Genomic DNA, 288358 nt, shown 5'->3' with positions numbered 1-288358 from the left:
ACCACTATGAAATGCATGGCAGAGGGTACTTCCAACTGAACTTATTACCGTTTTTTCTCCTTGCATTCACGTACGTGCAGTTAAGCTAATCCAATTCTCTTGATCCCTGAGGGGGCGTTGTGGGATATTACAAATTTCGTCTACTAAAACTGGTTCCTTACACTTTGTATGTAGATGTCTGCCAGTCCTGTTTCTCCAGAATATCCGTGACACAGTCCTGAAGATCAGACAAACCTGTGATCATAGCTGTGTCTCTCCTCTGTATATGTTCAGTACTCTTGTACGTCCTATTTGGAAAGGATCACACACACTAGTGCAATATTCTAGGAAGGGTCGTATGAGTGTTTTGTAAGCAGTCTCCTTTGAAGACTGAGTACATCCTAGTATTCTACGTATGAAACGAATTCTACGATCTGCTTTGCCTGCGGCTGAGCAAATGATATGGAATTATTCAGTTTACAGGGTACGTATATATGACGTCTGTTTACATTAATGAACACATTTTTTGTCCTACTCACTCAACTATACTTAAAAACATTTTCTTTCTGAGGCTACCGGCTTCTAAAGAGAAGTTCGCCCATGTAGTAGAACTGGGTTGTGCAGGGAAAATAATTCTAATTTATATTTAAGTCTTGCTGCGCTACCTGTCAGATATAGTACGTTATTGTGCAAATGATCAAAAAATGCTTTGCAGCGTATTGAACTCCTTTGTGAGTCACTGAAAGCTTTAATAATGGGTAATAAAGTTCACTTTTTCCTCTAGTGTTGCACGTGAGTAAATCACTACTCTTCTCAAATTGTGGTGGATTATTTATGACGAATTGGTGACATTGTGGTTAAAATGCACAGCTCCTTGAAGAAGTACCTACATGACGACCGCGTGTGAACATCTCTTATTATTACTTATTATTCTTACTGCTCACTTTTGGGCAATCAGTACCTTATTTCTAACTGGTAATGTCCCAAGAAAATGACTACATGAGTCATTATTCAGAGTAAATACGCAAAATATGTTAGTATGTTGTTTCCAAGACTAGCAATTATACGGAGAACGAAAGTAGCTTAATTTAACCGTTTGAGAAACTGAGCAACACGCTTCTTCCAGTTCAAGTTTTCATCAGTATGTAGACCGAAAAATCTGAAGCATTCTACCCCGTTTTCAGACTCCTGTTCTTGTGCCACGCCTATTGTTGATATTACTCTGTTTATTCTACAGAACTGAATATAGTGTATTTTTCCAAAAATTTAGGGAGAGTCCAATTTCCGAAAATCAGTTAATAACCCTTAGAAAAACATAATTAACAATGTCTTCTGATGCTTTCCCTTTAATGGCATTTCTTAAAACACAAGCAACATCTCCAAAAACGTACAAGTTTTGCGATCAACTTTGATTCCACAAGGAACTGTTGTGCACAGGGGCCGTACACTACAAGGAAGGAGAGAAACACAGCATTCAGTCGCATTTCCATAACTTTTCTTACTCTTGCATATGCGAAGAGCCGGCCGCGGTGGCCGAGTGGTTCTAGGCTCGTCAATCCGGAACCCCCCCCCCCCCCCCCAATGTTACGGTCACAGGTTCGAATCCTGCCTCAGGCAGGCATGGATATGTGTGATGTCATTAGGTTAGTTAGGTTTAAGTAGTTCTACGTTCTAGGGGACTGACGACCTCAGATATTAAGTCCCATAGTGCTCAGAGCCATTTGAACCATATGTGAAGACGGCTACTTAGAGCCGAAATCTAGATATGCAACACTAGTAAAACTAACGGGTCGCGAATGATTGCCGTGTGTCTCTTCTTCCTTAAATTCTGCGATCATTTCGTTTCATTCCTTCAAAACCTGTTATATCGAAGTATTTGTATGCGTTGACACATTCGAATTAAGACTCGTTGATATTTCAGTTATAAAATACTACATTGTTTTCTTTTTGCAAAGTGCATAATTTTGTATTCTTGGCACTTGAAGAAAGTGACCAGGTGTTGCATCACTCTGAAATTCTATCAAGATTAGACTAAATATCTGTGGACCGTATTTCAGGCAGCTCTTATTGTAAATAACTACAGCATCTACAAAAAATCTGAGGTTACCGTTAATATTTTCTGGATTGTCATTAAAATTCAACATGAACAGCAAGGGCCCCAAGACACCTACCTGGGGAACATGGTGTCCCAGGAGGAATGGTCAATATTAAGGGATATCACAGGAACGATCGTTTGAAGCAAAAAACTTCATACGGGCATATGCCCTATTCCGAATGATTTTCGAGACAGAACACATTTAATGTACATCGTTATTTATTTTCTGTATTCTTCAATAAATTGCCAGCTTCACTCATGTACAACAGTTAGTAAATACAACATTATTAGTATCAGCTCAAAAATATGTTTTTTAGCACATTCATCTCAAAGTATTATCGTACACGTAACATCGCAGCTGATGTACGGTGTACATCAGTGTTCGAGTATCCCAGCGCCACCTTCAGTGCATTTGTTCACTCTTGGAGAAGATGTTGTATTGCCTGTCACTGCCTCAGCATGTTCCCAAATAAGGGTAGCAATGTCCATGATGGGACCATGCGGTTCATCTCTCGTACTTATCTTTCGCTTGTACATCTGAGACTTCATCAAAACTCAAAGTCAAAAATCTAATGACGTAATACCTGGCGATCTTAGTGGCCAGTTAATTGGACTACTCCGACCAAACCAGCGACTAGCGAAGTGCGGCTGAAAAGTTTTCTCATACGTCTGGTAAAATGTAGAGGGTCTCCATAATGCTGGAAGTACATTGCAGTCCGTGTGTGTAAGAGAATGCTGTCAAGCTTTCAACATGCAAATCATTCTGCCTTGTTATTTGCTCTTCTAAAATGAGTGAACCTATCAGCATGTTGCCCAAAGTGTCACACCAAACAGTGATCGTAAAAAGAACTTGTAAATTGGTTTCCGCTGTTGCATGCAGATTTTCCTGCGGCCATCGATAATTATTGAGTGTGTTGTTGATTACATTCGATATAAACGTGTCTACATGAGCAAGAAGTATTAATGGAAGCAAATGACGATTGTCATGTAATCAGTGACAAAATTTTATTACGATGGTATTGTTGTTATTCTGAAGATTGTGAAAAGGAAGTGTGGAAAATGAGTAAAAGTAACCAGCGAGGGCGAGGCCACAGGCACTTGCGACATCGGCGCTTCCCAGGGAAGTGACACGCCAGAAGGCGACTTGGCTGCTCTTTGCTCTGCGGTTGTGGAGGCGGTTTTGCGTTGGTCTGAACCCATGCCCCTCAGGCGATAGAGGGGGGCTGACGTTGTAACGCCAAGTCCCTCCCAGGGTCTCATCATTTGCGGCAGCAGACAAGAGCAGCAAGCCAGGAAGACTATGACGCCAAGTCTCACAAAGGACCGAGTGTGGCGGCAGACACAGCCTGGTCTCGAACCATAGGCTGCTGCTGGCGCTGCCCAGCCGTCTGATTGGCCAGGGTGCTCCAGCATTGTAGTGCGGCTACTCAGCAATTACCAAGTCCCTGACTCGAATAACATCCTTTCCTCAAATTCAGCCTCATTTATACTCCATTACTGCCCATTTGTTCCTCTAAAACCTGGTGTCTAGTCACGCTGCCCATAACAGAGAGACCTGCTTCAGTGTAGTGGCAACGACCCAATTGCTACATCATTATGAATTACCTCGAAGAAAACTGTCTATTGACACACAGTCAACATGGATTTGGAAAAGATCGTTCCTGTGAAACACAACTAGCTCTTTATTCACATGAAGTGCTTAGTGCTATTGACCAGGGATTTCAGATCGATTCCATATTTCTGGATTTCTGGAAAGTTTTATACACTGTACCGCACAAGCGGCTTGTAGTGAGATTACGTGCTTATTGAATATCATCTCAGTTATGTGACTGGATTTGTGATTTCCTGTCAGAGAGGTCACAGTTTGTGGTAATTGACGGAAAGGCATCGAGTAAAACAGATGTGATTTCTCGCGTTTCTCAGTGTAGTGTTATAGGGCCTTTGCTGTTCCTTGCCTATATAAACGATTTGGGAGACAACCTGGGCAGCCGTCTTAAGTTGTTTGCAGATGACGCTGTCGTTTATCGACTAATAAAGTCATCATAAGATCAAAACAAATTGCAAAACGATTTAGAAAAAATATCTGAATTGTGCGAAAATTGGCGGTTGACCCTAAATAACGAAGAGTGTGAGGTCATCCACATGAGTGCTAAAAGGAATTGGGTTACACCATAATTCTGTCTAACCTAAAAGCCATATTCAACTAAAAGCCTAGGTATTACAATTACGAACAACTTAAACTGGAAGGAACACTTAGAAAATGTTGTGGGGATGGCTACCCAAAGACTACGTTTTATTGGATGGACACTTCGAAAATGTAACAGAACTACTAAGGAGACTGCCTACACTACGCCTGTCCGTCGTCTTTTAAAATACTGCTGCACATTGTGGGATCCTTACCAGATAGGACTGACGGAGTACATCGAAAAATTTCAAAGAAGGACAGCACGTTTTGTATTATCGCAAAATTTGGGAGAGAGTGTCACAGAAATGATACAGAATTGTGGCTGGACAAAATTAAAAGACAGGCGTTTTTCGTAGCGACGGAATCTTCTTATGAAATTCCAATCACCAACTTTCTCCACCGAATGCGAAAATATTTTGTTGACACCGATCTACGTAGGTAGAAACGATCACCTCGGTAAAATAAGGGAAATCAGAGCTCGACCGGAAAGATGTAGGTGTTTGTTCTTTACACACGCTACACGAGATTGGAATAATAGAGTTGTGAAGGTGGTTCGATTAGCCCTCTGCCAGGCACTTCAATGTTATTTGCAGAGTATCCTTGTAGATGTAGATATAGATGTAGATGTCGATTCTTTGCTGCGTGGGACAATTTACCATTGTGCTAAGCTATTCTTGCTTCACAACTCACTTACACATCTATTATTCAGAATGTTGTTTGCTTGTGAGATGATCGTGTTACGCCACACGTACGAACAGAAACGTCTACCAGAACGTTTCAGAATTCGACAGTGGCAGCATCGTGAACATTCGAAACAGTGGTTTATCGTTCTGCGATAACACTACTTGCGTTGGTTGGCACCCCACGATTGTCACGTGATATGGAATTAATGCGTTTAGTAGATTCCTATTCAGCGACATGAGGGATCGCAACAATCACATATGTCTGGAGCCCGTGGGACATGCATATTCATTCAGCTGTGCAGGATCACAAAGTAAAGTTACATGCCAAGAACCAGGAAATGGGTTTGCTTACTACACGACAAGTATCCACGCGGAGAGTGAGGTGACGTCTCGAGCACTACGGACTATCAGTGCAGAAACCATTGCTGTTGCAGCCTTTGACACTGCAGCAGAGGGAGGTGTGGTGACAACCTTGGACACAGGAGTGGTGCCATGACACTCTTTCTGCGTATACCATCATGGTTTTTCAGCTTTCCAATCATTGTCATAGATGCTCCAATACATGGCATCATGCTATTCAGGCCGATGCGTACAGGAAATGTCTACTTCCGGTTCTCACAGCCGGTAACTTGGTCAGCAGCCGTTACATTTAAGACTCCTTAGGCACAAAGATGTATCCTTATATTTGGGGTCTCCAAAACGTTATGTTTCAGCAACACGCTGCAAGACCGCATGTAACTACACTGTGCAAACCAATCTCTATACAGAGGGAGTACAACTGTAGTCCTGGTCAAAACGTTCTCCAGATCTCTCGCCCATTGAATACATTTGGTCACGGGTTGCCAAGAGACTAGGCTTCTTGCACTTGACACTACTATTGGCATGTAACTGAAACAGCATAGCGTGCTGCACCAATACCTCTCATACAAGCTCAGTGCAACTCAATGCTCAGACAAATTGGAGCCATCGTTGCTGCCAGAACTGACACTTAACAAAAGCCTGAATGACCACCTTTTGCAGTGTGAGATGTGCAGAAGGAGTCAGTGAGGTTCTAGGGGCACAGAGAGGGATGTGGAGTCATGCCTACTCCATGGCCATTGCCAGCTGAGCTAAGTTTCTCGGTTGAGGCTCCCTGGTGGGATCGAGCTAGTCTCACAGATTCTCAACTAGGTTCAATAAAGGGAGGTTGGTAGCCAGGGGAGAACAGTATACTCATCCTGGTGCTACTCGAAACATGCACATACACTTCAAGCTATTTGACATGATGCTTTGTCCTGCCGGTAGGTGGCATCATTCCAAGAGAAACAAAATTCATGTAAGGGACAGATGGAATTTAGTACTTCGTTGAAACATTCTGCCTCCAGAATGATGACATTATCCAGGTAATTCCATTAAAACATTGCCCAGATCATAACGCTCCCTCCTGGTTGCAGAGTGTTTCCTTTCAGACATTCCTATGGAACATAATACGTGATTCATCTGAAAAGGACAGCTGTCGAGACACTCAGTGGCCGCCAGTTGAGGTATTGGCGTGCAAAGTACAGCCTTTGTCGCCGATGAATAGCAGTCAGCATGGATGCATGAACCAGAGACCTGCTCCAGGGCTCACACGCAGCGAAGTTCGCTGAGAGATCGTAGAGGAGACACTGTTGATACCTCCTTGGGTCATCTAGGTGGTCAATTGCTTAACAGTTGCATGTCTATTCCCCCATACACATCTCCGCAGCCGTCGTTCACCTCTGTTATCTATGGCCCGAGGTGCACCACAGTTGCCTCAGTGCAGGTTTTGAGTGCACGGTATACTGCAACCACAGTGGCACATGAACAGTTTACAAAAATAGCCATTTCGGAAATACTTCCACCATTGGTCCGAAAGTCAATGATCATGTCCTTTTGGGCATAATATAAATCACTCCATTTCCGCATTACGATAACGACTGCATTGTTTTCCGCATCCCCCCGACACTGCTGGTGGTGTCACCTGTCACCTCAAATCTTTGAGTGGTTAGTGCATGTTGACATCGAACATAGCCAGTGGCCAAATTAATGTTACTTGACCGTGCAAAATTTTGGAACCTATATGCTTCCAAATCACCTACAGATTTATCCGCGTATTCTTTCTACTACACTTTATAAGCACTATGAGTAAAATGTCATTATTTTCTATCCTTCCTGGTGAGCAGTTTCAATGGCGAGTAATGTATTTTCGATCGTTCTTACACTGAGCTATTACCACTGGCGGATTCTGATTTCTATTCCAAAACGATGTTTGCATACATCTCCACAGCTGTCAGGTGTTGCAAGTATGAAGCAAGTAATGGTTTCCCATGAATTAGCATTTCAGCACGTAACGTGTCATCTAGCACTGCAGCTGTTTCCTCGCTAGTGGAAGTGGAGCGTTCTGGTTTTGCAAAGATATAAACTATACAACGAAAACTAATTTTCGATGAGAGAAGAGCAGTAGAAAGAAAGAAGGGAAGTTCAATAGTCTATCATTCTGTTTTGCACAGCGTAGTCAACAAAGATATTAACTAAAGAACGAAACTATCCTTGTACAACGAAGACGATGGAGACAAAACTGAACGTTGGGGCTCAAATCCTCAACGACGACGGTATGTTTATCTACCGAATACTTCCTCAGTTGGAGAAGAATGGGGAAGATATTCGTGTGCGTCTCATTCAAAGAATCGACCTGGAAATTGCTTGAATCGATTCAAGTGAACCATAGACAACCTTAATCTCAGTGGCCAGATCATTTACTCGAAATCTATTTCTACTGGAAGCAAATCTACTATCTTAGCAGAAATAAATTATTATTCATTTAATGCATCAGACTGAAGAGGTCAAATCTAATTGGCGCCTTGCACACCTATTATCAACAATAATAACTGTTACAACATTTTAAGACACTCAGGGAAGCTAGCACCGAAGTAATTACACAGGCCAAGAACAAACTGTTTTTTTAATATCTAGGATTTTAGAATTGACTTTAGCCACGGTTGGGGCATTGAATCAAATAGTGAAATTAGTCTTCCTCTATCCGCTCTTATTTTTTGATCATTGTTGTTTAACATGCACTTCTAGCCGGCCGCGGTGGTCTAGTGGTTCTAGGCGCGCAGTCCGGAACCGCGGGACTGCTACGGTCGCAGGTTCGAATCCTGCCTCGGGCATGGATGTGTGTGATGTCCTTAGGTTAGTTAGGTTTAAGTAGTTCTAAGTTCTAGGGGACTGATGACCACAGATGTTAAGTCCCATAGTGCTCAGAGCCATTTGAACCATGCACTTCTACATCAAATGTGCATTTGTAACTCTGGTTTGTGAACTTCTACATCACATGTACGAGGATTGGTTCCTGTAGGTTTGCCCTATTGCTGGTCTGCTTTCTAATTAGTTTCAGGAATATCCACCAGATGGAGTTGGAGGTTACTGTATGAGCTCTGGCCGTACAGGGCTGACCGAGGAAGATGTCACATGACACTTCTGTTAGGAAACATCTATGTTGTGTTTTTTTGTACTTGTGTTGTTGAACAGAAATAATATAGGTTAAAGTAGAAGAAGTTGCGTAAATCACCTTGATGGTTTTTGCTACATATGCAGAGAATAACCGCTGAAGGGAATCTGAATGCCTATTATTGACTTTGTATAGACTTTTGCAACAAATCTGTAAAACTTGTACAGAACATTTACGATTATGGACTACCAGGAAACGAAAACGTCTGAAACAAAAGCAACTCCGATACCTGTTGTTTGTGAGGACTGGTGTTGTCCCTCTGATACCAATGATGTTGACAGTGATTAAGCATGTGTGGCGTTAATTCCTAAAGGTTTGAAGTGGATTTGTTAATAACTCACCAGATATCTCAAGTTGTCAAAAGAAGCTTCTGAATTACTGGCTTCCAACAAAAATGTACTGGGTCAAGGAACCAAGGTTATCTTTTACTATACAACGGAAAAAGTCTGCTGCCCTTCTTGCTATTGAAATGGTCCATCTGAGGCAAAATATCCCCGATTAGCAATTCCAATTGTAATAAATCTCTACTGTAACTACGTAATAGTTTTAGTTCAATGGAACGTCATGAGAATAAGACTCTTTCAAGACGTGATTAAACAATTTGTAGAATAAAGGTAAATACACATCTTGTTTCAATGAGAAGCGGCAGTATTCGCTTAATTTGGGTATGAATAGGTCCTCAGATTGTTTACTAGCTAGTGAAGATACTATTTCTTTACAATTCTTCTTCATTTACTTCACAATTAGTTTGTCCCTCATAGTAAAATACAATACACAGTTTTTTCTTAGTGTCAACATTTTCCATAGTCAAGAAGACAACTAAAAGGTAGTCTCATCATCAAAACCTCTTTTTACACAGGAGCAGCTCATTTTCACATGACTGCTGATAACAAAAATATTACACACGATGTGTCACATACAAAAGCTAAAAGTCAAGTCAGCTGACTACTATGTCCAATCTGATTTGGGATGCATACAGTTCCATATAACACAAAATTGTTGTGCAAAATGTTCTAGAATTTCCTTTGTCAAAATAAATATTTTAATGACATCTGGTTTTACAAACAGTGGCGATTGATGCAAAAATTATACCTTTCTATGGTTAAAAAAATGCTATTTAGAAATGAAATTTCATATATTGTTGAATTAAAATTTAGAAATTCCAAAATACACCACGTCCCAAGATTTGTTTACATATTGCAGGATTAAATTATTATGTCAATCGGAAATTTTCCGGTAAAGTTAGTTACGGTTTTTGAATACACTGAAGATTATTGTCTGATAAACAGTCAATTACGTTTTTCTACAGGTCATATGACATTTGGAAGTTTGTTGCGTACATGTCATATACAAGAAAAACTGTATATATGAAATGAAATCCAATAAAAACCTTTAAGGTTAACAATACTTTTTAAATATAGACTTCTGTAAAGACAGATCAGTAAGATGACCAGTTCTCATAATTTTATGTCTTCATAGTTTAACTCGCACTAAAGAGGTAAATTTGGAAAAGAACAGGCTACTTTTCGTAAATATTTCAAAGTATCGCGTACCTATGTAAGAGTCGTAAATCTCATACTTTACGATCTAAATCGGAATAAATGTTAGACAAATGGATGTGGTATTGTATCTTTTGGTTTTGCCTAGGCTGGTGTCGTAACGACTTGTTGTTCCAGGAAGCCCTTCATTTTTCTTTTTTATACTCTCAAGTATACAATCTCGTGTTTTGCACGAAATTAGTGGACTCCTGAGGAAATGGGTCTTCCTTAATGTTTTCTAGTTGACTTTCTCGTTTCTGTGCACAGCTCAAGGCAAATTTGAAATTTGTACTAATACACAATGGTAACAAATTTAGTTCAATATCACCTGCTCCCTCAAGGGAAGTGAAAGAAGAATATAAAAACCTAGTTTTGATCTTTGAGAAGATTACGTCTCATACATCAATGGATGGTTTGTCTAGACTTATGAATGGTAAACTTTCTTCTTGGTGTGACGGTAGCGGACTACGCGAAGGCGTACCTCCAGGAATGTTAGGACGCTTTTCGTGTGTCGGATAGCCAGATGCCGGATTTACTACTGTTCCTGTTCCCTTGAACTATGTTATAGCACACAGCCATCTCTGCAGAAGCATAATACAACATGCGGCCTGTAGGACGAACCCCATGAACGAGGAACTTCGTAACTTGGTCATTTCCAACAATAGTCTATAATGACATCCACTGGGCGTGGACACAAATATGGAAAAACCAAAAGTACAACATCTTACCACGCCTAAGGCGGTGTAGGAAAATCGTTGGCATTCTAAACAGATTCTAGTAGTCACAAACTGGCGAAATGCAGGTACTGTGCGGTTTTCAGGGGAATCTTATACCACTGTTCCTGAAAAATATTGGGAACTTCAGGTAGTGATGATGGAAGTGAGTAGTGATCACGTACACTTCATTCCCAATTTGACGATGAAGGCTTAATATTGCTGAGATCTGTCACTGTGGTGGCCAGGGGAGATGCGACAACTCAATCTCTTGGTCACAAACCAGTCTTGGACGATGTGAGCTGCGAACAGGAGCAATGTCTTCCTGGAACACAGCATCTATATCTTCATGATTACTTTGCAATTATAGGTCGCGTTTCCGTTGAGCCTGGTACCACCTCGTCCACAGTTTCGAAAAAATTAATCGCAATTGCTTTTTATTTTCAGCAGTCAACTGAAACGGAGTGCCTACGACTTGAGACAATTCTGACTGTACAGCCGCAAGTTGACTGTCAGTGTCTGGCGCTGTACATCTTGCCACAAAGTCAAATATTTGCATATGTGTGCAGGCTATAGAACGGGAAGTAGATGCTGAAAAAGAAATCATTCAAAATGTTCATTGCAGAATTATCCACAGCACACAATTTATTGATTACTTTTCAGGTCAGTAGTTAAGAAATTACTTAATTGATTGTTAATTGAAATATTAATTATTGTGCATTGTTGTTGTTGTTGTTGTGGTCTTCAGTCCTGAGACTGGTTTGATGCAGCTCTCTATGCTACTCTATCCTGTGCAAGCTTCTTCATCTCCCAGTACCTACTGCAACCTACATCCTTCTGAATCTGCTTAGTGTATTCATCTCTTGGTCTCCCTCTACGATTTTTACCTTCCATGCTGCCCTCCAATGCTAAATTTGTGATCCCTTGATGCCTCAGAACATGTCCTACCAACCGATCCCTTCTTCTAGTCAAGCTGTCCCACAAACTTCTCTTCTCCCCAATCCTATTCAATACCTCCTCGTTAGTTACGTGATCTACCCAACTTATTGCACATTATTGCACATTATTGCACAATAATTGTCTTCCGTGTGGCTCCGCCGCACGGTACAAAAATTACCGTACACCAAACACGAGAAAATAAGCGCTCGCAAACACATTTGAACTCGTTAACTATACTATTTAGGTAGTAGGAGAGCTATTTACAAAAGTGGATCCACGCAGAGGAAATTTGTAGCCGAGGATTTCGGATAAAATGGATACCATTAAACTTTTAAGTCGATATACGTCATTATACCGGTTAAAACATAATAAACACACTTTCTGGAGAACTACCCATCATATTTTATCCTGATAACTGGACTGGGACGCTGTCATACAGGGTGAAAAGTATTTAAACCGACAAACTCTGGGAGGTCTAGAGGACATCAAAACAAATATTCTTCCCTAATGTCATTTTTTCCTATGAGGATTATTTAAACCGGTAGAGGCCGTATTACGCTCTTCAGTTGTTAGAGGCCGTATTACGATCTTCAGTTGTTAGAGGGCGTATTACGCTCTTCAGTTGTAGGCAACTGCTGTCCACCAGTGTAGTAGTGCATTGTCTCTGTTTACTAACGGAGCGATACACCTGGAGTGGGTACACTGATATGGTTGGTGCGTACTACGTAGCGCACCACAACGGACGAGCTGCACAGCGGGTTTATCAACAACAATATCCTAATCGCCGTATCCCGCACCATACGACCTTTGCTGCTGTGTACCAACGTCTGCGTGAGACAGGCTCATTTAGCAGATTACCTGGACAGGGACGCCGTCGCACGGTAAGAACGCTGCAATTTGAGGAAGCTGTCATGCAGCATGTGGAGCGGGATCCTTCAATCAGCACTCGTGCAATTGCACGTAACATGGGGACGAATCAGACGAATGTAAGAACAGTCCTTCTAGAACAATTGTTACGTCCACTTCACTTACAGCGTGTCCACAATCTGGAACCAGTTGATTATCCACCCAGAGCACAGTTTTCGCAGTGGTACCTGGAACAGTGTGAAACGCATCCTACATTTCCATCCTCTGTGTTGTTTACCGATGAAGCAATGTACGGGCGTGATGGAGTCTTCAACATGCATAATTCGCATGTTTGGAGTGAGAATAACCCATATGCCACAGTTACTAGCGCTCATCAAGTGCGTTTCTTCGTTAATGTGTGGGTCTGTGTTGTTGGGGACTGTTTAATTGGGCCGTATCTGCTACCTAAGCCATTAAATGGCAGGCACTATTACAATTTTCTCGGCAGAGCATTTCCAGAATTGCTGGAAGACGTCTGGCTCCCTACAAGACAACGCATGTGGTTCCAACATGATGGGGCGCCAGCACATTTCAGTCGTCGTGTGCGTAGATTCCTGGACCGACGGTTCCCAGAAACGTCGATTGGCAGAGGTGGTCCTGTACCATGGCCTGCTCGATTCCCAGATATGTCCCCTCTGGACTTTTTTGTGTGGGGAGAGATGCGCAACCTTGTTTACTCAGCTCCTGTTACATCAGCAGAGGATCTGGTTGCCCGGATAGTAGCAGCAGCAGGAACAATTCAGGATACTCCTGGGGTTTTTGCCCTTGTCAGATAGAACATGATCCGACGGTGTAACCTTTGTTTACGTGTCAATAGAGGTATTTTTGAAAATCTACTGCAATTTAAATTGGGTTTTATTAATGTGTTGTCTCTTGGTCATAAAAAATGGAAAATTGTTTGTTGGTTTAATTAATTTGCCGCCAGAGAAACCTTCCCCTACCGGTTTAAATACTCTTCATAGGAAAAAATGACGGTAGGGAAAAATATTTGTTTTGATGTCCCCTACAACCTCCCAAAGATTGTCGGTTTAAATAATTTTCACCCTGTATATTAAACAGGCCACACAAACAACATATGAAAAATGTGAACAAGGTGTCGTCCGATTCACTGTTTACCAGCAGATGCCACACCACGTATTATTTCGTGGCTGGAATCCTACAGCAGCATTGGAGAAGTACGCACCAGTACCTACAAAAGATTTCGTGTGACTAAAGTCGGAACGCGCATCTCTTTTTCTATTTCTATCCTGTCCAGGTTTTGAAGCTAGTTGGCCACTGTGTGCTACCCGGAGTACCCGAGTTTGAAATGCATTTTCCACGTTTTCGGGACAATGACTTTAATTTACGGGCTTGAATGTGACCCTACCCTTCAATGGTTCTGGATAAGTTTCTTCGAATGTTTATTTCTTACTGTAACAAAACGCTGCGATTTTATTCTTATTATGACAACTTTTCATTGTTGCGTTTGTAATATTCGGCTAGCACATTATTAAAGAAACACTGGTAATTCGCGGCAACATGTCATATGTCAACGTCTATTTTTTGTATTCATTCGTTTATTGTCATTTATCAGTTTACTATCCGTTCTTGGAAAGCTAGGATAACGCGTGAATAGACTAGCCTTCATAATTCACAACAGTGAGTAATAACAGTGAAATGAAGAGACAATATATAAGTGCGTTCCGTAAAGAATGGTTGCAGGATAAAAATTATAGAGAGTGGTTACATAAAGTTGATAGTGATGAGTGTATGTGTAAGTGCAGAATTTGTAGCATCTCATTTACTGTTAAATATGACGGCTTGAAGGGCGTGAATAAACGTTTGCAATCAGAAAGATACAAAGCGAAAATTATCACACAAAAGAACAATCGTTCTCTTCTTAAATACTTGCCAAGGCAATTTTCTGCGTAAGACGATAAAATCACTGCAATGGAATTAACTTTAACTGACACTACCATTCCTACAATTCTCAAGATTGTGGTAATAATTTACATCTAGATGTTTTCAGAGACTCCTCTGTAACAACAAAAGTAAGATGCGCGCCGAACTAAAAGCGAGGCGTTAGTAAAAAATGTGCTTCTGCCTTATCCTAAAAGAGAAGCTACTGAGGGAATTAAAGCAAAATGTTTCATTTTCATTAGGTTCAGACGCTCAAATAAGAGCAATAAAAATCATTATCCGATAGTTGTAACGAGCGTCTCCAAAGATAAGGGAAAATGTGACGAAGTTCTTTATTTCTATCAAGATGCAAATGAATCTGTAGAAGCCAATCCAAATAAACTAAAATATATTTTATTGCAATGCAGTTACATGCTCAATCGTATATGCTTAAGTTAAGTTCGGTAAACATAATTCAGTCTTTGGCAAAATGGCTCTGAGCACTATGGGACTTAACATCTGAGGTCATCAGTCCCCTAGAACTTAGAACTACTTAAACCTAACTAACCTAAGGACATCACACACATCCATGCCCGAGGTAGGACTCAAACCTGCGACCGTAGCGGTCGCGCGGTTCGAGACTGAAACGCCTAGAACCGCTCGGCCACACGGCCGGCAATTCGGTCTTTATTAGATTAAAAAAAGAAAACGCAAACTCAATCAAATCCAGTTGTTGTTGTTATATATTACATAAATATGCTAAGTTTGAATTCAAGCTTCTAAAATATGATGTAGAAAGTCTGATTTTTAAAATATATTCAGACGTTTCGTCAGCATAAAATAATTCCCAAGAAATAAACACATTTTGCGAGATTCCTCAGAATGACTATGGTGAAATATTGTGACTCACTGTTGTGTCACGGTTGTCTTTGCAGTCAACGGTGGAGTGTTTTGTTAAGCTGCGGCGAGTTTTAAAGGTATGCTGTGTAGCATGGAGTGAAGAAAGAACACACCCCGTAATTTGGAAATTCATTAGTTTAGAATAAGACGAAATAAACGCGTATTCACTAACATTACCAGAGCGTTTACAGTATTTTTAAAAGCAACTATACCTGTATTTTCTAAAGCAACTAGACTTTTGGATAAAGAGGACACACTTTACACAAATGTTCACAAGGTTATGCTGGAAGAGATGAAACAAACAGCGGGTCATAAGGAAGATAAGTTTTAGGAATTTGAAGTTCATATCTCTTTAGAACACTTACAGAAGTAGAAAAAAATATTCTGGTAAAAGAGTGTACAGCTGTTTACGACGGATCATTAAACTTTTTTAACTAATGGTAAAAATTTAGTGGGAATGAAAATGTGTATAAAATTATGCCCATGTTAGATTTATGTCAACTATTCATTTAATGACTTGGCTGAAGTGGGAAAGAAATTGAAAATTAGTATCGATGGAAACGAACGGTATCTTAAGTTTTATGTTTTGAAACCGGTAATATCAGATATTGATAGGATGAACAATAATTGTTGTAATGTGTGGAGTGAGTTTTCCGAAAATGCAGATGCACCAAACCTGTTCAAAATAATGCAGCAATTCCTCGCCATTCCTGTTAGTAACGTGCACGTTGAACGAGTGTTCAGTGCAGTCTGGCATCTACCTTACCGACGATTAATTTTATATGGTCATTCCGGTTTAAATCACTCCTAGTGCCTACGCCCAGATAATTTATGGAATTAACTGCTTCCAGTTGCTGACCTGCTATATTGTAGCTAAACGATAAAGGATCTTTCTTTCTATGTATTCGCAGCACATTGCACTTGTCTACATTGAGATTCAATTGCCATTCCCTGCACCATGCGTCAATTCGTTGCATATCCTCTTGCATTTCAGTACAACTTTCCATTGTTACAACCTCTCGATATACTACAGCATCATCCGCAAAAAGCCTCAGTGAACTTCCGATGTTATCCACAAGGTCATTTATGTATATTGTGAATAGCAACGGTCCTACGACACTCCCCTGCGGCACACCTGAAATCACTCTTACTTTGGAAGACTTCTCTACATTGAGAATGACATGCTGCTTTCTGTTATCTAGGAGCTCTTCAATCTAATCACAGAATTGGTGTGATAGTCCATATGCTCTTACTTTGTTCATTAAACGACTGTGGGGAACAGTATCGAACGCCTTGCGGAAGTCAAGAAACACGGCATCTACCTGGGAACCCGTGCCGATGGCCCTCTGAGTCTCGTGGACGAATAGCGCGAGCTGGGTTTCACACGATCGTCTTTTTCGAAACCCATGTTGATTCCTACAGAGTGGATTTCTAGTCTCCAGAAAAGTCATTATACCCGAATATAATAGGTGTTCCAAAATTCTACAACTGATCGACGTTAGAGATATAGGTCTATAGTTCTGCACATCTGTTCGACGTCCCCTCTTGAAAACGACGATGACCTGTGCCCTTTTCCAATCCCTGATTGATAACATACAATTATTTTTAAAAGGAAATAAAAACACACATAGTGAATACTACGTGGGCGTGCTGCAAAGTAATGCCTCCGAAATTTATTGTGAAAACTGTTAATGATTCTTAAATAACACAAATGTCATTAACATTTTAGATCTTTATTCTTCATGTCTACATAATTTGCAGCCCTCTGCCGCTAGAAGGATCCGAATTGTAGCGAGCAACATGACTTCACTTTGATGGTGATGAAGCAGTGCACGCAAAGGTGAAGTTGTGACTCCGTCAACAAAGTCAAACGTTCTACAGTGACGGTATGAACAAACTGGTTGGGAGGAATATGTGCGTCGCCAGTTTGACTATTGTGAGACATAAATAAGTTGTCATGAAGAATAAAGATGTAGAATGTTAACAATTTTTGTTTCATTTACAAAGCTTCAAGAGTTTTCACATAAAAGGTTCGAAGGCATTACTTTAAGAAACATAAGTTAACTCGTTTGACTAAGGGAATCAACTTTTTCTGTCTTCCTAGTATGATGCTTTTACTGTTCTCTTTACTCTCCTTCTCTCGAAACCCCGGTATCCCCAGCACCTTTTCCAACTCAGCGATTGCGGCTACTTTGTCTCTTTTAATTTTATTCTGGGGACATTCCACATTCCACAAAGGCTCCGATCCTACATAAGCCGTGACCAACTTCACCATTGTATCATCACTGTAACGAATCATGTTACCCATTCCCAAGAAACTGACTGACAAGAGAGAGCGCAACAAGCTACTAATGCAGTCTATTAAATGCATTTCACGGTGGTTTGCAGAGTCCGCAGGGTGGTCCATTGATCGTGACCGGGCCAAATTTCTCACGAAATAACGTCAAACGAAAAAACTACAAAGTACGAAACTTGTCTAGCTTGAAGGGGGAAACCAGATGGCGCTATGGTTGGCCCGCTAGATGGCGCTGCCATATGTCAAACGGATATCAACTGCGTTTTTTTAAATAGGAACCACCATTTTTATTGCATATTCGTGTAGTACGTACAGAAATACGAATGTTTTAGTTGGACCACTTTTTTCGCTTTGTGATAGATGGCGCTGTAATAGTCGCAAACATATGGCTCACAATTTTATACGAACAGTTGGTAACAGGCAGATTTTTAAATTAAAATACAGAACGTAGGTACGTTTGAACATTTTATTTCCATCATGTTGGAAGTACATCGCCATTCTGTCATGCAGTGAAACATCTTGTAGTAACATCGGTAGAACATTACGTAGGAAATCAGCATACATTGCACCATTTAGATTGCCATCGATAAAATGGGGGCCAATTATCCTTTCTCTCTTAATGCCACACCATACATTAACCCGCCAAGGTCGCTGATGTTCCACTTGTCGCAGGCATCGTGGATTTTCCGTTGCCCAATAGTACATATTATGCCGGTTTACGTTACCGCTGTTGGTGAATGACGCTTCGTCGCTAAATAGAACGCGTGCAAAAAATCTGTCATCGTCCCGTAATTTCTTTTGTGCCCAATGGCAGAACTGTACACGACGTTGAAAATCGTCGCTATGCAATTCCTGGTGCATAGAAATATGGTACGGGTGCAATCGATGTTGATATAGCATTTTCAACACCGACGTTTTTGAGATTCCCGATTCTCGCACAACTTGTCTGCTACTGATGTGCGGATTAGCCGCGACAGCAGCTAAAACACCTACTTGGGCATCATCATTTGTTGCAGGTCGTGGCTGACGTTTCACATGTGGCTGAACACTTCCTGTTTCGTTAAATAACGTAACTATCCGGCGAACGGTCCGGACACTCGGATGACGTCGTCCAGGATACCGAGCAGCATACATAGCACACGCCCGTTGGGCATTTTGATCACAATAGCCATACACAACACGATATCGACCTTTTCCGCAATTGGTAAACGGTCCATTTTAACACGGATAATGTATCACGAAGCAAATGCCGTCCGCACTGGCGGAATGTTACGTGATACCACATACTTATACGTTTGTGACTATTACAGCGCCATGTATCACAAAGCAAAAAAAGTGGTCCAACTAAAACATTCATATTTTTTTACGTACTACACGAATATGTAATAAAAATGGGGGTTCCTATTTAAAAAAACGCAGTTGATATGCATTTTACTTATGGCAGCGCCATCTAGCGGCCCAACCATGGCGCAATTTGGTTTCCCCCTTCAAGCTAGACGAGTTTCGTTCTTTGTAGTTTTTTCGTTTAATGCTTATTTCGTGAGATATTTTGCCCGGTCACTATCAATGGACCACCCTGTATACGTATCTGCAGACTTAGCTTACAGGAACGGGCCCATTAAACTGTTTTACTACACCACTTCACTAAACAATGCCGTCCCCAGACGCCTAGGTACTAAATCATTCGCCACTTAGGTAAGTTACTGGCGCAGTATGCAGCAACCTTGCGACACCCAGTTTGACGCAGCTGTTTCTAGGAAGCCGGCGGCCATCAACTGTGCGTGCAACCGCCACAAATTAGGTCGGGAACGCGGTGTCTCACTGCTGTTTTGCAACGTTCAGTCCCAGCTGCATTCTAAGGTGGAAGCATTCGCTGACTTCAGCTTACACTGCAACGCAGAACAAACTTTTTCTGCTAGTTTCTAAATGTACCTAACAAATCTGTGTGATGTACTCTGCGGTGGGATAGCGATGTGCACATATACAGATTGCGGTAGTGTCGCGTTCACAAGGTACAGCGAGTCCAAAAAGTATTCTTCTAGTTGTATTTTTTTTTTAACTAAGTATATTTCACGTGAAAGGAAGGGGACATAAAATGTGAACATCCAGTCATATGCAACGAATCTTGGTAAGGCATTTTTATTGATGGACAAAGAAATAAATACCTCTATAGCGATAGCAAATTTCACAAAATGGAGGGCTACTTCAGCTACTAATATGTTTTTTATTTACAATCTGAAAATATGATTTTAATTACAAAAATTAATGTTTAGTGGCATTTCCCTTTGCAGCGAATACCGCTTGTAGTTGTGTGGGCATCGATTTGACCAAGTTTGCCGTCAGAGAGGCTGGAATTTTGTCCCATTCGTCTTGAAGTGCTTCTTTTAGGTCTCTCTTGTTAGAAATGTGTCTTCTCCTGGTGCTACCTTCCAGTACTTTCCAAAGTTGTTCGATAGGATTAATGTCTGGGCTCTGAGGAGGGGTGTTAAGTTGTTTTGGGATATTGTACAGGAGCCACAGCCTTGTATTTAGCTTTGGGTCGTTATCTTGTTGAGAAATGTAATTTCCTTGCAGACCTAATTTTTCGGCTCTAGGATTCAGATCCTCCTTTAAGATGTTGATATACATACGGTAATCCATTGTACCTTCTATGAAATGTAATTTTCCAACACGTGCAGCACTCATACAACCCCACACCATCAGGGACCACCACTGTGTGGCACAAGATTACGTGGCAACATTTCCGCATTCTTCTTACCCCACACTATCTCTCATCAGAAAATATTACTCTATTCCAGAAGTCTTCCTTTTTGAATCTATGTTCCATCGCAAAATAAAGACGTTTCTTTCGAGTCTGTTCACTGACCCAAACTTTCTTGCGCGCTACCCGGCCGGGATACCCATTCGTTTTGAAGATATTTCTGATTATGTTGACACATATCTTCTTTCCCCTAGACTCTTAGCTCCCCAGCCAACTTAGGAACGCTGATTTTATGTTTCTTCTTCATTTCCCTCATGGTAAATCTCACGTCTGCAACAGTCAAAGTGTGAGGGCGTCCGGTACGTGGTTGGTTTCTTAATGATTTTGTTGCGCAAAATCGATCTATTACCGACTGAACCGTCGATATAGGTCTACCGACTACTTTAGCAATCTCGTAAGGAGATTTTCACTTATTATGTATGCGCAGAATAAGTTTCCTTTTGGTTAGCGTCGTCTCACTACCCTTACGGCCCATGGCGCTAACTGCACTGTATCGGCGCCGTTCAGAACTTCGACAGACGACAGAGAAGGACCGCACACGGTTGACTCTAGTGTGTGCCGTGGGTCAGCGTTATAGTTTAATCACTACACGCAGAATTTCGGCATGTTCAGATGGTGGACGAATACTTTATGAACTAGCTTTTCTATTACATTTTCTATTTTGTTAACCTTGCTGTCGATTTGGATGTGTTTCTTTCCTTGCTTTTCAACAAAAATGACTTACCAAGGTACTTTTTACAGGACTGGTTCTTTCGATTTTGTATACATTTCTTTTCATGTTACATAGACTTTGTTTTCTAAAAGATATGCAGCTAGACGAATACTTTTTGGACTCACTTTATAAAAGGGTAGTGTATTGGCGGAGCTCTCATTTGCACTCACGTGATTTATGTGAAAAGGTTTCTAAGTGATTATGTCCTCACTATGGGAAATAACAGATTCTGAACGCGGAATGATAGTTGGAGCTAGACGCAAAAGACATTCCATTTCGGAAATCATTAAGGCACGTTGTCCAAGACGCGACGCACACTAGCGACTGCGACGGGTCGCTACGTGACGTCAGAAGTTGTCCGCTTGCGCATGCGTAGTTCGAGTTTGGGATGCGACGCGCGACTGTTGCGGCAGCTGTCGCAGCACTGCACCAGTGAGCAGTGTTGCGACGGAAGTCGCACGACACAAAGACGTACGGCTGCGAGAAAGATGTCGAGCCAGTCAAGGAAAACTGAAATGAGCCACTCATAGGATGTGATGCTCTGTGAGCTGGTCTCGCAACAGCCTTGCCTTTACGATTTGAAGAACCCTAAATATAGAGACACTATGTTCAGAGACAGAATTTGGGAAGAAATTGGTGCACAGTTGAAACTGGCAGGTGAGTGAAATATATAATATCTTCCCATTAATGCAAATTTTTCAGGCCTGTTATGAAAATCAGTATAATCCATGCAGATGTAGAATTAGAATGATGAAAATGAACTTGAAGGTCAATTTTCGCGCTACTCTTTTTTGTGACGATAAAAATTGAAAACGGCAAATACATTATAAAATGAACAATCTAAAGTACAACGAGAAAGTTACATTTTACAATACCTTCACTTTGAAAGTAAACGGTAGATTGGTGTCTTGATGATACCTTCTAGTTGTGAAAAACCACCACCATATTGTTGTACAGCTTTCTGTAATCAATAGATGTTCGTTTTTGAGGAAGGCGTTTCTCAACAGATTGCGCAAACAGTATGCTGCAATAAGTAATTTGTCACATTCACTTCAATTCATTGGTAGAAGATGGTGCTCAAAAAACTTGTGCCAAAAGTGCACCACTGTTTTACAAGGCCCTTCTGGTCTGACACAGTTCACAATTGAAATTCGTCTTTTGTAAATCCTGGAGTCATCTTTTGAGTGCAGCTTGGCAAGATTAAATGTTGATGTCATCCATAACGATGTATGCTGTCAGAATACAAGAATATGGAAGTTCATTTCGATGGGAATAAAGATTCAGTCGGCTATGAAAGTTGCCTTAGCTTGTTCCAAAAGTTTCTGCATGGGAGAAACTGACAAGTATAATTTGGGGAATTTTTGTGAACAAGCATGGACATTATTTCTTCCACATTTCTGCCAGTGTATACTGTAGACGTTCAGAATCAAAATTCTAGAGATGTTTAAGGTGTAACCCTATCTTGTTGTCAAGAACTTGAAACAATGCAATGAAGCTAGCGTGCGCTTATTGTTAATAAACTTATCTTTCATTGGAATTTTAGGTGAAATGTGCAAAAACAGATGGAGGAATATTCGGGACTCGTATCAGAGAAATAAACGAGAAAGAAAGCTTGGAACAGGTTCAGATGCCTCAGCAAAACCAAGAAAATGGGTTCTGCTTGATCACTTGGCTTTAAGAAACCTACGTTTCGTGGCATTTTAAATGAAATTGTCAAGAGCATATGGAGAAATATTAGTAACTCATACCGGAGGAATATGACATAAAATGGTTTCATTAGGTCCAAATGTGTCAGCGAAACAAAACAAATGCATTCTCTATCGTGTGATGACCACACGATTCTCGTTGCGCGTCGACAGAACTGGCGGCTAGTCGCGACGCTCCCGGATATATATGAGCCCAAATCTCGGAAACGGAGATCGATATCAATCTGATCTCAACTTAAAAAATGATTTCGATATGTTAGCTTCTTTTCATCGGCAACGATGTATGACCTAACGTGAACCATACGTAAAGTAGCCAGCGACCACATTTTTCACTGCACACAATTCAAATTTTATGCAGTAGGTTACTTGTAAATTAAGTATCGGGATAACTGTGACGAATATCGGAAAAATAGACACCTCATTATCAAGCTGTGATGTGAAACTGTAAGATACGCAAACATCAATTTTTTGTGCCTTTTACTTTCCTCACAATTGATTGAGAAGTAATATACAGCGAAAAAAACACGCAAAACCGGAAGAGATACTTTTCAATTTTTTAAAGTAAAAGGAGAATCTGTATCGAAAAACTAACTCTGGGAGCCGATGTAACTTTGTTGCATTAACATACAGTATTTTTTACAGCAAGAAAATCGGAATTCTTATTTTTCTTATGTATTTGAATCCGCCGCCGCCGACCGGAGCTTGGGAAACGGCGACGACTCCAGTCGTGTTGCGGCCGTGTCGCCGTCTGCCAGGGTGGGGAAAGAGGAGGGGGCAGCGTCGCAGTCGCAGCCAACTGTCGCGTCTTGCACAACGTAACTTTAGGGCATTGAATATCCCGAGATCTACAGTGTCAAGAGTAGGCCGAGGATACCAAATTTCAAGCATTACCTCCCACCACGGACAACGCAGTGGCCGACGTCCTTCACTTAACAACTGAGGGCAGTGTAATATTTCTGGCTTAGTGAGTCATGATATTAGGCTCCAAGATGCTGTTCCCAGAGCAGTGGAGATGCAAGAAGTATATAGATGGCGAAATGCGGTGTGAGGTACCTGTGACAGATGTTAGATTCGGTACCATTCCCGTGAGAAAGACCGCCTGCATAATGCTACTGCTCTGTGATTGGCTGCTGTGTTCGGAGCAAGGGCGCCAAAACGTTAAAGTATAGTTATTATTATTAGTTAAACTACTCATTGGAATGACTTCACTTTTTAATATAAGTATCTCTCAACAGCTGACCGTCAATCAATCATTTTAGAATTATTAAAAACAATTTGAATCAAGAACAAAAGACTGACGAAATCGCAGACGAAGCACTTCGGAAGCGTTCGGGTCACGCCTTTTCTGGTATGGCGCGCGAAGTGTTTCGGGCTGTTCGTCACTCTGGATTAGGCAGTCGAGAAGAACAGACATGTTGTCTACCGTAGGATGTGTTTCCAATTTTTAATTAAGTTTATGTTCGTCACTCTGGATTAAGCAGTCGAGAAGAACAGACATGTTGTCTATCATAGGATGTGTTTGCCAGTATTCAGTATTGAAAGGTTCACTTCGGTAGTCATGAGTCACAGACACGTGCCACAAAGAGTGTAAAGATACATTTTCGTAAACATTGTGTTTGATCATGTACTTTGCTGTATCAGAAGGTGTTATGTTAAGATCATGTAGTCTTCTCGTAAGGCTATATTAAAATACGCGAGTGGCATCCCAAAGAAGTGATACATTATTTCAGAACAGAGCCTCGCTAAAAGTCAGTTTCAGCCTCAAGATACAGAACCTACGACCTGCGTGCTGTTTTCTGCGCTGGAGACATCAACTTGAAGACAGCAAGTTAGTGAACTATAACAGAACCTTCGTATTCCACACAGTGCAGTGGAAACAACTATGCGCCTCACGTGCACTGCATGCACAGAACAAATGTGCTCAGTGACACATCTGCAGTGATGCAGTGGAGGTAAAGGAGGATGATCGTTATGAACACAATCAATTCATCCTTACTTTCTTGCCGTAGCAGTGGCGTTTGCGTAAAGTTGTCAGTGCTAACAGATAAGCAACACAGCATGAAATTACCACAGAAACTAATGTGAGACGCACGACGGACGCATCCGTTAGGACAGTGTGGCGAAATTTGGCGTTAATGGGCTATGGCAGCAGTCGGCCGACTCCAATGCCTTTGCTAACGGCACGACATCACCTGCAGCGCCTCTCCTGGGTTCGTGACCGTATCAACTCGACGCTAGACGACTGGAAAACCGTGGTCCGGTCAGATGAGTTCCGATTTAGTTTGTAAGAGCTGATGGTACGATCCGTGTGTGGTGCAGACCCCACAAAGCCACGGACCCAAGTTTTCAACAAGCACTGCGCGAGCTGCAGGTGGCTCCGTAATGCTGTTTGCTCTGTTTACATGAAATAAACTGGTTGCTGTATTCCAACTGAAACCATCGTTGACTGGAAATAGTTATATTCGGCTACTTGGAGACCACTTGCAGCCATTCATGGACATCATGTTCCCAAACAACGATGTCATGTCACGGGGCGACAGTTGCTCGCAGTTGGTTTGAAGACCATTCTGAACAATTCGAGCGAATGATTTGGCCACCTAGATCGTCCGACATGAATGCCATCGAACATTTATGGGATATAATCGAGAGGTCAGTTCGTGTACAACATACTGCACCGTCAACACGTTCGCAATTATAGACGGTTACCCGGGTTCCCGGGTTCGATTCCCGGCGGGGTCAGGGATTTTCTCTGCCTCGTGATGGCTGGGTGTTGTGTGATGTCCTTAGGTTAGTTAGGTTTAAGTAGTTCTAAGTTCTAGGGGACTGATGACCATAGATGTTAAGTCCCATAGTGCTCAGAGCCATAGACGGTTATAGAGGCAGCATATCTCAAAATTTTTGCAGGGGACTTCTAACGACTTGTTGACTGCGTTCTAATAGGCTCGGTAACATGCAGCCACAGTTACAGTTGTTGTTGTTGTTGTTGTTGTGGTCTTCAGTCCTGAGACTGGTTTGATGCAGCTCTCCATGCTACTCTATCCTGTGCAAGCTTCTTCATCTCCCAGTACCTACTGCAACCTACATCCTTCTGAATCTGTTTAGTGTATTGATCTCCCTCTACGATTTTTACCCTCCGCGCTGCCCTCCAATACTAAATTGGTGATCCCTTGATGCCTCAGAATATGTCCTGCTAACCGATACCTTCTTCTAGTCAAGTTGTGCCACAAATTTCTCTTCTCTCGAATTCTACTCAATACCTCCTCATTAGTTATGTGATCTACCCATCTAACCTTCAGCATTCTTGTGTAACACCACATTTCGAATTCTTCTATTCTCTTTTTGTCTAAACTATTTATCGTCCACCTTTCACTTCCATACATGGCTACACTCCATACCAATACTTTCAGAAACGACTTCCTGACACTTAAATCTATACTCGATGTTAACAAATTTCTCTTCTTCAGAAACGCTTTCCTTGCCATTGCCAGTCTACATTTTATACCCTCTCTCCTTCGGCCATCATCAGTTATTTTGCTCCCCAAATAGCAAAACTCCTTTACTACTTTATGTGTCTCATTTACTAATCTAATTCCCTCAGCGTCACCCGACTTAATTCGACTACATTCCATTATCCTCGTTTTGCTTTTGTTGATGTTCATCTTATATCCTTCTTTCCAGACACTGTCCATTCCGTTCAGCTGCTCTTCCAGGTCCTTTGCTGTCTCTGACAGAATTACAATGTCATCGGCGAACCTCAAAGTTTTTATTTCTTCTCCATGGATTTTAATTCGTACTCCAAATTTTTCTTTTGTTTCCTTTACTGCTTGCTCAATGTACAGATTGAATAACATCGGGGATAGGCTACAAACCTGTCTCACTCCCTTCCCAACCACTGCTTCCATTTCATACCCCTCGACTCTTATAAATTCCATGTGGTTTCTGTACAAATTGTAAATAGCCTTTCGCTCCCTGTATTTTCCCCATGCCATCTTCAGAATTTGAAAGAGAGTATTCCAGTCAACATTGTCAAAAGCTTTCTCTAAATCTACACATGTTAGAAACGTAGGTTTGCCTTTCCGTAATCTATTTTCTAAGTCGTAGGGTCAGTATTGCCTCACGTGTTCCGATATTTCTACGGAATCCAAACTGATCTTCACCGAGGTCTGTTTCCACCAGTTTTTCCATTCGTCTGTAAGGAATTCGTGTTAGTATTTTGCAGCCGTGGCTTATTAAACCGATAGTTCGGTAATTTTCACATCTGTCAACCCCTGCTTTCTTCGGGATTGGAATTATTATATTCTTTTTGAAGTCTGAGGGCATTTCGCCTGTCTCATACATCTTGCTCACCAGATGGTAGAGTTTTGTCAGGGCTGGCTCTCACAAGGCTATCGGTAGTTCTAATGGAATGCTGTCTACTCCCGGGGCCTTGTTTCGACATAGGGCTTTCAGTGCTCTGTCAAACTCTTCACGCAGTACCATATTTCCGATTTCATCTTCATCTACATCCTCTTCCATTTCCATAATATTGTTCTCAAGAACATCGCCCTTGTACAGACCCTCTATATACTCCTTCCACCTCTCTGCTTTCCATTCTTTGCTTAGAACTGGGTTTCCATCTGAGCTCTTGATATTCATGCAAGTGGTTCTCGTTTCTCCAAAGGTCTCTTTAGTTTTCCTGTAGGCAGTATCTATCTTACCCCTAGTGATATACGCCTCTACGTCCTTACATTTGTCCTCTAGCCATCGCTGCTTAGCTATTTTGCACTTCCTGTCGATCTCATTTTTGAAACGTTTGTATTACTTTTTGCCTGCTTCATTTACTGCATTTTTATATTTTCTCCTTTCATCAATTAAATTCAGTATCTCTTCTGTTACCCAAGGATTTATATTAGCCCTCGTCTTTTTACCTACTTGATCCTCTGGTACCTTCGCTATTTGATCTCTCAAAGCTACCCATTCTTCTTCTACTGTATTTCTTACCACCATTCTTGTCCATCGTTCCCTAAAGCTCTCCCTGAAACTCTCTACAACCTCTGGTTCCGTCAGTTTATCCAGGTCCCATCATCTCAAATTTCCACCTTTTTGCAGTTTCTTTAGTTTTAATCTACAGTTCATAACCAATAGATTGTGGTCAGAGTCCACAACTGCCCCTGGAAATGTCTTAAAATTTAAAACTTGGTTCCTAAATCCCTGTCTGACCATTATATAATCTGTTTGAAACCTGTCAGTATCTCCAGGCTTCTTCTATCTATACTACCTTCTTTTATGATTCTTGAACCAAGTGTTAGCTATGATTAAGTTATGCTCTGTGCAAAATTCTACCAGGCAGCTTCCTCTTTCATTCCTCACCCCCAATCCATATTCACCTACTACGTTTCCTTCTCTTCCTTTTCCTACTCTGGAATTCTAGAATTCTAGTCACCCATCACTATTAAATTTTCGTCTCCCTTCACTATCTGAATAATTTATTTTATCTCATCATTCATTTAATCAATTTCTGCATCATCTGCGGAGCTAGTCGGCATATAAACTTGTGCTACAGTAGTAGGCGTGGGTTTCGTATCTATCTTGGCCACAATAATGCGTTCACTATGCTGTTTATAGTAGCTTACCCGCATTCCTATTTTTTATTCATTATTAAACCTACTCCTGCATTACCCCTATTTGATTTTGTATTTATAGTCTTGTATTCACCTGACCAGAAGTCTTGTTCCTCCTGCCACCGAACTTCACTAATTCCCACTATAACTAACTTTAACCTATCCATTTCCCTTTTTTAATTTTCTAACCTACCTGCCCGGTTAAGGGATCTGACATGCCACGCTATGACCCGTAGAACGCCAGTTGTCTTTCTCCTGATAACAACGTCCTCCTGAGTAGTCCCTTTCCGGAGATCCGAATAGGGGACTATTTTACCTCCGGAATATTTTACCCAAGAGGACGCCATCATCATTAACCATACAGTAAAGCTGCATGCCCTTGGGAAAAAGAACGGCTGTAGTTTCCCCTTGCTTTCAGCAATTCGCAGTACCGGTACAGCAAGGCTGTTTTCGCTGATGTTAAAGGACCAGATCAGTCAATCATCCAGACCGCTGCCCCTGCAACTACTGAAAAGGCCGCTGCCCCTCTTCAGGAGCCACACGTTTGTCTGGCCTCTCAACAATACCCCTCTGTTGTGGTTACACCTACGGTACGGCTATCTGTATTGTTGAGGCACGCAAGCCTCCCCACCAACGGCAAGGTCCATGGTTCTTGGGGAGGGGGGGGGGGGGACATTTACAGTATGTGTTGCAAATGGTTTCCATGTGCCTCAACGCAAGCGTGTACGCGCCGTAGCATATTCTGTATCACACGTTCACATCGGCCAGGCTGCATCCGAACAGTGTCAAACGCAGCATGAATATGCTGCTCCAGTGTCTTCACATCTGGAATGGGTTTTGCATACAGGATGCTATTGAGATGGCCCCATAACCAGAAATTTCTCGTTTTGAGGTCTGGTGAACGAGCAGGCCATGCAACTGGACCCCCTCGTCGGATCCATCGGCCAGGAAAGAAACGACTGAGATGCGTCCGGACGTTAACGGCGAAGTAGGGCTGGAGCGCCATCGTGTAGCAACCACATAACCCTTCTAATCATCAATGGCACTTCTTCCAGCAGGAGAGCCAAAGTCACCCGCAAGAAGCGCCGACAGCTCCGCCCTGTTAGGCGACGTGGATGGAAGACTGGTCCCAATATACGTTCGCCAATTATCCCGGCCCATACATTCCAGCTGCATCGACGCTGATGATTCGCTGTCACCATACCATGGGACTTCTACATACTATCCCATAGATGACTGTTAAGAAAAATGAAGATACCACTCCGCGTAAAGGTAGCCTCATCTGCGAATAACATGGATGACACAAAGCCCGGAATCGTTGTAGTCTGGCGCAGAAACCAGCGACAAAGCTGTTCCCGATGTGGGAAGTCTGTCGCTAGTAAGCCCTGCACACGCCGTAATTGATGAGGGTTGTATCAACTGTCGGTCGCCCTGTACTAGCGGGCCAACTGCGTGGTACTAACACGGCGGTCACCTTCCATAGGGTTAATCACATTCTCCTCCAAGTGTGGTGTCCGAACATTTTGGGTACGTGCTTCATAATTTCGTGCTTCCTGAACGGCGAAACATTGTTGCAAACATTGAATGCTGTGGTTGTTGTCGGCGGGGATAGGTCTCCTGATACAACCTGTTACCCGCCACCCGTTGCCATTTGCCTTTCCGTAAGTAAACACCATGTCGTAAGGCTCTCGACTCGAATACGGAATCATTGTGTACAACGCTGTATTACTTCCACTACAAGGTGAGTCAGCAAGAGGAGGAATCGGGCACAACATTACCAATTACTATGGAAGGAGAGGGCGCTAGGGCATGACCTATGAGGAACAGTACCACCATCTAGGAGGAAACCATGCATACTGTAACAGTGGCTGCATGGTACATTGTGTATTAGACCACAATCCCTGTAACAAAGTATGATTGAATAAATGGTCTCTAGCATGGAAACCATGCATTTCCGGACATAAGTTGATTAGACCTTTTTTTCTGTATCCTCTCATCGATCAATTCCTAGAGTTTCTACACGGTGGAAAAATCATCTTGCATATGCAGCCACTCAGCTCTGCCTCACGTTTTCCTTACACGAGATATACGATATTCACCAAAATCACTTTACAGGGCATGTCAGCAGGGGACTGTTCAAGCTGGTGAAGTCTCTGTAATTGGGTGGGGGTCGTGTGCAGCTGTAGTGATATGGACCCCTGATACGTCTAGATACGACTCTGACAGGTGACACATACATAGGCATCCTGTCTGATCACCTGCATCCATTCATGTCCCTTGTGCATTCCGACGGACTTGGGCAGTTCCAGCAGGACAATTCGACACCCCACACGTCCAGAATTGAGACAGAGTGGCTCCAGGAACACTCTTTTGATTTTAAACACTTCCGCTGGCCACCAAACTCCCCAGACATGAACACTGTTGAGCATATCTGGGATGCCTTGCAACGAGCTGTTCAGAAGAGATCTCCAAACCCTCGTACTCTTATGGATTTATGGACAGCCCTGCACGATTAATGGTGTCAGTTCCCCCCAGCACTACTTCAGACATTAGTCGAGTCCAGGCCACGTTGTGTTGCGCTACTTTATCGTGCTCGCGGGGGCCCTACACGATTTTAGGCGGGTGTACCAGTTTCTTTGGCTCTTCAGTGTCGCCCACTTAGCGACTTGCAGGAAACTTTAAGAATTTTTCAGACCTTTTCTAAATCTTTTCTCGCTTCCAAGTTTAACGTCAAATATGTAACACATAACCCATTTGTATATTAATCAGAAGTATGAAGCTGTTTTATACATGGTTGTTTGACTCTTTAAAAAATCAGAGTGGACTGGTATTAAAGGGAAGGTCATTAAAGTCGTAGTACAAGCTCAGATAGGACAAGGCAATTGGTGGCTGTTGTCTTCGTGTAAGGGAAAACATCCCGGTATGTCCCTTTGACAAGTTAGGCTGGACGGAAATTCGAACTCCACTTCTCCCGAATGTGCTATGTCCCCTGGCCTCCTACACTGCCAGAATGTACCGGCTACAACTCAAACAGCACATCCTTGAAATCTGTTCAATTCTTTTATTGGTCCAACTTGACGATGATCTCAAACTTTTCAAAAATATCCACGAATAGTGGCAGAAGCCACTCATAGGGAGCCTGTGTTCGAATGCGCTGCATTTTACCTGTGTTCAACCGATAAACCATGCATTTCCGCCGTCCTTTCTACACTTGACTTCGACGTTACAGTATCGAAAGGACAGTTTTAAAGGAACTTTTCTATCTTTTATTTTATATGGTTGCCAACGGCCTTGCCGCATTGGTAACACCTGTTCCCGTCAGACACTGAAGTTAAGCGCTGTCGGGCTTGGTTAGCAGTTAGACGGGTCACAGTCCGGGTCTGCCGAGTGCTGTTGGCAAGTGGGGTGCACTCAGCCCTTGTGGGGCCAATTGAGGAGCTGCTTGAGTGAGAAGTAGCGGCACCGAACACGAAGACTGACAACAGCTGGAAAAGGGGTGTGCTGACCACATGCCCCTCTGTATCCGCGTCCCGTGACGTCTGAGGATGACACGTCGGCCAGTCAGTACCATCGGTCCTTCAAGGCCTGTTCGGACGGTGCTTGTTTGTTTGTTTTATGTGGCTCTGAGTGCTGTGTCAGTTATGATACTTTTCAATATAAAACACAGACTTAAGCGAAACAATCTAAGCATGTTGGCCACTCAAATTGATTGTATATGTGTACTGAAAATAGTAAAGTCCATGGCGTTTATTTGGTGGATACTAGAGGTTACTTTTTTCTGATGAATAATCGCCATTTAGAATAACATACTGGCTTCTGTTTGTTAACAATTTTTGAAATAATCACATTCTCTTGTTGTTATAAGTCGAAGAGTGTCGACAGATGCTCAGACAGTGACGGCCGTTGAGGTATTCCATTGGTGGTGCCAAAAAAAACTTAGTTGGTAGCATCGAACATATTACGGAATTTTGTTGTATGTTTCATAAGATATTATATCAGACGAAACGTATAGGGAAGCAGAAATAAACACTTACCACAGCAGTGCCCTTCCTATGCACAGTAAGAGTTTCATATACTCCTGGAGAGCATGATAGCAAGCGCTTGTATAAGAGAGAGAGGGAGACAGAGAGAGAGAGAGAGGGGGGGGGGGAGAGAGAGACAGAGAGAGAGAGAGAGAGGGTGGTTGCTTTAGCTATTGCCGAGCGGTCCAGGCGCTGCAGTCATGGACTGTGCTGCTGGTCCCGGCGGCGGTTCGAGACCTCCCTCGGGCATGGGTGTGTGTGTTTGTCCTTAGGGTAATTTAGGTAAGTAGTGTGTAAGCTTAGGGACTGATGACCTTAGCAGTTGAGTCCCATGAGATTTCACACACATTTGCTTTAGTTATCTTTTTCGTATGTCTGCGTGAGATATAAAATGTAACGCTAACTCCGAAAATCTCTCTCGCGCACACAAATGCACGCGCGCACACATATCAACAGCACAATTCTTCACTGCTCACGGGGTATGTGCGGTTACTTTTACGCTCCATGACTTTGGAAAACAGCTTCACAGTAATTAGTAGGAACGGTATTGGAAATCCATCCATCGCTCCTTCTTGTTGGCAAATAAATCTGTTACTCTCAAATTGGAATCTTCAGTTTTACACACGAATGACTTTTCACAGGATAGCATCCCTAAGGCAGGCAGTCGTTCTTCTTTCATGGTGTTTCGTAGGAATGTTTTAATTCTCTTGAGCACTGAAAAGCGCCGCTCAGCTTCTCATGTCGAGACAGGCATAGTGACTAGTCGTTTGAAAACACATGGTCACGAAACCAGGAGAGGAGCTGTTAGCAAAAGGCACTCGCGTCGGTCGTCCGCTTCATAGCCCATTAACGCCAAATTTCGCTGCTCTCCCCTAGCGGATACGTTCGTCGTACGTCCCACATTGATTTCTGAAGTTATTTCATGCAGTGTTGCTTGTCTATGAGTACTGACAACTATACACAAATGCCGCTACTCTTGGTGGTTAAGTGAAGGCCATCGGCCACTGCGATGTCCATGATGAGAGGTGATGCCTGAAATTTGGTATTCTCGGCATACTTTTGACACTGTTCGCCGCAGAATACTGAATTCCCGAACGATTTCCAAAGTGGAATGTCCCATTCGTCTAGCTCCGCGTTGAAAGTCTGTTAATTCCAGTTGTGCGGTAATAATCACTTTGGAAACTTTTTCACGTGAATCACCTGAGTACAAATAACAGCTCCGCCATTGCACTAGGCTTTTATATCTTGCGCAGGCTATACGACCGCCATCTGTGTGTGTGTGTGTGTGTGTGTGTGTGTGTGTGTGTGTGTGTGCGTGTGTGTGCGCGCATATCGCTTCCCCATGACTTCTCAATGTATACTGGTTCGACAATATAACACAGAAGCGAGAATAGGATGATGTCATGTAGTTCTGTAATTGTAAAACCTTCATATCTTCAGGATATTATGGCCTCGAGAAGATCTTGTGTAGATTATGGTAGTTAACGTAACAGCTCGGTTTATCAATTTGTAGGAGTACGAAATGGAATGATCCCACAGGTTAGCTCGTGGGAAAGGCAGGTACCAGACTTCGGTTCATTAGCAGGCTGCTGGGAAAATTCGTCACTCTACAAAGGAGACTGCTTACAGTTCACTTGGGTATCCAATGTTAGAATAGTGGTCAAATGTATGAGACCCATGCTAGCTCCGCAGATGAGGAGGAGACGGAGGAAACGTATGATGAGATAACAGAAATTATTCAGGTGGTCGAGGGGACTGGAATTAGAAAGTAGTAAAAGGAAGAGAGGGAAAAGTACTGGTATTAGGTGAAAATGGACTGGAGGAAATGAACGAAAGAGGAAGCCGTCTGTTAGAATTTTGCACAGAGCACAATTTAATCACAGCTCACACTTGGTTTGGGAATCATGAAAGAAGGTTGTATACGTGGAAGAGATATGGAGACACGGGAATCTTTTAGATTGATTATATAATGCTAAGACAGAGATTTAGGAACCAGATTTTAAATTGTGAGACATTTCCATGGGCAGATGTGGAATCTGACCAGAATTTAGCAGTTATGAACTACAGATTAAACTCGAAGAAACTGCAAAAAGGAGAAGGGACCTGGATAAACTGAAAGAACCAGAGGTTGTTAAGAGTTTCAGAGGGAGCATTAGGGAACGACTGACAGGAACAGGAACAAGGAATACAGTAGAAGCGGAATGGGTAGCTTTGAGAGGCGAAATAGTGAAGGCAGCAGAGGATCAAGTAGGTAAAAAAATGAGGGCTAGTAGAGATCCTTGGATGACACAAGAGATATTGAATTTAATCGATGAAAGAAGAAAATATAAAAACGCAATAAATGAGGCAGTTGAAAGGGAATACGAACGTCTAAAAAATGAGATCGACAGGAAGCGCAAAATGGCTAAGCAGGAATGGCTAGAGGACAGATGCAAGGATGTAGAGGCATATATCACTAGGGGTAAGATAGATGCTGCCTACAGGAAAATAAGAGAGACCTTTGAATAAAAGAGTATCAAGAGCTCAGACAGAAAACCAGTCCTAACCAAAGAAGGGAAAGCAGAAAGGTGGAAGTGGTATATAGAGGGTCTATACGAGGGAGACGTACTTTAGGGCAACATAATGTTAATGGAAGAGGATGTAGATGAAGCTGAGAAGGGAGATATGATACTGCGAGAAGAATTTGACAAAGCACTGGAAGACTTAAGTCGAAACAAGGTCCCGGGAGTAGACAACATTCCCTTAGAGCTACTGATAACCTTGGGAGAGCCTGCCATGGCAAAACTCTTCCATTTGTTGAGCAATATGTATGAGACAGGCGAAATACCCTCAGACTTCAAGAAGGATATAATAATACCAATTCCAAAGAGAGCAGATGCTGACAGGTGTGAAAATAACCGAACTATCAGTTTAACAAGTCACGGTTGCAAAATACTAACACGAATCCTTTGCAGAAGAATGGGGAAACATGATAGAAGTCGACCTCGGGGAAGATCAGTTTGGATTCCGCAGAAATGTAGGAGCACGCGAGGCAATACTGACCCTACGACTTCTCATAGAAGATAGGTTAAGGAAAGATAAACGTACGTTCATAGCATTTCACAACATTTGACAATGTTGCCTGGAATACTCTCTTTCAAATTCTAAAGGTGGCAGGGCTAAAATACAGGGAGAGAAAGGCTATTTGCAATTCGTACAGAAATCAGATGGCAGTTAATAAGAGTCGAGGGGCACATAAGGGAAGCAGTGGCTGAGATGGGAGTGAGACAGGTTTGTGGCCTGTCCCTGATGTTATTCAATCTGTATATTGAGCAAGCAGTAAGGGAAACAAAAGAAAAATTTGGAATAGGAATGAAAGCCCAGGGGGGAAGAAATAAAAACTTTGAGGATTGCCGATGACATTGTAATTCCGTCAGAGACAGCAAAGAACTTGGAAGAGCAGTTGAACGCAATGGATAGTGTCTTGGAACGAGGATATAAGATGAACATCAACAAAAGCAAATCACGGATAATGGAATGCAGTCGAATTAAATCAAGTGATGCTGAGAGAATTAGATTATGAAAGGAGACACTTAAAGTACTAGATGAGTTTTGCTTCTTGGGAAGCGAAATAACTGATGATGATCGAAGGAGAGAGGATATAAAATGTAGATTGGCAATGGCAAGAAGTGAAATTTGTTAACATCGAGTATAGATTTAAGTGTCGGCAAGTCCTTTCTGAAAGTGTTTGTTTGGAGTGTAGCCATTTATGGATGTGAAACATGGACAGTAAACAGTTTAGACAAGAAGAGAATGGAAGCTTTTGAGATGCAGTGTTACAGAAGAATGCTGAAGATTAGGAGGATAGATCACGTAACTAATTAGGAGGTACTGAATAGAACTGGAAATTTGTGATACAACCTGACTAGAACAAGGGATCAGTTGGTAGTAAACATTTTGAGGCATCAAGGGATCACTAATTTAGTACTGGAGGGAAGCGTGGGGGGGGGGGGGGGGGGGAATCGTCGAGGGAGACCAAGAGATGAATAGAAGCAGATTCAAAAGGATGTAGGTTGTAGTAGTTACTCAGAGATGAAGCGGCTTGCACAGGATAGAGTCCATGGAGAGCTGCATCAAACCAGTCTATGGACTGAAGACCAGAACAACAATTTATTAGTACAGTGCAGGAAGTTTTCATGTTGAGTCAAATCATGTCTGTAGTACGTAAGAATGATATATTTTTGCTGCTGATGGCCTTAAGCCAATGGAAAAGCAGGCAGTGGAGATGGACACTTTTCAAGCGGTGCACTGACGGGAAACGTTCGTGGCACTCTTACGTTAGATCTCGAAGAAGGAGGACACTTTTATTTTTATTTTTGTTCTGGAAGAGTGCAGACCTGCCGATGGTTACGTGTGTGATATGGTCGTATGGGTGATTGATTCTGGGTGGTGAATGGGTACTATGAGACTTTAACTCTGAGACACTTTATGTCGAGTTCTGGAAATAGGCAGATCTCCCAAATGTGGTGTGAGTTATTCAGTCGTGTAGGTGACTGATTCTGTGCGATGAATGGCTGCTACGATATTCCAACTTTTTCCGATTACATTACGGTGTTGAGCATAGACGGACCATGAGTTTCAACTCGTTATCCCGCTTGTGTTGAACTCTAAACTATTTTGAGTTGGTGAATATTTCGTGTATTGTGATCACGAAATGGACTTAAGTTTCCGCGCGTCTTGGATTACTATTTAGCTTGAGGGTTCTGCTACCATTCTCTTAATGCTCTCAACGTAACTTTGCGGCATTTGATAAGGTTATTTCTATGTGTATTGTAATTGGAAATCATAGGATGACTTTCCGTTTATTTGAAATGCACATTCTTGACTATACATTATTCAGCATAATTCTCTATCGTCTACGTCAATTACAGACCTTAGAATAGCACCAATTTTATTAAATTATTCATTTATCTTTTATTTTATGTATCTATGTATTTTATTAATTCGCAATTCCAGCCAATGCATAGACTATCAGACTGCAGTATCATAGTTACAGATTATTACTTGCAGCAAATTAGCCACTGGGCATGAAAGCAGACGTTCGCCTCTCGACCCTATGACTACATCGAGCTATTCCTCTTAAAAAGAGCAGTGCATAGCCCAATCACCTAAGGTGCGTGCATCAGCAGGTAAAGTCGCAACTGGTTTGGTCCAGTGTGACGCTGTTTAGAGAGGAATTACTCACAGAAAATCCATTAGGTAACGTCGCAGACTGGTTCGTGAACACAAGGAGAAATCTTAAAAATTACAGCCCAGGGGTGGCCATTAACCTTAACTTCGGGAGTCGCAAACTTATGGTGCTGTTTCGAAGCAATCTGCATTTTTTAGGGCTTAATAATTAACATCAATGAAGAAACACTATTTTAAAAATATCATTATTGAACTATTTTGTTTCACAACAAGAATCTAAAAGCTACATTTGTGATATGCTTTTTGGAGTGTTTACTTTTGTTGTGAACTGTTTTAAATCTGGTTGATAATTGGTGAGCACAGTTTGCACAAGTTCACTTAAATGTTCATCAGCCGGCCGCTGTGGACGAGCGGTTCTAGGTGCTCCAGCCTGGAACCGCTCTGCTGCACCGCTCGCAGGTTCTAATCCTGCCTCGGGAATGGATGTGTGAGATGTCCTTAGGTTAGTTAGGTTTAAGTAGTTTCTAAGTATAGGGGACTGATGGCCTCAGATGTTAAGTCCCACAGTGCTTAGAGTCATTTGAACCATTTTATTTGAAATGTTCATCAGACAGAACAGATCGATATTTAGATGTGATAAACTTGAGTGTTGAGTATAGTCCTCCTGAAGTTCCAGTAGCTCGAACTGCACAGCTGCTGTATCTTTAATAATCTTACGAAGCATCAAGAAGGAAAGGACTTTCCGTGAATGAAAATGAAGGTTTTAGTGCCCTCAAATCATTAAATATGACATTTATTTCTTCAGCAAGGGCAGACATTCTACTTAAATAATTTTTTATTTGCACCTGAACTAAAGGAAGGCTTTCAGCAATTTTCTTCAAGCGTATGAAATGGACATATGTTTTAGTCTCAAGGTCTTTCCGAAAGAGTCTTTATTTGGTATGAAAGCTGAACACAGACTGCTCTAAATCAGAAATAATTTTATCTCTTGCTTATAATCATGTGTTCAGTGTTTATAAATGCTGAACAATATCGTTAAAAAAGGCCATGCCTAACAACCACAGTGGCTCGTCGAGCTCAAGGAAAGATTTTCCTTTTCCTTGCAGAAATTGCTTGACTGGATTCAGTAATTAGAAAAATCAGCGTAGAACATTGCCTACTGGTAGCAATCTCACTAAACAATATGAAGACACATCATCAGGAAGGTCGTCACTGGTGATTTCTTCTCTGAAGGATTTGAACTGTCGGTATGATTTGGCATATGAGCGAATGTAGCTGACAATTTTTAGCACCACCTGCATAACGTGTGGATATATAAAATATTTAGATGTTAAATGTTCTCTATGAATAATACAGTGGACAGATAAGAAGTCAGTGTATGAAGTGTCAGTATTTAAAAGACCCACAAGGCCCTAGTTTTTATCGCAGGTTCGAATCCTGCCTCGGGCGTGGATGTGTGTGATGTCCTTAGGTTAGTTAGGTTTAAGTAGTTCTAAGTTCTAGGGACTGAGGACCTCAGATGTTAAGTCCCATAGTGCTCAGAGCCATTTGAACCATTTTGAACCTTACTTTTTACCTTTCATAGTCGGTGCACCTTCGGTAGAAATACTGACAATCTTTCCAGTAAGCACTGAATCGTTCACTGAAACACCATCCAGGGCTCCTTTCATGCCACAACCTCGAGTAATATCCTTCAATGAACAAGGAAGGTCTAACAGCTCTTACACCGCCTCCAAGTTATTTGATACGTATTTCATAAATATTGCAAGTTGCGGTTTATCTTGGATATCTGTAGACTCATCCAAAGTCAGACTCATTGCTAAGCAGTCACTTATATTTTTTTGTGATTTACTTACATTTTCATCACTACTAACAGAAACTCGCCTCTCTATTGTATGTCTAGAAGCGGGCATTTGGTTAACCAGTTTTTTTAGTTTCTTATTTTCGGGGTCTAAAATAGAAACAACTTGTGCAATAATGACCTCTACACACTGCCCCTTGTGTATGGCTTCTTTGATTTTGCTATATTAAAAGCCAAAACTAAGCCAGCGTCGGTTGTTAAATTTGCTTCCCTGGTAAACAGGGTATAACCCTCTTCTGCCCTTCAAATTTTTCCTTTAATGACGACCATCAGCTTTCCTGAACTGAGAACGAAGAGAAAAAGTCTTTGCTGAAACCACTGTGATTAGTGTAATGACAGCGTTTGTGATTACTAGCCTTGCACTGTGACAATACAAAAGACACATTGGTGTACCGTTCCTCTCTATAACAAGGAATTACCACTCCCACTCTTGATTAAACTTTCTCTCCTTTTCTTATGATCCTTAGATAACATTGTAACTGTTAGCACACCAGCAATAATCAAAAGTTTACTTAACGTCACTGCTCGCGAGAAAGTAACCACATTATTACACTACTGGCCATTAAAATTGCTACACCAAGAAGAAATGCGGATGATAAACGGGTATTCATTGGACAAATATATTATACTACAACTGTCCTGTGATTACATTTTCACGCAATTTGGGTGCATGGATCCTGAGAAATCAGTACCCAGAACAACCACCTCTGGCCGTAATAACGGCATTGATACGCCTGGTCATTGAGTCAAACAGAGCTTGGATGGCATGTACAGGTACAGATGCCCATGCAGCTTCAACACGATACCACAGTTCATCAAGAGTAGTGACTGGCGCATTGCTCGGCCACCGTTGACCAGACGTTTTCAATTGGTGAGAGCTGGAGAATGTGCTAGCCAGGGCAGCAGTCGAACATTTTCTGTATCCAGAAAGGCCCGTACAGGATCTGCAACATGTGGTCGTGCATTATCCTGCTGAAATATAGGGTTCCGCAGGGATCAAATGAAGGGTAGAGCCACGGGTCGTAACACATCTGAAATGTAACGTCCACTGTTCAAAGTGCCGTCAATGCGAACAAGAGGTGACCGAGACGTGTAACCAGTGGCACCCCATACCATCATGCCGGGTGATACGCCAGTATGGCGATGACGAATACACGGTTCTAATGTGCGTTCTCCGCGATGTCGCCGAACACGGATGCCACCATCATGATGCTGTAAACAGAACCTGGATACATCCGAAAAAATGACGTTTTTGCCATTCGTGCACCCAGGTTCGTCGTTGAGTACACCATCGCAGGCGCTCCTGTCTGTGATGCAGCGTCAAGGGTAACCGCAGCCATGGTCTCCGAGCTGATAGTCCATGCTGCTGCAAACGTCGTCGAACTGTTCGTGAAGATGATTGTTGTGTTGTCACCGCCAGACACCACACTTACTAGGTGGTAGCCTTTAAATCGGCCGCGGTCCCTTAGTATACGTCGGACCCGCGTGTCGCCACTATCAGTGATTGCAGACCGAGCGCCGCCACACGGTAGGTCTAGAGAGACTTCCTAGCACTCGCCCCAGTTGTACAACCGACTTTGCTAGCGATGGTTCACTGACAAAATACGCTCTCATTTGCCGAGACGATAGTTAGCACAGCCTTCAGCTACGTCATTTGCTACGACCTAGCAAGGCGCCATTACCAGTTACTATTGATACTGTGAATCATGTACCGTCAAGAGCGACGTTCACCATTAATAAATTAAAGTTAAGTATTCCACCAGCTACGTCCGTTTTTTCTAAATTCTAGTTTCCTTGTCCTGTTCCAGACCTCACGCCAGCCTGCGTGAGCTAAAACGCGTGCCTTTCGGCTTCCTCTAGTAACACGGTGTTGGCTCTCCTGCCAACCACAACAGTTTTTGTCTTGCAAACGTCCCCATCTGTTGACTCAGGGATCGAGACGTGGCTGCACGATCCGTTACGGCCATGCGGATAAGATGCCTGTCATCTCGAGTGCTAGTGATACGACGCCGTTGGGATCCAGCACGGCGTTCTGTATCCTGAACCCACCGATTCCATATTCTGTTAACAGTCATTGGATCTCGACCAACGCGAGCAGCAATGTCGCGATACGATAAACCGCAATCGCGATAGGCTACAATCCGACCTTTATCAAAGTCGGAAACGTGATGGTACGCATTTCTCCTCCTTACACGAGGCACCACAACAACGTTTCACCAGGCAACGCCGGTCAACTGCTGTTTGTGTATGAGAAATCGGTTGGAAACTTTCCTCATGTCAGCACGTTGTAGGTGTCGCCACCGGCGCCAACTTTGTGTGAATGCTCTGAAAAAGCTAATCATTTGCATATCACAGCATCTTCTTCCTGTCGGTTAAATTTCGCGTCTGTAGCACGTCAACTTCGTGGTGTAGCAATTTTAATGGCCAGTAGTGTAGTTGCAATGTGACCGGCTACTGGCTGCCACACCTCGAGACGGCGCTCCTACATATGTGCGCGGCGCGGCGGGCATTGTCAAATCGACAAGAAGGTTGAAAGTTTGTGAGTTCGTGGGAGGAGTTCCTTTTGTAAAGGCCGCGTCAACAGCGGCCGCTCCGTGCTGCGCCAAACCAACAGACGGGGTTTACAGCGCGGTGCTGCGCGGCGCGTCAGGTGTGTGCTGCAAAGCGCGTCTCTCTGGGCAGCAATGAGTCAGTTCCGCACAGTGTCAGTGCATCAAAGGAAATGGTTCATTCGTGTGCGGCGCTAGAAGGACGACGTTTCTTGTTTTCCATTTTTAATGACACCCACACGCGCACACTGGAACATTCCTGCGTTGCTACGAACACTCTGCTCTACCTTTGTGCTGCTGTGCGCCGTTCAGCGCTGCACTGAATCGTGCGTTTGTACGCGGCGCGGCGCGTCCAGCGTGGACGCAGCCATATACTGGCCATTAAAATTACTACACCAAGAAGAAATGCAGATGATAAACGGCTATTCATTGGACAAATATATTATACTAGAACTGACATGTCATTACATTTACCCGCAATTTGGGTGCATAGATCCCCCATAAACCGTGGACCTTGTCGTTGGTGGGGAGGCTTCCGTGTCTCAGCGATACAGATAGCCGTACCGTAGTTGCAACCACAGCGGTGGGGTATCTGTTGAGAGGCCAGACAAACGCTTGGTTCCTGAAGAGGGGCAGCAACCTTTTCAGTAGTTGCAGGGGCAAACAGTCTGGATGATTGACTGAACTGGCCTTGTAACACTAACCAAAACAGCCTCACAGTGCTCGTACTGCGAACGGTTGAAAGCAAGGGGAAACTACAGCCGCAATTTTTCCCGAGGGCATGCAGCTTTGCTGTATGGATAAATGACGATGGCGTCCTCTCGGGTAAAATGTTCCGGAGATAAAATAGTCCCCCTTTCGGACCTCCTGGCAGGGACTACTCGGGAGGATGTCGTTATCAGGAGAAAGAAAACTGGCGTTCTACGGATCGGAGCGTGGAATGTCAGATCCCTTAATCGGGCAGGTAGGTTGGAAAATTTAAAAAGGGAAATGAATAGGTTAAAGTTAGATATAGTGGAAATTAGTGAAGTTCGATGGCAGGAGGACTTTTGGTCAGGCGAATACAGGCTTATAAATACAAAGTTAAATAGGGGTAATGCAGGAGTAGGTTTAATAATGAATAAAAAAATAGGAGTGCGGGTAAGCTACTACAAACAGCATAGTGAACGCATTATTGTGGCCAAGATACACACGAAGCCCACGCCTACTACAGTAGTACAAGTTTATATGCCAACTAGCTCTGCAGATGACGAAGAAATTGAAGAAATGTATGACAAAATAAAAGAGGTTATTCAGATAGTGAAGGGAGACGAAAATTTAATAGTCATGAGTGACTGGAATTCGGAAGTAGGAAAAGGGAGAGAAGGAAACGTAGTAGGTGAATATGGATTGGGGCTAAGAAATGAAAGAGGAAGCCGCCTGGTAGAATTTTGCACAGAGCACAATTTAATCATAGCTATCACTTGGTTCAAGAATCATAAAAGAATGCTGTATACATGGAAGAAGCCTGGAGATACTAGAAGGTATCAGTTAGATTGGATAATGGTAAGACAGATATTTAGGGACCAAGTTTTAAATTGTAAGACATTTCCAGGGGCAGATGTGGACTCTGACCACAATCTATTGGTTATGAACTGTAGATTAAAACTGAAGAAGCTGCAAAAAGGTGGGAATTTAAGGAGATGGGACCTGGATAAACTGATTAAACCAGAGGTTTTACAGAGTATCAGGGAGAGCGTAAGGGAACAAATGGCAGGAATGGGGGAAAGAAATACAGTAGAAGAAGAATGGGTAGCTTTGAGGGATGAAGTAGTGAAGGCAGCAGAGGATCAAGTAGGCAAAAAGACGAGGGCTGCTGGAAATCCATGGGTAACAGAAGAGATACTGAATTTAATTGATGAAAGGAGAAAATATGAAAATGCAGTAAATGAAGCAGGCAAAAAGGAGTACAAACGTTTCAAAAATGAGATCGACAGGAAGTGCAAAATGGCTAAGCAGGGATGGCTAGAGGATAAATGTAAGGATGTAGAGGCGTATATCACTAGTGGTAAGATAGATACTGTATACAGGAAAATTAAAGAGACCTTTGGAGAAAAGAGAGCCACTTGTATGAATATTAAGAGCTTAGATGGAAACCCAGTTCTAAGCAAAGAAGGGAAAGCAGAAGGTGGAAGGAGTATATAGAAGGTCTACACAATGGCGATGTACTTGAGGACAATACTATGGAAATGGAAGACGAGGTAGATGAAGATGAATGGGAGATATGATACTGCATGAAGAGTTTGACAGAGCACTGAAAGACCTGAGTCGAAACAAGGCCCCGGGAGTAGACAACATTCCATTAGAACTACTGACGGCCTTGGGAGAGCCAGTCCTGACAAAACTCTACCATCTGGTGAGCAAGATATATGAGACGGGCGAAATACCCTCAGACTTCAAGAAGAATATAATAATCCCAATCACAAAGAAAGCAGGTGTTGACAGGTGTGAAAATTACCGAACTATCAGTTTAATAAGTCACGGCTGCAAAATACTTACGCGAATTCTTTACAGACGAATGGAAAAACTAGTAGAGGCCGACCTCGGGGAAGATCAGTTTGGATTCCGTAGAAATGTTGGAACACGTGAGGCAATACTGACCCTACGACTTGTCTTAGAAGCTAGATTAAGGAAAGGCAAACCTACGTTTCTAGCATTTGTAGACTTGGAGAAAGCTTTTGACAATGTTGACTGGAATACTCTCTTTCAAATTCTGAAGGTGGCAGGGGTAAAATACAGGGAGCGAAAGGCTATTTCCAATTTGTATAGAAACCAAATGGCAGTTATAAGAGTTGAGGGGCATGAAAGGGAAGCAGTGGTTGGGAAGGGAGTGAGACAGGTTTGTAGCCTAACTCTGATGTTATTCAATCTGTATATTGAGCAAGCAGTGAAGGAAACAAAAGAAAAATTCGGAGTAGGTATTAAAATCCATGGAGAAGAAATAAATACTTTGAGGTTCGCCGATGGCATTGTAATTCTGTCAGAGACAGCAAAGGACTTGGAAGAGCAGTCGAACGGAATGGATAGTGTCTTGAAAGGAGGATATAAGATGAACATCAACAAAAGCAAAACGAGGATAATGGAATGTAGTCGAATTAAGTCGGGTGATGCTGAGGGTATTACATTAGGAAATGAGACACTTAAAGTAGTAAAGAAGTTTTGCTATTTGGGGAGCAAAATAACTGATGATGGTCGAAGTAGAGAGGATATAAAATGTATACTGGCAATGGGAAGGAAAGCGTTTCTGAAGAAGAGAAATTTGTTAGCATCGAGTATAGATTTAAGTGTCAGGAAGTCGTTTCTGAAAGTATTTGTATGGAGTGTAGCCATGTATGGAAGTGAAACATGGACGATAAATAGTTTAGACAAGAAGAGAATAGAAGCTTTCGAAATGTGGTGCTACAGAAGAATGCTGAAGATTAGATGGGTAGATCACATAACTAATGAGGAGGTGTTGAATAGGAGTGGGGAGAAGAGAAGTTTGTGGCACAACTTGACTAGAAGAAGGGATCGATTGGTAGGACATATTCTGAGGCATCAAGGGATCACCAATTTAGTATTGGAGGGCAGCGTAGAGGGTAAAAATCGTAGAAGGAGACCAAGAGATGAATACACCAAGAAGATTCAGAAGGATGTAGGTTGCAGTAGGTACTGGGAGATGAAGAAGCTGCACAGGATAGAGTAGCATGGATAGCTGCGTCAAACCAGTCTCAGGACTGAAGACCACAACAACAACAACAACAACAACAACAACAACAAGATCCTGAGAAATCAGTACCCAGAACAACCACCTCTTACAGTAATAACGGCCTTGATACGCTTGGGCAATGAGTCAAACAGAGCTTGGATGGCGTGTACAAGGACAGCAGCCCATGCAGCTTCAACACGATACCACAGTTCATCAAGAGTAATGACTGGCGTATTGAGAAGAGCCAGTTGCTCGGCCACCACTGACCCGACGTTTTCAATTGGTGAGAGATCTGGAGAATGTGCTGGCCAGGGCAGCAGTCGAACATTTTCTGGATCCAGAAAGGCCCGTACAGGACCTGCAACATGCGGTCGTGCATTATCCTGCTGCAATGTAGGGTTTCGCTGAGATCGAATGAAGGATAGAGCCACGGGTCATAACACATCTGAAATGTAACGTCCACTGTTCAAAGTGCCGTCAATGCGAACGAGAGGTGACCGAGACGTGTAGCCAATGGCACCCCGGGCACGCCGGGTGATACGCCAGTATGGCGATGACGAATACACGCTTCCAATGTGCGTTCACCGCGATGTCGCCAAACACAGATCCGACCATCATGATGCTGTAAATAGAACCTGGATTCATCCGAAAAAATGACGTTCTGATGTTCGTGCACCCAGGTTCGTCGTTGAGTCTGTGATGCAGCATCAAGGGTAACCGCAGCCATGGTTTCTGAGCTGATAGTCCATGCTGCTGCAAACGTCGTCGAACTGTTTGTGCAGATGGTTGTTGTCTTGCAAACGTCCCCATCTGTTGACTCAGGGATCGAGACGTGGCTGCACGATCCGTTACAGCCATGCGGATAAGATGCCTGTCGTCTCGACTGCTAGTGACACGACGCCGTTGGGATCCAGCGCGGCGTTTCGTTTTACCCTGCTGAACCCACCGATTCCATATTCTGCTAACAGTCATTGGATCTCTACCAACACGAGCAGCAATGTCGCGATACGATAAACCGCCATCGCGATAGACGGCAATCCAAACTTTATCAAAGTCGGAAACGTGATGGTACGCATTTCTCCTTCTTACACGATGCATCACAACTACGTTTTACCTGGCTACGCCAGTCAACTGCTGTTTGTGTATGAGAAATCGGTTGGAAACTTTCCTCATGTCAGCACGTTGTAGGCGTCGCCACCGGCGCCAACTTTGTGTGAATGCTCTGAAAAGCTAATCATTTGCATATCACAGCATCTTCTTCCTGTCGGTTAAATTTCGCGTCTGTATCACAGCATCTTCTTCCTGTCGGTTAAATTTCGCGTCTGTAGCTCGTCATCTTCGTGGTGTAGCAATTTTAATGGCCAGTAGTGTACATTGAGATGCCAAGTCATGGGATAGCAATACGGCCGGCCGCTGTGGCCGAGCGGTTCTAGGCGCTTCAGTGCAGAACCGCGCAACTGCTACGGTCGCAGGTTCGAATCCTGCCTCGGGCATGAATGTATGTGATGTCCTTAGGTTAGTTAGGTTTAAGTAATTCTAAGTTCTGGGGGACTGATGACCTCAGATGTTAAGTACCATAGTGCTCAGAGCCATTTCGACCATTTTTGATAGCGATATGCACATATACAGATGGCGGTGGTATCACGTACACAAGATATAAAAGGACAGTGGTTTGGCAGTAAATGATGGACGCGAGTGCCTTAGTATCAGCACGACATGACCTGCAGATCCTCTCCGGGACTCGTGACTGTGTCAGTTGGATCCTAAACGATTGGAAAAGTCGTGGACTAATAAAATGAGTCCTGATTTCAGTTGGTACGAGCTGACGGTAGATTTCGAGTGTGACCCAGACGCCACGAGGACACGACCCCAAGTTGTCAACAAGGCACTATGCAAGCTGGTGGTGGCTACGTAATGGTGTGGGTTTTGTTTCCATGGAATAGACTGGGCCCTCTGGTCCAATTGGACCGATCTTTGGAGGAGGAGATTATGGTTTAACGTCCCGCCGACAACGAGGTCATTAGAGACGGAGCACAAGCTCGAATTAGGGAAGGATTGGGAAGGAAATCGGCCGTGCCCTTTCAAAGGAACCATCCTGGCATTTACCTGAAACGATTTAGGGAAATCACGGAAAACAAAATGGTTCAAATGGCTCTAAGCATTATGGGACTTAACATCTGAGGTCGTCAGTCCCCTAGACTTAGAACTACTTATACCTAACTAACCTAAAGACATCACTCACATCCATGCCCGAGGCAGGATTCGAACCTGCGACCGTAGCAGCCGCGTGGTTCCGGACTGAAGCACCTAGAACCGCTCGACCACAGCGGCCGGCCTCACGGAAAACCTAAATCAGTCGTCCAGTGTGCTAACCACTGCGCCACCTCGCTCGGTATCCGATCTTTGGCTGGAAATGTTTATGTTCGGCTACTTGGAGACCATTTACAGCCATTCATGAACTTCATGTTCGCAAACAACGATGGAATTTTTATGGATAACAACGCACCTCACCGACCCACAACTGTCGCGACTGTTTCAAGAAATTCTGGACAATTCGCGTGAATAATTTGGCTACCCACCGATTTATGGGGCGTTATTCAGAATTCAGTTCGTGCACAAAATCCTGTACTGGCAACACATTCATAATTATGGACGCTATACAGGTCGCAAGGTTCTATATTTCTGCAGCCGACTTCCAACGACTTGTTTAGTCCATGCCACGTCGACTTCCCGCACTGCGCTGGGGAAAGGAGGTCCGTCACGATGTAGGGAGGTATCCCACTATTCTGAAGCAAGAAGCGCATGCGGCCCGCGAACCTCGTTGTGGCCACCGCTATTATAGCCCTTAGATATTTAGCTGATTTTATCGCCTTTCAATTAGTGTCACTTATAATGTAACCGAAATTTAACGGAATTTTTTATTTCTCCTGTAGAGGACCTCACAGTTTTCATTGATTTTTGCACAACAGCAATGGCACTCCGTCTTCAGGGCACAAGTTGCCCATCGGGACCATCCGACCGCCGTGTCATCATCAGCTGAGGATGCGGACAGGAGGGGCGTGTGGTCAGCACACCGCACTCCCGGTCGTTATGATGTTTTTCTTTGACCGGAGCCGCTACTAGTCGGTCGAGTAGTTCCTCAGTTGGCATGCACAACAGCAATACCTTGTATAAATCTTTTTGCAGTTACTTTCCATCTCATTGCGCCTTTTCCGGACGGTAAACGACCGCGTCATCAGCAAACAATGTACGAGAGTAGCTCGTTTACACAGATTAAGAGCAGCAGAGGGCCTACAACACTTCCTCGGGGAGGCTCAGATGTCACTTCGTCTTTAGTAGTTGATTTCCCATCAATTACTGCGAACTGTAAGCTTTCTAACATGAAATCTCGAATTCAGTCGCACAACTCAGACGATACTCCACAGGCACGCGATTTGATTAGGAACTGTGTCAAAAGCCTTCCGGAAAGGTAGAAATATGGAATCAGCTAGAAATCTGACGATAACACTCATTACTTCATTCAATAGAGATACAGTTGTGTTTTACAAGAACGATACTTTCTGAACCCGAGGTGATTTTGAGTCAGTAGATCGGTTTCTTTGAGATATTGCATGATGTTGGAACGCAGTATACGTTCAAAAATTCTACCACGTATCAATGTCGATGATATGAGTTAATTTATGAATGACGTAATATTTTTCTGGTTTATTAGGTTACAAAAATGCAAGTGTTTATTCACGGTCATCAGTATACACTGAGGTGACAAAAATCATGGGATACAGCTATGCACATATGCCGATGGCGGTAGTACAGCATTCATGTGATATAAAAAGGCAGTACATGGACGAAGCTGTCATTTGTACCCCGATGAATCATACGAAAAGGCTTCCGACGTAATTATGGTCGCACGACGGGAATTCGCAGACTTTGAACGCGGAATGGTAGTTGGAGATAGACGCATGTGACATTCCATTTCGGAAATAGTTACAGAAATCGATATTCCGATATCCACAGTGTTAAGACTGTGACGAGAATATCAAATAACACAGTAGCCGATGGACTTCACTTAGCGACCAAAATCAGTGCCATATGCGTACAGTTGTCAATGCTAACAGCCAAGCATCACTGCGTGAAATAACCGCAGAAATCAATGTGAGACGTACAACAAAACATATCTGTCAGGACAGTGCGGCGACGTTTGGCGTTAATGGGTTATACTAGCAGACGATCGAAGCGAGTGCCTTTGCTAACAGCACACGACTTCGCCTGCAGCGCCTCTCCCGGGCTCGTGAATATATCGTTTGGACGCTAAACGATTGGAAAATCGTGACCTGGTCAGATGTGTCTCGATTTCAATTGGTAAGAGTTGATGGTAGGGTTCGAGCGCGCCGTAGACCCCACGAATCCATGGACCCAAGTTGTCAACAAGGCACTGTGCAATCTTCTGGTGACTCCATAATAGTGTGTGCTCTGTTTACAAGGAATCGGCAGGGTCCTCTGGTCTAACTGAACCGATCATTGACTGGAAATGGTTATGATCGGGCACTTGGAAACCATTTGCAGCCATTCATGGACTTTATGTTCCCAAACGACAACGGAATATTTATGGGTGACAGTGCGCCATGTCACCTGGCCACGATTATTGGCGATTGGTTTGAAGAACATTCTGGACAATTCGAACGAATGATTTAGCCACCCATATCGCCTGACATGAATCCCATCGAACATTTATGGGACAATCGAGAGGTCAGTTTGTGCAGAAAATCCTGCACCTTATTCTTCTTCTTCTTCTTGCGTTACGGCCTCTGTAGGACCAGGAGTAACTCCTTCGTGGACTGCATTTTCCTCTTCTTTTCCCAGAACCTCTTCATTCTTTCTCTTCTTCTCTCCCGCTCTTCTTCCGAGATCTTCAGTTTCCGATTCTTCTGTCGGCTCCACTGGTGACACTCTAATCTTTTCTTGTATTCTTCTCTGTCATTGATCTCCGGCATATTTGTCGGTGTGTATTTGTTCCTCCAATTTTTCTTTCCTTCGACCTTGATCCCCTATTCCAACCAGTCCTTCCGAAGTTCAACAACCCACTTGGTTCCTGTCTTTCCCCTTGTCCTCGCTGTTGTTTCCCACACTCTCTTCGTCATTCTGTCCATATTCATCCTAATTACATGTCCAGCAAACCTTGCCCTTTTGAGTCTGATTTTCCCGGATATTGTTCTCATGTTCCGGTACAATTCTTCCCTAGGTCTTTGCATCCACCTCTCTCCACTTCTTTTGGGACCTAGTATATTTCACAGTATTTTTCTCTCTTCTTTCTCTAATTGTTCTGCCCCATTTCTTCCTAGTGTCATCGTCTCAGCAGCATATAATACTGCATTCCTCACCGTTGCCTTGTAGTGGCTTATCTTTGCCTCTGTGGATGTATTATTTTTATTGTATATCTCTCTCGTCATGCAGAAGGCTGACCTCATCTTCTTTATCCTCTCTGTTATTCCCTCCTTGCTCCTGTTCGTTCCTGTTATAAATTCTCCCAGGTATTTAAATTTGTCCACCATTTGCACAGTGTCTTCCAGTGTTTCTCAGTCTGCAGTGGTATTTAATGTCTTTGTCTTGTTATAGGCGATTCTCAGTCCCATCTTTCTGGCTACCTTACTTAAGTTGTCGAGTTGTGTCTTTGCGTCTTCTTCCGTCTCATTTACTATTGCTATGTCATCTGCAAAGGCTAGGCAGTCCACTTGAGCCCTGTTGTCCTTTTTGTCCCCCACATGGATCTTCGGTACTCCCATTTCCTCGACAACACTTTCTCAATTTTCGACGGCTACAGAGGCAGCATGACTCAATATTTCTGCAGGGGACTTCCAACGACTTCTTGAGTCGATTCCTCATCGAGCTGCTTCACTACGCCAGGCAAAAGGAGATTCGACACGATATTAGGAGGTATCCCTTGACTTTTATCACTTTAGTGTGTAAATGGATATTTATAAAGTACTATTAATGCGTTCTTCTTTTTCTAGTGCCTTTGTTCTGCATCGGCGCAGGGTCAGCATGGTTATTAACGGATTTGACATGGTTAATTTAAGAGTGGCTGGATGCCCTACGCCGCCACCCCGTTACCCCCTACCCTGTAAGGATGGAATATGTGTACACCAACTGTCTGCTTGTAGTGTTATTCGTGTGAAAGTGAGCGAAACTTTTCTAAACGTTTGTGAATCATATAACTGAGGCAAGACGGGTACCAGCGCGGCATTCACGTAGTGGGATGTGGGAAACAGCCTAAAAATCAAATCCAGGCCGGCACAACGAACCTCATTACTCCATCGGGCGGATTCGATCCGGTACCGGCGCAACACCCTCTCCCGAAACAAGCACTTAGATACACACTGCAACCCGGGTGGGATAATTACTATTAATCCATAGGAATTATAAAATATTAAATGCCAGTGAGCAGCAATTTTGTTTTATTATGAGTGTATCGAATCATTAACTGAAACTACATTGTTATGACAATATGTTGTAGTGAATGAGTGGAGATGTTAAAGCTGGTGAAAACTGCAGGTGGGAGTGCAGGCGGCACCTCGGCGAGTCCTGGACAGCATTCTGTTTGGCTCGCAGCATTGGGATTCCGACTTGGCGCGCTCGCGGCTGCACCAGGTACGTGTCGTGGTTAATTTGTAGTTTTTAATTAAATGAGCACTCTAGATTTAGGAACTTACAAGATTTTCTCGGCGTAGGCATATTACAGAATTTATTTTATTCACTGTGGGTGAGCCGGCCGCTGTGGAAGAGCGGTTCTAGGCGCTTCAGTCTGGAACTGCGCGACCTCTGCGGTCGCAGGTTCAAATCCTGCCTCGGGCATGAATGTGTGTGATGTCCTTAGGTTAGTTAGGTTTAAGTAGTTCTAAGTTCTAGGGGACTGATGACCTCAGATGTTAAGTCCTATAGTGCTCAGAGCCATTTGAACCATTTGAACTGTGGGTGACGAACAACAACTAAGGTTTATACTGGGGGTTTTTGTAGGAATGATACACAAACAGTCGCTTTTCTTAAGTTTCAAACGATTTATTGCACCACTAACTAGTTTTCGAGTCATTGCAGGCTCATCGTCACATGGAGGCGTTACGGGAACTTTATTTTCTGGACTATGTGCAGCTAGACGCCAGGGTCGTAATGACTGCGTTTCTTTCTGATTATCCATCACAAATTCATTCCGACAATGTGTACTGAGGTGATAAAACTCATAGGATAGCGATGCGCACATGCACAGATGGCGGAAGTATCGAGTACACAAGGTATAAAAGGACAGTGTATTGGCGGAACTGTCATTTGTACTTGCTGATCCATGTGAAAAAGTTTCCGAAGTCAGTTTGACTTGGACGCGGAATGGTAGTTCGAGGTAGATGCAGTAGAGACTCCATTTCTGAATCCATTAGGGAATTCAATATTCCGAAATCCACAGTGTCAAGTGTGTGTCGAGAATACCAAATTTCAGGCACTACCTCTCACCACGGACAACACAGTGGCCTACGGACTTCACTTAACGACCGAAACCAGCGGCTCTTGCGTGGAGTTTCCAGTGCTAACAGCCATGCATCTCTGCGTGAAATAACCGCAGAAATAAATGTGTGACGTACAACAAATATATCTGTTAGGACAGTGTGGCGACATTTGGCGTTAATGGGTTATGCCAGCAGACGACTGACGCGAGTGCCTTTGCTAACAGCCCGACGTCGCCTGCAGCGCCTCTCCTGGGCTCGTGGCTATTTCAGTTGGACCTGGACCTGGACCTGGAAAATCGTGCCCTCGTCAGATCAGTCCTGATTTCAGCTAGTAAGAACTGATGGTTCGGTTCGAGTGTGGCGCAGACCCCACGAACCCATGGACCCAAGATGTCAGCAAGGCACTGTGCAAGCTTCTGGTGACACCAATTTGGAATACGGTTCAGAGCAATCAAATAATTGCAGTTATTTCTGAACTATGTCGACATCACATAATCATGGAGGAGTTGTCCAATAGCTGCACAAAATGATAAAGTTATCTGTGCACCGTTCAATCTTTCGACCAACTTTGTTGTATGGGAGCGAAAGCTGGGTGGATTCAGGTTACCTTATCAACAAGGTTGAGGTTACGGATATGAAAGTAGCTAGGATGATTGCAGGTACTAGTAGATGGTAACAATGGCAGGAGGGTGTCCACAATGAGGAAATCAAAGAAAAACTGGGAATGAACTCTATAGATGTAGCAGTCAGGGCGAACAGGCTTAGATGGTGGGGTCATGTTACACGCATGGGAGAAGCAAGGTTACCCAAGAGACTCATGGATTCAGCAGTAGAGGGTAGGAGGAGTCGGGGCAGACCGAGGAGAAGGTACCTGGATTCGGTTAAGAATGATTTTGAAGTAATAGGTTTAACATCAGAAGAGGCACCAATGTTAGCACTGAATAAGGGATCATGGAGGAACTGTATAAGGAGGGCTATGCTCCAGACTGAACGCTGAAAGGCATAATCAGTCTTAAATGATGATGATGATGATGATGATGACAGATGAAAGAATGTACCATAGAGCGTTTGAATAGAAGTACTAGCTGGACAAAGATAAACTGAATGTGATATGAAGGAATATTTTTGATGTAGCAACACTTTTGGTTTTCTAGTAATGTTCCAAGGGGAATACATAGAGTGTATCTATAATATTTTCACGGAGACTGAACGAACGTATGATGTATCAAACAGCTCTTTTCTGAATCTTCTCTATCTGTTAATCGAAGTTGGTGAGCCACACGAGGACTCCTGGACCGACGAACAACACTCAAGAATTGATTGTGGTAACTTCTGAAAGTGAACTCTTCGTGAATGTGTTGCAGTTCATTAAGGCTCCTCTAATGAGTTCATGTGCACCTGACGATTATCACTGCTTCATCTGTGATGTCATTCCAGAATAAATCGCGCCAAGTGGTAGCATTTAAATATTCCGACTCACTGCTCGTTGAGTGTCGAGTCAAATAATAGCGGATCTTTTCGTCTGTCTACAAGAGTGTTACTACATTTCTATGTGTATATGTGAACTGCCAACACTTGTATTAAGTGTTGGTCAGCTGCAAGATATCTTCCACATCGCTACAGTTTTCTGACGATGGAAGCTCCGCATACAAGGTGGTCGGAAACAGTCTGAAAATCTTGTATGGTTGTTGCAGGATAGATTGTGCTGAGAAATGATTGTTAAGAAAGAAACTGATACGTTGCGGCCTTTCCGACTTAATTAGCATTGTAGGTAGCCAATCGGCCAGTTGCTTGCACATTGTCGAGCGGCCGCCAGATACAATTAGTGTGAGTTGTTCTCATAGCGTAGATGATAGCAAACGAGACTGCTCAGCCTTTCGCTCGGATTCGATCCTTACTAAAGTCCCATGTTTAGTTTTTGCATCACTCTCTTGTTCGGTTTAAGGAAACCCAATGAAGAACACGTATGGTGACACAGTCTCTGGTGGTCCGCTTCAGTTTGCACGTGGAACGGCCTAATTGGCTAAATTCATTGCTCATTAGCTGGAAAAATGCGCAACGTACCGAATTTTTTTCGTAACGTTATTTCTCAGCACAACCTACCGTGAAACACCGTTACAATCTTTTCGGACTGTTTCTGTTCACCCTGTATGTGAGGAGATCCAGGAGGAATGGTCACTACTCACGGATAGTACAGGAACGATCATTCGAAGCAAAAAAGTCTAGTAACATGAGCTCTAAAATTCATACCTTAAGAGCTATAAGCACTTGTTCAGTAGAAGAGATGTGTTTCACAGAAGCGAAGATGAACAAGTTCTCATAGCTCTTAAGATATGCACTTTAGAGCCCATGTTACTAGACTTTTTTTTTCTTTGTTTTGGTCCATATTACCATCTCAAAATATAGAAAGCAAAGAGCTTGCAGAAGAAGAGATTTTTTAACAGTATCGAAATGAAGAAGTGCTCATTGGCACTTAAGGTATGCTTTTTATAACCGATGTTAATTAGACTTCTTTTGCTTCAATTGATCGTTTCTGTCGTATCCTTGAATATTGACCTTCCTCCTGGACACCCTGTATGTGTTATACCCTGGGAAAACGACACTGACTTTTTTTTTTCAAAAACAGCATTTTTTTTAAATTTCAGTGTGGTAATTGTTATGTTGTAGGTATACACATTCTCCTACCTGGCTACCCCTTGCATATTATCACTATCATCCCCGATACCGTACCTCTAAGCTAAGCTACGTTCGAATGACGTCGCTGTGCCGTACGCCAATTCGGTGAACAACTTGCGGTGCTGGCAATCTTTCTTGCTGTAAAATGACACTGGGTGCTTTGAGCCACGTTGATAGATTGAACGGGGGAAACAAGCCGAATGGTTCCATTCGTTATTGAAGTATTTTTGTACTTTCAACACTGCAGCCTAGTCAGCAGTCGTGATAATCTAATATATAAGAAACTATCAGCCTCGATTGCGGTAATGAAACCAACCTTTACCTAAGTTCAGCCCAGATAATTGAGCCTTCTTCAGAAGATATACCTGAATCTATAATTTGTCTAAGAGGGCATGGTCTAGAAATAAAACTAAAGAGCCTGAATAGGCGTAGTCACATTTATGTACCGTATTTTTAAAATGTGACTACGCCTATTCAGGCTGTTTAGTTTTATTTCTAGACCATGCCCTCTTAGACAAATTATAGATTCAGGTATATCTTCTGAAGAAGGCTCAATTACTTGGGCTGAAACCTAGGTAAAGGTTGGTTTCACTACCGCAATCGAGGCTGATAGTTTCTTATATATTGCGTTGTTGAAGTCACAGTGCGCCTACTGAGAAAGATGGTTTACATGTACATCAATTAACAGGTAACGATTTTTTGTGATGAAAACTGTTCTGAAATTTTATTTATTTATTTATTTATTTACAGGATCACTATAAATGATTCATTCATTTTCAGAGCTCTACATTTTACAATATTATTATTATTATTATTATTAGCGAATGTCCCCATGGGAGAACGATAAGCAGGTGATTAACATTTCTTAATGTTCTTCTTATTTCCCCAGTATTTCTTCATTGCCTCCCCAAAGGCCTTCTTCCTTTCTTCGGTCCACTTTGGTCGGAAAGGTTTAGATTCCGTCTCTGGAGTAAACTTCCACTTGTCGATTTTTCTTCTGAATGTATCCCGGTCTGATGTGTTTGTTATGTCAATTTTTGCCTTTTTCAAATCCTTCTTAACTTCAGTTACCCAGGGTATTGTTGCCTTAAGTGATGTCATATAGTCCAATAGACGTTTAGTTAACCTGTTTCCAGGTAATCTGTCTATATGTCCATAAAACTTCATCCGCCTCTTCCTGATATCTGCCTCGATGTTTGATATTTTTTCGGTTGTCTCGGTAGTCTGCAGCCTGTATCCATCTTGTGTGTATCGTGGTCCTAGGATTTTTCTAATAATTTTTCTCTCTACTTTCTTAATTTCGTGTAAATCTAATTTTCTATTCAGGGAGAGTGTTTCACTTGCATATGTGACTGTTGGTTTGATGACTGTGTTGTAGTGTCTGATTTTAGTGCCTTTTGATAGACATTTCTTGTTATATATATTTTGAATAAGTCCGAATACTTTCTTGATTTTCTGTAATCGGTTTTTTTGTGCTATTTTCTCAAGTCCTGTTGGTTCAATAACTTCACCGAGATACTTAAAGTGCTTGACTCTAGTTATTTCACCATACTTTGTTTTTAGTTTCGAAATATCTAATTTTGAGCAGATGAATTCTGTCTTCTCAAAGGAGATTTGCAGGCCAACCTTCTCAGCACATTCTTTAAGTGTCTCAATTTGTTTTACTGCTGTTTCTTCACTGTCAGTTATAATTGCCAAGTCATCTGCAAACGCTAAATAAGGGATGTTCAATTTTCCTTTACCTCTTCCTAGTTCAATTGGCTTCCAAAAGCTTTGTTTCCTTAGTGTTACTTCCCACTCTTTCATAACTTTGTCCAAAACTATATTGAATAATAGTGGTGAGATCCCATCTCCTTGTCTTACTCCTGTTTTAATTGAGAATGGTTCCGAAATTTCCCCTCTGAATTTAATTTTTGATTTGGTTTCTGTTAGTGTTTGTTCAATTAGTTTTCGGGTTTTAGTGTCTAGGCCTCGTTCTTCGAGAATGTGACATAGAGACTGTCTGTCTATGGAATCGTATGCCTTTTTGAAATCAACGAATGTGCAGATTATTGGTTTTGACCTGATTGCTTTAATCTTTAAAATAGTTTTAAGGTTGAATATCTGTTCCGGGCATGATCTATTAGGACGAAAGCCTGCTTGGTAGTCTGAAATTGTATGTTCTAGTTGTTCTTGTGCCCTCTTTAGGAGACATGCAGATAGAATTTTGTAGGTAACTGGTAAAAGTGAAATGCCTCTGTAGTTGTTTACGTCTGATCTCTCTCCCTTTTTGTGCAATGGGTGAATTAGTGCACACTTCCACTCCTCTGGGATATTTTCTGTCTGCCAAATTTCTTTGATGATGCTAGTGATCTCTTTTAACGAATTTGGACCAAGGTTTTTCAGTAGTTCAGCTACAATTCCATCTTCTCCCGATGATTTATTATTTTTGAGTTTTCTAATGTGACTATAAATTTCTTCTTGAGATGGTGGTAGTGAAGTCTCATTCGTGTGTTCTGGTTGTAATCTGGGGAATCTTGTACTTGGTTGTGGGCAATTTAGGAGTTGTGAGAAATATTTAGCTAGTTCTTGGCAATTTTCTTTGTTAGTTAGTGCCAATTTTCCATTCTGTTTCCGGAAGCAGAGATTTTGTGGAGTGTATCCTTTGATTTGATTTGCGAATATTTTATAAAAATCTTGAGTGTTGTGGTTCTTAAAGTTTTCTTCAATTGTGTTTAGCTGTTCATTAAGGTATTTTCTTTTAGTTTGTCTAAGTATTTTAGCTGTTTGTTTTCTCACTTTGAAAAATGTTTGTTGTGTGGTTTCTGATTTGTCACAACTGTAATTTAAAAAGGCTTGTTGTCTCTCTTCTAATGCGTTATCACAATTCGAATTCCACCATGGATGCTTGGATATTTTCTTTAACGGAATCAAATCTCTTGCTTTCTGTATAATTTTCGTTCGGAAATCTTTCCAGTTGTTTGTTGGTTGTTTATCCCATGCTTCTGTAATTTCTGATTCCTTGATATTTTTCAAGTCAAATTTGGGAATTAGTGGTGATTTCCTTTGGCGTTTCCTTTTTGGAGTGAATTTAATTTTAACTCTGGTAAGGTAGTGGTCAGAATCTATATTTGCCCCTCTGCGGACTTGAACGTCGTGTATTTCTTTCTGGAAGTCATAGGAGATCGCAACATGGTCTATTTGAAATTCACCAAGCTGAAGGTTTGGTGATCTCCATGTTTTTTGTTTCTTGGGGTCTTTTCGAAGTGATGTTGTCACGATTTTTAGGTTGTTTTGCTGACATAACTCGATGAGTCTCATGCCGTTCTTGTTTGTGAATTTGTGTGCAGGGTAATTACCGACTGTTTTTTTATATTTCCTCTCTTTGCCAATTTGCGCGTTGAAATCCCCTAGAAGAATTTTTACATCCTCCTTTGGAATTTTGGACATTTCAGTTTCGAGTTTTTCCCAAAATTTTTCTGTCTTCTCCGGTTCTTTTTTGTTGGCAATGTTGGTAGGTGCATGAACATTAATAAATGTATATATTTTGTTGGTGTGCTTGATTCGCATGGTCATTTTACAATATATTACATCTACAAATATGAATGATGCATGATTAGAACTGTAAGCTCACCAAGTTTGAGTTTTGTACTCTACAAATATTCTGTGAGTGCCCCTCTAATCACACGACACACGTTCAAGCGGTAGTCAAGTTCGTTCCTTATGTAGCAACATCCTGTCATTGGTCATCACAGCATCATAGACGCGTTCTCTGAGCTAATCCAGAGTTCTTTGCGGTGTACCCGAAGGAAAAAAAAAAACCAAGGCGTTAAGTCAGGCGACCTGGGTGGCCACACCATCTTCACTATTACGCCCAATACAGCGATGGGGAAGTTCGTCGTTTAGGTAGCGATGAACATCGATGCTTCAATAAGGGAGTGTCCCGTCTTGTTGAAAGATGAAATTCTCGGAACCAGCAGTCAGTTATGGAAACAACCACGATTGCAACACTGATGTGCCCGTCCCTGTCTTCTCACAGAGGGAAAACGGTCTATACAGCTTCGCCTGTGACACTGTACAGGAAACATAAACATTCGACGAATACCGTTCATGAGCCACAATCTCATGAGGATTTTCATTGTCCCACACTCTCACATTGTGGCGATTAGCCTTTCCAGATAAATGGAAGGTTGCTTCGCTTCTGTATATCAGCTTGGAGGCGAAATATTCATTCACAAATACTTGCCGCATTGTGATGTAAAATTGAAGGAGCCTGCCCCAATCTTGCCATTTTAATTGCTCCAAGAGCTGTAGACGGTACTGTCTAAAATGTAACCGCCGTCGCAAAATCTTTCACACCGTTTACTGCGGTGTTCCAAGTACGTGGCTTGTGCAGACCATTGATTTTTACTTTGAACTGCTGCGTACGAAACTTTCCCTCTCCCTCTGTACGGTTGCATTTGGTACATGTGGTCGACTGGTGCGGTTTTAAGATGTTTTATGAATGATAGGGTTCTATCAAGGGTTACCCCCAAATTCTCTGGTGTTTCATTGTGAGTAAGTGTAGTATTTTCAATCTGTATCTTGAGTTTTCTGCTGCCGAATTTATTACATGTGTGCTTTCTTATCCCGGCACAGGGCGACAGGTATATTGTATGTGATATCTTTTCCTGGCATGGGACAACAGGCATAAAGTGCCCTTTCACTTATAACGCATAATACGACAGCTATTTTATCCTGGTAAGCTGAACGAAGAATAACTTGCCCTTTCGTTATCCCACTGTTTATTCGTGCATTGAGATCTTGTATAGAGATCATGTATAGAGATCTTTCGTTGTCACACTGTTTATTTTCATATAGGAAGCCAATATGCTACCTAGCACAGTCAAATTTCGGCAAGTGTAATGTGACTTCTATTATCTATCGATTGAATGTTAACATTTACGAACAACGGAGTTATATGTCTGTCTATATTTTTGAATCTGGCTGTATTTACTATTGGAATCTGACTGCAAGGAAAGTTACAACACTGTGTTATATGCAAACCACTAACATTTTCAGATCGTCGTCTTCGACTGCCGAAGAGTTTTACATGTTGCAGTACTATTCAGTTCTTTGATAGCTTGCGATGTGGTGACGCTGAGAAATGTTGCATCAATCCTTACCTGCGGCATTTTTATAGGTAAATGATTACCTGAAATAAGAGAGACTTACACCCATTCTGTTTTGTATTATGAACTATTATTTCCGCTGATATTTCGCGACACCAACTGCTATCTTATACTGTTTTTGCCTATAGCACTACCTCTCTCACTATGCAGCGTTTTGTCAAAATTAAACTTGTTCAGGCATTTTGTAGTCAGTATTCACCACTATCTTTCCTTTTTGTATTCTATCTCAGCACTGTTTATTATTCTTTCTTGCTTTACATAATTCGACATCACTCATCTCGTCTTACAACTTGTGTGTACATCCACACCTGTCACCCTTCTGTCTCTTTCCCCGTCTATCTGTGCCTGTCTCTCCTGCTATTCTGCACCCGTCTGCCACCTTGTGTGTTCTGTCTGTCTACCAACGCTTGGCGTCACCTGCAGAGGTCTATCTTTTTGGTTGATGTTCTGAGTTAGCGTCCCTATGTCACTGGCACTACTTACCACATTTTACACTCAGTTGTTTCGCATACTATCATTTAGTAGGGTGGCTGGTTTGCAAGGAATTAACAAGAAGAAGTTTGTACATCATGTCTTCTCTCCACACTGTGTTCTAGGCTGCTGATGGGTCGGTGAATATAGCTGGAATTTCAAGCTTTTTATTTTTTTTTTATTTCTTTAAATCCCCCTCAATGTAGGTGGTGAGTGACAGAAACTAATTTATGCAGCTCTGTTTTGCTGGAAGCCTACATTGCTACACTGCCAGCAGCTCTTAAGGTATCAGATGGTTTTCTAGATTTTTAATATAGTGTTCCAGCTCTTGATTTGTAAGGAAAGGAGTTCCAGTACTGTGACCTCCTTGGGGTGCTTTTTTTAAAATTTAAACTTCTTAAAACGTTATTTTAACGCTGTTTATTCGTCAGAGGCACTGGTGTGGCGCACCAGGGCATACCGTCACTACTGAGCACTGAGTGATTATCTTACAGCGTTTACATTCTTGTGGTATATTGCCAGTTTGCTTAATGTCAGCGAAAAAAACTGAGGAAGCCACGACTGTGTGTGATGCAGGTGACAGCCCAGACGGACGTGGCGGAGCAGGAGGTGTACATCGGCGCCATCACGCGTCGCTCAGTGGTGTCTGCCAGGACATGGATGCGTCTGGGTGCTGCCGCCCCTATGTCCACCACCATCGCACCACCAAGCCTCGCACCCTCCAGGCTGACCAGGTGACTCATCCAATAAACTTCATGTTAGAATTGAGAATGTAGATTCTCACGACGACATCCCTGTGTACAATGTTTTCGATCTTTTTGCCACATCAAATTTGAGGAAAACTGGATCTTTTGATTATTACCTCTATAGTTAATGTCAGAAGAATCTCACTGTCATAACTACTTCTTTGAGGATCATTCATAACCAGTAGCCCACTTGTGGTTGGTCTACCTGTGCCATCACATTAGAGGTGGTGTCAGTGTCTGCAGTGGAAGGATGCTAGTTTTACCATTGCTCCCATCAGAATGTTAAAAACTCGGAAAAATGATCTGTAATTTCTCAAATATGACAGTTCCATTCTATGCACCATTATGATTATAGCCACTTTGTTAGTCACAGATTCGAATCTATATGGCCTTTTCGATGAGCCCCAGTTCCTTGGTGTGTGGGGCAATACTTGTTTATGTATTTTCTTTTGGAGTTATGTGGTCCATATTATGTTGTTGATGCTATCGTAATTTTAGACCCATAACATGGAATTATTGAAGCTGTTCACTGACCGATTTGCTACCTATCATCAACACTATTAACTTTTGTACGCTAATGTATCACAGAATAACAATGCTGCTAGTTGCTTCTTGCTGTTGGTTGCATTATTTCCATTTATGATAGGTGAAAGTTGATGGGTTTGCTCCAGCAGGTGGCAAGAGTGTACACTGAGATAAAAAAGAAATAGATAAGCTTGAAACCTACCATAATTAATAATGTAAGATGAAACATATTGCAATTGGTTGGTTGGTTGGTTGGTTGTTTGGGGGAAAGAGACCAGACAGCGTGGTCATCGGTCTCATCGAATTAGGGAAGGATGGGGAAGGAAGTCGGCCGTGCCCTTTCAGAAGAACCATCCCGGCATTTGCCTGGAGTGATTTAGGGAAATCACGGAAAACCTAAATCAGGATGGCCGGATGCAGGATTGAACCGTCGTCCTCCCGAACGCGAGTCCAGTGTCTAACCACTGCGCCACCTCGCTCGGTCATATTGCAATTAAGAAATATTATGTCTTGAAGTGGATTTTAAACTATCTGCTTAATGTTGATTGTTGAATAAACTATTGATTCTCACAAAAGAGCACATATTTCCATTACTTAGTGCAATTATTTAAACATAACCTGTCAACTTAAAACGTCTTCCATGCAAGTCTTAATCAGCTCATGCTTGTCGACTGACCTGCACTTACAACTGTGATGCAAACATTGGCTGTAATAAAAGTAGTGGCATGCATGTACTGTAACATGTTGGAAAACATTACAGTTCTATCCTTCAGTAACCCATGCCACAATGTCTAAAAATGAATTTTAAATTCTAGTGTTTTAAAATTGATATAAACTGGCAAAGCATACAGTCATTTATAATATTTCCAAAAGGACAAATCAGCGGCTGAATAACAGATGAGTCTATCAATAATTACTAATGTGACACCAATTTCCTTATAACAATGGTATATTTAGTCATTGTGTCACATGCTCTAAATTTACCACTTTCAAAAGAAGCTTTCCTTTTAGAACAAATCTGAACTGTATTGACATATATTAGTTATGAATACCTAACGCCACCATGACATGGGGGAGGGGTGGGGGGGAGGGGAGCAGGGGTATGTTGTCTCAAACTCCCACTGAGTGACAGACAACATCAAAATCTCTGAACATTCAAGTTCTTTCTTAAATAAACGTACACTTACTTTGAAAAATCATCAGTGTTATACAAAAATTCATTCCCAACAACTCTCAGACATGAAATATGATTACACAAAGAGTGAGTGAAACTATTCCTAAAGATCATGGAAAACGCAAACTCGGCTTTTACTAAGTCCCTTCACGACAAAAATAATTTAAAACGTGTACTCCAGTGACAAAGGCCGCATGAACCTACACGAAGCAACTTGTCAAGAAACTCCAGTTCCAAACATGTGATGCTAATTTACATATCGTTAAGTAATAGAAAGCAATGACCAAACGATTGGTAGTGTGGATCTAAATTTGAGAGGACCCAAAATTTAATTATTTATTTGACTGAATGCCATGCAGTTCTCTGGGGTAAAAGATTAACATTTGTAGTTGACTTATGCATTTACTATGACAAGATTATTGAAAACAATAAACCATAGTAGAGGAGATCTATAATTGTGAAAGGTAGGAAACCAAACTTGAAACTCCTTTATGCACAAGCTTAGCTACACTGATGCAGTTTCACTAAACTATTATTATACATACTGACAGCATTCCAACTCCACCAGTGGCAACCCACAAACAACTGTGTCATACCATTGTGTACCAAGTAGCCAGAAACCATGTGTCCCTCCACTCTGTCACAGTTCAAAGCTCAACAGCTGGATCGAACCAAAGAGGTTACTTCAGACTCACACAACACTTCAAGTAGATAGCTCGATAATCTAGGGTGTGCACCAGCTTTAATTTCTTATTTGTGCTAATTAGGTGCTTCTCTTTTATTTTTTGTCAAATAGCCATACAGATTTGATACAATGACTGCAAGCTAGTTGACAACCCCTGAATGACCCTTTCAAGCTATTGGACAGAAAATTTCGTAGAAATGAAGAGGAAGCGGAGAGAGCATAGGCTATTAATATATATGGTGGAACTGAGTTGTAGTTTATGTTGAACACAGAAGTGATTCTGATATTTATAAAGAGTAGGAGTAGCAATACCTGATATGTAGAAGGCAGATGAGGAAGAGCGAAGGGAGATGACAGAAATTGGATTTAATCAGAGACCTACACGTAAAAGCAAATTTAAGACTCTGGGAGTGTTAGCCTGTTCAAGACGCGTAGTTTTTGTATCTGAGGTTGGGAGAATGTGTTGCAATAAATGTACAGTATATAAGGATTATGAATTCAAATACAAACAACACAAGTTGTCAAGATGTCTGAGACAACTGTCAATACAATGAGATACATTATAATGTCTGTACATCTCAATTGCATAAACACGTTATGGAATGTGCAGTTACTGATTCTGGCGCTGGTTGTCATGGATTGGCCATGGCCATCTGTCTTGACAGAATTAACAAATATCAATATACTGCACGTTGTTGATTGAAGCCATGAGGCACGGACTCATCTAAGCTGGTGATGCATCAATGCAGATTTCCTTTTGACATGAGCTCAAGTTGAACAGAATGCTCCCATAAAGATTGTTTCAAGTTTGACCCTCGAAATGGTTAATTGGGCGCTTCTGGACAACTAGGATTGTTTCTCCATTAGATAAATTGTATGTAAATAGTCAGTGGGATTATGGGCAGATAATGAGGCCACCTCAACTGGACAGATTGAACACACATTCTCAGTAACAATATTGCAGGTGAAAGTAGTAAGAGTCATTCCTTTTTAACATAGCACATACTTAAATAGTAAAATACTGACACAACCTTCAAGACAGTCCCCTGAAACAAGTCATATCCACCCTGATAGTACCTAAGCTACTGACTCTGTTGAAAGAGGTTTCTACTTCTTTTCATTCTCATTTTTTAACTTTACTGTCTTTCTGTAAATCATTTACGTGATATAGGAATCATCACAAGTTTAATTAACATGCAAAGTACATGTAATAGAAACATAATAACAGAATATCACTTAAACAGCTATTTTCAATACATTTTTGAGAGTACAGCATTTCTCATGAACATATACACAAATGTTAAGACAATCATTTTACCCACATTCAAAGAACTCAGCTATGTCTTGGTAACTTTTGCTTAAAAGGTAATTTTCAAGTCCAGTTTAAATTTTACTTCTTCTGTTATTTCTTTCGTGGACACTGGCAGAGCATTGTAAAGCTTCATTCCAAAATAACTTACAGGCTTTTGGGTTTCTGTTTTCTACGTGTCAATTTTTACACTTGCAAGTATTATAACTGTGGCAGTCCTCATTGGTATATAAATTGTTCAGGTGTGCTCTTGCACATAGAATGCTTTTAAATATATACAGTGATGGTAATGTGAGTATTTGTAACTGTTTGAAGAGGGGCCTACAGCGAGTTCTTGGATAATTGTGTGTTGTTATTCGAATAGCTCTTTTCGGTAGTTTGAAGGTATCTATTAAGTGTGATTTAGTTTTACCCCACAATACTATACCATAAGATCTTCCATGTTTGCATTAATATACTTGGTTAACATTACCAATCAATACTGTGGAACTTGCAGTCATGATAGAGGGAAGAAAGAAAGTTAGGGCTGACAGTCCAGTCAACACCAGGTCATGCTAGAAGGACTATAATTTTGCTCATCGATGATTGGATCTAAATATTTTATACTCAGTGATTTTCTGCCTGCTATTACATATTGGCAAAACTTTAGCGTTGGCGATACTGATAACTGTATTGCATACAATATCACTGAAGTGTAAATGTTGATATGACAAGAAGTCCAGTCTGTTACCATTATTTTAGTGAAATCACAGAGTGGAATCACAGGTAATGAAGATGTTGCTAAAGAGGCACAAGTGTAAAGCTATTCACATGAGTAGTAAAAGAAATCCGCTAAATTTCGATTACGCTATAAGTCACTCAAATATGAAGGCTGTAAATTCAAATAAATACTTACAGATTACAATTACAAATAACCTATATTGGAACGATCACATAGATAATGTTGTGGATAGAGAAAACCAATGACTGTGATTCATTGACAGAACACTTAGAAGGTGCAACAGATATACTAAGAGATTGCTTACACCATGCTTGTCCGCCCTATTCTGGAGTACTGCTGTGCAGTGTGGGATCCGCATCAGATGGGACTGGCGGATGAAATCGAAATAGCACAAAGAAGGGCAACTCGTTTTGCATTATCGCGAAATAGAGGAGATAGTACATGTGAATTGGAGTGGCAATCATTAAAACAAAGGCGTTTTGCGTTGAGATGGGATCTTCTCATGAAATGTCAATCACCAGCTCTCTCCACTGATTGCGAAAACATTCTGTTGGCACCCGCTACATAGTGAGAAATGATCATCATGATTAAATAAAAGAAATCAGGGCTCGCACAGAAAAATTTAAGTGCTCGTTTTTCCCGCGCACTGTTCGAGAGTGGAATGGTAGAGAGACAGCTTGAAGGTGGTTCATTGAACCCTGTGCCAGGCACTTACTTGTGAATAGCAAAGTAATTACGTAGATCGATGTAGAAGTATAACTTGGACTGAAATTCCAAGCACATAATACATGTGTGTACTGTTGAAAGGAGTAACAGAACTTCAGCAAACACTGAATGCGAGCAGACAACAAGACACAAAGGCAAAACTATGCACTATCTATTGTGACAGTTCTTCAGTTTGAGGAACTTTGTCCACACCCAATGTCTTGGCACTCCCGTTTTTTGCTATTTCGCCTGAAATGGAACAATGGACGTTTTGTAATAAATTAGTTAAGTATTATGTATGTTAACAAGATGCTTGTATAGAGCAGACTAGAGCTGGTGTGGATATATTTATATTTTTCGGTTCTGTAGGGGGACGGGGTCATAGTTAGTGTCACTCTTTCACAACCTCTCCCCCTGAAATGTATTTTGTTGTCTCCCCTCACATTTAATGTGCCACAGACGTGTACAGTGTTGATTATAATAACAGTAAAATATATAACATGCATTAAAATTAGAATAATACATTTTAACTACCATAAAATATTTTAATGTGATAAACAATAAAAATAATAATAAGTGAGTAGCACATAGCTTGCCTCAACGATACAGATACCCATACCATAGGTGCAACCACAATGGAGGAGTATCTGTTGAGAGGCCAGACAAAGGTGTGGTTCCTGAAGAGGGGCAGCAGCCTTTTCAGTAGTTGCAGGGGCAGCAGTCTGGATGATTGACTGATCTGGCCTTGTAACACTAACAAAAATGGCCTTGCAAACTGCGAATGGCTGAAAGAGAGGGGAAGAAAACCAATGTGCACTCCGTGTGCATACCGGGGGGAGTCATTCCAGATGTGGAAAGGGTCCTTCCGGATGCCATAAGGGTACAGGGTGCACCCATCTGCAGGTGGTCGCTCATGTCGGCACCAATGATGTGTGTCGCTATGGATCAGAGGAAATCCTCTCTGGCTTCCGGCGGCTATCTGATTTGGTGAAGACTGCCAGTCTCGCTAGCAGGATGAAAGCAGAGCTCACCATCTGCAGCATCGTTGAGAGGACTGACTGCGGACCTTTGGTACAGAGCCGAGTGGAGGGTCTGAATCAGAGGCTGAGACGGTTCTGCGACCGTGTGGGCTGCAGATTCCTCGACTTGCGCCATAGGGTGGTGGGGTTTCGGGTTCCGCTGGATAGGTCAGGAGTCCACTACACACAACAAGCGGCTACACGGGTAGCAGGGGTTGTGTGGCGTGGGGTGGGCGGTTTTTTAGGTTAGATGGCCTTGGGCAAGTACAGAAAGGGCAACAGCCTCAACGGGTGCGGGGCAAAGTCAGGACATGCGGGGACCAAGCAGCAATCGGTATTGTAATTGTCAACTGTCGAAGCTGTAAAGTACCAGAACTTCAAGCGTTGATAGAAAGCACCGAAGCTGAAATCGTTATAGGTACAAAAAGCTGGCTTAAGCCAGAGATAAATTCTGCCGAAATTTTTACAAAGGTACAGACGGTGTTCAGAAAGGATAGATTGCATGCAACTGGTGGTGGAGTGTTCGTCGCTGTTAGTAGTAGTTTATCCTGTAGTGAAGTAGAAGTGGATAGTTCCTGTGAATTATTATGGGTGGAGGTTACACTCAACAACCGAGCTAGGTTAATAATTGGCTCCTTTTACCGACCTCCCGACTCAGCAGCATTAGTGGCAGAACAAGTGAGAGAAAATTTGGAATACATTTCACATAAATTTTCTCAGCATGTTATAGTCTTAGGTGGAGATTTCAATTTACCAGATATAGACTGGGACACTCAGATGTTTAGGACAGGTGGTAGGGACAGAGCATCGAGTGACATTATACTGAGTGCACTATCCGAAAATTACCTCGAGCAATTAAACAGAGAACCGACTCGTGGAGATAACGTCTTGGACCTACTGATAACAAACAGACCCGAACTTTTCGACTCTGTCTGTACAGAACAGGGAATCAGTGATCATAAGGCCGTTGCAGCATCCCTGAATATGGAAGTTAATAGGAATATAAAAAAAGGGAGGAAGGTTTATCTGTTTAGCAAGAGTAATAGAAGGCAGATTTCAGACTACCTAACAGATCAAAACGAAAATTTCTGTTCCGACACTGACAATGTTGAGTGTTTATGGAAAAAGTTCAAGGCAATCGTAAAATGCGTTTTAGACAGGTACGCGCCGAGTAAAACTGTGAGGGACGGGAAAAACCCACAGTGGCACAACAACAAAGTTAGGAAACTACTGCGAAAGCAAAGAGAGCTTCACTCCAAGTTTAAACGCAGCCAAATCCTCTCAGACAATCAGAAGCTAAACGATGTCAAAGTTAGCGTAAGGAGGGCTATGCGTGAAGCGTTCAGTGAATTCTAAAGTAAAATTCTATGTACCGACTTGACAGAAAATCCTAGGAAGTTCTGGTCTTACGTTAAATCAGTAAGTGGCTCGAAACAGCATATCCAGACACTCCGGGATGATGATGGCATTGAAACAGAGGATGACACGTGTAAAGCTGAAATACTAAACACCTTTTTCCAAAGCTGTTTCACAGAGGAAGACTGCACTGCAGTTCCTTCTCTAAATCCTCGCACAAACGAAAAAATGGCTGACATCGAAATAAGTGTCCAAGGAATAGAAAAGCGACTGTAATCACTCAATAGAGGAAAGTCCACTGGACCTGACGGGATACCAATTCGATTCTACACAGAGTACGCGAAAGAACTTGCCCCCCTTCTAACAGCCGTGTACCGCAAGTCTCTAGAGGAACGGAGGGTTCCAAATGATTGGAAAAGAGCACAGGTAGGCCCAGTCTTCAAGAAGGGTCGTCGAGCAGATGCGCAAAACTATAGACCTATATCTCTGACGTCGATCTGTTGTAGAATTGTAGAACATGTTTTTTGCTCGAGTATCATGTCGTTTTTGGAAACCCAGAATCTACTATGTAGGAATCAACATGGATTCCGGAAACAGCGATCGTGTGAGACCCAACTCGCTTTATTTGTTCATGAGACCCAGAAAATATTAGATACAGGCTCCCAGGTAGATGCTATTTTTCTTGACTTCCGGAAGGCGTTCGATACAGTTCCGCACTGTCGCCTGATAAACAAAGTAAGAGCCTACAGAATATCAGACCAGCTGTGTGGCTGGATTGAAGAGTGTTTAGCAAACAGAACACAGCATGTTGTTATCAATGGAGGGACGTCTACAGACGTTAAAGTAACGTCTGTCGTGCCACAGGGGAGTGTTATGGGACCATTGCTTTTCCCAATATATATAAATGACCTAGTAGATAGTGTCGGAAGTTCCATGCGGCTTTTCGCGGATGATGCTGTAGTATACAGAGAAGTTGCAGCATTAGAAAATTGTAGCGAAATGCAGGAAGATCTGCAGTGGATAGGCACTTCGTGCAGGGAGTGGCAACTGTCCCTTAACGTAGACAAATGTAATGTTGTTGCGAATACATAGAAAGAAGGATCCTTTATTGTATGATTATATGATAGCGGAACAAACACTGGTAGCAGTTACTTCTGTAAAATATCTGGGAGTATGCGTGCAGAACGATTTGAAGTGGAATGATCATATAAAATTAATTGTTGGTAAGGCGGGTACCAGGTTGAGATTCATTGGGAGAGTGCTTAGAAAATGTAGTCCATCAACAAAGGAGGTGGCTTACAAAACACTCGTTCGACCTATACTTGAGTGTTGCTCATCAGTGTGGGATCCGTACCAGATCGGTTTGACGGAGGAGATAGAGAAGATCCAAAGAGGAGCGGCGCGTTTCATCACAGGGTTATTTGGTAACCGTGATAGCGTTACGGAGATGTTTAATAAACTCAAGTGGCAGACTCTGCAAGAGAGGCGCTCTGCATCGCGGTGTAGCTTGCTCGCCAGGTTTCGAGAGGGTGCGTTTCTGGATGAGGTATCGAATATATTGCTTCCCCCTACTTATACCTCCCGAGGAGATCACGAATGTAAAATTAGAGAGATTAGAGCGCGCACAGAGGCTTTCAGACAGTCGTTCTTCCCGCGAACCATACGCAACTGGAACAGGAAAGGGAGGTAATGACAGTGGCATGTAAAGTGCCTTCCGCCTTGCGGAGTATAAATGTAGATGTAGATGTAGATGAAACTACAGCCGTACTTTTTCCCGAGGGCATGCAGCTTTACTGTATGGTTACATGATGAGTTATTCAATCTGTATATTGAGCAAGCAGTGAAGGAAACAAAAGAAAAATTTGGGGTAGGAATTAAAATCCATGGAGAAGGAATAAAAACTTTGAGGTTCGCCGATGACATTGTAATTCTGTCAGAGACAGCAAAGGACCTGGAAGAGAAGCTGAACGGAATGTACAGTGTCTTGAAAGGAGGATATAAGATGAACATCAACAAAATCAAAACGAGGATAATGAAATGTAGTCGAATTAAGTCAGGTGATACTGAGGAATTGGATTAGCAAATGAGACACTTAAAGTAGTAAAGGAGTTTTGCTATTTGGGGAGCAAAATAACTGATGATGGTCGAAGTAGAGAGGATATAAAATGTAGACTGGCAATGGCAAAGAAAGCGTTTCTGAGGAAGAGAAATTTATTAACATCGAGTATAGATTTAAGTATCAGGAAGTCGTTTCTGAAAGTATTTGTATGGAGTGTAGCCATTTATGGAAGTGAAACATGGACGATAAATAGTTTAGACAAGAAGAGAATAGAAGCTTTCGAAATGTGGTGCTACAGAAGAATGCTGAAGGTTAGATGGGTAGATCACATACCTAAGGAGGAGGTATTGTTAGAATTGGAGAGAAGAGAAATTTGTGGCACAACTTGACTAGAAGAAGGGATCGGTTGGTAGGACATATTCTGAGGCATGAAGGGATCACCAATTTAGTATGCGGAGGGTAATGCAGAGGGTAAAAATCGTAGAGGGAGACCAAGAGATGAATACACTAAACAGATTCAGAAGGATGTAGGTTGCAGTAGGTGCTGGGAGATGAAGAAGCTTGCTCAGGATAGAGTAGCATGGAGAGCTGCATCAAACCAACCTCAGGACTGAAGACCACAACAACAACAACAACAACAACACAGAGCTTTAGCAAAATGTCAAAGAAATTACAAATCAGCAATATGTAGTCCTTGAAAAGCATATGTCTGAAAGTTTGAGAAGTACATATGTGTCAAAATATTAACTATAATAGCAACAAACTCTCACAACTCTGATAACATCATAATTTACAAAGTACAAATTCGAAATATGCAACCATAACTATCAATATTTCATGAAGCACTTCAGATGTGAACAGTGATCTGCCAATTATGTCTATATGAGCTTATAAACCAGAGGAGTAATCCTTCTTTCCACTTACATTTAGGAAGTCAGTTCTTTAATGTTTTTTCTTCCTTAGTGGAGGGTCTTTTGCCTATATGTGTTCCTTTAATAAGCTTCCTATGGTTTGCCAGTTCTACTTGTACAGTCATGATCCATGTCAGATTCTTTGTTGATAGCAGGTAGTGGAGGGTGTAATTCATAGATGATAGTGTACCTAGAAACACATGATGTTTCCTGGTAGGTGTTTCAATCTAGTAACACATTTTACAGTCACATGAAGGAATGGAAGGAATGCTTACTAGAAACTGCCATAAGCTGCTTCTGGCATTTTCTACAATTTTTTGGTTGTGAGACATAATATTCTGTTTTATACAGCATTTGTAAATATTAACATATTTAAGTACTATATCTTATATTACAACTATTGGGAGAAAACTGTTAATTATCCTTCAGTTACAGGGTTTTATGGTGAGTAAAAGTCTGTAAATTTTTAAAACTGGTTACATAGTGTGTGGACAGTTAAACTAAATTTCTTCAGTCATGCACTACCTTGCACCTTGAAAGATAAGGAGGTCTTTAACCATGAACCATTTGATACATGCAAATGAACTGATTCTATTTAATGTTTTGAAGTGATAGCGATAGCTTGAGAAATATATATTTTTTTAGATAGAGACTGAGAAGCCGAATCACGAGCATTTTGTTCTTGACTGAACATAACATAAAAACATTCCACAATATATTTTAAATGGCTGCATTCATATAGGCTATCAACGAAACAGAGTGTCATCAAGGTTTCTCTGCAAGAAAGTTTTGACATTGTTGTTAGTGGGGAGCAATGACGTCGTTTGCTGACATCGAAAATTTACCAATTCCAGACGTGGTCTGATAGTATACTTTTAGAGTTTGTGCTTTTGTTTCTTCTTAGTCTTTGTTTTTAGTGTTTGCTTTTTCCCCGTTACATATGATAAAGGTTCCGTAATGACTTTGATATTATTCCTATCAGCGTCATTCCAGGAAATAGGCCAGATAACTGTAACCAAATACCTGGAAAAAGAAAAACCCTACACTGTGCATTTATAAAAGGTATGATATTATGGGGTTGTGACTGAACTGAGGATTTCTTGATAGGGAGGATGCAGCATGCTAGTGAAAAGTTTTTTGTTAGTTGATACTTAGAAAGGAAAATTAAAACAATTCAAAAGTTTGAAAGACTCTGTGGATTACCTTCTACATATCGTTTATGTTTCGACGAAACTTTTCCTATTGTTTCACTTCTCGGTGGTTTACTGTACACACTATGTCAAGAACATCCATTATGAATTTTACTTTCGACCACTAATGAACTTCATCATTGCTAGTTCCTTAACTCTGTTGCTATCTTCAGACTTTTTCGTTCAGTACTGAACTAAGTAAAGTTATGTGTTGACATTCCATTTAATGTGTTGATGTCTAGTCTGATTTAATCTTATGTCTCCCTGAGTGAACTGTACACCAGAGTTTACATTTACCTTAGGAGAGAGCACTGAGACTGTGTGGCGTGAATAGTCTGAATTAATCGTATATATCCCTGTGTGAATTGTACACCAGAGTTTACATTTACCTTAGGAGAGAACAGTGGGACTGTGTGGCATGAATAGAAAGCAGACTGGTAACACGGCAAAGTATTTTATATCTCTCTTTCGGCACTAATCTGTACAACTCTTAAGCATGAGATGAAAATGCTCAAGAACATGCATGTAGATCTGGATGCCACATGACCATGGTATTATTTTTTGAACATAAGGTTTGAATTGTGTTCATAGATACACCAAGGCAGATAACAGTGGAATGAAGAGATCGTTTAACTCAGTTATCAATGAAAGTTACATGCTATACTTGGAAATTAACAATTTATACAGACAAGTCATGTAACAACATTAGCTTGTTAGAGGGATCCAATAGCTGACATATTAAGACATCGATGATACAGATTTCTCAGACATTCCACACGATAACTCCACAATATATCTCAGGGATAGACTTGGTGTAACCTAATGGCTCACATAACAAACCGAGTGGGGCAGTGCAGTGGTTAGTACACTAGATTCACATTCGAGAGGACAATAGTTCAAACCTATGTCTCGCCATCCTGAATGAGTTTTGCCATTATTTTCCTAAACTGCTTAAGGCAAATGCCGAGATAATTCCTCCAGAAGAGTATGGTCGCCTTCCTTCTCCATCTTTCCGTAATCCAAACTTGTGTTCCATCACTAATAAATTCGAAGTCGATAGGACATAAAAACACTAATCTTCGCCTTGTATACCAAGAACAGTGATTTATCACTCTGTATGGGACAACAAGTTCAGAAAAAAATTGCCTCCTTTCCATGGTGTTGATGACACTAGGGTAGAAAGAGGGAAAAGCCTCAATTTGAAGAATAATCAACAATGTTAGGTTGTTCTGAACCCCATATCTGGCAACTGTGACTATTAACACCTCTTCCACTTTCTGAGCCCAACATATCACTCAATATGGAGTGATGCTTACTCAGTTTATCAGGATGGCAAATGGGAAGTTGCGGTACAGTAAATAGCCCAGAGATCACCAGTGTGAGTGTGTATTTGTGTGTGTGTGTGTGTGTGTGTGTGTGTGTGTGTGTGTGTGTGTGTGTATGTCGGTGGGTGGGTGGGTGGATGGGTATAGTGTTATGAAACAAGTGCATATAGTGTGTGCAGTGACTGATAATGAGATATGAGTGAACAGTGTGACATTACATTATTTAATAAGTTATTTGTAAATAACGTATTGTATACCAGGAGTAAATATAATGATTGTCTCTAACTGGAAGTCTGTAAATACATGTGTAGCTTATTTTAAATTGGTCTAAACTTGTAAATACTTTGACATGTCCTAATGTCCTATATCCTTGTAAAAAGAGATCTACAGATGAATAAAGCTACTACTACTACTACTAGTACTACTACTATCACCATTTGTATGGAATGTTGCTTCGTCTGTTAACAGCACATCTTTAATATAATTTGGATTGTCATCAATTTTATTTAGCTTTAAACTAGCAAAGATTTTACACTTAGAGCGATCTGCCAGTTTTATCTCTTGTCCAATCTGATCATTGTAGGCATGCTGTCTCACTTCTCATGCATGAAAAGTGTTCTCTTAAGTACCTTTAACTGCAGAGTTCGTTGGGCAAGATCTTTTTTCAGGCTTCTGACACAAGACTGCCGGATTTCTTCAACTTTGTCGTCACTTGGTCTCAGCGAGCTGGGTGTATGCCCTTTCAGCACGCTTCCTGTACCTCGAAACACATTAACAGCTGGTTTAAACTCACAGTACCAAAGAATGCACTGTGCCCTCTGTTGCACTGTCAACAGCATATGATAATGGCATGTGAGCCAAAGCGGCAGCACAACAGTGCACAACTCTTTGGCAGATGTCAAAGACAATGTTTGGCCCCATATGACACGATAAACAAAACTCGCTTATTTTATCCTCAGTAGAAAAGCTTTTCATTAGCACTTGTTCAAAATCCCGGCACCTTATTTGGAACACGCTGCAGTTAGTATGAGTGCATATGTATGAGTTTCAAAATACTGTAGAATGGGGAACACAGAGTAGGCAGCAATAAGGCCTAAAACTGTACACTTTCATCAAAGTGAAAATGACTCATTGTGGACTGATTATATAGTACCACCACAGTGCTTGTGAACAGAGGTTGTGTATGGCTTTTTATGTTAATTTACTCCTACTACCAACTTCAAATATCACGTATTTGCAGATACAAATAATTTTTTGTCCTTCAATATGCAATATATATATATATATATATATATATATATATAAATGTCTAGCTGAAAACAAGTTTCCTGATGTACTAAAGATATCTAGAGTGGTCCCAGTATATAAGAAAGGTGATAGGAACTGTCCTGCTAGTTACAGACCAATATCGTTAACTCCTGTTTTCTCAAAAATTCTTGAAACAATTATGTATAATCAAGCTAGCACATGTTTAGATAACTTAACCTTAATAAGTTACAAACAATATGGATTCATGAAAGGTAAATCCACAACAGATGCTATGGATTCTCTTGTAAAATTTGTTCTGGATGTGTTTGAGACTAGGGGATTTGCTTAGGCTACATTTTGTGATCTGAGCAGAGCATTCGACTGTGTGGACCATGATACTTTACTGAATAAGCTATCCTATTATGGTTTTGCTAATAGCAGCATAAATATGATTAAATCCTTCCTTGAGAACCGCCAACAAGTTGTATGCATTAACAGGGAGAAGTCAGATCTGATTAATGTTAGGTCTGGCGTGCCACAGGGCTCAGTACTTGGACCTCTATTGTTTTTACTTATGATTAATGACCTGCCATCTTTTGTAAACTCTCACACAATAATGTATGCCGATGACATTATAGTAGACAACAAGTTGACATGGGAACCACATGTCAAACATTTATCTGCCAGACTCTCAATAGTTATCTATTTAATTAGAAACTTAAAAAGATATGTCCCTAATAGTTATATAAGATCAGCATATTTTGCTTTCTTTCAAAGTATCATATCATATGGAACCTTATTGTGGGGCAATAGCAGTCACGTAAAGGGCATTCTACTTTTACAAAAAAATTAGTAAGAATAATAACCGACTCAGATAAGTTAGAACACTGTAATCCCTTGTTTGTTAAAGTGCAATGCCTGATGGTAATAAACTTGTACATCTATAATGTTCTATTGTATGTTAGGAACAATATTTCAAATATATCATTAAGAAGGGATGTACATAGCCATAACACCAGGAACAAATCATGTTTAGATGTACTATCAAAGACTATCCAAGTCACAAAATTCATATTTAGTTCTTGGACTTAAGTTGTACAATAAGTTAAGCATAGATTTAAAAGAGTTACCTGTCAATATCTTCAAAGCTAAGTTGTACAGAATACTAGTAAAAAATCCTTTCTACACAGTCGACGAATTTTTTGAAACTGAAAGTACTGTCTTTCAACACTGTATCTAGCGGATGGCCTTATCTTATCCAAACTAAATTGTATTTAGTAATTAATGTTAAAAATGTAAGTTACCTTGACGTTGTCTATTGCTTTATGAGCTGAACGACAATAAAATTTGATTGATTGATTGATTGACAGTTAGGAACAATTTATGTGTGTGTATTTGTGTAACAGAGATACCACCTTTGCGTGGAAAACATGGGTTCAAAGTACACAACTGATGTTATGAACCTTGTGAATTCATTGTAAATGAGACTGGCATGCTAAAGAAGACTGCCAATAAATAGGACTGAGGGTGTTAACATCACAAATATGATTGTAATCAGTGTTGTGAAAATGTGAGAAAGTAGAAGGGAATACGTTTCTCAGATCCTAGCCATAGTGCAGAAACTCTTTTCTTTATCGACATGTTGATGCACCTTCATTTTTTAAAGTTTAACTATATACTTTTTTAACAGTAGTTGATGGCTCTCAAAGAGAGAATACAGGGACACGGCATGTCTTTTTTACCAACTTTAGTGCAGTAATTCCGATTTTCCATACGAATTACATCACTTCCAGTGGTGGTGGAGTCACCTTTACCTTCCCTCAACACTTGACATGAAAAATCCAAGATGTTGAAAAAATTTTACTATGTAAATCATGATGGAAAATTCAGATTAATATGCATTGTGTGAAGCTAAAATTAAGCTTGAGTTGTGTGTTGTGAAGATGGGAAAGAGTGGAAGGAAATACACTCTAAGAATGTGGCCATAGTGAAGTGATTGACAGAAGTGCCATGAAAAAGAAGTCTCCTAATGTTGTTGGCAATTTAATGAGTGAGGATCGTTTTGATATTATTATGCTGTGTGCATAAACGAGATTGTCTGAGTTTCCTTTAATGTCTGCTATAACACATGAAACAATAATAAATCCTATTGTCTGCAGAGACCACTGTATAAAATATTATTATAGGCTGATAATGTATTGTGTCATTGCCAAAAGCCTCACAAAAGTTGAAATGGGGAGTTGGCTAACCGTTGCCATTACTGTTCTTGGGACTCAGATCCAGAACAGTACTTAATTACTTGCCCTAGGATCGACATCCACAAAGATGGACTAATCTGATATGTAAAGAGTGTGTAAATTGTGAAATTCTAGAAGTTTGTTAAAAGCAATGTTGTCTCTGGGCTTCAGGCATGTAAGCCATGACGCATGTGATGCGCCAATGTGTAATAAATGTTTGTGTAATACATGAAAATGCAAAAATCACGAAAAGTACGTATTTATGATGAAAAATGTCATAATTGGTATGCAAACCCATGACCCCTCTAGTGGAAAACCCCAACTGAGGCTCACTAGTTCAAAGAGGACAGAATGTGCTCAGGGAAATTTTTGCAGGATATCTTCTTCAAGTCTAAAGAGTGTACGATAGTATAAAACAAATTCAAACATCTTCATCCATGGCACAAGAGGGAGAGAACAATTCTCCTTCATAACTAATTCTTAATTTTAGCTTGACACAGTGGATATTAATTTTAATTTCTCACCATGTTTTGCAGAGCAGAAAATGGTTGTTCCCAATATTTTAGATTTTTTTCTACCAAGTGTTGGGATGGGGTAGAGGCGACTCCAGCACCACTGAAAGTGATGTAATTGATAGCAAAAATCACAATTACTGCACCAGAGTCGAGAAACAGCTACTTATTTGAATTGTACCAGTTGCTTTTATGTAATAATTGTGTGGAAGATTGTACAGCTACTATTTTATGAAAACTTTCACGCTAACACATTGTATATCACTGTTATTCCCTCTTCCAGAGATATCAACTACTATTAAAAAAGTATATAGTTCAACTTAGAAAAATTACTTTCGTATCTCGATAAACAAAATGGTTTCTGCTATTAACCTTACACTAACATAGTAATTGCTTTGAGTGTTTTAATTCGCCTAAATCCCAACTTGTTATCTTGAACAATCTGATCTAGTGATTTATACCTATATATTCTCTATGAGAATGTTTGGTGTGGTGCATGGGGGGGTATGGTGTATGTGAAATCTATTTACTTATAGTTGACTGGAAAAATTCGATAATTTGCCTACATACTGTAAACAGCAATGCATGATGGAAGGCAAATCAGACTTAAAGCAGGTAGTTATTAATTTTTGCACTGCAAAAACTGAAAATTATGTGCTATATGTTATTTAATTTCAAAGCATTGTTATAAACACGCTTCTCGGGTTTGCCGCCGGATCGTATTGTGTAAATCGTCGCGCCCTGTAGCAGTGACAGCAGCAGCTACCACCACCTGATGATGTCGAGCAGTTGCCTCGAAGAAATATTGTACGATTTACACAATACAATCCGGCGGCAAACCCAAGAAGCGTATTTGCAACAGATCCGTCGGGAAAGCATGAAAAGTCACATTGTTATAAATATAAGCAATAACGAAAAGATAGCAGTTTCATTATCAAGAAGAGTAACTGTTACAGAGCAAGCTTCTAAGAAAATTCAAATGGCTCTGAGCACTATGGGACTTAACATCTGAGGTCATCAGTCCCCTAGAACTTAGAACTACTTAAACCTAACTACCCTAAGGACATCACACAACACCCAGTCATCACGAGGCAGAGAAAATCCCTGACCCCGCCGGGAATCGAACCTAGGAACCCGGGTGTGGGAAGCGAGAACGCTACCGCACGACCACGAGCTGCGGACAATGTAGATTTTGTGAAAATTCGTGGAAGTTGCCGATTATGACCTCTGCTTCCTCACCTAATAACTCAAGCGAGTAAACACTTGGCTGTGTCCATGCAAATGTCAGATGCTTATCCACAGACACACAGATATCACATGCTCACAGTCACTTGCATATAGAATGTGAATCTGCAGTGTGCACATGGGCTCTGCTTTTCGCTCTCATTTATTCAAATGACAAATGATGAACACAGATTAAAAATTGTTATTCATTATTCATGAATATCAAATAAAAATCTTTATTCTAAATAATATTCATTATGTAACCAAAAATATTTATTCACCATCTATGGATAAAAAACTGTGCGAATAATAGATAAATTAAAATGGAGCAACACTTAGTACACCAGTTGTTATTTGTTAAACAAATGTACTTTTTTCCTTTTAAATTAGGTTTCAAAACAACGTTTTTTTACATCTCATCAGAATGTTTATTTTATTTGCAAATATCTGCTATTGTGAGACACTAAAGAAAACATATTCCAGACATGTGAAGAGTATCTTCTGAAGTCGTCCTTATTTCAAGATAACAGTACAAGATTTTCAAATCACAATTTTCTTCAGCAAAAACTGAGAAATCGTCAGTTCTATTGTATTTTTATTTTGTAAATAGTTCGTAATAATTCCTTGTTATCTTCACTTTTCAAGTCATATTAAAAATAACATTTTCTTTTTAAGACATAACATGATTTGAAACTCGTGACCCAATTTCTTTGATATTTCTTTGGTTATTATATGTCTATTTTTGTTGTAAGCTCCTTCGATCATAGACATCTATGCAGGTGAACTATTTGTTTTTAAATTGTGCGTAAGACAATGCTGCAATAATTGTGGTTGGTGTAGAAAGGTGTAAAAAGTCTTCCGCTATAAAAAAACGTAGCCGCTGTGCTGCAATATTATGAGCTCTTTTGTCTATCCAAACCCAGTGTCCTTTCTGAAATTTTTGAGCCTCAAAACTGTATGTAACTACATACACACATGTTGCATCGAAAAATTATGCCATCTTCTAACGGAAACTTTCTCCGAGTTCATCCCAAAACATTTTCGAATGACTTCAAAAGGTCAGCAGCATTCCATATACTCTGTAGGGGAGTTTAGGTTAAACGTCTGGTCATGTTAATCGTTAGCAACCACTGAGTTCCTCCTTAGCTCACTCATTTTCTAGCACTAAAAACACGAACAAACGAATGCTATTGCGTGTGCATGCGGAGCGAGTAATGGGCATGCTACTCACATGGTTTCAACACATTGATGCAGTGCTCTAGCAAGGGTTATAGATAACTTGATAGCTAGGTCAATGGAGCGATTTGACTCCACATTTTTTCATTGTTATAGGCAAAAGAAGCCATCAGTAACAGAGAAAATCATAAAACCCAAAGGGGACTGAACCCCAAACCTTTAGTTTGGTAACCTGGAACTTAAACCACTGTGCCACTGAAACAAATTTCTGTATAACTCATTAATATATCATTTTTCAAATAGCAGCTGCACCAAGTCAAGGAAACAAATACTAGTTATAGAATTCTGCGCAAAAAATAAACAAAGAAATGCAATGGCAGTATATGATATTCATTATTTATTAGCGAATATTTTTTTTTGAATGATCCATTTTTTCGAATACAGTAATTATCCAGATAGAAATTTATTATAATAATGCCCATCTCTTCTTACCACAATATCTTATACTTCCTTTCTCTTTGTGGTCTTTACAGTTAATATTATCAACTGTAACAAGTCCTATTAGTTCATTTGCTCGATTTACTTAAGAGAACTTACAACGTAGCTGGACCGAAATTTTTTGTTAATTGTAAACAAAGTACACAATTATAATCAGTTGTCATGTCCATCAACATAAATCCCTTTCATCTGTTCTGTCAAAAATATGTCTCCATATCAGTGCGATTTTAGCTGGAGACTGAATGTGAGAATTATTGCATCGCCTTTCATTATCACAAATTTGTACTTCCACAGTTAAATCAATGTCCTGCTATAACACTCAATATTCGATTAGTAAGTTTCATTATACATAATCATACTCAGTCTCTGTGCTACCGTAATACTTGATGAATCTCATATATACAGCAGTCACTTGCTCCATAGAAAACATGGAAAATCGGCACCTAAAATAAATTCTTATCCTAAATGCATTCCACCGCATGCTGGCTCCATTAGTGGCGCTGCGCAGTGATGAGGCTGTGTTAATGATTCCTACCTGTACAAAAGGGCCATGCAGCTGTCACTCAGCACTCGGTGAGTGAGCGCTGCACGATACCAAGTGAAACAATGTGATGCCGAATGTAGAAACAGTCGGCCGCATGCTATTGCGTGTGCGTGGAAGCGAGTAATGTACATGCTGCTCACATGATTTCGTCACATAGATGCAGTGCTCTAGCGAGGGTTATGGAGAACGTGATAGCCAGGTCAATAGCCGAACATCCTCTACATCTACATGTACATCTACATGTACATCTACATCTGCATAGATAATCCACAAGCCACTATAAGGTGCATGGCAGAAGGTCCTCTGTATCAAGGTAAGTAAGGACAACGTGGGCAAAAGCATATTTGCGTGGCCTTGATGATAAATAACGAGAAGGAGGCCTCAAAGAGATGGCAAGTCAGTGGCCTAAACATGTCAGTAATGTAACAGGTGCTATCCACATTACTAGTTTTAAAAACCAGAAGTATTATTGTGTACCCAGTGACACAGCATACCATCATGCCAGGAGCTAAGCTTGTATGACAATGACGAAAGCAATCTGGCAACATTTGTTCTCCTTGAAGCTTCCACGCTCGGCTACGTCGTAAACCATACACAGAACTGGAACTCGTCTGAAGAGATGATATTATTCCACTCCTGTGTCCAGCATTGTCCTTTGGCATACCACTGGCGATGTGGCTCACTTTCTGTAACATCAAAGAAAGCCACAATAATGGTTGCCTTGTCGTCAGTCTGTGGTACTATAGGCGTCATCACACTGTCAATGGGGACACACAAGTCTATTTCCTGACTCAAATTACGTGGTATGGCTGTACTTTCCTCCACAGCTAAGGGAGGAATATGTATCCATCCTCTCACGTGCTGGTTGCATGAGGCCATTGAGATCCCTCGTGGAATTGAGTGTGGCCTCCTAAAACCATTGATAACATATTCGCTTGACAGTCGTTGGATCCTGGTCAGTACGAATAGCTGTGTCATGGATAGGCCAAAATGTGCCACTGTCAAATTCCAATACTGACATCTGTCCATCTTACAGGAGGCATTGCACGATCTTCTCACAAACAATCAACATTCAAATGAGGTTTCTTAGTGACAACCCTGCTTCGTAATTTTTTCCATATATACAGAATGCATATGGTGATATTCCTACCTACTTGCACAGATTGGGCTGAAATGCTAATCATTAGCTTATCCAAGCACGAAATGAATTTAATGACAATTTTACGTTTTTTGCATGTCAACTTTTATGGTGTTGTAATTTTTATCTCTTGTCATGTAAGTTGCAACAAGCTTAGCAGCTAATTTCAATTTTTTATTTACCTTCCCAGGTGACATACCTGGTGTTTCTCCCTTGTCCACAGTCTGGAGATCTACTAAAATAACTTTGTGATGGACGTCTCAGTGAGTTGAATGGTAGGGCCAATCACCACTTAAAGTCCTTTCTTGAGCGCCACACATACACAGGCTGTGTTATCTGTTTCTTTGGTGCGTACATGTAGAACCTTGTCAAGCATGGCTGGCTGCACACTGGCAACACTACCGTACCACTGCAAATGTCAATCACAAAATTATTTTATTCACTCTATAGTGTTGGGTGCAATTTGGCTGGGGGAGAGTGAAATCAGGAAGCTGACTTATTGGGCTGGAAGTGAACTTGGGCGGTGGTAGACTGTATTGCTGTGTAACAAGTATGACGTACTCGCATTGACAGTAAACAACTAGTAAGTTAGTCACTGTATTGATTACTGTGCTCCACATGAAAAGGAGAATCTTTATACACTCCTGGAAATGGAAAAAAGAACACATTGACACCGGTGTGTCAGACCCACCATACTTGCTCCGGACATTGCGAGAGGGCTGTACAAGCAATGATCACACGCACGGCACAGCGGACACACCAGGAACCGCGGTGTTGGCCGTCGAATGGCGCTAGCTGCGCAGCATTTGTGCACCGCCGCCGTCAGTGTCAGCCAGTTTGCCGTGGCATACGGAGCTCCATCGCAGTCTTTAACACTGGTAGCATGCCGCGACAGCGTGGACGTGAACCGTATGTGCAGTTGACGGACTTTGAGCGAGGGCGTATAGTGGGCATGCGGGAGGCCGGGTGGACGTACCGCCGAATTGCTCAACACGTGGGGCGTGAGGTCTCCACAGTACATCGATGTTGTCGCCAGTGGTCGGCGGAAGGTGCACGTGCCCGTCGACCTGGGACCGGACCGCAGCGACGCACGGATGCACGCCAAGACCGTAGGATCCTACGCAGTGCCGTAGGGGACCGCACCGCCACTTCCCAGCAAATTAGGGACACTGTTGCTCTTGGGGTATCGGCGAGGACCATTCGCAACCGTCTCCATGAAGCTGGGCTACGGTCCCGCACACCGTTAGGCCGTCTTCCGCTCACGCCCCAACATCGTGCAGCCCGCCTCCAGTGGTGTCGCGACAGGCATGAATGGAGGGACGAATGGAGACGTGTCGTCTTCAGCGATGAGAGTCGCTTCTGCCTTGGTGCCAATGATGGTCGTATGCGTGTTTGGCGCCATGCAGGTGAGCGCCACAATCAGGACTGCATACGACCGAGGCACACAGGGCCAACACCCGGCAGCATGGTGTGGGGAGCGATCTCCTACACTGGCCGTACACCACAGGTGATCGTCGAGGGGACACTGAATAGTGCACGGTACATCCAAACCGTCATCGAACCCATCGTTCTACCATTCCTAGACCGGCGAGGGAACTTGCTGTTCCAACAGGACAATGCACGTCCGCATGTATCCCGTGCCACCCAACGTGCTGTAGAAGGTGTAAGTCAACTACCCTGGCCAGCAAGATCTCCGGATCTGTCCCCCATTGAGCATGTTTGGGACTGGATGAAGCGTCGTCTCACGCGGTCTGCACGTCCAGCACGAACACTGGTCCAACTGAGGCGCCAGGTGGAAATGGCATGGCAAGCCGTTCCACAGGACTACATCCAGCATCTCTACGATCGTCTCCATGGGAGAATAGCAGCCTGCATTGCTGCGAAAGGTGGATATACACTGTACTAGTGCCGACATTGTGCATGCTCTGTTGCCTGTGTCTATGTGCCTGTGGTTCTGTCAGTGTGATCATGTGATTTATCTGACACCAGGAATGTGTCAATAAAGTTTCCCCTTCCTGGGACAATGAATTCACGGTGTTCTTATTTCAATTTCCAGGAGTGTATATTAGTTGCCATCAAATACCTTCTTGTGTCGAATACTCTGCAAGTAATTTTCTTCAAATTTTACATCACAAGAGTACCAAAATGATTTTATCCAAGGACATCATAGCAGCATATTTCGAATTTGTGTTTTCTATGAAAGTGCAAACAGAAGAGATTGATACAGAGCCAATGACACTGGATCGTCCAGATGAAGCAGGTCGCAGACCATGCCTGGTCAACCTGAACTGCGTTCTAGGAAGTTTCACTTCATGTGAATACTGTAATGGTTTCAACAAAAATGCCACATCCATTTCTTGTCCGTTCTTGTCCAATGGAGATTGAGTACCATCTGTACTGACATAGATCTCGATGGGACATTAGATTCTAACCTTTCCTATTCCTTGCAATTGCTACTTTGCGTGTGATTTGATATGTTCTTCCCTCCACATAACATCCAGTCACCATTCCTGCTAATGAACAAACATGAAGCATGGCACAAGTTTACTGGAAAATCTCTGTTGTTTAGCATATATCCTTGATGTGCATGCTGGATCAGAAATCACCCACTGCAGTCTCGCTATTGCCCTTTACAAAGCAATGAAAAATCATTTTCTCCTCCCATGACACAGGTTGTGCAGAAATTTACCACGATTATAATATTTGTATTTAACCAAGTTTTCTGATTGGCAAAGTTTTCATAATTCAGTTATCTTTCAGTGTCCCTCGCCTAGTCGTTAGTTCGAACCCAAACACAGTGACACATTGTCAAGCCTGTACCTAGAACCCACTGCAATATTGAGGTAAAGCCCACGTTCTCTCCTCATAGGGCGATCTGTGCCATGTGAACTATTGTAATGAGTCTTTCAGCATGGTGTGTCCTTTTCGTGTTGTTATACATAATTAATGAAATGAAAGTGCACCCTCTAAAGCAGAAGAAATTAATGTATGGTTGTGTGGTGGCGTTCGAATTTGAGACTGAATACTGGTGGACAATAAAGGGAAGCAAAGGCATGACATTAAATTTCTTTATCACTATACTATATGTTAAAGGTCTCGGGTTAAACCCAAAATCTTTCAATTACATGTACCTTTGGCATTAATAATAGTGATCTGTATAGTAGGTTCGTCAAACCTGATGGCCCCTTAGTGCTAATTGCGAATAGCGAGTTACATACTTGCATCGACCTTCACACTACCTCTTCTCATTGTTGTTCGGGGCATAATCACGCCCTTACAATGCACAAGCACTGATGAAAAAGTGACATTTCAAACCAAAACTCAAGAAAAAAATAGAATGCTCCAGATTTAGATGGCAATATCTCGAGTGGACTCCTTAGTCTACACTTCCATACTACATCTGTACTTCCTAAAATTAAAGGAAGGCATTCACAAACTACTCTCTCAAGGAACACTGCAAGGTGAAGTGCAGTGGCCAAGATACTCAACTTGTGTTCGAAAAGTTGGTTTTAAATAACTGTCTGCCCATTATTATTTAGGTTTGCTATGGATTTCATAAATTCCAGCGAAAATCAGAATACTGCTTAGAACAAGTAGTGGAGGTTTCTTTCCTCTTTCTTCCACTCTTTCTTTCCCCTTTCTACTCTTTGTCTGTGATGATGACATAACGTTAAAATCTAATATTTCTAAGTGCGAGTAATGCCAATGGGGACTCTGATCTTGAAATTCCAGCTACACATGGATTACCATCAATAGCTTTATATTGACTTATTCCATGAGATGGCTGGATAACTACAAGATGAAGTCCAGGTTCTGTGGTTCAGTAACAAAGTGCCCAGCAACAGATTCAAAGGTGTGGGTTTTGATCTCCAGCTTGTGCTGGGATTTTTACCTGTCGCTTGTAAGGTTTTTCACCTCTGGCAGTGTTTGTTAATATGAAAAATAACAAGTGTCATCGTGGTTTGGAGATCATATTAAACTGTAGTTCTCCTGTAGCTGGCTGGGTAAGTCAATCTTAGGCCATGAAAAGACAAAGACATACCACCTGCAGGAAGACCTTCCCTAGAAAAGTACTGTTGTGATCAAATCAAATTTCAGGTTGATGACCCATTTACCTTTTTAAACTAGACTATTGGCGCCAGTACAGTGATCAGAATCCACGTGCCACCAATTATTCTTCCCATGCAGACCACATATTGATAATGGAAATTAGAGGATTTAAACCAGCTACATCTGAGCTGACTAGCTTTGTACATGTATGCATGAGTTACCTCATTGATGGAGGCGAGTATGCATTGAGCATATGTAAGATAATATGGAGTAACATTGGATTTGGTGTGCAGGGCCCTGGTTTGGAGCTGCTGGCTGGTGTGTCCAGCAGATGGCGGATCACAGTTGCAGTGGCTTCTGCACACAGACCCCAAAGTGCGAGTGCCCCTCGCCATGGTGCATGCAGCCACGCCAGCGGCCATGCTGCGATATGCCTACAACCTGCGCTCCTACCTCTGCTAATGGCACACTGCTTGTGCTGCAACACTACTACAATGCTGACAACAGCTGGCAGTGGCTCGGTAGCCTGAAGGAAAGAAGTGAAATACATTTGTGAGTGTTCTGCATTCATAACACAGCGCATTGCCTTGAGACTTCAGAGTAAATGGACAGACAATATTTTAGATATTCTTCTTAAATGTAGAATGGCTAGTGATATTTCTTACGTGGAACCATTTCAACATCTATTTGTGTCAGTTACGTTTAACATAAATGCATTCATACTTTGTGTCAACTGTTCTGATAGAAACTGCTGTAAAAAAGGGATTGCATCATCTGTGTTTCTGGGAACATGTGTGTGCTTAGAGACCCTTCACACAGTGTCACCAAGAAGTAATTCTTAGTGGTGCTACTGCTAGCAAAGTATTGGTAGATGACATGAGACATGCATTGTGATTGCACTTCTGTGACGCTTAATGGTAGGCTACCACCACCTTAATGCAGATGCGCCACTGTTTAGCATTGCCTATCAGTGGCACTGCTGACAAACCAGTTTTGAAAAGGTGTACCGTGTGTGACTGGGAACCTGTATGAGGTTTCCTCCCAATATTCGCTTAAAATATGATGTCATGCAGATAGAAGAGGTAGACGATATTAAATTCTTCGTTATACAACCTGATATTAAATTCAGTTGGGAGGAGCATATCACAGACTTGGTGTTAGGAAGAACTCTGTTCACAGCTGGTAAAACTGTTGTTCCTTAAAGCACGACCGGTTTCACGGTTTTAACCCATATCATCAGGTTAACAATGCTAAAATATCATAGGCATACCCATCAGTCCTAGTCAAAAGTTACTATATTCTCTGAATAGTATCTTTTGACTAGGATCTTTAACTCGCATCATCAGGTGAACAATGTTAAAAGATCATATGTATACCCATCGCTCCGAGTCAAACGATACTATTCGGAGAATATAGTAACTTTTGACTAGTAGTGATGGGTGTGCCTACGATCTTTTAACATTATTCGCCTGCTGATGCAGCTTAAAGCCGCGAAACCGATCGTGTTTTTATAAACTACCATTTTACCAGCTGAGAGCGGAGTCCTTTCTAACATCATGCCTTTCAGTGGCTGTGGTTGCCCAGAATATAAAATAGTTTGTGATATGACAGACTGCTGAAGTATGTAAACAAATTTTGTCACTCATAGGTGATATAATTTTTGGTCACATCAGATTTGTTCATAAACTCAAACTTTCACTGATTTCCTCTGTCATCATAGTCAGGATTCATCTTGTACTAAAAAGCCCATAAATATGACATAACTCTGGATGATGATGATGATAGAGGAAATCGTTGAAAGCTTGATTTTACCAACAAATCTGGCACTCTAGGATCTCTGAGAAAACTTATCATAGAAAGCTGCCATTCAAAACTATGTTCTCCTAGACGATATAAAAGGAAAAAACCAACTTGCTTTGCTAACTTTCATTCGATAATATCATTTGGGATCATTGTTAGCGATAACCCATCAATTGAAGCTGAAGTTTTCTGAGCACATAAGTGTATAATACAGATATTTTGTGGTTTGAGCTCAAGAATGTCCTGCAGTTGCCTGTTCAAGAATATGGGGATAATGCTTGCCAGCATGTCAGTTCCTTAATGAAATCTGTCATAATTAACATATCTCTGTTTAAAACGAACAGTTCAGTTCATGGAATCAATACAAGGCATAAGAGAAATGAGCATAAAAGTGTAAAGTTACTTACTTAAGTCCAGGAAAGTGTCCATTATTCACATTCTCAATAATTTGCCAGCAGCTATAAAGAGGTTAACTATTAATAAAGTTCAGTTTTAGAGGAGTCTAAATGGTACATTCGTGGCCTACACCTGCTGCTCAATTTACAAATTTATTTGTAGAATGGACTGATGTGTATATACTGTTGAAAATATCAAATAATGCGATTATTATAAAATTTGAAATTTTCCCGGCGAATCAACTGGTCAAAAAGATTTCGGGTTTGCAGCCGGTCGTCGTAAACTTTATTGCACGATATTTCGGCTGGACAACTGCCAGCCATGTCCTTGATCGGCTCACCTGAAGATGGCTGGCAGTTGTCCAGCCGAAATATCGTGCAATGAAGTTTACGACGACCGGCTGCAAACCCGAAATCTTTTTGACCAACACGATTGTTGTATAAAACAGGGCTCCTACACATCAGTGTCATAATGTGATCAATGTAAGTACAGTAAAGTATTTTATATCCGTTGCTGCGTGGCTGCGATAGCTAAAGAATTATCATATGGGCCTCAGTGCATTGTATAAGTGGCAGTCAAATGAAAATGAGGCAGATGGAAAACAGTAAGTCAGCTGTTTATTATTTCAAAAGTAGTCTTCATACCTGTTAATACATTTATCCCCCTGAGACACAAGCCAATTAGTACCTGCATGGAAAAATGTTTGCAGTTGCCTATGGAACTGTGATTGTACCCAGGCGAGCACCTCTTCGTCCAAAGCAAATTGATGGCCACAAATGTCTTCCTTCAGGGCTCCAAGTACATGTAAACTACATGGGAAGATATGGGGACTGTATTTAGGATCTTCTCGGCGAAACTTCTACGGTGTAGGCGAAACAATCTTGGCAGCATGTAGGTGGGAATTATCTTGCAACAGAATGATGCTGTCTTTCAACATTACTATGTGTTTGTTGCACTTCAATTTCTTTAAGTGTCCGTGTACTACTGTATGTTAATTGTGGTGCCATGTTCCTGAAAGTCAATGAACAGCAGGTCCTTGTAGTCAAAGGACATGGGCACCATAACTTTCCAAGAATTGGAATGGCCAGTTTTGGATTTTTTTTGGCTTGGGGTGAGTCAATGTACTTCCATTGTTGGCTATGACACTTGCATTCTCGCTGAAAATGAAGACACCATGTTTCATCTCTTGTGACAATATGGGACAGGAAACGAGATTTTTCATTGTGATACCATTCCAGGTGCTGCAGTGGTGTTGATATTCTGTTCAACTTCTGCGTGTCAATCAGGCTGTAGGGAATACACAATGCACAGATTTTTTGGAGCTTCAAATACTCTGTCATTATGGCATGAGTGGTACCATGACTCATACCCGTGACGCATTGTCACGGTTTTGCGTGGGTCCTCCTGTTGGAGGTTCGAGTCCTCCCTCGGGCATAGGTGTGTGTGTTGCTCTCAGCGTAAATTACTTTAAGTTAGATTAACTAGTGTGTAAGCGTAGCGACCGATGACCTCAGCAGTTTGGTTCCATGGAAACTTACCACAAATTTCAGAATTTCCAACATGAGCTCAAAGTCTTGCACCATCGTCATTGGTCATTTCTGACAGCAACATCCTATGCAGCAATAACAGAAGGGATAACGACATGATGAGCCTGCCCTGACTGACTGCTATCTTTCAATGACACGTGACCTTCTCGAAATAGTTTATTCCATGCAAACATATGTACATGTGACATAGCATGCTTGTCATACATGGCAGACACTCAAGCATGAATTTCACTTCCTGACACTCCTTCCAGTCAAGCCGCACTATACCTATGATGGTACGTAACAGTTCCTGCTTAGTAATTGTTCTTCCAAAACAGCATCCCATATGACCACACCAGTTGTGTCTTTACTTGTGGCTACTCATACTTCAGGTACTTGGGCTGTTCACGGCTCTGTTTAAAAGGAATGCGTGGATGTAGTCCCAGGGTCGATCCATGCGTATCTGATTTCATGCTCCACAGCTGATTGCAGCAAATAATAACCTGTAGCTGTGTTCCTGCAGCCAAACAGTCTCTGAATTGGCTAGAATTGCGAGTTAATACAATACACAGAAACACAAAATTCAAGTTAAATGAATCATGACAAAGGTTCTTTTCGATCGTCTGTAATTGATGTAGAATTGTGTTGAATAATGTATATTCAAGAATGTAAATCTCAAATACACACATCAAAAAAAGTTTTGCATCACCCCGGTTCCGAGAACTCTTGAAGATAGACTTTGACTGTGGGTATTGTATCACAGACACAGTCCCTTTGACTGTTCAGTGATGTCACAAAATGCGCCAAAAGACGTAAACAACCATGCATGAGCAGCGCCTATTAGACGGAGGGGGTCCGACAGCCGATCAGTTCCAATCGGTCCACCAGGAAGGACGTACATTGCTCGTGTTGTCTGTAGTTCAACCATGCGTAGACGGTCAATACAGCTGTTCGATCGCGTCCGCATTGTTATTTTGTGCCAGGAAGGGCTCTCAACAAGGGAAGTGTCCAGGCGTCTCGGAGTGAACCAAAGCGATGTTTTTCGGACATGGAAGAGACACAGAGAGACTGGAACTGTCGATGACATGCTTCGCTCAAGCAACCCAAGGGCTGCTACTGCAGTGGATGACCGGTACCTCCGGATTATGGCTCGAAGGAACCCTGACAGCAACGCCATCATGTTGAATAATGCTTTTCGTGCAGCCACAGAACGTCGTGTTAAGACTCAAACTGTGCGCAATAGGCTGCACTATGCGCAGCTTCACTCCCGACGTCCATGGCGAGGTCCATCTTCACAACCACGATATCATGCAACGCGGTACAAATGGGCCCCACAACATGCCGAATGGACCACTAAGGATTGGCATCATGTTCTCTTCACTGATGAATGCCGCATATGGCTTCAACAAGACAATCGTTGGAGACGTGTTTGGAGGCAATCCGGTCAGGCATTAGACACTCTGTTGTCCAGCGAGTGCAGCAAGGTGGAGGTTCCCTGATGTTTTGGGGTGGTATTATGTGGGGCCGACGTGCGCCGATGGTGGTCATAAAAGGCGCCGTAACGGCTGTACGATACGTGAATGCCATCCTCCGGCCGATAGTGCAGCATATTGGCGAGGCATTCGTCTTCATGGACGACAATTCCCGCCCCCACCGTGAACATCTTGTGAATGACTTCCTTCAGGATAACGACATCGGTCGACTAGAGTGGCCAGAACGTTTTCCAGGCATGAACCTTATCGAACATGCCTGGGATTGATTGAAAAGGGCTATTTATGGACGACATGACCCACCAACCACTCTGAGGGATCTACGCCGAACCGCCGCTCGGGAGTGGGACAATCTGGACTAACGGTGCTTTGATGAACTTGTGGATAGAATGCCACGGTGAATACAGGCATGCATCAGTGCAAGAGGACGTGCTGCTAGGTATTAGAGGTACCAGTGTGTACAGCAATCTGGACCAACACCTCTGAAAGTCTTGCTGTAGGGTGATGCAATATGCTATGTGTGCTTTTCATGAGCAATAAAAATGACGGAAATGATGTTTATGTTGATCTCTATTCCAGTTTTCTGTACAGATTCCGAAACTCCCATAACTGAGATGGTGCAAAACGTTTTTTGATGTTTGTAAATGGGAAGTGATTCTACGGTATTCAATTAAAGTACAGACATAAAATACCCTTATCAAATGCAGTAAAGTTACATTGAAAGAGCTATGATAATGGTCGCAAAATCCCCAAACTAAATAGTCACCGAATATATGTGAAAACTAAGTCCATTTTGTAATTACAATACACGAAAGATTCTCCTCCTCAAAATAGTTCAGAGTTCAACATGATGATTCGCAAATTAGCACACGCACAATTCCATGAATCAAGCGGTACAATTTATCCATTCAGACCTCTCGAAATGCAAGTCATTTCACTGCTCAAAATGTCAGTTACATCACATCACGCACGTTATTGCAGGCAGGTCTGCCTTCTTCCAGAACTCGACATAAAGTGTCCTCATTCTTCGACATGTAATGTAAAAGTTTTATATCGGCCATTCACCACCCAGAATCTATCAATCACATGACCAAATGAAGCACTATATCACAGGCAGGTCTGTCTTCCTCGCCGCGCGGGGGAGCCGCGCGGTTTAAGGGGCCTTGTCACGGTCCGTGCGGCTTCCCCCGTCGGAGGTTTGAGCTCTTCCTCGGGCATGAGTGTGTGTGTTGTCCGTAGCGTAAGTTAGTTTAAGTTAGATTAAGTAGTGTGTAGGCCTAGGGACCGATGACCTAAGTAGTTTCATCTCATAAGACCTTACCATAAATTTCCAAATTTTTCTGCCTTCTTCAAGAACAAAAGTAAAAGTGTCCAGACTCGTTCCCTTGAGCTCTTCACTCGAAAAGTCCCAGTCTCCACGTGACGTTTTCTTGTTGTTCCACTACTGTCTGCTTCTCCATTGGTTGAAGGCCACCCCCAACAAAAATACATCCCTCTTACGCACTACAAACATGATTTGACTCATTGTGACCACAACAATATTTAAATAAAAGAAATTCTATAAACAGTCGGTTACATTCAGATCATTTACAGTGAGTATAAATAATAGTTGGTTCATGAATAAATAAGTCAGTATTCTTGCGCTAGTGCACCCACATTAAATGACTACAGGTCATCGCCATCTTAACAGAAGCGTCTTTTGGTTCTCTTTTCAATCGTGGTGTCTGGTAACACATGATATCGACTGCTTAAAAGCTAGCAAAGTGTTTTAATAGCACTTGCAATCAACATTTAAATAAAATTACTGGCAAAATAATAAACTGTCCATTAATTAACTACACAAGTATGACACTATGTGAAGTGTTCATACTGTATTCCCTAGCTGTGTAAATGTGGTGAATATGATGTTCTGACAAACAAATTTGTAATAAAAAAAGACATAAAAGACGCAATAAATCAATAAATGAAACAGATACAGATATGTAGCTTTCAGAGACGATAGCTATAGTGCAATGATATCATCTGAAATATCATTTGTTGCACTCGCATGAAGCGATTAAAAGTTGTTAATTCAAAGGTTCATTGTGTAAATGTTTATTCACTGTGAAATATTAACGTCTATAGTTTTAAAGATACTGAAATGTTGTTGTGTCATTGGATGTGCCTCATCTTCTGACATCGTGGATATGTTCAGGTTCTCTTCAATATGTAACTGTGATTTATTGCCGTAACGTACCCAACTTTAACACTGTCTGACTCTCCGCCATTTCTTGGAGCATTGTCTGTCCTCCTAAGTGACTGGCTGCCCCCAAAATTCCCTGTACAGGGATTTACCCACATCCGGTCCTTTGCTGCTGGTCTTTGTACTTGGACTCATTCGTATCAGTCATCCAGCCAGGAACTGGAACTACCACAGCACACCCTAAACTCTGTACCTGCTACTGTTCAGCCGTGCAACAAATTCGTCTTACCTTGTAACGATACTGGGCTATTGATTAGTTCACCTAAATCAGCATAGCTTTATACACCTCACTGTTCAAAATGGCTCAAATAGCTCTGAGCACTATGGGACTTAACTTCTGCGGTCATCAGTCCCCTAGAACTTAGAACTAGTTAAACGTAACTAATCTAAGGACGTCACACACATCCATGCCCGAGGCAGGATTCGAACCTGCGACTGTAGTGCACCTCACTGTTCCTCTCACCTGGCCTCCGTAGTAATTTTGGACATACACATGACTAGCTGACTTCAACTCAAGCATGTCTAACAGACAAAGGGGACAGTGAAATGAAAATTAAAACACCTCCAGCCATTTAATTTATTTACACAAGCAGTTTTGGTGCTTTTTTATTTTATTTTATTTTATTTTATTTTATTTTGTTTTGCACATCTAGTTGTGTAGGGCCAAACTGAGGAACAAATCTCCAGGGTCATGGGTTCATGCCAGTACATTAAATTACAACATAAAAGTAATAAAAGATAAAATATCATGCTTATTGTTCTGGCATAACCACAAGCGCCAGAATGAAGATGAAGAACACAAGAGAGGAGAAGGCGGTGAAACGACGTCGGCCAATGGTGCGCTGATTAGAACTGCACCACGGCCTTTACAAGAGGAGAATATAAGCGCCGCTCCTGCCAGCCTCGGCCGCTCAGTATCGACTCATTGTTCGGACAGTATTAGCATGGCTTAGCAGAGAGTGCTACGATAGCAGTGACGTGTGATCCATATCAATTGCTTGCATGAACATTGTATATAGCAAAGGACACTTATTTGCATGTCACCAATCTCTTGCGACCACTTGTTGTTAATACAAGTTAAGCATTGTCAGTCTTCTTATTTGTAATAAAAATTATAAATGTTATTTGCTTGAATTGTTTATAGCATTACGAGACTGCAGAATCCTTTAGCCACCCTATACGAGACGAGTGGGCAGAACCTCTAGTGTGGCAACGAGTATCCACCGAGCCGAGTGCCTGACAGCCGCGGCATTTTTGTTTATATTGTGCTGGCGCTTTAATTCTCTCATTGTCTTTACTTTGCAGGGGCGATTATTTGTTTTAACAGTTTCTTGTCGTTTTTGCTAATCGGTGTTTTCAGGAGGGCGTTGCAGAAATTTTCTTTGATTAGTCTATTTGCTGCATTTGTGTCTTCCGACATGTCCAACCCACCTGTCCCGCCTCCTGCTACGGCGCCGCAGCCGCGAGCGTTAGATGCCACACAGCTAATGCAGACGTTTCAGTTCCAGACACATAGCAGGTCTCTACGTTACTCAACACGTTGCATTGGCCAACACTGCGTGCCTGACGGAACAAGCACTGCCTACCGCAGCTGCTATACCACCTTTTCTACAATTTCGTGAACAAGAAGAGGAAAAGCTTGAGTGGTTGTCACAGTTCGAGGCCCATTACCACGCTCATAATCTACCAGATACTGCGAAACTTCCCTATCTAATATTAAAAGTAGGAAGTGCAGTGTTTAGGCTCCTACAAAAACTTCTCCCTAACTCCACTCCAAGTGAACTTAGTTATGAACAGGTGGTACAGTGGTTAACTGACCATTATAACCAACAAGTGAATGTGGTAGCAGGTATATATCAATTCTTTAATTGCAAGAAACGGTCAGAACAATCTTATCGCAAATGGATAACAGATTTTCAGGGTATGACAAGGAACTGTAAATTCAAATGTGGTTGTGGTGCTTTTTATTCAGATGTTATGTTGCATGATGCGATCATGTACAATTTATCTGATGTCGAACTCAGAGAACAAATTTTGAAAAAGTCTGATCCATCATTTCAGCAGGTAGTGCAAATACTAGATCAATACGATTCCTGTGCCTTTTCGGCTCATACATATGAGCAGCTAGCTATTTGTTGGGTTGAGTCCCTTGCTTATGATCGCCACATTCCTCAACAGCGGCTTGCACTAGCCACGCCGACTAAACAACGCTGTACGCTGCGTAAGCAGTTCGCTAAACAGGTGGCTACACAGGCGAACAGAATTAAGTCTTGCCCTCGGTGTTATTTACAGCACAAACGCCAAGACTGCCTCTCCCAACAAGCTCAGTGTTACGCTTGTGATAGGAAGGGACATGTACAGTCCGCATGTTTGCAACGGAAGAATTCGGCCCACTCACAAAAATCTAGTCTTAAAGCCCATGTCATTAATGCAGTATATCCAAAGTCTGCAACAGGCATTAGCAACACTAGCAAGCGTGCAGTTTCTTCAGTGATACACCAGTCAGATAAACATTTTGTTCATTTACTTATTTGTGGGAAACATATGAAATATCAGTTGGACACGGGTGCCTCTGTCACATTCCTCAATCGTCACACACATGAACTGTTAGGCTTGTGAGCGATGGGGTGTTATTCTGTCATTCTGCGCAACGGATTAATCTGAGATGTACCCTTTACCCTGTGGCTCCTGCAAGATGCAATTTCCACCCCCACACTATTACAGACGCTCCTAACGTTCTAAAGAGAAATGCCTGAAAAACTTTCATCAATAAATACCTTCTGGAGTGGTCCGCTCTAAGGAAATGACACAAAAATTCACAAAATTTCTTACTTAACTAGTGGGATACTTGGGTACTGGAGTAGTGCTAGTTAGTGTAAGAAAAACATGAAACTAACGAAAATTATTATTTATTTTGCTAAAATTCTGAGAAATCACAATGGCACTTTTACTTATGAACTGAAAAAGTTATTTCCGGGTTCTTTTCGGAATGTGAAGTTACCTCTTAAGGATAGGATTCGCTAATGAAATTTCTATACAAAGTTTAAGATTGTTATTGACTTGGAAGAATGGCTGAGAGCCGCACCTACTCAACTTGAATAATTATCTGTTAGAATGTTGCTAGGTATGGTCGAGGCTGTCGTGTGTGAAATGCAGTGAAGTGTACTGTTGTGGAGGAAATATGGGGTTCGCAAGAGCTGTAGCGCACAATACCGTAAGCTGCGATGACTGCTGTCAGCGCCACTCGCTGCTGACAAATAAGATAACTCTCGTTCTATCTGGATTGACTTTCGCCAATCAAACTCTCCCTACGCCTTGATGAAGTCAGGGACTCCTATTCGCCTCTAGTCTAACTATTGGCGTGGTACACCAGTCAGATAACCAGTCCACTACGATGCCACTCAAAAATTCGCTCGCAGGCGTTTAACTATAACTCTGTCCGTTCACACCGCACAATAAGTGTGACAGCCAACACAGTGAACAACACTTAATCGTAAGGACTCAATATAGAGTCGCACTCTGATTCGCTCTTAACAGAGGGGCTCTCCCAGTGAAGTACTGAGGAGAGACTTGTTCCTCGCTGTTTGAGTACATGTGCGAGCGCACACGCTCTCGTTACATGTTCTCGCTCCAAGAGCTACAACGGAACGGCCCCTCTCCACACCAGACATGAAGGGGTATATCTTTCAGTCTCTTCCATTACTCATTCAGCTCAAGGCGTCAGGAATATCGTCTGCCAATCAGCATTGCTCTTCTAAAATGGGAGAGTGACGTTTCGTTTAAGGCGACCAATCCGGAAATCTGTAGCATCGGCATTTGACGTTTGCTGTCTCCCTGTGAAAACCTCTGAAACTGCGTACTATGTTTGTAAAGAATGCGTAGGCTGGGCGCTCCCACACAATGTAGCGGATTTTGCTTTTAAGCCAAACACGGGGTCATTCTCCCTTTCACTCGGGCAAACGCTGTTTGCTCTACAGGCGGTCGCCGGCCGACGTAGATAGGTTGACTCGTCTTCTGAAGGGATTGGCCCCCCGGTGTGCATATTGCCTCTCCCGAACTAAAGGCACCTGCGACCGTCGTGTCTTGAATGTGTGTTTGTACGCCAGCCTCGAGTATTTCAATCTCGGTGCGCACCTGCGATTTACTAGTTATTTGCATATCGTTTACATGAATTCATACAACATTGACTTTATCTTATCAAGTTTGGGTTCGAATGAAGCGTCTTGATGTGAGGAATATGATTGTGAGGGCAGAATATGTAAGTAATGAAGGTCAGGAGACTGCGACATCATACAGGCTCCCAACACCTGTCTAAAACTAACATGCAACTGACGGCTTGTAATGAACAAGACATTACCGTTCTCGAAACATGTACTTTGCCTGCCATGTATCACTCGCATATGCGAACAGTGACTTTCACAGTGCTACAGTCCCATGTGTGTGAGAACATATTTGGTCTTGATTCTTTTGGTTTGTTTGGCTTTAGCATTCAGGACCATGTGTTGACAGTGTCTGCATTCAATGTAAAAGACAGTGTAGCTAGCTAGCTACAAGAATTTCCAGAACTCTTTTCTGAAGGTATAGGCAAAGCTAAAATTTTGTTTCACATATTATTCTGAAAGACAGCGCTCAGCCGAAATTTTGCTGGGCCAGTACTGTTCCCACTGTATAATGGGACAAAGTCGCTGCTGAACTTAAAGAATTGCAAGATAATGGAGTTATTGCGCCCATATCAGCTAGTTAATGGGCAAGTCCACTAGTTTTGCTCCCCAAACCTTCAGGTCGCATTCGCCTCTGTGTTGACTTTTTAAGTCTACAGTCAACCCACAAACTATCATTGATACTTATCCATTGCGACTCCCAGAGAATCTCAAGGACAAATTAGGCGCTGGACGCTACTTCACAAAAATTGATTTGCACGACGCGTATCTTCAAATACCGATCGATGAAGAATCTAAAAACTGGCTCTGAGCACTATGGGGCTTAACATCTGAGGTCATCAGTCCCCTAGAACTTAGAACTACTTAAACCTAACTAACCTAAGGACATCACACACATCCATGCCCGAGGCAGGATTCGAACCTGCGACCGTAGCGGTCGCGCGGTTCCAGACTGAAGCGCCTAGAACCGCTCGGTCACTGATGATGAATCTCAAAAAGTGTCTGTAGTAAATACTCATTTGGGCTTGTTTAAATATTTGTGTTTGCCTTTTGGCAGTGCTTCCGCACCTGCCATTTTCCAATGGTATTTGGAAAAGCTGACTGCACAAGTGACAAACTGTTCAAACTATTTGGATGATATTGTCGTAGCAGCTCGTACACCTGAAGAACATATTGCCATTTACGTGCTTTGTTTTGTGTATTATCTGATGCAGGACCAACGTGTGGACTGGAAAAGTGTGATTTTTTAAAAACCTGAGTTGCAGTATCTTGATCATGTCATAAACAGTCAAAGTGTACATCCTCTTTAGTCGCATTTGGTAGCCATACGCGACTTGCCAATTCCTCACAATAATACAGAATTTCAATCAGTTTTAGGGAAAATAAACTATTATATTCGGTTCATACCGAACGCTGCATAAATCGCAGCTCCATTGCATCGCTTGCGTCGCAAGAATGTCGCCTTTGTTTGGACAGATGAATGCCAAGTAGCTTTTCAAAAACTTAAAGATGCATAGCTCAGTGATCGATGCTTAGTTCACTTTGATCCTGCCAAACCAGTTGTATTGCAAGTTGACGCTTCCTCTTACGGAATCGGTACAGTGCTTTCGCACAGAATTGGTGATAAAGACAGGCCTATTGCATGCTCATCAAAAGTGTTGTCCAAAGCTTAGTGTAACTATTCACATATCGACAAAGAGGCTTTAGCTATTGTGTATGGTGTGACCAAATTTCACCACTATTTGCATGGCAGAAAATTCTACTTCGTAACGGTTAACAAGCCTTTGCAGTCCTTGTTTCATACGCCGAAACCAGTTCTGGTACGAACTGTCCAAAAATTGCAAATGCGGACGCACTTTCACGTCTTTTGATTGGCATGATACAGACTTTGACGCTTCTGCTGCATCTTGTTGTCACATCGATGCTCAGGACTCTGAATTGCTTCTGTCTTTTCCGCTGAAATATAAGAAAATTGCACAGCCCATGGAAGTTGATCAAGATTTGAACATTTTGCTAACATACGTTCACACATCTTGGCCTCGTTCCTTGCGTAGCATACAGAACCCTGCAGTGCGCCGATACTTTGGCCGTCGGTTTAGCCTCGCTGTACAGAATGGAGAGATTCTTGTTCAAAATGACAGTGGACAGTCACGTGTGTTGATCCCTAAAGCTTTGCAAGAAAGAAGTATTGCAGTTACTTCACCAAGGACACTGGGGGATTGTTTGTACGAAACAGTTAGCCCGTCGATACTGTACTTGGCATGTTATGGTCACCGAAATAGAACGGATGACGTCACAGTGCCACGTATGTGCGAAAAATCATTCTGCTCCGCCACAAAAATTCTGTGCTTGGCCTAAGTCGCAATCGCCATGGCAACGTGTCCACATAGACTTTGCGGGACCTTTTTGCAACAATCGTTGGTTGATTGTGGTTGACTCATATAGCAAGTTTCCTTTTGCTCTGCCAATGAACTCGACAACGTCACGTAGAACAACTCAGGTGTTGTCATCGATGTTTTGCCTCGAAGGTTTACCTGAAGTAATAGAGTCAGACAAAGGCCTTCAGTTCACGTCAAATGAATTTGAAACATTCTGTGAACACAATGGCATACATCATCTTAACTAGTGCACCGTTCCATCCACAGTCAAACGGCGAAGCAGTAGATGGACAAACTTCGCTCTGCACACACCAGGTATCAAGCATTGCAATTGTTCTCGCCTCGTATCGTTCGTACCCACGGGATGGACCACCGCCGGTGGAATTGCTTCTCGGCCGCCGCCATCCGACACTGCACTCTGCTCCACCCTCCTCAGCATCCGGTGCCGAAGGAAGGCCGCAAGTATCGTCTTGCGCCCCATGGTATTGTCTTTTACAGGTTTTTAGTGGCATCAGACGGTGGGCGAGAAGCGATATCGTCTGTAGACTTGGCACTTGCATGTATCTTCTTTCAGGCCCACATGGCTTGCAGCGCCACCATCAAAATCATCTTCGTCTCTGACATGTAAACGATGATATTTCAGTGTCACTTCCCCCAGATTCGCGGATCCAGAGGACAGCGCGGCCACAGCAGCCGCCAGAGGGTGTCATCACGACACTGCAGGACGACCCCATGGAGACAGAGCCTTCGCCTCCTCCATTTCCTCTCGTCTTACCGATGGAGCTGGACCCGCCCACACCGCAGCAGACGCCGCCTTCTTCATCTTGTTCATGCCAGCAGCAGGTGGACGTGTCCCCTTCTGGTCGTTTTCCGGGGGACGTTTCCGTCAGAGCACAGGCCTGATGGCGGGGTACGGCCAGAAGCCTGACGTCCCCTGTAGCCACAGCTTCTGGCCCAGCGATGCGCCCACACTCCTGCCTCCGTGGTCGCACTCCCTACCCAACGACGGTCTGTTGCTTTTGGAGGGGAGGAACGTTCTGGTGTAACCACAAGTGCCAGAACGAAGATGACGAACGCAAGAGAATAGAAGGCGGTGAAACGACGTTGGCCAATGGTCCTCTGATTAGGACCACATCACGACAGGAGCGGCCTCCGCCTTCAATATAGGCTCAGAATTCGGACATTATTAGCACAGCCTATCAGAGAGTGCTATGATAGCAGTGACATGTGATCTATATCAATTGCTTGCATGAACACTTATTTGCATGTCGCCCATCGCTTGCAACCACTTGTTGTAAATACAAGTTAAGTATTGACAATCTTCTTATTTGTAATAAAAAACTGTTAATGTTATTTGCTTGAATTATTTTATAGCATTCCGAGAACGCAGCATCCTTTATGCACCCTATACAAGACGAGTGGGCAGGACCTTACATTTATGAAACCCATACCCCCCCCCCCACACACACAAAAAAATACAAGCCATAAATTTATGTAAATGCAATCAACAATATAACACAGGAATCAGTTTATTTTTCAGGAAACTTCTCGACAGATCAGAAGGAGTTACCCATGAGGAAACTATTCAGATTCGATTTGAAAGCACGTGGATTACCGCAAAGGTCTTTGAATGCCTGTGGTAGCTTATTGAAAATGGATGCAGCAGTATACTGCACACATTTGTGCACAAGTGTCAAGGAAGTGTGATCCAAATGCAGATTGAATTTCTACCTAGTATGAACTGAGTGAAACCTGCCAATTCTTGGGAATAAGGTGATATTGTTAACAAGAAACGATAGCAAAGAATATATACATTGAGAAGCCAATGTGAGAATACCTAGACTAATGAACATGAGTCAACAAGAGGTCTGCAAACTTACACCACTTATTGCCTGAACTGCCCATTTCTGAGCCAAAAATATCCTTTGAGAATGGGAAGAGTTACCCCAAAATATAATACCATATGTCACAAGCGAATGAAAATAAGCAAAGTAGACTACTGTCCATGTTGAACTATCACTTCCTTCAGATACCGTTTAAATAGCAAAAATTCAGCATTAACTCTTTCAACAAGATCCTGAACATGGGCTTTCCACAACAGTTTGCTATCTATCTGAAAACCTAGAAATCTGAACTGTTCAGTTTCACTAATCATACACCCATTCTGTGAAATTAAAACATCTGATTCTGTTGAACTGTGCATGTCATGAACTGATATTTGAAATAGTGCCAATGTTGCACACCATATCATTTACTATCAAGCTAGAGTTATCAGCAAACAGAAATGTTTTAGTGTCAGCTGTAATACTGGAGGGCACATCATTTATATAAATAAGGAACAGGAGTGGCACGAGCACTGATCCCTGGGGCACTCCCATTTGACTGTGCCCCACTCAGACCCCACATCATAGCCATTCTCGACACTGTGGATAATGACATTTTGCTGTCTGTTGTTAAAGCAAAAAGAGTACCAGCTGTGAGCTACTTCCCACACTCCAGAGTAGTCCAACTTCTGGAGCAATATTTTGTGATCAACACAATCAAGTGCTTTAATTAAATCAAAAAAATATGCCTAGTGTTCGAAACCTCATGTTAAATCCACCCACTGCCTCACCGAGAAAAGAGAATATAGCATTTTCAGTTGTTAAAACACTTCTAAAACTGAACTGTACATTTGATAGCAAATTATGTGAAATAAAATGATCAATTATCCTTACATACACAGCCTTTTCAATAACATTCCCAAACACTGATGGCATAGAAATAGGTCTAAAATTGTCTACATTACCCTTTTCTCCCTTTTTATAAAGTGGCTTTACTACTGAGTACCTTAATCGTTCAGGAAACTGATCATTCTTAAAGGAAAAATTACAAATATTACTCAGTACAGGGCTAACATGAGCAGCACAGTACTTTAATATTCTTCGAGGCCATCATCATATCCATGAGAGTCCTTAGTCTTCAGTTATTTAATTATTGACTCTATCTCCCCTTGTCAGTCTCACAGAGGAGTATTTCAGACATCAGTTTGGGACAGGTATTTTCTAAGAAAGTAGTATAATTCCCTGTAGAAACTAAGTTTTTATTTAATTCACCGGCAATGCTCAGAAAGTGATTGTTAAATGCTGTACATATGTCTGACGTATCAGTGACAGCAATATTTCTACTGTGAACTGACTTTATATCATCGATCTTGTGCTGTTGACCAGACACTTCCGTCATGACTGATCATATGGTTTTAGTTTTATCCTGTGAATTAGCTATTCTATTTGTATGCCACATACTCTTTGCCTTCCTAATATTATTAAGCATCTTACAATACTGTTTGTAATGGGCTATTGTAACTTGATTGCGACTACTTGTAACATTTTGATATAATTCACACTTTGTTCTACACGATATCCTTATCCCACTAGTCAGCCACCCAGACTGCCTTTTACTGCTAGTAGCTTGTTTAGAACGTTATAATGGAAAGCACTCTCAAAGAGCATGGAAAATTATTAAGGAAATCATTATATATGTCATCTATGTTATTGAGACTATAAATATCCTGTCACTCTTGTTCCTTAACAACGTTTAAAAAAACTCTCTACTGTCATTGAATTAGCTTTTCTACATAGTTTGTAATTATATATAACATTTGTTTGAGTGCAAAAACCTTTTAGTGTTAAAATTTACTCATCATGGTCTGAAAGGCCAGTCACACTTTTAATAACAGAATGCCCCTCTAGTAATGAAGAATGAATAAAAATATTGTCTATGACTGTGCTCCTGTTCCCCTGCACCCTGGTTCCACTACACTATCTTTAGGTTCTTTGACCAACGTAAATTACGAGAAATCCAATCTTGTTTGCAGTCAGAACAAGAATCAACATGAAATAACTGGTGTCCATAGCGCTCTGATTTACAAAACACTATCCCTTTGTTCATCACATGACAACTGTGAGGACACTATTCAAACCAGAGTCGTTCTGGTTTGGATGTTGTCCTGACAGCCATTGGCTGATGAATGAAGGCATAGTGTCATGTAAACCAGAGATCTACAGACACCAGTTATTTAACATTGGCTCCTTTGATGACTGCACACCAGACTGGATTCCTCCCAATTTACATTGGTCAAGGGGGCTGAAGATCCTGTAATGGAACACAGAATCTGGTTGCATAGATAAATCAAATACAAAAGAGATGACTGCAGGTGTTTTATTTTTCATCTCATATTGAATAGTTGAAGTCCTTGTAACCATCTCTTACAAGTACAGATATACTAGTGCAAAGAAATTTCACAGTGGTGAACGTTCATGCTTTTCCTTTCTGATTCCCGACGTAGCTCATTTCCAAACACACACCTACTTTCGTTAAGACATCCATGCTATGCTTGTTATTTAGTCTGTCTCGTTTTCATTTAACTTCTTCATACACATATGTCTTGTGACAGATATGTTATTACCTCTTAAATGAAAATATGTTTAAGATTTTTTTACTTACTCCACATCCATTAGGACCATTTTGACTTACTCCACATCCACTAGGACCATTCACTTAAGATCTGTGGAAGGGACAATAGGAGCTCCTTTTTTTAAGAATATGTGTTATGTATTCTTGATTTATGATATGTTCTACATCACTGAGAATCTCCTCACTGTAATCTATAGTACAAAAAATATATGTAATCTAATCTAATATTGTGACTAGGAACTTTCGAAAATTACTCATATAATCGTCATTTATTGGTGTTTCACGATTTCAGTAATTTAACTTGGAGACAAGTTATCATTTGAATGTTTGAATGGAATGTTTTAGTCGACAGGTCGAAGGTTCTTGCTCAGTTCTGTATGAGGCAACATGTTGATTGTAACAGAATGTACATAGTTAATCAACGATTTACTTATTTATTCATTAATTCTAGTGCAGACAAATTTCAATGTATCGAAGTAGTCAGGACATAAACAGTTTCAATTTTACTTATATACATTACGTAACATAGAAATATCTTAGCTAAGCCAAAACTTAATGAAGTAGTCCTTGGATAAATACCCAACACTATTCCAAGATCTCCTTACCTTAAGCTGGATACGATAAAAATATAATTAATTACACTATGATGTCTACGTGTTTCACACACTCATCTTCATATTTTCACAATTATAGACTTTCACCATTTCATTTTTGCAACTTAAACCATGTACTCACTAATGTTCACTAACTTACATCCTGGTAGCCTGACTTTGTAGCAATATGTGTGTTTAGGACACCTTGAACAAAGAAGAAAAAAGAGCAAGCAGCAACAGGATTATTATAATACAATGAGAAAGTAAACACATTATTTATTTATTATTCTTGGTTCGTCAATACACAGATTATCTTAATAACTTCTTATTTGAAGGTGATCCTCTATACTGTTACATTCTAGCTAATCTTTTGGCTATATAGATATGAAGAGACTAAATAACTTCTTAATTTACTTTTGAATACTGATATCTTTTCCATGCATTTTATTTCTGAGTGATAATTTATTGTATAAAATGTGCCCAGCAGTACTATCGCTATCAGTTCAGTTCAACCACTTCAATGTAGATTATTTGCGGATTCCTCCACCACTTACAATACAGATAGTAATCATTTCTTAGTTATTGATTCTTCCATCTCTTCTTAATAGAATAATTCCATATTTAAGGTTGAATACCAAGTAAGCTTTTTTTGTTCTACTGATTTTTGTTTATTTCTAGGTAGTTCTCGGCTTATTGGGCCGCTTTCAAGAAATAACTGACTAGCATCCCCAAGGGGCACTGGTTCTTAGGTAACCAAACCTTATAAGCAGAGAAAGTTGTGCACCAAACTTGTTTTTTAACATCATAAATCACAGTTTATGCAATTGACGCTATGAAATGTAATAAATAATTACACTATACAATATTACAGTATAACAGATTCTATGGTTAAGATGCTGTAGTTTTTGTGGTCATGACTTTGGTTCAGAACTGTCTAGTTCAGTGCTAGTCACTTATCTTGTATGACAACCACGTTTTACATTGTAAATTATAGTTTATGCAATGGACAATGTTAAACACAGTCAAGTAATGTTGCTATAATGTTGAAATTAGTGAGGTAAGTAGGATATGGAATTTGAAATTCTTTTGTATTTGAATTTTATGCAGCAGTATGTGTCATTATGACTGTCTGTGGACAGGTTGCTAGTTGACTGCATCATGTAATACTTAAAAGAGCGGATGTACTCAGCTGTAATTGATTATTTAGATGCAGCTGGAAAATTTTGAGCCAAGTTTTCGTTTATCTCAAGTGCTTCGAACAGGCTTAGTTTTCTTCCTTTGTTGGCTATATGTAGCACTTTTGTGTGGACTTGGTGTCTGTCTCCTTCCTTCAGCTCATGTTCAGCAAAGGTGGAATCTGGCTTATGCGATCTCCAACTGCATTTATGTACAATCCTGCCTGTTTCACCAATATACAGTCTTTAGTAGTAACTGCAAGTGATTTTATAAATACTACTGTTACTTGATAAATCTGTTTTGTCCTTGCTTTTGAATTAGATATGAGCTTTAGTGCCTCTTACATAAAATGAAGTTTTATAATTGCAGGATTTGAGAGTTCTGGCTAATTTGTTGGATAGTTTTTGTAAATATGTGGTAATACACCATTGCTGTAGAGTGGGCATACATAGAGGGCAACTTTTTATTTATTTCTTTCATATGTAGAATGTTATCAATTACGTCAGGGATATAGCTACTGTTAGATGCAATACATTTAATGACGTCTTATTCTGTCTGAAAATAACATTTGATATTGGTATGGATGTAAGATGATGTATCATGGAATGGAAGACAGTATTTTTGTCTATAGCTGGATGTTGTCAACATGAGCGTATTACCATGTCTATTGTTATGAATTTTCTATAAATTTTGAAACTATGTGTACTTTTAGTCATATCTATATTAAAATCTAGGAAGTTAATGGTTTTTTCATCAATCTCCATGATGAACTGTATGTTTTTGTGATGCGAGATTAGATTATAGGTATGTGTTCAACTGTCTTTTGGTAACAGTCCACACAAACAGTACATCATCTACATACCTACACCAATATTTGATATTAATACTGAGAGATTCGTATGTTGAACTGTTTATTGAAATGGTCCATCAAGATTTCTGCTAAAAGGGGATTGAGTGGAGACCCCATTGCAAGCCAGCTAGCTGTATGTGTAGAGTACCTTCGAATTGAAAATAATTTTGTTGTTAACATATCTCAGTGGCCAGTCTTATGTCTTCTACTTGCACATGGTTAACACATGCTGTGTATAGTAGTTCTGTCAAACTATTGAGGCATTCTTTGACTGGTATGTTTGTAAATAAGCTGCTAAGTTGAGAAAATACTAGTTTTTCACTATGTGGACTAGGGATGTTTCTAATTTTGTTAATGCGGTGCACAGAATTTACGATTCCAAATTTAGATTTAAATTTTGTTTTGGTTTTGAAACAGAAATGTAATTCTTTGATAATTTTGTAGTATGATACGTTGCGGGTTGGTCCAAGAGGTCATAAAGGTTGACCTTCCTTGTCTAGTTTAGGAGCTACTGGTTTCATATTGATTAAATACTTACTTATCTACATATTCAGGTATTATGCTTTTGCAGGTCTTGGTTAAGCCTTAATTTCTTCATTAAAGGTTTTGGTGGGATCTTTGGTCAGAATGTGGTAAGAATTTGGTGTGAATCCTTGTTTCACTTTCTCAACATATCACTTTTTTCCACGAGAACCAAAGCACTACTTTTAGCAGGTTTCATGAGAATGTTGTTAGTTTCAGTAATTTTCTTCTTTAAGTTCTTCATTGTGTTCTGGTCCATAGATGTAGGAGTGTCTGACTCAAGTCATTTCTTTTGTATCATGACTTACTGTGTGTTTGGTTGCCATATCATTGTTTACAATTTATTCTATATCAATTTTTAATGCAACTAACTGTTTTTGGAAAGTTTATAGGGAGGGGTTTTGAAACCTACTTCACATATTGTAATCAAGCTTGTCTATATTTAACTAAGCCGTACTATTTTCTTCTGTGTGCATTATTGTTGCTACTATATATATAGTAAAGTGACTGTCATGATATTAAGTTCTCTAAACTTATTTCTGCACGATTGTCTTGGGGTCAAATTTCCAATGCACAACACATTTCTTCTGAACCTTCACCTAATGTATGTATCTGCACACGTGCAGCACTTGCCTTGACTATAAGGCAGTATGATGAATGGGAGTAGATTGCAAAATTACATTGTTGTCTTAATATGCTGTTCCAGGCATGTTTCTCAAGAAGAATATGCTAGTGCTTATTTTTGAGCATACTTTGCTGATATGATGCTTCCTTTCCAAGTGTTTATCAATGGTAACACCCAAAAACGTGTGACTCCTTACTTCTTTGAGAACTGAATTACCAACTTTTAAGGCAATGTTGTTAATCTTTGTAGTTTTATTTGTTTGTGATTATATGTATGTTGTATTATTTGCATTTACAAAGAACTTGTATTCACTGAAATATTTGTAAGCACCCTCAGATTTGCAAAGGTACTTGATACCAGTTTTTCTATTGAGTCACTTTTTACTATGAGTGAAGTGTCATCTGTAAACATTACAAACATTACTACATCATCACCCATTGCTGATGTCGTATCATTTACATACAGAATGAAGAGGCTGGTTCCCAGAACTGATCCTAAAGGTAAACCATAATTTCCTAGCTGATAATTAGAGCATGTATTTACAGTAGTGTCACTTATTTTATGCTTTACTACTATACTCTGCTCTCTGTGTCCCACTAATTCTTTTATGATGTCTGCTGCCTTGCTTCTAATGCTGTAACAGTTTAATGTTTGTATTAATCTGCTGTGAGATATACAATTAAATGCCTTTCAAAGGTAAAGGAAAATACCACAGGCTTTTCTTTGCTCATCTAACGCCCTAATAATATCAGCTCCAAAGTTAGGTGTGGCAGTAGACCTACTTTTTCTAAAACCTTACTTTCCTCTATAATATATAATAATCTTTCCTTGAAGGCATTTTTTCATAGTTTTAGATAAGACTAATGTAACTGTAATTGGGCTATAGTTTGTAGGACTTTTCTTACAACATTCCTATAAAGAGACACAATCTTACTGTACTTGAAGCATCTAGAAAATATCCTATTTTCCATAGCTGAGTCTATCAAATCAATCATAGGTCTTTCTAATCAATAACCACATCATGTTACTACACAAATAGGTATTCCGTCAAAACCTTATGTGCTTTTGTGGTTTACAGTATGTATTATTTTTGCTATCTCTGCATTCTGCTACACTCGAGATATTATTCATATTTCGTGATTTTTGGGAGTTATTAGCATCTTTTACGTGTTTTTCCTCTACTTCATCATAACGTTCATTAAAATTATTGCTGGCATCATTTGGATTTCTACATACCTTCCAATTTTCCTCTAAATTTATATTACTGTTATCTTTCCTATCAAAACCATTCCCATACCAATTTTAGTGGGTCCATACAGTCCTAGAAATGTTTTTGGAAACTGAAATTCCAGTTTAGTAAAAATTAGATTTAGTTTCTGTTATTGTCCTCCTGTAAGTTGTCTTTTTGTCTTTGCAAGTGTCAGTGTTGACTGTAGTTTTGTTTATGAACCATGATTTGCCGTTTGCAGTCCACCCTTTGCTTTATAATGTTTGATGTTATCCATCTCTTAGCATTTCCCATATTCAGATTTATGGATACAATGGGACAAGCAATATTTATGTGGCCACCTAATGTTGAGCAAAAGTATTTCCATTGTACTCTAGGTTATTTGATGAATGGATTTTTCCCCGGTGAAATCTGAAATGTCATTTATTCAACTTATTACATACAATTTAAAAATTTTTCTGTATGGGAGACATGTATTTTTAGAAGAAATTCACAGAAGAGAAGCTCACATTATTTTATATACATTTTGGAGATACAGCTGCACAAATACTTATCACAGTTTTCAGCACACAGTAAAATAAAACAAAATAAAAAGAGAGAAATGGGCCTCAATGCATTCTTCAATAGAATAGTGGCACATTCTCACCTGAGAAAGCAAAGAGTAATGTTTTTTAGTGAACTGGCTCCATCTCTCATTTATTACTGCCTTTTACTTTACTGTAAATTTTTAACCTCATGTATTCTGGCATATGGGCATACAGCTTTAAAAAGTGTATCGGAGGTTAAAAATTTACTTTGTGATGAGTGCTATAGTTGTGGTGGAAATGAAAAATGTCAGTTGCACATTCGTTTTTTGTATAAGAAAATCAACACATCGTTCAGGTAAAGAAATGAAATGGATAATATTATTAAATTTTTTAGGAGTGGTCCACATGATACCCACTGTTTTAGATTAGATTAGATTAGATTTACTTTCATTCCAATTGATCCGTAGTGAGGAGGTCCTCCAGGATGTGGAACATGTCAGAAAAACAACAATACATGACAAATATTTACAACTAAAACAAATAAGCTAATGTGCCATTCCACAGATCCCAAGTGGAATGATCATCATTTTTTAATGAACACTAAGAGTCATTTTACAAATACTAATGCACTGAATTTAAAATAAAAATGTTTTTTATTTATTTATAAGGTAATAAACATATAATACAACTACTGTAATACTTATTTACAATGAACACATTACTGCACTGAAATGGTGCAGAAGTTAGATTATACTTACACACACACACACACACACACACACACACACACACACACACACACACACACACACACACACACACAAATTTTCAATGAACACATTACTGCACTGAAATTGTGCAGAAGTTATGTTGTACTTACATACAAATCAGTTGTTTTTACGAAGAAATTCATCAATGGAGTAGAAGGAGTTGGCCACCAATAAATCCTTTAGGCTTCTCTTAAACTGAATTTCATTGGTTGTTAAGCTTTTTATGGCTGCTGGCAAGTTATTGAAAATGTGTGTTCCTGAATAATGCACACCTTTTTGTACAAGACTAGGTGACTTTAAATCCTTGTGAAGATTATTCTTATTTCTAGTATTGATTCCATGAATTGAACTGTTGGTTTGAAAAAGTGATATATTTTTAATGACAAATTTCATTAAGGAATAAATATATTGGGAAGCAGTAGTTAGTACCCCTAGTTCCCTAAACAGGCTTCTGCAGGATGTTCTTGAGTTAACACTACATATTACCCTTACTGCACGTTTTTGTGCCCGGAAAACTTTAGCTTGGCTTGATGAATTACCCCAAAAAATAATCCCATATGACATTATGGAATGAAAGTAAGCACAGTATGACAGCTTTTTCATTTTTATATCCCCTATGTCTGACCAAATTCGCATTGCAAACAGAGATTTGTTAAGACGCTTCAGCAGTTCTGTGGTGTGCTCCTCCCAGTTGAATTTATTATCAAGCTGTAATTCCAAGAATTTAACACTGTCCACTTCTTCTATCTTCTTGTCATTGTATGTTAGACATACACTCTTGGGACACCCCTTACAAGTTCTGAACTGCATGTAGTGTGTTTTTTCAAAGTTTAGTGACAAAGAATTGGCTAGGAATCAGTAATTAATGTCCACAAATATTTTATTGGCTGATCTTTCTAAGACTACACTTGATTTGCTATTTATTGCAATGTTTGTATCATCGGCAAATAAAACAAACTTGGCATCTGGTAATGTTACTGATGAAAGGTCATTGATATTGTTTTGCAACACATTGTTCCTAATTATTGCTACAATGTATAACTGACTCAAAGTGGCAGTGGTAGACGATCTTTCTGGCGTTTGTGTTTGTGGCACATGACAAAATACATATTTCAAATGCTAAGCTCTTGAATTTATTTGCTATGTAGTCAATGTATACCTTCAAATTCAAATTTTTATCAAGATTTACACCAACGAACTTCACATTATTTCCTTCTGTGATGTCCTGATCATGGCAAGTTATTTTTATTTCACTCTAGCCTAAAGATTTAGTTTCAGGTTGCAACATTTTACTTTTAGTTACCATTAGCTTCAGTCCATTTTGTTGAAATTGAGATTCAGGATTTTCTAGAATATTTTTACACTTTCTGGGATTATTTCAGGTACCTCATTTTCAATTAAAGCTGATCTGTCATCACCAAATACAACTGAATGAACTTCAATTACAAGCAGTAGGTCATTTATGTTGAAGAGCAATAGACAACGACCAAATATCAAACCTTGTGGCACTCCTTGGGAAACAGTTTTCCAGTTTTAGGAGTAATTGTTTGAATTTGAAGTGACAGTTACACTAATCTTTATTTTCTATCTGTTAAGTAAGAGTTGAACCATTGGAAGCAATGTCCCTGATTCCATATATCTGTAGTTTGTGTAGGAGTGAGGTGTAGCTCACTGTATCAAATGCTTTTTGTCAGATCATAGAATATGCCTGTGACCTTTCTATTCTTATCTAATGTGGAGCGTATTTCTGAGGACATTTACAATGCTTTTGCCATTTTGGAAACCAAACTGATTTTTGAAAAGTGTGTCACTTACAGCAAAAAAAAAAAAGGAATATATTTTCCTGCAATCTTTCTAAACGCTTTAGAGAAGACTAGCAGAAGAGAAATGAGAATAATTTTACATATCTTCTTTCGAACCTTTTTTGAATAATGTTTTTATCTCAGCATATTTCAATAGATTTGGAAAAAATATGTGCTGGTTTATAATAATCAACAGTAGTATTGAAACACTACAATGGAACCCTTGATTACAGATATGTGTATTTCATTTCTGTGGAATTAGGTTATTTTTATAAACAATATTTCATTTTCCGCATCCTTTAGGGGGGGAATTTTTTTCAAATTGTTTAAATGATGTGTTCTGATTGTTTTCCGAGATTATTAAATTTACTTTGTCTTAATAGGCTTCCATTCTGCATCTGATCTTGATACATTTAAGAACAATAATTCATTTTCATAACTGGACACTGGAACAGGGTTTACTATAATCAGATCCAGTTTTCTAAATTGCTTAACGTTTGACTTTGGCTCCAAATCTGACTGAACAACTGACCACACGGATTCCCTGAACACAGATTTTAGCATTTAATGTAGATATTAAAATCAGGATTTCTGTTTGATTTTAGCTCATTGTGAAGCTATTTCCTTTTGATAGTAGAGATTTTTATTTCTGGTGTAATCCACTTAAGTTTGCTGCTTACATTCTTTAGCCAAGTTCTGGTAGGAGAAGATTAATTGAGTACAGTTAAGAAACAGTTTAAGAACTTGTCATAGTTTCTGATGCTTGACCTGTAGTGGTCTACAGGTCAGCTTACAACACTTAGTTTACTGTTGGGAATATCCATATTACTTTTGCTGAAATTCCTTTTTTATGCATTTCTGGAGTCTATAATTTATTTGATTTTGTTGACTCAATAGCAGAGATGAATGATTTGAAATACATGGTTTGAGCAGTACTTATTTGTGTTGTCACATTTGTAGATAATAATACCAATGCACTGCTGATTTTTCTAGTGCCTTCACAAAAATTTAACTGGAAACCAGATTTTTAAATGAAGTCACGGAATTTCGATGATACACTGGTTTCAGCTAACACATTTTATTTTAAGTTTATTACCCCGTTTCTGAATTTTTCCAAGAGACATTGGTCTTTAAATACGAACACCTATGTTACAGTGTATCCAGGAATTCTACAGATTGTTATAAACACAGTATTCAGACCAGTCAACTCTACAGAACAATATATGACGGTAGTATCTGTTCCCGAAAGAACAGTTACCGTGAATGACCATGCAGCTTTGCTAGAAATGAAATGATAATTAAATGGACACCCTAGCTGCAAGCAGGCGTTGATACACTTCATTGGGGACATGTTGAAAATGTGTGCCCCGACCGGGACTCGAACCTGGGATCTCCTGCTTACATGGCAGACGCTCTATCCATCTGAGCCACCGTGGGCACAGAGGATAGTGCATCTGCAGGGACTTATCCCTTGCACACTCCCCGTGAGATCCACATTACCAACATGTCCACAACACTACATTCGTAGTGTGCCTAATAGATGTTTGCCCATCATACTCTATTAGGCTCAGATGGATAGAGCTTCTGCCATGTAAGCAGGAAATCCTGGGTTCGAGTCCCGGTCAGGGCACACATTTTCAACATGTCCCCAATGAAGTGTATTAACGCCTGCTTGCAGCTAGGGTGTCCATTTAATTATCATTTCATCTACAGAACAACTCCAAAACAAAGTCTAGTCCAATGATTAAAATTTTGTCTTTCTTTGTAATGTACTGAAGAATCAATAAGAATGCCGGACCTCCTGGATAACGTAAAATTATCAATATTATATAAAACTTTTATACAGTATTCGATATTTACACATCACAAAAGTAGGATTTTAAGTTAATCAGTTTGAGAATATTTGAGGTTTGGTAGTTCTGCTGTTAAGACAGTCTTAATTAATATTCGTTATCTACTTAAATTTTTTGACTTCAGCTGTCTAAATACAAAAATAATTTTTTCGAAGCAAACACTGATTCTTGATATTTAAGCTGCTTGCCAATGCGGTATTGATTACTTGCACTATTACGTATTCTGAGGAATGAGTTACTCTGTCACAATGAATATCTCTGTGAGCGAATGACTTTGAGCCAAAGCAAGTCTTAATATGTTTTCTGCTAGTGAACATCAGTAAATGATGTTTTGTGAAATTTTGTGGCGACCGAAGTTTAAGATGTAGAATTGAATCTGCTTTACCATTTGGTCACTCCTCCCTGTAGTAATAGGTGGAAGTCCTAAATGTAAGTTGTTGGATAATAAAGTTTAATTAATTTTCCAGTCGATCTATTTCTTTGACGTGTAAATTAGGGAAAATAGCCAAGTAAAGAATATTTCTATCGCCTGGTCGTGGAATCGATGAGTTTATCAACATTCTCTGAGGCATTTGTAATTCATCGTGTCCAAATATTTGTAAAATGATTGACAAATAAGCTGCTGGAACTGATACTGAAAACAACAGTCGGGAAACTTTGCCACGAAATTTTACGTTAATTGGTAGTAATTTATCTCTAAAAACTAGGGTTGTTTATAGTAACTTGTCGTGATACGGTAAATATTGATAGTATAGATAAAGCACCCTCATTAACCTGTACAGACTAAATACATGGTACACCACGATCAAATGTAGGATAAATGACTGCATCGAAAATTACAATAATAAATACATGTGTGCAATGAGGATCGTTAAGACAGTATTAGGGACAGGTAGAAGTTATGAAAAATTTTCAAATGACATTACTGCCACTGCTTCTACTTCTACTTCTCGTTCCACTTAGCCCGTTGGTTATCAACAACGATGCCAGTGTTAAGCCGAGTAAAATAGAATTACGCCTATGTGACTCAGTCTTAACGAACCAGACTACTGATCTGAAGCTCGTGTTTTCGGCCCCCAGTCAATCTAGAATGTTTATCTGTAACTTCCACTCCCACTCACCATAAGTGGCTGGCTAAGTAGTCTCAGTTGTAGGACGAAGGCAACAGCATACCACCTCCAATAGGATGTTACCTAGCAAAGCACTGTGGTGTTTAAACTGACATATGGGTGTCAGAACAGCTTTACATTTTTAACTTGCCCTCATTAAAACTAATTTCAGCAACAGAAAGCACTGTAACCAAAAGGCATAGGTCTGGAATCACTCATGAGATGTTCCACAAGGATCATTGCATGGACCACTGCTACTTATAATCGTTTTAAATGGCATGCCCTACAATACAGGCACCTTAATGGTTTGCATGACTCAATCCAGACAATGTTTTTATTTTTGGGAAAAGTGTAGCATACTAAAACCACGGAACAAAGTGTTTATTAAGTTACATAATACTTGGTTTGAAGATAATCAGCTAACTATACGGGCAGGGGGGGGGGGGGGGGGGGCTTTGGAGGAAACTATGAATGTTATTTTCAACATATGTCCAAACTTTATATTGAGTGATTATGTACCAGAAGATGACCAGAAGATTCTACCCTGAAACAATGTGGCAGGAAGTTACATCCAGCAGTTCTCCAGATATTTCTTAGAACAGTTTAAATTTTTGGAAATTTTGAATATCAAAATTTGAAAATAGCTCAAAAGATGATGTTATATATTTAACATTTCAAAATACCAAAATTGTATGTTCTTTCTAAACTACTTGTATTTTCTACTGTTGTATTCTGTCATGTATGTGAAGTTACCTACTTAACAGCATGCAGCTCAACATTTAACCATTAACCACATTGTACAGAATTGAGAAATAATGTTTGCTGAATCTTTGATCTTCCTTTCTCTCCATTTGTCATGTGTACTGTCATTGGCAGGGACTGATACTATTCTGTATGTAGCTAAGCTTTGTAACATGTCAACCCCCATTGTAAAGTATATTTTAAGTTACTAAGAATGCTATTGAGTGTCTTAAAATCCATAAGTGTGATTGAATAAATAAATACACCATAAAAGAGTTTGGTTTCGTGATATTGGTATTCAAAAAGTGTAATGTAATACTTCCAATAACTAGGTGTAGTGGATACGTGATGTATGCTTAGCCATAAATCTGACTCTGCTGTTATGTCTTACCAGTTTTATTTCAGATTACTCACTGAATGAAATAGTGCAGTGTTTCAGACATTGGACTCACATTTGGATGAGACACTGTTCATATCCCTGTCTAGTCACTGAGATCTAGATTTTGTATAATTTCCCTGAAATGTTTAAGATGAAATACAGACTGGTTTATTTAAAAAGCTTGATATCTGTCTCTAATGACTGTATCATCAACAAGACATTCCATAAATTAATGTAGTCTATCATATTGGAAGATATATCATGTGAGGGTAATCATGAGATGAATAATAGACTAAGGTAACAGGAGCAGTAAGTTTCCTTACATGTCTTTTGATGAATGTGACGACACAGCTTCGATAAAGTTAGTTCTGTGCCTCGTTTTTGTTTTATTGTTAACTCTTACCTTTCATCTTTAATGCATTCACTTCATTTGGCTTTACAGATTTTATAGGTTCACCATGGTGGTTGTACAGTTGTTCACTGCTGACATTTTCTAAAATTTTTGTGAAGGTATCTCACCTGAGGAACAATAATATCCTCAGCAAATTACTGTTTGGATTTAAGAAGAGATTCTCTAATGACAGTGTTCACTCACAAAATTTTACGTGCATTAAATAGTAAAATAGTGCTGGTTGGTATTTTGTCAACCTATCTAAAACATTTGACTGTGTGAATCACAGTATTCTTGTAGATAAATTGAAGTTTTAGGCATTTGAGGGTATAGCCAACCAGTCGATATCATATCTATCGAAAAGAATGCAGAAAGTTGTACTTAGTAATCCAGCCAATATAGTCGGGCTGTGTTATTCCAACTGGGAAGAAATCACTTGTGAGATTCTACAAGGCTCAGTCTTAAGGCCAGTATTGTTTCTCATAAAAACAATCATCCATCTAATATACAATAAGCAGAATTAGTTCTTTTTACAGATGACAATAGTATTGTAATTAATCCAGGTATATGTACAGAAACAGAATGAATGGTAAACAATGTTCTCAAAAGTATCATTGACTGATTTTATGCAAATGGTCTCTCTCTCAATTTTAAAAAGGGGTGCTACTCCAGTGACAAATGTAACACCAGGTGAGGAAATAATAAATTTGGTGGGAACTTCAAAATTTTTGTGTGTGCATATTGATGAGAATTTAAACTTGGAAAAGAACATTCTCTACCTCCTAAATCAACTTAGTTCAGCCACATTTGCACTTAGAATCGTTGCAAATCTTAGGGAGAGAGAAATCAGTAAGTTGACATATTTTCATTCAAAAATGTCATATGGAATTATGTTTTAGACTAAATCAACTTTAAAAAGAAAGTCTTCATGGCTCAAAAACATGCTGTAAGAAATATATGGGGCTCACCCACGATCATGTAGTAGGCATCTGTTTAAGGAGTTGGGCATTCTGACTACTGTTTCATAGCATATTTATTCCCTCCTGAAGTTTTTTGTAAATAATTCACTGCAGTTCAGATGGAACAGTGATATACATAATTACAATACCAGAAGGTAAAAAATGACATTCATTGCTCGACATTAAGGTTGTGTTTAGCACAAAAAGGGCTGTATAATGCTGCAGCTAAAAATGTTTGCATACTTAGCTGGAGATATAAAATGTCTGGCAGCAGCAAAGTTAAATTTAAAAACAAACTGAAAAGTTTCTCCATGACAACTCCACTCTGTATAAAAATTTCTGTTATTGTAACGTGTAAAAGGTGGTGGGTAGCAATTACTAACTCACATCTGTATGTTGTTCTTTTTGTTTCTATCTTTATTTTTTCTCTTTTCTTTTATTAACAAAAAATAAATGTTCAGCATGCAGCCACATTTACAAATTAATTTGCAATGTGAATGTAAAATGACTTTTTCCACATTGCGATTTATTGTACAAAATGATCTGTAGAACATGAAACTGACTGACTTCGTAATCACCAATGGGTTTGATAGCATTAATGGTCAAACCTGGTGGATTCTAGCATATTCATGAATACTTTTGTTTTTGTATATGTCAGTGTTCATACAAATGAGTTCCAATGGGAGAGACATTGGAATGTTACAATGGGCAAATATAGCTTGAAGATATGACATTAGCAGAAATTTTAGTCCACAGTAGCATTTGGAATGTGAAGGTATATTTCAGTTTGTGTACTAATCAAAAGTGACATTGTGGGTTCAGCCATATCCAATACATTTCTTAGAAATTAGTGAGCAAGCTGTTTTTGTACTCTAATAATAGTAAATAGACAAGTTTCCCATTTTGTCTGTAATACCACTGCTGCTGCCAGTTATGAGTATTGAAAGTGAGTGAATATCACAGTAATTAAGAGGGGCAGAATTATTATTACAAGCTTTTTAACGTGTGACAACCAAATGCAAAATTTTGTTGCTTGTAACTTAAATATGAGGTCAAATACATCAGAAAACTTGTAGCAGTGTACTATATTATCTTTTGATAGCAAATAAAATTTCAGCCCTGAGAAGATGCTCGAGGATACGTGAATGTAATTTGGACAGTGAAGATTGCAAATCATTTTTCACGTGGTATAGTGTCACCAAGCTTGTTTCAAAGTTGTTTGTTTACTGCTCTGTAAAACAGTAAAACATTGCACCGGCTCCAATGCAGCCCCACGGTGAAGCTGTTCTTGAATGTGGGATGAGTTCGCTGACATTTGTAAGCAGTTGGACATTGTCTTAATACTGTCAAATGATTGGAAGCTGCTGTAAATGGGTGTTTTGGGAGGGTTCTCCAGAGTCCTGTTCTAGGGATACCAAAGATAGCTCAAGTATTACCCTCTCCTGTGGATACTGTCTTGTCCAGTAGAGGTGTGGAATCTGTCACTACTTATCCAGTTCTCTGTGAGTGCTTTGTCAGTGTTAGAGCTAGGCACCCTTTACAGGGGAGACAGGGCCCAGGGAAAACCTGAGGTGTTTTGTTACAACTATCAACTTAACCAACAAGTTTGAGGTGCTGTCTTCCACTGAAATAAAAACTGAGCCAGTGAGACTCATCTCACTTGTTGGGAAACCTACTGTGTTCTGTGGCCAAAAAAGGCAAATACAAATGGTTAGGGTGTATTAATCACCAGCAGTTCAAATGTATGGTCTATAATGGTACTCCTTTGGAAAATGATGGCAAGGGATGAGAGGAAACACCAGGAGCACTCAGTGTAAATATCTGGGAGCATCATTCAACGTGTTGAAGAGCCTGTTCCAACTGCCATTCAGAGAACAGAGTGCAACCAATTACAGATTGTGGCACACATTGGAACAAATGATCCCTGTTATCTGGGCTCCAAGGTCAGACTTGGATCATTCCAGCAATTGGCAGAGAAGGGTGAGAAGACCAGTCTTGATCACAGAGTTTCAGTGAAGCTCACAGTTTGCAGCGTTGCTCCAAGAACTCATTGTGGCCGCCTGATTCTGATCGGAATGGAGAGACTGATTCAGAGACTTTGAAGGTTCTGCGACAAGCTAGGCTGTGACTTCCTGGACAAGTGTCACAGGGTTGAGAACAATAGGGTCCCCACTAAACCTTCAGAGACTGCTTTCCAGATAGTTGATTTTTGTGGGGGTGCACACTTTTTTTTAGATTAGATGACATTCCAAAAAGTCTAGATAATGATAGCTGTAGAGGCTTTGAAGTGTCACTTTATAAAAAAAAAGAAAACCCCCTATAGGTGATACTATTAAAATTGTTGTGATTAACTGCTGGAGTGTTCAGAACAAAGTGTCATAGTTTAAAGCTCCCTGAAAACACAATGGAGCTCATGTAATACTAGTTACAGAAAGGTGGTTAACACCCAAAATTGATAGCAGTGAGATTTTTGAGGAAAATTTAAGTGTGTATTGAGATGATATAGAAATGGAAATAGAAGTGTATTTTTCACAGTAGACAAGAAACTCAAATCCACTGAACAGAAAATGAAACTGAGCATGAGATTTTCTCTGCAAGATTCATTAATAAAGGTGAGCATAATCTTATAATCAGAGCCTTGTATCAACAACCAGACTCACCTCCAGATGTAACTTCACCAATTGCACTGTCATCATCAGAGAAGGCATAAATCACCCAAGTCATTTGACAAAAGTTCCAGTTTTGTAAGTGGTGTTTGTGACAGGAGACAAATATCCTGTGACTCATTGCAAAATGCATTCTCTGAAAAATAATGAGAGTAATAGTTCAGAAACCCATTCGTGATGGAAATACATTAAATCTAGTGCAACAAAGACACCGGACCCCTTTGAGGAGGTCCACAGTAAAACTGGTAACAGTGACCGTAAGGCAGATGTAGCAACAATTACCACTGAAGCACAAAGGGCAACTAAAACAAGTAAAATGATTTATATGGTGAGCAAACAAGTGAACAGCAGCAGTGTCGTATCCCAATGAAGAACTCTAAACATTTAGCTTTGGAGGGGAGAACGGAGAGCTGTGGGTTGGGTTTAGAATAGTTGACCATGCACTTAATAGATATGTACCCAGTAGAACAGTTAATGATGGAACTGTAAGCAAACTTGTAAAGAAACAGTGTGTACTGCATGATAGGTGTAAAGTAAAGCAGAATGTCATGGATAGTGAGGTTCTGGATGAAAAACATTTGGCTGTCAAGAAGGCTATGCTTCAAGCCTTCAGCGAGTGTCATAGCAGAATAATATCAAAGAATCTCTCACCAAACCTGAAGTAGTTCTGGTTGTGTGTGAAGGCTATTAATCATTCCAAGACTAGTCCCAGACCCATATGGATGACAGGAAATGAAACTGAGGGTAGCAAAGGAAAAACAGAAATGCTGAATTCCATTTACAAATGTTCCTTTACAAAAGAAAATCCAGGAGTATTGCTCCACTTTAATTCTTGACCACTGCATATATGAGTGATATAGATTTAGTCAAGTGGTGTTGAAAAACAGATTAAACTGCTAAAACTGAACACAACACCAGGTCCAGTGGAATTCCTATCAGGTTCTATATTGAATTTGTGGCAGAGTTAACCCCTCATTGAACCATAATCTACTGTAGACTCCTTAGGCGAAAAACCATCCCCAGAAGCTGGAAGAAAGCACAGATCACAATCTTGTAAGAGGATTAGCCAAAATGATCCATAGAACTACTGCCCAGTACCATTGGCATCCATTTGTTGCAAAATCTTAACATGTATTCTGAACTAAAACATAATGAGGTATCTTGAACAGAATGTCGTCCTTCATCCCAACCAATATGGATTCCGAAAACACTTATAATGTGAAACCCAACTTGCACTTTTCTCACGTGACATCCTGAAAGCCATGGATGAAGACAGCCAGTTAGATGCAGTATTTCTTGATTTCCAACAAATAGTAGACTCAGAACCACACCTAAGCTTATTATCGAAGGTATGTTCATATGGGGTACTGAGTGTAATTTGTGACTAGATTGATGATTTCGTGGCAGGGAGACTGCAGCATGTTATCTTGGATGGAGGGTTATTGACAGATGTAGAAGTACCTTCAAGTGTGCATTAATCCTTGCTGCTCGCTTTGTATAGTAATGACCTTGCAGATAATGTTAACAGTAACCTCGGACTTTTCACACATGATGCAGTCGTGTATAATCAAATACTGTCTTTTAAGCTGCACAAAAATTGTCAGATCGTGATAAGATTTCAAAGTATTGCAAAGATTGGCAACTTGCTTTAAATGTTGAAGATGTTAAATTGTACTTTTCACAAAGTGGAAAAAAAGTAGTATCGTGTGACTAAAATATCAATGACTCATAATTAGAATTGGTCAACTCGTACAAATATATGGGTGTAACAGTTTGTTGGATATGAAATGAAACAATCACATAGGCTCAGTCATAGGTAAATCAGGTGGCAGATTTTGGTTCATTGGTAGAGCATTAGGAAAATGCAATCGATCTACAAAGGCTATTGCTTACAAAACACTTACGTGACCTATCCTAGAATATTCCTCAGATATACCTCTACAAAATAGGATTTATGGAGAATTTTGAATGTATGCAGAGGAGGACAGCATGAATGTTTTGTTTGATATCTGGGAGAGTTTCACGTAGATGCAGAAGAAACTAAACTGGTAAATACTTTAAGATAGATACAAGCCATCCCAAGAAAGCCTACTAGCAAGAACCAGCTTTAAATGATGAATCTAGAAATATACTACATCCCCTTCATGATGCTCCCTTAAGGTTGCAACTATAAAATTAGATTAATTACAGTGCCCGTAGAGATGATTAAACAGCCATTCTCCCCGTGGTCCATATGTGAATGGAACAGGAAGAAGTGCTAATAACTAATACAATGGGAAGCACAGTATGCCATACACTTCATAGTGATGTGTGGAAAATGGATGTAAATGTAGAAAAAAATCTTATGTTTGTTAACCTCGTTTTTCCCTAGCAGTTTCTCATGAGAGGCAGAATGACAAAACGTGCAGAATTAAAGGCATGTGCTGTTAGAATCATAAAAATTTTAATTAACAGGCCCATAATTTTAAATATAAAGTAATAAAATAAAACAATGTTTTGTATGGGGGTGGGACAGTTATAAACAGTGATTTTATATACACACAATTAAAACTGAGTAATATGCCTGCATTTAGAAGAAGCAAGATTCAAACACATGTATGACATCAAGATTTAGGTTTTCCATGGTTGCTTAAGGTGAATGCTGGGGTTGCCCACAGGCACTAAAGGCCAGTCTGTTGTGCCCTCACACTAACAACAACACTAATAATACGCTGTTTCAATGGGTGAAATCCTGTGCAGGCTCTTCAACAATGCCATCCTAGAATTCACTTTAAGCAATCTAAGATTGTACATAAAATGCATTATCTATTGTTTATCTTGCACATAAATTGGCTTTGTCATTGGTCCTTATTAATATAGTACATAATAATACATTAATTACTAAAAGTAAAAGAAACATGGTTTTGGTAATGTCATTATCATGCATATAAAAAAACTTAAAGCAATGAAAACTACGGATTGTAATATCAACAATATAAGGAAAGGTGACATGTTGAATGCAAACAGACACAATGAAAACACTGCTATACATTTATCTTTCGCCCAAGGCCTTCTTCAGGAAAGGAAAGCACGTGCGCGTGCACACAAACCAAACACACCTCATACACACATAACAGCCATCTCTGGCAGCTTGAACTGGCAGCAGTGTGTGTGCATGAGGTGTGATTGCTTGTGTGAATGAATGTGTATCTCTGTTGCCTTTCTGAATAAGGCTTTGGCCAAAAGCTAAATGTGTGACAGTCTTTTCATTGTGCCTGTCTGCATCTCAAGAGGTCATCTTTATTGTGAGTTGCAATCTATACATTTCCTTATATTGTCAATACAATAAAAAAATAAAATAAAAAAAAATAAAAAAAATTGGTGGCATGGACTCTGCAGAGTTCTTTGTAAAGTTTTTGTGGATTCACTTGGTGAGAGTTTCTGTACTTAATCTTCAATTTAACTGTCATAAATGCTAAGAGCTGGGTAAAAAAAAGGACAATTTTTCAAAGACTTTTTTTTCATGCAATGGAAGTGTTAATGTATAAGGACTGTCTCGAACAAACGTGTCCAATGAAATATAGGATCAGAATAACACACAATAGGCACTTGAAGAAAGTCATTGTTCACCATGACTGTTTCTGCATGAGATAAGATACCAGAGGTAAGTTATTCCAGGTGTGAATGGTACTTTGCAATTAATGTGAGTACCTAAAAGTTTTACCCAATAAAATTTGTACAGCCGTTCATAATTCCAACAGAATATAGCATGGTTTGGTTGGATTATGTGGGAGTTAATAAATGGTAAACCATTTAAAAGCAAATTTAAGACATTTTTGTTATTTGTGGCTGAAATGTTCAAGTGTGTTATAGGTAATTATATTCCAGAATGAATTTTCACATTACAGTGGAGTGTGCTCTAATTACCAACTTACATATCAAACTCATGTGTTGGATTAGGACCCAAACCTGTCTCTTTGCTTGTTGTGGGCAAGTGCTCTAGTGACAGGGCTACCCAAGCACAGTTTGCGACCTACCTTCATAGCTTTACTTCCAGCAGTACCTCTTCTCATACCTTCCAAACTCCTCAATTATTCTCCTGTACTCTTTGTGAGATTAGCACTCTAGGAAGGATATTGTGGATAAATTGCTTAGCCACAGTCTAGGAATTGTTTCCAGAACAAGCCACTGCTAGAAGGGTATGTTCCAATCCATACCAGTCACTTGTCAAGTGTGTTAATATTTAGCAAAAGTAATTGGGCAGTCATGGATACATGGTGGCTTTTATGATAATTTTATGCCAGAATTTTTTTTATTGTATAGATTTATAATTGCTAATGTAATTATAATTGCTTTGGCCAATACCTCACATTAACATTGTTTTCAAGGACAAAGCATGACTGCCACGGACAGTTTTTAGGTTCTGCAGTATTTAATGAACTGGATATTAAACCCATAATACTTGATTTAACATAGTAAGAGGGTCATATAATAATAGTGAAACATACTGTTCAGCCTATTTCCTTCCCTATCCTTCACCAAGTAGAGCTTGTGATCAATCTCTTGATGACCTTACTATCAGCAGGATGTTTAACACTAGTTATTCCTTCCTTCTATTATCGAGAACTGAATTTAAATTACAATTAATACTGTGCAATCCTACACCATATAATAAAAATGAAAAATGCAATACTGATGTGAACTATTATTATGTAATAAACATTAAAATGACGATGTAAATGAGGTGCAGTCCCTTGACAATCATGGGGGTGGGGAGACGAAGGTAAACATCATCCGTCACTCACATATCTGATCTTTTTAATTTCATTCTTGTATATGGTGCCTATTTGGGATCAACATATGCAGTTTCTTGAAGGCGTTTCACTCTTTTTAATTACTGATGGTTCATTACTCTGATGTGCTATTAGTGTAGTACTTGGAAAACCCTAATATTTTAAATAAATTATTTGGATTGAGAAAATCCAGCTGTAATTCTCTAAAACAGGTATGAAAAGTAAACATAAATGGAAGCTGCATGCTGAAAATTCTTTTCACTTATAGAATGAAGGTCTTGCCTCTAGGCTAAATGCTTTCAATCATATTGTAGAAAAGCGCCAAGTTGAATTAGCTGTAATGTTGCAGACAGCATAGGCAGGTAGCAGTTTCTTCGACAAAACCTTCTAAAATACCATAGAAACCATTTATTAATGAAATAACAGTATTGATTCCAGCTATAAGGGTGTTTGTGACAAAGCATTAAATTCATGTGCTACATTTCATGTGACATGCTATCGCAAATCTGTGCCCCCAGTTAACAACCCAGTGGCATTTTCTGACAGACTGCAATGCGTATTTGTAATGCCCTTTTGTAAAAGTGTAAACAAGCACAGAATATCTGTTTACAAACATTTCACAGCTTCTAATTTTTGCAGTTTTAATTTTTTTATACAAAAGTTTTGAGAAAGTTAGCTGTAATATATTAACAATCTCTCAATTCAGCTTCCACAAGGCTTCTCTCAACAGTAAGCATTTTTTTTTTAAATTTCATAACTGAAGTTCTGGCAAAATGAAACTTGGAGAAAGTCTTGTTGGTATTTCTATAACCTTGCTGAGTCTTTTTACTGTGTAGAACATAAAATTTTTTTCATGCACACCTGACTGCAGCTTATGACTGCTTCGGATAACTAAAATTGCTTGTTTATTATCTGTAAATGTTGATCTGTCTATTTATTGTAACATGAACTACAGATTTGAACTAAATCGCAAAGATTGAATAGAACTGAGGATACATTCAATCTTTAAACTTGGGCTGACGTTTAATATTCTCATTTCATGTCCTCATGTAGTGCTGATGTCAACCACGGCTACTTCCTAATTTTAGACCAACTTTTACCAGCAGGGTTTCTTAAAAGGGCCAGCAAGTCACTGTGACCAGTGTCTCATACAAATTTCATGCAAGAGCCACTGAATGTATGACTACAGAGTTGTAGGGCATCCAATAAAATTCTTAGTGTAGAAGGTTCAGGAGAGTGTCTCTTTTACTGTAATACTACACCACATCACAGTGACTCAGTTGGACTTGTGATCCATTTATTGGGCCATAGGTTTTACCTCACACTTACACTGACCATGTTTCAGAAGTTAGTTTGGATCTGATGAAGACAGTAGCCAAAACATGTTATGTAGTAAATAATAATTCATAAGCAGTCTAGACTATTATTCAGCTATAATTTTTGTAGTATTTTTACATTCCATCCTGGATTTTCCATTGTTTGATTTTTGCCTATTACACTTTTGCATGAGCTGTATTGACCTGTTAAGATTCTAGCAGCTTGTCTGTGAATTTTGTTTGATGGGTAGGCTCTACTGGCTTACTTACTTGACAAGCACTTCAAATTCCATCAGAATTACAGTGGTATTTCCTAGACCCCTCCCAACAAATCTGAGTAGTTCTCCATTCACCTTACCACCGATTTACCCCTATTAAATGCCATTTCCGAGTACAGCCCCTGGGTATGAAAACAATGTGTGACAGTCCAGAAGTTACCACTAATATTGTATTGGATGCTACTGGGTTCATTTTCTTATGGCCATTAACTTGCATGTATCCACATTTTAGAGGGTTGCTATTAATCACAAGACATGGAAATTATGTTCTGCATTTCTGTATGATCATCTAGTGGTGATTCTTTTCTGTGGACAACAGCCTTTCATGGGAACAGTCTGAGCCTATCTGATAACTTTTTTCTGTGCATGAGGACATTAGCAGTGCAACTTGTCTTCCTTTGCAGGAAACTGATGTTACTTTCATTTCTTTTGAACATTTCCTCTTCCAGTATAACATACTAAGTCTTATAATCCAAAAATTCTTTAAGCCAATCATATTTATGTGAAGATACATCATATAATCATATTTTGGTTATAAGTTGACACAGCAGTATAGACAATGTTGAGGTTCTGCAAGTTGACAAATGGGAATGAAAGCATGATACTGTGAACTAGTGGACAAATGCTGCTATCAGAGCATAAAACATGTAAATATCTTAATTTAAGAGACTCTGACTGAAAAATGGGGTACCGGCTGCCTCATTCTTCCTTCCTCAGCACCTTTAAACATTTTCTCAAAATTTTGGCATGTAAAAACAGTCACACTATTTTAAACATACAACTCGCCTCAAACTCCCATAAGCTCCCCTAGCTGTAATTTTCTCACACCTGCTAGCCCATTGCTGTAAGTCACTCATTCCCATCCACTCACAATTACCATTTCTCTCTCTCTCATTCAGCCCATCTCATTGACATTAACTCTTTGTGTGTCTCTCTGTCAGTGTCTCCTTTGTTACAGCCCCAGTCTCCTTCCACTGTCACTATCTCCATCTTGCTGTCTATTACTGCTAATATTTCATTTCTTCCTTTCTTCCAACTGCTGCTATCTCTTCTCACTGTCACTATCTCTCTCTCCTCATACTAATTGTCATAGTCATATACTCTGTCACTCATGATCACAGGCTCTCACCCATTTCCACTTTCACTTTATTCTCACCCCCTGGCACTGTCCTCTTCACTCCTTTCCTAGAACTGGTCTGTCACTGTCAGCTATGTTCCACCAGTACTATCACTATCTCTCTCTCTCTCTCTCTCTCTCTCTCTCTCTCTCTCTCTCTCTCTCTCTCTCTGCCTCTCTCTCTTGGTGTAAAAAAGCCTGAACGTTTGCACATAAGCTGGAGAAGCACAAGTCTTCTTCAGCTTCTCTCGCTAGGAAGGGGTCCCCTTGGGTCACTCCCTCCCCAGGTTTCTTCTAGTGGGAATGACGACACCCACCAATGGCTGAAGAGCCCAAAAGCAGCTGATCGTAGGGCTTCACACTCATCCTCAGTCCTGGAGACAGCCAGTGAAGTCCTCTCAGCCAGGGAAACCCAAGGAGCAGCAAGAGAAATAATAAAAGAAAACCCCTAAGACCAAGGAAATTGCAGTGGCACCCATACCGCCACTACCTACAAGCTCTGCGGTTGAGGATAGGGTGGAGATTTTGGCATCTGCTGAAGACCTAGATCTCGCCAGACCCTCAGGCAATAGATCGGTAGCAGCAGGTGACTCTGAGGCGTAAACTGCCTCATTGAATGTTCCATGTCTTCCCAGTCTCAAGATGTCATCCTCCAGGGGAATTGCGGCGGTTTTTTCCACCACCTGGCTGAGCTATGGCAACTGTTAAGCTTTACACCTGCTATCTGCATTGCCCTCCAGGAAACCTGGTTCCCAGCAATGCAGACCCCTGCACTCCGCGGCTATAAGGGATATTACAGGAACCGTAGCGACTATAATCGAGTGTCAGGTGGAGTTTGCGTTTATGTCCTAAACTCGGTCTGTAGTGAACATGTGCCCCTTCAAACCCCTCTTGAAGCTGTGGCTGTCAGAATAAGGACGACACAGGAAGTAACTGTTTGCAATGTGTATCTTCCTCCAGATGGTGCAGTACCCCTGAATGTATTAGCTGCACTGATTGAACAGCTCCCTAAACCTTCCGTACTTCCGGGAGATTTTAATGCCCATAACCCCTTGTGGGGTCGGTACCATGCATACTGGCCTGGGCAGAGATGTCGAAACTTTACTGTCACAATTTGACCTCTGCCTCTTAAATACTGGGGCCGCCACACATTTGAGTGTGGCTCATAGTAGTTACTCGGCCATTTATTTGCAGCCCAGGACTTCTTCCATCTATCCACTGGAGAGCACATGACGACCTGTGTGGTAGTGACCACTTCCCCATCTTCTTGTCATTGCCCCAGAGTCAGGCACACGGACGCCTGCCCAGATGGGCTTTGAACAAGGCGGACTGGGGAACTTTCACCTCTGCTGTCACCACTGAATCTCCCCCACACGGTAACATTGATGTGATGGTTGAGCAGGTGACTAGCACAATTGTTTCTGTGGCAGAAAATGTGACCCCTCACTCTTTAGGGTGCCTGAGGCTTAAGGCAGTCCCTTTGTGGTCGTCGGAAGTCACTGAAGCAATTAAGGAGCGTCGGCGAGCTCTACAGCAGCATAAGCGGCACCCTTCCCTGGAGCATCTCATAGCTTTTAAATGGCTCGGTGCCCGTGTTTGCTACCTTATCAAACAACAGAAGGAGTGTTTGGAGAGACACGCCTCCATCATTTGGTGCCACATGTCACCTTCCCAAGTCTGGGCAAAGATCAAACGTCTTTTCGGGTACCAGGTCCCAACAGCTGTCCCTGGTGTTACCATAGATGGCGAGTTATGTACCAACACAGATGGTCCTCAGTGCCCTTGCACATTGCCCCAACACAGCTCCTGGGCCTGATCGCATCCACAGCCAGATGATTAAACACCTCTCATCTGACTACAAGCGACATCTTCTCGTCATCTTCAACCAGATCTGGTGCGATGGCATCTTTCCATCGCAATGGCGGGAGAGCACCATCATTCCGGTGCTCAAACCCAGTAAAAACCTGCTTGATGTGGATAGCTATTGGCCCATCAGCCTCACCAACGTTCTTTGTAAGCTGCTGGAACGTATGGTATGTCGGCAGTTGGGTTGGGTCCTGGAGTCACATGGCTTGCTGGCTCCATGTCAGGATGGCTTCCACCAGGGTCGCTCTAGCACTGATAATCTTGTGTCCATCGAGTCTGCCATCCGAACAGCCTTTTCCAGACACCAACACCTGATTGCCATCTTTTTTGACTTACATAAAGCATACGACACCGCTTGGCGGCATCAAATCCTTGCCACATTATATGACTGGGGTTTCCGGGGACCACTCCCGATTTTTATCCAAAACTTCCTGTCACTCCATACTTTCCGTGTCCAAGTTGGTGACTCCCATAGTTCCGTCCATATCCAGGATAATGGAGTCCCGCAGAGCTCTGTAGTGAGTCTCTCTCTATTTTTAGTGGCCATTAACAGTCTGGCAGCAGCTGTTGGGCCCTCCGTCTCACCTTCTCTGTATGCAGACAACTTCTGCATTTCGTACTGCTGCTCCAGTACTGTTGTTGCTGAGCGTTGCTTCCAGGGAGCCATCCACAAGGCGCAGTCATGGGCTCTAGCCCACGGCTTCCAGTTTTTAGCCGCAAAGTTGTGTGTCATGCACATCTGTCGGCGTCATACTGTTCATCTGGAACCTGCATTTTACCTTAAAGATGATCCACTCACTGTAGTGGGGACATATCAATTCCTAGGACTGGTTTTCGATGCTCGATTGACTTGGCTCCCTCATCTTCATCAGCTCAAGCAAAAGTGCTGGCAGCACCTCAATGCCCTCTGTTGCCTGAGCAACACCAATTGGGATGCAGATCGCTGTACACTGCTGCAGCTCTACAGACCCCTTGTCCAATCCTGAATTGACTGTGGGAGTGTGATTTATGGTTCGGTAGTGCCTTCAGCATTGCATTTACTCAACCCTGTGCACCACTGTGGGGTTCGATTAACGACAGGAGCTTTTAGGATGAGTCTAGTGACTGGCATACTGTTGGAGGCTGGTGTCCCTCCACTGCAGATTAGACGTGTGTAAAAATTACTGTCTCCTTTGCCCGCCCATGGCAGTCCATCTCCCACATCGGTGGCCCAGATCGGGCTAACAATTGCGGTTCGCGTGTGGTCCCTTCTCTCCGAGCTGGAGTCCTTCCCTTTACCACCTGTACTTGCGGTCTGTTCACGTATGCCTCCATGGTGTACGCCTCAGCCGCAGCTTCGTCTGGACCTTTTGCATGGCCCTAAGGATTCCATTAACCCCACTGCTCTCCGCTGTCACTTCCTCTCGATTCTGGACGTGTTGTGGGGCTCTGAAGTGGTTTACACCGATGGCTCAATGGCTGATGGTCATGTAGGCTTCGCATATGTTCATGGAGGACGTATTGAGCAGCACTCCTTGCCAGTTGGATGCAGTGTTTTCACTGCAGAGCTGGTGGCCATATCTTGTGCTCTTGAGTACATCCGCTCGTGCCCTGGCGAGTCATTTCTCCTGTGTACTGACTCATTGAGCAACCTACAAGCTATCTGTCAGTGCTACCCTTGCCACCCTCTGGTAGCATCCATTCAGGAGTCCATCTATGCCCTGGAACAGTCCCACCGTTCCATGGTGTTTGTGGGGACCCTAGGACACGTCGAAATACCCAGCAATGAACTTGCTGACAGGCTGGCCAAACAAGGGATGCGGAAACTGCTTCTGGAGATAGGCATCTCTGAAGCTGACCTGCGTTCTGTCTTACACCTCAGGGTTTTCCAGCTTTGGGAGATGGAATGGCATAACAGCACGCACAACAAACTGTGTGTCATTAAGGAGACTATGAATGTGTGGAAGTCTTCCATGCAGGCCTCTCGCAGGGAATCAGTTGTTATCTGCCGGCTCCGCATTGGCCATACCTGGCATGGTTACCTACTCCGTTGCTGTGTCTCCCAAATGACAGTCATCTACCTCTTGCTGGACTGCCCACTTTTAGCTGCTCTGCGGCAGACTTTTAACTTTCCCAGCACCCTGCCTTCGGTGTTGGGTGACAATGCCTCCACAGCAGCTTTAGTTTTAAGTTTTATCCGTGAGAGCGGGTTTTATACTTCTATGTAGTTTTTAGCACATGTCCTTTGTCCCTCTGTGTCCTCCACCCTAGTGCTTTTAGGGTGGAGGTTTTAATGTGTTGCCAAGTGGCTGGCTTTCCCTTTTTATTCTCGTGGTTGGACAGCCACTGTAATCTGCTTTCATGTTTTACTCTCTTCTGTTTCTAGCGTCTCTGTTTTCTTTTCCTCTTTTGTTCCTTTTAGTGTTCGTTGCCTTCCCTTCGTTCTTGTGGCTTTTCCTTTCTTTCCGTTTTGTATTATATGTTTCGTCCGTTTTATTCTCACACTTGTGGCATTGTTTTATTAGGAACAAGGGACCCATGACCTCATAGTTTGGTCCCTTCTCCCACCTTTAAACCAACCAACCAATGTTTGCACACCAAAATTCTTGAGAAAATTTTTAAAGGTGCTGAAGCAGGTAGAATAAGGTAGCTGCTAACCCATTTTGCAGGTATTCTTTTAAATAAATAGGAAGATATTCACATTTTAGTGTGCATTTTCTGCTGGTTCCCTTCATTACCCTGCTGCAGGAAGGCATGTAACTCATATGAAAAGAAATGTATTGGTCAGTAAAGTTTAAATAATTTACTTATGTGAAACTGAAATAATGCAAAACTAATTTTTCACCTCAGATTGGATTTTATGTCCAAAAAAGTTTGGTATGTGCTTCACTACTACAACATGGGATTCCCAGATGCTAACGGAACACTTTACAGCACATTTCTCTTTGCCACATCACTTTATAAACTCCATTTTCGCCTCGCACTGGATTTTATGTGCATATTTTGTGTGTACAAGTAGGGTAACTTCGAACACCTGATCTTGGAAAAAGATAAAGATATTAAGAAAATTTTCATGGTTGTTAGAGATCAAAATCTCGGGAATACATTGTAAAAATTAGTGATTTGCTGTGTGTAACTGTCTCTGAATCTGTGGCAGGGTTTTTGTACTCAGAAAACAAGTTTTTGGGCCATTTCTTGATAATTGATAAAGATTTTTAAAGACAGGGAGATGGCTCTTGTAGATAAATGCCTAGAAAATATACTGTTAAAATTTTAGCAAGTTATCTATTATTTAGATTTTGCCTCATAGTGGATTGTACATGTAGAAGTAGTGCAACTTGGAAACTGGAAACTGATAAAGCTATCAAGAAAATTTTCAAGGTTATTAAAGAGTGGGATCTGAGGAATATATGGTAAAAATTTCAGCTATTTGCTTTGTATAGTCATCTTAGAGCCTCAGCTGAGTTTTGGTCCACTGATGATGGTGAAAATGTAGAAAAAAAATCTTTTTGTGGGGTTTTCCGAGGGACCGCCCTTGAACTAATGGTGCCTCCATAAGTCCCATCAAGCCCACAGTAGACCATACCAAATGCAAAAAGAACCGATTGATTTGCTCCATTTGCTTAAACAGGAGGAAGTATGTAATATTCGTACTTCGACCCTGTTCTGTTGGATAGTGACACTAAGACAATCCTGCAGTTGGGTATACAAATGGTCCCTAGTGCAAGGGATATTCAAAACACTTGACCTTATCTTTTCATCACCAATAGACCCTGAGGTAGGGCACTGTAAAGTGTCATTTCTATGCATGAAACATACTAGTTGTGCATGCTTTCACATGCGTACTACTTAACTATCTTACTTGTTATGCTATTGCAAATGCTGTATGGATTGCCCAAGCAGTATGAATCACCAAGTTTCTTACAGAAGTGAAGTACTGAGAACCATTTGTAATCATGTAATATAAAACTGTTTCAGTCAAAAGTAGTGTAAGAGGTGATTCCTTAAAAATAGTTTTATTTTCAGGTAAAATTAAATTTACATTTTTAGATTACTAGTTTTGATTCTGCCAAAGGACACATTGCTCTGAAAATGACCACGTGTTACACTCAAAATTAGTAATCTGAAAATATTAATGTGACTGTGTCTGGAAATAAAAATTGTAATAAGACAAATTGCAATAAAGGATAAGTGATAAAAATGTTGTATTTCATAAAAACAGGGAATTTCATTTTGCAGTATTGCCTCTGGCATGAAAGCTGCCTACCATCCACTGACAAATAGCCACTAGGAACATTTTCTAAGGTTTTGGCAGAAATTGCAATTGATTGTATGTTCTCATCTTGACCTGAAGATATTCAGGATGGTTACATCTAACAAATTATCACCAGAACTGAGTAAACAAGGCTGATGATAAACATATAGATCTTAGACACACACTTTAATGACCAGGAGTGTTATAATGCCAAATAACAGTCAAAAAGCTACTGATGAGGTGACTTCTTATGAATTTTTTTGCACACTGTTGGAAGATGGGCCGTGAGAACAGTCTTAAAGGATTCCTCTGCACTGCTTGTTAGATGTCATTTATGACTTGAAGAAGACAGAAGTAGAATGGTGTCCTGTTACAGTCCTAAGCCACAAACTGATAATGAGAACTTCTGATGTAAAGTTCCAGAAGACCTACTTTCTGACTGATAAGCCTGGATGAATGGGCTGCCATAGATGTTATGATAATGGTGTGAAAATGTTAGAACACTAGGATGCTATCACATTGCTGTAGCGATTATATTTGACAGAATCCAGAACCATAATTCTGTAGGTGATTCTGAAAAGCATTTGAAAGTCAGGCCATTGTTTCCCAGGAGGGGGAATAATGCTGCAGTGGGTGAATTGTTCAGTGCTGTGTAACTCTTGGAGCTGGAATCTGGCAGTGTGCAGGTCCCAGATTCATTTCTGAATTCTTGCTGACATTAACAGTTTCATGTATTAAAATTCTACTTACTTAGTATTAGAAGAATGTTTTAATGATCATACAAAATTTGAAATCACGCTCACTGTTCAAGAAGCAGTAAGATCTTTTTGTGCTTTGTTTTGTGTTCATGTAGTAAACCTGCTTTCAAAATTAAGTTTTGTCTTTCATTGCTGAACCTTCTCTAAAATTCAGTACAAGGCTTCAGTGGCTACATGACAATATTTCTTCCATTTGTTGAAACCATGCGTACTATGAGTTGCATACTTCATCAAAATGGAGCTGATATTAATGGATGATGATAATATAATTGTCTACATCTACAGGGTGTCCCAGGAGGAATGGTCAATATACAGCGATTAGACAAAGGAATGATCAATATACGGGGATATGACATGAATGATCCCTTGAAGCAAAAACCTTCATATGGACATATGCCCTATTCTGAATGGTTTTTGTCATATGTACTCATATGCAATGTGTATTTTACAAGTATCAATTGAAAAATACATGTTTTTAACATATTCGTCTCTAAGCATTATCATACATCTCGGATAACAGCTGCTGTTCAGTTCACAATAAATGTTCAGATATCCTACCTTCAAGTTCAAATGCATATATGCTCTCTTGAGAGAATGTGTTGTGTTGCTTGTCTGAGTGCCTCTACACATTCCCTAATGGTGACAGAAGTGTCCATGTTGCAACCAAGCACTTCATTTAATGTATTCACCTTTTGTTTGTATACCTCAGACTTCATCCAACCCCATAAACAGAAATCTAATGATGTAAGGTCTGGCCAGTTAAGTGTGCTACTACAACAGATCCAACAATGTGGATAAATGCAGTTGAGATGTTCCTTCTCGTGTGTGGTAAAACGTTAAGAGGTTTTATTATGCTAGAAATGCATTGCAGTTTGTGTGGTCAAAGTAATGTACTGAAGGTGTTCAGCAAAAAAAAATTCCAAAAATTACAAGTAATGCTGCCCCTTAATTTAATCTTCTAAAATGAATGAACCTATCAACATGTTACTGATCATACTGCACTAAAAGTTGATTGAAAAACAAACTTGGAAATTGGTTTCCACTGTAGCATGTGGATTTTCCTGCGACTATTGGTGCTTACTTAGTTGTGTTGTTGGTTCCATTCCGTGTTAACATGGTTTCATCAGTGAATAGCGCTAATGGAAGCAAATGATGACCGTCACTTAACCAGTGACAAAATTTAAGTAATGTGGCATCGTCACCAGTGTGAAGATTGTGGACACACTGTATGTGTAATGGGTATTAAGAATTTAATGTTTGGCATACATGTTTTCTGGGATACTGATATGTGCAGAAAGTCGTGGTGTGCTGGTAGTAGGACTATGCTTTGCCATTTCAACAGTGTGTTGCTGTTTCTGCACAGGTTGTTGAACTATACTTTCAGAAGAAAAATGGAGACTTAGGAGAATACCTGTTTCATGCAACGTGCTGAAAACTCTGGTAAACACTCTAAAATCTGGAATAACAGATATCTACAAACCCATTTTAAGCACTCTCATTCTCAGGTTTTGTGTGCAAGTTATTTTATTACAGCATGTATAGGAACTGTCAGTTATGTGGATCAGAAATCAGAACTACATGTTCATTTAGGTTATGGCTTTTGACTGTGCTAACATCCTTGGCCACATTGCCTATGGTGCACCCAAATGAAATAATGGAGCAACTGATAAGAATGTGTGTTCACAAATTCCATGTTTACAAATAAATATGCATTTGAAAAGTTTGTATCTTGCCATTTACTTTGATTGTTAATAGCTATTCAGAAAGTTCATTGCATGCATCCAAAAAATACATTATTCACAACATTTAACACATCCATATCCTGTTGCAGAAGCAAGGTAAAAAAGTCATTCTGTTGGGTAATGTGATGTGTAGAAACCACTGGAAAGGAATAACACATGTAGTCACAGGAGGTCAGTGTGGGAGAAGAAGAATGGTCTTTTCCATGGGTCCTCAGAGACTTTGTCATTCTATTTCCACAACAACAGGTTGGCTGGTGCTATGCACTGCAACACTCCTGTACTTATCCAAACTGTTGTTCTAATTTTATAGTGAAGTGGAAATGTGATGGAACAACTGCAGCTTCCATTGACACTTTACAGTTTCATCAGAGGAGACTGCTGAACTTGAAAAGAATTATTCTGAAGAATCAACACGTCTTCCACTACTGCACTACACTGAAGAACTCGACAGTGTACTACTGGCTGCTTGTAATGTGTGTACTAACACATCACAATGAAAAATACCACATCCTTTTTGTGGTGTGTGATATGACAATTGTGCAGCTGTTGAAAAAATTTGAATGTATGAATGTAATTGTGAATAGTGGGTGTGTCAGACTGAAAGAGCACTTGCCACACTGCAACCAACCCACACTTTGGCTTTCTGTAAATAACTAGCTCCCCGTGTCTGTAATCCCCTTATTTGCATTTTCATAGCTACCCTTTAAAAATGAAGAGTGTTGCAGATGTAATGGCCAGTAGAAACCTATACTGCACATAATTACTTAGGATGGATACATGGTCAGGCTTTGACTGCATGTAGAGGTGGGAATCGGGATATTTTTATTACACACTCACATCTACATCTACATCTACATTGATACTCCGCAAGCCACCCAACGGTGTGTGGCGGAGGGCACTTTACGTGCCACTGTCATTACCTCCCTTTCCTGTTCCAGTCGCGTATGGTTCGCGGGAAGAACGACTGTCTGAAAGCCTCCGTGCGCGCTCTAATCTCTCTAATCTTACATTCGTGATCTCCTCGGGAGGTATAAGTTTATTAAACATCTCCGTAACACTATCACGGTTACCAAATAACCCTGTGATGAAACGCTCCGCTCTTCTTTGGATCTTCTCTATCTCCTCCGTCAGACCGATCTGGTACAGATCCCACACTGATGAGCAATACTCAAGTATAGGTCGAACGAGTGTTTTGTAAGCCACCTCCTTTGTTGATGGACTACATTTTCTAAGCACTCTCCCAATGAATCTCAACCTGGTACCCGCCTTACCAACAATTAATTTTATATGGTCATTCCACTTCAAATCGTTCCGCACGCATACTCCCAGATATTTTACAGAAGTAACTGCTACCAGTGTTTGTTCCGCTATCATATAATCATACAATAAAGGATCCTTCTTTCTATGTAATCGCAATACATTACATTTGTCTATGTTAAGGGTCAGTTGCCACTCCCTGCACCAAGTGCCTATCCTCTGCAGATCTTCCTGCATTTTGCTACAATTTTCTAATGCTGCAACTTCTCTGTATACTACAGCATCATCCGCGAAAAGCCGCATGGAACTTCCGACACTATCTACTAAGTCATTTATATATATTGTGAAAAGCAATGGTCCCATAACACTCCCCTGTGGCACGCCAGAGGTTACTTTAACGTCTGTAGACGTCTCTCCATTGATAACAACATGCTGTGTTCTGTTTGCTAAAAACTCTTCAATCCAGCCACACAGCTGGTCTGATATTCCGTAGGCTCTTACTTTGTTTATCAGGCGACAGTGCGGAACTGTATCGAACGCCTTCCGGAAGTCAAGAAAAATAGCATCTACCTGGGAGCCTGTATCCAATATTTTCTGGGTCTCATGAACAAATAAGGCAAGTTGGGTCTCACACGATCGCTGTTTCCGGAATCCATGTTGATTCCTACATAGTAGATTCTGGGTTTCCAGAAATGACATGATACTCGAGCAAAAAACATGTTCTAAAATTCTATAAGAGATCGACGTAAGAGATATAGGTCTATAGTTTTGCGCATCTGCTCGACGACCCTTCTTGAAGACTGGGACTATCTGTGCTCTTTTCCAATCATTTGGAACCCTCCGTTCCTCTAGAGACTTGCGGTACACGGCTGTTAGAAGGGGGGCAAGTTCTTTTGCGTACTCTGTGTAGAATTGAATTGGTATCCCGTCAGGTCCAGTGGACTTTCCTCTATTGAGTGATTCCAGTTGCTTTTCTATTCCTTGGACACTTATTTCTATGTCAGCCATTTTTTCGTTTGTGCGAGGATTTAGAGAAGGAACTGCAGTGCGGTCTTCCTCTGTGAAACAGCTTTGGAAAAAGGTGTTTAGTATTTCAGCTTTACGCGTGTCATCCTCTGTGTCAATGCCATCATCATCCCGTAGTGTCTGGATATGCTGTTTCGAGCCACTTACTGATTTAACGTAAGACCAGAACTTCCTAGACTTCTCCAAGAGATGTCTTCATTGCTACTTAGTGGTTTTTCATAATTTCCACAAGGCCAGGTCCTCTAGCATGTGGGTCCCATCATTGAATAGAACTGAACTGGTTCCTTTGTGTAGTGCCTGTTATGTCCCTCTCCTTGTCCTACCTGCTTGTTCCGTACTACTCCCTTTCCTATCATTTCTTCTTTTGTCTCCTCTCCTTACCATCTCACACCACTGCTGTAACCAGTAGGGCTAATGAATGGTGGGAATGATGGAATTCTACTTATTGTGAGTATATAGCATAGTGGGAGGAATACGTGATTAAATTTGTAAGTAACTTTGAAGTAAACAAGGTGTGAAAATAAGTACACAGAGCAGCCACTTGTGACTGCAACAACAGCTGTAACCAGGCTGGGTATTGGGTGACAGATGCGGGTACATAATTCCATGCTGCTTCAACTCTGTACCGGAGCTCATCAATCTTAGTGGCTGGTGAGTGGTGACACGTCAGTCACCTAGCATCCCATAACCAAACTTTTTCAGTGGATGATATATCTGGAGAACATGCTGACCAGGGCAATGGATGGAACACACTCTTTGATGTGGTAGGTCAGGACAGCACTGGCAGTCTTGCATTATCTTGTTGAAAGGTAAACTAATGGAAATCATAAATGTAGGGCACAGGCACCAGTCTTAAGACATCCAATGTAATACCTGCCCAAATAACCAGCTATGCTATGTTCGTTGCAACTTATAAAAATATTGTGTCTGTTGAACAGCACAGGACTACTCTGATTTCCTAGTATTAGTTGTAGGCGACTTTTCCCTAATGAGTATAGACGGGGATGTCTTGGGATTCAGTGCAGATGTTGTATACAGACAGTTTTGTGAAGTAGTTCTGAAGAGATTTTCTGAATGCTGCCTTGAGAACTTTAGTTCAACAACCCACATAAAATCGAAATATTTTAGACCGTATAGCTACAAACACATCTGATCCTATTGACAGCATCAGTGTAGAGATGGGGATTAGTGATCATGTCGTCATAGTGACAATGCTTAATAAATTTAATGAATCAAAACTGAAGTAGGTAGCATATTCAACAGTTTCTACAATGTGTATCTGCGTTATTTTCATGTAGGATTTCCAGTGAACAAAAAGAAGATGAAGGTGGTTAAAACAAATGTTGGATAACAAAAGGTATTATAGTTTCCAGCAGAAATGTAAAAAAAATACTCCACTCTTTCATCACACACAATGACACTACTCCAGACAGTAGAAATTATGTGAAAAAATATATCCAAATATTCAACAAGGTGATAAAAGAAGGCAAGTGACAAAATAATAACTACATTTCAACTGCAAAAAATAAAACAAAAGCTGTCTTGAAGGTTATTAGAGCAGAAACTGGTACAGAATGGTCATCATCAAAGAACATCTCCTTGCAAATTGAGAATAACAGACTTTCAGATCCAAAAGAGGTAGCTGATAGGTTTGTGTATTTTATTAATATAGCAAATCAGTTAATCCAAAATCAGTATGAAGACAGATCTGTGTGCCTACCACATTATTTAAATGCTAGCCTTAAGTCTGTGTTCCTTCAAGCAGTCACAGAGATAGAGATGAAGCAAATAATGTCACTCAAAAACAAATAATCATGTGGGCATAATGGTCTGTCAGATTATGTATTTAAAAAGTTCTGCGATTATGTAATGAAACTACTAATGTATTCAGGGTAATTCATGAAGATACACAAATATTTTAATATGTTATTCTACAAGTAAAACTAAAGAAAAAAGTTCTTATGAACACAGGTACGCAAATGGTTAGTTACGGAGTTACAGCTAATAAAGATTTTGTCTAAAATTTACCAACTTTGCTAATATGAAGCCATTGCAAAACTGTACAAAGTTAAAGTAAAGCACGATTTCCATTTATTTTGTTGTTATTGGTCTGGTGTATCTGCAGTTGTTTTCCAGAACATCCAGAGAAGCAAATATTATTCATCATCATCATCATTTAAGACTGATTATGCCTTTCAGCGTTCAGTCTGGAGCATAGTCCCCCTTATAAAATTGAAAAATTATTATAAAAGTAAATTTGTTTACTTTCCATTAAGAATGTAGAAACCTTTGTCATTGTTGCCAACCGTTAGTGAGTTGTTTCAGTCGTTCATTTAGAAGCTCTTTTTAAAGCACTGAATGACAGACAATGCTGCTGGCATTTTTCTAGGTCTCTCAAAAGTGTTTGACATAGTTGACCATGACTTCCTTATTCACAGATTAGCCGAAAAAGATGTCAGGGGGATCCCAAATCAATGGATAAGATCTTATCTAGAAGACAGGCAGCAAATGGTGGTTTTAAGAGGAAAATGTCTTTACATCAACAATAACAACACATCTATCCAGTAAATCATCAATAAAAACTTGAGTGCCACCAGGCTCTGTCGTAAGACCTCTATTGTTCCTCTTTTACGCTGATGATTTAAATGGCTTTATTGAAGTGAAAAAATAAATCTTATTTGTTGATGACACCAGCATTTTAATAATAGATGCTGACAAAATCTCTATGAAAATGTGAATGGATACTTCATTGTCCCTAGTTGCTAGCTTGTTTCGAAAATATAAGAATAATAAATAAAGGGAAAAAACTGTATAAAATGCATGTTTGACAATGAGCTGCTTTTATTTTAACCTCAAACATTGACTGGTTTCAGTTACAGACCATCTTCATGGATTAGGATTAAGACAGTTTAAGCCAATCACATCTGTCATTACTTAAATAATGGTCGTGTCTCATCTGTAGAGCATGTCATGAATTCCAGTATACTACACAGGACTTTTAGAAGCAGGCATACTAATAACAAGCATGAACAGAGCAGTACTGAAGAGAAGATCAGAAGTATAAGTATTACAATTGTACAAAATATTTTGTACAGTTGTTATAATTATACTTCTGATCTTTTCTTCAGTACTGCTCTGTTTATGCTTGATATTAGTATGTTTGCATCTAAAAGTCCTGTGTTGTATACTGAAATTCATGACATGCTCTGCACATGAGAAATGGCCATTATTTAAGTAATGACAGATGTGACGTTGTGGATTAAACTGTTTTAACCCAAATCTGAGGAGATGGTCTGGGACTGAAACCGGTTGATATTTGGGTTTAAAATAAAAGCAGCTGATGGTCAAACATGCATTTTATACATTACTCAACAGCTTTTGATAGTCACCTTCCAAAAAAATTTAAAAGAAAAAACTGTCTTAATGAATTTCCATTCTTCTCCACTTGTACAAGAATTTGATACAGTACCATATCTTTACAACACATTACTGAAATCAGTTACTGAAACTAAAGTGCTAAGTATCTGGGTACAAGACCATTTAAAATAGAAATGTCATGTGGAAGAATGTTGAAAAACGCTTTTGAAAGCATGTTATGCTCCTTGTGTGCTAAACCAAAGTGCAAGTATGTCAACTGTCATTCAGGCATATTATGCATGCTTCCATTGAGACAAAATAAGCATATCCATAGCGTAATATCCACATGTCTCCATGGTGCTCCAGATATTGTTGCATTGTCCATCTGCATACTGGTATTGTTGGAAACAAGTGCATTTCTTGACTGAAAGTACATAATGTGACTGTATAATCCTGCATAGCTGAGTGATATTATGCCTGACTTCTCAGAACTTCAATGCACAGAGATGTTGAAATTTTGTGTGGCGTTGAATATGGCCCTCTTAACCTCATTGATTCTGTATTTGCCTGACAGTCATGGAATCCCAGCCAATGTGAGCAACAATATCGCGAAGCAACAAGCCACAGTCTTGAAAGCTCATGACCTGCTACTGTCAAATTCCGACACATGCTATTAAATGTTTCTCCTTCTTACATGAGGCATCACACAACCTTCTCACAAACATTTAATGTTCAAATGGGATTTTTGAATGAGAAGCCCACTACGTAATAGTTCCTTATATACAAAATGTAGATGGCTTTACTCTTCTCTGCTGTGTACAGTTGTGCTGAAATGCTAATCATTTGTGTACCCAAGCATTTAGTAGACTTTATATCAGTTTGACATTTGTTGCATGTCCTCATCATGTTTCAGTTTAAATGGCCTGCATTTATGCCTTTACTTGTTCCCGTCTCCTTTCTTTCCTGTTGCTGAAGTTGGTTATATTCTGTGTACATATGTTGACCACTCACAACATTCTTACAAGGAAAGTTAAAAATTTTCTTCTGTGTCTTATTGCTGAATGTGCTGATGAAAGTATTAGAAACTTGGCTTAGTTGGCATACTCGGTCCACTGACACGTGAAAAATTTTTGGATGCAATCCCAGAATTAGTAAAAAATTATACATTACACAAAAACATGCTGTGAGGATAATATCTGGTGTTCGTCTTCATCCGTTATATAGGCAACTGTTTGAAAAACGTGGCAAACTAACAGTAGCATCACAATACTTTTAGCTCTTATGAAGTTTATCATGAAGCATCAACCACAGTTGGAAGATAATATTAGTGTTGTCGTATAAAACTTGAAATAAAAAATAACCTCCACTATCCAAAATTTAACCTTGCTCTTGTAAAGAGGGGAGGAAAATTCACAGCCAGACTTCCCTTGCATTGTACTACTACTTCCTCTTCTTCTTCTTCTTCTTCTTCTTCTTCTTCTTAGTGGGCACCGCAGCCATAAATTTATAAAAAATGCAATATTTTTCCACCTACGTTTTATTTATTATTTATAAAATTTCTTTGTTCCAAATTTAGTATCACTTTTTAAGCCATTACTGAGTGTGTCATGTGGATGAAAGTGACAGTGTATTCACATGTGAAGTTTGGTACCTGATTTTGAAATGCTCTCAGTACAGCCATTACAGTCATGTATAGAAAAAGAGGTAAACAAATTTGATAGTTAGGTCACACCCATATGAACATACAAGGCGTTTCTTTAGACCAATATTCCAAACCAACCTCACAAACACCACAAAAATGTCCTAAGATGAATGTAAAGATTGCAAAGATATAGTACTCATAAAGGCAAAGTCCTGTTGAATGTTGTTGGCTATGAACCCAACACATTATCTCTGCCAAATGTGGAGAAAATTATGAAAAAATGAATTAATATTTGCATGACAGCTGATTGCATCACTAGGATGTCCAAAAAGTGAGACTAAATTTACTCAGATTTTTTTAAATGTATATTGTCTTTTTTTCTCGTCTTTAGCTCACATTTACTTACTGGTCTCACATTTGGTATTCTTTTGTTGCAGTTGCAAGAAATGAATGAAGAAGCCGCTCATGAGTTGGAGTTAAAAAGAACATCTCCTACATGGTTGACATTTATTAGGATTTTCTTCAGGCGAAGAGTTCTAATGCTTGCTTTGAAGATAAGCAGTGCAGCAGGCTTAATGATGCGTTATAAGTGTTTGGGATTCCTGCTAGTGATGTACTTTGTGGCCTTTGGCTGACTCGTTTCTTGTCAACCACCTTTTGTGTGTATGTACACAGTTGTCTTTGGATGAGTTGTTATTCCTTACTTGCACAGATATTATGGTTGTGCATTGGTGTCTTTCAGTGACATAAATTTTAAATGCTCAATGAATAAACTTTGTTTTGGCAGGTATATTGTAAAATGGAAATATTAGCTGTAAGTTTTAAGTCTCTGATAAAATCAATGTACCCATGCCACAGCCTAGTTCCACATAATAGACTGGGAAATGTGTCATGGCAATGCTATTACAGAAAGTATAATAGTAGTCAGCATTATATCAGACAGTATTACCCAATTCTGAGGAATGGTGGTGTTATATGTCCACAAGTGAGGCCTCAAAGACAAACATTTGTACATTTCTCTGTGAACAATGCAGGGAACCGATATTTACATACATCATCTCCAAAGTGTGCGTTGCCTCCAGCGCTGTTGTTATTTTTGAGGCCCCTGTCTAAATTTGCGGCTATTTTGTTTGGCCGCTCATTACGTATGTGGTGGAAGAAATTACCTGCTGATAAAAGACTGTTCATGTTAGAAGCATTTCGAAGCCATAGATACCTCCTTCTTGGTAAGTACTTCAAAAGAAAATATTACATTATTACTTATGATGATAAAGTAAGATTTTTGAGAAACTTTCATGGTACATTCAGCATCAGATATCTGTCAGTGTTATTTGGAAATAGATTATTGAAGCAGGTAGAATTCAAGAATCTATTAAACATAAATGTGTATTTATTGTATAATGACAGAGAAAGTTATCAGAACCTTAGGGGAAAATTTTCCCTTCAGGATCATAAATATGTGTTTGTTTCATTTGTTGATTAAAAATATATTCACATAAGATGTTTACAAGTAACAGGTAAAGCAGTAGAATCAGTACTATTAAAGTTATAAATTCGGGAAAGTACAAGGATGATGATGATGATGATGATGATGATGATGATGATGATGATGGCAGGATAAGTAGGAGTGTGAATAGGAAGGATATGGTGCGAGGTATAGAGAGGAATGCTCTGTGTCAAGGAAGTAATCATAAATACAGAGAATGTGATAATATAATATTGTGACACTAAGTAAGTTACTGACTGAATTGCTGAAACTTTGTTATGAAGTTTGCAGAATGTGGAGATTGGTCAGAAGCGATCTGAAGGAGAGGTGTGAGTATGTATAGAAAATTGACTGATAGTTGTGGCGTTCGGCACTTCAGGAAAGTTAGTGATGCTGATAGGAGAAAGGATCATCAGGGTTTTCCTTTAGGGAGGAGGAGGAGGAGAGCTTTCTCAATAATGGATGAATTGTTTGCAGTAACAGTACTGTATGGAATTAAGACCTCAGTGAAAATTTTGTACACTAAAAGAATAATGGAAGTGGAGGAAGTTGTACATTTTTTGGTATTCTTGCATTGTAGCATTATTATTTCATGACTTTGGATGAGACGTTTTGAATCTTATGCCTTATCTTCAGAAAGCATAATGGAATTGGCCTTTGGGTGGTTGCCTGGTGTTCTGACAGGTGGTCTTGGATATGACGTGATGATTCAACAGTTGGCAGGGGCACTGGTTCAACTCCTGTTGGGTTTAAGTACAACTATGGCCAGTTATGTTGCTTTTTTTCTAAATTGAATCTCCTATTCAGGTTAATTATGATGTCTGCAATTCACAGTTCTACAAATTCCCTTTATCACACTAAAAATTTTACTATGAGTAATCGACTTCAGTCCATCCTAGTTCATTGCTGTAGTCTATTCGGCAAAAGAAAATCTCTGGTTCCTAGCAGTTCTGTTTCCAGCTTTTAGAACTGTGGCAAAACTGAGATATAACCATAGAAATGTAAACAAAATTGTGTTGTATGGTTGGTCATAGCAGATCAATGAAGCAACCATACGAACTTTACTTCATCTGTCGTGTGCAGTATGTCGCCAAATGGACTATATTCTCTAATCACAAGTGTCATTTACACCAGCGCAAATGAGAGTAAACACAAGTAAACAGATATTCACATAAAAACTGACTGTTTACTACCGTTTGTTTGTATCTGTAAACAGATGTTTTCATTGGAGAAAATGAAAGAGGATAGGAGAGAGCAAGTGTCAAAGGATGCAAACTCTTAATATTGCTACTTTTTCATTTCCCACCAATGGAACTGGCCCTGGAATTTCATTTAGTGCCATGTTTGTGTTACTCATAATTGTGAACTGTAATATTTACATAGGATTATTTCATATGATGTATGCTGTTGGTGAGTAATATCAGCTGAAGAACCTGTTCTTAGCTTCCTAGCCTCTGGAGACAGTTATGACAGTTCTTTCAGTACAATTCCTCATTGAACCCATTTCCTTATTTATGCCCTCTTTACTCCATTCCCATGAGAAAGAAGCAAACATTGAATTTATTTTTTTCCTCACATCTCCAGATGCAACTTTGAGTGCTTTGGAAATTCCCTACCAGTGCAATGTGTGCTGTGGATCTCTTGGATTCTGCAAGAACCTTTGATAGCCATAGTCTTCTGTTTTAACATTAAATTCTCCTCTAACCCCTCCATCAATATGCAACTCTTGTTCAATAACAAAAGTATTTATCACTTTGAGGGAATTTAATCTGGGCTATTTACACTGAGGTAAGCTTTATGATTTACTGAAAGATTAAAAACCAGCAAAAATGAGCCAGTACCTGTGAATACACACAAAATGTAACCAAATACTGTTCATTTGCGTGTAGCTATTGTTTCTGCCTGAGGGAATACTCTTTAATTGATGCAAATTGGCGTATGTGTGCTCTGTTGTGAGTCAGTTTCAAGCATAAACCTTTTGAAACAAAGTATCTCATCACTGACGAAGTTATGCTCACAGTGCAGAGCTTTGAACACTGTATTATCACTTCTTTGGTGCTAAAATCATCAGCACATAGGTTTCATTGGTTGCAAGAGTGGTCATAGTTCCAATACAAAACTGTGAGATTCAAATAGTGTTATTTTGTTTGACAAGAGTGCTGTTGGTAATCAGCAAACAGAATTCCGTAGGAAAAGAATCCAAATTTTTATGCAAACTTGGAACAGTTGGGGGTACTGCACTTCTCACTGAATTGCAACATCATCCTTACTTATCCTTATTCCAGAATGTGAGGGGATAGTTGCAAAGCAGATCACAACTATCAAAGAACATCATCAACTGAAGAACGGAGGCAAGCACTTGTGTCCCAATTCAGTGTCTTTCACTATTCTTAATTTTGGTTTTGGATTTCTAATACTCCAGAGCTCTGCACTCATAATTATGCTCCCAGCTGAAGGAAACAAGTAATTTATCTTTTTCTATACCTCGCCTTTTTGAAATGCTGAGTTCTACAACATACATTTCCTGCCAGTCTTTTTGAAAGTTTTGTTTGTTCTACACTTTGTGCTGTGGATCTCTTGGATCCCACAAGCACATGTGACATCTATATTTTTGAACTGGCTACTTTATTTTCTGTTCTAACTGCCCTATCTCTGATGCATATTAAATTTAAAAACAAAGGTAGCTTGTGTTTAAAAATAACATATTGTGAAAATGCATGCACTGTGTGCTGTTCGCACCAAGGATGTCACCGGAACAGAGTATGTGAAGTTATTTCCAAGTTCCACCAAAAGACCAACAAACAAAATCACATGAGGATTTGTGAATGAGAATCAAATAAAATCAAATTCTGTTTGCTCATATCCACTTATCATATATACATGAAAGAGAATGATTATTTCCTGATGTTTGATCTTTTGTATCGCTAATTGTGCACGAGACATTACAGCAGCACACCAAGTTTTAAAACACAATAATAAAAGATAATTAGTTTTGTGCTAGATATATACACATCATTTTTAATGGATATATACAGTTTGCAAGTTTAATTGTGCCACATAATGAAATTCAGTTGCTAAATTGAAGGTAATTCAATCCTTGTTCAGTAGTCGAGTGAGTGTTACATTAAAAAACGCTGGCTGTTTGTTGCAGTTTCTCTTCCAGAGGTCTAATTGAGTGTGGTTTCTTCTATGACTATCATTGGTGAGAGCATAGTGAAATGATTTTTCATTTGGAGATAAGTTCCAGTGCGATGGACTGACACAAGTGATGTGTTATTAAGATTGAAAGTCAGGGATAAGAATATTTCGAGAAATTAAACTGTCAGGTAGTTTCATAGTTAACAATCCAGAATATTATCAAAATTTCTGGAAGTAGAAAATTTTCTGCAGTGCCCTTTCTGCCAGAACTGCTATTTGAGAAAGGTAGAGAATCAGGAAAAGTAGAGGAGAAGCAGTGACAAACAGAAACTTGGATACAGGCTTTGAATTTTTTCTGATGACACAGTTGGCAGAACATTTGTCACCATGGAAATAGTGAATAGGGTTCAAATCCCAGTCTGAATCACAGTTTTATTTTGCTAGTAAGTTTTATCATTGCAGAATGAAGTATCATTTTTCTTCTAAAAGTTAACTTTCCTTAAAAATAATTTGTTTAATGGACTGATGTTTGAAGAGACACTGATCAGACACTGGAAGAGTATAAATCTTCGCTATGTTCAAAAAAACTGTTAAAGCACTTATAGGGGTAGAATCAGATACGTTAATTTTAGATTTTAATGAATCGTAAGTATGTTGTAGAGACACCTGCCTGGAGTACCTGGTCAGGGGCTCTTCGTGTGAGAAAATTGATGTTGAAGTTTTGTAACTTTCGTGTTTTTTTAACCAGGTGACCATAGTGCAACATCTAAATTTCATGGGTGCCACGCTGGCAGTACGTGTTCAAATCCCACTTGTGTGCTTTTGTTTTCTGTTGAACAATATGTCATTAAATAATGTGTAGGTTAATTGAAAAATAGTCTTTTGCCATATAAATTTCATTAATAAATCAGTCAGCAAACATTTTTTGATGTGTATGCAATTTGTTACAGAAAAGATTACAGGGTAATCTTGCTTGGTGTCGATTGCATCCCTTGCTATACTAGAATGCTAGAACATAATTCCGGGCCGTATTTGATGTAGAAGAAATGTGTAGAGCACCACACACATTTGATGAAAGCTACTGCTTTGAGTCACATGGATTTTTCAGAAATCACATTTCATTTAAATACAGAAAGATTGTTCTTTCTGATCAACTTTGATGTGGACCACTCTTATTTGAGTATTTCTGTGAAAGCATGTGCACTACCTTGGTGTAGAATTAAAGAATTTATTTTTATGGCATCTTCCCTTGAAATGGAAATTCAGGTGCATTTTGAATTTTGTCACAAAAATTTTAACTTGCATGTAGAAATAAATATCACAGGTGTGCAAAAAGGAGTATGTTTGGCTGGGATAATTTTTATGGCACAGTTGCATGCTTTTCTTTCATGTACAAAGATTTATCGTAAAATGTCTGATCAATCTACATTCCCCACCAATCAGTAAGGAAACAAATATTTCTTGTCCCACGTATGGAAGAATGAAAGTTTTTAAAAACTCTTTGTGCTGCATTTTAATGAACTTCCATAATCTTTTAATTTATGAGTCAATTCGTCAACTTTCAGTTGAACAATCTGACTAAATTTCCTAAGTGGTTTTTGCATACATAAGAAAAGGTAAGGGCATATCTTTCCTGATGAAGCTATACTATACTGTATGGGATGACTAAGCTCAAATCGGTTTTCACCCATTATTCCACAAGGGATCTATTATGTGTCGATGATAATAATAATAATAATAATAATAATAATAATAATAATAATAATAATTTTATTGTCATTTGGCTGATTACAGCAATAGACAAAGTCAAGAACATATATTTCTACGTAAACTACTATATTGATGTAAATTGGTTTACATAAAATAGGTACACATTAGAATACAGTATTTTCATCTTCAAATAATTCATCAGTGATGTAAAACGGATTGTTCACTAGTAGCTTATATAATTTAGCCATAAAAATATTTACAGGCAGTTCTTTAAAGTCAGCACTTCGTCTATTAAACATCCTTAGTCCAAGAACTAGGTAGGAGTTCTGCGATTTTGATAATCTATTATATGGCACGTCTGCAGATGTTCTGTTTCTAGTATTATGGCTATGAATATCACTTCTCAACACAAAGTTAGAGACATTGTTTCTAATGTACAGTAAAACATTGTAGATGAATAAGTTTACTACTGAAAGACACTGCAATTTAATAAACAGAGGTTTACAATGTTCTGTTTTATCAGAATCCATTATTGTTCTTATTACTTTCTTCTGTAAAAGTAAAATGTCATTTACATGACAGCTACTACCCAACCGCAAGATTCCATAAGAGATGATGCTTTGGAAGAAGGCAAAATATGCTGATCCACATAGTCATTGGGAACATGTCTTTTTAAATTTCTAATTAGATAAATAACTCTTGAAAACCTAACCAATATATTTTTAATGTGTGGTTCCTATGTCAATTTATTGTCAATAGTAACACCTAAAAATTTAACAGTTTCTAATCCTTGGTAGTTAGGAATCTCTTTGAGGCTAAAGTAAAGTGTCTGGGTTTTGTTTTCATTTAGTAAGAAGCCATTAGCTTTGAACCATAATGAAGACTGAGCAAGGGTATTTTCGGTCAGTGTTTCAGTGTACCTAGATCAGAGCTTTTATGTAGAAAAGTTGTGTCATCAGCATACAATATTGTGTGAGAATTTATGAATAAGGGCAGGTCATTGATCATTAGTATAAACAGTGAAGGTCCAAGCACTGACCCTTGAGGCACTCCCTACCTAACATTAACCAGATTTGATTTCTCCCTACCAATGCACACAACTTGTTGATGGTTCTCTAGAAAAGATCTGAACATATTTATGCTGTTGTCATCAAAACCATAGTAAAAGTAGCTTATTCAGCACAGTGTCATGCTCTACACAGTCAAAGGCTCTGCTCAGGTCACAAAATTTAGCCTGGACATAGTCCCTAGCCTAGAACACATCTAGGACTAATTTTACGAGGAAGTCCATTGCACCCATTGTGGATTTATCTTTCCTAAATCCAAACTGTTTATCACTAATTATATTTAGTTTACCCAAGTAGACACTAACTTGCTCATACATAATTGTTTCTAAAATTTTTGAAAAAACTGGTGTTATGGATATAGGTCCGTAACTAGTGGGACAGTTCTTTTCACCTTTTTTATATATGGGCACAACTCTAGAAATTATTAGTATGTCGGAGAACTTATTTTCAACTATGCATTTGTTAATACAAAAAGTGAAATGATAAATCACACAATCAATAACATCTTACAACAAACTACATGACATATCATAGTAATCAACAGTAACTGGAGGTTTGAAATTTTTTTAGGATATTATTTGGGCTCACTTCTGTGAAAGTGAAGTGCTTCGGGGAAGCTTTTCAAAGCAGCTGTCCATAATACCAAGTGCATTTTCAGGGAGTTTGTTTATTGAGCTACTAATTTCCTCATTGGACTGAATGCAATATTTATTAAATTCTTCTGGGGTAATGTTGATTTCCTCTTTGTGTTAAGTGTGTACAATGGAGTTTATTACACTCCAGGCCTTTTTGCATTTAATGTTAGATTTTTCAATGTTTACTATGTTATGCAGTTTCTTTGCTTCATTTATTGCCTTCCTATACGTGTATTTAGCTTTAGCATACAGTTCTTTATCCAGTTCTGATATACTGGTTTTGTACAGACTAGGATACAGCATAACAGTATTTTTCAGTTGTCCTAACTGTGGAGTGTACCATTCCTTCGTTTTCCTTTTCTTGTAATTACTACTAATATCACTGTAAATTTTTTTCAGAGGGATCTTATTTTCAAATATACTTAAAAATATGGAGAAAAACTTGGTGAAAACAATATCAGCTGAACAGTGTTGAAGCCTAATAAAACATGTGTCCCAACTGAAATAAGTGAGGGCATATCTAAACCTATCCATTCTATCTCTGCTCACTGGTCTAGTAATCAGAATTTTAGATTCTGGTTTGGTGCAGTCTGGAGTTAAATTATTAAGACTAAGATATACTGCATCATGGTCTGAGAAAGGGAAACTAATTACATCAGTGGACATACAAGTTCTCTTAATATTTGTAAATATGTTGTCTAGATAGGATGAGCCTCTGGTAGGTTTGCAGTTAACATAATCAAAACTTGAATTGATATCCCCTCCAATGACAATATTGTACACTCCTGGAAATTGAAATAAGAACACCGTGAATTCATTGTCCCAGGAAGGGGAAACTTTATTGACACATTCCTGGGGTCAGATACATCACATGATTACACTGACAGAACCACAGGCACATAGACACAGGCAACAGAGCATGCACAATGTCGGCACTAGTACAGTGTATATCCACCTTTCGCAGCAATGCAGGCTGCTATTCTCCCATGAAGACGATCGTAGAGATGCTGGATGTAGTCCTGTGGAACGGCTTGCGATGCCATTTCCACCTGGCGCCTCAGTTGGACCAGCGTTCGTGCTGGACGTGCAGACAGCGTGAGACGACGCTTCATCCAGTCCCAAACATGCTCAATGGGGGACAGATCCGGAGATCTTGCTGGCCAGGGTAGTTGACTTACACCTTCTAGAGCACGTTGGGTGGCATGGGATACATGCGGACGTGCATTGTCCTGTTGGAACAGCAAGTTCCCTTGCCGGTCTAGGAATGGTAGAACGATGGGTTCGATGACGGTTTGGATGTACCGTGCACTATTCAGTGTCCCCTCGATGATCACCAGTGGTGTACGGCCAGTGTAGGAGATCGCTCCCCACACCATGATGCCGGGTGTTGGCCCTTTGTGCCTCGGTCGTATGCAGTCCTGATTGTGGCGCTCACCTGCACGGCGCCAAACACGCATACGACCAACATTGGCACCAAGGCAGAAGCGACTCTCATCGCTGAAGACGACACGTCTCCATTCGTCCCTCCATTCACGCCTGTCGCAACACCACTGGAGGCGGGCTGCACGATGTTGGGGCGTGAGCGGAAGACGGCCTAACGGTGTGCGGGACCGTAGCCCAGCTTCATGGAGACGGTTGCGAATGGTCCTCGCCGATACCCCAGGAGCAACAGTGTCTCTAATTTACTGGGAAGTGGCGGTGCGGTCCCCTACGGCACTGCGTAGGATCCTATGGTCTTGGCGTGCATCTGTGCGTCGCTGCGGTCCGGTCCCAAGTCGACGGGCACGTGCACCTTTCGCCGACCACTGGCGACAACATCGATGTACTGTGGAGACCTCACGCCCCACGTGTTGAGCAATTCGGCGGTACGTCCACCCGGCCTCCCGCATGCCCACTATACGCCCTCGCTCAAAGTCCGTCAGCTGCACATACGGTTCACGTCCACGCTGTCGCGGCATGCTACCAGTGTTAAAGACTGCGATGGAGCTCCGTATGCCGCGGCAAACTGGCTGACACTGACGGCGGCGGTGCACAAATGCTGCGCAGCTAGCGCCATTCGACGGCCAACACCGCGGTTCCTGGTGTGTCCGCTGTGCCGTGCGTCTGATCATTGCTTGTACAGCCCTCTCGCAGTGTCCGGAGCAAGTATGGTGGGTCTGACACACTGGTGTCAATGTGTTCTTTTTTCCATTTCCAGGAGTGTATTTTTTCCATTTCAGTATACATATGTACATTAAGAGCTCCTCAAGTTTCTGCAGAAAGATATGGAGGTCACCACTAGGTGACCTGTACACTACTACTACTTCTACTACCATTAGCTCTCAGTTACTAGACCTGATATTTCAAAATGCATTTCATCACAAAGGGTATTGAGATCTATCCTGCCACAGTTTGGTGCAAGAGGTGTTTTTGCATATATTGATACCCCACCACTTAAGTGCAGATTTCTGCAATAGCAACTAAGTAGTGTGTAATCGTCCAATACTTTGTATCCAAGCTCATCTTCTTTACACCAATGTTCACTTAAACATAGAATATCTACCACATTTTCATTTGAAAATTCGTTGACTATTAAGTTTTTATCTGCCATACCCTGAATGTTTTAAACTCTACTTTAGGCATTTCTTTTTTTTTTGCATATTCTCTTAGTTGACATGACCTAATGTTACTGCATGAAAGTTGACCAGGCTGGTAGCAGGCTTGATTAGTATCAGCTACATAATCAAGGTCAAAATGAGGAGTGAGTACTTTCGTTTGTATCTGGGATCCTTCCACAGCTGCTAATACTTCGTATATTGTTGAAAACTCTTGGGAGCTGTCCAAACATTGAGAATTTTAAATGTGAACCACAAACCTAATACACATTGGCAAAAGTTTGCTGTAATGATTGATTTATTAATCAAATTACCTCAGCAAAAAATGACTATTTTTCAGTAATTTTGCTTGACATATATTTTTAATGATATTTTGTACAATGAAATAAGTGGGCAAAACATGCAAGCAGGGTTTAAACACATACCACCAATGTGGTAACCATGAATCTTAGCTATTGCACTACACTCACTGAGTCAAAACATGACTAACGTTAAGGGTGGAGGAAGTATGCGTAAAACTTTCACATCGATTTTCTTGGAAACTAGGGGCCTTCACATGAAAAGCCACTAGTGAAATACTCAGGAGAGGTCCCTCTACAAAACAGCTAAGGCTCATCAAAATCATGATCAACAGTTCTGATGATCCTTTTGTCAGACGTTGGGGGAATCCTTGGAGATAGGAGGTGATACGGATAGCCGTTATGGTAATTGCTTCTATGGTCTTATTGGTTTTGAACAAAATTACTCTTACTTTGCCGTTTCTTCATCTTACTAGCAGTTCATTTATAGTTTTATAATGACTTGCGGTCTTTTGATGTAATTAAATCTTCCTTATCTAGGAAACTTTTGAGCAGCCTGGGAAGAATACACACAGAAGCTGCAAAATGCCTCCAATACTTCATCAGTGTTTCATTTCAAATAACAAAGTTGTAACAAAGTGAAGCAGTATGTAGGAATGTTTCCTCCATGTCCGAAATGAAACTTTTAAGAGTGCCTTTAAGGGCTCCAGAGCATAACAATATATTTCTATTATGAGAAATTGCTCTTAGTTAATCTAAAAAAATGTAATCTCATATTCTATCACAACAGGCAGATTTAACTGTGTATGCAGTAAAAAGAAGAAAGTATAAATCTGCAATTAAAAGGAAAAGAGCAGAATATATTGATGAAGAGGCAAGAAAATTATCACTAGATGCAGATTCAGACCCATTCACACCAGTGAGGAAGAAAGTCTCACCCACAACAAAAGAAATCCATATGAAGAAATGAGAAACACATTTCCTGGAAATATTGAACAAACAGGAAATAGACAAGGTATATGAAATGGAAGCAATGGAGACCACATACATCTTTGAATTAAAAACGACTGCTGTACTCATAAAAGCAATCAAAGAAAGAAGAAACAAGAAAATGGTGGGTCCGTGCAACATATAATGAAACATCTCAAAGACTCCATTGAAAGCATAGAGAACTATAAAGAGTAAGGGGGCTGAGCATTCCCAGATCTGTTCCAAGGAGTCGTGCTAGAAAATGCTCTTTCAGTGTATTTACAAAAATACTCAACATAAGACTACTTGATACAGTCGAGGGAAATGTCCTGGAATGCTAATTTGGCTTAATGAATGGCAAGAGCACGATACAGGCAGTGAAATACTTAAGGGACCAGGTAGAAGACACATTGAGGCACCAAAGAGGAAAGTACTACATAGTTTTCATAGATCTCAAGAAACTGTTTGACTTAGTAAATAGAGAAGGAATAACCAGAGATGGAGACTCGCTAGTGAGAGGTATACAGACATGCCCTCAGCAAAAACTGATCCAAATAAACAACAGTGTTGAAATCTCTGAGAAAAGATGAATGGAGATCTTCAAGGAAGTCCTACAAGTGCAGCATTGTTCAACATCTATACATCAGTTGTGACAAATATACCAGAGGAAGACTCAAAAGCAGGAGCGATTTTGTATGCAGACGACATGGTGATAGGATCAGCAGTAAGAGAGTATGTACAGAAAGCACTACAAAGACTAGAGATTTGGGCAAAGGAAAATGACATAAAGGTAAACAAAGAACAAAGAGAAGACTGTTCAAACGACATTCGGGAAGGGAGGAAAAATATCACCCAAAGTTAGTATAACTTTCTACTATGAACCTCAAGAAATAGTAGGGAAATACAAATTTTAAAAATGAATGTGAACATTATATATTATATATAAATACCTGTGAATTACGTTAGAGGCAACAGCATCTTCTTTCGGTATGCATGTTTAGGAAAGAGCAGCAGTAGCAGCAGCCGCCATCAAAAACATTGTGCAATATCCCAAACATGATCGATATATGAACAAGCACAGTGATGACACTATTCAAAGTGACAGTGGCAATAGTCATAACATAATGAATAGAGATTATATGGGAAAAATTTGAGTTCAGCAGTATGATAAGAACAGAAAAAAACCGAGATGATGATCTCAAAATGGATATTGGGAGTGGGAAAAACAGTACTACCCTGACATAGGTATGAACTCAAGAAAGAAACTTATTTCATTGAGGACCTTAGGTTGCAATACTGGCTACCTCCCACAGGACCCTATCAGGAAATGATTAACATCATGAATCATAAGGAGGAGGAGATTGATCTAGAGTTCAACAGCACACCAGCCATGCTGGACGATAGCTGGGCCAGAGAATATAGGAACCAGAGAAATGTAGCAACAAGACATCTCAATAGATGTTTTTCATCATAAAATATGTATCAACAACAAATTCCATGAACCAACTGAAGAGTCTAAATGTGTGCTGTACAGACATCGATGTAAAAAATACCAGATTATAACTTGTAGATAGATTGGAAACTATAACAGACTATAGCAAAGACTAAAACTTGTATATTAATACTCAATCTGAGTGTACCTTTCTTATTAATAATACTATCACAAAAAGTTGTTCTTATGATATGACTAGCGGTTGTGGCAGCTGACACAGCGTACTACAAAGGTTAAAACTCTTTTGAGTAGTTCCTTAATTGCGTCAGGTGTCTGTGGTAAATGATGGGCTGGACAAGCTGTACTGCCACGTTGTTGTGAGAGGGAAGGAGAGCCGCCGCTGCAGAACAAAGTACAGTCTTGTTACCATATTGGTCAATGAAAATGTCTACTAAAATAGGGTCATTAACAGTTGTCAAAACAAAAAACTCGTTTAAATGATCTCAAAGTTTCCTTGTATGTTTGATGTAGCCACTCCAGTGTATAAAGACTAAAACATGAAAGACAGGGCTTGGAAGGAACGTGTGGAATTCATAGAGAAGTCAATTAAGAATAATACTGTGTGCACTCTGTTTATATGGTATATTAGTGAAATGGAGAATAGTTACACTGCATTCTCATTTTTTTAAAAAAGTGAAATAACCTAAACAGAATAAAAAGAAGTTTCAGGAACTCTGAGTGTGACATTGATGGTCATTAAAATTACTTTGATTGCCAGCAATTGTAGCTAGGTGGGTAAAGGATGTCATCATATTTGCATTCAGTTGAAAGACCTTGTCTCCTACAAGACCACGTGGCAAATAATTGCCAGAATGAAACTCCCTGGCAGATTGCCAGAATTTATAAGTTTACAGATAGATGGTAACACCTTACTACCTAAGGTAACCCTGTATTTAATCCCAAGTTCTATTGTGTCTTCTTTTCTGCAATGTGGAACATTGAGTGAAAATTAATTTGTAATTGGGGAAATAGTCTTCATAATTGAAGAACAGGGAGCCACTGTTGACAAGGCAAAAAATTCACCGATGCTCTCTGCCAATAGCTCAAACACAATCTGAGAAATTCTGTTTGCACTGGAATTCTTCCGACTTCCTTCTAATTGTTAGATGACAATGGCTACAGGAGCATAGGCATGAATTTCATTTGAAGCATTGACATAACGCCTTGTATGATTCTGCTGATGTAAATGTGAAATGTTTTAAATGTGAACACCAGTTATCGACATGGTGTACTTGTTGCCATGAACCAAGAAAGAAAACAAAACCCAATTAAAATTTAAAAAACTAGAATGTCAATGCACATGAATCAACGAAACAATGTATTGTGTCAGTGTGCACTCTACTCTAGAATAGAAGACAATAGATTATCTGTACAGAATTACAGAATGTGGTGAAGTGATAACAAATAGTTAATGGTGTCACACTGTTAGTCCAGTGAAACTGTCAGAAAAAAAGCCTGTACCTTGCAAAAGGTGGGGTAGAAGATTTTATTTTTTTAACTCGTTCATATTGTTGGAAAGGTTAGAAAACGAAGTTTTGCCAACAAAATTTCTCTTGGGAAAACATTCCTCAGTCAAAAAACTTGGAAAATTTCGGCCTTTTTTCAGTTTTTTCAAAATATCTGTTTCATTTGCTCCTATCGCTTTGACGTCTATTTTCTTTTTTAAAGAGCACAAAATTCTCTACAAATTTGATTCTTACCATTTTTTCTACTCCCAGTATCTAAGGCACTACAGCACGTCAAAAAATACCATTTTTTTCAAAATTCGAGCAAAGTGGCTAATTACCTAATTTTTGAACACTGTTATTCAGTTTCTATTTGTGTAGTATAAACATATTACTCATCATGTTATTCATTGGAATTTACCATCTCACTCTGCTGCAGGGCCAGGACAAACAGCATCATATTCAGTAACTACGAACACGTTCACGTCGGATTGCGTGAAGTTTATTTGTGTTACAATATATAATACGATTGCATGCATACGCCGTACATTTTCTACAGTTGATTGACGTTAATGATCAGTTATAAGAAAAAGTATGTAGGAATTGTTCTTTAGCGGACAAAAGCGTATTTATTCTTTGGCCTTCGTTCCAGTGGAAGATGTGAAGTCAGGTGGACTGAGTAAATTTTTTGTCATTGATGGAGGGTACCGTATCCACAAAGTGACTTGGACTCGAAATGTTTGATTAAAGTCAATAGCCCAAAGCTATGATTCTTACCTGCAACGTCATTTTTTATCTCAATTTCCTATTGTATTTGATGGATATCCATGTGAGGGAGACAAATGTAGCACAAAGAGTGCTGAGAGGATTCATAGGTCCAAAAAACATTCTTTGGTTGACATTGTGGTTGAATCAGCGATGGTGAACAAAGTCCCTCAGGACAAGTTCTTGTACAACGAACGAAACAAGATGCGTTTGATCACACTTCTTAAAAAGGAATTTCTGGAGTGCAGCATTGAATTGCTCCAGGCACAAGAAGATGCTGACGGTATGATTGTAACATCTGCCATTTCAAGAACCAAAGATTTTGGAAGTGTTCTCATTGTAGGAGAAGATGTTGACCTGCTTTTGCTCATGACCAGTTTGGGGCAAGGCATTGAAAACTTATTTTTCTTAAAGCCAGGAAGAAGAAATGCAGAAGACAAGTGGTTTTCCACTGCAGCTTACAAGTTTGAAAGTGAATATATTCTCTTCACTTACGCCTTTAGCGGATGTGATACAACATCCGCTTTTTTTGGTCAAGGAAAAATTAAGTGCTGCAATATTGTTGTGGAAAATGAACACCTAACCTCAGCCCTTTGCACGTTCAATAAACCACATGCTACCCGTGTAGAAATAATAACAGCAGGATAACAAGTTACTATCGCATTGTATAGTGGAGGTGTCAGCAGTTCCCACACACTAGACCATTTGCGGTACCAGCTTTTCGCCAAGTCTGCCACAAAAAGCAAACTGAATCTTGCACGGTTGCCACCTACACAAGATGCTGCACAACATCATTCGTTGCGGACTTACGAACAAGTCCAAAGTTGGATGGGAAACTGGAAACCTCCTGAGAAATGGGGCTGGAATCACAGTGACCACGGTCCAATACTCGTTATAATGAGCCAAGATCCAGCACCTGAAGCATTTCTTCACATTGTTTCATGCTCATGCAAGCTGAACTGTGGCAGAGTGTGATCTTGCAGAAAAGCGGGTTTGAAATGTTCTTCAATTTGTAAGAAATGTATTTGGGTCAACTGTGAAAACGTGCAAAATTTTTATATGAAGACAGTGAAGAAGATGTTATGGAGGATGTTGAGGAAACCGCTGACGAAATCAACGAACTTGCTGAGGCTGACTCGCTGTTTAAAGAAGAGGTCAATCTGGGATCAACTATATGTACAGACCCTGAATCCGTAACTCAAGGTATTTCTGGTGACACTGAGGAACCTGGCCCATCAAAACGTTGGAAGTGATGCTCATATCTGTCTCAAGTGCGCTAAAGTGTGATATTACAAGTATTGCACACCCAGAACTGTCAACATTTTTTAGTAACTGACAATGCATTTTAATTTTAATAAAGCTACTTATTTTTAATGTCAACTGTGTGGCTTTTATACACAAGCATAATTACCTACCTAATTAGGTTGGCTATTGCAGCTAATAATAGTTCAGTTTCCTGAGACAAATTATTTTGTGTGTGTGTGTGTGTGTGTGTGTGTGTGTGTGTGTGTGTGTGTGTGTTAATGATGTATTTTTATATTTATAGTTTTACAAATACCAGGGCTGAGGTGGCCCATAGTGAACTTCAGGCAGTGATGTAAGAATCACAATAGTTGGGTGACCAGCAATCCTCATGTTGCATACAGAGAAATTGAATACCTGAAAGTGAGGTGGTAAATTCCAACATATAACATGATGTATAATGTATTTATACTACACAAACAGAAACAGAAAAAATAGTGTTCTAAAATAAGGTATCTTGCCACTATGCTCAAAATTTGAAAAATTGGTATTTTTTCAGGCACTGTAGCGCCTTAGATATTGGGAGTAGAAAAAAATGGAAAGAATCAAATTTGTAGAGAATTTTGTGCTCTTTAAAAAAGAAAATAGACGTTAAAGCGATTGGAGCAAATGAAACTGAGATATTTTGAAAAAAACTGAAAAAAGGCCGAAATTTTCCAAGTTTTTTGACTGAGGAAAGTTTTCCCAAGCGAAATTTTGTTGGTAAAACTCGGTTTTCTAATCTTTCCAACCATATGAACGAGTTGAAAAAATATTCTCTTCTACCCCATCTTTTGCAAGGTATATCTGCAATTTGACTGGACTATATAGCAAACGGTTGTACGTCAAGATGGGCATTAAAAAACTTAAATGAGGAAACAAACTTTATTTTCCAGTTTAAGTCACGGTAAAAAATAGATGCTGATACACTGTTAATTTCATTTTAGACCACCACAGTATAGTGCAACATTTAGCATTATGATGTCGGCACTCGGTAATGATGATGCAAAACAAAATGGTATGGTTTTGCAGTTTTGGGGACCTAGATGCATCAAAAGAGAAACTAATATTAAGAAATTGAACCTGTTATACACTGAAGCACCAAAGAAACTGGTATAGGCATGCATATTCAAATACAGAGATATTTAAACAGGCAGAAGATGGCGGCGCGGTCAACAATGCCTATATAAGACAACAAGTGTCTGGCGCAGTTGTTAGATCGGTTACTACTGCTGAAATGGCATTTTATCAAGATTTAAGTGAGTTTGAATGTGGTTTTGTAGTCGGCGCATGAGCAATGGGACACAACATCTCTGAGGTAGCAGTGAAGTGGGGATTTTGCCGTATGACCATTTCACTAGTGTATCGTGAATATCAGGAATCCAGTAAAACATCGAATCTCCGACATGGCTGTGGCTGGAAAAAGATCCTGCAAGAACAGGACCAACAGAGACTGAAGAGAATCGTTCAGTGTGACAGAAGCGCAAGCCTTCCCCAAATTTCTGCAGATTTCCGGTCTGGGCCATCAACAAGTGTCAGCATGTGAACCATTCACTGAAACAACATCGATATGAGTTTTGGAGCTGAAGGCCCACTCATGTACCCTTGATTACTACATGACACAAAGGTTTATGCCTCACCTGGGCCCATCAACACCGACATTGGACTATTGATGACTGCAAACATGTTGCCTGGTCGGACAAGTCTCATTTCAAATTGTGTCGAGCAGGTGGATGTGTACGGGTATGGAGACAACCTCATGAATCTATGGACCCTGCATGTCAGCAGGAGACTGTTCAAGCTAGTGGAGGCTCTGTAATGGTTTAGGTCGTGTGCAGTTGGAGTGATATGGGACCCCTGATATGTCTAGATATGACTGTGACAGGTGACATGTACATAAGCATCCTGTCTGATCACCTGCATCCATTCATGTCAATTGTGCATTCCAACGGACGTAGGCAATTCCAGCAGGACAATGTGACACCCCATACACCCAGAATTGCTACAGAATGGCTCCAGGAACAATCTTCTGAGTTAAAACACCTCGCTGTCCACCAAACACTTCAGACATGAACATTATTGAGCATATTTGGGATGCCTTGCAAAGTGCTGTTCAGAAGAAATCTCCAACCCCTTATATTCATATGGATTTATGGACACTCTTGCAGGATTCATGGTGTCAGTTCCCTCCAGAACTACTTCAGAGATTAATCGACTCCATGTCACAACATGTTGTGGCACTTCTGCGTGCTCATGGGGACCCTACACGATATTAGGCAGGTGTACCAGTTTCTTTGGGTCTTCAGTGTGTAATTACAATGCTGATTTATTTTTCAGAAGTATTGTAATGACCATCAATATACTAACACCAGACACTAATGTGGATGAAAGATATCACTGTAAATGGTCGTAGATTAGAAAATTGTAATTAACCTACTCTGAATTTCAGTCCACGTGTTCAGGAACATGCAAGGCATCTATGGCATCAGTGCCTTTAAGTGAAATGGATTTACTTCTGAACTGAATTGTTATTCCATGTGAAAGAAATAACAAAATGTTACTTACATTTCATCCACAATGGCGTTTACACCAAAATGCGTTAGGTGTAAAGTAGTCATTTCTGAGATGAAAGTGATATGAAATCTGTGCCTTAAGTGTACATGCTTAACCAACACCAAAGTACAGGTTGTACATAAAGTTCGGGAACTCTTTCAGTTGTGTATTGCACAAAAACTAAACATTGTACAGATGTCATACATATTACATTTTGAAGAGAAACTCTGAAAGTTTTTTTACAAACATTTGATATGCGAACCATGAGTGACCTAGCAGATGTCAATACAGTAATTGAATTCTTGCCATACCCGTCCCAGCATGGCTCGTTGACTGTGGCAATCGCTTCTTATATTCTCTCCTGGAGCTCTGCTGCATTGCATGGTAGAGGCAATACATACATCTGATCTTTAATGTGTCCCCATAGAAAAAACTCACGTGGAGTGAAATATGGTGATCGGGGAGGCCATTTCATGAAACAGCTGTCCCCTTCTGTAGCATGGCCGATCAGTTGATGCGGCAGCTCCGTGTTAGGTACCCAGGAACTTTACGATGAAAGTGGGGTAGAACCCCATCCTTCTGAAAGATGAACAGAAAGTCTGATTGCATTTGAGGCATCAACCATTGTTGCAACATGTCCAAGTAGGAATATCCAATGACAGTGCTCTTGGTGAAGAAGAATGGCCCATACAGTTTTCGCCCATGACAAGACACAAAAAACATTTACCTTTGGGGAATCACAATCAAATTCAATGCATTCATGTGGCTGCTTTGTGCCCAGATTTGACAATTATGCCTGTTCACTTTCCCATTAGTGTGAAAAGTGGCTTCGTCACTAAAAATTAAGCTATCAATAATGCCATTGCCATCCTCATTCAGTTTTTGCAACTGCGAACAAAACTCAAAATGGTTGTCTTTGTTGTCATCATTGAGCTTCTGCACTAGCTCCCATTTGAATGGTTTCATAGACAGTTTCTGTCGCAGGACTTTCCACACTCATTGGAGCCATTTTGAGTTCTCAGGATGCACAATGCACCGATTTCTTTGGACTCCTTATGAATGTCTCTTGAACGCGCTCCACATTCACTTCACTCACATTGGGACGTCCGCTTCTCTTTGCTGGGCACAAGCAACCCATCGTAATGATTTTGTTGTGCCAGTGGTAAATGACCTTCCTTGTTGGTGGCTTCTTACCATACTTGGTTCTAAACATCCATTGAACATCTGTAGCACACTTGTTTTTGTGAAACTGCAACACACAGATAGCTCGCTCCGCACCTGAACTTGCCATGATTTGCAACTAGTGCTGACTATTGGCAAATTACCAACCTATGCTGTGGCAGTATACATGAAAAAAAATTGACATATTTATAGTATCTGTACAATGTTTAGTTCTTGTGCAATAAATAATTGAAAGTGTTCACAGACTTTATGTACACCCTGTATATAAAAACTGCAAATGATAATTATACAAAACTAAGATATTACACTAATGGGAGAGAAGAGCATATATTTCTGCAAACTTCACAAATTGATGATTCACAGGAAATGAACTGATTGTAAATTTGGTAAAGACTATGTATGCAGTGTTCAGAGATGAAGGCTGTGCACATGAATTTAGAGGTTGATGATACAAATTTGGAAGAAGTACAATCAACTAGATTCTTAGGCATTACTGTGGACAATGAGCTGGTAGGAAACAGCATATTATCTCTGTTTGTAAGAAATTCAGCTCTTCCATATTCGTAATGAAGCAGCTGTTACAATATACAGACAGACAGCTTCTGTGCACAGTATACCATCGATTGTTTGAACTGAACTGTACCTGTAATATGGAGTGACAGTGTGGGGAAACTCCAACATTCAAGAAACAAAAAGTGTGTTCACATTACAATAAAAAGCATTTAGAATCATGCTAAGTAGAAGGACATCTGAAATATGCAGAACAGCTTCAAAAATCTATTCATGTTAACTTTTACATCTTTTTACATGTATAAAACAACAATAAACATGCCAAAAGATGGTTCACAGTGGATTACAACTGCTAGTGTACACACCCACAACACATGGAGAAATAACAATATACAAAGCACACCGCAGTGACTGACAGTTCATGGAAAAGTACCTCAGTACTCGACTGTCAAGCTGCTAAGAAGTCAGCCTTGAAAACTTGTGTGGTAATATACATGCAGTAATGTTCCAAAGAAACCTAAAGACTCTCTGGTGGAAAAGGAATTCTACACCTTTAAAAGAGTGTATCTGCAAAATTAAAGTTGTTTATATTGTTTCTTACACTCAGTAATGTCAGAGGTTTTATGTTTCTTGACTTGTCCTGTATTACACTTACATTTACCATACCTTTTACAATAGCCATTGTAATCCTACAGGATCAAGTAAAATTCAATTCAGTTCAACTAACCACAATTCAGTTCAAGCAAATGCAATGGTTTTGAATCATGTGAAATCAGGTATACTGATGTCCTTTTTTTCCTATTGAAAGTGGAACATTAAGTCTGCTGTCTTGCTTCTTTTAAATACAGATAATTTTACAGCAGGAAAATCAGGAAACTCTGCACAGGAATCACTCATTAAACAACCACCTTGAATGTGATGATCAGAGTTGTCAGCTGCATCCTAGGAGCTGCACCTTGAAGATTAGAAAAGGTTCCTTGGCATGAATCAATGTAGTGGATTTTTGTAGGTGTTCTTGTGCCATCATTCTGTATGTTGAACAGCAACAACAAATAACAAATGAACTCTTCCTTGTATAAAACTACCCATAACTTTCAACTTGAGCTATCCCTGGTTGATAATTAGCATTTTTACATAGTACTAGTCAGAATGTATTTTTATTAGTTAAAAGGAAAGAGGGAAGCTGTGTCAAAGACTGATGTTTTTACATTCATTAGGGTTTAGAGGGCATTGTGTGTACATCAAAATCTGTTAAGCAGTTGTGAAATGGGGTGCTATTGGTGGGAACCTGAAGTTCCCAATAAGTGAGAAACTTGCAGAAAGCTGCAAAAGCCTTAGAGAGTATGCCATTGAGACTGAGCTCCATACCCCATTAAATTACAGTAAAGGTATTGTGACATGGAGGGACTTGGTGGCCATCTCCAAAGAAGACCTGAAAGTTGAGTGGGCCCAGGAAGACATTGTAGACATGCAGAACATTATGAAAAGATGGGAGGGATCTGATTAAATCTGACTTTTTCATCCTCACTTTTAATAGCATAAAACTCCCAGAACATATTAGGGCAGGTTTTATTTGATTAACCGAGCAGCCGTACATACCAAACCCAATGTACCCTTTTTAATGCCAGCCCTGTCTGGAGTACCCTGTCTGGAGTAGGGACTGCTGTGTCTTCCTTGAAGAACAGGAGATACAGGGGTCAAGTACAAGACAGATTCCCTATGGTAAGGCCAAGAAGATATATAAGGCCATGCAGCAATGTTCACTACCTCCTTTGCTTCAGTTGTTAAACAGCCTATTCAGAAGGCTGATGCTACTATACAAATGGAGGTTGTTAGTGTCGGCACTGGTACTTAGGTTTGTCAGTGCACTTGTGCTGCTTCAGTTACTTAAAAGCTTACACTTCCTCCCAGAACATTAGACAAGGCTGTGGTAGCCAGCATTGTGGAGCTCTCTGCTCCTCCAAAGGTTTAGTCTGGTTGACTGTCCAGTGCTGCCGCCACCACGGCCATAGTTGTGGCTCCAAAGTCTATACAGGTAAAGAATTGATGACAAAGGCAAAGACCGAGCCACTGATGGAGACTTAGGGTAAGCAGTCTGACAGTTTTGATGTTGCTCTCTCTTACATTTCCCATGATTCATCTTCGGAGTTGATGGAGCGTGATGTTGGCCTAGGGCACTCATCTCAACCAAACACCCCCTATGCACTCCCCTCTCTGACAGAAAGACAGAGTGAAAGTGCTAACCCCTTGATAAATGGCTCCCATACTAAAAAAAAGAAAAAAAAAACCTCCTCCCGAACAGGCCATGAGGGCCCAACAGTAACCAACAGGCCGCCGTGTTATCCTCAGCCCAGAGGCGTCACTGGATGCAGATATGGAGGGGCATGTGGTCAGCACACTGCTCTCCCGGCCGTATGTCAGTTTCTGAGTTCCGAGACCAGAGCCGCTACTTCTCAATCTAGTAGTTCCTCCATTTCTCTCACAAGGGCAGAGTGCACCCCACTTGCCAACAGTGCTCGGCAGGCTGGATGGTCACCCATCCAAGTGCTAGCCCAGCCCGACAGCGCTTAACTTCGGTGATCTGATGTGAACCGGTGTTATCACTGCAGCAAGGCCGTTGGCCTCCCATACTACAGTGGAACGTAAATAGGTTCATGTCTCATGTGGAGAAACTGAAATTCCTGGCACAGGTACATTTACGGGAGATACATTTTACAACCACTAATGCCCCTGTGCTGTGGGGCTATACCATCCATCGAAAGGATGACATGACTGGGGAAAGAATCAAGGGAGAGGTTGCTGTGTTTATCAATAACACACACTACTCATCTGCTCTCTTCTTGGTTCCTGACCTACAAGCAGTAACTGCTGCTGTTTATATGTGTCAGAAGATCACTATCTAGTCCCCGTTGTACCTCCACAGGATGCGATTGATCTGAGGCTCTTGCAGGTGTTCTTGCACAACTCCCTTGCGATTTCAGTGCCCATAATGTATTATGGGGTCAAACTATGCTAGCCCCCAGGGGACGAACTTTGGAGAACCTCTCAATGTCTTGGGAGCTGTGAATCCTCAACACAGGGATTCCCACTCATTTCTTGGTTGCTACTGTATTTTCCTCAACCACTGACCTCTCTTTCTGCCCTCCAGACATTGAAGACACAGCACAATGGGGAAGCAAGCGATCACCTTCATTCCAGTGACCACTTCCCACTGTGGATCCATATACTGAATGGAGGCTTGCTTGCACAGAGCCACCAAAACAGATTGTCAGCAGGGCTCACTGGATGCTGTTTCACCACCCGGCTGTGTTTGACCACCATGGCAGCTTCCAGGAATGGATGTAACCATATTAAACAAGGGATCCATCATGTCACTGACTTGTCCATCCCAAACTCTTCAGGTCATCTTAGGAGGCAACCTATAGTATTATAGAGTGTCATTCAGCAATCCCGAACAGGGATGCGGCTCTTCGACTGTTTATTAAGACAAACTCACTGTCTTTTAAGTCATGAGAGTCAAGGCTTGATGTGTAGTTAACTCTCAACTATCCCGCTTGCACTACGAAATTCTAGCAAACCATCTGGTGGATTTCTGGTGAACACAGTCATTTACCAAAAGCAGTGTGCTGAAAGAAGGGTGTCTCCAAACAGCGCCCAGAGACATCGCTCATGCACAGACTACAGACCAGTGCCAGCCAGGATCCAGCACTTCATCACTACCATTCAGCTATGGAGAGGCACAAGTTGGATTTCAGCTCCGACAGTTCTGAGTCTTACAACTACCATTTCTCCATGTGGGAGCTGGAATTGACACCGCCTGAGAGCCGTGATACTGCACCCAGTCACAACCATATCCGCTACTGCATGCTTCGACATTTACCTACAGCATCAAAGGCAATCCTCCTTGATTGCTTGAATTTGATGTGGCAGACAGTTAACATCCAACATGTGGAGAGAGGCAATTTTGATCCCTCTCTTCAAACCAGAAAAGGGCCGCACATGTCCCAGTAGTTACTGGAATATTGCCTTAAGGAGCTGTGTCAGAAAGGCCCTGGAGTGAAAGGTTAACTGTCAACTGGTCTGGTTGTTAGAGACAAGGCAAGTCCTTAACCGCTCTCAGTGTGGATTCCAGAGATTACGGTCCACTGTCAACAAACTCATGCTCCCAGAGGTGGCTGTTCAATAGGCTTTGCTAAGTGTTGGTGTATTCTTTGACATCAGAAAGGCTTATGACACTGCTTGGAGACTCAGTATTCTAGAGAAACTTCATCAATGGGCATTTCATGGTCAACCCCCCCCCCCCCCACCACCACCTTGATATGGCCCTTGAAGCAGTTTCTTAGGTCCCACGTTTGTGACACGCTGTCAGATCATTTTGAGCAGGAGAATGGTGTACCTCAGGGCAATATTTTAAGTCTGAACCTCTTTGCCGTAGCCATAAACGGTATTACATCTGCGGTATGGAGTCCCGTACATTGCTCCATATTTGTGGATTATTTTGATTTTCCTGTTGCAACAGTGACTCTTCAGCTGCAAATTACTGAGTGGTGGTTAGAGGAGTGGGTTGCAAAGACTGGCTTTCAGTTTTCTGCGGATAAGTGTGTGTGTTTACCACACCTGCGTGATATGAAAGCCAGAACCCAGAAGGCACTGAATATAATAAGGTGTCCTAGCCACAGGTCTTGGAGAGCAGACAGAGTGAGTCTGCTCCAGTTTTATAGGGTTTTCGTGTGTTCACAGCTAGACTATGGGTGCACATTGTATGGGATATAGAGGCCTTCCTACCTGAAGGCTATTGGCTCTATCCACCATGAGGGGATTAAGTTGGCCACTGGTGCTGATAGGGACAGCCCCATACCCAGTCTTTGTGTTAAGGATGGGGAACTACCACTCAACATCCTGTGGAAGGTCCTCATGATGCGTCAGACATGTAAGTTTCTTGCTGCTGCAACTTCACCTGCATGCCGTATTGTTGCTCGTCCACCTCTGGAATGCATTTACTACAGTTGTCCATGAGCAACAATGCTGTTCAGGATCTGAATGCAGTGTGTGCTGGAGTCACCTGGTGTGGAGCACACACAACTCTAAATCCAGCTTTTTAATAACCTTGTACCATGGGTAGTGCAGAGGTGCAGAGTAATTTCAGATTTGGTGCCATAAGGAGAGATTGCACACCTGCATATTTTTTTAATACATTATTTTATAGCATTATAAATGAGCACCACAGCTCCACAGCTGTCTTTATGGAAGGGTCGAAGCAGGGGAACTCCGTTGGTTGCTCTGTTGTTTTCCCTGATCATGTCTTCAAGTTACGACTGACTCAAGACTTCACTGTCTTCGATGCAGAATTATATGTGATTTTGTGGGCACAGGAGCATGTGCCTTGAATGCTAAATTCCTTGTCTGTTCTGATTATCTGAGTGTCCTTCATTCTATGCAATGCTTATATCTGGCAGATAAAGTAGTCCAGAATATCCAGGACACCCTCCTCCAACTGCAACAGCTGGGGAAGGTGGTGTCTTTCTGCTGGGTACCAGGGCACATGGGTATTGTGGGGAATAAAACAGAGGCTGTAGCAGCCAAGGGAGCATGTCATGATCCTCTTTTATTTCAGTGTACCATTTCTCTGCATGCTACCATCTCACTGTTGAGGTATAATGTCATGTATCATTGGGAAGACGAGTGGCTGGATGTGGCTGTGATGTACCTCCTCTCAACCACGATGCATGACTTTTCGCTCTTACGAGAGGACTGCCCAATATGTGGTGCTTGTGGCATACAGATCACTGTGTGCCAAATTTTTGTAGGCTGTGTTTTGTTTTCGGCACAGAGGGCAGTGGTAGATTTTCCCCTCTGTTTTAAGTGATACTGAAATAAATGTGGTTAACATTTTTAATGTTTTGTGGTCTGTCTATCTTGTTTCTGAAATTTTTAGGGAGATGTTCTTAATGTGCTAACAAGGTGACTGTCTCACCCATGTTTTTTTGTAATTTGTCAGCCAGTCACATTTCCCTGTGCCATTGTTTTATCTCCTCTGTCATTTTACTTCTTTTTTCATCTTAGGTGAAGCACCTTTCAGTATATCTCCTGTGTGTTGCGGCATGTGATATGCAGTGATTGTGTCGGTCAATGCATGTGAAGTGTAAGTGGGTGGATGGATGGATGGGTGGCTGCTGAGGGAACACGCGAGTGTGTGATTGTGCCAAACTTTTTAGCTCTTTTCCCCATTTTTGTTTGTTTTAATATTTATAAGGGTGCTGGTAACCTTGCTATTAAGTGCCCATACACCCCAAACATCACCACCACCACCACCACCACCACCACCACCACCAACAACAACAACAACAACACCAACTGCTACTACTTTTACTACTGTTGGTACTACTTGTTTACTGTTATATTATATAATGGATAAGTACTGAATCAGCTGTTACATAATTCTGTCCATAGGTCTTGGGGCATCCATTGGAGGTGGAATTTGTTATTTTTATATAACACACCTAGAAGTTGATCCACTAACAAAACGAGAGAGGTTTATTGCCTTCTCTGACGACCAAATGAAAGCAATGGCAAAGATAGAACAAGAGACGGTAAGATACATCTTTGTCAGTCTTCTGCAACTAGTTGTTATGTATTACAGTGATTTGTGATATATAATATCATTGTGCAAAGTGACTTAGTCTCAAGGAATTCAGTTACAGACATATTTCTAAATACTGCATAAATATATAGTGATTATGCTTATGTGTAAGAAGCCCCTGCAAAGTTTAGATTCATTGCACCAAAATTAATCTATATGTTGTACAAACATTGCATTAAGATTGAATTGCCAAACTTTTCAATGCAGCTGTTACAGTTATTAGAGCTCTGTGCTGTGCAAAAATTTCCCTCTCAACTAGTTTTTTATGCACAGTTTACACTCATTTTGACAGTGGTAGTGGTAATAAGAATAAATTCTCCACTCTCCTCAGGAAGGTCACAGGATCACTTGAGTACTGGGATAAGCTAGTATACTAGTTGTGCTGTCATGGTTGCTGCAGTGTCTCAATTCTTCACCCAGTTAGAGCTGCGTTATGTATAATAATAGTTGTGTGGCATACCAGTTTCCAGCATGGATGGTGCTAATAAATATTCACATGGAGATTGTTTTCGAAATGACATCAAGTGAGGTATACAAATGTTGAAAATGCAAATTACATTGGATGCTGAAGCAAAAAGTGGCACATGGAAAAATATCCTGCTGATTATGGTATAGTTATGTACAGGATTTGTACAGAGTTTGATAGAAGTCATCTTGACTATAAGCCTAGTATCACAGGAACGATATGGTGTTAATACTGTTGAAATGGATGAGGAAGCACTTGATAAATAATAATACTCTGTCTTTGAAAAGAACTGGCATCATGGAATACATTCAAAATATTTGATTGCCTGTGTAAAAAGTACTTTCAAGTGTATTTGTGAGAGCTTAGTGACATAGAAAAGAAAAAGAAAAACCTTCATCTATGTTGAGACATATCAGAGAAAACTGCTCTCATTACACAGACTAAAATGACAGCCATGAAAGACAAGAGGTGAATCTTAATGCACATTTCTTGTTCAGTTGTCATAAGAAGAGGCATTTTCAGATTGCAATTTAGTACACCGTTAATTAAGTTGGTAAACTGAGATCTACGTTTTCATTACATCATCATTTACAGCCACTATAAAACTGGACAAATTATTCATTAGGATATTGAAAAGCAATTGCTAAAAATGGCAATCGAAATGGACTACATATTTTGCAGGTTTGTTATCAGTCAGGGAGGAAACATGAAGTAGTCATTGAAAAAGTGTAAGCGACTTCCTCATTTTGATCATCCTGCTGTACGAGAGAGAATTAGGAAATTCACACATCTCAGGAAGAAATTCGTTGACCATCAGGAGCAATAAGACAAGTGAAATTTGATGAAGTTTGATTTATCAGTTAAAGTGATTACCTGTTTATTTCACCAAAACTGAATGTTTGGATATGAAGTTCGTGTCCATTGACCATCAGGAGGACAGCCACCACACTTCATAGTTTTAAAACACTGAAAACCCACCAAGCACTATAACTGTGTTCCAGTTAGTGAAATAGCATAGTAGTTTAGACAGTGGTATTGTGTTTGGGAGGACAAGATATCAGAAACTTCAGTTGGCCACCCAGACTGGCAGTTTCTGTGACTACACTAAATTGATTAAGACAAATGTCAGGATGCTGCCTTTGAAAATGATATGACAGACATAAAGAATGTAGGTATGATTTCTGATTAATTCTGTTGTGACAATTGAAAATTTGTGAATATGCTCCCAGGGACTCTTTGGGGTAGGCCACAGGGAAAGAGAGGCCCATGGTGGTGCTTGACAAGTGGCGCATTGCAGGCAGGCTGTCATAACGCACATGATCTTATTGTCAAGACCCAGCCAAAACGTGTGGTGGTGGGCCAGCAATTTTGTACGAAAAACACCACAATGGTTCAGGTGGAGAAGCAGCATAATGTCCAGCCACGACGCGGACGGGATCACAACATTGGGTACTGACTCTTCAGTAACCAGTTGAGAGGTGTTTTAGAGCATAATAAATATACAAAGAGTCTGACACTTGGCTCAGTGATTTATCTGACCAGCCATGGTGAAAAAATTCAACAACCTGACGTAAAACAGGATTGGCCGTGACAGGCACTGAAATCTGAGAACTGGTAATGGGAAGACCATCTGCGGTGTTTTGGGCTTTAACTTCTAAATGGAAACACAACAGTTCATCCTGAACAAATGCTGGATCAGAGGTAACTGGCAATCAAGAGAGAGCATTTGCATTTGTGTTTTGCATTGTGGGTTGGAATTGAATCTCATACTTACAGCATGACAAAAACAGAGCCAACAAAAACAGAGCCCAGCATTGTGAGTGATGGGCTGCATCGTCCGGTAAAGATGCCAAATGAGTGAAAAGAGAAACCACAGGTTTATGGTCAGTAACCAAATGAAACTTAGAACTAAATAGGAAAACATGACATTTTTGGAATGCAGATGCAATAGCAAGGTCCTGATTTGCTATCTGTGAGTAGTGCTGTTGCACCTGATTCAGAGTTTTGGAAGCATTTGCTATTGGGCATTCAGAACCGGCCACATATTTGTGTGCAAGAATGGCCCCGAGGCCATACCGGGATATGTCTGTGTCCAGAATGAGATGTTGATCTGGTTGGAAGGTAACGAAGCAAGATGCTGACTGTAATTTGGACCTTAATAGGGTAAAAGCATGCATGCATGCAGGCAGGTGAATAGTGGAAAGGAACATCTTTATGTAAGAGAGCATGAAGTGGCTGGGCCAATGTGGTCACACCAGGAAGAAATTTATGGTAGTATATAGTATTCCTGACAAAAGCTTGCAACTCTTTGACACTTGTAGGATACGTGAAAGCAATAATGACACTGACATGCTGGCATAAAGGCTTGACTCCAGCACAAGATACTTCAAAACTGAGATAGATGATAGAGGGTGAAAAAATTATAATTTGTCCAAGTTACTTTTCAAACTGGCTGCCTGTCACACCGTGAACAACACATGAAGTTTCCACAAATGTTCATCTAGTGAGGCACCAGGGACCACAATATCTTCGAGGTAGTTAATGCACTCTAGAATGGAGGCTGTGAGTTGCTCCAAAACTTGTTGGAAAATGGCAACTGTGGTAGCCATTTTGAATGGGGTATTCACAGCACATACATGTTTGGAATCAACATCCACAGACGGGTGTTAGTAGACTTGTGACAAGTTTATTTTGGAAAAATATTGGCCTTCGGAAATAAGTGCTAGTTCATCCAGATGGGGTAATGTATAAGTATGAATAGTAGACTGTGAATTTACAGAAACTTTAAAATCACCACAGAGCCGAAGGTTGCGAGTAGGTTTTTGACAATTACCAATGGAGTAGACTGTTCACTAGAGGAGACAGGTGTGATAATGCCCAGAGACATAAATCAATGTAGTTCCAGTTTGACTTGCTCCTGTAAAGCTACTGGGACTGAGTAAGCATGAAAAAAAAGGGTGAGGACATGCTGTTGGTTTTGTTGTGATGTGAGCCTTGAAATCAGTGGCACATCTTCAACTTTCTGAGAACAGGGAGGAATATTTTGAGCAGAGCATGTCCAATTGTGGGTACCAAACTTTATCTGATACCAGATGCACTTTGCCAGTAATAGAGGACCCAAAAATTTTGGTGGTGTCTAACCAAAATAAGTTTTCAGTGTAGGTATCAGCCATTATTAGAAAGGTCAAAGGCCAAACAACTGCTTTGTACACCATTGAAGTAGAAAACTGTCCCAATAGGGGTATTTGTTGTAGTAACTCACCAACCAACTAGAGACAGGCGACAATGCTGGTCATCCAAGATCCACATAGGTTTGAGAATTTAACAAAGTCACTACTGCACCCATGTCCACTTCCATTTTTAACATCTTGTCCATTATATGTACTTCAATACAGTGTTTGTTTGGGGCTACCATCACTTGGCAAATCCTGTTCATAACAATGTTTATGTTTGGTGAAGAAGGTTGAGAGTTGCTCCTTTTTTATACAGTGGTTGCATATCGCCCAACACCTTGGCCATGTAGCCTGGTCATGTTGAACTGAATAATAAGGGCACGACAGAAGAGAATCATGCGGCCGCTGTTGTGATGCTGCTGCTGCTTCCACTGCTTAGCACAGCACTGCCCCATGCGGCATGGAGGCTGCAGGTGCATGGCCACCACATAGTTGTCTCTCTCGCCCCCCCCCCCCCCCCCCTCCTGTGAACTAACCAACAACAGCCGAAGAGGAGAGAAAGCAATGATAGCTACTTAACACCATGCTTTTGTCTGATTTCCTGCTGTCCTAGATACTTCAAAGGAATTAGCAACATTCAGAACCTCTGTGAGAGAGGGATTTTCACATTGTAAAACATGTTCACAAGCGTCCCTATCAAGGGCCAGGTGTATTACAGCATTATGAACCACTGAATCAGCATATGAGTGCTGATGGGCCACAGTAATAAACTGGCAATGACACCTAAGCCCATGAAGTTCTGCTGCCAAAACTCTGTACAACTGTTGTGGCTGCTTTTGGCAATGGTAGAACTCAATGCAAGCAACAATAACATGAGAACATTTGGAATGATAATTAGAGAGCAACTGACACATTTCATGCCGACCGGAGTGGCCGAGCGGTTCTAGGCGCTACAGTCTGGAACTGCTTGACCGCTACGGTCACAGGTTCAAATCCTGCCTCAGGCATGGATGTGTGTGATGTCCTTAGGTTAGTTAGGTTTAAGTAGTTCTAAGTTCTAGGGGACTGATGACCACAGCAGTTAAGTCCCATAGTGCTCAGAGCCATTTGAACCATTTCATCAAAAGAGAGACTGGCAGGTTCCTGAAGAGGAGCTAACAAACACAGAAGGTGCCTTACAAAAGTTGAGCTCTGTGACTCCAAAAGCTTGAAAGTATTGCTGAAAGCATTGTTTATATTTGTCCCAGTCTTCCACAAAACCATGATATGTCGGAAATGGTGGAGGTTGCATCAACAGCGCTGGACTCTGGCGTATCAACAAGGCTGCCACATTGTTTATTGGCATGGTGAGGGCCTGCTGCTGGTTGGTGAGAGTTCATTGTTGTTCAACAGGAGGTTGAAGAACTTCTTCCACTGACATATTGGCTGTATATCGAACCAAAGAAGTGAAACACATGGAGTAGAAAGCAGCACTCACTGCCAAGTATGCTGCAATGTTGCACAGACGAAATATCAGAAGAAACACCAACTAAGTTTTATGAGGCTTCCACATGAAGAGATCCACGACAACACTAATGATATATAGAACAGTGCAAAGTCTCGTAACTACAGAACACATCAGTATACAATCTTTTAGATGAGCATACAAAAATCAAGTAAACATAAGTGAGGTTGAGGGCCAGGGCCCTGGGCTTATATTAGCCTGTTGTGCACACGGCACAGCACTCACTGCGGTGTCTGTCTAAGTTGTTAGGTGATCTGCCTGGGCCAACTGTGGAGGCACTTGTATCTATAGGGTTACGACACAAACCTAGATTCCCCACTTATCACAAGGAGTTGCCTTAACCAGTGGGACTCTGAGCACACATCCAGTGTTGAGAAATTGTAGACGGAAAGATTAGTGACAGTGAAGGTTTGAGTCAGGCTTGGAGGTGTACTCGGATAGCTAAATGATTAAGCTGATCTAACAATAAGTAGAAAATTTGGATCTGAATTCCAGTCTGTTCCAAGTTTTCAGTTGTTACTATAGGTTTACTACAGTTCTGGTTCACCATATCTGCACAGTTTCCACTGATACTACTTCATGCCATCACATCTTTACTGATTTCATCCCCATTAATCTATTCATTTCATTTCAGTGCCTTTAATTAGTTTCTTTTATGATTAAGGGTTGCTGTCACTATAAATAACTGCAGATAAATAACGAAAGCCCTTTATTGTTTCTGAATGGATATGACTGTGTTTCCTTAGCCTATAAATTACTGTAATTGAAAACAAAATACACAAACAAAAAAGAAACCAGATTTGCTATTGAGTCCATGGACATGGTTTCTTGTCCTTCTGTAAGAGTTCTTGCTTTACTCGTAAGGTTTGTTTGATCATGTAAGTGCTTAATTAGGCAAGACCCTGTTTGTTTTGATAATTACTCCATGTTTTCCTATTTGCGACATTGCTGTTTAGATACTGAGTTGGTCTGGTCAGTTTTAGGTGAAAGCTGAGGCACAGAGCAATTCGGCCATTTTCCTATATTGTATCTTGAGGGGTGAAAATCAACCTAGATGATACGGAAAACTTGTAGTTGTAAGCAATAATAGGAACTTAAATTAATAATCTGACATTTAACAAAGTCAGCTGCTGAGCACACAATGAAGAAATATTTGTGTAAAAATGTGGGAGAAAGCAGCAACAAATGTTAGTTAAAGATAACTGAACCATTAATGAGTTAGGAGCTGCCACAGCAAACAAATTTCACATTTACAGCATATTTAGTGTGAGTGTAAAGGCTTTGTCATTTTATTGTTGTGGTGTTCTAGTTGTATGAGCTAATTTTCTTCATTTTACTATACAGTGTTGTTGTGTATTGTACACCGAAGCATCAAAGAAACTGGTGTAGGCATGCATATTCAAGTACAGAGATATGTAAACAGGCAGAATACAGCAGTGCATTGGCGACATCTATATAAGACAAGAAGTGTCTGGCACAGTTGTTAAATCGGTTAGTGCTGCTATAGTGGCAGGTTATCAAAATTTATGTGAGTTTGAACATGGTGTTATAGTCAGCATACGAGCAATGGGACACATCATCTCCAAGGTAGCAATGAAGTGGGAATTTTGCCATACAACCATTTCACGAGTGTACCGTGAATATCAGGAATCCGGTAAAACATCAAATCTCTGACATAGCCGTGTTCGGAAAAAGATACTGCAAGAAGAGGACCAATGACGACTGAAGAGAAGCTTTCAACATGACAGACGTGCAACCTTTATGCAAATTGCTGCAGATTTCAATGCTGGACCATCAACAATTGTCAGCATGCAAACCATTCAGTGAAACATCATCACTATGGGTTTTTTGGAGCCAAATGCCCACTCATATACCCTTGATGACTACACCACACAAAGCTTTACACCTGACATGGGCCTGTCAACACCGATATTGGACTGTTGATGACTGCAAACATGTTACCTGGTCGGACAAGTCTAGCTTCAAATGGTATAGAGCGGATGGACGTGTACGGATGTGGAGACTACCTCATGAATCCATGGACCCTGCATGTCAGCAAGGGATTGTTCAAGCTGGTGGAGGCTCTGTGAATTGTATGGGGTATGTGCAGTTGGAGTGATATGGGACCCCTGATACATCTAGATACGACACTGACAGGTGACACATACGTAAGCATTCTGTCTGATCACCTGCATTCATTCATGTCAGTTGTGCATTCCAACAGAGTTGGGCAATTCCAGCAGGACAATGTGACACCCCACATGTCCAGAATTGCTATAAAGTGGCTTCAGGAACTCGTGAGTTTAAACGTTTCCGCTGTCCACCTAACTCCCCAGACATGAAAATTATTGAGCATATCTGGGATGCCTTGCAACATGCTGTTCAGAAGAGATCTCCACCCCATTATACTGTTACAGATTTATGGACAGCCCTGCAGGATTCATGGTGTCAGTTCCCTCCAGCACTACTTCAGACATTTGTCTGCTCCATACCACCACATTATATTGGGGCACTTCTGCATGTCCACGGGGGTCCTGCATGATATTGGGCAGGTGTACCAGTTTCTTTAGCTCTTCAGTATATGTGAATTCAGGTTTACTCTGATGAATTTTTCTCAGGAAAGCCGGTGAGTAGTATGTTTGTTTTATAGCAACATTTTAACTAGTTCCTTACTTCTCATCTTGTAGTGAACTTACCTCACTTGAAGATGACAAGTAAGAAGTTTGTCAAAATGTTGCTCTTAAATTATATGTAACTTGCCAGATTTCTAGAGAAGAATCATCACTCAAAAATGTTGTGGGATAGTTTTTGGGGGGTGGGGATGTAAAAGGTGTATATTATATTATGGTTTTTAGGGCGCAAAACAGCTGTGGTCATAAGTGAAAGTTTATTTATGTGATGAAAGAGAGTTAACTGTTAAAATAAAGTTAAAAATGAATTAGCAAGAAACTAACACAGAAGGAAAAGAAGCAGAAATTGAAAAAAATGTGGGCAGAATGCTGTAATTATCGAGGTATACACCACTTGGAATGGGAATATCAAAGCATAGGTCTTCAATACTCTTTAGACTTTTAAATTCTATAGTCACAGGAAGCAGATTGACCTTTCTGTTCTTTTACAGAGCCTTTGTGTGCAACTGTTATTGCGGTATTGATTATAGGTACATAATCTACAGGTTTGTTGGACCGTTCAGTCTGTGGGTTGGTTAGCCTATTTCGATTAAAGAATAGTAGATGTGGTGTACCATGAGAGAGTATGACTGGTCAGTTGGGCTTTTAGGATGAGCCCTGTTCCTTTCTACTCCTCTGAAATCAATGAGCCAGCACTTGAGGTGGCGACTTGTCATGATGTACTGGGCCTATATAATTTCATCCAAGCCACAGCCACCAGTGAAATGCTTTTTTTAATAAACATCAGTGAGCAATCAGGACTTTTTGGACTGCCTATTTCAAATGAATGTCTCATATTGGCATTTTACACCAGTATTGGATCATGTTGCCTTGATTTCTTGTAAGAGACAGAATTATTGTAGATTTAACAGAGCATGGAAAAGACCATGCTCTTAATGTAATTTATAATATTTCAGATAAATGTCACAGGTCGACAGTAATATGAACTGGTGATTCAAAGCAAGGCTGTTCCATTGTTTACCCTGACCATATCTCCTTAATCAGAATGAAAATACAGTCTTCAGTGCAAAACTTGGTGTGATACTAGGTATTAGAGCAAATGTGGGGTTATCAAAGTAAGAAGTTCCTCATCTACTCCATATCCACTTGTGCCCTGCATCCAATACAACAGATTTAATCAAAAGAGAGAATGACACAAATTATGTGAGGCTTTTTCCTCATTTTTTAGCAATAGTGAAAGTATGTATCATTCTACTCATAATAGGTTGTATGGTTATCAGGGGGAATGAATGAGAAGATGTGGTGGCAAAGGAGGCTTGCAGGAAACTGTGTAGCATAATGTGCTGTTTCCCTGCAGGTTACTGTTTCACTGATGATTCAAAGAGCGATGTTGCTTTGGGAGGTGAAGTTGGAGGAGATAAGGAGCAACTACAGTGATTGCTGGAACGTACCATCTAGGCATGGTGTATATCATTCCAGTCACTGCAGCCATATGAATCACTGACATGCCTCTAAATTGGACTTTTGAGTTTTTAAGTGTACCCTCATAATTTGCTAGAGGATGCCCCAGGCTCTTGGGTTTGTGGTATGGAAAGAGCCCGGGAGTAAACTTAGTCGGGGACCTGTCCTCCAATTTAATGGAATAAAAGATGGTTCGGGTACAGCTTCTAAAATTTTGTGTGCTGTGTGGACTCCAGCCTAAATGTACAGATGGAAGGTTTAATCTATTGATCAATGAACCATATTTATCTGCTATAATATTATATTTATTTTCATTCGGGTTTTCTCCTGTATTAATGTAAATATGAGCAGTGATGTTACATGTGCATACATACAATTTTTTTCACAGAATTTTAATTCTTATTTCAATCAAAGTTTTAAGCATTTTATTATTTTTAACTAAACTAATAACATTTTAGTTTGGGTGTTGTAGACCTAAGTGTTGGGTGCCCAAACAAATATACCATCATAGAAGAGTGAATTGTGTTATGTAATAGATACTGTAAATTTTATGTGGCAGTTATTATTATAAACATAGTTAACTCAAGTTTTGAAGTAATGGGTTTATTTTGAATCTGTAAAATACACACCACATATGGATCACTACAGTAAAAATAAGGAGCTTCGGACATTCATAGGCATTTAACTAGTCACTTCTGCCACACAGCAACTGTGAATTGAATAGGATGGGAAAATAATATGGATGTATGGTGCCTTGTGTCATACAACATATAATGACTTGTGGAGTGTGAATGTAGATAGACACAAATGCAAATACAGGTATGGGACTTCCCCCATATACCAGGTATTGCATAGTTACATATTACAAAATATAGTCAGTGTGTAGCCTAAAAGATTAAATGGAGTTGCAGTATCACTGTTAACTTGATATGCCATAACGACACAAATATTTTCTCTGAGTCTTGGAATTATTTTGAACATATGCATGTTCCTTCATGTGGAAGTGAAATTTGTGATCACAAACAATTTGCAGGAAAATGGAAATATTTCAAAGTATACTTCCATTTATTTCAACCTTTCACTGGCATATTTACAAGGGAGCTAAACTGAGAAATTCGTACTGAGTTGAACTACGTGACAGATTAAAACTTAACACCTTGTGTGAGAGATATAATTAACCATGAAAAGCAAAGATCTGAGTTTGTCTCTGTCTGCCTTGCTTTAATGTGTCAGTCTGCTTGTCACACTGAATTGATGCACCCTGATTACAGTCCCTTTATCTGCTGCTTACAGAAATGATTTCCAGAATTTCAGTGTGGTAATCAAAAGCCTTAGTGAAACTTTTATGGTATTTGAATGCTAACCATGCTTCAAGTGTGGGAAAGAGTATACACTTACAGCATCCAAACCATTGGTTCTGAAAGGTAATGCTAGTAGAGACTTACTACTGAAGAAAAGAAAAACTGGAGGAATTGAAATTAGTGTCACTTATGTGTAATCTTGCTGGTTTATGCACTGAATCCTGTTTTTAGACATTAGGTTAAGAAAGGTATCTTTTGTGTTTTGGAAAAATATGTACAAAATATTTTAGAACATGAATTCATTTGTTTATTTCTTCTCTTTTATTTTAATTATTGTTCTAACAAAAATTCTCTACAATCACAGATGCTAAGTAAGTTTCAAGGATGTGTCTTACCAGCCTCCCATCCAGTTTACAGAGAGGTGGCTAAAGTGGCAATGCATATTCTGGAAAGCAATATGGATATTGACAAAGTTAAACACACAAACTGGTCTCTCATTGTCATCAACAGCATTGATGATAAAAATGCATTTGTTCTTCCGGTGAGTTTATGTCAACTTTGAACTTTGAATTTAATTTATAGTATGTTCAGTCTTTGGTCCTCTTAGTGTTGTTAGTTTCACAATAGTCTATTGTTGTTTTTGCATAATTTCTCATGTAACTATATGGCTGCAACAAATGCAGATGACCTAGGCCAGTGATGTAAAAGATAAAAAAGCTATTTACTCTTATTCAGTTCTGAAAGAGAACTCTATACATACAGAAACATTTGTACTGTCAGACATATACACATATAGCACTTGCATGCTTTTCTCGTTATTGTTTTCCCACAGTCATAGAACCCTAGATGTCATTGCTCTCTTCCTAGATGTGCTCTGCCAAAAAAATTTATTACCTTTTTTTTTCCTTCATAAAGTACTCCTGCTGTGTGGTTAATACCATTTGATTTTCCTTAGAACTCTCGAGATTTGATCATTATATTCAGCACTATGTTCAGTCTAACATTGTCCTGCAACAATTTTGCTTCCATCAATAATTTAATTGTGTTCTGAAAATGTAGGGAGATCATACAGTAATGTATGTTGGCAGACCTGCCCATATTGCTTGTAGGTAAGAGTTGCAGATGTTTCCACTACAGTATATCAAATAGTAACTCAGGGATCAGGTGATATTATGGTTCGTTTTTTATGAGAATATGTCTGTTTTATATAAATGGTCATTGGAAATTTACCATTAGATATATAATTCTCACTTTTCATTCATGGGTGTTTAGAATTGTAACTATAAGAAAAACACTTCAATCAGTCACAATTTTGCAGAATGAGTGATGTATTTATGCATGAGAAGTAATACACTTAAGTCAGTTCCCAGTTGGTGATGCACATATTTTGTGCCCCTTTCATTAAAATAACATAGTCAGTGCAAGGGAGTGCAGTGGTCTGTTAAGCCTCAAGTGAGTACACGTATGTATAAAGTGCACCAACCACAAACAACGTTGTCTTGTACCAGTCCACCGTTGTTTTAAACTTGTGAGCCCATACATATTCTTTAATTATTGTATCAGGTAAGACAGTGCTAAACTGTGTTGTTGTACATACAAATGAGCAGCAGCAACATAAAATAAATAGTGAGTTATGTGAGAAAAAAAATTACAACCTGTGCAAGAAAACGACCTAGATTACAAGCTAGCAGCACATCCCATAATTAGGAAATTGTCTTAGAGATAATTAGTAATAGAATAAGTGGTTGGCTGGGATCTGAAGCAACTGTGCTGTTTAATGCTTTGACTGAGTCATTACTGTGAGCTAACACTCGCACGTGGCAAAAGAGTGATATAATGTATGTTTATTTTATTATTGTCTAATTAAACATAGCTTTAGCTTATATAGTGTAAGTTTTTTATTGTTGTTGAATTAAACTAAGATTAAACTGTGAGTCTGCTCATACATGTTTACCTTGGTAAAATAAAGATGACTATTGTTTACATGTGTACAAAGTGTGACGCTCGCCTGCTCCTGTCATGAAAAACAATATGCTGAGTCGAGGGTTAATAAATTTAATCTATACTATTATTAACATTTATTTGTTTGTAATACAGTAAAAACTTGTATTTTTCACAAGAATCATTTTCAGTAACCTGAAGACAGGATAAGTCCATAAACTAATTACAGATAAATAAATGATTTGACAAAATTGTGACTGGTTGTACTGTTTCTCTCATTGGTGTAATTCTCATTTGTGTTGGTGAATGATGGATGAAATTAGTTCTATAACTTAACCCCCTCCTTTTTATCCTCCCCCTCCCCCTTCCCCCTCCCACCCCCCCTCCCCCCTCCCCCCTCCCCCTCCCTGTTTCTTTATGTAGTGTTTTTAACAAACATCAGTCTTGTAGTTTCAGTGATGTCCAGATTCCATATTAAAATTAAATGCATCAAACAACAATTGTGTTGTGTGAATTTGTTTATTGTACCTATAGATATGCTGGTGAATCACAAAATTTTGACACCAATTATTAAAGAAAAAGTTTGTTGACACCGAAAAGTATAGTGCATTAGGAAATGATTGATTTGCTACCCTACTTAACAGGCAGTTATATTAAAAGCATAATGGTACAGAATTAAAGTAATGCAAGTAAACATTTTTTTTCTGTGGAGTATTCTGAGACAGATGTGAATTACATGTGTAGTCAGTTCCATACATTCAATTCATCTGAGGAAATTGGAGGAGCTTTCCATGAGTTTAAATATATAATTCAACACATGGGAATATGCAGTGAGCATGGAAATTTGGAATTGCCAAGACCAACTGTGTTTAATAATAGCTCCAGAAAGTTGCATTGAAAGCAGACCACAGGTTCTGAACAATTTGGAATATTTAAAATATGAAAAAGTTAAATGAAATACAGAATGTGCATATTCCTGTCTACATAGGTATAAATGAAAGTAGCTGATGAAAAGGAAATATCCTATCATTTTACTTACTGTTCATGCAGGCACTTAAATGGATGACAGGAAATTGTTCACTGAAAATATGAATCCTGTTTTTTCAAATTTCTTTGATCAAAGGAAACCATTCTGCACTTCCCTCGTTTACCTGTCACTAAAATGCAAAGATGTGAAAATATTGTGACTGAGTCCATCAGTTGATGTCTACTTTCACTGGCCATGAGTTTTCTGTAATTGAAGATCATTATGAAACATTAAATAGTGGTTTAAGTGATGCAGTTTTTGATACTAATATTTTATAACACACATTAAATTGATGAATGGCAAATTGAAGCTGACTGTATAAGCATGAATCTGAGACCTATAACCTTATGAGTCAGTTGATCATCTATTGCTGCCTAATATGGCAGTGGATCCTATAATGGCACTCCATACTAGTGTATGGATGAGGAAAGCTCTTTTGTTCAGGTCACTAATTGACTTAACATTACCTCATATTCATAGATTGCAGGTCTTGTCGCTTTACAAGTTTCAAAACTGATGATTAGAAAGAATCAAACGTATAATACAGATTATACACTGACTGATCAAAAGCCCACCCTTCACCTTTGTGACAGCTTTAACTTTACGGTATATTGATAATTTTGACTTCATGAACTGTCTGACTACAACTGAATGAAACACAATTTTCGTGCCATTCGCATTTTGCCTTTATTTTCTGCAAGGCATTGTCAGTGGCCTGGAATATGTACATATTTTTGCTATTTAGTTTAAATTTTGGTCAATGTACCTATAGGTTATAAACAGTTCTGGTGGTTAGTTTTTGCTACTATGTAGTAATATTTTGAAATGTACTTACAGGTTGCGTGGACGATTTTCTACGTATTATTTAATATGTAGAAAATGCATATGGCATGAAAATTGTTTCATTCGGTTGTAGTCAGACGGTTCATAAAGTAAAAATTGTCAATATACCATAATATTACACACAACTGAGGAAAACAGGACTGCAAAAGTTGAAGCAGCTTTAACTTTACTGGTAACACTTTCAACGAGGTGTCCGAATGTCTGTGGAGGAGCGGCAGTCCATTCTTCCTTAAGGGACAAAACTAGAGAATATAGTGATGTTGCAGGCTGCAGTCTGGTGCAAAGTGAACATTCTTACTCATCTCAAAGGTGTTCTGTTGGGTTCATGTCAGGACACTGGGCAGGCCAATCCATTTCAAAAAAGTTATTGTGTGCAAATCATTGTGTCACAGTTGCTGATTTATGATAGGGTGCATTATTATGATCGTAACGTCACCTCCTCCATATTTCACTGTTGGCTCTACACATGGTGGCTGTTGTGTTGGCAGAGGAGCCAACACCGTGTTACTAGTGGGGGCCAAAATGCACGCGTTTTAGCTCACGCAGGCTGGCGTGAAGAGGGAAGGACTATACTGACGTGAGGTCTGGAACATGACAAGGAATTAGAATTCAGAAAGTGGACATAATTAGTTTGATATTTAACTTTAATCCATTAATGAAGAACGTCGCTCTTGACGGTACATGAGTCACAATATTATCTGTTCAGAAGACATAGTAACTGAATATGGCACCTTGCTAGGTCGTAGCAAATGACGTAGCTGAAGGCTATGCTAAACTGTCATCTCTGCAAATGAGAGCATCTGTATACAGTGAACCATCGCTAGCAAAGTTGGCTGTACAACTGGGGCGAGTGCTAGGGAGTCTCTCTAGAGTAGACCTGCCGTGTGGCGGCGCTCGGTCTGCAATCACTGATAGTGGTGACATGCGGGTCCGACGTATACTAACAGACCGTGGCCAATTTAAAGGCTACCACCGAGCAAGTTTGATGTCTGGCGGTGACACCACAGTGGCAGGTAACATTCTTCAGGCATTTGCCAAAACCACACATTCCATTGAATTGCCACAGGTTACAGCATGATTCATCATTCCAAATCACTTATTTCCAGTCATCCACTGTCCAGTGATGTTGCTCTTTACACCACTCAAGCATTGCTTAGCACTGACTACAGAAGTCTGTGGCTTATAAGGAGCTCCTCAACCATTGCACCCCATTCTTTTTAGCTCTCTACACACAGACATTGTGTAAGCTGGACTGTGGTAGCATGTCAGAACTCACAAGTGATTTCTTCTGCTGATTTTGTGATATTTTCTACAACCATCCGCCACAATGCTCATTGGACCCTGCCTGTCAGTATGTGAGGTTTTCTTGGTGGTTGTTCTTTTGCGCTTTCATTTCATAATCACACCACCGACAGTCAATTTGGGCTGATTTAAATGGGCTGAAATATCCCTGATGGATTTGTTACTCAGGTGACATCCAATGACTAGTCCATGTTCGAAGTCACTGAGTGACCCATTTTGTTGTTACTGTTTCTCTACTGACAACACAGTACTCCTCACCTCGTTTTATAGTGGCAGGTGTGCCTCTCATGACATTTAGTGCTTATTTCTCCAGTACATATGTGTGGTAACTAACCTGGTCGATGACAGTAGTTCCTCATTAACACAGTACTCTTGACACACCTCCCTGAAAATTGTTAGATTTGTAATCAGGTTGTTCAGTAACTAACACAATACACTTGGATTAAACTTTAATTATTTGAACATGTATTGCTTCCCGAACAGATTACTTTGATCAGCTTTTGTATTAGCTGTGCATATTGTTTACATAACTGAGGCTAGTAAACACCATTGATGAACATACACATACCAAAAAAAGTTTTGCATCACCCTGGTTCCGAGAACTCCTGAAGATAGATGTTGACTATGGGTATTGTATCACAGACACAGTCCCTTTGACTGTTCAGAGATGTCACAAAACCCGCCGAAAGATGTAAACAACCATGCATGAGAGGCACCTATTTGACGGAGGAGGTCCGACAGCTGATCAGTTCCAGTCATTCCACCAGGAAGGAGGTACACAGCTCATGTTGGCTATAGTTAAACCATGCCTAGACAGTCAATAACGTGGTTCAGTCATGTCCGCATTGTTCCTTTGTCCCAGGAAGGGCCCTCAACAATGGAAGTGTCCAGGCGTCTCGCAGTGAGCCAAAGCGATGTTCTTTGGACATGGAGGAGATACAGAGAGACAGGAACTGTCAGTGATATGCCTTCCTCAGGCTGCCCAAGGGCTACTACTACAGTGGATGACTGCTACCTATGGATTATGGCTCGGAGGAACCATGACAGCAACGCCACCATGTTGAATAATGCTTTTCGTGCAGCCACAGGACATTGTATTACGACTCAAACTGTGCGCAATAGGCTGCATAATGCGCAACTTCACTACCGCCATCCATGACGAGGTCCATCTTTGCAACCACAGCATGCAGCACGGTACAGATGGGTCCAACAACATGCTGAATGGACCTCTCAGGACAGGCATCACGTTCTCTTCACCAATGTGTGTCGCATATGCCTTCAACCAAACAATTGTCGGAGATGTGTTTGGAAGCAACCCAGTCAAGCTGAACAACTTAGACACTCTGTCCGGTGAGTGCAACAAGGTGGAGGTTCCCTGATGTTTTGGGGTGGCATTATGTGGAGCTGACATATGCCGCTGGTGGTCATGGAAGGCACCGTAACGGCTCTATGATACATGAATGCCATCCTTCGACCAATAGTGCAACCATATTGGCACTATATTGGCGAAGCATTCGTTTTTATGGACGACAATTCACACCACCATCGTGCACATCTTGTAAATGACTCCCTTCAGGATAACAATATCATTCGACTAGAGTGGCCAGCATGATGTCCAGACATGAACCCTAGTGAACATGCCTTGGGATATATTGAAAAGGACTGATACGGATGGTGTGACCCACCAACCACTCTGAGGGATCTACACTGAATTACCATTGATGAGTAGGACAATCTGGACCAACAGTGCCTTGATGAACTTGTGGATAGTTTGCCACGGTGAATACAGGCATGCACCAGTGCAAGAGGATGTGCTACTGGTGCATACAGCAATCTGGGACACGACCTCTGAAGGTCTCTCCGTTTGGTGGTACAACATGCAATGTGTGGTTTTCATGAGCAATAAAAAGGGCGAAATGATGTTTATGTTGATCTCTATTCCAATTTTCTGTACAGTTTCCTTAACTCTCAGAACTGAGGTGATGCAAAACTTTTTTTGATATGTGTAGATGTGGGAATATACTTAAATATCAATCTGTAACCTCCTCAGATCTCATGATTTTACAAACACTGGCACTCCACCAATCATAATTTAAAAGAAAACTGTCAGTCATTGACAGTTCTCAGACTGAGTCACAAACATTTAACACAACGATAATATCAACATCAATATCAAATGCAGACTGGTCTACACTGTTCATATGTGTATGTAACTTCATGAAGGTGAACAAAGAAAACTAGTTGCAGCACAAATCAATTATGTATTTGGACTCATAATAACCATGATATGTTAACTTTAACATTTAGAGCTTTTCATATTGGTGACTAAAGGTAGACTCTGATACAGACATGTTACTGGAGTGGTTACTAGGTGCAGACTGTCTGAAGCAGTGTATAGTAGTACTATTTCCAAATATGTTAAGAACAAATTATATTTAGCACTTACATTTTGCTTTATAATGAGATATAAAGGTCATAATTAGGCACTATGGAATCACAATGAATCAAGTCACAGTTTGGTTTTAACTTTGTTAGATAACTATAAAATTAATAAAGTTAGATGGATATTTTGTTAATACCATGTATACCTTTGCAGGGATGTACCAAGCTTCATGTAAATTTCACACATTTGCAAATTTCCCGACTTGCTTAATTTCTCAATTAATACATTATTCTGGTAACCAAATGTATTTTCTAGGTCAGAAAAATTGGAGGAACAAAATTATGGCTTTAGTTCTTGGAATTAAACATGATTAAGGGTAGAAATCACAAAAGTATTTTCTGGAAGATAGAAATTTTAGGTACAGATACCTTTTTTAATTAATGACTTTGCAGAAAAAGTAAAACATTTACTCAAGAAAAGGGAAATTATGACTTTTAAATGATCTATATCATTTTAAAAAGAAAGACTTATTTGTTCAATACCTTTTTATGAGTACATGATGTCTAAACATAATTAATTACAGGTTTGTCTTAAAAGAAGTTTGCTGATAAACTATGTATACCATTTGACTCAGCTCAGTTAAACTGGTGAATAATAAATGTTAATGAAATATTACCTGCATAATAAGTTTGATGTTTTAAGTAAATGTTGTATAATTACTGCCAGTATTACAGAGAAAAGAAAAAAATAGTTATCTAAGGAGTAGAATTATAGAAAATGGAGCTACTCCTCTTGCTGCATCTCCCATAGGGGTGTCTGGATACTTTTGATCAGATAGAGTACATCGTCTCCATTTAGTTCTTCACTATTGAGAGTCTTCCACGTTCTCTTACATGCAAATTGCTACATGGTGCACTGCTTAAAGTACTGTAGTTACATGTCGGGGGGGGAGTGGAATTTATAACCCAGCTAACCAGTCAGAATAAAAATTTTGTGTGGTTAACCAAATTCATTTCAAATGTCTGGATTGTTCCCAGAAGCATGTTACAGGCACTTCCCTTTCCACCCTTGTGCAGCTGAGCTAATGCTTTTTTTTTAATGATCTCTCTCCCCCCCCCTCAAGTGAGAGAATGATGTGATTAAATAATTCATGATTCTTAAGAAAGCACTCTTATCATGGCATATTTAGTTCATTGCTTCTGTAACACTTCTATAGCGTAATTACAAACCATTTCATTGGATGCAGACTTACTGGTAGTCAATAGTAGTAGAATGTGCCCAACTCATCATCCAGAATATCTTAATTTATTTTTGAGTCAATGGAGACGTGGCAAACTTTTTATTCTAGCATAGACATGCGGTTTAAGAATCAGCTGCATTATTGGACTACATTTTTTTTTGGGGGGGGGGGCAGACAGATTAATGCTAGGAAAAGTAATTCTCCACGGTGTGTCCATGGTATAAAAATGATAGACACTTAGATGTCCTCTGATGTATGCAAAGAAAGAATCCACAACAGCTCTGTAATATTTTATTAATTTTCTTTTGGTGGTCATTTTTATTTTTACAGAAAGTTGCCTTATGTATCTGTAGGAGTAAACTGTACATATACTGGCTTTTTACCTACATATTTCTTTCACTTTCAGAATGGCACAATATTTATATTTACGGGAATGCTGACAGTGTGCAATAGCATAGACCAGCTGGGGATTATTATATCTCACGAAGTAGCACATGTACTTCTGTCACATATGGTAAGTTTTTTCGCCTTCAAAAGAAATCCTCATCTGTGAAGTTCCCTGCCAAAGTATGTAGTATATGATCATAAACCCCAATACATTTGAGTTTCTTGCTCCTATATCCTTAATTAGCCATCTGTCTGCAATTATCAAAGTTCCTATAGAAAATTAAAGTTCATACACATAACGATTCAAGATAAATTACCAGATTGCAGTGTCTAGGTTTCCTATTCCAGGGTACTGATTATATTGTTTTTTCTATTTTAGGTAATCCTACAGGTATTCTTTAATTTTTATATACTCTCTAGATTAACTTTGCAGTTTACAAAGTGTTTGTGCAAAGTAATGTTGGTCCAGTCTGCTGGGTTAGATCAGAGAGACTCTTAACTTTCAATTACTGCCTTGCCCAATCCACTCGAACCTTTGCTGGTATCGGGATGCTGTTTCTGGATAGTGTGTGTGTCATGTGATGGAGTCAGCATTTGAACAACACAGTATGACAGTTATGTGCTAATTTAAGTCATTTAAGGAGGATCTTGACTAGCAAAAGTGATCTCATGAATTCTGACCGTCAAATGAGTATGAAAATGATAGCAGAAACTCTCAGTATTCCAATAGGTTAAGAAAAAGGCTCACCTAAATGGGAAGGGAGATTGTCAAAACCTGCAGTTACACCACGATAGTGCTCCCATCCATACTTCTCTGCATTTTTTGGTAGTTTCTGGCCAACGTGCAGTCCCGACCTGGCCCTGACAGAATTTTTTATGTTCCGGAGCACCAAGACCAACCTCAAAGTAGTCAGTTCTGTGACCACTGTAGCAATGCAGACTTCTATGGTAAGAACTCTAAATGAGAGTCTTTCCATTGCCTTCCAGGCTATTCACAGTGCATGGCATATTCACTGAAAAAAATGTGTAGATGCCAGAGGGGACTACTTGAAAGATTTGAAATGTTTGCAACAATATCTTGGATAACATGCTTTTCACATATATAATTGCATTACTTTCTGGGTGTGCCTTGTAATCTTGAGGATTTCTACTAGATATTTGAATTCAGATTTCAGCTTCTTTGCATAACCGAGTTGCTAAAGGTTGACTAGGTATAATGGAGACCCTTCTGCAAATTGTGTATTTACATGTTAGATTTGGAATTCAGTTTTGAGTGCAATTTCATATAGGTTTTAAGAGTGGGTTGCTTGTTGTCTATGGTTGGCCAAGACACCTGGATCATTTACAGAGTGAAGGAATTTTCATTAGCAGTATTTGCCCAGTACAGGAAGAGTCATAGTGTGTAATTTTTGCATCTGAGCAACAGATGTTGGATTAATGTGGTGGGGTAGATGAACAGTGTGTCTGCAATGTTACGTGGAGTAATAGCATAACATACTTTATCAGAGATATTTATACTATAGATCTGAATCACTTTTACTAAAGATCCTCTCTCTTCTGATTTTAACAAGTATACCAGTGTGACATTGTGAAACTTTGGCTTCATGGAACTGTCTGTTCTCATTGTTATTATATTTAGCATAATACTTGTCAAAATTTCAGTTTTTTCACTGCTTAAGAGTGTTATGATGATGGCAAGGATTCTGCATTGGTAACTGTGGTTAGGCCTATGGCTGCTTGTGGTATTTACCCTTCTTTGTGACAATATATTTGAGCAAGCTGCATAGTCAGGGTCTTGTAATTAATTCAATATCACAATCCAGAACCCCCCCAGGGGGTCCACAACTCTCTTGTGGATGCGTGCGTGGCGAGCACGGGGCCCCGAGCTAGTGCCGTTCTCCTTTCTTTATGGGCTGCCCTACCCCCCTTCCCCATCCCTCCTCGTCCCCAATCCTCCCCCCCCCCCCTTACCTCTCCTTCACACTCCCTCTTCTTGGGAGTAATGTATCGAGCCTTCGCACGGAGACGGACGTTTGAAAACTCCAGGATCCTGTTTCCTTTGTTTTTCTCCTTCCTCACGCTTTCTTCCTCTATTGGTCTTTCCCTGCATTCACTCTTCTCCTTGCTTTCATGCCCTTACTTCTATCTCTACCTTATTCTCCTTGTCCTATTCTCCTTGTCTTCTTTTCCATGTCTTATTCTCCACTTCGGCATTTGAGATTCTTTCTTCTATCCCTCTATCCCTCTCTCTCTTTCCTCTCTTCTTTCCTCCCTGTGCATGTCTGAAGATCGACCCACACGTACGCACGCGTAGCTGGTGACGGGGTAACGTGTAATTCCCCACCCTGGGTAGACAAGTAAGGCACGCACGTACCCGCTGGTAAAGGCCAGGCCCAGGGAGGGGTGATTGCCTGAGCTGTTACCTTCCAAAAGTGCCAATTGGTCCCTCCGTTCGTTTCTCGGGAGTTGTGACCTGAGGTGTGGACAATCACCTAAGGCAGGAGTGCCCTCTGAGAGGGCCCCCACAAGGAAGGAGCACCCCATCGGAGACGTTGACAATCATGGGGTATTCATCCGCAATGGATTTCTCTTCTTCTTCTTCTTCCCTGTCGTCTGCCCAAAAAAGAAAGCTAGATGCAACTCCTGTTCCGAAAATTCTACCACCAGCACCAAAGTTTCTTGCTGTCACAAGATCTGACGGTCACAATTTCTCAACAGTCAACCCTCTCGTCATTCAGAAGGGTGTAGATATGATTGCAGGACCAGTGAAATCTTGTACATGGTTGCGCAATGGTACCTTGCTGTTGGAGATAGAGAGTGCCTTCCAGGCCCAAAAATTACTTCGAGTCACTCTCTTACACACATTTCCTGTATGGATGGAGGCCCACCGCACCTTCAATTCATCGCATGGTGTGGTGTATACCAAATCACTCGAAAGACTAACTGATGAGGAGATTCTGTCTTTTCTCTCTGATCAGGGAGTGATGGCCGTCCATCGGGTCATGAAAAGGGTCAACAAGGACCTCATACCGACCCGGTCATGAAAAGGGTCAACAAGGACCTCATACCGACCCAAACCATATTCCTGACATTCGACAATGTGCAATTGCCTTCACGAATTAAAGTGGGTTATGAGATCATTTCTGTTTGGCCGTATGTACTGAGCCCTACAAGGTGTTACCAATGTCAGCAGTTTAACCATACATGGCAGTCTTGTTCAAGTGCGGCTAAATGCGTTACCTGTGGCAGGGACACCCATGAGGGTGACTGTCCACCTCTGTCCCCTCGTTGCATTAATTGTATGGGCGACCATGCTGCCTCCTCTCGCGACTGCCTCATCTACAAAGATGGGAAAAGTATACAGGAAATTTGAGTGAAAGAGAAGGTGTTGACCGCGGCTGCTCGCAAGTTATTCAATAGCAGAAAGCCCACTGTGCTTCCGGCAGGTCAATACAGTACTGTTCTCGCCTCTCCTTTGCCTACCAGGGAGGTCACTACACAGATATGCGATCTAACATTTAGCGATTCGATCGTCAGTTTGACCAGTGGTAAGATCGCGCGATCAACGTCTCCTCTTCCTCCCACCAACCCTAAGGCTCAATCATCATGATCTGCTACTGCTAAGACGAGGACCTCTAAATCAGATGCTCGGACCTTCAAAAAAGAACCAACACATGAAGATTTCTTGCATGCACAAACTTCACAGCCATCAATTGTTCTTTCGACAAAACGTAATTCTTCAAAGAAGGCTCATAGAAAAAAGAGTTCTCCATCTCTGCCGAGGTGCGTTTCTTCTCCTGCACCACCCAGCAGTTGTCGTCCCTGGCCATCCTCTGTTTCGCCAGGCCACACTGCTGGTAGCCGCTCATCTGGCCTTTCACCAGCGGAGGAAGCTGCCCCTCCTGACCAGCTCAGGAAGGTGGCAGTCGCAACTGTTGAGTTGATGGACCATGACTCACCACCTATCGATTGCAGCAGCAGTGCTCCCTCGAAGCCAGGCTCTCAGCAGCCATCAAGGTGACCCTTTCTTGTTTCTTCTTTTTATTTTCGTTTTCCCAATGGCACTTCTTCAATGGAATATTCGCGACATTCGGTCCAACCGAGAGGAACTAAAATTGCTCCTTCGAATGCTCTGCCCGCTTGTCGTAGGTCTCCAAGAAATGAAGTTACGCCGTGTAATCGTATTGACCTGACGCACTATACCTCCATGCATTTTGACCTGCCCCCTGTGGCAGGTATCCCGGCTCACGGAGGGGTCATGTTGCTGGTTCGGGATGATGTCTACTATGATCCAATCACATTGCATACAAATCTGCCGGCAGTTGCCATCCGAATTACTCTCCCCACTTCCACATTTTCCATTTGTACTGTTTACACTCCATTGTCTGCCTTTACTAGGGCAGGTGTGATACAACTGATTGCTCAGCTTACTACACCATTTTTGTGGATTGGAGACTTTAATGCCCACCATCCCCTTTGGGGCTCTCCAGCATCCTGCCCAAGAGGCTCCCTCTTGGCAGACCTTTTCAACCACCTCCATCTAGTCTGCTTAAATACTGGTGCACCTACCTTCCTTTCAGACACAATGCATACCTATTCCCACTTGGACCTCTTCCCCCTGCGGGTTCGGGGGTAAGAATAGGCCCGCGGTATTCCTGCCTGTCGTAAGAGGCGACTAAAAGGAGTCTCAAACGTTTCGGCCTTCTGTGATGGTCCCCTCTTGGGTTTGACCTCCTTTTTTCTTCCAAATTTCCGTCGTCAGTGCGTGCCAATTGGGGAAGGACACCTTACGTGGTGTTTTTGTATTGGTCCATCATGCTCCACCATCTTGCATGTTACCTATTGTCGTGTGGGGGGGACTGCGCCCAACATCTTCTGGGTGGTCTCCTTCTCGCCTTGTGCGCACTCTTCTTCTTAGCGCCTGTGGACCCTTCAAACACCTAAAATCCAGCACGGTAGCCAGTCCGTTGTGGTGGGGTCGTCATGTACCCTCTTGGTGGTAGCCCCCTGACCACGCAGGGATCGCACTACAGATGCCTGAGCTGTTTCCTCCCCATGCATGCCAAGGAGTATGTGCCCATCTTGTCTGGGGCACGGGAACTCCGGGCAACAGGATATCGGCCAGGTACCCGTTGCTTTGGCTGGGTGGCGCCCTTGGGGAGAGCCCTCGTTCGGAGTAGGTGGCATCTGGGCGGATGTGGCGCAATGAAGCGCAATAAATCACATCAAGCTGGTGGTCGCACGGCCACCAGCGTCTCTAAGCGAGGTAGAGTCGACTTCGATGCTGCGCAGTATGACCCTCAGACGTTCCCCTCGTTGGCTGCGCCATGGGAGGGACGCCGATCTAGTGCCAAGCGGGAGCCTTACGTACCGCAATACCTTGTCTGCAGCAGGACTGATGATGACTCCTTTCTTCCGACGAAGCCTATGTTTTTTGTGGAACACCTGGAGGATAAGTTTGGGGAAGTGGCGGGGTTGTCAAAAATGAGGAATGGGTCCATCCTCCTCAAGACGTCCTCCCCAGCCCAGTCACGAGCGTTGCTCTTGTGTGATAAGCTGGGTGACGTCCCTGTTACAGTCACTCCCCACAGTAGCTTAAATATGGTCCAGGGGATTATTTACCATCGTGACCTCTTGTTGCAATCCGATGACGAGCTGAGAGCCGACTTGGAATGACGTGGTGTGCATTTTGTCCGTCGTGTCCATCGAGGACCCAAGACAAACAGGGTGGCCACCGGTGCCTTTATCTTGGCCTTTGAGGGTGATGTCTTGCCCGAGAAGGTCAAGGTGATGGTTTACCGTTGCGACGTCAAGCCATACGTGCCTCCCCCGATGCGGTGCTTCCAGTGCTGGAAGTTTGGGCATATGTCCTCCCGTTGCCCATCCAGCGCTACATGTCGAGATTGCGGACGCCCCTCTCATCCTGATTCTCCATGTGCACCTCCGCCTGTATGTGTTAACTGTGGGGAGCACCACTCTCCATGCTCGCTGGATTGCCCCGTTCTTCATAAGGAGCGGAAGATCATGGAATTTAAGACCCTGGATCGGCTTACTTATCGAGAGGCTAAACAGAAATATGAAAGGTTGTATCCTGCTTCCCTTCGAACATCTTATGCTGCAGCCACGTTATCGTCGCCCGCACGAGCGACGGTTGTCGCTTCATCTGTGCCGCCTTCAGTGGGCCCTCGGGGCCATGTATCTCTGTCTGCCACCCTCGTGCCTGGGGGCAAGCCTTCCTCTCATGCCCCCTTAGCAGTTGGGGGCAAACCCTCTTCTGTCGCTCCCCCCAAGCTTACTTCGGGAGTGACATCTGCTCCACAACCGGGAGGCTCGATTCCTCCCCCTCCTTCTCCGGCGGCGTTGCCTCCGCCGGTTCCTCTCTCGCGGAAGGGGTCCCTCGGGGCTCTCCCTTCCTCCGTTTCTTCTCCTTCCCAGCCAGATGTCAGCCAGTGGCTGAAGGTTCCGCCACCTGCTGGTCGTAGGGCTTCTGCGTCGTCGTCAGCCTCCGACGCTCCTTCAGAGAAGCTCTCCCAGCCCTCTCACCCTAAGGGCAGACGCGAGAAGAAGGAACGGAATGTGTCCAAGAAGAAGGACGTTCCGGCGGTTTCAGCACCGCCTGCTGTACATAGTCCTGGCTCCGGGGATGAGGTGGAGATCCTCGCCTCTGCCGCGGATCTCGCCCTCACGGAACCCTTGGGGGCCTCTCCTATGGACTCAGCTGACTCTCCCCCAGTGGCGGCGGTTGGCTCTGAAGCGCTGTCTGCCTCTTAGTCACATTCACGCCCTCCCAGTCCCTTCCTGCTTCCATTCTCCAATGGAACTGCGGCGGTTATTTCCGCCACCTGCCTGAGCTCCGGATGCTTCTGAGTGATTCCCCTGTTCTCTGCATTGCTCTGCAGGAAACTTGGTTTCCTGCACTGCAGACCCCCGCCCTTCGCGGTTATCGGGGATACTATAAGAACCGTGCTGCCTGTCAACGAGCGTCAGGTGGGGTTTGCCTCTTTGTTCACCACTCTGTCTGTAGCTCGCCAGTACCCCTTCAGACGCCTTTAGAGGCAGTTGCTGCCAGGGTTGAGCTCTCGCCGGCTATTACTGTTTGCTCTGTTTACATTCCTCCGGATGGGGAGCTCCCCCGCCATGTCTTGGCTGCGCTGCTGGCTCAACTCCCGCCACCATTGCTGCTTCTGGGCGATTTCAATGCCCACAATCCTCTATGGGGTGGGACTGTCTCTGATGATCGCGGTCGGGCCGTGGAGCATGTGTTGGCTCAGCTCGACCTTAGCCTCTTGAACACCGGTGCTCCCACGCATTTCAGTGTGGCCCATGGCTCGTTCTCGGCCATCGATCTCTCTATTTGCAGCCCTGGACTTGTCCCATCCCTCCACTGGAGGGTGCATCCTGACCTGTGTGGCAGTGACCATTTTCCCATCTATTTGTCACTGCCACAGTGTCATTCTTCTGGGCGCTTGCCCCGCTGGGCTCTCCACAGGGCTGACTGGCCAGCTTTTACTTCCGCTGTAACCATTGCGTCTCCCCCACAGGGTGACATTGACGAGGTGGTCCGTGTTTTCACCACGTCCATCATTTCGGCGGCCGAGGCTGCCATCGCCCGTTCCTCTGGCCTCCCTCGGCGGAAGGCTGTCCCCTGGTGGTCGCCGGAGATTGCTGAGGCTATTCGCGACCGTAGGCGGGCTCTCCAGCGTCATAGGCGGCACCCGTCTCTGGAGACCCTCATCGCCTTTAAGAGGCTCCGTGCCTTCGCCCGTCGTCTTATTGCACGGCGTAAGCAGGAGTGCTGGGAGAGGTACGTCTCCTCCCTGGGCTCCCGTGTCTCGTCCTCGCACGTGTGGTCCCGGATCCGGCGGATTTATGGCTCCCAGACCCCTATGGGTGTCCCTGGGCTCTCCTTGGACGGCGCTGTCTGCACGGACGCTGCCGCCATTGCTGAACGGCTAGCCGCGCACTTTGCTCAGAGCTCTGCGACTGCATCCTATCCCCCCGCCTTTCGCTCTCTAAAGGAGCGAGCCGAGCGGACGCCGTTCTCATTCCACACGCGTCGTTCTGAAACATACAATGCTCCTTTCAGCGAGAGGGAATTCCTCGCCGCCCTCGCCGATTGCCCTGATACAGCACCAGGCCCAGACTGCATCCACGCGCAGATGCTGAAGCATCTCTCCAGGGACTGCCAGAGACACATTCTCGCGATATTTAATCGCATTTGGAGCGAAGGCATGTTCCCGTCGCAATGGCGGGAGGGCGTTATTGTCCCCATCCTGAAACCCGGTGCGGACCCACTGGCGGTGGACAGCTATCGTCCCATTACCCTCACCAACGTTTTGTGCAAATTGCTCGAACGTATGGTGGGGCGGCGTTTGTGTTGGGTCCTTGAGTCGCGCGGTCTCCTCGCTCCATCCCAGGGTGGCTTCCGTCGGGGCCGGTCTGCAGTGGACAATTTGGTGCGGCTGGAATCTGCTGTCCGTACGGCTTTTGCCCGACGTCAGCATCTTGTTGCTGTATTTTTCGATCTGCGGAAGGCGTATGACACCACATGGAGGCATCACATCCTCGCCACGTTGCATGGGTGGGGTCTTCGTGGTCGGCTCCCGGCTTTTCTTCAAAACTTTTTATTGCGCCGCTCTTTCCAGGTGCAAGTCGGTGCCACCTCTAGTTCCTCTTATATACAGGAAAATGGGGTCCCGCAGGGCTCGGTGTTGAGCGTCTCCTTATTTTTAGTGGCCATTAATGGTCTGGCAGCAGCAGTGGGGTCGTCGGTGTCTCCTTCTTTGTATGCCGACGACTTCTGCATCTCATTTAGCTCCACGACTACGGGAGTCGCCGAACGCAGGCTGCAAGTCGCCGTTCGCAAGGCAGCATCTTGGGCACTGACTCATGGCTTTCAGTTCTCTGCTGCCAAGACTCGAGTAATGCACTTCTGCAGGCGTCGGACGGTCCACCCTCATCCTGCACTTTACCTCGACGGCCACCTGCTTGAAGTGGTGGACACTTGCCGCTTCTTGGGACTCGTGTTTGATGCCCGGCTCACGTGGGTTCCTCATGTTACTCAGCTGAAGCAAAAATGCTGGTGGCACCTCAACGCCCTCCGCTGCCTTAGCCACACGTCTTGGGGTGCAGATCGCTGCACGCTGCTGCGGTTGTACAGAGCCCTTGTGCAGTCCCGGCTTGATTATGGGAGCCTGGCCTATGGGTCTGCGTCCCCCTCAGTGTTAAAGTTGTTAGACCCCATACACCACTGTGGGGTTAGGCTTGCCACTGGCGCTTTTCGCACCAGCCCCGTGGATAGTCTACTGGTGGAGGCCGGGGTTCCCCCGCTGCGGATTCGCCGCCATCGTCTGCTCGTCGACTATGCTGTCCACGTTCATTGCTCGCCAGATCATCCCAATCGTCGCCTGCTTTTCCCTGCTATGGTCCTCCATCTGCCCGAACGGCGCCCTAGGTCTGAGCTTTCCATAGCTGTCCGTGTCCAGTCCCTGCTGTCAGAACTGGGGTCATTCCCTCTTCTGCCTCCCTTCCGGGTCCGTACACCTACGCCTCCCTGGTGTTTGTCCCGGCCGTCCGTCCGTCTGGACTTGGCACAGGGACCCAAGGACTCGGTTCCGCCTGTGGCCCTCCGTCGCCGTTTTCTTGCTCTCCTCGCCTCATTTTCGGACTGTGAGACTGTCTACACTGATGGTTCCCTGGTTGATGGTCGCACTGCCTACTCTTTTGCTCATGCTGCTCATGTTGAGCAGCGCTCCTTGCCGGCTGGCTGCAGTATTTTTACTGCAGAGCTGGTGGCCATATTGCGCGCTCTTGACCATATGCGTTTCTGCTCAGGTAGGTCCGTCGTGATCTGCAGTGACTCCCTGAGCAGCCTTCAGGCCATCGACCGCTGCTATCCCTCCTCTCCTCTGGTGTCCTCCATTCAGGAGACTGTTTCCGCCATTGCCCGTTCTGGTCGTTCGGTGGTCCTGGTTTGGACTCCCGGTCATGTTGGCATCCCAGGGAACGAACGTGTAGACAGGCTGGCCAAAGGGGCGATCGACGCCCCGGCTTTGGAGATCGGCCTTACGGCTCGCGACCAGCAGATGGTGTTGCGCCGTAAGCTGATTGGGATGTGGGCTGCTGAGTGGCGTGGCATGACAGCCCCGAATAAACTGCGGGCTGTCAAGGAGACGACCGCCGTGTGGCGTTCCTCCCTGCAGGCTTCTCGCAGGGCCTCGGTGGTTCTGTGTCGGCTGCGCATCGGCCATACGTACCTGACGCACGGCCATCTCTTGCGTCAGGAGGATCCCCCCCTGTGTCAGTGTGGGTCCCGGCTGACGGTCGGCCACATTTTGCTGGAGTGTCCTCGACTGCGCACACTCCGGCAATCTTTTAATCTCCCGGGCACTTTGGCTCTGGTTTTATCTGACGATGCCTCCATGGCTGATGACGTTTTAAATTTTATCCGTGGTAGTCCGTTTTATGGTTCGATTTAGGGAGGTCCTGCACCTTTCCCTTTCTGTGTCTTTTGTCCTTGTGTCTGTTGCTGTTCTGGTGTGCCGTGAGGTGGTTGACTCTTTCCCATTTTTGTTCTCGTGGTCAGTCAACCAGTCTCCGGCCATCTTCCTTTCTTCTGTTTCTTTTGTTTCTTTCTGTCTGGTGTTCCTCTGTCCTGTTCTTGTCTGTAGTGTTTGTTGCTGCATTTGTGTTCTTTTAGCGCCTGGGGGGACGTCTCCTCCCCCTTTGGTTTTTACCTGCTCTGTTGCTTTTCGGCTTGCCTGATTTTGGAATGGGGGACTGATGACCTTCGCTGTTTAGTCCCCCTTAAACATCCCAACAACCACCACCACTTGGACCTCTCAATATCCACTAGCCAACTTGCACGTCGGTTCGAGTGGTATGCTCCATCTGACACATACTCGAGTGACCATTTTCCGTGCGTAATCCATGTCCTGCATCACACCCCTTCTCCACATTCCACTAGCTGGAACATCTCCAAAGCCGACTGGTGGCTTTTCACCTCCCTGGCGACCTTCCATGATCAAACCTTCTCCAGCTGCCATAGTCAGGTCACATACCTCACGGACGTTATTCTCACTGCTGCTGAATATTCCATCCCTCGTACTTCCTCTTCTCCACGTCGAGTTCCAGTCCCCTGGTGGACTACAGCATGCAGCAACGCTACTCGTGCTCGGCGACGTGCTTTACACACCTTCCAACACCGCCCTATGATGGCGAACTGTATCAGTTACAAATGACTCTGTGCAGAATGTCGTCGTCGTTATCAAAGAAAGCAAAAAGGCTTGCTGGGTGGCTTTCACTAGCTCATTCAACAGTTTTACTCCTTCTTCGGTTGTCTGGGGTGGCCTGCGCCAGCTATCTAGCACCAAGGTCCACTCCCCGATTTCTGGCCTGAGTGTAGCAAATGAAGTCCTTGTGGATCCTGAGGATCTACATCTACATCTACATCTACATTGATACTCCGCAAGCCACCCAACGGTGTGTGGCGGAGGGCACTTTACGTGCCACTGTCATTACCTCCCTTTCCTGTTCCAGTCGCGTATGGTTCGCGGGAAGAACGACTGTCTGAAAGCCTCCGTGCGCGCTCTAATCTCTCTAATTTTACATTCGTGATCTCCTCGGGAAGTATAAGTAGGGGGAAGCAATATATTCGATACCTCATCCAGAAACGCACCCTCTCGAAACCTGGCGAGCAAGCCACACCGCGATGCAGAGCGCCTCTCTTGCAGAATCTGCCACTTGAGTTTATTAAACATCTCCGTAACGCTATCACGGTTACCAAATAACCCAGTGACGAAACGTGCCGCTCTTCTTTGGATCTTCTCTATCTCCTCCGTCAACCCGACCTGGTACGGATCCCACACTGATGAGCAATACTCAAGTATAGGTCGAACGAGTGTTTTGTAAGCCACCTCCTTTGTTGATGGACTACATTTTCTAAGCACTCTCCCAATGAATCTCAACCTGGTACCCGCCTTACCAACAATTAGTTTTATATGATCATTCCACTTCAAATCGTTCCGTACGCATACTCCCAGATATTTTACAGAAGTAACTGCTACCAGTGTTTGTTCCGCTATCATATAATCATACAATAAAGGATCCTTCTTTCTATGTATTCGCAATACATTACATTTGTCTATGTTAAGGGTCAGTTGCCACTCCCTGCACCAAGTGCCTATCCGCTGCAGATCTTCCTGTATTTCGCTACAATTTTCTAATGCAGCAACTTCTCTGTATACTACAGCATCATCCGCGAAAAGCCGCATGGAACTTCCGACACTATCTACTAGGTCATTTATATATATTGTGAAAAGCAATGGTCCCATAACACTCCCCTGTGGCACGCCAGAGGTTACTTTAACGTCTGTAGACGTCTCTCCATTGATAACAACATGCTGTGTTCTGTTTGCTAGAAACTCTTCAATCCAGCCACACAGCTGGTCTGATATTCCGTAGGCTCTTACTTTGTTTATCAGGCGATAGTGCGGAACTGTATCGAACGCCTTCCGGAAGTCAAGAAAAATAGCATCTACCTGGGAGCCTGTATCTAATATTTTCTGGGTCTCATGAACAAATAAGGCGAGTTGGGTCTCACACGATCGCTGTTTCCGGATGTCTCAAATGCCTTCGGCCGCTTTTTCGCAGAGGTCTTGAGCTCTGCGCATTACCACCCTGCCTTCCTCCCCCAAAAACAAGCAGAGGCGGCACGGCCACCTTCTTTCCAGTCTTTGAATTGTGAAAGTTACAATGCCACCTTCACCGTGTGGGAACTCAAAAGTGCACTCGCCCTGTTCCGATCCTCTGCTCCGGGGCCCGATGGTATCCATATTCAGATGCTGAAGAACCTTTCTCCTGCAGGTAAAGGCTTTCTTCTTCGCGCCTATAATCGCATCTGGACTGAAGGTCATGTTCCCACACGCTAGTGTGAAGCAATTGTTGTTCCCGTACCCAAACCAGGAAAGGACAAACACCTTCCTTCCAGTTATCACCCCATCTCCCTTACCAGCTGCGTCTGCAAGGTGATGGAGCGCGTGGTAAATTCTTGATTGGTTTGGCTCCTTGAATCTCGACGCCTCCTTACCAATGTCCAATGTGGCTTTCGTAGGCGCCGCTCTGCTGTTGACCACCTAGTTACCTTGTCGACCTTCATTATGAACAACTTTTTGCATAAGTGCCATACGGTGGCTGTGTTCTTTGATTTGGAGAAGGCTTACGACACCTGTTGGAGGGCAGGCATTCTCCGCACCATGCACACTTGGGTCCTTCGCGGTCGCCTCCTTCTTTTCATTAATGCATTTTTAATGGATCGAATGTTCAGGGTACATGTGGGTTCTGTTTTGTCAGATGCCTTTCGCCAGGAGAATGGGGTGCCCCAGGGCTCCATTTTGAGCGTGGCCCTTTTTGCCATAGCTATCAATCCAATAATGGATTGCCTTCCAGCTGACGTTTCAGGCTCCCTTTTTGTGGACGACTTTACGATCTACTGCAGCGCTCAGAAGACATGTCTCTTGGAGCACTGTCTTCAACGTTGTCTAGACTGTCTATATTCCTGGAGTGTCCCTAACGGTTTATGTTTTTCTGGTGAGAAAACGATCTGTATGAACTTCTGGCGTTACAAACAGTTTCTTCCACCATCCTTACATCTCGGTCCCGTTGCTCTCCCATTCGTGGAGACAACAAAATTTTTAGGTCTTACATTTGACAGGAAAATTTGCTGGTCTCCACATGTGTTGTACTTGGCTGCTCGTTGTACCCGTTCCCTAAATGTCCTCCATGTTCTCAGCGGTACATCATGGGGAGCAGATCAAATGGTCCTCCTTCGCTTATATCGGTCCATTGTCCGATCAAAGCTGGATTATGAGAGCTTTGTCTACTCTTCTGCCCGGCCGGGAGTTACGTCTGGCGACTGGAGCATTCTACACCAGCCCTGTCGAAAGTCAGTATGCCAAAGCTGCCGCATTACCGCTGAACTAACGGCGCAATATGTTGCTTTGTCGGTACGCCTGCCGACTGATGTCATTGCCCGACCACTCGTCATATTTCTCCTTCTTTGACGACTCTCTCGACTGCCAATACGGGCTATATGTCTCTGCCCTGTTACCTCCTGGAGTTCGCTTTCGTCGCCTGCTTCAGCAACTTGATTTTACCCTCCCTACGACTTTTCAAGTAGGTGAGAGCCCGACACCACCTTGGCTTCAGGCTCAGGTTTGCGTTCACCTTGAACTCAGCTCACTCCCAAAGGAGAGGACCGTGGATTCAATATACCGCTCAAGGTTTGTTGAACTTGGTTCGAGGCTTGCTAATAACGTCTTTATTTACACAGATGGCTCGAAGACTACTGCTGGTGTCGGATGTGCGTTTGTCGTTGGGGATGATAGCTTTGAATACCAGCTCCTTGACCAGTGTTCAAGCTTTAAAGCTGAGCTTTTTGCTCTCTATCAGGCTGTTCAGTATATCCGCCGCCATCATCATTGTCGCTGTGCCGTCTGCTCTGATTCTTTGAGCACCATTCAGAGTCTCCGTGACCCATATTCGGACCACACTCTTGTGCAACGAATTCAACGGTCGCTTCAGTCACTAGCCGATACCGGCCTACGTGTCCTTTTTTTTTGTGGATTCCTGGCCACATTGGTGTGCCTGGGAACGAAGCTGCTGATGTTGCGACCAAGGCTGCTGTCCTACTGCCTCGGACAGCTTCCTTTTGTGTCCCATCAACTGATGTTAGTGAGGTTCTTTGTCAGTGCGTTTCATCATTGTGGCATGAGGCTTGGTCCTCTCTCCATGAAAATAAGCTTAGGGCCATCAAACCGATCCCGACGGCTTGGACGACGTCCTCATGCCCTTCCCGGCAAGAGGAGGTCATTTTGGCCAGGTTGTGGATTGGGCATTGCCGATTTAGCCACCGCCCCACAGTGCCCCTGTGGTCATCCATTGACAGTGCACCATGTTTTATTGTCCTGTCCCCGTTTTATTCACTCTCATGTTGTCCTGTGTTTGCCGTCTACCTTACAGGAACTTTTAACTGATGACGCTCGAGCAGCTGCTCGTGTCCTTCGTTTTATTACATTGACTGACTTGTCCAAAGAGATCTAACTCTTTTATTTTGTTAGTAGTTGAGCGCCCCCCCCCCCAAAAAAAAAAGGGGGGGGCAATCCAGTAAGTGTGAGTTATTACCAGTGGGACACACACAGAATAATGCCCTGTTTTCTCTCTGCTAAATACTTTATATTGGCCATTCCAGTCTCATTGAACCTGCTGTATGAAAAATGCAAATTGCTTAAATGGAAATGGCAATTCAGATTATTGACCAAATAATAATAATAATAATAATAATAATAATAATAGTAATAATAATAATAATTATTATTATTATTATTCAGCTTCAAGTAATCAAATATAATACCTAGAAATAATACAGTTTCAGAACATCACACAGACATATTCTTCTGAATATGTCAGTTTATGAATTATAAATTAAGAATTTCTGTTTAGCAATAAATTTACATTTTAATAGATTTTAAATTTGTTAATACACAAATAACAGTGTTGGAAAAATATTAGTATGATTAGATTACTTGTGAATTACCTAAAACTATGAGCTTTGACATACTTAAAAAGTGTATTTGTAAAGATAAAAAATTCATTTAGGGAATAAAATGGATTTTCAATTAAAATCCTTTTTAATTGCTCTTTTAATTTGCTGGTAGGAAGATTGTGAGACTTCTTGGTAAGGTATTGTCTAGTGCCAGCCCAGCATGGAGTTCATTTTTTTTCCATGTAGTGCTGTTCAGTGGCTATTTACATGGTATCTTAATTTTTTGTTTTGTATTATGCTCGTGTAGGTCAGTGTTTAAGGTTGGATTAATTATGTTCATAAGCAAAGCTATGTTTAGTTTGACACACCTAATTTGGAAACAAGTTTTGACATGATTGTCTGGGTTTGGTACCACAAATAATTCTGATGTTTTTTTTCTTCTTCTTCAGTGTTAATAATGTGCTGAGGTTGGTTTGTGTTGTTGCACCCTACATTTCTACCGCTTATTTAAAATTTGATGAGACTAATGAACCATAAGCTGCTTTTAGACAGTTTACAGGCTAAGGAATCTGTATGCATGTCCCACTTCAGGTTGTCTTGGATTGTGATTCCCAAGAATTTTGTCCATTTTTCCTTTTTTTACAGTGTCATGTCCTATGGATAGTTTCATATCAATCTTTTTTTTATTTCCTGGTGTTAAATTCCATTATTACAGTCCCTGGAGCACTTTCATATAGGTGCCTTCATTGAAATACTTGGCTGGTCCATTGGTAACACTGTTGCACAGCACCTCCAGGCTGTTATAGGATTTGTGTTTGCACACAATTGATGTATCATCTGCATACAATATTTTTTTCTTAGAATTAGGAGAACAGTACTTTATATTGTTAACATAAATCAAGAAAAGAAGGGGTCCCAACATGGAACCTTGAGGCACTCCATATACGATATCAGTAATTTTGGATTTGAAGGTCCCAATGTTTGTTTTAAGCATCAAAAATTGTTTCCTCCAATATTGAGGATATTCATACCAGTTGTCAATCACGTGATCATTGCCACAGCATGTTTTGGAACAACTCTACCCCATTTTCAAGTGCTAAAAATGAGGAAACCTGATAAAACAATCCTCCTTGCCACAACATGTTTCGGGATGATATTATTCCATTTTCAAGTGCAAAAAATAAGGAAATCTGATTAAACAATCCTCAATATTGCTTGAATAACAGTTTTATGATGGCTTCACATCAATTAAATTGTTTGCCGTTGCTAATATACGATTTTGTTAACTCATAGCCAGTTCTTCCTCTAATATACAGGTTCTTGTAAATGGGGGGCTACTTGTGTTATCTTTAGATTGTCTGAGAAACTACCTGATGCCATTACATCTTTTACTGTTGTGGCCATGGCGTCAGATATGTTGTCCATTCACTTCTGTCAACTTGTCCTTGTTTTCCACACTCTCTCTGTTAACAGTTTATTCAATACATCTCTTTAATAGTTTGGACATTCAGTGACTGAACTATAGGAAGCAAACATAGAATGTATGTATTTCTGCAAAAGCCAGTCATGGAATTAATTACAATGTACTAATGTGTATTTTTTTCTTTTGTTTCCAGGCAGAGCAGATGAGCAGATTGCATTTACATGAATTATTGATGATTGTGCCAATTATTATATTATGGGCATTGTTTCCTGATGGTGTTGCCATGTTTTCTCAATGGTTGTCCAATTTGTTTGTAAATACTCTTGTTCACTTACCGTTTAGTCGCAGTGTTGAGTCTGAAGCTGATGAAGTAGGTTTGCAGTTGGCTGCCAAGGTAATGTCTTAGACTGTATTAAGCATATGATATATTTGTAATGTTACATGCTCCTGTACATGGAAATTTCTCTCCTTCATCTTTTGTGTATAAAAAGTATTGAACATAAACTACTACTAGTAATTGAAAAATGACTGAAGTTACATTGAAGAAACTGCCTGACACATGATAAAACATGTCATTTGTTATTGTGAATAAAAGTCAGTGTTTTTTTTTATTATTATTATTATAAAGTTATGTTTGCTGCTGCCAGTCACAATTTTCCTTATTTATTTTCTGCAAGCTGTGTTTCAGGAAATAATTCCTATTATTAAACAGAATTTTTGTGTACTGTGATAATATTAGATATGATGTTTACAATTTGTGAGGTGTTGCATTATTCTGGCGATTGCACTGTACATAAATCTCTCCCTTGTCCATTTTTCTTGTGAGATATTAAAAAATCAGGACATGACACCCTAGTGTTTCCCATTCACCAGTGTTAAATAGGATGCTACTGCTGAAATAAGCACAAGTGGATGTGTAAACTCAATATTTTGTTTCTGATCAAACTAAACACATCATCATAACTACAGTAAAAACTATTGCTGAACACTACATGTGCTTTGCAATAGCCAAGAGCCCTATCTGACAATGAAGTGAGGAAAAAAACCCACTGAAAGCTAACCCTGCACGCAAAACCTTAAAAGAGTGCTGTTACATGCAGCCTTCTAGCAAAGTGTCTGAATCACCATCTTGTGTATTGTGCTGCCTCTCCTCTGACTTACTGTCTAATTCTGATTCTCAGAAGCTACTGTAATAAAATTATTTTTTTATCTTCTTAAATATTAACAGAACCAGAATGAAAAATACTCTTATCATAGCACAAAAAGGCGATTATCTCATGGACAGAATTAGGCATTTAAAGAAAGGGAACTAGCTTTTCAACTTATTTGACAGCTTCAAAGACATTTAAATCAAAACATATTGCATATTTGTGCTTTCACTTTTTAGTATTAGTACCCATGTCATGTAATATAATGCATCATGTCAAGTAAAGTAATATGATACATGATGTCACTGGCTAAACCCAGAATTAATCCAGAATACGAAAATAAACAAATTTGTTTTGGCTGCTTACTACTGCAGGAAAAACAGCAAGCAGGGTGGGGTAGCAATTTACACAAAGGGTAATGTGATTTTATTACACTACCTGACTTAACTAGGGCAAATGTCGAAAAGGATTATGAAATTGCAGCTATAAAAATTACTCAGTTCAACCTGGTTATTGCTACAGTTTACTGATCACCTTCCGGGAATTTTGAACTTTTCTTAAACAAAATGGAGTCATTGCTAAATAAAGTAAATAAAATGAATTGTGAATTGATAATCTGTGGTGACTTCAATATTCACTTCCTCATGAATAGTGGAAATATGGAGACCATTTTGAACCTTGCAAAATCCTACAATTTAAAGGCTGAAGTAAAAGCAGCTACCCGAGTAACAGAAACTTGCCAAACAGCTCTTGATCAGTTTCTAGTCAAGAAGAGTTTACAAAACACCTCACTAAAAATTTTCAATGCAGGTTTTAGTGATCATCTTGCTCAAATATTAAGCATAAAAGTACAAGGCAGTAATATTAACAACATGTCTTTCAGAACAGCATATCGAAGTTATAATCAGCATAATGTAAACTACTTCAACAACTTATTACAGAAAGAAAAGTGGCTAGGAGTGTACAAAATGAATGATATAAATGAAAAATTCAACACTTTCATTGATATATTAACCCATTTCTTTGAACTTGCATTCCCACTGAAAACATTAACCATACGGGGGAACTCTAGAACAAATGGCTGGATCACAAAGGGAATAAGGGTTTCATGCCAGAAGAAAAGACTCCTTCATGAAATATGTAACTCAAAAAATTCCTCACTTGTAGTACACGCATACTATAAAAAATACTCCAAAATATTGAGAAAAGTAATAAAAACAGCAAAAATAATGCAAAATGATGAAATCATTTATAATTCAGCTAATAAATCAAAGGCTATGTGGAGTGTTATGAAAAAAGAATTTGGAGAATACAGACAACCTTGCAAAATTATAACACTGTCACATAAAAATAAAAAAGTAACAAACCCCTTAGAAGTAGCCAACACATTTAACAACTTTTTCACAGGTGTTGCTGATAATATGTTACAATCAAACTGTAAGAGCACCCAGGCAAATGAATATGAAGTAAGTGCATATAGAGGATCAATGTACATCAGTTCTGTTTCACAAGATGAAGTAGCTAAAGCAATAAAAGGACTAAAAAATTCCAAATCGGCAGGTATTGATGGTATACCCGCAACAGTGTTAAAGAAGAGCACATCAAACCTAATTGAAGTACTCACACACTTATGCGACTTCTCACTTCAGGCAGGCACTTTCCCCGATGTGTTGAAAACATCAAAAGTTATTCCTGTATATAAAAAAGGGGACAAAGACAATGTAAATGACTACAGACCCATCACAATTTCCTCCTGCGTCTCTAATGTGCTGGAAAAAGTTATGTGTGAGAAACTTATGAAATTTATAAATAAAAACAGCATCCTATGTAATGAACAACATGGATTCAGAAGTAAGAGGTCAACGACAACTGCTGTCTATGAGTGCATCAATTCCATCCTAAACCTGATGGACAAAAGACGGGAAACAATAGCAGTGTTTATTGACTTGTCAAAAGCTTTTGACATGGTGGACCATAAAATTCTGCTATCAAAGCTAGAAAGCTATGATATTTGAGGTCTGTCCAACAAGTGGATTAGTTCCTCCCTGACTAATTGTATGCAGGCAGTGTGCAGCAAGCACACAAATATTGAACTAAAACTGTATCTAATCACTTATCTGACTATAAACAAGTTAAATGTGGTGTACCCCAAGGATCAATATTGGGACCCCTTCTGTTTCTTCTGTACATAAATGATCCAATCTTAAATGTTGATGCACACAAAACAATCATATTTGCAGATGACACCATGATTCTACTAAAAGGATACGACGATGAACAGTTACAGCAGACAGTAAACATGGTCACGAAACAATTTAGCAGCTGGGCACAGAGTAATCAGCTTGTAATAAACAGTAAGAAAACCATTGCTCTAAAATTCCACGATGTTCCTAACAAGGACATGTTTATCCCATCAGTCTCTATCAATGACGAACCAGTTGGTAACAATAATGAAACCAAATTCTTAGGACTTTGGCTGCAGAGTAACATCAGATGGAATAAGCATATTGAATATCTCAATGCAGAACAGAGCAAAACATGTTACCTTCTTTGTTCATTAAAATCATGCTGTAGTGAGAAAGCAGTATTGAATGCATATCATGCATACTTTCATTCTCGTCTTAGATATGGGGTCACCTTCTGGGGAAACTCTAAAACAGCTAATAGCACTTTTAAACTACAAAAAAGGGCCATTAGAATCTTGTTTGGGTTCAAGCCTAGACACTCTTGTAAACCCCTGTTTAAGAAATCTGGTATTCCTCCATTACCATGTGTATACATTATGGAAAATCCTTTTGTTCTTTAAATTAAATGTAATAGGCAAGGACTGGAGATTGCAAAAAAAAACTGTGATATACATGATCACTTTACCAGACAAAACAGAAACTTACATATGACTCAAATCAGTACAGCACTGTGCCAAAAATGCGCTTTTCACGTGGGAGTTAAGCTTTATAACAAACTTTCTGAAAACATAAAAGCTATCACTGAGGTCAATACATTTGGAAAATCTCTAAAGTCATATTTACAGCATCACTGCTTTTACTCCATTGAAGAATATTGAAATTCATTAATGTATTATTGTAACCTTAAATATGTGTGCCTTGAAATGACTTTCAGCCTGTATATTTATAACTTGACTTGTCCAATGTCTTATGCATAAGCTGCTATGTAGACAACAGGACCAGTAAAAAATACAATACAATACAATGTTGTATAACATGATTCATGCCATTGTGTCATCCAATAAGCCATTTGTCATGTCACCCTCTTGGATACTTCCTATTGTAGATGTTTTGATTTAAATGTCTCTGAAGCTGCTAAATAAGTCAAAAGCTAGTTCCCTTCTTGTATATCCCTAACTCTACCTAGGACATATTTGCCTTCTTTTGTGCTATGATAGGAAAATTTTTCATTCTGGGTCCCAACTTTTACTCTAGTATAATTTGACATTAGACCACAATAGCATAGTAACCAATGTAGATTTTTGCTGACTCAGGTGACTAGTAGTCTGGTATAGGTTTTTTTAATTGACTTTTGAACCATGTTGCTTGAGTTGGGCATCAATAGTCTGGTCTTTCTACGGCTATCTGCCTGGTAGAGTTGAGCATGTCCATGCACACACACACACACACACACACACACACACACACACACACACACACACACACACACAAAAATCTTCTTACACACATTTTATTCATTTACACATGAGATTGTATATGCAAAAAGCAAACATATGAAAAATATCCTTATATACTTAATACAATGCACCAAATAACAGCAAACATAATATGATACCGAATGAAATATTAAGTAAGTTTTACTTCATTGGTTTTATACAGTTGGTGTCTACTGAATCGTATAATACATTCTACATGCTGTTATCTGGCCTGGCTCATTCAGCAGTCCAGCTTTGTACACTTTTACAAGCATCTTTTGGGTGTACTCAATTTTATTATGACAACCCACCATTATGGTTTCACTTCTAATGTGGGTAACTTCCCAAAAGCCGGGGCTCCATAATTGTCCATCTACATTATGGAAATATAAACCTGAACTTGCATCTATACTGACGTGAAACATAGTTCGGAATAAAGCACCTTCATGCAGCTATGTGGCTTTTGGAAACACCTCGTCATTCTTGACTTTTTAATTGTTGTAATTTTTATGATAAGCTGAATGGTTATTGAGTGTTGCTACTGTTATGGATAATAAAACTGAAAATTAAGAAACTGCTGCTAAGAAAACTCACATGAACAATTTTGATGCAAAATATTGCAACAACCAATGTAAATTACTTACAAGTATTACTGGCTGAAATAAGCAAAATAACTGTGAAACATTGTGGGCACAACAAAATACTATCAACTTTTCAGTCCTGTTATTAAAATTGACAAACTTAAGCTTGTTTTGTCTGAAAATAAATATTCTGTGAGATAGCATATAAATTTTTGAAAAATAATTAAAAAAACTGTAAAACATTTGATTCTGGTTAGAAATAAGGTGACCTTTTTTCTTTTATACCCTGTTTCGGTTAGTTTAATTTTCTGGTGGTCATTGATACAGCTGAAAGTGCTTGATAAAACAGTATATCGTTTTGTACAGAGCTGGGCATAATTCTGGTTTGCTATGTGCATTGTTTTGCACAACCAAAGATTTTTCAATGATTTTAAGCCATTGGTGAATAAAATCTTTAACGTATAAATAATGCAATGATGATAGATTGTAATAACCATATTTTAAATTATATCTAAATGCTGCATTTAAAATGCAGTGCATTTCTACAAAACACAGTTTCATGCGCAAATGTGTGATTTTCTTTTTGCACAAAAAAACCGTCAATGAGATTTTTGCATATGCTTCTTATAATTACTATAAGAATGTATTTTTATCACAATCTGTGTCACTTTCTCAACATGTATTATTTGTGTAGAACTGGATTTTACATTCATTTTATGTGCAACTTTAGATTGCTATATGATGGCAATGGATAAGCTTTCACAAAACATGATCATTAATTACATATATTTGTCCATATTATTACAAAATTTGAACCGATTCACATTAGTTTGAAACATAAAAGTAGTGCATGTAAAAAAAAGCACGCACACAAAAAATGTGTTTCTTGTGCATAAAATCTGAATCAAGTCAGATTTTTGAGAGTGAGTATTCAATTTTATCACGAGAATGCATTTTTTATTTATTTAATTCACATAAAACCATTTCGGCATACTCAATTCATGTAAACATGAATTTCGCATGCTACATGTACCTTGTCTTTAAACCGTTGTATCTCAACAAGGGATAGAGATTATTGGATTAAAAAAAATTGTTTGTACTTTATCCGCTTATCCATCTTTGTGAAAAGTTTGAACCAACTCCTGCAAGTTTAAAGTATAGAAGTGACATGTTTCAAAAAGTCTCAGAAAAACATGTTTTCTTGCAAGTAAAATTCAAATGAAACAAGATTTTTTTTCATATGATTAAGAGTTGTCTTAAACCAAGGTTTGATACACTGGTGGACCAAATTTGAACCATCAGTCTCACACCAGTCTGGAGTTATTTAAGGGTGACTGCTTTTGCACATAAAATCTGAACAGTGCACATACAAGTGGTGCCATTAGCTGATCGTTAATTTCATGCCAATTAAAATCATTTGCAAAAGGAAATAATCAATTCACACAGTATGCATGAACCCCAGCTCCAGTTCATTTTTCAAACCTTTCTCAATATACTGTAACAAAGCTCCAGTAAGACAGATGTTTGAATGGCTAGACAAACGGCCACTGGTCTGAGCTAAACCTCCCACGCTGTAGCAATTAAAATAATCTTGATAGACCAGTAACTGCTTAGATAGTAAGTCTACAGTTTCACTTGGTAAAGAGAAGAAATTTGCATTTGTACATCTCATAGTATTTACCTGACAACAGTTACTGATTTGACCATCTTGCATCCAGGTAATTGTTAGTTGGTAGAAAAGCAGGTAGAAATAGAGCACATCAGCTGTGAAGTGGAACAAAGAAATGTTAGATAGGTATAAAAAAAAAATGCAGCAGACTGTAGGTTGACCATGTTTAGGAAACCTAGGGTGGTGGGGAGTGTTAGAAAGAAGAAAGTTCTCCAGCTAGGTGGTAGACACGGATATGGTGTAAGAAGTCAGTTGCAGGAAATACTAGGACAAGAGTATAAAGTCATTAACATATTCATATCAAATGCTAGTATCATTCAGGGAACAGATGATACAGGATCTCTGTTCAAGGACTTGTGACAGGAGGATCATGTAGTGATAGTGGATTGTGTGGGTAGCATCCTAGATATGAATGAGACCTGTAATATCAGTGATTGACATGGCAAAACATAACTTCTGAAACTCATGTCAGCAGTGTGTATTTTATCTAGTTGTTTTGACATCATAACTGGCCATGTTTCAACAGTCCTGTGAATTGAGTTTATTGGTTGTTGGAAATGACTGTGATGATGACTGACATTGCATGCATTTGGGCTTGCACCAATCTTAACTATCTGTAATTGGCCCATTACAGGACATGACATGTGCTTAAATAGGTCTGTGAAGGGAAGGCTGGTTCAGCTCATTACAGTTGGAGTCATGAACAATGGCAGTTGAGTTTAAGCTTGTGCTGTGCATTTATGTCTCCCATTCTCCCACAGCCAGTTACCATTCAGTAATGTTCTAAGTGCTGTGCTGTGAATATCATAGCCAATGTGAGCATGTGAGCATTAAACATAATTGTAGTGAGTTATTTAGTGAAATTTTGTTCCCTTTGTTGCAAGCTGTCATCGATGACAGTTGTGGTAAGCAAAAAATTCTACATAAGCAAGTGAGAGACATGATTTGTTGGCTACACACTTTCTTCAAATCTAAAGCAAATGTATGCACATATCACAACTGTCACTTGGAACCAGCAACATTGCAATCCTGGTCCGTGCCTGGACCTGTGCAAACTGCCAACATTTGTGAATCAGACAATAGCCAGTTTGTAGATGGTGGGAATGTGGTCACACATGTGCAGAGTCCTACTGTGATGGGTAGGAGAGATAGGCCTAATTAATGTGAATTTGAGTTACAGAAATGCCTGCTTAAGTGATGCATCTGTAGGTGTGTTGATAAAATATTGGGGAACTTCAGGGAAAAGTCAGTAAATTAGTAGATATTATGTTCCTTAGAACAACATCTTTGAAGTGAAGAGGTAGAGATATGTCCTCTGTGGAGGTGTAAGTGACCCAATTCCTCCTCCAGGTATTCCTTGTAGTTGGGCAGTGTTGCCAAAGATGCCTAAGAAAACATTTTATCTGCTCAGATTGATACTTCACATTTTTGCAGTAAACGAGTGTTAATCCTGCGCAGCAGTGTTTTAATGTACTGTAAACATATATTTAGTGATTTTAACTTACAGATACCCTATATCTAATCTCAGGACATTTCTAAGCCCATTTGAGACTATTAATTTCTACTGAGAACAATAACACTAGTATAATACATTGCAGATGTTTCAGTATTGACTTAATGGGGCTTTGTACATAGGAAAAAGAAGTAGAATATCTACTTCCTACATTTAATTAACTTCCAGCTGTGTCTCTTCCAATTAGAATATACAAGCGTTGGATAAACATATGGAAACACATGCTTGCAGTAAACCTACACAGCTACATTTTTCCAAGGCAAGAGGGACATAACAGGCAAGGGGGTGGAGTAAGGGTGTACATATGCACTGATTTCTGACCTACTGTGCTCCACTCATCCATAATTGAAAGTGCCTAACATGTGTTCTTTATGAATCTCCTAAAGTAGGCAGGTTTGCCTGCTTTGAAACTGCCCTTTCAAGTGTCAAATCAACATACAAGCTTATAGTTATAGCTGTGGACTTGAACATAAATTTTCTATACAGCAGTGCTTCCAGTTTCAAGTTTAAGCAGATGCTGTATTCTTCAAAATGTCACTACGTCAGCTTGCTCCTACCCATCGTACAAACAGTAGTCACACTCTCAGATATATTTGCAATGAAATCCCCAAAAAGAGTAATTCGTACCTGTCAAATATCTGCACCTGGCAAGTCTGTCCAGACAGAATTTTCATGATGTACTCACTAGAATGTCCCAGAAAGAAACTACAACTGACTACCTGCCAAGACTTCAAATGCATTAACTTATCTGAACTTGCAACTGAGGCACTAGAAATACTTTTGAGGGACATCTTCTATTCCCTTCTTGGACATAAACAAAAAACTTAATGGATTTACTAACAAATGTACTCAACTCTATGACAAATACATTCCTCCTAAAGACTGGAAAAGTAAGAAGGAAACATGCACCTTGACTAACTGGAGAAATAAAACAACTTACGAATCTAAAAGACGCTGCATATTGGCCATACAAACTGCACTCCTCACCTGAAAATCATATTGCTTACAAGCAGAAGTGGAACACATTCAGTCCAGCTGTGATAAATGCAGAACTCAAACATGCCCATATGTTAACTGACAACAGAAATAGACCAGATGTCCTATAAGAAAACCTGTGTGCTCTAGGTATAGGAAAAGTAAAAGTTGCAGCTGATCTGACTGTCCAAGCAGCAGAACTGATCTAGTACTGCACATTATCTACAATCACAGGTGAATACCAATAAGGTTTCTGTGAACATCGCAGCACATCATAGGAGTTAATAAAGGTAGCATATCATGAAACTTGCCGTGGATGCATAAGACACAGCTATCATGTGTGTCTTAGACTTCATGAAAACCTTTGACACCGCCAACTTCAACATTTCACTTGCCAAACTCAGCAACATAAATTTCATGTCAAGTGCAGTGCAATGGTTTTGCTCATACATGATGTCTCACCAGCAGTGCATCATGTCCAGCACCATAAGGTCACAATGGAGGCATGTAGTCTCAGGCACCCCTCAGGGTTTGGTACTAGGTTTTAAACTCTTCTTGCTGTATGTCAGTGATGTGTCATTGGTTTGTCTTACTCCAAGTACCACATGTATGCTGGTAACCTCCAATTGTACCTAAGTCAAAAAATAATACATCTGAAGACAGGTGTTGAGAATCTATATACTGTGTGCACTGTCAAAAGTGGTGCAAGATATAGGGTTCAAGTCCAACCCAACCAAAACCAAACTGGTACAGGTTGGTAATTCTACGCTCATTAGCCTGAATTATTGGGAATCCTTGCCATCTTGAACTCTAAATGGGACAGATGCCAACTTCTTCCGTGAGCAAAGAATGTAGGAGCAATAATAGCAGAAAATTTCAATTGGACTGAGCATGAAACTGCAGTGTGCAAGAAGGAATCAACATCTCTCCATACTGTAAAAAAATATAAAAATCTCTTCCCTCTTGAGCTGAAGAGGAACTTGTACAAACACTTACATTTCCAAGTATTGATTGTAGTGATGTTATCCTGCTAGGCCTTCCTCAGGAAAGCCCGCAGTACCTGGAACTAGTTATGAAAGCATGTGTTCATTATATCTGTGATGTTTGGCTCTTTGACCGTATTTCTCCATCATATGCACAGCTATCCTGGCTGCGTGCAGACAAGCACACAGATTTTCATACTCACTGTCCTCTCTACTGTCTTATGAGCATGCACTATCCCCTATAACTCTCCTTGTCCTTGTCTGAACAACATGGCAGAAACACCCGTTTTCATCAGAACAAAATCCTTTTGTCCTGTTCTATCATTCAGTCACTTTCTCGAAGTTCTTCTCAGTAGCAGGGACCCGATTATGGAATAACCTCTCACACAGTGGCAGCTGCTGTGTAAGAGCACATGAACACCCTAACTTTTCACACCTTCTGGAATTATTGGTTATTTTTCTTTGAATGCTGTTAAGCGTAACATAGATGCTGCAATCTGAAAGATATAACACTTAAATCTTCCACACTACTGCTCCTCTAGACTCCATGAAACTTGGCATCAGGGTCATGAGCACACCTTAAGTTGTGCACATTTCAAGGACCTTTTACTCATGCGCAGCTCGTGTGATTTAATTGCCTTGTGGGCCAAATACATATAGATTTAATAAACAATGTGCATGGTTCATGATGTGCACAACTAGTCCTTGCCACTCAACTAGAAGTTTACATCAGTGCCACCAGTTGGTAGCACACTACGGCAGACTTTTACCTCCGTTCGCTTGGCATAAATCCTGCTAGATGGTAGTCCACTCCTCAGATACGTTAATTCTCTCACTATACACTGTAGTACAATTAGATTGGATATCAGTAAATGTTAAAGTTATACTGACAGTAAACCTATTATGTGAGTTTCTGAATGATTTATAGTATATCAAACTGTAAGGTTTATCGTACAGTAATACATTTGAGGTGCTGACAAGGGAAACTCCTCATTGCACGTTCCTCAGAACTAGTGATAAGATGGTCCAGTGGATAGCCAATAAAAAACTGAAAACAGATCAAGCATGAAAACAGGAAGGAGGGGTAGTGAACTGTGAAGAAGAAAAAAAAGAAGCAAAATAGAAACAGCGAACAGTCTAAGCTTAACAAGTACAACATCAAGCGTGTTTCAACAGCCATAGTGTCATGGTTCAGTGGTCACGGTGTTGGACTTCGAAATGGATAAGGAGTGTTCAAAACTCCCTAGTACTAAATTTTTTAATTTACTTTTTTCACAAAATTTTAACTGTCCATCTGGTCATTGGAATGTTTGTTCTTTTTCTGTAGGCTTGGCAATTTTCATTTTATATATTGATGATAGAATATGAGAGTTGTGTGGTAAGAATACATAACTTCACAAGTAAATGTGGTGAATAGTGAGAGCAGGTGAGATACCACATTGACATCTCGCAGAAATGACAACAACAAATAAACATGTGTGAACAATGTTACAACAAAGGAATTTGACAGTCAAAACTTCCAAAACAGAACGCAACTTCAAAAATGCTATAAATGTATATTTTTTATAGATCTCAGAGAAAACTGTGTGATTGTGAAATTGTTGCATTCATTTGTTACGGCTTGTATGACAGATTATTGTATTTTCATCATTTCTTTGGGAATGATCACATTCACATTCACACAAACACCTAAATAGGGCAATGAGGTATATCTCACTCATTCATCAGGCTTACAAGTTAGGTGCGTCAATAAGAGATTTCTATTATATGACACACATACTGTCACTAATGCTGTGTGTGACACACCAAACATGTTTTCTGTTGGAGGATCAATTAAATTGTTGCCTTGTCATCAAACGTTTGCGGTTCCCATGTGAAAGCCACTTTCTTTTGGCTGCTAATAGAGTTCACCACTTAACCACGACACCCTGGCTTTTTGTTTGTACTCTATGTTGTACTTCTTGACCCTGGACTTTCACTGTTTCTGTTTTGCCTTTTTCCCCAGTTCAGTACACCTTCTTCCTGTTTTCATGCATAATCTGTGTTCAATTCTTGACAGGCTGTCCCCTGGGCCCTCTTACCACTAAATCTAAGGTGGTTGCAAGGGGGAAGTTTCCCTTGTGGGAATCATAAGGACCTAAAGCACAAAACCATCAATTGTGAAATTGTAGCATTTACTTATGCTCCTGAAATCCATTGACCTTATGGTGAGTTAGGTTTATCTGTGCTGTAGGCCCAAATTGTACATATGAAAATTCACAAAATGCTCTATCACTGGTTTTTCTGATATTCACTTAAATGTGGGATTGACAGCAGTGTGCTTTAGGCTCTTACGGATTGCAGTGCCTCATTTTTATTCTAGTCAAGTGACCATGCTGGTAGATATTACTAGTTTAGTGTACTCATTTCCACAAATGGCACTTTGTGTTTGGAGTTGGTTGTATACTGTCCAGGAATCGGCTTTCATGTGTAGTGTAAACATAAACTATGTTGAATCTATTTTAAATGCTAATGGAAAAGTAAAGCTGTGAGGACAGGTTGTGAGTCGTGCTTGGGTACCTCAGTTAGTAGACCCATTGCCTGCGAAAGGAAAGGTCCTGAGTTTGAGTCTCGGTCTGGTACACAGCTTTAATCTGACAGGAAGTTTCATATCAGTGCACACTCCACTGCAGAGTGAAAATCTCATTCTGGGAACAAAAAATTAAATTACCAGGAAAAGTTAGCCGCAAAGTAACTAGGGCGTCTGAGAGCAGATCCTGTGATCGAGTGAGTGACGAAATCAAATACATCTACGTGATTACTCTGCTATTCACAATAAAGCGCCTGGCAGAGGGTTCAATGAACCACCTTCATGCTGTCTCTCTACCGTTCCACTCTCAAATGGCATGCAGGAAAAATGAGCACTTAAATTTTTCTGTGCGAGCCCTGATTTCTCTCATTTTATCATGACGATCATTTCTCCCTATGTAGGTGGGTGCCAACAGACTGTTTTCGCAATCGGAGTAGAAAAGTGGTGATTGAAATTTCATGAGACGATCCCTTTGCAACGAAAAACGCCTTTGTTTTAATGATTGCCACTCCAATTCACATATCATGTCTGTGACACTATCTCCCCTATTTCACGATAATACAAAACGAGCTGCCCTTCTTTGTACTTTTTCGATGTCATCCATCAGTCCCACCTGATGCGGATCCCAAACCGCACAGCAGTACTCCAGAATAGGGCGGACAAGTGTAGTGTAAACAGTCTCTTTGGTAGACCTGTTACACCTTCTAAGTGTTCTGCCAATGAATCACAGTCTTTGGTTTGCTCTACCCACAAGACTATCTATGAGATCATTCCAATTTAGGTTATTTGTAATTGTAATCCCTAAGTATTTAGTGTGACTACAACTGAACACTTAACAAGGAAGTGTACAGTTAGCACAAGTTGTTGTGTGGGTGCACTGTAAGATTATCTGATTTTCAGCCTGGAAGTAAATTCGTGAACTAATACATCTGTTAGGGATCTTGTACATTTATCCGAAAAAATGGTCAAGCATGAAACTTCCCACTTACACAAAAATTCTAAATGGAGAGGTGCAAAAGCTTACATATTATTTTGTTATTGCCCTGAACTGTTCTTAATGATGTACAAAACAACAAAATTCCACAAAAAGTGTTCTTTCTTTGCCGGCCGGAGTGGCTGAGCAGTTCTAGGCGGTACAGTCTGGAACTGCGCAGCCACTACGGTCGCAGGTTCGAATCCTGCCTCGGGTATGGATGTGTGTGATGTTCTTAGGTTAGTTAGGTTTAAGTAGTTCTAAGTTCTAGGGGACTGATGACTTTAGATGTTAAGTCCCATAGTGCTCAGAGCCGTTAGAACCATTTGTTATTTCTTTTGTCAGATAAATTAATAATGATAAATGTCAGATAAATAATAAATATTATTATTATTATTATTATTATTATTATTATTATTTTCTTTCTCAGAAGTTATGTCTGGTTAAAAATGGAAAGTGACGCGGATCTTGATCAAGCATGACTTCCTTTTAACTGTACGGTATATGTTACATTGCATTTAAGAACTTTCGGGTAATTGAACAAGTATCAATAATTACAGATTTCTGTAGTTGTATATATAAGTTTGGATGTAGCTGTATTGTGTTGATGTACTGGTGGATATTCTGTGGTATGACTCCTGTAGTTGATAGTATAATCGGTATAATGTCAACTTTATCCTGATGCCACATGTCCTTGACTTCCTCAGCCAGTTGGATGTATTTTTTAATTTTTTCTCCTGTTTTCTTCTGTATATTCCTTGTATTGAGTATGGATATTTCGATTAGTTGTGTTAATTTCTTCTTTTTATTGGTGAGTATGATGTGAGGTTTGTTATGTGGTGTTTTTTTATCTGTTATAATGGTCCTGTTCCAGTATAATTTGTATTCATCATTCTCCAGTACATTTTGTATTGCATACTTGTATGTGGGAATGTGTTGTTTTATTAGTTTATGTTGTATGGTAAGTAGTTGATGTATTATTTTTGCTACATTGTCATGTCTTCTGGGGTATTCTGTATTTGCTAGTATTGTACATCCGCTTGTGATGTGATCTACTGTTTCTATTTGTTGTTTGCAAAGTCTGCATTTATCTGTTGTGGTATTGGGATCTTTAATAATATGCTTGCTGTAATATATGGTGTTTATTGTTTGATCCTGTATTGCAATCATGAATCCTTCCGTCTCACTGTATATATTGCCTTTTCTTAGCCATGTGTTGGATGCGTCTTAATCTATGTGTGGCTGTGTTAGATGATACGAGTGCTTGCCATGTAGTGTTTTCTTTTTCCAATTTACTTTCTTCGTATCTGTTGATGTTATGTGATCTAAAGGGTTGTGGAAATGGTTATGAAATTGCAATGGTGTAGCTGATGTATTTATATGAGTGATTGCTTTGTGTATTTTGCTAGTTTCTGCTCGTTATATAAAGAATTTTCTTAAATTGTCTACCTGTCCATAATGTAGGTTTTTTATGTCGATAAATCCCCTTCCTCCTTCCTTTCTGCTTAATGTGAATCTTTCTGTTGCTGAATGTATGTGGTGTATTCTATATTTGTGGCATTGTGATCGTGTAAGTGTATTGAGTGCTTCTACGTCCGTGTTACTCCATTTCACTACTCCAAATGAGTAGGTCAATATTGGTATAGAATCCTATTTTTTGTCTGTATCCTAGATATTTATAGGTATCTGTTTTTTCCATCGCTTCTATGCAGTCGCTGTGTTTATCCAATATGTAATCTTCTTGTTTAGTGTGTTTTCCCTTGACTATGCTATTTTTCTTACATTTGTCTGTTCCAAAAGCCATATTTATATCGTTGCTGAATACTTCTGTTATCTTTAGTAATTGGTTGAGTTGTTGATTTGTTGTTGCCAGTAGTTTTAAATTATCCATGTATAGCAAATGTGTGATTTTGTGTGGGTATGTTCCAGTAATATTGTATCCATAATTTGTATTATTTAGCATGTTGGATAGTGGGTTCAGAGCAAGGCAGAACCAGAAAGGACTTAATGAGTCTCCTTGGTATATGCCACGCTTAATCTGTATTGGCTGTGATGTGATATTATTCGAATTTGTTTGGATATTAAGTGTGGTTTTCCAATTTTTCATTACTATGTTTAGGAACTGTATCAATTTAGGATCTACTTTGTATATTTCCAATATTTGTAGTAACCGTGAGTGGGGTACACTATCAAAAGCTTTTCGGTAATCAATGTATGCGTAGTGTAGCGACCTTTGTTTAGTTTTAGCTTTATATGTCACCTCTGCATCTATTATCAGTTGCTCTTTACATCCTCGTGCTCCTTTGCAACAGCCTGTTTGTTCTTCATTTATAATTTTGTTCTGTGTTGTATGTGTCATTAATTTCTGTGTAATGACTGAAGTTAATATTTTGTATATTGTTGGTAGGCATGTTATGGGGCGATATTTAGCTGGGTTTGATGTGTCTGCTTGATCTTTAGGTTTCAGATAAGTTATTCCATGTGTAAGTGTATCAGGGAATGTGTATAGGTCTGCAATGTAACTGTTAAATAATTTAGTTAGATGTGAATGTGTTGAGGTGAACTACTTTAGCCAGAAATTTGATATTTAACTTTTCCAGGGGCTTTCCAATTGTGCGTAGAATTAATTGCTCGGGTGACTTCATGTTGGAAAATAATCACTTCAGGCATTTGTGGTATCATCTTGTATGTGTCTGTTTCTGCTTGTATCCACCGTGCATGCCTGTTATGTTGTACCGGGTTGGACCATATGTTGCTCCAGAAGTGTTCCATGTCTGTTATGTTTGGTGGCTTGTCTATTTTAATGTGTGTGTTATCTATCGTCTTGTAATCTCTTTTGGTTTGTGTTGAATGTTTGGTTTTGTTTCCTTTTATTTTCACTTTCTTGTGTCTTCTAAGTCGTTTGGCCAATGCTTGTAATTTCTGCTTCTTTTCATTTAACTGCTGTATCACTTCTTGTTGTGAGATTTTACCCAACCTTTTTCGTTTTTTGTCTGATATTTCATTTCTTATAAATTGTGTTAGCTGTCCGATGTCTTTTCTCAGTTTTTCTATTCTGATCTGTAGCCTGTGTTGCCATGCTGGTTTTGTGGGTTTCTTCTGTGTGTTGGCTGGTTCTGATCTCTGCCTAGTGTGTATATTTAGTGTAGTGAGTGCTCCTATATAAATCAGTAGTTGTAACTCTTCATTTATTTTGTTGTGTATGATTGTGTTGATAGTTTTTATTGTTGTTTCGACTTGTGGGTTATTTGGTGTTCTATGCAAGAATGGTCTAATGTCTGTATTTGTGTCTTTGTATTCTATATATGTCAGCTGAAATTTTTCTTCTATATCTAACGTGTGTGTCACTTTGTGTTCTATTTGTGCTTGTCCTGGTGGCTGTCTTAAGATTTCGTTTTCCTCTGATTGATGCGTGTTGTTCTTTGTTTGTTGGCTCTGGGATGTTTGAGTCCATTACTGTATTTTGTTCTTCTTCTGATTGCACATTATTTTGGTCTAGTATTTGTTGTACTTGTTTGATGTTTTCTAATTCTGACTGGGGTATCCTGTTATTTTTGATTATTACATGGATCTGATCAGCTAGTCGTTGTTCAGTTAAAAATTTTAATTCTGGGTATCTGGTAATAAATGCTGTATATACTTGTGATCTGTATCCAGTTGTGTTTGTTCCTAAGTTTCTTGCTTGCTAATAACAGAACATGAGGTGTCGGTTAACTTCATCTGACCATCTCATCCTCTGTCTTTGTTTTCCTTCTAGAGTGGTTGCAGGAAGCATATCCTGCAAAACACCTCTATTTGGATTTAAATCATTTTTTGTGTGGCTAGCAGTGTCGTTACCATTGTGGACGGGCATAGGGTTCAAGCGTCGTCCCCGACCATGACAGCGCTTGTCCGAGGCTTCATTAGTTCTGTCCTGAACCAACTAATCACACTAAAAGGGGGGTTAGTCCTATTAGTGGTTTATTCTTTTCGTCGCCTTTTACGACTGGCAGAACAGAGCGGAGGCCTATTCTTTTCCCGAGCCTCCACGGGTATTATTATTATTATTATTATTATTATTATTATTATTATTATTATTATTGGCAGTGGCTGTAGTTGTGAAAACTTGTTGATAATCATAACTGTTATACACCAGATGCTCTTGATTTCACATTCTCAAATTTTTCTGAATCTAAAAATTTGTGAACACCCAGAATGTATACTTACAAATAGCCACTGCTCCTGCATTATATTAAAGAACTGAATAACATCTCCAGACAGTTGATGACGTACCTACTAAAGCAACAATAATGATTGCCACTGTCCCTGTGTGTATCCATTACCCTTGTACATCCTTCCTTCTGACTAAATCTTCCTCATTTCCCAGTATTGTTAGCTGGTGCAGTCTCCTTATATTTCCTTTCCCCAGAACTATATCATAAAATATCTATTTTGTACACCTATTGCCACTATTATTATTATTATTACTACAATAATAATAGTAATAACTATAATTATAATTATTGTTATTATTACTGGTACTTGTACTACTACTACTACTACTACTACTACTACTACTACGGGGGGACTGATGACCTTCGCTGTTTAGTCCCCCTTAAACATCCCAACAACCACCACCACCACTACTACTACGCAGCGGTCGCGTGGTTCCAGACTGTAGCGCCTAGAACCGCTCATCCATCCCAACCGGTGACGCCACTAATAATGATAACACTAATAATAATAATAATAATAATAATAATAACAAATAGAAACAGTAGATCACATCACAAGCGGATGTACAATACTAGCAAATACAGAATACACTAGAAGAGAAACAGTAGATCACATCACAAGCGGATGTACAATACTAACAAATACAGAATACACCAGAAGACATGACAATGTAGCAAAAATAATACATTGACATCTTGCCTTACAACATAAACTAATAAAACAACACGTTTCCACATACAAGTATGCACCACAAAATGTACTGGAGAATGATGAATACAAATTACAGTGGAACAGAACCATTATAACAGATAAAACACCACAACATTACAAACCTGACATCATACTCACCAATAAAAAGAAGAAATTAACACAACTAATCGAAATATCCATACCCAATTCAACACATATACAGAAGAAAACAGGAGAAAAAATTGAAAAATACATCCAACTGGCTGAGGAAGTCAAGGACATGTGACATCAGGATAAAGTTGACATTATACCGATTATACTGTCAACTACAGGAGTCATACCACACAATATCCACCAGTACATCGTGCAATACAGCTACATCCAAACATATATATACAACTACAGAAATGTGTAATTATTGATACATGTTCAATTACCTGAAAGTTCCTAAATGCAATGTAACATATACCGTACAGTTAAAAGGAAGTCACACTTGATCAAGGTCTGCATCACTTTCCATTTTTAACCAGACCTAATGTCTGAGAAAGGAAAGAAATAATAATAATAATAATAATAATAATAATAATAATAATAATAATAATATAGGAGCACTCACTACACTAAATATACACACTAGGCAGAGATCAGAACCAGCCAACACACAGAAGAAACCCACAAAACCAGCATGGCAACACAGGCTACAGATCAGAATAGAAAAACTGAGAAAAGACATCGGACAGCTAACGTAAAATCTCACAACAAGAAGTGATACAGCAGTTAAATGAAAAGAAGCAGAAATCACAAACATTGGCCAAACGACTTAGAAGATACAAAAAAAGTGAAAATAGAAGGAAACAAAACCAAACATTCAACACAAACCAAAAGAGATTACAAGATGATAGATAACACACACATTAAAATAGACAAGCCACCAAACATAACAGACATGGAACACTTCTGGAGCAACATATGGTCCAACCCGGTACAACATAACAGGCATGCACGGTGGATACAAGCAGAAACAGACACATACAAGATGATACCACAAATGCCTGAAGTGATTATTTTCCAACATGAAGTCACCCAAGCAATTAATTCTACGCACAATTGGAAAGCCCCTGGAAAAGTTAAATATCAAATTTCTGGCTAAAGTAGTTCACCTCAACACATTCACATCTAACTAAATTATTTAACAGTTACATTGCAGACCCATACACATTCCCTGATACACTTACACATGGAATAACTTACCTGAAACCTAAAGATCAAGCAGACACAGTAAACCCAGCTAAATATCGCCCCATAACATGCCTACCAACAATATACAAAATATTAACTTCAGTCATTACACAGAAATTAATGACACATACAACACAGAACAAAATTATAAATGAAGAACAAAAAGGCTGTTGCAAAGGAGCACGAGGATGTAAAGAGCAACTGATAATAGATGCAGAGGTGACATATAAAGCTAAAACTAAACAAAGGTCGCTACATTATGCATACATTGATTACCAAAAAGCTTTTGATAGTGTACCCCACTCACGGTTACTACAAATATTGGAAATATACAAAGTAGATCCTAAATTGATACAGTTCCTAAACATAGTAATGAAAAATTGGAAAACCACACTTAATATCCAAACAAATTCGAATAATATCACATCACAGCCCATACAGATTAAGCGTGGAATATACCAAGTAGACTTATTAAGTCCTTTCTGGTTCTGCCTTGCTCTGAACCCACTATCCAACATGCTAAATAATACAAATTATGGATACAATATTACTGGAACATACCCACACAAAATCACACATCTGCTATACATGGATGATCTAAAACTACTGGCAGCAACAAATCAACAACTCAACCAATTACTAAAGATAACAGAAGTATTCAGCAGTGAAATAAATATGGCTTTTGGAACAGATAAATGTAAGAAAGAAGCATAGTCAAGGGAAAACACACTAAACAAGAAGATTACATATTGGATAACCACAGCGACTGCATAGAAGTGATGGAAAAAACAGATGCCTATAAATATCTAGGATACAGACAAAAAATAGGAATAGATAATACAAATATTAAAGAAGAACTAAAAGAAAGATGTAGAGAAAGACTAACAAAAATACTGAAAACAGAATTGACAGGAAGAAACAAGACAAAAGCTATAAATAGTTATGCTATACCAATATTGACCTACTCATTTGGAGTAGTGAAATGGAGTAACACAGACGTAGAAGCACTCAATACATTTACACGATCACAATGCCACAAATATAGAATACATCACATACATTCAGCAACAGAAAGATTCACATTAAGCAGAAAGGGAGGAGGAAGGGGATTTATCAACATAAAAAACTTACATTATTGGCAGATAGACAATGTAAGAAAATTCTTTATAGAACGAGCAGAAACTAGCAAAATACACAAAGCAATCACTCATATAAATACATCAGCTACACCATTTCATAACCACTTCTACAACCCTTTAGATCACATAACATCAACAGATACGAAGAAAGTAAATTGGAAAAAGAAAACACTACATGGCAAGCACCCGTATCATCTAACACAGCCACACATCGGTCAAGACGCATCCAACACATGGCTAAGAAAAGGCAATATATACAGTGAGACAGAAGGATTCATGATTGCAATACAGGATCAAACAATAAACACCATATATTACAGCAAGCATATTATTAAAGATCCCAATACCACAACAGATAAATGCCGACTTTGCAAACAACAAATAGAAACAGTAGATCACATCACAATCGGATGTACAATACTAACAAATACAGAATACCCCAGAAGACATGACAATGTAGCAAAAATAATACGTCAACAACTTGCCATACAACATAAACTAATAAAACAACATGTTCCCACATACAAGTATGCACCGCAAAATGTATTGGAGAATGATGAATACAAATTATACTGGAACAGAACCATTATAACAGACAAAACAACACCACATTACAAACCTGACATCATACTCACCAATAAAAAGAAGAAATTAACGCAACTAATGGAAATATCCATACCCAATACAACACATATACAGAAGAAAACAGGAGAAAAAATTGAAAAATACATCCAAGGACATGTGGCATCAGGATAAAGTTGACATTATACCAATTATACTATCAACTACAGGAGTCATACCACACAATATCCACCAGTACATCAACGCAATACAGCTACATCCAAACATACATATACAACTACAGACATGTGTAATTATTGATACTTGTGCAATTACCCGAAAGTTCTTAAATGCAATGTAACATATACCGTACAGTTAAAAGGAAGTCATGCTTGATCAAGATCCGCGTCACTTTCCATTTTTAACCAGACATAACGTCCGAGACAGGAAAGAATAATAATAATTATTATTATTATTGTTGTTATTATTATTAGTGTTATCACCATTGTTAGTGGCAGAAGTAGTAGTAGTAGTAGTAGTAGTAGTAGTAGTAGTAATGGTGGTGGTACAAGTACTGCAAGTATTAACTTTATTAGTTGATTGTCAGTATTACTTTCTCACATTGTCACTATATACACTCAAATCATTTTAATACTATTTGTCACATTGAAATTGTTATTTCTTAGGTAACTACGCTGTATAAAAGGTACTATGTGTGTGTGAAACCCTGGCCCTTATCATTTCAGGTTAAGTAAACAAAGAAATAAGTAAACAAATAAAAGCAGATGGTAGCCAAGCCTGCAGGTGGTGCTGTTACATTTTATCACAAATGGCACCTGTTAATGCCCCCAAATATGTTGCAAGTGTCAGCCATGGTCAGGTCAATGTTCTGCATCATGAGTGCATTATGTTGGAGCTAAGTGAATTCGAATGTAGGCAAATTGTTGGTGCTCTTATGGTGGGTGCTTCTATAGTCAAGGTAGCCAAAGTGTTTGGTGTTTTAAGAGACACTGTATTGAACATTTATACTGCATTCAGGGAAAGCAGAAAAAACACCATGTGCTAAGTCACATAACAGATGAAAGTGTGTGTTGAGTAGTGTTGCCAGTTTGTTTACCCAGTAAGGGACAAATGTTCAGTTGGGCAAAAAAATGGGATTTCCCTTGTTTGCCTGGGACAATTTTTTGTGATTTATTGGTCTTTATTATATTTTAATGAATAATGTGTAAGTTTTAACATTCTTTCGTTTGATTTGACAATTTTTTTAAAAAAATCAATGCAGTTATAATCATAGTTGAAAATGGTCATTAATTCACTTTTTACCAAATTCGGGTACATTTATTTCATACACCAGTTCATTTTAATGCCATCTGTAAAAAAAAATCCTTTTTCTGAAGCAGTTGGAACTAGGGATGTGCAAAATGTTAGGGATTTCATTCCTGAAAAAACCTTCCATGATTTTCTAGCATTTATCCATTGCACTCTTATTTTTGTCATCGAAAGACTGTGCCTTGTCCAGGCTTCTTTTAATTATTTAAAATTCTTTGTATAAGGAGTCTATACTCAGTTGATTGATCCTTAAAAGTTACACAGCTTTTTGAAAATGGTCGTAATTTATTGGTGATTTTAAGTTTAAAAACAGCATATTGGAAAGGATGTTGTTTTCTGAGAAATCATATCATGGTAACAATTATCCTACAAAATTGGTGTAGAACTGCAGAAAATCATTCCGAATAGATTCTTTTGCATTAGTGCCTTACTTCCAAAAAAAGTCGTCTTTTATTCTTTGTTAAGCTTTTTGCAAATCCCATCCATTTCAGCAATTGACAGAGAATGTGAATTAGTCTTTTTCATTATCAAAAAGTTATATTAGGCAGAAATGACAAATACACCAAAGTTTTTTTCCTCCTCTTCTTACATGTGATTATCTTTCATAATAGATGAGGACATGCTTTGCAGAATTACAGAAAATGAGATTTTAGTGCAGACCACATTTGTAATTCTCTTTCGACAGCAGGACCAAGGGAGAAAAATCTCGTGGCAACATGTTTTGTTATTTCTTCCCATTGAACCTCATTCACTTCAAATTGGAGTTGCAAGTCTGCTCTTCATTTCACAGATCTATTGAGGTGACTGCATATTTTCAGTATCAAACTTTCTACATCCATTTTCAGTTTATCAGTTTTGTATTTTGTGGCGTTGTGGAGAATATGGACTATGGACATGGCAGCCAGCTTTGTGAATTCATCATTTTTAGCTAAAGGAAGTGTATAAATGGAATGGTTTCCTCTGAAGTTTACATTTATGTTGTCAGCAGTGAATGCTGAAATTTTATTTAAAAACAATCCATTTGTCTCCAGTGTGTATATTAATAACCTCAAAACCTAATATATACTTGCATTGTTATATTCTACAAATTCCAGTGGATGGTGTACAACCCCAGTATCATAATCAAAGAATCGTAAGCAAATCGGAAACATTTATTTTTTAATTAGTTGCATCTGTCACTATAGAAAAGTGTAGATTTTTTTCTTGGGTGGCCTATAAAATATTTTTAACAGATTCTTTGGCTAGTACTTCATATATAATAGCTTCTACTTTTGTTCTTCCACAGCTAAAACAGTGGCAATTTTTGAATCACTGCAGCTATATGGTAATAATTTGTGTGAACAATCCATATTATTGTAGCTAAGAGAATACTTTACCATGTGATAAACAAATGCAAGTCCTCCAGCAATAATCTTGTCTGTCTCCAAGGCAGATGGTTCACACTTCGCAGAATATTTGCATAAGATACTTGATGCTCTATTGCTAACAACAGTCATGTGAGATTTAGTAGATACATGTTGTTTTACACCAGCAATGCCTCCATGAGCACATGAGAAATCTGTATTGCACAGGCAACAGTACACATTGTACAAGCTTTCTTTTACTTGTCTTAACTAGGAACAACTATTGTCCCAGTTCTGATTATACTTAGTCAGCCTTTTATCTTTCTTAGAAGGTATTCCACCATTTCTGGATGAATTGTCTGTGTCACTATCACTTAAATCACTCATTTTGTCCATAGTTTTAGAAATAATTCACAAGCTTAACGTGTTCAACATGTAGCAGTTCTTGGAAAACAATAAACTAGAATGACAACCAAAAATGGAATTAAAAAATCCTTCCAGTGTTGTTAACATGCATTGACATAGAATTTAAACTAGTTAGCAAACAAATGGAAATGTTAAACACAAAATTGTACAATGAAAGTGAGGTGGATAATAAACAAATAGAAGAATATAAAACAAGCAGACCGAGGCAAATAGAGAGACATGGCGCCACACGAGTGGATGGGAATCAGTGAATATTGGCCCTGCCCGCCACTATTAAAGACTGATAGCCACGCTAGTTGTATCTTCATGTGGTACATGTGTAGATAATACATACTTGCCACCTGTAGTGTGAAAGATTTCACAGTAATAATTGAACAAGGTTGAAATATGGGCCAGAGCCTGTCCCAGTGGCACATTCAAAACTATGTCAGAAATACGGAATACCCTGGGAAATACGGGACGCCTGGTAGCACTAGTGTTGAGTGATAGTGACAGACAGTATTAAAGGGAGAACTCTGCAACATGGGAACTTAAGGGTGATATGGAATTCCAAAACCACTCATCTGTGATGCAAAAGCCTGTAATATAAAAGCATGGTGTTGAAGCCATAAAACCTGGACTATGGAAGTAACTCATTTGGTCTGATGAGTGTTGTGTCACACTGTTTCCAACTTCCAGCTAAGTGTACATCTGGCGTACGTCATCCCAAGCCTGTGATGCAGACTGCTTGCTGCTAAGAGTGAAACATGACAGGAGTTTGGTAATGATTTGGGCGGCAATATCATGGTATTCCGTGGGCCCAGTGGTTATTCTGCAAGGTCGCATTGCTGCCAAGCATTATCTGACCTGTTTGGCTGATCACGTCCTTCCCATGCACAATATTTGTTCGCCTGTGATGGTGTTCCAAGATGACAGGGCCCCTCTTCACTCAGCTCCCATCATCTGGGATTAGTTTTGTGAGCATGAGGATGAACTGAGAATCTGCCCTGGCTGCCACATTCACCAGACCTCAATATTATTGAGTCTTTGTGGTCTATTTTAGAGAGAGAGAGAGAGAGAGAGAGAGAGAGAGAGAGAGAGAGAGAGAGAGAGAGAGATGGACAATCACTATCCACCCACATCATCGTTACCTGAACATACCATATATTGCAGGAAGAATGGTATATAAGATTCTGTTGAAAACCATACAGGACTTATGTTTATCCATTCCAAGATGATTGGAAGCTGTTTTCAATGCCAACAGTTTTCCTGTACCGTATAGGGCAAGATAATGTGTCCTGCTTTTGGTGTTGCCATATTTTTGTCTACCCCCCATCCCCCGTAGGAAACTCTAGTTAGTTTTAGTCAATTTGTAACTGTTGTGATAGATACAGAAACCAAGCAGACAGCAATAGTTTGTCCTTGTTGGCAGTAATGGGGTCTGGTATCACAGTATATCAGTACAGTACCAATAGGATCGAACATACTGACAGCTCAGAACACTTCAACAGATATTATACTAAAAATTGAAAACATAAAATAGTATAGTACTTTGCAGAGAAGTTGGAAGATTTGGACGTGATAATCATATTATTTTTTTCTAACACCTGAATGAACCAATCCATTCTCTCTCTCTGCTGCTTCCTTATTACTATTTATGTGGCCACAATGATGTAATGCCTACCGTTGGTTACTTCGTAAATTGTTTCCCCATTTTGCATAATTTAGTTAAATAATACTCTTTTCACAGGCATGTCTGGATGTAAGGGAGGCCAGTGCATTTTGGGAGAAGATGAAATCACTCAGTGATAGTGAATCTGAGGAAGTAATTGAATTCTTGTCTACCCATCCTGCATATGACACGAGGAAGAAGTTTTTGGATTCGAAAGTTCCAGAAGCCATGAAACTCCGAGAAAAATGCAATGTGAGTCTGCTGTTTATTTGTTGTTGTTTCTGTATGCCTCACTGTAAAAGAGTGTGCTAAGGAAATGAATCATAATAGGTGATGTATATAACTACAGTGAATCCATATGGAATACAAAAAGGAAAATGATGCATGCTCTAAGTTTAAAAAAACATGTAATAATCTGCTTTAGAATTTGAAAATGCAGTAATGTATGTTAAAGGGTCCAAAAAGATAGACTATTTTATATCTTCTGTTGGGGGATTGAATTAGGGAGGATAGTGAGGTGAACCAGAGCTCGTCGTATAGTGTGAGAATGTCATTGAGGGAATTGTGGAGTTAAAGGTCATAGAATAATACATGACAGTTGTATAATTTGAGTGATCTGGTTGTTTCAGTAATATGGAGAGAACTAGTGTAGACAAAAAAAAAAAAAAAAACAGAGATAGAAGCTTGTGACTGCAGAGTGCAGAAAATTTTGGAAGAATATGTGAAAGGATAGCGCGAATGTCATGTGTGGTAGGCTTCATACACAGTAAGTTTTGTGACCATAGGAACATGAATCCAAACTTCCTGTTAAACTTTGAAAGTGAGTGAGACAGCTCACAGGTAACAAAAGATCTGAAGTGTTTACACGAGGGTTGGAACTTAAATAGTGGCAACTATTTATTCACAACAGATACGAAAGAGTTACATGTTTGCACCTGTTACTGTCCTTCAAAATAGTCACCAGTGTTGTGTAGAACCTGTTGCAGCAATGTGGAAGGCGTAGTATACCAGAGCCTGTTCTGTTGATGGTGCAAATGGAGCAGTCTACTGCCTGTCAAATCTCTGGAACAGTTCTGGAGTGAATGCCACAAAGTGGTTCCTTCATCTTCGTAATCAAATCAAAGTCACGAGGACTTAAGTTCAGGTAGTATGGTGGATGGTACAGTACTTTCCAGTCCCATCGACTGAACAGAGCAGCCACAGCTTGCGCTGTACGTGCCCTCACATTGTCGTGCAAAATGATGGGTGGGTTGCGCAGAAAGTGTTGCCGCTCGTTTCGCATAGCTGGTCACAGGTGACACTCCAAAAATGAACAGTAATACTGTGCATTGATGATCTGCCATGGAGGAACATAATGCGTTAGGATAACACCATCACAGTCGTACATGAGAATCACCATAACTTTCACCATACAAATGGGGCTCTGACGCACTTTTGACTTTCGCAGTGAGCCATAATTACACCATTCATTGGATTGGTGTTTCAGTTTTGGCTTTTACGATGTGGCCCATGTGTCATACAGTGTTACGATACGGTGTAAGAAAGCCCCTCCTTCGCACTCATAGTGCTCCAAGTGCGTCTGAGCAGTGTCGTAACACATCCATTTCTGCATTTCCGTCAAGTCCTGCAGAACCCGTCTTGATGCAATTTTTCGCATGCCCAGGCATTCCTTCAGGATGCGAAGCACAGTTGTATGCACTTATCCGGTTTCGTGGGCGGGCTCACTAATCATATGGCATCGATCACTGTCCACTAACGTGGCAACAGCATGCAGTTCTTCTTCAGAGATGCAAGGACTACCTGCTCGATGCATGTCTGCCACAGTTTGCTGACCTTCGTTGAAGGCTTTTACCCAATGTGCCACTGTTCCGTATGGCAATGCTGATTCCCTGCACACCTCTTGAAGACCTTGATGACACTGTTGTGCTGTACGAGCTCTGGAACATTCAGTCTTTATCCAACTCTGGTGTTCGTGTTTCGAAAACATAGTGACACAGTTACGTTAGACCGCTCACTCACAAGTGACTGTGTTGGGCTCGATTGTACGCAAACTGGTGACGTGGGATGGGTGAGTCCATTTGCTCGCAGGTAAGGTAGGTATGTCAACAATGTGTGCTATCAGCGACAATAGTAGATTCCATTGCATAGTGTCTCCACAGCAGTGTTGCCACTATTTAAGTTCCAACCTACATATGTAGTGTATAAAGATGTCTGAATGGTTTAATGTTTAAAGTACATTACTTGTATATTGTAAAATAATTTTGTTGTTGTTCTGGATTTTGTTATGGGGTCATTCCATGTCAAGTGACGCAGTTTAGATGATGATCCCAGCTCGACCATCTTCAGTTTTGATGAAATTTGTACAGGATGTACCTGAGGGCCCTACATGAACTTATGCAAAGTTTCAGGCTCACCTGTAACTTGTTTGAGATGAGAGAGCCATTTTCGTGAAGACCACTTTTACAGAGACCGAAAAGTCATGAAGAAATCATCAAGTTTGGCACTCCACTGTTCCTAATGTAAAAGAGCTAGACTCTTGCTTCTGGGTATAATGGTACAATTTTGTGTACTCTGCACACAAATGTTGCAAGCAGAGTTCAGAAAGCAATGCATTTGGCATAATCTCAGTTCAAAGTGGGCAACAAATCATGTCACGAGAAATTTGCCCTATAGTTTAACGAGGCATAAGTAGTGGAGAAAGTGCGCTATGGACCTGGTCTTTTGCCAAACTACTGTCTGTCTGGATGTTAAGTATATCACAAATTTTGGCCTGGCTTGTGTGTTTAATTACTGTTCTACCATCCGGTAAATTTGCTAAAAAAACATGAATGTATCAAAATATACCCGTGTTCAAAGTCATGTATCTCAAAATGGACACCTAGCACATTCATTAACACCATTCAACAGAGTACATTTCGTTCCATTAGAAAAATATATTTTTGTTTTGGTGCCTCTTTGGGTTAGGTGCAAAAAATTTCCCTAAACAATTGACTCTTTTGGTAATTCGGAAAATCCTTCTGTTGGTCCACGGTGGCTATGCCACTACCAATCTGAAGACTGGTAACGCTATCGCCAAGGGGCCATGCTCAATAGCCCAGCCACGGGTGGGTTTCTTTACTGCAGGTTCCCAAGCCTGAAAGTGGGTGTCTAGCAGGTTCCCAAGCCGCAATGCTAATATCTAGCAGGTTCCCAAGTCTGAATGTGGGTATCTTTCAGGTTTCCAAGCCTTTTTTGGGTCTCTCTGTGGTTCCAAAGCTGTAATACAGAATTATTCAATTGTTAAATGTTTTAAATTTTTTGCTGATGTCCAAAACTATTGCTTCCGGCAAACTGTATTGCCGCCCCATCATTGAAGCAGCTGGGACTGGTATGACTGCAATTATCTGTTGTTCTGGGATCCAGCATATGTCTTTTCTAGTAGGCCAATGAATTGATTGAGCAGCTCCATGAGGATGCATGAAATTAATCAAGGCATCTTTTTCTTCACATGAAACTTCACAGATATTTCCTATCCACCATTTCCCATCATAAACGCAAGAAACATACTGGCCAGGCTGTAGTTCATCAATGGCAACATGTTTAGTAGCAACTTTAGCATGTCGGTTAACATTTGCTATAAAGGACAATGTATCATTTGATACTCTGTGAATCTTAAGTCGCTTTTCATCAATTGGCACAAAATGGTGATGGTCTCTTGTACCAGACACTGTATATCCATCCTCCAAACATTTCTCTTGATCAATTTTTGCATCTTCAATAATTTCTTTTTTAATATAAATAAATTCAGTGCCATGCACATTTTTTTGCAGTATTCAAACAGATCAGTTGGTGTTAAGATTTGGTTGTCAATTGGGCATTGAAGGCTAGCTCTTGATGCTAAATGCTCAACTGTGCCCCCAATTCCATCACATGGTGATTTCCCATGGCTTGTTCTGAAAAAATTCCATTCTGCAGTAATGCCAAAATCTTTTTATGATGGCAAACATTTAGGAAGCTCTTAAAAGTTTTGTACTGATCTGCAGAACCATCGCTAAAATAATGGCTTTGCTTAATTTCCTTAAAAATTCACTTAATGGATTTGATCAAGTACGTTAAAAACACGTGCACTGCAATTGTGTCATGTTGGAGGCAATCACTGATTGTGCAGAAGCTGACACTCTTTGGGTCTTCATTACCTTTGTAGTAAATACAAATGGATGAATTGTAGCTTGACTATTTTCCCAATGGCATCCCTGCACTGCATCTTGAACAATAAAGGAGTAATTTTCCATGAATTCCATTAATATAATCAATTCTCCTGGTTTGAGACCTTCTTTAGCGAACTGCAAATGCTTGCTCTGATGCTTTGCAATGTAGTGGTGAGTAGAAAGGGCCAATAGTTTTGTAACTAATAGTTCAATGAATTCTTCAACTGTCATTTCTCTGGTTTCAAGTGTATCTCTATCACTGTTAGTCCATTGTTTGAACTGAATTGTATCCTCAGGATCAATATCTGCAAAAGTGCTTTCTAAATATTCATTTAGAGCTTCTGTTCCTGGACATACTTCACAGCGATGAAGTATACAATCCTTTGTTTCTAAATTACAGACAATTTTGCTCAGTAAAATTTTGTAATCTTCTTTTCTTGGGCTATGTGCCAACATTAATTGCACATTTTGATGTATTGTGCAGACACAAACTGAATGTGAATTAGCTGTGCCTCCAGTCACACACCATTTTGGCCTTAATTCACAAAATATGGAAAATCCAATTTCCAGACCATTTTTCTTGCAGTACGCAACAAACATTTCTTTTAAGTTGCTCAGTAATAAGTATTTCTGTTTTTTAAAATTTTCTCCATCTATCCAAACAGTAATACAGTCCTTTTTTACTGGACAAATCTGACTAAACTCTTCTTCATAAAAATGTTCTATGACTCTTGCCTTCAGATTCTCAGAAAGGTTTTCCCACATTTACCTCTGTGCTGTGCCAATATTCCCTGTTCAGCTTTCCGTAGCCTTCCTTACCATTCTTTCTGAAACACAAAATTATTCCATAGTCTTTTTGATAGACCAACTTTGAGGAACTAAGGTCAAAATTTGAATTTTCTTGTTATTATTTGATATATGTGATTTTTCTTTCAATTCTTGGATCAGCTCAATGTAATCTGAACAGGTCAAGCATTGCTTGCTTGTGGATGGTTGCTCCAATTCACTGGGATCAAGTCCTCCCACTTCTGCAATTTTCTTAATAATTGCACCTTCAACTTGATGCATTTTGCGCTTTGCATATCCTTTTGTATCCCTTGCACCAATTCATTGAAATTTTAATGGTGATATTCCAACAGATGTTAAGCTTGTATTCAAATTGTGACCAACATCATCTTCATCTGACTGATATGTAACATCCATTTGTGAATATTTCAGTGTATCAAATTCTTTTCTACAGGAAGGGCACATTTTTTGGCCTGGTTTAATATCAGACATGGTTATCCTTTTTAGTAGGTCAGCTGTTTCTGTGTTGATTGAGTACAAGCTTTCCCGTGTTGTGTAGTTTTTCTTGCCAAATGGGCTGCAGCATGATCTTTGCAAAAAGTCAAATCTTGTTAGGAGTGAAGCTTCATGATGGAAGCATAGTTGAGTATTTTCAGTATAGTGTAAACCACTCCATCAAGTCAGTAATTCTTGTTCTTCTAAGGAAAGTTGCTTTACAGCTTTCAGTCATTAAATGGCATGGGGAATCAGTATTTCCAAAACTGCATACATTATCTTGATCTTGTTCTTCCATTTTAGCAACAACTTGATATGCTTCAGACACTAAAATCAAATTGTCAAGTCTTGAATAAAGAAAAGAAATATATTTAATAAGCATTCAGCTTCCCAAAAATTTTGTAGCAGTCTCTAGTACAGTTAAATGGTTAAATTTAGCAATGAACCTGTCACAAACAGGTTTAAAAATCACCGAATAAACAGCAAAATGAATATTTAAACAATGTTGACATAATCAACAAAATTCCACATTTTAGGTGACATTTTTGCATCTTACCCAAAGAGATATCACAATGAAAATAAGTTCTTCTAACTGTATGAAATGTGCTCTGTTGTCTGGTGTTAATGAATGTAATGTGCTAGGTGTCCATTTTTAGATACATGACTTTGAACATGGGTATATTTTGATACATTCATGTTTTTTAGCAAATTTATAGGATGGTAGCACAGTAATTAAACACACAAGCCAGGCCAAAATTCGTGATATACTTAACATCCAGACAGACAGTAGTTTGGCAAAAGACCAGGTCCATAGCGCACTTTCTCCACTACTTATGCCTCGTTAAACTATAGGGCAAATTTCTCGTGACATGATTTGTTGCCCACTTTGAACTGAGATTATGCCAAATGCATTGCTTTCTGAACTCTGCTTGCAACATTTGTGTGTAGAGTACACAAAATTGTACCATTATACCCAGAAGCAAGAGTCTAGCTCTTTTACATTAGGAACAGTGGAGTGCCAAACTTGATGATTTCTTCATGACTTTTCGGTCTCTGTAAAAGTGGTCTTCACGAAAATGGCTCTCTCATCTCAAACAAGTTACAGGTGAGCCTGACACTTTGCATATGTTCATGTAAGGCCCTCAGGTGCATCCTGTACAAATTTCATCAAAATTGAAGATGGCCGGGCTGGGAGTCCTAGGGCACTTACCGTGGAATGACTCTATGCAGAATGTTGTTCCCACTCAGTATTAGATATAACAACATAATAGCTATTTGCATTTCAGATAATGTGCTACACTTCTTTATGTACTTGTTTTATCTAATGTTTAGCTACCTTCACTTACCTCATTTACTTGCTACACCCTTATTGATCTTTCTTATTGTATTTGCCTCACATTATCGCACTGACTATTGTTCCTCAGTGTGTTGGAATTATTGTATATTGTGCCAGTATAATTATGAACTTGGAATCTATATTCTATTTATACCAAAAATCATAAAATCCTTTCGCTTGGGAGTGCTAATCCAGTAAGATATACAGGAAAACTGATGTGGGATCTACTGAGGAATGTGGCTCAGTGGTTAGCACACTGGACTTGTATTGGGGAAGATGAAGGTGTAAACCCACGTCTGGTCATCCAGATTTAGGTGTTCCATGATTTCCCTAAATTGCCACAGGCAAATGTTGGGATGGTTCCTTTGAAAGTGAATGGCTGTTTCCCTTCCCCATACTTTCCTTATCCTTGCTTGTGCTCTGTCTCTAATGACCTTGTTTTTGACAGGACTTCAAACACTAATCTCCTCTTCATGCAGAATTTGTACCATAGGAGAAAGATATTAGCAAATGAAAGCTGTTAAGCATCTGAGAATCTGCCTGCATAGCTTTAGCCAATAAGAACTTTGCTGAAAAAGGGCAAAGGTATTCTGATCCAGCACACAGTTTTAATGTCAAGAAGTTCCAGAATAGTGTGCACTGTACAGCAGAGATGAATACCCATACTGGAAACACACGTGTGCTCTTTCCAACTGTGGCTGACCTTTATAGTCTTGCACCAGCAACAAACATTGCAGAAACAGTAAATATTGTATGTACTGCTTTCTCAGCTGTCTCCTTTTTGTCACCATTTTTATGCAATTCTTAAATAATCTGATCCTCATTTCTTAATCTGCCTTTACATACCATCAAGTACTTTGCAGGTCTTGGAAAAAGAATTTTCGTGCCTTTCACATGTGCACAGTATGAGAGCAGTTTTATTCATTTGCTGTGGTTTTGTTTGTTGACAATGTGAGAACATATTTCTTTATTATAGTTACTAGTATACGGTGATGAAAATAAAACTGACCAGAAAAGCTATTTTTACATTGCATGCCAACATAATCTAAACAACAGAGAGATAATTAGAGACTGCAAGAGTCCCAGTTGGTGTGAGAGCAGCTGTGCTTCGTAGCCTTGCACCAGCAACAATCTCTTCTTGAGATGATATTGCAGAAACAGTGAATATTACACTTACTGCTTTCTCAGCTATCTCCTTTTGGGAATTTAATGATCATGTAGAAGTGTCATAAGTAACTATATTTATTCCAGTGGTTCAGACATGTGACAGCAAGTTATTTCTGTCAGTGTTACTGTGCCTATTTTTATTTTGGCCACCCTGTATATTTTAATGTTTTTCACTATTTATTAGTATTGTTATTGTTGGTATTGTTATTATTTTGCATAATTATTTTTAAATGTTGTATTTTTAATTCTTTTCAGTGTCCAGCTCTTTCACCTCTTGACCCAAGAACTATTATTAAGACTGAAATTTCACGGAAAATACTCTAATAACGTTGCAAGATTCAACAGCGCAGACTCCTTGGTGACAGGAGTTTCGTCATATATGGACATGTAACACTTGAGATCAGGACCATATGAGGTAGCACAGTGGTAAGACGCTGGAACTGTGTGGGAGGACAGTGGTTCAAATCCCCATCCAGTCATGTAGACTTAAATATTCCATGGTTTACCCAAATAGGATAAGCCAAGGTAGTTCCTTTGTAAAGGTTACTCTCCTGATTTCCTTCACTCCATCTTTCTACAATCGGAGCTTGTGCTCCACCTCTAAAGATGACCTTGTCGACTGAATGTTAAAACCTATCTTATTCTTTTATACTTGATATCAGGATGTGTGTGTTTTCTCAGAAAATAAATAAAATTGATCTTGTCTTTTGTCGATTGTTAGTGCATCTTGCAAAGGAGTGTTTAACATATGCTTTGTAATAGTAGTCTATAACACATTGATGTCTATACTAAACAGAATTTCCTGTATCCCAACAGTTTAAATTTATATTGCATTTTTGTGTGCATTTGTAATTTGAAATTATAAAACAACAAAATAATGATGCTTCCATTATTTTATAGTGATAGCCACTAGTTTTTAGTGACTTGTTGGCTGTCAATTTTCCCTTAGTGTACTTGCATGAATATGTAACCTATGTGGTCCAACTCCTGCTATGGATTTTCTTGTGTGGAAATTTAATAGCATAATGTTGTCAAAGCATTCTGTATTTTTTCCTGATTGCATGTCTGCAAGCAGTCCATTTCTTTTTTCAGTCTATTCTTGACTGAAAGACAGAATTTACATTTTTAAATTTAACACTTTGGGTACAGGGTGTTTAAAATGTGTACCATGTTCATACTGGAGATAATATTTGTCAAAATCTAACAAAAGTCCTGCAAGCATATTTGTGAAAACAAAGACTTGTTAATGTATGGGCCATTCTGTCAGGACAACCATTAGTTTCTCATCACTCCAGTAGGTGTGTGTGATCATCCTTTCTTTCATATCCTTTAGCACTTATTAAAGAATCGTGATCTCATGCAAACACACCTGAAAGCACTCAGATTTGGTAGGCATCAATGGCCTCATGTCATGCACCCAGACAGTCTTAAAATCATCACCATAATCAGATTTAATTACATGTACAAGAAACAGGCTCCTGTAAATTGTGCATGTTGTTGAAATGTGTGGCATACACAATGTTTTTAAATGTCAACTTTGCCATAACATTCAAGTAAACAGGGACACCACACTGCTAGACCATTTTGATGAATCCATCACTCATTAAATGTTTTGATTAAAGATAGAAAATGAGATGGTGCCCCATTGTGCATGAACCACATCTGTTGTTTTTCTGCAAGAGTAACATTGTCAGGTAACATGGATAATTTGTCATGCAGAAGTTGTTGATGAACAGTGTTCGTTAGTGTGACAGTAAAGGGTACAGCCTTGTGAATATGATACTATCATTTCTGCCCATTCATAGATACGAAAGTGGACCTGTTGTCTTATTTCAATGATCACTCACTGTTTTGAAAGTGCTCACATTGTGAGTGTTGTGAGAGCCTCTTTCATGGGAACTTCAGCAGCTTCATATAGGCACTTTACTGCAGCCCTGAAACTGTATTGTATTTGGGAATTTAATGATCATGTAGGAATGCATAAATAACTATACTTCTTCCAATCATTCATGAACTGAACACTGAGTATTGGTTCTTAAGATTTTTTTTTAGTCTTCCACATTTGATGGTCTGAAAAAAAAAATGCTTCTCAAAAATACATTACTGATTTAATTTGGTCATCATGCCTTCTCTTGGATGTATCTGTCAAGCTGATATCCCATTTCCCAGTTCACTGCAATGTTTGTTTTATTAAATATGTAACTCATTCTGGTGGTTTAGCTATATCTGTAATGATATTACCTATTGGATTATTTTTATGTACTGTAGTAGTTCCACTAGGAGTGTGGAAATTGAAATGAAATTTGTAATGTCACTATTTCCACTGTTACTTATATGTTTCTTCTACACCTACATTTATTATATCTTTTCTCTCGTGGTCTGTGTTGACATTTCTTTAACTGCCTCCATTTTGTTACAAATGGATACTGACACAATGTACGAGGCCTGTTCAGAAAGTAAGCTCCGATTGATTGCCAAATTGAAACCACAGTGAACATCAGAAATGTTTTACTTCTAACAATTAGCTACACCTTTCAGCTACTTCTCCACGTAGTCGCCATTCTGACTTAGACTTTTGTCATAGCGTTGTACCAACTTTTCAATAGCCTCATCATAGAAGGCAGCCGCCAGTGCTTTCCGCCAATTCTCCACGCTGGCCTACACCTCGTTGTCTGTGTCAAAATGTTGTCTTCAAACATGTTCATGTGACCAGAGATGAAACGCAGGGGGAGACAATTGCGGACTGTATTGTGGGTAATCTAACATTTCCATTTGAAAACGATGCAGGAGCATCTTCATTTCCCCTGCAGAATGCGGCTGAGAATTGTCTTGAAGAAGAAACAGCACGACAGTTGTGTAATGTTAGCTGCATAGCTTCAGGCGAAATTCCTCACCAGGCCCTCGTACTTGGCGGCAGAAACTATTTCCTAGACATCTTTATGCACTCACTGCGAGCTCAGAAATGAGAAGAGCGACATGATGCTAACTGGGGCTATACTAGAGACACTACCCAACACATCTGTGCAAAGCTTTATCGGATTTTCATAGTCGTTTCCATTTCGCGACCGATCGGAGCTTACTTTCTGAACGCCCCTCGTAGTTAGCTGTATGTAGTGCACCCAAGTTGTAATTTCCCATTGTGAAAAACTTGAGTTGGATTCTGAGTGTAATAGGGAGTCCAACAGAAAAATAGAGCATGGCATTGGGGCCAGTACATCTGTCAGAACTTAAAATTAATGTCTGGAAGCTCTCTTTTGATTTGGAATATAAATGGGGCTATTTGAAGTAAACTTGCTTGTGATTTCTGAGATTTTATCAGGTTGAGTGATTAATAGTGAGCTTTCTTCTGTTCATATGAACTGTTATTTCCATTTTTGTGCAATATTTAAGTGACCATCCCAGCCTTTATGCTGGGTCTGTCATCAAAATATTGTGCATAAAATGGAAACGATGTGGCTGAATGCCCAGAAGCCCAATATTAAATTCACTTGCATCAGATCAAATCAGAGAAAAACTTTTTTCTCTCCAGTGATTCTGCAACTATCCCATAACCTATCCACTCTTATAAAACTAAAACATGAGCGCATTTGAAAAAGTGCATGTTTGTTACTCATGAAGGGACTGTTGCATAATTTGTGTTTATGGGTCCATCCTGTGATACCTGCGTATATTTGTGTGCGTGGGCTGGAGAAGTAAAGTAATATTTGATACTTGTTCCATTTTGTTAACAATGCTTGAGGTGTAACCTGAAATGAGATGTACAGAGTTACAGAAGACTGGTTAAAAACTACACCCTTAATGACTAATATGTCAAATTTCAACCTCATGTTGGTACTAATTTTGAGTTTGGCTTTCCATGCCTTTGTAGTATCAGAATGTGTCTATATTATGAAAATAAATGTGAAAATATTAGCTTTTACCATCAAACTGGTAGTACTTACAGTAAAACTGTGTGAAAAATATTCAGTTCCTTTCTTTCACACTCTTTGATGTTTCATTCTTCTCTTATTAGAAGGTGTTTCTGCTGTATAAATGCCACTTTTATATACACAAATGTCCCCAAACATTGAAATGCATTTTTGCATTCTGTCAGAAATAATCAGTGTGAAGTAATTTGTTAACTGTCATGTTTAGTATGTTACCTTATGTGGTTGGCCTTTTTTGGGAAATTTTTATAGTTCTATATAAGTGTGAACTATTTATCACATAGTTTTGTATATTCAGTGCTTAAAATTATGTATCAGAATTGGCTTAATCTGTGATAAAGTTTTTGTGATTATCATTAACAAACATGTTCAGTCATAAACTAAGTGTTTTTAAAATGTGTATTAAATGTATTGAGAATGTGAAAGTAATGATACAATTATATACTTATGACTATACCATTGGCCACAATGTAGAAAAATGGGGTAGCAATAAAATACATTGCTCAAAAAATATAGTCCTCTAATTTTTTGTGTACAGTTTCTTCACTGAGTGTTGATATATTCCCCCAGAAATTGTTGTGTGTTTAATAATTTTACAACCAAATGTAATACATAAACTGTCTGTTGGGATCTCAACAGAACTACAAGGGGGCTTAGCAGGGGGAGCCCAAACTCTCCCAACAAAATTTCGTAGTTGTTCAGGGATTTTTGAGTCTCTGGTGGTTTGGTACTGAGTAATAATGTAATTATAATTTATTTTGTTTTTTACTCTAATTATCTTTGTTTCTGTGAAAATATCTTCACAGCAGTGAAGGATCTGATTTCTTGTAGGTGCCTATGTATAGAGACAAAACTACTGTAATATGATTCCTGTCACTGTGGGAACAGCACAGCATATTATCATTGTGCGTCTCTTCTGCTGCACTCAATGAACCCAGACATGAGGTGCATGTTGGCCAACTCTTCATCAGTAAACCTATCTGTTGCTATGTGGCACTGTTAACATACAACTAACACTGCCAGAAAGCAAACTTGACCCAGAACCGAGTAAACGATTGAAGGTGGATAGTAAAGTGGATGTTACTCTTATTAACATCAGTTACTGTGGGTGTATAGGGCAAGTTTGTTTCCAATCAAGCTACAGAGTGCATACTGTCAGCATTTGCACTGTTTTGCAGATATTTTCAATGCAATACAGATACAACAACAAGCAAGAGCAAGAAGTTAAATGGGACACAATTATTTATTCTGTAACAAGCCACTGGAGAGCATGGGTCCCTTATACCAAAAGACTGTTTATCATCATTGGTTTATGGTTCTTTTAAAACCCATACATTGACAGAATGGTCTTGAAGAATCTTCAGTAAATAATGGCTCTTAGCTCTTCTTATGCCTTTAATGTTGGCAGACACTTGGTTGAGAGCCAAGTATACCTATATGAAATTGATAGCCCTGACAAGGACTATTTGAAGAGCAGTGATTGTCAAAACCATGAAGTCCAGGAAAGCAATATAGTTCCATCTGACCACTGTCTTAAGTTTACTCCAAAAACATGTACAACAAATTCCACAAACAGAAAAATGAGGTGCCGCATGGCTGTTCCCTCCTCTGTAATTGTTCTCTCCCCTACAGTGTTCAGTCCCTATACCACAACCTACCAGGAACTGTCTCTTACATATTTGTATGTGCTGATGCCATCTGTCTAGTGATCCAACTTACCCGTCTCACAGAGGCAGAAGACATAGTGACAAAGGACACGTGTTGTTATATGAGTATTTCAGAAGGTGGAAGATAAACCCTAACCGATTGAAGATGGAAGTTGCAGGATTTCATCTGAGCAACAAGTATGCAAACTGTCTGCAGCTAATATTCAGTGACAGCGTATTACAATACAAAAACAATCCAAAGTACATGGGTGTCACATTGAATAGATGGAAAACAAAAATATCAGAAATAGAGTCCACCTTGATGTAAAACACCTTGTTATTCATTTACTTGTTTATTTCCCAAACTAGTTTCGGCGACAAATAACACTATCATCAGCATTTTTTTTTAAATCTAAACATGTCGAAAATAGCATAGTTATACAAACACAGTGACACATTGTCACATTTTATTACTGTTTGGTTTTTGAAATATAGTTTTCTATGGCTACTTTCATACTACCTTATTTATTCTATGTTATGGCATGTTTTTGAGAATTATTGTTGCTGCTTCTGACATTTTTCTGTGATTTTTTCTGTTGCCATTTTTTTCTCAGCGAACATCATTTCATCTGCAACTTTGTGAGTGGCTGTTAGTAAACAGAACGCAAAATGTGAACTTAGTATGTCAGCAAAATACACTTGGGGTTGCAGTAGTGTTGTGGAATCCAGTTTTTTGGTTGTACTGGGCTGTTACTTACTTATTTGTGTACTCATGTTCATTGGACAGCATGTAGCTGATTCTATACACAGAAAACAAAACTTTTGCACTTTGCTTATGATCAGGAACATTACACCATATTGCTGTTCACGAGTGTCACAAGAGGTGTATTGCATGTTGCAAGAAATCTGTGAAAACTGTAGTGGGAATTGCGATGACTTCTGTTCCTTATTTATGTCTCTGTTTGTGATGGGGAAGTAGTTCTTTTGCGTGTGTGTGCTTTCTGATCTGTGTCCTTGGTCAGTTCTCTCAGAGCGGTAAAGAGTGTGTTGTTGCAAAGTGTTGTGTTTTTGTTTATTACATTTTTCCCTTCCACTATAGCCTTCTGTGTGTAGTAATTTTCTTCTATTGTTAGTTGTTGGTATAGACTGTTGCTGTTTTACAGAATGTGTAGATCATTTTTGATATTAGTGGGATCTTCATGTTGTCATATGATTTATTCAGTCTCAACATCCCAGGCCTAACGAGAGAACTAGTGATGGAGGAAATGAAACAAATCATCAGAAAGAACAAACCATCCATAAACACAAATAAAAAAATAAAAAACACATTTGATGAGAAAACTATAAACAATATACACACAAAACTAAAACACCACAATGCTCTCAACCCAAGGCAGACCAAGAGAATGCTTTGGTCATAATAACAGATGCAGAATAAATTGAGAAAACAGATGAATTTCTGGCAGAGAATGAAATAAGCATGCTAACCAGTGTCCTAACACAAAGATACCAAACAAACGTAAGGACACTCTTAAAAAGCATCAAACACACCTTGACACAGAACCAGAGAAATAGAATGATACAAAAGAACCCTAAAGCTCCACTCTTAACAAGCCTGCAAAAGGTCCACAAACTTCTCATCCTGGGCAGGCCAGTAATGGACTTTAGAAAAGCCCCATCTTACTTACTAGGGAGACACAAATGCCCACATTTCTGTGGAAAACATACACATACACCAACAACAGAAGCCACAAAAACATAGGAGACATAATTGAGAAAATTAAGAATGTGAACACCCCCCCCCCCCCCCCCCCCCCAACTGCAAAACTGGTACCTGTTGATATTGATTGATTGATTGATTGATTTTTTATTGTTGTAGAGACCTCAGAGATCATCTGAGGCATTACAAAAGTCAATATTACCTAGTATAAATGTTACACAAATAATTACAAAAACAAGAAAAATATTACCCAATATAAATATTACACAAATAATTATGGTACCTTCACACAAAAACAAAACAGAGAAACTTCTGGTACAAATTGATATTGCCTAGTAAATTTAGCAAATTACAGACTTACTCATATATATATATATATATAAGCATATAAAAACTGATCACAAAGGGTGGTCATACCATATTCTTTGCCTCCCTTAAAAATTCATCAGTTTCATAAATGCTGAGCTCAAGAAGAAATTCTTTTACCTTTTTTTTTTTTTTTTGTGAGTTGGAAGATCCCTGATATGTTGGGGTATGGCATTAAAAAATTTTATGGACTTGTATAAGAAGCACTTCTTTGTTTTTTTTATAGTTACATCGGAAAGAAACTAGGTCCTGCTTGTTTCTTGTGTTATAATTATGTCACATGTCATACTGTTGATAACTCGGATAGTTTTCCTTAATATGCATTGCACACACTGTAGTATAAATATTGATGGCAGGGTCATAATCTGTAATTTTTTAAAGCTTGGCCTACAGTGAGCTCTGGGTGCCAAGCTACGTATCAATCTTATTGCCTTCTTTTGTAGTTTGAAGACATTAGCTGCCTTGCTTTGATGTCCCCACAGTATTGTACCATAGGAAATGTGACACTGTATTAAAGCAAAATAAACCACTTTATGTACTGGCACATTTAGACAAAGACACAGCTTCCTTAGAGCAAATATTCCTTTGCTAATGCTGCTTCCCACTTTTTCTATATGGCTACCCCAGGATAATTTTGAATCAATTGAGATTCCAAGGAAATTAACAGCATTTGAGCTCTGCTCAAGTTCAGTGTTATTATTCCATGATACATACAGGTCTTGTATTTTTTAGTTTTTTTTTGTTTTTTTGTTTTTCTTTTTTTTTTTTCTTCCGGTTGACACAAAGGGAATTAGCTTTACACCAATTTTCAACTTTGACAGTGCACTGGTCTGCTTCTTATTTCACCTTCTGTGCTGTTTCTGCAGTTATACAGACTGCAAGATCATCTGCAAATAAGTAAGTCCTAGTTGACGGCCCAACTATGTTACATGATAAGTCATTTATATAAATAATAAATAGAATTGGGCCAAGTACAGAACCTTGTGGTACACCCATGCCCACAGGTGAGTAATCTGATTCTGCACCATTAAAAACCACCTTCTGCACTCTATTACTTACATAAGATTTTATCAATTCCAGAGCACTTGCTGTAAAGCCATAGAATTGCAGTTTGTTCAATAAGATTTCATGAGACACAGTGTCAAAAGCTTTTGATAAATCAAAGTGTTTATTCTGAACCACTAGCTTGCTTTCTAGTTGCTTCACACACTGTGTTAAAAGTGATAAGGCAGATTTAACAGTTCCTAACCCTGATCTGAAGCCAAATTGACTATCAGTGAAGATTTTGTTTTCTTCAAAGTGTTTTACTATTTGATTATTTAATATAGCTTCTATCACTTTAGACAAGATTGGCACAATTGAAACAGGCCTAAAATTATCACTATTAAGTGCCTTTGGGAACTGAGCCTCCAAAATACATGTATTTACTACATGTGTTATCAATTCTGGCAGTTGAACTGAATCACACTTTAACATGGCTGAACTTAAACCATAAATGTCATTACTTAAACTGTTCTTTATTCTCCTCAGTATATTAGTAACATCCTGTACCTTGACCAGTTTAAAGCTAAATGTACTCTCAGGCTTTGTGGTGTTTCTCAGGTAGTATTTATGGTCAGTGACTATATTGGAAGTGCCAATCACCTTTATTATTTCTTGCACCTACTCAGTGAAGAATGTACTTAACTGTGTGGCATTCAGATTACTGCTTTCAGCCTGTGAAGTCATTTTCCTGTTGCACTGACTGTCAATGATGTTCCACATTGCACGTGTCTTATTTTCAGATGTTAGTATTATATCTTCATTTTTTTTACACCTAGCTTCCTTTAAGGCCTGTCTTAATCTTTTCTTTTTCACTGTGAGCATATCTTTAAATACTTGAGAACCTATACTTCTGTACCAGTCATAATATTGATCACACTCCCTCTTGATCTTCAACACCTTTTCATCCTTGACCTTATTTACTCTAAGTGTCTTTTTATTATTTATTAACTTAATGGGAAAGGACATCTTAGCATATACAGAAAGAGTAGATATGAGTTCTTCCACCTTTCTATTTACTGCATGTTCTCGATAAACCTGCAACCAATTACTTTTATCAATATGAGACTTAAACATATTTAGATTATCATAATTGACCACACATACTTTCTTTCCTGCCATGTGCACTGAGTCAGTGTTACAATTTCTTGTTATATCTGTTCTAAGAAGTAGTGGCCAGTGGTCAGATACTCAGCTCTTAATAACCTCTGACTTGAGATGCATTAACTCATTTGATACAACTATATTGTCAATACAGGTAACAGTACCTTTATAATGTGGTCTTGTTATTTCAGTGGTTGTAATATAAAGACCAAAAGAATTTAATAAATTATTTACATATGAGTTATAGATAGTGGACAACTGAAAATTCAAATTGAAATCTCCACAGATTAGTATCCTACACTTATACTTACAGGCTGTCTCACATAAAGGCACGAACTTGTTAACAAAATCATCTGTTGAATTGCCTCCAGTCTTAGTTGAGTACAAAGCTACAACTATTAAATTTTAATCTGTTAACCTAACAGCTGCAATTTCACATAACATTTCGAGAGATAATGCTTTAACTTTTACATATGTGTACACAAACATACCCATAGAACAACAGCTAAAATTCAAGAATTACAGACATACAAATAAATAAAGTCTCATGTATTCTTAGGCTAATCATAGAACAAAACTATTTCACTTTCAATAACAACATCTATTTGAAACAAAAGGGGCTACCCACTTGATCCTCCATCAGTGGAACTTTAGCCAACATTTTCTTGGTCCATATAGAGAACACGATATTCAATAACATTGTAAAACAATGGGGGTACAAAATAATCTACTGGTACCGATATGTGGATGACATAATCTGTCTTGTAGATGAAACACATAACAGGTTAGAAGAGCTACACAGCAACATCAAAACAGTACACCGACAAATCCACTTCACAATGGAAATAGAAAAAAACAAGGAACTAAATTTCTTGGACAAGAAACAACCACCAACATAAATTCTCCATCCACAGAAAACCCACATCCACAAGCACTGTTATCCACAGTACCAGTGTCACACATGTGCTCCACAGGATAAACAGAACACCTCTTAAACCAGAAAACTACACACAGGAACTTAATATAATCCAACAAATTGCTATTGAAAATGACTACAAAACAGAAATAATAAACAAACTCAACAACAAGGTAAAAATGAAACACAAAAATAGCGGCCAGCTACTCAAGAGCACAACCAAAGAATCTGAAAAGCCAGAGGCAGTACACACAGATAACACAGCAGACCACAACACACCAGGAAAAAGAGACAGATGGTACACATTAACTTACAATAACAATATATCACATAGAATTGGAAACACCTTGAAAAAGCAAGGGATCCCAATAACATCCAGAACAAACAATATAGTTAAGAAAAGGCTAAGACCAGTCAGAAAAAACCTCAGACAAATATATCAACTCACATGCAACTCATGTTAGGCCCAATTCATAGGGCAAACAAGCAGAAGCTTCTGAACGAGGTACACAGAGTACATGAGAGCTCTAAAGAGTGACAGCACACATTCAACTTTTGCAGACATTTAATGAACAAAAACCATAACCTAATATCAAAAATGACCTACACATTCTGTAAAACAGCAACAACTGACAATAGAAGAAAATTACTACAGACTGAAGGCTATAGTGGAAGGGAAAAATGTAATTAACAAAAACACAACACTTTGCAACAACACACTCTTTACCGCTCTGAGAGAACTGACCAAGGACACAGATCAGAAAGCACACACACGTAAAAGAACCACTTCCCCATCACACACACACACAGAGACATAAATAAGGAACAGAAGTCATCGCAATTCCCACTACAGTTTTCATAGACGTCTCGCAACATGCAATACACCTCTCGTGACACTTGTGAACAGCAAGATGGCGTAATGTTCCTGATCATAGGCAAAGTGCAAAAGTTTTGTTTTTCTGTGTATATAATCAGCTACACGCCGTCCAACAAACATGAGTACACAAATAACTAAATAACAGCCCAGTACACACCAAAAACTGGATTCCACAACATTACTGTAATCCCAAGTGTATGTTGCTGACATACTAAGTTAACCTATTAGTTTCTGTTTACTAACAGCCACTCACAGAGTTGCAGATGACATATTGTTTGCTCAGAAAAAATGGCAACAGAAAAAAGCACAGAAAATATGTCAGAAACTGAGACAATAATTCTCAAAAACATGCCATAACATACAATAAATAATGTAGTATGAAAGTATCCATAGATAACCATATTTCAAAAAACGAGCAGTAAAAAAAGTAATAATGTGTCACTGTATTGGTATAATATGCTATTTTCTGCATGTTTTAGATTTAATAAAAGCCACTGACGATAGTGTCATTTGCCGCCAAAACTAGTTTGAGAAATTAACAAGTAAACAAATAATAAGGTGTTTTGTGTCAAGATGGACTCAATTTCTGATACTGTTGTTTTTCTATGCAATCATAGACCAAATGGAAGAGTTCTAAGATAAATTTGTTAGATGGGAAACAGCTGCAAAACTGAAGAGCTGCAATAATTTATTGGAAAAGCTAACTTTATCTTCATGGGGAACTGATGCAAACACTTTGAGACCAGTGGTACTGCCATTAGTTTATTCATCGGCCGAGTACTGTTCAGCTGTATGGCTCAACTGTTCCCATAGCCATCTAGTCAATGTTAAGCTATGACAGGTTATGTGTGTGGTATCTGGTATGCCTATGCTTACTACTGTTCAGTGATAAGCAGCACCACCCTGCCTCATGTAAAAAGACGGCTTGCTCTTTCTTGGTTATGGACAAGAATACATAAGATGATATATTTTCTCATAAACTGTATATATCATTCAACAAGGTTCTAAAAACTGAGCAAGGTGGCGCAGTGGTTAGCACATTCGACTCTCATTCAGGACAATGGTGGTCCAAACCCGCATTCGGCCATCCAGATTTAGGTTTTCTGTGGTTCCCCTAAATCACTCCAAGTAAATGCCAGGATGATTCCTTTTAAAGGGCACAGCCAATTTCCTTCTCCATTGTTTACACAATCCGAGTTTGTGTTCCATCTCTAACAACCTCGAGTTTGACAGGACGTTAAGCCCAATCTTCCTTTCTTTATGTTCTAAAATCTTATTGAAATGCCACCAACCAGCCAGGAGAACTGTTATGTTTAGCCAGTGGTTTCAATCCTGTGACTGCTTGGAAACTGGAGTAATCTTCACCCCTGGTTGACGTCTTGTGTGGTGAAAATGCAACTCCAGGGTTTCAATCTTCCTCATGCTACCTGGCGCAAACTGAGTTAAATCAGATATGGGACAGCTGCTACACTCTATAGCTGGGAATAGCAAGACTCCTGTGAAAGCAATGAGATGGTGCAGATAGTGCCACATATTGTTTTGGACTGCCCAATATGTGCTTTTGCCAGATCTCTTTACAAACTACACCAAGTTGGTTCTAAAGCAGTTGAGCGGTTGAGAAACCTGGCCATTGATCTTTGATTTTTTTCCTTTTGTTTATTTAACTGATTGTGTATAATTTCTTTGCTTACAACAGTGTAATTGGGATTATCGAAGAGCACAAAATGCTAAATAAATAAATACCAAAATACTCAGAAAATATTCCGAAAATACTCCAAAAACATTCCTAAAAAACTCTGAAATTTTATCCCATGAATTCAGGTTCCCCATGTATGTGAAGTGATTCCATATCCTGTATTTTATAAAAATTACAGAAATACTTTAATCCTGTCCTGTGTGTGTGTGGGGGGGGGGAGGGGGGGGAGGGGGGGGGGGTGAAGGATGGACTGAAAAATACGTCTGTATCTTTAGGTGTATAAAAATTTTTAGCAGCATCTGTTACTATTCTGTGTTTCTTTTTGTGATTGGTACTATACATTTGATGAATGTGGCCTTATTGTTAGGTGGCTGTAATTGTAATTGTAATAAATCTTACCTAATAATTGTTAAGTGTGTTTCCTTTCATGTTTTTCAGCTATCTTTGATTGTGTAATGTTATTTGATGGTGTAATAGTTCAGAAACACAGACTAAGTGATACCCCCTACGCTGATTACTGTTAAAGATAAGGGAACAGGCTTATATGAATTACTTTTTATGCATGGAAATGACACTCTGTGGCCCATACATACATGAAACATTGATGTACATCACACAAAAACAGAGGTATTTATATTGAAAGCACTAAAGATCAAAAAACTTAAAAGCTGTAGAATTAGGTGTGCATCATTATGTATTTAGTGTAGATAATACTACTTATATTAATGTACACTTATTGTAGGTAGACACACTGTTCATGGAAATATGTAAAATTTTAAGAAGTTGGTAATTCAACTTCAATATTTTCTTTGAGAAGTCTTGCAACAGACTCATTATGGGTTATCAGATTTATAAATTTTTGTTTATGCTATGTGTTGTTAGTAATCATTTTAAGTTGTGCTCAAAGGTAGCTAACTTTTGTATGGAATGAAAATCTGGTCCTCTAGTCCCTCAACAAATTTGCAATTTTTAGTGAGGTGTGCGATATATGCAGCTGCGTTGTTATTTGTACTACTTTTTATTGATAGTGTCATATTTTTATTTATTTTCTTGGAGAAGGTAACTGTGAGATTTACTGCGGTGTACATTTTTTTGTTTCAACATTTTTATATTTGTTTCTTGCATATTTTACTTGGTAGCAGTTAATTTCTTTGAGTTCAGACTCTATGCAGACTGTTAAATTTTGTTATAAAAAGATTAACGATATTTATGATGCCATTGGTTTCATACTACACAGGTCTTTATGTAGATTACACACAGGTCTTTGTGTAGATTATTAAATTAAATTCACTTTCATTGTTTATTTGTCCTTAGATCTTATAATGCTTGTATGTCTGGGAGTAAACAATCTGACCATACTTGATATAATTAACAATTTCAACAGACTTCTTCCCACCTGTAGGTCAGTAATTAGCAATGATAGTGCTTTTACATTTTTTGTAGAGACATATGACAATGACTTGCTATGTTTAATGGAGCAGGATATATTCTGTTATCAAATTAGACATTGATAATATCAGACAGAAGCTCACTAACAAAATGAACATTTGAGGGAAAAGAATAGGGAAAAATTCTGAACACAGTCTCTGGCAGGTTTCATTTTCTTAGTTCATTTACATATCAATTTTTATACTAATTACTATATCATCAAGGCATACTGTAGGTATACTCTCATTTTTTCACTTGAGTTTATTTGCATTAACCGATTTTTAAAAAAAATTAATAGCAACATCATAGCCATTGTTAGTATTTTCATTTTCAGAATCTAGAGAGATATATTCTCTGAAGCTTAGTGTTCGTTTTTTTTTTTTTTTTTTTTTAAGGTGTTTGGAATATTCTCCACAGGTTCACATTTATTGTATTATATTGAATTAGCATGTTATAGTCAGCTTTCTTGGGTAATTTCATGACTTTTTTTATAAATTAGGTGTTCTAGCACTATTTGAAATTTGAACAGTTTTAGTTTTGTGTTTGGCTCTTTCCTGTGAAATGCAGTGTAGGCAAATAGATCTTGGGAGGTCTATATGAAAATGTCAAATATTTTATCTACAGACTAATGTTTAAACCAATTATTCAATTTTTCTCTTTTTACAAAAATACAAATGAAATCAAAAATATTGTTGTAATTATACTGTCTGCAGTCTGGAGTTAAGTTTGCTGATGACAGTTCAGACTGAGGCAATATTGTAGGTATAATAAGGAACATATTTTCCAACATACCTGCATTAATTACGTTCAGAGAGCAGTTAAATTTTCTCTTTTGTTGAGACTGCTGGTGGTATGAGAATATACTTGAGACCAATAGTAGTAAATATCAAGTTTACATGTGATATTATTTTGGTGAAAAACATTATGCTTAAGTTCAGATTAAATGAGTGCATTAGGTATACAGACTATTTTTTCAAGTATCATAGATGTGTTGTCATAAAGGTTGCAACTGAAGTCTTAGGATATATGTTATAGGTCTAACAAATGTTACTGCTGAAGGAATTGCAACAACCAGTCACTATTTATGTTAAAAAATGTATTTTACTGACCTTTATCAGTTTTGGGTGTTTGCACACACATACATGGAAGGTGCACAGTAATAGGTATAATCTTTGTTCTTTACATTTGTCTTTTGTGCTGCACACTCATATTTAAAAGACATGAAGTCTGTGTTAACAGTCCATTGTGCCCATATTTCTGTTTTTACACTTAGAAAAGGTAGAAGAAAATGTGTGTGGTAATAACAAATATTAGACCTAGTATTTGATTTATGTTAGGTGGGTCTGAGAACACCCAAAACTGGTAAAGGATAATAAAATAAATTTGTTATGAGAAATAGTGATTGGGTGCTGCAATTCCTTCCACAGGAATACATGACAGTCCAGGTGTTCCTTCATCCATTACGGAAAAATAAATATATTACAAAGATGATGAAATAGAGTAGTTCAGCCCATAATAATTCTATGTATTCCTCTGTACAAAACATTTATACAAAATATGAGGAATTCCTTCAATATCTTTCACGTATATACAAGTTCCTCCATTTGCCTTTAGTTTCTGCTTGGAAACTGTTTGATTAATTTGAAATTTGGTATAACATGGCATGACAGTTATGTTTCTTTTACCAGTGTTTATTCACTAACGTACCACATGTGATGCGGATATCATAGCTGTGATCTGTATTTCATTCACCTTATTGTTGAAGAAATGAACATAATAACACTGAATTGTTAAATATTGCTATTTTATGCACTTAATGGTGGTGTTAATGGAGAAACACAAATTTCTACTTACCTTGGAATCTTCTTATTTTTGTAGCCTGGCTGTAAGAAATCATTATCATGAACACCAGATGTTTGTCCTGGAAGATTTCTTTTCTGTATTGTCCGATCATTTGTTAGGGCTGAAGGAGATTTGATGACAGATGTCTCCACTTCTTTTGTGATTGTTTTGGTCCTTTTTCGGTACCTCTCTCTCCTTCCTTCTTACTAAGAAAAGTATGCTAATTTACCACTCCATTGGAGCTAGTTGTGGCTAAATAAGGATTAGTTTTTGGAGCAGTTGAAACTGTAGTTACTTGTGTTGACATTAAACATTTGACGTTAAAACATTAGACAGTGTTACGTATAATGACTCTGTCTAAGGAAGCAGATATCTATATAAAGTAATTGTGCTATAAAATAAAATGTTTCTCATCCAAGGTTATATAATGCTCTGAATAACAGGTGATTATGTATACAGAGGGCAAAAAACCCTGATACTGCGACTGGAAGATCAGAGTGCCAGGGGGCAGTGTTACCTTCAAGCAGCAAGCACTGTTTGACAGTGCTCTGCATGTACCTTCAAAAGAGGCAACACAACAACCATGTTGTGCCTGAGAAAGAACAGCTGGATGGTGACTGGCCCCTACCATTCGACTCATTGAAACATCAATAGCAAAGCTATTTTAACTGAAATATAGTCTTGATGATTATGCGCTTAAAGTCCCTGTTAATGTGGCAAGTGTCATTTGTACATGCCTAAACTGCATCACAGTTACTGTTGCCAAAACTTTCAATTTTGATTTGTGTATGGCTGAAATCATCTTTAAAAGCCACTTTATAGGTTATTGATGTACTAGTGTTTGTACATGATGTTCATTTTCTGTGCATTGAGCCTATTATGACTGTCAGTGAAAGCATTCTTTTCTTTAATTTTAAATTCGTGGATATGTTGTAGGTTTTTGCATTCACAGGGCTCACTTACACTCATGAGCCAAATCGTTACAACCACTTGGTTAACAGCTTGTTGGTCCACTTTTGGAATGCAGTACAGCAGTAATTTTGCATGGAAAGTATTTTGTACATTTCTGGAGGTATGTGGCACCAAATGCCTATGCACTGTAAACTACAGGCTAGTGGTTTGTCGGCGTGGAGCACCCAATAGTATCCCAGCTGCGTTCCATCAGATCGCCAAGATATCGATGTCAGTTGACCATCATGCTTCTCAAACCACTGTAGCATGGTTCTGGCCTTGCGACTCAGAAAGTTATCCTGCTGGAAGATGCCACTGCCATTGGGGAAGACATCAAGCATGAAATGATGCAGATAATCCACAACAGCATTTACATAGTCCACAGCTGTCGTGCCTTGGATTGCTACCACAAATCTTGTGAAAGCCCAGTAAAAGTCTCCCATAGTATAATACTGCCCCCACTGGCCTGCATCCAGGCAACAAGTTTCCATCGATCCACAGTCTGACATGGGTGATACCATATCCACTACAGTTGTAATTGACAATGTTGATGGGTCAGCAAGGCATGGGTAACCATAGAAGTCATCAGCTGTTGAGTCCCGTGTTCAGCATGTGTGCCAAATAGTGTGTAACAAAATACTTCTGTCTGCAACAAAACTGTATGGTTTCATCAGATGTGGCACTTCTTCAACCACTTTCCATAGATGCCTGTGCCAGTAGCAAGTGAACAGCCAACCAGCTTCAATATTTCTGAGGCGCTTGTACCGAGGTGCCAGACTGTAACAATTGGCCCTTTGTCAAAGTTGCTTATGTCAGTGGATTTCCCCATTTGCATCCCTTATCCCCACTAGATTGGTTTCCCATTCTTCTCTGCTCCATCTATATAGTTTCCTTACCATGTCACGTGCCTCCAATGAACAATCTTGCTGTGATCAGTGGTCAAAATATTTTGGTTCATCAGTGTATTTATTTGTCATGTGTGTCATACATTCATATTTTTTAAAGTGGACTATTTAATTTCACTAATGTATGTTCATTTATCAGAGTAACTGTTGTAGGGCACATGTAATTGACTTTAATTAACTTTCATTCATTTTAACATCAATTTGCTAATAACATCTTGTGTAATAATTATTGTTTAAAAGTTCCAGTTTATCGATCATTTAATATTTTGACACCTGTGCAGCCCTGGTTATCAGATTTGCACAGTGTGCATATCAGTTGTACATATAGCATTTTATTTGCGGCAATATACCAATTTGTGCTTTGTAACTATGAAAGACTTTTCCATTCAAATGTTGGTAGATAAATTAAACTTATGAAGCAGAGCAACTTGTTTATTTTGGGATACTGATATATTAAATTTAATCTATTTGTCTGTAGATATTCTTCAGTGAATAGTTTCCTTTAAACTAAGATTGGGGTCAGTTTTTGATAAATTCTATAGCCTAGGGGCTCTCCGCTATGTGCTGTTGACATACATGTGGAACCTGCTGTTTGTATTTTAAATTGCAGGTACTGGATGATGGGAGCCATGTAGTCAAATTTTGTAGTGCAAACTAAAAAACTAAAAATTAAATAGTGACTGACACAGTTAATCATTTTTATTCACGTAAAGAAACTCTTGATTTCTGTAGGCTGAGAGGAACCTGGTAATGGCTGTGCGTCTTCCTTTTTGCTCAAATGCTGATCTTTCATGTTAAAGATGTTAGAAAACCAAGAAATATATCTCTATAATAAAAATCATAATATGTGATATGAGATACCAGTTGACAAGAAAGAAAAGAAGGAAGGGAAAGGGAGAGGGAGGGAGGGAGGGAGGGAGGGAGAGAGAGAGAGAGAGAGAGAGAGAGAGAGAGAGAGAGAGAGAGAGTGTTTTCATGGAGTGCGGTTCATGCCTCAACCTGTAATTTAAAAAAAAAAAAAAAATCATGTTGGTGTATTTATTTAACCTTAACTGTAACACTTTACTGCAGACATATGACTGGTTTGTCAAATATTTTGTAAAAACTGCTCTGTGTTGACACATGTGATACACACAGTAGGAAACCATGAGTACAGGTTTAAATCTAGTACTTTTCACTGTTGTGAAATATTGATTGCCCATATCTTCCATAGCAATTACATCTTTTATACTCACATATAGCAACTACCATTGATCATTGAACATACTTTCAATAGGATCTTGCTGTGTGTGTAACATGTAAAATAAAAGAAAATGTTACACTAAAGTTGTTGTTGTAAAGCTTATTTTGTTACATTTCCTGCCGTGACATCTTTTTTTGTATTTATAAAGATATTGAGAGAAAAGGAAGTTTTGTGTTTTTATTTTAGTCTCTTTCATAGAATAAAGAGGTTAAGCCCAAGAAATAAATCACCAGGAAGAAAAGAACACTGTAAAACTCCAAGGAGCATACACAGAACAAGAAACAAAATGTATTTAATGCACACTGTTCTGTCATTTTATTATAATTATAATAGCAATTACAGGGATTCTTTAAGCATAATTCTCATCAGACCACTGTACTGTTGACAGAATCTGTGTTTTCCATTTCAGTGTGTCTCGTGACATCAGCATTGTATGTGCTCGATGATGAGGACAGTGTGTATCGCAGTCTGATGCTTGTCTGTTGTGTGATTGTGCCATGATGCAATCTGCTGCTTCTGAAACTGCTGCTCCTGTGTCTGGACAAATTTCTTCTGCAGCCAAGAGTCTCAAACTGTCTTTTCAGTGAACAGCGGAAGTTTTTAGACATGAAAGAGTATATTACTGGATTAAAGCAAGCATGAATGACTGGCAGGATGTTGAACACAACCCTCATTGTGTACTCAGTTGGAGTAAAACTTTGTAGACCAATTTTAGTAAGCATGTTCATTATTATTCTTGGTCCCCAACATAGGAGGAAAAGTACTACTACCAAAATCAGCATTTTGATGACCTGGAAAAAAAGAAAATTAACATTTTAAATCCATACATCAGTGAAACTTTTCTTTACACTTGGAACTGGCTGTGGGAAAATACAATTCATTTTACTTGTCTATATTGTAAACTAGTTGTTATCAACATATATGTAATTCAAACTGGAAGTTATCAGGTTAGGGGAAAATGGAATAACATGCTCACTACAATATTTAAATTTCACACACACACACACACACACACACACACACACACACACACACAAAAAAAAAAAACTGATGAGAATGATATCACAAAATGACAAAGGCAAAGCATATAACACCTGCAGCTCAGCATAGAAAAAAATATTTAAAGAGTGACCTTCTACTATAGCCAACTGAAGGCCAGGACAGAAAGGAATGAAAGTCAAAACACACTCTTACAAATATGGAGAAGATTCGACAGAGGGAATAGGAAAATACTTGAAAGCAAAACAATAAAAAAAAATGCTGTGTAATTGGAAAGGCCATAGTATGTCAAGGCGCATAACTTGCACTGAATTCTGGTTGAAGGTTTTACTATATTGTTTGGACAATACTTTTATTATGAGCATTACTTTGTTGACCAAGAAAGACTGCTAGAATTGCCTTATTGTGTTGTTTAATGACATTTGTTCCATCTTTGCCCCTCTTATGTAATAAAGACCAACAAAAACATATAGAAACCATGACGTGTGTCAAAACTGTTGTCAAATTAACGTTAAACATCAGGTTCCATTTTCAGAAGTTTCTTTCCCATTTCCAGCAATTTCTTTTTTACTTGTGAAGGAAGAGGAAGAAATCACAAGTTGCAGAAAAGTTATTGGAGTTGACTATGAGAAAAGGATGTGAAGTTACAAGAGAACAACAATCTAAACAAAAATAGAGCACACTTGTAGAAAATAGAGGAGGAAAATGAAAAGCATAGGGCGAAATTATAAATAAAAAATAAGAAGCCTGACACAGGTGGAAAGAGAGGTACCTATCAAAGGTAAAGGTGAAGTAAAGGAGCAGGCAAAGAGGAAACTGACATTATGGGAACAAGATGCAAAATAACAAACATATGGTACTCTCAGAACAGCAGCTCTCACAAAGTAAGAGATGGACATGGCAGAAACACACATTGTACAATGGAGACAGCAGGCAGAATGTAAAAGATCATCACAAGTTAAATCAAAACAGAGTATGAGAGACGAGTGTGTAATTTTTAATGAGTTTATGTCTGTTGGTTGTAAATACTTGCTGCAAGAGGGGAAGAGTCACCTTCACTATGTACAGGATAAAATTTTTATATTTTATGGACAATTTCATTGTTACTTTTTGCCTGTTAGTATTATTTTCTGTCAGTGTTTTTTTGCCTTCTTTGGCTTGCAGTATGTTCTTATTTTTGTCTTATTTCATTGTTTTCCAGTGTTATGTTGAAGATGTAAATATAATTAGCAATTACATTATATTTACCGACCTTATTTTTATTTAAAGAGAAATCATTTATATTAAACCCATTAAATCTAATCAGTTAAAGAAAAAAATAATTTTGTAACCAGACACCACTAAAAATATTAAGAGAAAGCATTGCCATAACTTGAAAGTAGTGTGAAACAGACCCCCCCCCCCCTCCCCTCCGAGCCTAAACTCGAACATAGAAGACAGAAACTGACTTCAGCATAACACCAGACATTTTGCGATGTCCACAAATCTTGCTGGCATAAGAATTTGCTTTTCCACTACATTGTGAAGGATATTGTATCCCTTTAGAATATCTTACACAGATGAGATCTGCCATTCTAGGTACACATAACAGACTCTTTGCAAAGTCAGCATTACTAGAGTTAACTATCTTCCCATAGTTGAAACAAGAACATAGAGCTGTGAACACAGACTTAATGAATGGATCTGTAGCCATAAAAGAAATTAGACTAATTCGAAAGTGCAATACAGGGCATTTCAGTATTTCCTTCACCTCTTTCTGAAGTATGCTTATTTCTTTCTGAATTATGCATATTTCTCAAAAGCTTACCAGTTTAATAGCAAAAAGTTATTTTTTGTACATTAATGAAGCAATCTTCGTGTTTAACTTATGAATACAGTTAATGTTTTATCCAGCTGCTATCAGCCAATCACAGAAAAAGATACGATTTCATTCAAACATTTTTATGGCAGGAAAACACAACACTGATTATTTATTTCAATATTTATACACTATTATTTTTACTGTTGATTGAATGAAGATTGTGGTAACAACATGATCCGTTGTGTAGGCTAGAACGTAAGTTAGATTGAAAAGTATCAGATGCTATGTTGACTTAAGTGTTTGCAAAGCTATACTGCAGAATTCTGTGTTTTTCATGTTTATACTAGCGTACCATCAAACGGGGTGATTTTGGACACCGGGGCGAATTCAGACAGTATGGCTTATTTGCTCTTTGCCACTGCGTAGAAACAAAGAATTACTTATTTTAACGTCTGTGCACCAGTTATTTTAAGCGCAAGATTGCATTTATCACTTCCCACAACTTTTCTTTTGCGTCAATTTTTTCCATAGGGGAATAATTGATGAACAGTCTCAGTGTTAAAAATCCATGCATTATCGTAAAGTGGAAACTTTCTATTGTTGCGCAGAGCAGGAAGTTATTATAACCGTAATTCTTGATGCGCTCAGTAGCTAACAGCATTGAGACAATTTCTGTACAAGTTTGTCGAGTTTCTTGTGCAAGGTTATAAAATAAAAACTGTGTACTGTGTGGGGTGATTTTGGACAATGCCAAGAACGTATAAGAGCAGGAGAGGTGCTACAGTACGGTGTAATTATGACCCAGAAGTTTTAGATAAAGATGTTCGTGATATTCAGAGTGGTAAATTATCATACAGAAAAGCTTCAGATTTGTATGGTATACCTAAATCAACACTAAAAAATAAAGTGCAAAAAGCACATCCGAAAAAAATGGGAGGACAGCCAGTGCTAAATAAAGAAGAAGAAGAAGAAGAAGAAAAGAAGAAGAAGAAATGTTGAAGCAAGGTATCTTGAGGGCTGCACATTGCCGATTTCCCTTCACTGAATAAGATATTAGATATTTAGTTAAAGGCTACCTTGATAAATCTGGCTGAAAAGAGAAGAAATTTCGTAATAATTTGCCAGGAGAAGAATGGGTGCATTTATTCCTCAAATGACAGTCAGAAGATCTTTCTGTTCACTTAAGCAAAAATATTAAACGAGCTGGTCCAGAACTTATCTGTAATACATAAAATTCATTATATCATTCTATATCACTTATTTGTAACAAAGGGCTACCTTAAAATGTGTAAAATGTCACCAAAATCAAATAAAAAGCATGTAGAATTTTTAAAAAAGGCAGTAACTGTCCGAATTAGCCCTCTATATTCTGTAACTTCGGACAGAGATTTAAAAAACACGTGTCTGAAATCACCCCAATCCATGGGGTGACTTCGGACACTTTATTTAACTGCCTCAGATAAATATACCTACACATACACTTTCTGGTTCTGGGATATTTTATTCGTTACACTTATACCCTACCACTTCCATAACAATCAATTTAATTTAACAATATATACAAAAGTTACAATCAAAATAACGACAAAACTGTCCGAAATCACCCTGTTTGGCGGTACTACCAAAGTATCTAGTTTGATTGATGCATCACATTAAAGAACTCTCAAAAACAGGGAAATATCACCTCAGCAACTAAAACTGCTACAGGAATATAGTCTGCATGACGACATATCTAGAGCGATAGTTCTTTATTTGGGAAATCAACTGTTGTTTTAAAATTATATGCAATTTTCAAATTTGAGAAGAAAGATAAAATCCAATTTCACCATTCAGTAATTATCATTTACCAATGTTAGTGAACTCCCATCCTCAGATTTACAACATTTTTATGTAGGAACAGGAAAAATGTCAAATTTAGTGACAATTTATAAAAACCACCACTTTCGCATTGCATTGTTAAAATTCAAAGAGTTCACATTATTTTCTGCTTTGTCATTTCTGCAGGATTTTCATATCCCTAGACCAATCAGATGAATCGACATTCCTTGCAGATGTATCAGCAAAAGACGTCATGTAACAGGATACTGTATGTCGTTGGTACAGATAGTTGTTCTGCAGCTATTCATGATAATCAGCCTGCAGAGAGACCACTTTGATATTTAATATAACCTGCAACTACATTTCCTTCAGTATTCTCAAACAGTATTATAAAATAACAGACAACAATCAGCAATGATGACACTAAAGCTGCTAGCATGACACCAAATTGATTGTTTACAAAGCTGGAAAAACTTACACTGTTTACCTTAACACTGCTGACTTGGACTAATTCTGACCGAGGAAGACCAGTCAAAATAAAAGTGAACAAATAGTACTGAGTATATGTTGTAGCCTTATAGTCTGCTGTGATTGGTTGACAGATTTGTCTGCATTATGTTTTGTATGAGCTGAATAAGGGATACGAATGCAAAGGATGAAATGAAATTATCATGGAGCATTTACATATCAGTTTTCAGAGTCGTTTAAAGCACTTTTGTGCTTAATGAACTGTAGAACCTATGGCTTTTCTACTGCAACAATAGAGCATATCTTATTCTTAATAATTAGGTGTAAACAGAACCTCTCAGTAGAGGCAGGTTCAAGAGTTTCTGTTAGAGGCTGAGCAGCAGTGGCATAAATCAACAGTGTAAGTTATATATCTGTCGACATCCACAAATTGTCACAACTGCTGTGATCACATTGCTGAGATTTCTCCAAAAATGTACAAATTTTGTATCATTGTTCAATATTTAATCCTCAGTGGCTAATGTTGGAAAAGATACGCTAAAAAATATAGATAAGTAATAGTTCTAAGGAAAGCAAGACAACTGAAAAGATAAATTTTCAGCAGACACTTTGTGTATGAAAAGAAAAGGTAACCACGTGCCCTGAAGAAATAACTGAAAAACAGTGCTGTACTTGAGTATTTCCACTCCCTTATTTTTTTCCCCTACCTGAGTTGTCAAACTCAACACAATAACACCTGATACAGCAATCTTACTGTGATAAAGAACATGAAATTAATGCATGAGTTATATGTCAAAATATCATGAGGCTAAGAGTTTGCTGTACAAGAATTAAATATTCCAACAACAACAGCCTTCATTCACCTGTAAACGATTTTGGGCGAATATGTATGCTTTAAGATCAGCTTTGAAGCTTCTCCAAGAAGGAAAAAGAATGGAGCACAAGCTGGATCTATAAAATGCTGAAAAGATCAGCCTATAAATCCTCCCCCCTTTTTTTACTAGCTTTGTGGGTGCTCTGAAGAACAACACAAGTTTGTAAGCTGTCTACATTATACAGTGAGCTGTTATCTCTGTTCATTCCACTGTTTGTATTCCACTCAGTATTTTCCAAGAAATATCAATGTTGACATGAGATTACCAATGTGCAATGTGCTTTACCAGCCATGACAAACTGTGAAAGCTGGATGAAGAGTGATCCGTGCCAAACTGTGATGGCATTACATTAAGAGTGTGTGCTTTATTTCAAATTTCCTCACCATTTACAATAATTTGAAAAACTCAAGAATATCCCATGTATCCAATAAACAACAAATGTTGTTACAAGAAAATGGGCCTTTATCTTCTCTAAAGTTTCATATATTTTAAATATGTAGGCAAAAGTAATGGTTTGTGATGGAATATGGAAAACACATTTTAGATGAGGACATTAAACTTGTTGAACCCATTAGTGTTTGAGATTAGTAGGTGCTGTGTTGGTGGCAGATTTCACCCTCTTTCTTCTCTTACCATCTTCCAACACATATGTGACACCACACTACACTTACACCCATTACAGTCACCTATTCTATTCTTAACAATTACACTTAACAAACACACACTGCATGCAATTCGTGAAGGAAAGGTGCCTGTGGGTGCAAAGGATAGAATATACTTTTCCAGTTCAGGTGGCTGAACCTAACCTTTGTGATTTCACAGCTAGTTGTATCATACAACTTTACTTTTGTTGCACAATGGTTTGACAGTGATGTAGTAAACATAACACTTCTTGAAACTGACCATTCAACCAAGAAGTTAATCATGAATCATATTGCACCTGGTGTTGGGATTCAGCAGCTATTCTTAATTGTTAGTGAGACACTATGAGAGCAATGTGACAACTTTTTGGCCTGGCAGTGTAATACAGTAGTTGTTAGATAAAAATGCACTTATGTTTCAACATCATCCTCTTATGGCAGTGCACTTTACTTTTCCAATTAGGAGAGTCCACCCCTGAAGATTTATTTTGGAGGGTGTGTAAAATAGCCACAAATGGTTCTCATAGTCTCTTCATTTGACTTGAAACATTTTTTCAGCCACAAATTTCCTTAAATGTGAAAATACAAGGGCTATTCAGAAAGTAACTTGGTTTTCAGAACTAAAAAAAAAGAAAAAAAGAAATGAAACTTATTTTATTACTTACATTTGAAATGCACATTGTTCAGTTATTTCTCAACATAATTTCCGTACAAATTAATGCACTTATCATAATGATACACCAACTTGTTAATACCATCATTGTAGAATGTTGCCACCTGAGACTTCAACTCTGTTTGGACACCTTTGTACAGTTTCTTGTCATCATCGAAGCCCTGTGTTGCAGGCCAGGTCTTCATGTGTGGAAACAAGTGGAAATTGTTCACAGTAAGTTCCAGAATGTGCAGTGGACGACTAAAATCTCCCAACCGAAGCCATTCAATATCCTTTGAGTCTAAATCACTGTGTGAGGTCATGTATTGTCATGAATGAAAAAAAACCTTGGAATGTAACTTTCCTTGATGTTTTGATTTATATCACTCTCCTTGATTTCTTTAATGTTTCACATTTGCAAATATTATCACTGATTTTCTCCACCAATTCAGCACTGACAATTCTGGGCCACTTCACACTTTCTCCTGAAGATTAGTATGGCTGGCCATTGTTAAATGTGGTGAACTATTGTCTCATTTCAGCTTCACTCAGTTCATCATTTCCATTCATTATACAAACTTCCTGACAAATCCCAATTGGCCTCAGTTTTTTGGAGAACAAAAACGTGTGTGTGTGTGCGCGCGTGCAGTTCATGGACTGGTCTTTGTAAATCATCTTCTGACTATGTTGTGATTACTTGGTCATCTACAGCAAATAAGTCCACCTTTGGTACTGCTCTGTATTAGATTTCAGAGCCAAGACTTTCTTTACAGTTACAAATAACAATTTATATGTAAAACTTAAACAACAGTGCAGATGATAAAGGACATGCTTATCTGAAGTATTGGTTTACAGTTATTTGCTTTTTTCCCACATTACCTCCGCTTTATTGTTTCTCTTGGGCCAGAGATTTCTAACAGCATTTAACATATGGGCTGGAACTCCTTTCTCTTTCATAATTTCCAATAGTTTTTGTCTACTGACTCCAAGAAAAGTTTTAGCATGCCATAATTTTTGACTGTTAGAAATGTAGGTTTGTTGAATTCTTTTTGTTTTCCAGTTAACTAGATTATGTTATAGACTCAATATGTATAGGCTCTTCCTCCTAAAAAGCCATGTTGGTTGTTTAATAGCATAAGGGAGGCTGTTTGATAATACTTCATATATCATCATCATGATGGACAAAATGCTATAATGGTGCCTTAATTGATATAACATGGTGTCTCCTTAGTCTTTAAAAATGTGGGGCTAAAATCATACCACTTGGTGTAGAGTAAAAGTTGTTAAAATATCTAGGGTATAGATTGATGATTTTGACTAGGAGAACTTCATTTGTACTGAGGCACAGTATCATGTATCAGATATTAAATTGCCAATTACTCTACTCATACCATCCCCATCATGTGTAGGACTTCAACAATGCAGAATTGCCTTCCAACTGCATTTCTGCTCTGCCACAATTTATTATTAAACATAATTATCTTCTTTTTAAAGAACAGATTCAGCTGAGATGGGATTTTTAATTCCATAACTGATATGTTTGGACTTACTGTAATGTTTATAATGCACACTTCACAATATCAGCAGTACATCTTACTGAGTATCCGTGTGAGATTACTCTCTCATGGTGTAAATGGACCTTAATTCTTGCTACATAGATTAACATTTATGAATATCTTCACTTGTAGCAAAGTGTTCTTCCTGATCTTTTATAAGATGTCTCATTTTAACTGTGGCTGAAAATTTGGTTAATACACTAGTGCATAGTCCTAGATCACTGGACTTATCCCATGGATTCCTGCATTTTTGGTCATGTAAAATACCTCATGCACATGGCTCACATTACAACACTGGAAAATTGGGAATGTTGCTTTGAAGGATAAACTGATGGAAAACACAGGAGAGCAACAGAAGATTCACAGATTATTGCAGAGACATGCTATATAATATATGGACACAAGAACAGCATTCTGAACACTTTTTTCTGTAACATTGTGTTGATGAATTGATTACAAGTTTCTATGGAACTCAGAAATAGGTGTCACTATTTCAAAATTGGATAATTTGTGGAACCATTGTATACTGGAACTTTCTTGCTTGTTTATGTGTCTCCTTTTCACTTTCCTATAATTAACAATTATTTATGAAGCGCATGCATGAAAATAGATTAAGGAAAGGCAAACCTACATTTCTAGCATTTGTAGACTTAGAGAAAGCTTTTGACCATGTTGACTGGAATACTCTCTTTCAAATTTTGAAGGTGGCAGGGGTAAAAATACAGGGAGTGAAAGGCTATTTACAATTTGTATAGAAACCAGATGGCAGTTATAAGAGTTAAGGGGCATGAAAGGGAAGTAGTGGTTGGGAAGGGAGTGAGACAGGGTTGTAGCCTATCCCCGATGTTATTCAGTCTGTATATTGAGCAAGCAGTAAGGGAAACAAAAGAAAAATTCAGAGTAGGAATTAAAATCCATGGAGAAGAAATAAAAACTTTGAGGTTCCCCGATGACATTGTAATTCTGTCAGAGACAGCAAAGGACCTGGAAGAGCAGCTGAACGGGATGGACATGGTCTTGAAAGGAGGATATAAGATGAACATCAACAGAAGCAAAACAAGAATAATGGAATGTAGTCAAATTAAATTGGGTGATACTGTGGGAATTAGATTAGGAAATGAGACACTTAAAGAAGTAAATGAGTATTGCTATTTGGAGAGCAAAATAACTGATGATGGTCGAAGTAGAGAGGATATAAAAAGTAGACTGGCAATGGCAAGGAAAACGTTTCTGAAGAAGAGAAATTTGTTAACATCGAGTATAGATTTAAGTGTCAGTAAGTCGGTTCTGAAAGTATTTGTATGGAGTGTAACCATGTATGGAAGGGAAATGTGGACAATAAATAGTTTAGGCAAGAAGAGAATAGAAGCTTTCGAAATGTGGTGCAACAGAAGAATGCTGAAGATTAGATGGGTAGAGCACATAACTAATGAGGAGGTATTGAATAGAATTGTAGAGAAGAGAAATTTCTGGCACAACTTGACTAGAAGAAGGGATCGGTTGGTAGGGCATATTCTGAGGCATCGAGGGATCACCAATTTAGTATTAGAGGGCAGCATGGAGGGCAAAAATCGTAGAGGGAGACCAAGAGATGAATAGACTAAACAGATTCAGAAGGATGTAGGTTGCAGTAGTTACTGGGAGATGAAGAAGCTTGCACAGGATAGAGTGGCATGGAGAGCTGCATCAAACCAGTCTCTGCACTGAAGACCACAACAACAACATGCTATAAGAATTGTTCTAAGAAGTGTCCTGATAGAAGTTTGACTTCTGATGACAAGGGCCAGAAGTGTTCAAAAAAGCTTGAACTATAATATTAAACTAATCTGCCATCTCAGTGTTTTCTAGTTTTAGTGTTTTGTAGATGTCTGTAACAGAGAGTTTTTTCATATGAATATTAGTCTTCATATTTCTATAACTGAGTGTCACTTACTTAATGTATCTTGTATAATACATATCTCTAAAATTGAATTAAATCACATATCATATTCTCCTTTAACAACAAAGAAGGAAGTTTGTATCATAAGTAATTTTTATAAGTATTTTTCTTCCATTCAAGTTGCTGAAATATTTATTTTGGGCACAAACAAGAAACAATTGTGCATTGATCTACACATGTTGGGACAACCGTCAATTGCAGCCAGACTCACTGCCATCAGCTATTTTAAACCAGCAAACCTAAAGTGGCTCTAAATGTTTACTAAGTCATTAAAAGAGGTTGCAAGAACCAGTTTGCAGTGACAGAAAGACTTGCCAGCCTAATAACTGTAGAGAGGATCTCCTGACCAATTATGCCATATGATCATCTCAACATAAAATGAAAACTATTTTGTGGCAAAAATTTCCCTTGTGCTCAATTTGTGTTTGGAAGAAGTGTGTCAATTTCGTATAATATGAGGATAACTATTCCTTATACTGAAATCAAACTGAAGATTTGACGAGTGTTTTGTTTCAGTGCCATAAGATATACCAACCATTACTTGTGTTATGTCTTTTATTGAGCATCATAATAGATTTTACACGAGGAGAAAAACTTATTGTTGATTGTTTCGAAGTCATAATATGTTTAAATTCTTCAGAATTCAGAATACACCATATTTATTTTGGTACTTAATTACTGCATGTACGAGGGCAGTTCAATAAGAAATGCAACACATTTTTTTTCTGAAACAGGGGTTGTTTTATTCAGCATTGAAATACACCAGGTTATTCCCCAATCTTTTAGCTACACAACACTATTTTTCAACATAATCTCCATTCAATGCTACGGCCGTACGCCACCTTGAAATGAGGGCCTGTATGCCTGCACGGTACCATTCCACTGGTCGATGTCGGAGCCAACGTCGTACTGCATCAATAACTTCTTCATCATCCGCGTAGTGCCTCCCACGGATTGCGTCCTTCATTGGGCCAAACATATGGAAATCCGATGGTGCGAGATCGGGGCTGTAGGGTGCATGAAGAAGAACAGTCCACTGAAGTTTTGTGAGCTCCTCTCGGGTGCGAAGACTTGTGTGAGGTCTTGCGTTGTCATGAAGAAGGAGAAGTTCGTTCAGATTTTTGTGCCTACGAACACGCTGAAGTCGTTTCTTCAATTTCTGAAGAGTAACACAATACACTTCAGAGTTGATCGTTTGACCATGGGGAAGGACATCGAACAGAATAACCCCTTCAGCGTCCCAGAAGACTGTAACCATGACTTTACCAGCTGAGGGTATGGCTTTAAACTTTTTCTTGGTAGGGGAGTGGGTGTGGCGCCACTCCATTGATTGCCGTTTTGTTTCAGGTTCGAAGTGATGAACCCATGTTTCATTGCCTGTAACAATCTTTGACAAGAAATTGTCACCCTCAGCCACATGACGAGCAAGCAATTCCGCACAGATGGTTCTCCTTTGCTCTTTACGGTGTTCGGTTAGACAACGAGGGACCCAGCGGGAACAAACCTTTGAATATCCCAACTGGTGAACAATTGTGACAGCACTACCAACTTGTTTGATGGTGATCCGTCGATCATCTCGAACGAGTGTGTTCGCACGCTCCGCCATTGCAGGAGTCACAGCTGTGCACGGCCGGCCCACACGCGGGAGATCAGACAGTCTTGCTTGACCTTGCGGCGATGATGACACACGCTTTGCCCAACGACTCACCATGCTTTTGTCCACTGCGAGATCACCGTAGACATTCTGCAAGCGCCTATGAATATCTGAGATGCTCTGATTTTCCGCCAAAAGAAACTCGATCACTGCCCGTTGTTTGCAACGCACATCCGTTACAGATGCCATTTTAACAGCTCCGTACAGCGCTGCCACTTGCCGGAAGTCAATGAAACTATACGAGACGAAGCGGGAATGTTTGAAAATATTCCACAAGAAATTTCCGGTTTTTTCAACCAAAACTGGCCGAGACAAAAAGTGTGTTGCATTACTTATTGAACTGCCCTCGTACATATAATTATGCAGAGAAATAAATTATCTCCACTTGTAAAATTAAGTAAATGTTTATAAACTGACTGGACAAGTCTATACATCAGAATTAGAGATCAGTAACTAAAAAATCTGTGTTCACCTGAATTAAGTTTCAATGTCTTCTACTTTTTAATGATGTTTAATTGCATATGTTGAATTTTATGCAATGTATCTCTTGCCTCCAAGCCATGCACTAGAGAATTTTGTGAGTACTCAATCAGTGGTAGCATTTAGTTGACTGATGTACCTGCTTCCTTGTGGCGCGTGCTGTGTCAGCCCTGTTTCGTCTTCTAGTCACTGTGTGTCTGCTGCTTTGTGAGGCTGTCAATGTGTTCTCTTGACGGCTGGAAATTCTGTTTGTGCTGAAAAGTACAGTCTTTTATTGAGTATGTTTATAATAGTTTTTTAAATAGATGACCTCTACATATTATGCTCACAGAGTATAGATGAAAATAATTTAGAATAAAAAATAAAGACACACTGTTTTAACCCTAAATACAAGAGTGACACTTTAACTTAACATACTTTCATACTTTTTCTTAAAAACTGAGCAGAATGGTCTCCTGATTAAAAAAATTGCACCTTTAAACAAAGTTAACTCAACATACGCATCTATGATTGAAATGTAATTCTATTTATATTATGTGCAATGTCTTTGTTTCTTGTGGATTAAATGTTTTCAGTCATTTTACACAAACATGTCACGATGAGACTGAACGGCTAGCCAGCACTTTCCATCAGGAGTTTAAATTAACCATATGGCTGCGGAGCATCAGTGATTGCAAGTTATTACAAAACCATTTCATTTTCAGTCATAATCCCAAGCATGTTCAACAGCTATTACCAATTTTTATGGTAATGTCATCTTCAAATAATCAGCTGTACTGAGGGGTATATTATCACTGCTATATGTTGAAATACTAAATAAACAAAGACCTGTAAGACAAGCATGGTGAAATCTGTCTGGCTACATTGTCCTCAGTAATGTTGCACAGCTTAACATGCAGCTGTTGGTCAGCTTCTGGTATGGCGAAACTTGGTGTGTATCTCCTTCCATAAAACTACACAAAATAGCTGCAGTTTTCTAGTGTTATTTTTATTTATACAATTATTTGCTTAACAACCACTTTTTAATGATAACGACATGAAAGAACTACATCACAACAGTCAATATCAGCAGTTTGCAACTGATCAGTGTTGGCAATCCAGAATTGGCATTGCTTGTACGTTGTTGATGATTCTAGGGTTTCACATTTTGGATTACTCTCAATTTGCCCTTTCGGATGTGTGTACATTTTTTCCCATCATCCACTTGGTCCTTTTGGCCACTTGCCAGAAACTGACTCGTGGCATTCCCTCACTTGGGTAGTGTGTTACTAAAGTGGTGAAGAGGCTGATTCTTGCATGTGCATAAATTCATAACAATGGATCAAAAGTTTCTGGAGCTTTTGGCAGCATAAAACAATGCTACAGACACAACAGCAGGAACATATGAAACTGCAACTACTGCCAACTACTACAGCAGGAGCAGATGCAAGAGCTGTCAAGCGAGATGTAGAGCTGATCCAAAACGCAAGCTTGCAGCCAGTGGGGCGAACATCTGCAAGCAGCCATCACCCCTGTCTCCGCAGTTTTCTATGTCTCACGGCACTGTAGAGAGGTGGAAAAACTACTTGTGTAGATTAACGCTGTATTCAAGGTAAGAAACATGTCAGATCCCGCAGTCCTGAGTGCTTTGTTACTTAGCAGTAGTAACAGTTTGCACAAGATTGTGCAAAAGTATGGACCCTCCCTTTCTGTATCTACAGCAGATCACAAGATGCTACCCCACCTCAACATTGGATTCACTCCCATAGCCATTTAAGTCTTGTCCAAACTGTTGGCTTCATCATGGGCATCGCCAGTGTCCACTTTTTTTGCATGTCTCAAGTGAGGGCTCTTAGCAGTACTGTGCCAGGACAGGACAACGGAGTGATGAGTCAACATGCTGGTGTTCGCCACTACATTCTGGGTGCAGTACCTGACCAAGCATCAGTGCTTGCTTTAACCCTTGTGTTGGCAGAACCCGGCCGAGCACCTAATAACCTCTTGTTTGAATTAAATACCAGTGGTGTTACAACACAGTTCTAAGTTCACACAGAGGAAGTAATTTCTTTGGTTAACTGGGAAACCTATCAGAGTTTGGGCTCCATCTGTCTGCAGATGCCGCAGTGGCAGGTTATTTGATATAGCCAGCAAAAGATTCCTTTGAGAGGACAAACTGCTGTGTGGGCAGAATACTAGGATATGGAATGGCACATCACCTTGTTGATCATAACTTCACTGCCAGCTGTAAACATTTTTGGTTTAGATGCATTCACTGCATTCAGTTTTTGAGTACTGGATGATGTGAAGCTGGCATCAAGCTCAATACAATTCTAGATTTTAGAACCATTATCACAAAATTATCAGCAGTTATTCCGATCAACGTTGGGTATGGCTAAAGAGTTTAACGTTCATATGTCACTCATGCAGTCCACTGTACCTATGCTGGATGCCATAAAGGCCAAATTATCCACATTTCAGGTGTGTGGAGCAATTACACCAGTCTTCGATAGTTCTTGGTGACACTCATGGCCATTATAAAGAAAGAGAACAGGTTCATCAGAATTTTCAGTGATTTTAAGACCATGATTAATGCACAAAGTTGGATCGACATTTCCCCAGTTCCTTGACCAGGACCTTGTTTGAAAGTTAGCAGGGGCACAATATTTTACATAGACTGATTTGAAGGATGCATACTTGCAGCTACCTCTAGATGCAGATACATGAGAAGCCTTGGTAAAAAAAAAGCATTTTAGAATGTTTCATTACAAGAGACAACGTTTTGGGGGTTGCCTCAGCAACAGTAAGTTTCCGAAGATACACACAGCAACTAACTCAAGGTATTCCAAAGTGTATAAACTATTTAAATGACATTTAGGTGACTGGTGCTACCATGGATGAACTCATGTAAAACTTGTAAACATTGTTTTAGCAGCTGTTAGAGAACAGACTGAATTGTAACCTGGAGTAATGCAAGATCCTGTGCAGTATTGGGGCATATGTTAAGCAGCAAAGGGATCATGCTGATGACAGAGCATATCAATGCTATTGAGAAACTGCTGGGTCAAAAATCTGGAAGAAATTGCAGTCTTTTCTGATGAAAGTGATCTGCTACACAAAGTTCATTCCCCAGGCAACTCACCTTACACATCCAGTGACCTTGTAAGGGTAGAGATGTAAATGTGGCATTTGACGGATTGAATCTACCCCTATACTTTATGCTACAGCACAGTGTACCTCTTTGCTACAGTGCAGTGGCATCACTGATGGGGTGCCCCATAGTTCTGGAAGGTACAAGCTCGTTCTAGAGACTGGCTGGCGGTAGGCAGTCAGTTGCACTCGAGCCATACTTGTAGCCTTCATGTGAGCAGGATGTGAATATGTATGAGAGCACCATCATGAGAACTGTGTTAAAAATATTAATTCGTCAATTATGAAACATTTAATATGGAAAAGAAGACTGCACAGAAAAAGAATGTCAATGACTAACGCAATTGATATTATGAATGAGGAGGATATGCAAGTGTAGTGCAAGTGCAGTTAGAAACCATGTGAAATTGATTTGCAATCAAGAAACAAATAAAATCAAGTGCTTCATACCAGTGTGTTATCTAATTGACAACATCAATCACTTTCCTAACTTTTTTATGGGATTGTTTCACATTAGTTTGAATGAAGTAGATAGGACATGTGTTGTAATTTACACAGTAGAGACTCTAAATACAGTTGCATGTACTTTGAGAGTATGTTTGCCACTCAAAAAACTGGTTGTCTAGATGTTTGATAGCCTTGAAAATGTCAAGCAGCCGGAGTGAAACATTGAAAGCAAACTGAGATACATATAGGGGGCAGCTTACATGTAACAACACATGACAACATGGACTGCATGATTCTCAGATGTGCTCATAAGAAGAACAAAGGAAGGAACAATTTTCTAAACATTTAGGATATGACAGAAGAGCTGCTACAAGAAAGAAGAAGAAGCCAGGCTACCTGATGATTAGTAGATCAAGCAGATGCCACATCACAAAAATCAGCAGCTAGCAGTACAGTGGCCAACAGCTGCAGCAGAAGTACAAAACAAGTTGCAAGTTGCTGTAAGCCATTAACCAAAAAATGAAATAGTGTGACAAAAAGTAATCAATGACAGGTGCTGTATAGGCTACGAAGTATGTGTGTGACAAAACAGCGAAATTTTAGAACAGTGAATATTGGTAAATTTGGGGTCAGATTCAGAAAAGTAGCAGTAAATTTCAAATAGTGTAAAATGAGCCAACATTGCATGTAGAGGAAATCAAACAGGAGAGTGTTTCAGAGGAGGCAAATATCAGTCAAATGTAGAGCAACAGGAAAACTGGTTACCAGGGAGTGAAATGAAACAAGAAAATGAATCCGATGGGGAGGAAAATCTGTTAATTAACTCAAAAAAATTATTCTTTGAAGATAGCATGGAGTGGGAAAGTGCAGGAATTCAGGCCACACCCCAAGCAGTTGGCACAAAAGCCATGATCACACCCAAAATGGAAAATTGAGAAGCTATGGAGGCAAGCAAAGATAGTTAGTACAACATTTTCGAAGAAACCCCAGAGCTAAGGGGAGGAACTGGTTTTGATTTACAACTAATGATGAAGGCAGTCAAGGAATTAGATGAAAAAATAGATAAGTGAGTAAAAGAAATGTAATGGTCACTAAACAGAAAAATAATTAAGCAAATAGAAGAAATTAAAAGTCAAACAAGGAAATTAAATCATTAATATTAAGCAAACTCAAATCAGACATTAAAGCACTTGAAGAAGATCAGGGAAAACAATTTGTGATTCACAAGTTTTGAGGCAAGATTTAAAGCATGGGAGGAAAAGATGGATAATGAATTAAAAAGAAAGGGAAGGAAGAACATGAAAAAGTAAACAATGAAATAAAATCACAATTCAGAAAACAGGCAATAGTAGTTAAACAAATAAAAGAACAACAAAAACAGATGCAGGATAACATAACACTAGAGATAAACACAATAGGGGTTTTGGCAAATATGATCGCACAAGGATGAGAAGAAACTAATAAATGAGTAGAAGAGATTGAGAAGATGGTGAAAGTCACAGGGGAGATGGTAGCAGAAATGTAGAAAGTACAAAAAAAATATTGAGCAAAAGATCAAGCCGGTTGTAACTGAGAAACTAATTAGTGAAATAAAACATTAAGTGCCTAAACTGCAGTAGTGACCCTCAAGTGGAGTTCATAAACAGTTGTAAGTTCAGTAAATTCCACCACAAAGGCAAGTTACACCCTGCTGCATTTATAAGGAATTTCCAGAGATCATTACCAAAATTACGGGATAAAGAACTAAAATTGCTTACATCATAAATCAAATAGAGGGTGAAGCATATGACTGGGGCATATGGTTAGATATGGAACATTTAACCTATGCAGAATTTAAGAAGCTGCTCCTAAAAAAGTATTGGCCCAAGAACAAACAGGATGACATATTAATCTTTATATGGAATTTTCCATATTAAGAGAATGAGCAAGAACTTACAGTGAGTTCTTTGAAAAGGAATTAGAGAGGAATCAGATGAGAAAAATGTGGTGCAATTGGGGTGATACAAAGGCTGCCACGTGAAGTATGTAGTCATTTAATAGTAACGATTACTGACTCCGTGGGCCAGGCCAGGGTTATATTTGAGCAATTAGAGTGTGCAGATAGGCTGCCACAAGTGAACACAGACCATTCCAGTAGTGCAGCCCCACATCATGGGACATGCTACTAACAGTAGTGGCAGAATGAACAGAGTGTTGTATTCTGCCAGCTCGTCTAATATAGGGTGCCTAGGAAAGCTGATTTCTAAGATCACTAGACAACAATTCAAGCAAATCATATTAATGGACTTTATTACAAAAGGAAATGATTAAAATGATTACAATAATTAACTTTGTGAGATACTGACATGTTTTAAGCAAGGGGCGATAGACAAACACAAGCAAGCTCTTCAGCAAATACAATTCCAATACAAGCAAAACAATACATTTCATAAGTCACTGCTGTAGCATTAATAGGATGGCTCGTCTTCAACTCGAGCTACAGCCAGACAGAGCGGTACTTATATTCTCTTGGCCTAGATGCCGCTTATGTCTTGCTGATGTCCTAGAGAGGGGTCTGTCAGTGTGCTATTGGCTGATGTCGTCTCACAGCCCTCTCTGCTCTTCCTTTCTTGATTGTTGTGTTGGCACTTGACATTACACCGGAACACAGAGAAATGGTAGAGGCCAAGAACATGGCAGTTATGCTTTCAGATGATGATCAAAGGACAGGTAGAAGAGAGAAGGAAAGGTGCAGCTTGCACAAAGATAGCTGCAGTGGATGGAGGCAGAGAAGTGGAGCAGAGCCTTCTGAGAATGGAGGAACGGAAAACATGTAGGTGTTTCAGGAGTGGCCCAACCTGAAATATACATGGCAGGGCCTGTAAACACAGACAATGACGAAATAAATATTTATGCCATAAAGGCTGAACAGCTAAATGATGAACTAGAAGACCCACTAGAGGAAACAGTAAAAGATAAGGTGATAATTACTCCAATAACTGAAGTTAAAATACATGGGTGTGCAACTAGGTCTGTAGTCAATTTGGGAAACCAGCTGCATGATATAGCTAACAACATATATAATGAGCTACTGAAATCAGGAAACAACATATGGAGTTTACAATAAAAGAAGCTGTTGACGGATACAGGAAAGTGGTGAATTGTCAAGTAATGGTGGAGGTTGAGACTGAAGGAGACATATACAGAATGGATGTGGTAGTCATGCCTAATTTGCAAGAAGTCATTATAGAGTCAGACTGGTTGACGGAGCACGAAGTAGAAATAAGTAGAGAAAACAAGGCGAGACTTTATGATGGAGAAAAAGAGAAGATAAGTTTCAATGACAAAATTACACTAGATAGAGTACTAGATTTTTCCCATGTTGCTAAGTAGCAACCTGTGAAGATGTAATGGAAGAGGAAAATTTAGTAAACCGCGTCTGTCAGTACAAATGATGCAAGTGAGCTCACATGGGAAGAAGTCAGCAACAAAATAGATGGAATTAAGAATATTGATAAAAGAGCAGCTGAAAGGCTATCCAAATTAATCAGAAGATACAGAAAAGTTTTTGGAAACAGATCCTGAATAATAAAAGGCTCAGCATATCATATAAAATTAAAGCTGCATAAGCCATATTTTAAGCCATCTTATCCAATACTACATGCAAGAAAAGAAGTAGTAGAGAGGAAACTGCAGTAGATCCTAACAAATGAAGTAATAGAGAGATCTAAAAGTCAATACAACAGCCTATTAGTTACTGTGGCTAAGAAGAGGGAGTGTAAGGCTTGTGTTGGGTGCATGACAAGCAAACAAGGTATCTGAACCAGAAAAGAAACAATCAAAGAACATAGACAAACTGTTGCAGAAATTTAAACGAGCAAAGATGTTTACAAATCTGGATTTGATGTCTGAATACCATCAAATACTGCTAGACCCAGAGTCAAGGCCATTTACAGCATTTTCGTACAAGGGAAGATATTATCAATATAGAGTGCTGCCTTTTGGACTGAACATATCCCTGTCTGATTTTATTACAATGCTAGACCAAATGCTAGGAGAAGATTTGCTGAAGAAAATTATGATATATTTAGATGACATGTTTGTAGCCAGTGAAATGTGGGAGGAAGACTTAAGGACTCTGGAGGAAATGTTAGAAAGTTGTGAATGTGCAGGTGCCATCCTTAATTTTCAGAAGTCAGAATTCAGAAGACTGGAAATACCTTTCATGGGACATATTATTGGGCCAGAAGGAATAACACCACGACCCAGAGAAGCTGACAGCAATAAGAAATTTTCAGATACCGACAAACAGGAAGCAGGTGATAAGTTTTATTGGTCTCTGTGGATTCTACTGTTGATTCATTGGTGAGCAAACATTAAATAGCAAAGCACTGCATAGATGGCTGAAGAAAAGCAATGCATTGTCATGGACAGAGGAGGGTACTGCGGATTTTGCAAAAATAAAACAAAAACTTTGTAATGCTCCAAAGTAGCTCTTCCAGATATGTCGAAGGCATTTTACTTGGGGTGTGATGCTTTGGATTATGGACTAGGGGTCCATTTATATAAAAAACATGAGAAAAAAGGAAAGGAATAATTAGAACCATTGCTTTTGGTAGTCAGGTGTTGAATGAACAAGAACAGAAGTAGTCAATAATGGAGAAGGAAGCATCAGAAGTAGTGTATCATTTTGCTAAATTTAGACATTATTTGAGAAGACGAAAATTTATTGTAGTAACAGATCACAAGGCTTTGTCATCTATGTTAACATGCAGACTGTGGCATAACAGATCAATGTGATGGATGCTTGCTCCATGAGAATCTAATTTCGATATTCAATGCATACCAAGAACTTCACAGACAGTGCCAGATGCGCTATTACAAATGCATATAGGATTAGAAGAACATTTTGCACCTCCTTTGCCAACAAAAAGCAAGATTTATCTGATAAAAGGGGTTATACAGGAAGGGGCAGTGTGCAGAGTAGTAAGGAACATCTAAGAGAGCAAAACGAGGGTGAAAAGTTAGTGCTACTTAAAAGTAAGTAGAATAGCACTGGGGAAGACAAGATCATGGCATATTACCTCTTGCATGATGGAGTGTTATGCCATAGAAACAATGTAAATGAGGAGGAATGGAGGGTGTGCATTCTGGAACAAAGTATAACGTTCATAATAGGGTATACCAATCTCAGCTGTGGACATTTTGGTCTCAGGAAATATATGGAAAAATCATGGCAAGATTGCTAGTTTTTTGACATGAGAAGATGGATAAAGAAACTGTTGAAGAATTATGAGACATGTCAGAGAACGAAGACTGTTACAGTACAGCACAAAGGGTTCGTGCATGTAGTACTGCCAAAGGAACCGAAGGAAGCAATTGCGGTAGATCTCCTGGGCCCACTCCCGAAATCTAGTGGTGCAATGACATATGTATTTGTGGCAATTGAGTTAGTCTCTCAATACTTTGAGGAAAGCAACAGGAGGTGAAGTTGGAAGAAAAGTTGGCCAAAGTCTATTTTCATAATTCATGCCTACCAAAGTACATAATAATAAGTGACAATGGGAGTCAGTTCACTAGAAAGGCATGGACCGATGTGTTGAAGCAATATAGAGTAGACCCAACAGATAGAGCGGGTTTCACAATTCGCATTACACACTTCTAGATGTTTTAGAGGGAACTTATCAAGTTTTTCATAGGAACCCATATCCAGAAACATTTGTTTCCATTTTACGAGGAAACAACACAAACAGATTTCACTCCTATTAATTGCAGTGTTACAACAGCTGTTTGATATGATGACCACCATGTTCAAATGGTTCAAATGGCTCTGAGCACTATGGGACTTAACATCTGAGGTCATTAGTCCCCTAGAACTTAGAAGTACTTAAACCTAACTAATCTAGCGACATCACACACAGCCATGCCCGAGGCAGGATTCAAACCTGTGACCGTAGTGGTCTCGCGATTCCAGACTTAAGTGCCTAGAACCTCTCGGCCACTCCAGCCGGCCACCATGTTCAGTGCACACAGTTTATCTGCACAGCAAGTTTGCACAAACTCTGTCCAAAATGTGTGATGTATGGATAACGACATCTGCTGCACCCATGATCCATACAATTAGATCTTCCTCTGACTGGACAGGGGTCTCATAAACAAGAATCTTCATGTGGCCCCACAAGAAAATGTCCAAAGGATTAAATCGGGGAATCTTGGTGGCCAAGCTTGTGGTCCACCTCGACTGATCCACCTATCCCTGTAGATTATATTCAAATGATTTTGGATGAGAACTGTAAAATATACTGCCACACCATCATGCTGGAACCACAACTTGTTCTGAATCTCCAATGGCACACCTTCCAAAAACTCCATCAGCACCTGCTGCAGGAACATCAAGTACCTGGCACCCATTAGGTGGGGTGGAAGGATGTATGGCCCAATCACATGACCATCATAGATACTTGCCCAGGCACTGATGCCAAAGGAGTGTTGAAATCTTTGTGTACATGTGGCTTTGGGGTTTTCTTGATCCCGAATGTGGCTATTTCAAGTATTCAAAACACAGTCTCTGTTGAAATGTACTTCATCGGTGAACAAAATTTACCTTGGAAACTGAGGAAAATCCGCACAACAGTCTAAAAAAACAAGTACAGAAATTGACCTGTGGCACAGAATCCGCCAGGTCCTGACCAGGACCTGACATGGGAAGAAAAAACTGAAAAGGCCAAGTAAATTGTTATTAGGGGAGCTGAAGTACAAGGACAAATTGACTAGCTTGTGCATCTAGTAGTGTACAGCATTGCCCGCTGTGAATGCTGCCAATGGTCAGCACCTCTTGGCGTCACTGGGAAGACAGCACTGTAGTGCTAAGTAGTAAGTGTGGTGTTGTTCCTTGGTTACTTCTCGCACTGACCATTAATAGTTCTACTTTTTAACTCTGATAGTTTTAAAACAACTACTCTTCGAATTAGTCGAGCTGAAAGCGCTTCACACTAATATGATTAAAAAATAGAATATGACTGTACGAATTATGAGAACGTTCACAGACAGTTTTGCAGTTCCACGTAGTTGCGTATGTTTATCGATTAAAATAATTATCAGGATACCATAAACACCATTTTCACCATAGTAATGTTTCGCATCAAATTGTTGTTTTTGTTGTTGTGGGCTTCAGTCCTGAGACTGGCTTGATGCAGCTCTCCATGCTACTCTATCCTGTGCAAGCTTCTTCATCTCCCAGCACGTACTGCAGCCTACATCCTTCTGAATCTGCTTAATGTATTCATCTCTTGGTCTCCCTCTAAGATTTTTACCTTCTACGCTGCCCTCCAATACTAAATTGGTGATCCCTTGGTGCCTCAGAACA

General features: G+C 39.8%; 1 protein-coding gene, 1 non-coding gene and 1 pseudogene across 2 annotated transcripts; 1 reads left to right on the top strand and 2 right to left on the bottom strand.

Annotated features, from left to right (window-relative positions):
• Window positions 1–115772: 115772 nt before the first annotated feature.
• Window positions 115773–115847, bottom strand: Trnat-ugu. The gene has a single exon. It is a non-coding gene; the product is annotated as a tRNA-Thr (tRNA).
• A 701-nt stretch (window positions 115848–116548) lies between these two features.
• Window positions 116549–247457, top strand: LOC124721711 (metalloendopeptidase OMA1, mitochondrial-like). Its single transcript, XM_047246796.1, has 8 exons — window positions 116549–116691; window positions 146310–147098; window positions 173449–173588; window positions 184538–184714; window positions 193316–193423; window positions 210454–210654; window positions 237004–237177; window positions 245152–247457. Exons 2-8 carry the CDS (start codon window positions 146672–146674, stop codon window positions 245218–245220), a joined length of 1296 nt encoding a protein of 431 aa, XP_047102752.1. The 5' UTR covers window positions 116549–116691; window positions 146310–146671; the 3' UTR covers window positions 245221–247457.
• Window positions 169503–169620, bottom strand: LOC124723758 (annotated as a pseudogene).
• Window positions 247458–288358: the final 40901 nt, after the last annotated feature.

This window comes from Schistocerca piceifrons, chromosome X (genome assembly GCF_021461385.2).
Source record: "Schistocerca piceifrons isolate TAMUIC-IGC-003096 chromosome X, iqSchPice1.1, whole genome shotgun sequence".
Classification (NCBI taxonomy): domain Eukaryota; kingdom Metazoa; phylum Arthropoda; class Insecta; order Orthoptera; family Acrididae; genus Schistocerca; species Schistocerca piceifrons.
The sequence above is the reverse complement of the archived record's forward strand: the minus strand, read 5'-3'. Positions and strand labels throughout refer to the sequence as shown.

Excerpts from the sequence above, each read along its gene's own strand:
- LOC124721711 (XM_047246796.1), top strand. The coding sequence starts at position 146,672 with ATGGAAATATTAGCTGTAAGTTTTAAGTCTCTGATAAAATCAATGTAC. Across the intron at positions 184,715-193,315 it reads AAAATGCATTTGTTCTTCCG|AATGGCACAATATTTATATT; the intron begins GTGAGTTTATGT and ends TTTCACTTTCAG. Across the intron at positions 210,655-237,003 it reads GTTTGCAGTTGGCTGCCAAG|GCATGTCTGGATGTAAGGGA; the intron begins GTAATGTCTTAG and ends CTCTTTTCACAG.